Below are 285,775 nucleotides of genomic sequence, written 5' to 3'. Positions count from 1 at the left end.
GAGAACCGTTTAGTTTCGGTAGCCGCCGCGCTATACATAAGAGAGATCGCGGTCGTGTGTTTGGGAGATATATTAGGTATAGAGTGAGTGTATATTATTATTATTATTATTGTCTGGAAGTGCGGGCGCTAGTGTTTTGGCAGTGCGGCGCCTTTGACCCGAGACAACTTAACCGGAAACGTGTCAATATACGTCAACGGGCAGCCGAACACCGCCAGATAAAAACGGTGTCGGTTACGCAGAACCGCAAACCGGCCCGCGTTCAATAGCGACCTAGGTTCTATAGCGAGGAGCTAATATACAAGTCTATAAACTATATTACAATACCCTTACTGTGTAATACCTATACAACGACCGTACGCAGAGAATATGAGAATACCCCCAGTGACATCTATACCTTCGATGGCTGAAACTATATAGGTATACGCTGAAGATATGTCCATCCATATTTTAATATGTCTTTACTATATGTTACGATAAACGTAACATAACATGATATTGCTACAAATATATAATATGCGTAGAGAACTCCAAAGTCTATAATATAAATGATTGGTCCACTCAAACTCGCCATTCGCACCACGCCTGACCTACCTGTAATTAGTATCTATACTATAAAAAAATATACGATTCTGTCTCGTACCGTATGCAATTAGTAAACGTTAAAAAACAGCCTTGAATTTCAACGAAATAATATCCTTTCCAAATTCCTTGACCATCTTTATTAGTTAATTATAACCGCGCTTCTGCAATCTACTCCTCACTCGCCCTATGGCCTATGGGTATAAGACGTATTATTGAACCGACTATTTAAGAAATATAAAGATATATCGCTTACAAGATGTTCATGTTAATATATACCATAATGATTTTGTTCATATTTCTAAATAAAGGCTAATAAAAAAAAATAATAAAAAGTAAGAGTTTAATAATTCAATAATGTTGAAAATATCATAAAAACATCTATGCATCACCGCAACTCACAAATAACATGACAATGCAGTAGGTACAATATAATTCTAACACAAAAGTAAAATATTTAATACATATTTTGATGTTATCTTTAATCAATATTGATACATGCTAAAAAATGGGCGAAGATACGACCTATATACTTACTGTACAATTGTCAATTTCTACTAATCATAATATTAGTTTATCTGAACAGTGCGCCAGTTAAAACATTATTGTAAAATACAAAAATGTATTTGGGTATCAACGGTGAATCAGCGATTTTTAACCGTCGGTGCAAGGGTAAACATATTTAAGTGCTGCATTTTAAAACCACGTAGACCTCTTGTCGGGCAACGCACGATCTCCGTTCTAAAAGCTTTATAGACAACCTATTATTATTCCATAAAATTCACATTGCAAAGCCATTTTGCGTTGATTAGGTACACTGCAAAGTAACGGATGATCTTGCATCCATTAAGGTGACCGCCTCAATAAAAAAAAAAAACCTTCAATCAGACGCCGCTATGGTAAATGCCTGTTTGGCGGTGAACTGTGACTTGTATCTTTGACCTAACAACAAACCACTCAATAAAAAAAAAAATCTAGAAGCATTCTGATAACATAGGTACTTATAGCCAAGAGGATAATAAGGTATTCGACCGCGTTGATCCGACCATTGTAATTTAACAGTTAATTGACCATCGAGTTATGAGGACAGATATTTTTAGAATTAGCTGTAGATATATAAAAACAAGGTATAATTTATGATAAAAGTTTTAAAAAAATGCCACCCTTTCCTTTCATAATAATTATTGTGTCACTGCTTTTAAAATTGATCATTTTCAGTTCGCGAGTAATAGATAGTTTATCAATTTTATTATACCGTTTTTATTAAAATGATAAAATAAAATGTATGAATAATTTGTTGTCTTAAGAAATTAACAAAATATTTCTTCATTGAAATTATGACGTTACCAATATGGGCCAATATCAATAATATTTTTACTAAACCAAACGCGATTTTATTAAATATGTTATAGTTTTGATTGAGTGTACAATTAAAATGTTATATTATAAAGTACCTATTTGATATGTAAATCAATCTCATAATGGCAGCGGTGGGCCTTCCAGATCTGCTGAGCTACACGACGATGATTAAGTGTAGGATTTTTTACACCTAATGTAAGAGGGTGGTCTAATTAAAATATAATGGACAATTTGAGTGAGAGACATAAACTCGTAAATTAATATACCCAAATTATTGTGTATTTTATGCATTTCCACAATAAAAATTGGAAAAGATTTTTACAGTTTAGAATCTTCGAAACTTTAAATCTCATTTTTAAAAGTAGTCTGTACTTTTTGACTTTCTACTCCCTTTTACGCGTGCACAGTCCAAATAAGTCTTTCCGTTTTTCTTAAAATTGCTCAGATCCTATGCATTGTATAGGTATTAGTTGCCGGTGATGAATTTATCGTTGTAATATTAAGTGCTCGCCATAAATCCGACGAATACACAAACTTCAGCCGTACTACTGTAATCGCGCAGTTTTTGCGGTATATTATGTAAGCGCGCTCCACTGTGGAGATTTAGTTCGCTTTTTTAAACAAGAATAATTGTCGTACATGGCCGACAATGGGGAGGAGGGTGCATCATCGCTTACGAAATAAGAACCGACAGACGATAGCGTTTGCCTATATATTAATGTCATATAGGTAGTGGAGGAAAAAAAAATCACTGAATACCCTTTTGTGCTGGATAAACAAACATTTACCTACCGTGCCGGCACAATGATAGATAAACGTCGGCTTCTCTCAGCGCCATTTACTGGCGTTATGCGACGAATTCGCATGTGCGTTTGCGTGTGTGTGTTTGTGTTGAGATCATGGACGGATGACACAATATACAGACAGTTCACGGGCCGTCGATTCGTCTCACCCATAATCCCCGGTGATACGCCAACTGCGATCCGCTCCCCGTTATAATGGCCTTATAGAATACACCTATACACGATGTGTATAATATATTTATACACTATAGATACGCAGTGTACCTTTACCGATCACGTTAAGGCGGTAGATATTATGCCATATTGTACTCGACTCTCGAGGGACCACAAAAACCGCAATGGCCGATTATGGATTATAATATTACCTATATAATGTATGTACGTGACGACATATTTTATATATTGATGACTCGCACATGACTTCGTTGTATAGATATACCTAGGTATGTAGGTGTAGGTATACTCGTACATCTTTGCAATAAAATATTAATAATATGTTATTTGCCGTATTACTGGCGCGCGGTTCGAATTGGATAACGTTTACAATAATTTATATACCGTCGCAATGAGTTGACAATATTGACAGTTTCTCAATTTACTGTTCAGACAAAATATGAGCTTTATATATTATTTATAATGGAGCATGAGCACACGAATTGTCTTCGAAAGGAGAAAGATTTTAAGGTTATTTTTATTAAACCTATACAATTATATACTAGTACAGTCTGATGTTTTTCTAATTTACATTTACAATGACTATATTATATATTGACAATTTGTATAATTTATAAATTTAATATAATTGATCCCAGGGCGAATAGGTCCGCATGGAAAGACGCCACATCAACACCTATATGTTACAAGTTACTTCTTACTAGGTATTTCAGTCACTCAAGTAAGACGTGATCGTGGTTTCGTACTTAAGGAGTACCTTGTCACAAGACTCATTAGACCGTTTTGTAATTATGTTTATTGAAAGAGGGTTGTTGAACGGTGTAGACTCGGATGAAATCATTGATTAAGCTGTCTAAAGGTGCGTATACAACAAGATTAATTGTATTACTGTTATTGTTATAGTTTCTCATAATCTTCTAGTTTTAAGTTTAATTGCTGTTAATAACGTTCATTAAAAGCGGAGCGAGCAAATTTTATTTTCCATTCTGGTGGTCCCTTTAAAATATTTCCTTAAAAATCTAAAACACTACCTATCCGCCCCTGATTGGTCCTTATTGACCTTATGATAGTTTTCGCCCATCTTTGTTCCTATGTACAATATATTGGGTACGTATGGCTCTCTATTGTATACGAGCATATTATACATATACAGAGACGTGACCAAATAACACTAATCGATCAACTCGGCAATGCAATAAGTGTCACCACAAGAAAAGTCGTCGACGTCGATCACGATGTCTCCTCTTAACGTCGCTGCCTATATATATATATATTATATTATACCTAAATATAAGTACTCTCGGCCGGTGTGTATTTACACACTCACAAATGTATTACAAGGAGTGGCGTACGCGATCGGAGGAAAAGGTGCCGACAACACTGTGTATGTTTTCTTATGTCTCTTCTATATTTATGTGCTGGCAGAAAAATACCGCGCGTGAAGGACGCGCCGTGGGGAAGAAGAGCTGGCCGGTGCGATGCCTCACGACCGGGCGTCAAAGGCACCGCCGCCGCAACAACAACGACGGCGACGGCGACGGCGACGACTACAAGTGGCCACTCGAACTCACGGGCTATAACCTAAGTCGGGTATGTATGTATAAATATAATATTTAATATAATTTCGGCGACGGGGATCTCGAGTTGTGTAGGGGAAAGTGCGCATACACGCGCCCGACGTCGGACATGGAGTGTTCGATCAACAATCGTGTACCGCACAAACGTCGTGTACACGCCCTGTACGTGATGTCTTTTGGAAGAAAAAAAACCGCAAGGCGACCGAAAAAAAATTGTATTTTGTGTGTCACAAGTATACGGCATTTCGGCAAGAGCGTTGCGTTGTTTATACACACACACACATAAGGAACCGCCGCATGGTCTTAGCGCACGATACAATTTATAAGCACACACGCATTAAGGGAATGTCGACCGCCAGGAGTTTTTCCACTACCCTATAGGGACATCAAACGATAAGGCGACGACAACCGTGGAAAATCTATGCAACTCACTGGCGCCGGTGGGGTTGCGATAATTGTCCGACTTAGATCATCACGTTCAATTACAACCAAGAAAATGTTTTTTATTTTTAAAGGTAGCTAAAAGGCCTTATACGCTATCACTGATGAATGCGTAAGCTAAGTACAACAAAGATTGTTGGAGGCCCAAAAATTAAATCAACAGCCATAGAACAGCTATTAATGGTAGTATCGCGGGCGTGGGAAAATAGCATTAGTATTGTGTCATTGAGTCGATTGTAATTGGGTTAAAACAATATATTACATAATATTATTATCGTTTTTGTTGGTATTCCAACGTTTGTTTGATTTTATTATTGATATACATACACCACCGGGTTATAGCACTGTGTTCATGCACCATCACCGGTTTTGTGGGCAAATAAATAACCAAAAAACAAGCCAGGTTATACCTACGACCGCACCTCATACATGCTAACCGCGCATCTATATATGTTTTTAGAAACATAATATTGTACACCGTCTACGCCCAGTTGTACAGTATGTATATACATAATAATATTATGTGTGTACATAATAGTAGGTATACCGTATAGATGTTTTACACGGATACGTCTCCCCAGGTCGGAGCCGGAACATCCGTTTCGAACGGATTTATCGATTTTTATCGTTCATCGATTACACGCGACTACATCCAAGTCTATATATGCCGTCGGTTTTGATTTTGGGTAATTGCGTCAAATCGAGTTAGACGAAAAAAAAATGTTGTATTATTCCTTGTTTGTGTGTGTGTATAATGTTTTATAAAGCGTCGCGAGATAAAAAAAAAAAAAACATAAATAAAAGGTGCCAGGCCGCAGTATAAGTATATACAATAAAATAACGCATTATTAGTACAAAAGTCGAATTTTCCGAGCTGTTTGATACGAAACGTTGTTTTCGGATTTCGGGGTCGTATTATATCGAAAAAAAAAAAACAATAATAATAATAATTTCCAATATTAAATTTCCAGTCGATTGGACCGCGGCTAAAGGGGATTCGGGGGAAGAAGAGACGGCGCGCGTGGCTCGTTAACGTTCAGCCTATTCCAGTGTGTGTGTGTGTATACAAGTATATATAGTGATAGCTTCTATCACACCCCTTGCAGTCGTAGGAGGAGGCGGATGACAACGATGGGCAGCTGCAACCGCACTCGGACACGTATATAATATTATAAAATGTATGTTAGGTACTATTATTGTTGTTATTATTATATTGTATTAAGCGCGCGCGTTTCGAACAGAGCCGATTATTGTAAAGAAAATTATAATATTTTCGTTTTCGGTTGGTTTTTTTTTTTTTGGCCCCCGCGAATCGTGTTATTGCCGAGTCAGTTACTCTGACTGCGATCCGGCCTATACCGGTACAATAACATAATATAATGATTGTTTTTCCAATGCATGTTTATCTCTATCTGGACGGGCGGCCATCTGTTTTGGGGAGACAAAAAAACGTAATATATATTACAATAAAAACGGACGCGAAATTGGAGATTTTCGGCGAAAAAACGACATGCGGACAAATGACCCGTTTTACGAGCGGTACACTATACACACACACACAGCCCGGGGTACCTGCTGCTGTGGCAAATGTACATCCGACATTGCCTTTAAACGATAAATTATTATTGTATCTCAACACATATGACGCGTCAAGTGTGTATAATAGGTATAAATTATAACGTTTGCGCGCGGCCAACGTCGCTTCGGCCCAAGAAAACTACTCTTGCTTACATTATATTAATATTGAAAGCTTCGAAATAAATTATTTTCCATTCTTACATAATAATATGTAATATGCAATTGATTAAGTTGCAAAAGGTACAACCGAACATCATAATATGGTACCTATTGTGTGTAATATCTTTCCATATATTTAATGCACCTGATAAATGCTCTTCAGCAGTAAAAATGTTAACTCATTTAATTCGAATTATTGTACACAATGGGTAAACACTTAACGCTATGAGGTTAGGATGCTAAACATAGCTAGATTTAAAAAAGAATTATCTAAAATTCCATTGATATTATAATATTGTCTAGATGATAGTTAATTAGAACACCTATCTCACCATTTCTCTATATTCGATCATCACTTTTAGTATATAAATATTGAGTTTTAACATTTTTAAAGATTTCCACATAATTTCACTATTATTTCATTGTTGAGTTACTTGGTCCTATACAGATAAACAAATGCTTTATATAGTTGTATTCTATAATTATTTATTTGGTATAAAAGTGGGTGCTTTTATTTGTTTTAAAAACTTTGTTGGCACTGGCTATTTTTTGAGAACGCCCGGCTCATAGATAACGTCAACAAGTATATATTATAAATACGTTTTCAATATTTATGAGATATGTAAATCAGTATAGCATAAAATCAATTCGTGGTTCTATAAATACAAATTTCGAACGACTCTGCCAAAAATTCACTACACGCGTGCGGGCGTGTGCATGACAAATGATGAACGATTATAATCATAACATTAATTGTAAATCAACGGGTCGGTTTAGTCTGACGGGGTTTTCTAATTTTATGTTTTATGAGAGTGCAGCTAATATTATATTATATTGTAATAATTAATATATGTTATGTACGTTTTGACAGGAAAACAATTCCATATAGTGCGTGTGGATTGTGTGTGCACTGCTTGTAAGGTCTCTCATGACTGTTTACTCGATAACAACAGTGTATACGATCTAGTAATAATGTATTATACCTACACAAAGGGTAAGTATGGTACTCGTGCGCGTAGTACATTGAATCCGGGCCAATGTCATTGGGATAATCCGGGATGTAATTACGTCGAATAACTTACTTATAGCTGTGGTACAACAGTAGGAGATTGGCTTGGCGACGAGTGCCTCGAGGAGTTAACGACATCACCGTAAGCCGCCCCCCGACCAGCTAATAATCCACTTATAACTTCAACCCTTTCAACGTTCTCGTTCTGTTCGAATTCCAGATGGTTCGCGTTTTCCATGTTGCCGACTTCCTTTTATCTATACGGTATGTGTTGCGCCGTCACTGCAAATAAAAACACAATACACGGAAGTTATACACGGCCATATACTTACAGTCTAAAATTGAATTTACCGGCTATAATAACACGAGAAATACATTATAAAGTCAAATGAAAATCATTATAATAACGGCAGACGTTTTTAATAAATGTTACTCGAGCCCTGATAACGTTGTATTATATTTAAAAGTTGAGAAAATATATGTATAATTGATTCGTAGCGGTAACAATAAAAAAAAAATCATTCAAAGCCTTACAAGATATGAAAATATTTTACACATTTCAAGCATCATACTACATTGATAGAATAACCCATTCACGGAACCATACAGTTTATTTATTCCACTTGAGTGGTACGGGGGATCCAGTCAAAATCAGATTTATGAAATAGGGGCTCTATATAACAGCGCTCATGAAACCTGAAAGGGTTGATTGACTCTAAGTACGGTTTTTAAGTCCAATAAGCAATTACTGTATTTAATTTATTGGTTTAGACACAATATGCAGTTTATAGACGTACATTTTTTTTTAATGGGACAATGATCAATCTGTGTAAAACATCACAATTGCCGATGATTAATTATGTTATGTTTTTCAATAGTTCGAAACTTGAGTTTTTCCAATACGTTTGCATAGCTAAACTTTTTTTTTGGTTTAAAATTATTATGATCTATTAAATTAACGTACAAGCTGTTTTTGCTCTGCATAAACTTGTCGACCTGTATATAACCTCTGTATAACTGTTCACCAATAGACAACGTGAGGTATGAATTTGACCATGTTATGCCAAACCTGTACATTTGGTTCTTATGCTGGCTGCGAAACGCAGTCTGGCGCCGCTCATATCATAACATTGTGCGAGTTTCAAGTTCAGACAAACAAAAAATGTGTAGGCTTATATGTGTGTGTGTGTGTGTGTGTACTATACGGCCGCGCCGGTACAGTTTATTATGATTTACAGGTTTTTCGGTGAAGGCAAAAGGGATGAACATGGCAAAGGGGAAAAAATTGGAAGTAAACGTGTACAATATGTTATAGTAACGTCAAATAACGTACCAAACCCAACCGGTTCGGTAAATCAACGTTGTCGACCGCACGAGTACCGGTCAAAAACCCGCGACACGTTTAAGCTGACGTTTATCGTTTTGTATAATACACCTACCTACTTAGTACGGTTTTAAGTTTTTTGACGTGTACAAGAGCTGCTGTTTTCGGACCGTTTCGGGTGTCCCCGTTATACAAAAACTGCACTGCTCATGCGGGACCATATTATTATTATATGTACCGTTTGGGTGTACTTGTTATATTATACATAGGCAGCGGCGACGATCACCGCGGTTCTGGTGAACCGTAACGCTCTGTGTTCGGGGGGCCATCTGCTCTCCGGGGCGCGTACCGCCAGGGTCTTCCTATCCGTCGGTTACAATGCACGTCAAAAAATAAAAATCTATATAATATTCACCAGTCCGGTCCATTGTTTCCGGTTGCCGCGGAGTCATCCGACTGCGCGGAGAGCTATCTTTATTCGCCGCCCTCGTCCGTTGTCAATCATCCGGTTTTTGTGCTTTTCCTACAGCTAAATCAGGTCTGACGCCTGTGCGAGTCTGAAGTGTCATGCGAAATAATCGAATAAATTTCTATTATTATTATTATATTAGAAATTATTACGTCGCAAAAATAACCGTGAGCCGAGCGCATATTCGTGTCTGACGCGGTTCCACCGATAGAGCGCATGGGAAAATTAATAGAATAATAAAAAGTCACGGACCGTGCGTTATGTGCGCGGATTATCCTTAATTATCTTAAAACGAGATTAAGAAAAATGTTTTATTTCTCCGTTTAAATGTATTGTGTCGGACCATTCAATAAACGTATACAATCCATATGGTATAGGGCTAAGGGCACTGTGACTTTATTGTTCGACAGTATAGCATAACGGGGACAACCTCTTGGAAACACACTAGTTACATTCACTTTCGTAGCACTGAAAATGAGCATGTTCGTTAATCTGTAGAATATAGTAAAGTGATCAGTAAGGTTTTTTAACAGGTTTAAGAATCTAGATGGTTGGATTGAAGTGATCGTCAATGAGGCATGTCGCTAGTGATATCTCGAGGGACAAGCCGCAGTCGTCACACTTGCACGACAATCAATTCAATCCGGCGCGCGTTTACCATTAAGCCCACAAGTCTGCTAAATTTGTCCGCCTTTATATAACAATAAGATTTACATGCAAACGCTGTTTGGACTGTGTGCAACTGACGGTAAACTTTAATGGACAATGCGAGTAAAAAATAATACACTACTAAAGTAAAACAAATTATACATACTTGAGTGATATTATAATTTGTTTTGGAAAATATTCGCCGTTACATATTTTGTTGTCTATCCTTGACAATCGCATTGCCTATATGTTTGTTTTCTATAATATTTTTGCTCCATCACTATGTTGAAATCCTTTTAAGGTGCAACATTCAAAATAATACTTATTACTTACAAATATAAGCAAACGCATATATTCTGTTTTACACCTTATTCTTTTTTCCCTATAAAATTTAAATATGTTCTTTGTGTCGAACACACGCATTTCCATAAAATAATTTGCACTATCTGTACACTGTAACCGCTGATAACATATGAGATGAAATCTACATAATATGTGTACCTATAAAGTATGTGTATACTGTATTATTATTATTATGCGACAGCCATACAATGATGGACGGTAATAGATCCGAAATATAAACAGTTATTGGTTTTATGTTTAATACATTTTTGTGCGGTTAATATAATACTGTTAAATCCCAAAATCTCATCTCAAAACGCGGCTGTTTTGTCATGAAAATATGATCCCCCCCCGACTATAAATTATTTATTTTCGATTACCGCAGTTGATAATATTGTAATACAAACATTAACGCTAAACGAATTGAAAACGATATAGTAAACGTGTATTTTATTATATTTTTATGTGTGTAAATATTAACTGTTTTTAAAAGCGCATTGTGGGCACAGAAACAGTAATTATTTTAGGATTACCATAGCGTTTGTCATGAGCCGAAAACGACCCCCCTCCCCCAATTTTCTTAAATAATATACTTAATATATACAGGACTAAGCGACAGTGTTTCAATGACACTAACGCGAGAACAACAGAAATAACAAAAATACATAAAATGTGATGATAAAATATATTCTATTTTCTTTTCAATTGGATGTATAATATTGATAGTGTGTATCCATTATCCGATATTACAGACTTTCAACAAATTCTCTTCAATGAGTTTAATCCGTAAAAATAATCTGCAGTGTGTTGTTTTCGAAAAGCGTATATCCGACACAGATTTAGTTATTATCGTATAACAGTGTTGTGTTTGTATTCGATGTGCGATTTTGAGTACAAGTCATATATAATAAAGACAAAGACAATGTACTCTGTATTATAATAGTTGATAAAATAACGAAATTAGGGTAAATATATTATTAAAGTAATAAGATTGTCGCGGATGCACAATGCACATACATAAATGGCGTCCAAGTGCCATCTTCACGTACACATCAGAGGACTTCTGGCGCCCAAACGGACGTCGCGCATATCGCACGAGGAAGAAACCACTTGAGAAACGGTATAATATTATCCTGGAACAGGATATTAGGTATTATTATGCGAATCGTTTCACGAGTCGGATTTGTGTATATTGTATTGACAGTTCATAGGGTATAATAATATAGTTGCCGGCTACGGTACACACGTATAACAGTCGACAGTTAGTTATATGCGAGCGCGTTTAAATTGGACCGTATAATTTATATAATACGGTCGGCCGGTGCGGCGCGGGTCTGTTTGTCAGCAAACAAAATCTGGTTACCAAGTGTTTGGATAGCGATAGGAATTTTGAATTAATCCGCGATACTTCAATTATCATTGGCCCATACAACCCTTTTGCAGCAGCGACGAACCCCTTTATGCCGTCGCCACCGCCGCCGCCTCCACTTCTACTCGTTTGATGACCTCCGACCGGAACACTGTCGAGCGCGTTCCTATAAATCTTTATAGGATCACATATAAATCGCAAGTTCATATTGATTTTTCAGGTTTCGAAATCAAAGACAATGAAAAAAAAGTATGTTCTCGATGCGAAAAGATAATAAGTTTAAAACCGATTGTGGAAATAAAAATAATTAATATAAAATTCTCTAATTTGCTTGTATTCTCTTATGGACAATAATTGTTTGTCTTAAAAATTATTACACCACTATGTTTCTAGGTACTGATTTCGTATTATATTTAATAATAAGCGAAGCACCATTTTGCTCCAAAAATGGTTTACTCAGTTAAGTATAGATGCTTACGACATGAGCTATACTTTGCAAAATTGTTGTTAAGTATGTTTTGGTTAACTTTAAAATTATTACAAAATGTACAATGTATAATTCATGCTAATGTATAATAATTTAAGATTTCCCATTTAGCGCGGGAAAGGCTTTTGCCTCCACATCGTTGTTTCTTCCGTCTTCGGTATTACAAATAGTTTGTTGAGTTCTTTGATTTATAATGTCCAAGTAATGTTACAGAATACCGATGACAAAACTAGTCCTAAGATAAAAGTTTTCAAATGTATACAGTATCATAAATATTGCAACGAGGGAACTTTATTACATATTACAATCATGTGTCTTTTTTTAATTATCTTTTTACTGATTATCATTACATTATGTACTGATATGACAATAATAATAATGTATTATTAAAATTACTAACCAGATAAACAGTATAGTATGACTATTACGTTCTTACTTATAATTGACAAAACCCAATATCTTTTTTAAAACTTGATCTAAAATTGCTATTAGTATTTTAAGTCAAATTTTGCCACAGGAAAACAATTTATTTTTCATATCCATCAACCCATCGATCGCGCTTACTCTTCGGCGGCGTTTTTTTTTTTTTTTTTAGAGGCATTTGGTGGTGTGGTTTTATTTTGTTTGCTCCCCTTTTTGCGTTGTCTCCCGTAGGTCTCTGGTGGCTTTGAATTTTCGACTGCCCCGATTCCCATGAGGTGGACAACAACAACAACGGGGACCACATGCTTTGCATGGGAATACGATACACACTGGTAGTAGCTGCAGTATAAAGCCCAAGCGCAAAAACGATGATGATGTTCACCCCACACACATCGAATGAGTTCATCGTCGTGCCGAATAAAAAAACCAACGGGAGCATCATATCATTATCATTTTTGACGTGTATGCGCATATATATATATCTATATATATTATTATCATTATTATCATCCGTGTTTCAAAACAATACCGGTATATACATTATTCCCAAATCGGTGACATGTGCGACGCGGGTCCCGACCCCATTAGCTATAGTAGCATAGTATATAGTGCACAAACAAAACGGATTAAGACGTAATGGCATACAGCATAATATAATGTACGTTTTATTCCCAAGGCTTGTGTTTGGTTCGAGCCCACAGTTAATACCACGAAGGGAATCTACCGAAACGGAATTCACCAAAATGCGGTAAACAAAATAATTTATAAAACAAGTGTATCATTGTGTCATAATATAAAGGTCCTTCACATGCTTCTCCTCAAACCAGGGACAGACTGAGGTAAAATATCGTATTACCCTATATACTTTAATTACATAAAAATCAGCCTCTTTCAGTTATTTTGTATACAAACAATTGACCAGCATCGCGCTCTGGCCAGCGGTGTCTCAAACATTTGAATTTAACTGTTTTTGACTACCTACCTAACAGGAATTGTATATTTTTAAGACATTTTTTGAATAATATTTTATTGAAAAATATAATATTTTGTAATAATTGTCACAACTGTTTTAATACATTATTATCAAAATATTTGAAAACTATTTTCTCACAAAAACCCAAGACCTCTTTATACATAATCAATCGTGTAGAACAATATTTTATGTGATATTTTATTATTTGCCATTGGCTAAGGATGACCATGTGTATAATATACTATCGTTGGAAATTTAGGTATGATATGATATATTATTATTATTTTTACGCGCAATTATATGACGTGTAAAGCGCACAACGTTGGTTATGTGTTTTCCGTTTCTCGTTAAGACCGGCGTGGGGGTGTGGTTTTCATGCGATCGGCTTGCACGCAAAACTTTACCGAGTTTCCCAAGTGTGTACAATAATAATAATACAGACAATGGACGTGGCACGCGGAAGAAAAACGGCCGGTTGTCACGGTCCCGTTGACCGGAAGCCGTTTGTCCGGGTCGTGGCTGACCGGAAGTCGTTTCCGAAATCCCCGAGTCGCTGAAGCAACTTATACTTAGGCGGGGAGGACGGCCGACGATCATTGCTAGGGCACGATCATCGTTTTAATTGAACTGCCGACCTCCCCGCCGAGAACGAGTCAATAGTTATTATTACCCAACTAAAACACAAACTGGCAGTTATCATTGTGCGTACACCGAGAATCCCACGGGAGACAGCAGTCAGTGCTGTGGTTAATTATCGTGCCTCGAGTGTTCTGCAAATACACCGAAACCTACAGTATTAGCCGGTAACGACGGAATTAAAAATTCAATTCAATCCCGGCGATTCGAATTTTATTTTTTGACCCGCGCACACTCGTCGTTTGTGTAGTCGGCTCCTTTTGAACCCGAAATTGAGAATGTGCTCTATAACCGCAATTAGCTTTTCTGTCAACAGACCAACCCCGTTTTTTGTACTAGGGCGTACAGGGCATGCCCCGGTTCTGAGGCGAATTTAGAAAGCTACCCGCGAAATGATTAAAATGTATATTTTATTTATAATAAAATCGGCCAACGGTCCGTGACACGTATGTATTTAATAGCATACTGACCCCATGCTTTCAACGATATGCGCTCAATTTCTTTTAATATTGAAATTGTTTTATTTAATAACTAATTTGTTGTTTGTCTAAGTTAATACGAGCTAATATTTGATAATAATCGTCATTCACTGAGATCCTTTGCCCTTCGAAACGTCGAACGAAATTATTGTGCAATGTATAATTATTTATTATATTATTATTACTCAAGTAGAGACAGAACCATACCTAAGGGGACTTCCAGTATCGATTGAACATTTTAGCCTCCGCCATCAATTTTACAACCGCCTTGTTATTTTTTTTTTTAAAGTTAGCTAATTTCCTGAAAATAAACTGAATATTGTCAGAGATGATTGAAATTGAACACCAAATGGAAAATCCGCGTAAAAACAACATGAATTAAGATTCGGCTGGCGAGTAAGTGGTCGCGGTATGTACCTACGTCTTATAGGCTGGGTCACCTGGTATACCGTCGACGGATCGGCCCACAAGAGAACCCGTTCAAAATTTACTTCCCTTTGACGCCACCTACGACAGCTCTATATAATATGCAAACGGCAGGGGGCTTTTATTATTTCGGTTGTTGTTGTTGTTGTTCCCATTGGAAAATCAAGGGCGCCCCCGATTGTTATGTCAATGCGACCGCCGCCGCATACAAAGGACTTTACGTCGGAACTGGATATTATACGGTTCATATATAAAACAAAGTACCGGAGAAAAAGGAGGTGGAGTTGCAGAAAAATACAAACGACCGTCGTCTCATTGTGCCACCGCACTGCGAAATTGATATGGGATGTACGCACACGCGACCGACCGATCGACCGACCGACCGCGTGTACCTGCGGAAGCATAAACGGCAGCAGAACGAGTAGCCGTGGCCAGTGCTCTCCCATGGAGGACCGCCCGCTGCCACCGCAGGAACAATGATAATAATTATTGGTCCATATGATATCGACGGTTTTCTCGCATAATACACTTAGGTATAAGCCGATATAACTCAGCTAAGACGTCTGGGCAAATTATTCCAAGTCTTCCTTCCTCCCGTACGTCATGACGGACTTGGTGGTTTAAAATATAAAAATTCGACAACGATATAGATATATATGTATAACACAATACGCGTGCAATGTTACTACTGCTGCTGTTGCTGCTTGCACGTACATGGTGCGATGTGGTCGGCGGGGAGTCGGCCCGGGGAGTGAGCAGTGCACGTGGCCCGGGGTACATTACACAGATATGCTTTTAACTCCGGGACCATGCCGCCGCTATTTTAGCCTTGCTCTCCCCCTCGTCCACCGCTTCTTGCCTTCGCACTAGTATCGTCGTAAACACAGCTTGCTGTTTTTGCGGTCCGGAACGGCGGCTGCACGGAAACGCACAGCCGTGCTTAAGACTCCCGTGTATACATTTATATATATTATATGTGTGGCAGTTATATAAAAAGGTGTGCGCCTCCCCGTTGCCGCCGCATCAGCCCCGTTAAATCGCGCCAAAAGTTATAAGCTCGAGTCTTAAAAATCTAACGATTTTTGGCAGGCGAGTTATTCGATAAGAACGTACAGCGAAAATAGTAGTTGGCACATTGATATGGTGTTCTATCGAATGTCATCGAGTCAAATATTTAGGACTTAACGCCTCTGCTTTTTCGCCAAGTCCACATAAAGAGGTCTAAAAATACACACGGAGCTTACTTTGGCAGAAAAACAGAAAAGCTTTTCCACACTGGCTCTGTACGCATCTCTTTGAGCCGTTCCCTCCTTCCTGAACTCTACTATATCTTATTGCGTGGTAACAAAGGTATAACGTATACAAATATATATATTGGAACCGATAACAAGCGACAGTGGAAAATGCAGCTACCAGTTTGCAGAAATGTAAAGCTATAGGTACAAACAATGCGTTATCTATTTACGTCACGTATCGGCAGAACATAAACACACTGGGTAAAAGCAAGAATGTGGATTATGCAAATTTATACACAAGATATAGTTATATAAATAAACGAGTAATATATTATGTACAATAAAGCAGTAGATTTTTTTTTACACTAACATGAACCAACTGAGGTAGACGGATCGTAAAATTAAATATGTAAAAATCAAACACATAAAAAATACAATGTATCTAACCGATTATTACAGTGTGTAGTTAAATGTAAACTTAAAAACGTTATATCAGTATCAAAACATGTAAGAAGTGTAATACCTATATCATATTATAGAAAGCTCACGATAATAGATCAAGCGCGCGATACACTTAAGACCATACTTTTAGGGTTTTTAAATTAAAAAAACTAATAAAATCTTTATAAAACTGTCAGAAGATAAAAAAAAGCCCACAATTGTACCATTTTGACGGCATATTATATGATTAATTGGAAAGGCTAGTTTTTTTTTGGGAATCCAACTGACTCATTGGCCCGACCTTTTATGTTTATAATAAATGTGACATACGTACTACGTAATACACGTATATTCCTTTAACGCCCTCCGCCAGTTTTCTCTTAAAATAATAATTAATGTTTTTTAATTTGTAATCTTTAACAATAAATACTAAAATGATAAAAATTTGAATCAAAATGTTTTAAAAAGAAACATTAAAAAATTGTTTTAAGCATAAGCTAACGTAGGGCGTTAAAAGAATTATTCAAGACTAGAAAAAATTGTATCAGTGTTTTTTTTTTTTTGGAAAATTCAAAACCACCAGTTGAATTAGTTTATTGCATTAACAATCAGCGTGTGTGTCAAAAGGTCGAATTCGCAAACGACCCCGCCGGTTGGTTTATTAGTAATTATATAACCGATAAGTTGGTTGAAAATACTTTTATATTATATATTTTTGTAGCGGACGAGCCGCACAAGTGCATTATTGTGGCGGATTCGGCGGCGGTCGAGGCAACAAAATTACCCGTCATTTATTTGATGTATATATAATATAATATGATGGTAGCTTAAACATAACGTACATATTAACATTGTTTAAACCGCCCATATATTATTATGTTATGTGGTACAGGTGATGCGTTTAAACTTGACCGGCGGCAAGTAGGCGTACGATTCCCATCGGAGATAAGGTTGTCAAAAATCCGTCTGCGGGTGTCACACGTTTACTTTCCGTCCAGTCACGACGCCTTGCACTCGGATATCTTGGAGAGATGATGATACCCTTTTCTTCTCGATGCCTCCTCTCTGTTATTGTACGCCGCGGCTACTTTAAGCGACCGCCATCACGAATACATTATCTCGTCAAAGAAAAATGGACTTTCCATTAGCGCTAATGCACATGACCGACCGGCACACCGGCCGCGCACCGTATTACAAGCGAGAAGGATGAAAAAAAAAAAAAATAAGATGCCGGCATATAATTTTGGATTATTTTCTCCTACCGATATATATACATGTGTATATATATATATATATATATATATTTCAAGACGCGCATTACAGATTCACAAGTATATAATATGTACGTTTTATACGAGAAGGGTAAAAACGCAAGCGTTCGCGGTGAAAGACACGATACGACCGACGGCGGTGTACGAGGATTAGAAAATATATATTGTTGTTTTTATTTGCCCCCGGGCAGATCCCTGGCAGAGATTTGGCGGTCTCTTAAACCACTCACGAGTGACTCGACACACGTAAAAATCGACCGTCAGATGTCACACGATCGAACGCCCGAGTACACGCAGGGACCAAAAAAGAAAAAAGGATAGTAATAATAATAATAATAGATTTGTAATTCGTATGCAGCCGCGCACACCGAAAAGGTTTCAAAAGCCGCCTAAATATTGAAATAATATTAAAACGTCCACCGAAATAATAACAAGTCACTCTGTACATCGGCTGTCTGTAATAAAATACATTATAATACGTTAAAACGTTTTCCGACCTACTTAACGCATACACAATAACTTGTCCACCCTCGTTTTAGGCTTTCGCGGACGAGCTATAGGTAGAGATAGGTACGTGGTCTTCAAACGACCTCCGTCAAACGAGAGCGCGTTACAGACCTTCCACTGTCACGAGTCAAACTTTCTATATAATGTTATAATATTTTGTCTAGTAAACGGTCTGCAACGTTCGGTCAAGGATCAATTTAATAGCGTGGAAATAGCATATATACCTATATTTTGGATAACGACATGATTCGGACGACAGCACATCCTTAATAAGATATACTATTCTGGCAGACGAACGTCTCGATTTATAATATAGTCACAATGACCTCGTCGATAAAACAAATTGGCAATAGCAAAAAAAAAAAAATGATTGTTCTTATTAACTTACCATGAAAATCATAAACCATAATCCCAAAAACGCAGTGCCGGATTTAACCGTTCGTAGGTCCTATTGAACCTATATAGGCACAGAGGGACAAATTTTTAGAACATTCATGTAAATATTAATCATTTATATTTCATATGTACAAACATACATGTCTTACCTACTTAATAAATATTGCATTACAAAATTAAATGTCATAATTATATAAAATACCTACGGCTGCCTAATTTTATAAAAAGTAAAAGATGGTTTTTTTTAAACTTCGATAGGTTCCAATGGCCTAATTACAAATGGTCATTTGTAAACCTTGTAGAAATGCCTTAAGGGTCTATAATCTGTCCTTGGCTTAATAAAGACGATTACTACATACTTACAAATTTGCAATGATTAATACAATAAATATACAGCAATTTACATTAATAATAAGTAGTTATTGAAACATTATTTTTTTTCATACAATAACATAAACTAATATTTGACAGTCTTTGTGTTTGAATTCAATCGAATCACGTTAATTTTGCATCATCACTTCTTCAAATTACAAATAAATAACAATAAATCAAGTTTGTTTTCCATTTTAGATAATATATATGCTTACCAGGAGAAAGGGCTAGTTAATTATTGCGACGCAAGACATTCTACATTAAATATTTAAGCCAAAATTAAAAATTGAATTCTATAAAACAATGCTTGTAATTTGAGAACAATCCGCAGGTGCATTATAGTCAAACAAAACATCAAGATTTTGTAAACACTTTTGGGGATTTTATTATTTTTATCCGAGATTGCAATCGACTATAGGATACAAACGTAGAAATTATCATGTTATATACATTTTATTGTGTTGTCCAAACAATACCTGTAAATCCGGTGTTATTGGTTCAGTCTACGAGATCAGTATCCATTCCATGACGCCATATTATTATGGGATAGCCAGAGTTATATAAGGGACATGTCTCAATAATTAGAGACGATAAAAAAACATTTTTTCCACATGTATAAAAAAAGCCTGCTATAAATGTATACTTTTTTTCACAAAAAATTTGAATGATAAACATTGCATAAACAATTAAGTAATAATTATTTATTTGTAAAAAAGTACGTATTTTTATACACATAGTTTAAATGAAATGTTTTATATTATCAAATAAAAAAAAACATAAGAAATGCGCATGGTTAGTTTAGGAAATATTTGCTCAAGGCCAAACTTTATGACTTTAAATTTAACTATTTGATAAATAAACTTTGTATAAACCAACAATGCAAAATATTTATACAAATTATGCTGTATAAATCAATTTAATAAAATTTATCACATACTGAAACCAGTTTAACAAATATCTTATCAAACCAAGGTTTAATAAAAAACGTCATCTTCAGATGTGAATGAAGAACATATCTTATTTCTAAGAGCATAAGATGTGTTAGAAATATAATAATATTAAATAAAAAAATAAAAAAATAGTTTATTAAAATAAAACATACATAAAATGTTGTAATTTGATGTATTTGTATGTTCCAAGTTGTAACATGAACTTGTCAATATATTTTTCAAAAAATTCAGAATTAAATAACAAATAATAACAGTTTCAAACAGTAAAAAATTATTGAGAGTTTTACAAGACTCTGATTAGTGTTAATTTTTAATATATCATTATTTTTATACTTATGTTTAAGTAGGTAAGTATAGTTTCTGTTTAACTAAATATGGAATTTTATCCTTTGACTGTGAAGTTTACCGTTTTAAACTTTCTTCGACTTTGCCATTGTTTTATTAAGGTATTTTGTTGTTATTAAGTAGTTCAATTTTTTTTTTTTTTGAAAAATTTGTCATTTTTATTTATAGGCGAACACAATTTTTTCAAGTTTTCCGCAGACTTCTCGAAGTCTAGGTATTTTGCAATTTACAAATATACTCTGTTTCAAAAAAGATATTAATATTATGTTAGTTATTTGTTAATTTTTTTTATTAACAACCAAATGTAATAATTTTTGTTATAACATTTATGAAAAGGCGTGGGAGATCAAAATCGTTTAGAATCGCATTTTACAAGAAATCTTTTTTTTTTCAATGAATGGGGCCCATATGGACACACAGTTTACGCACGGCTGATCTTGGACAAAAGACTATTTTTTTATTTTTTTAGTCGGCCAAAATGAGAGGGTTCTACATCGTTCACCCCTTCCGGTTTAAGTAAATTACGTAAAATTCGCGAATTAACTACCAGACACACTGTTTCCAACCGAACGGACTCCCTTGCAAAACACCGACGACACTAATTCCAAAGGCATTCAACATGATTAGACACACCCACACGCCTCACGTCAACAGCGTGCAATAGAAAAAAATCTAAGTGATAAAAATACATCACTTAGACGTTTTACACCATTGCAAACAAACAACAGTGCAATTGAAACGAAATAATATAGAATTTCATTCTATAAAGTTGGATTAATTACTATATAAGTATACCGACACAGAATCATTCTGTCAGAATGGTTATAGTTTAGAACTTTTAAAGTCATATACTCTGCAATACAATTTGCAAAAGATATTACATAATGTAATTTTGTCAACTGACTATTGTTAACATAATATGGCGACTGTTGGCTCGATCGACCGTCAACCGCAACGGTATCTTCACTCGAAACGTGATCCTTACCAATGTCTATATAATATTATGGTCTGACCTACGCGGGATAAAGTCCAGAAGTTAATGTACCGTAATCGATACGTCAATGGCCACCCGGGCTATCCATTAGTATAGTATACCGACGTGTGTATTTTATATGTGCAATGAGATATTTAAAAAAAAAAATATATATATATATATATACACGTATACAGTGTGTATTCCGTGACTGCGCCGCTTTTTGGGGGTCCGCGTGACTGATTAGAAGGATGACCCTATACATAAACGTGTAAGCAACAGAAGTCGCCGTGACCGGCACACGCAAAAGCCCCGCCGCCCCATTACTTGTTTGTCGCATGCAAACATTCGACCATCATCTGGCAAGTCCCTATTGACTTCCCCCGTTCACCTAGCTCATCAAAGTCCACCTAAACACCAAACACGCACCTAAAATGTCCATAAAAATATATTAAAGTATACCTACGTTGGTACCGGATCCAAAGGTCGTCTCGCAAAGGGAGAGTGGATTATAAAAATAACAACAACAGATTTTTTAGTGTCTAATTAAGAATGGTCAAAATAATTTTTTTCTTAATTTTTTTTTTTTTTTGCTATTTATTTCTATTAATGTAATATAATATAATAGTCAACAGCGTGAAACCTCAAATTTATATTAGTACATATTTTTATATTATGAAGTTTTATTGTGTCGAATATTATAATAAATGATTTGGACAACAACTGAACCACGCCTCATTTTCCCAACTTGACCCAATTCATGTTTTAGTTTTGCCAGCCTGGTACGCTATTAGTATTTTCGAACAAACTCGTTTATTGCAATATATTATTTCCCTTCTGTTAGAATGTGTGGATTTTTTTAACGGAAAACACAAAACTAAATTTTGATTGAACGGTAACACATTTATCCAAGTTCATCACAAATGCAATTTATTGTTTTGTGCCATAAACAGCGATAAATTAGTCCTCTGTATCCGCTTCTGACGTTTCATTGACGGTCAACGATAATTATTGTTTGAATCGCGTCCGAACATTTATGTACCCGTGTCAATCGCTTGTGTAGGTATAAGGAAAACCCAAAGGTCTTCATTCATTAAGGATGTCTTAATATACTAGCACAGCGCCGTAGAGGTGTACGTTGTGGGCGGTTTGGCACGTGATGTGAGTCATATTATTATCCTCTACCCTCAACCCCACCACTCGGCCAACGACAGATGCTCCTGATCATGCTGTCCTGCGCTACTGCTACCCTGGCGGCGCCCAATGTACCATGGCCATTAGTTATGGTTAATCAGACAGCCGGTTGTCTGCGTTGGGTCCGCGATAACGTCGGGTTATTCATGATGTTGTTGTAGATTTTTATTTTTTACCACGCACCGAGTTGTACTTTTACCTCCCTAGTCCATAAAAAACGCCAGTTTTTTTATTTATTTCATGGCCACCACCGCTGTTTTCTTCCCTCTTCAGTGTAAAATACACTGTCCGAAAGAAAACTTTAAACGTGAAAAATGATGTCGCCTTTTTTTGATAATTTCAGATTAACAAAAGTGTCCCTTACGCGTACAGCCATGTACGGTAAAACGTATGATTAAAAGTTAAACACATATTTTGCACAAACATTTTGGTACTACAAATAAAAAATAAAAGTTTAAGTAAGGACTCATTACATACATAAGTATTTGAAGAAAGCATAGTATAATTATTGGTCTTAAACAAAACAAACATTTTTACGAAAATAAAAGCAAACTAATATAAACGAATCAGTCATTATTTTAAATCAAAATTCCTATAATTGGGGATAAGATGTTTCGTTTAAGTATACAATTCTTTTGAAAATAACGGCACTACAAGTAGGTAGGTATTAATTATAGTTATAGGTACATTCTATCCTCATAAATGCTCATATATGATTTATATAAGCCGCTAGCAATACGTTTGTCCGACTTAACACTATGTAAAGATGAATTTTCCAAAAAAAAATTCCCGTCTAAACCCAACCGTTAGAAATCAGTGAAACGCGTTTCATAGTTCACTATAATATGGCTGTTGTCTATAACACATTCATGACTTAGCTAAATTGTAGAATACTACCTGTAACGAATATCGACTTAGTATACTGTATACTTTAAAGTTATGGTTAGTATTTATATAACTACTAATACTACTAAATAAATCAAACTTTGGCAACATTTCTGAAGGGCGAGAGCTGAATGAGCTCCTTCGCACCACGGTCGTTTTGATTTCGGCTAGGTAATTGCGGTTTTTCGGATAGGTAATTGTTTTCGGTGAATTACCACCTGGGGGGAAAAAAAGGCGGTGTTTGAGCCATTAGTTTTAATAACCGAACCGCAGTGCACACCGTGTGATATTTTATCCGGCGCTCGTGATGATAGAAACAATACCAAAAAAAAAAACAAACCACAACAACACATAATAGTATAATATATATATATACCTTGACCCGATGATGGGTGCGATGGAAACATAGGTATTGTAGTAATATTCGTCCGGATAGGAAGAGGGCCCGTGACTTCCGGACGACTGCCGCCGGAACAAGAGGTTAATAAAAAAAAAAAAAAAAAAATGCAATCGACGGCGGAAACGGGCCGTGTGAAAAAGCACAGGTCGAAAAAAAAAGAAGGATTTTCGTTTGTTTTGTTTACACGATAGACGTGACAAGTAATAATTTCCATTACACCCGTCGACGATGGCTAGTAGTATTCCGCTTTCACAGGTGCCACCGAAGCGAATATCGACGGTGTGTGTGTGTGAACGATAGGTAAGTTTACATTACATTTATTTGGCACTTATACGGGAAACGCTCAGTCATCGGCCGCACGTTTGCGTTATCATTTGTTTACGGTGGCGCCACGTGACGCTGTTCTTGGGCGACACACGGCAACAATACGGCGTTAATTATTATTATTATTATTTCTGTGTTAGCAGCTACATACAGCGTGCACGAGCTGCTGCTGCTGCTGCTGCTCTACCTACCCCGCGGACACGTGCCGCGACCGTTGGCTTCCTAGTCGGCGCGTTGACGGGGCCTCGGCTATCAATAATAATCATTTTTCAACCCCCACGAGCCGTTGGATAAATTTGGCCGTGCAGTGCATGTGTTATAGTATATTATACGTATAATGTTATTATTTTCGTACGCAGTCACTGTCTATAATAGCGCCTCCGTCGTTGTTGTGTTATTATTGTTTTTTTATTGTCCAGGCACGCGACCCGTGTGAAGTGCGCAACGACCACCGGAGGGACATATTATAGATTGGCACAGTATATATATATATATTATACTGGAGTTCGGTAGAGGTCGTGTGAAATCGTTCCGTGACGTCGGGAGGATCGTGTTGATTAATATCGGCCAACAACACACCGAGCGTACTTGATTGCGGTAATCGGAAACCAAAAGGGTTGGCCGTCTTCTGGGAACGGTCGTGTACGGAACAGGATTATAATCTATATTGCTCCGAAGACGGCAGAACCGTTGGTTTTATTTTTTTGTCGCTTCAGCCTAGGCCCTAGACGCCCAATAGCCAAACGCAGCGATCACAGATAATAAACTAGTTTGCCAAGTGTACAATGCACATGCCGCCAATAGAGATAATTGAACCATTTTCCGCAATCTTTGTGGGAATTAGAATCTTATTCATAACAACTATAAGTTAGGTTGATAACACAGATGACAGAATCACAAGTATATTATTTGATATACACATAAATCCCGCACAAAAATGACGGATGTCGACTACAATAATAATTCTTAACAGTAGTTAGCAATCTAGTTCATTATATATATTATCTGTGACAATGAGCGACTATCAAAACCAGTCTTTCGTTTGTTAATTCCAAAATACAGTACCCTGTTTAAAATACAATACACACACTACACCGTGTTGTCTCAGGCACGAGCACGGGTACAACTATACGGACGGAGGCGACACGTCGTCCTTGTTGTGACGTTTAATTGGGGTCGCTGTGTTCACCTGTAAATAATAATATAACATAATATATTATGTATACTGCAAGAAAGACGTATACGTGACTGGCGGTGGAGAGGGATTGGGGGTGTAGCGAAATAATAATAATAATAAAATCTCGAAACAGACGTCTCCTGGTTCTTACGCGATAGATGGCGTCTGATTGTAAGAAGAAACAGGAAACGTCCAGGGTCTGGTGTGGGCTCGCTGGCGTGGACTGTCTCCTTCGCAGTTTTTGACGATCGACAGAGCACCACACGCCGCCGTCCGACGACGACAGGGCGACACGAAAACAAGGACCCACGTCAACCGCGTCCGCAAGCAGATCGAGTTAATTTATTATCCGGTCCTCGTGTGTATGTTAAGTATAGATTATCGAAAAAAAAAAACCGAAAGGAAAGACTCGTAAACGTGCGCAAGAATGGCAGGACCTGCGAAGGAGACCGCACCGCGTTGATGACCATTAGCTTAGGTATTTTCGTTGGGTATTGCATAACTATATCGGTTATGTTGACAAACCGTGAAACAGCGAACCTCTTTTAAAGTAAACACAATAATATTAAAGTTATGAAATTCAATGTCTTGTCCGCATCGTCAAAAATTGCCCGTTATTTTTATGACAGCCCGGCGTTCAAATCCCTTTAAATTTTGAATACTAATTATTTTGCGCCTGTAAAGTATGTAATAAATGCGATAAATTATAGTCTGTGAGATTAAAATATAAGTTATTGTAGAAATTTCAATTGTAAAATCAAAATCATTAACAAACTATTAAACCACAATACGTATGAAACATTGAACTTATTATAGTATAATTGAAACAGATAAGAACCAAAAGAGTACCGACTATGTACTATTATTGAATCATCATTTTATTTTATTTTCTAAACAAAAAAAATAAACATGCACAGATTGCCATTATTATACATATTTTATAAAAGCCGGTTCACCACTCTAAAGTCTAAACTTATGAACATTTATTTTCATGAATAGTAATTATTATAAAGATATACTCATATAATATTAATGTATATATTATAATTTATAGTAATCTAGAGTATATTAATAATTGTGAGTAACAGACTTCCTAGGCCTTAAAGCTAGCCAAGTATATAACGTTATACCCATTCTGTAGTTTTTAAAAAAGTAAATATTAACAATTTTTTCATGGGCCTCGTATGAATATTAGAAGAATTGTTTACTTTAAAATAACGTTCTTGATTTACTCGTTTCTAATTTCTAATAAATATAAAATAACAAATAAATATTTATACAAGACTAGAAAGAGTCAATGCAATGTCAAATGACTCTATTAATATAAATAAATGCGCATTGTTAAAACATTTTATACATATTATCGCTGCTACTAAATAATTGTAGGTATAAAACAAATATAATAATATATTCTTATTACTAATCATGTAATATATTTTTGAATCCACTATTAATGAAAAGCAAAATAATTAAAATGTGAACTAGAAAACTATTGTATCTTATTTCGTTCACCTTGAGACAATATCATTATTTACCTTTCGTTTTATATCGCCCACACTATACAATATAATAAATACTAATACAAATTAATACAATTATTAAACGTTTATGATGAAAAGATATACTATAGTTAATGATCAATGACTAAAATATAAACTCAAGTTTATATACACAAAATTACCAGCTAATATTTACCTTTATGTATTTATTACTATACTAATGATTTTTGAGAAACTAATCTACAGCCGGGTCTCACCTCTTTGTGTGTTACTTGAATAGTGAATAGATAACTTAGTTATACAAGGCAAAAGCTGCAACTTGCACGTGTCTATACAATAATCTGCATATATATATATTAGATTTAAGTCTAACGTTATTCGACCGTGAATGATTAATATACTGTGTGAAGGCTAGAAGAAATGATACAAAAAGTACTGAGATTTTTTTTAGTTGAAAAATTTAACGGAATACATTGTTACGGTTTAGCAAAACGGGAACCGTTCTAAAGAATTTTTGTTTTTTATTTTATTAAATAGGCTTACCCACATAGTAGGTAACTCGTAGTACCTGCTATATACCTATATACTTAACCGTATTTGGACGCACTACGGTTTTGGTAGAATCTCAGTTCATATTTCACGTCAAGTTCACATTGCGAGAATCTCAGGCTAAGCTCCCACACGTCAAGCGGGAAAAACCATCAATTTTACTCAAAATCCTCTGCTTATGCTCTTCTACCACCGCAAATGGACATGAGCTCCCATCATTTGTTACTACACACGCCGTACGCGTTATAGCCACGATTTCGCATACACTATATGCTATGTCTAACCGGTCACTTTAACCGGTAGGCAAAAATATTGCTAAAAAATCATATTGTAACGTTTTCTAATAACAAAAAAATTATTGATTAATAATACTATAGCTAGGCCTAAGTGAGGTAATTGTGGGCAAAATGGGGTGACTTTAGCCGAATGGGGAAAACGTAAAATTGTTCAATAGATGTAACAAATTTCCTTCAACAAATTGTTGCATGTACAACAGTGTGATAGTTGCATAGTTTGTATATTTACAGAATGTAAAATATAACAATTATATATACCATACAATGTGCACTTCATTCTATTGATATGAACATAGTTTATATTATAGTTTTAGAAAAGTTTTGCATTTTTAACTGACCAATTTGGATATAGTTCAGTAGTTTTACCCAGAATACTATAGTTTATATTTATAAAAACATTTAACTTTTTTGTTAGTTAACTTTTTAGTGAATTAACATCTATGACATTATTGGAAACACGAGTCTAAAACTAATCATTATTTTTGCAAACAATATAATTATTGTTTGCAAAACATGTATATTAATAATATACATTATAAAATGTATCACAATATTCCCCATTTATTCGAAAATACATCACTAGATCCTAATTACCCAGAGCTTAAGCTATAAATCATTTGAAACTTGAAAGTATACTAAAACTATTTATTTTATAATTTTATTTTTCACTTATTAACATAACTTTATTATGAATAAATTATATTTAACGCGGGTTCTGTTTTAAGCCTTTACAAACATATAATCGGTTGTGAGTTGTAAAAATTCAAGCGTAGAATCGTCATTTCGTGAAAATGGTATTTAATTTTTGTACCTTAAATGTGTAACATTTGTTTTTTTAACAAGCAATTATTATTATTATATAGATTATTAAAAAGTTTACTTTACTATGTTCAGTTCATAACAACTATGCGTTCTGCGTTACGTTAGACTTTGATTAGTGGGCCCACTTATCGTCTAGTTATGGCGTCCTATCACAGGCGTAGAATCATAGCACCATATTATCGCGCCACTTAGTAAACGTTATCATCGCAGCCCGTACGCATATAAATAGGAGACCGAAGCTTAGATCTAGCATAACACAATTTTTGTGCATCTTAATTCTTTGGTGAGTAGTATACCGCTATAATGTCATTGTTATTGTAATTGTTTATACTCAATAAGATTACTAACTTTTTTTTCTTCAAATTTTACAGTCTTCAAGTTCTCTAAGAATCAACAACAAAAACCAAAAATGGGCGCTGAAAAAGTATCGATGAACATCGTTGTCGTTGGACAAGTAAACTCTGCCAAAGCCATCAAAACCGTAGCCAAGGCTGCACCTTCCGCCAACAAAGCCATGGTATGTTTTAATATTGAAAAACAATGAATTTATATTATTTTTAACAAAACATGCGATGTCTAAAATATTTATTAAATTCAACATTATAATTTTTTTTTTATAAAACGCCTTGTTTATTTAACCAATAGAATAATAATAAAATTAAAATATTAATAACAGAATAATAAATAATAATAATAGATACAATATGATTTGTTTATATTTTAGTACACACATTAGATAAATTAATCTTAACAACTTTTAACAAATAATTGAAGATTTTTTCAAATTAATAATTTATGTTTTATGTATTATTAATATTCTAATAATATTTTTTATTGAAATTTAATAAATATTAAACTAAATGTATTAATAATTATTTATAAAATATTATTTATTGAAATTTAAAAAATGTTCTTTTATTTTTAAATGCATTTTTTATTTAATCAATAGAATAATTATAATATAAAAGTATTAATAATAAAATAATAAATTATACAATAATACAATATACTTTATAGTAAACAACTTTGATCAAATAATTAAAATAACTATTTATAAATTAAAAGATTCTTTTCAAATTATCAATTGTTTTATGGATTTATTATTATTTATGTTGATTAGCTAAATGAAAATAAAATATAATTTAATAAAATTTAAAAATTGTTGATTTATTAATTAAAAATTTTATATTTTGTGTTAAATTTCCAATAATTATTTTTTATTTTAAACATACTTTCTTATTTTGAGAAACTAATAAATTAATCATATTAGTTCTACAATCAATCGTCATTGATTCTATGGGAACAGGATAATAGCTAAATTCATTTTTTATATCTATCAATGTTTTCAATTAAATTTTTATAGTTTATTTATATTTCATGTACTACAAATTCAATTTTTTTTAAATATCATTTTTAATATATATTTTAAAATAAAAAATTAAATTTGAAAATATTGTACTTATTTAACTCAAAGCTCTCGCCTCTGTGGGATAGGTACCAAATTAATATTAATACATAAGTTGATAAAATTATGTTTTAAGCCACTTTTGTTTTCCTAATATTCATAAAATATATATTTCTAACTTGTAAATAAATTTATTACCAGGAATTTAATTAGCGTTTAACTTCGTGTGTTTTTTTTGAATAGTAAAAATAATAATTATTTAAAATGTAAACAAACACTAATATTGATATTTGCTTTATTTTGTTTCAGAATTGTTAATTCCAATCATCGCTCTCAAACTTCAAAAATGCCATAGCCCACACCACACATATTCATTTATAGTTTGATGTAATATATTTTATTATAACTAATATGTGTTGGCACTAATAAACAAACCAGATACATCAATATTTATTTGTTTTAATACTATTTAAAATTTTTCTCCTACAAAGAAACAAAATAAAAAATTACTATGAATAGTTTTACAATGTTATCAGTGTATGTTGGTTTTAAGGTAATATAGCATACAATGAAAACGTGAATTAACAATATTATAGTATTAGTAGGTCACGCAGTTATTGTAGAGCGAAATCGTCTGCAAGCAAAACATTAAACAAATTATAAAGTTAATCATATTTAAATAGTAACTTTTACTATTGCAATTGCGTCATGATCGGTGTATAAGTAAAATTGGAATTGTTGATAAATATTCGTTTGGAGGCAAATAATTAGTTATAATATTTTCATACAATTGGTATTTGGTAGTACATTAAACACAATAAAAATACATGTTATATTATATGGTTAATACTTAATAGTTTGCAATGAAAACAGCTGAAGATTAAAATGACTCCGAATAACAGAACATTTTTTAAAAATTATTTAGGCTGTATATATATTCATTTGTATTTGAATTTTAAATTTTAATAACGAAATACAATTTTAATTTTACGTTTTGCTACATAACTTTTAATTTACAAAAAGTAATGGTAGTTCTCTTATTTATATAATTGTATGTAGTTATGTGATTTTCTAAAAAACTTAATAGTGTTTTATTTTGAAAATATTGTGTAAAATATTATGAAAATATAAAATTGAAATTTAAGTCACCACCACTTAACATAGCACATACCGTTATACCTAACCTAACCATTGGTAATATGTGTAGGTACGTAGGGTATTCAACCATTGATATTCCTAAAACACATAGATAAGTTAGTTCAGTAAAAAATATCCAAAACATTTTTTCGGGTTGATAGAATATTTTAGTGAACAATGATAAAATTATTAATGATTAATATACATATTATTTTATTGTATAATATGTATTTTTGGTAATAACACAGCAGGACACACTCGCCGTACACCAAAACCATCGCTATTGATTAGACGAGGCCGTTTTTCATTAGGCTCAGAAACGACACACCGACGCGTTACAAAGTCAATTTCGACTTGCTCGCAATTATACCGAGTTGGGTTTTTTTTTTTACCGTTTTTTTCTCTCCATCATTCGTTCGGTGAACTACCCGAATATAATATACGATTAGTAATTTGTATCCCTTCAGCTAATTTGATCGCTATCCGCCGATAGTTTTAGTACGTATAATATGTAGAATCATCTGCCGTGTCACGCGAATCGACCCCCGGGGGCCCAATTACCCCCGGCACGCCACCTGGCCCCGTAATGACGTCACACAAGGTGTGTGTATAGGATCAGCAGCTAACACTGTACAACAACAATATGTTCGTCACAGAATTCGAAATCATTAATCACCGGCAAAGCGGAATAGACGATAGCGATGATAATATAATGTGATACACACACACCTATACTTGGTCTGCAATAATTTGTGTGTAGCTGTGTGCAGAGTAGTATGGTTACCTGCGAACCCGGCCGGATTCGCACAAACCAACGTGGAGTATAGGGGCAAGTCGGCGGCGCTAAGGAAAGGGCGTCGAGACGTTTCCCCGAGCGACCTGCTCGCCTAGAAGAGAACCCTGAACCGTTTTGGGTTTCTCTTGTGCGCGCCCTTTTCAAAAGGCCGACGAGAAACGCGAGCAAGAGCAATTAGAGAAAATGGATTTCCGGCACTCGGGGAAAAACGGCGGAACGATGGCTTCCGTTTTCTTCCCTTCTCTCACACACACATACAATATATATATATATATATATTGCAACACATAAATGGAAATCCCGACGACGATATATACTTTTGCCTGTCGCTCTCCTTCCGCCGTCTTCTCGTCGGCCACCACCCTTGTTTCACGTCGTCCAAGAGTTCTATGTACGTATATATACACACACACATAGTACCTTTAACCTTAGCTATGTATAGGATTGTGCGAAAAACAAAAACAAAATTGTTTCACTTTGTCTGATGTAGCCGAAGCGTAGTTATTCGATCGACCGCGGGCTTTTGGACCGACTCTTAGACCATATATATATATATATATACGTGTGTGTTATATAGAATTTCTTTATACCTTTACACAGTCGCTAAAAACGTGCATAAAAATTAGATTTAAAATACTGTATATGCGTTGAATGTTTTTGTTTTAGTCCCTAACGTCTAAATAATTTTTAAATATATACGTATATATTAATTTAAGTACAAAGATTCCTAGCTAAAATAAAACTCGACCAAGCCCAATGCAATATAAATATATACTAGATTGGTTTGTATTAAAGGGTGTATATATACATACCTACATAACACTCAACGGTAAGCTTTTTAAAAAAACACGTACATGTCGTATTATAATATGAGTGTACATGTAAAAAAAAAAAAATAATAATAAAGAAACGTGTACATACGCACAATCGAAACTGTATTGCATCGCAATCACAATTACACACCCTCTATGCCGTTTGTTTCTGCAGTATATATTGTAAATGTTCCCCGATAACGTCCGAAACCGTGTATAATTCACCGTGAAGAACAATCGGTTTTTAATGGACCGCATTTCAATAAAACGGTCGAGTGAAAATTTCATTTTTTTTAATTTTATTTTTTATACATCTTACCCCGCCGTTGTTTCTACCCCCTCGACCATTGTTTTTTAACCCTCTGGCAACTGTCATCTGTCTAATTTTCGTTATATTGTTTCAAACCTGAAATGGACCACTCGTACATGTACATACAGAACGATTGGCCTCCGTCAGCCGGTTCGAGTGGCAAAGACCGGCATCGGTAACAATTGGAAAAATAAACTTCAATTTGTATATCGACCATTAAAAAACCCGATTGCCGTTCTACGCACTATATTGATTCAAATAATATTCGAAACAATAAACACATACACAGATACACTTGTTATGGCTTTACAATTTTTAATAATTATATTGTAATGTTATGTGCTTTCGGTCGACTTAACTGTGTGTAGTAATCATTATTACAACTAAATAGTCTGTAACGGCGCATTCGTATATAATGTATTAGGATTGTGTATAAATGGTAAACGCTTAAAACAAGTTGAAATAAAATAATAACAACCGTGTTGATACTCTGGAGCAATTAAAATCCACGACACGCTATCGATAACTCTAATGGCATTTACTGCTTCGGTCGATACGCATTTTATACATTATTTTAACGACTTAAGACGATAGCGGCGTCGTTAAAAACCGAAGAATATTCACTTTGAACCTTCGCAAAAGAATGCGCGCACATTTTTTTCTTCTTCCTCCATTGCGGCGGCAGCAGACTTCAACGACAGCGCGCAGGGTATAGGCTCAACCGCGGGTGTACATTATATTACTATAATAACATTATGTACATAGCATAATACACTGTACTTATCGTGTGCAGTAGGTATAGCTGTTATGATAGGCGCCTTCCACATTGTGCGATATCGATCACGACCGCCGACGCCAGCAACCGGTTTTACGACACCTCCTCGATGACCTCCGAACACTCCGAAATTTGCATTGTAATCTGAGTCATCTGGGCGGTTTTAATACTATGCTCTTAACGTCCCGTAAAATGTAATAAACACAACGGCAATTATTATTCTTCAAAAGCCCAACGATATTGTTAAGACATACCTGTAAATACTTACCTATAATATACCTATTTGAAATAAAGTAAAAAAAAAAAAAAAAAAACGATATGTACATAGTCCACAAAAACAATAGTATATAATTTAGTTTAGTGTTGACTTCAGATATTATATGTAATAGAAGGGAAGGTGCTTCCCAATCGTCATTATTTACGGTTAATACAACGACATAAAACACAAAATGATATAACCTACTAAATTGAACCGCCCAAAAAAATTAGTTGCAATTAAATTTGTGTAATACGGTTTGCTCAATATGTACATACATATTATTTATAAACATTCAAAGTATGTACTAAAAAATTGGTGGATTTAGCATGTAATAAATACATTGGCAAATACCTGTTCAAAAACCATCATTTTAATATGAAATGATAGTATTAGTGAAATCTCAACTAAAATAGTATACATTTTTAATATTAAGTTCTAACTAAAATATGTTTAAACTATATTTTACTGTAACTAAATTATTTTCCCGTATATGTATGAAATTCACTTTAAACCATTGAAGTTATATCAACTTGGTGATAAATTTACAAGGAGTCTTTAATTTTTAAGAAAAATAAATTTTTTTTTTTTTAAACGTTTTTGCTCGTACGTTATTTTACAATATAACAAATTTTTCAGAGCGCAATCAACTTTTGAAAATTAAATGGGAGCGTAAATATTTTGTTAACTCGAAAAATGAAGAATAATTTACTTTTAATTGATTTTAACTGGACAACAAACCAGTTTTTAATTACTACGTTTAGCGTCATTAGCGTTTAAAAGTTAAGGTACACCGTAAATTACAGTTGAATAATGAATTTAAAAGAAAATACTACACCCTTTATCTCGTTATGACTCACATGTGTACATTTTAATGACATTAAAGTAATTATTTAAAGCTGGTTATTGACCAGTCAACGTTTCCATCAATTTATTTGCAATAATTAAAGTTAGTAATAAAATAAAATATATGTTAATTACCGTTAAGTTTTAACAATCGATAACGGTTTGGAAAAACCAAAAGAAATATGATGACATTTTATAAAAGCCAGTAGACAACAAAAACAAAATGCTATATTGAAATCATCAACACTATTTTATTTATTTTATACAAAACTGGTGTTAGTGTGATATAAGCAAAAGTAATAATTATTGAACTTAACAATTTTGGCGACAATAAGTTAAATTAATAAATACGAATACATTTGTATTAAAAGTAACACCCGAAGTGAACATATTCTAAAAACCAATTTCACTAGTAAAATAAGTAGTTTATTATCACTTGCATAGTAAATCATTCAATCATTGTTTTTCATAAATTTCTATAATAGGTAATTGCTTTGTTATAAATTGATAATACACATTTATTAAAAATTATATTATTATAAGTAAGTAAATTTAACTTAAACCATGTCTTTCAACGTAAACAATAACCAAAATGATAGTTTTTACAGATACCATAGGCACAGCGTTTAGGCACTGGTGCCTAGTAAAAAAACACAGGACCAACGACTACGTCTGTGTTATTTTAATTTTTATTATTTTAACGCATTACAATAAAATGTAAGACAATAAATGGTAATTTTTTTTTTTTTTTTTCATTGTTATATTTTTACCATATTATATAATTTACATTAAAGCAGCTTACAGGCCCAACAAACAGTCCTGGTAGAAACTATAAACGCTTATTCTTTTGGTTAAAAAAACAAATACGTTGTGTAGAAAGTGAATGCTGAATACCCAGCACGGTTTCGAAATAGCGGACAATGCGCATTATAGTATTAGAGCTGTAAATGCATTAATGGACCGACACCGTAAATTATCGACTTGTTCGAAAATATGAATGCACGCACGAAACACACTAGGAAATGTTATAGACATACATAAGAAAAAACTGCACTTAAAAAAACTAATTTTCATGCGGTACCTGATCCATTATATATTATTCAGAACGTTTGACGGCCACGATATTGCACTTTATATTACACAAATTAGAAGTATGGTAACAAATTTACCAACATAATACGTGTATAATTGTTATTTTCAAATCTAGTATAATGTGTAAATTATAAATTTTAATTTATAGGCTTGGTAGAGAGGCAAGACGATTTTAAATATCATGTTTTGTCCTAACGGTCGGCGAGTGTACAATCATTACATTTTAATGAGTGCATTTCATGCCTGCAATAACATATAAGCACGGCAGTATCTATGTATATTAATATAATTCTTAATATGTATAATTATTATCTAACGGCGATGTTGACAATATTAGAAGTCTTCTTAAATAGTTATTTTACTTTAACTAAAAAGGATGATTCAGTCTATTTTGTAAATAAGATAATCGTATAAATTAGGAATTGGACATATTTTTGGCATTTACTTGGAAAAAATATTGTTGCTTGATTTTCTTTCATATTTTTAACATACGAATAATAGATGTTATTGAAAAAATCTTATATTTTTGAAAAATTAAAACTCGAATTAAAATAAATAATTTTAAAACTAATTTCGCATTACTTATCTTTAATGGGATTGCATGCGGTCTGTTTTTAAGGAGTTTTGTATAGGCAATATTCATAAAAAAAAAAGAAGTTTTAATCAATTTCGACCATGTCAACTAATTTACCGGTTAATTTTCATGAGCTTCAAAGTATTATTTTTAATTTAAATAATTTTTTCTATGTGTAAAAGTCATTTTGGTTTAATTTAGACCAAATTTTTACTACATATAATGGTCCAATTTCAGTTCTGTAGAGAGATTCTAGTTTTTTGGCTACTTTACTATTTTATGTAGGAACGCGATTTTCATTTAAAAAATCAGTTTCTTGTTATTAAATAAATTAAATTTGCAATTTTTTCAATATTAAAACCCTAATTTTTTACATAAAAAAAACCAAAAATTTGTTTTCTACATAACCTGGTATAAAGTTGCCGCCTAAGAACTCGTATGTCTTTAGAGAACTAAAATCGGACAATCCTAAGTAGTCGAAATTTTATCTGGATTTTTGGTCTAAATAGTCAAAAAACAGACCGTATGCATTCCCCTTAAAATAGAACTCCAATAAGTTTTTTCAGAAAATCGCATAACTGCATAACTATTATATTAATTGGAGAACTACCATTACTTTTTTTGTAAATTAAATTTTAATAGAAAATTTCACATGAAGTTATGTAACAAAACGTAGAATTATAATTGTATTATACAGCCTAAATAATTTTTAAAAAATGTTCTGTTATTCGGAGTCATTTTTTAATCTTCAGCTGTTTTCATTGCAAACTATTAAGTATTAACCATATAATATAACATGTATTTTTATTGTATTTAATGTACTACCAAATACCAATTGTATGAAAATATTAAAACTAATTATTTGCCTCCAAACGAATATTTATCAATAATTCCAATTTTACTTATACACCGATCATGACGCAATTGCAATAGTAATAGTTACTATTTAAATATGATTAACTTTATAATTTGTTTAATGTTTTGCTTGCAGACGATTTTGCTCTACAATAACTGCGTGACCTACTAATACTATAATATTGTTAATTCACGTTTTCATTGTATGCTATATTACCTTAAAACCAACATACACTGATAACATTGTAAAACTATTCATAGTAATTTTTTATTTTGTTTCTTTAAAGGAGAAAAATTTTAAATAGTATTAAAACAAATAAATATTGATGTATCTGGTTTGTTTATTAGTGTCAACACATATTAGTTATAATAAAATATATTACATCAAACTATAAATGAATATGTGTTGTGTGGGCTATGGCATTTTTGAAGTTTGAGAGCGATGATTGGAATTAACAATTCTGAAACAAAATAAAGCAAACATCAATATTAGTTTTTGTTACAATTTTAAATAATTATTATTTTTACTATTCAAAAAAAACACACGAAGTTAAACGCTAATTATATTCTAGATAAAACATTTATTTACAAGTTAAAAATATATAGTTTATGAGTTTTAATGAATATTTGAAAAACAAAAGTGGCTTAAAACTTAATTTTATTTTTTTTATTTTCATTTAGCTAATTAACATTTTTTAAATGTCAATAAATAATATTACATAAATAATAATAAATCCATAAAACAATTGTTAATTTGAAAAGAATCTTTCAATTTTTTATTAATAGTTATTTTAATTATTTGATCAAATTTGTTTACTATAAAGTATATTGTATTATTGTATAATTCATTATTTTATTATTAATACTTTTATATTATAATTATTCTATTGATTAAATAAAAAATGCATTTAAAAATAAAAGAACATTTTTTAAATTTCAATAAATAATATTTTATAAATAATTATTAATACATTTAGTTTAATATTTATTAAATTTCAATAAAAAATATTATTAGAATATTAATAATACATAAAACATAAATTATTAATTTGAAAAAATCTTCAATTATTTGTTGAAAGTTATTAAGATAAATTTGCCTAATATGTGTACTAAAAAATAAACAAAGCATGTTGTATCTATTATTATTATTTATTATTTTGTTATTAATATTTTAGTTTTATTATTATTCTATTGGTTAAATAAACAAGGCGTTTTATAAAAAAAAAATTATAATGTTGAATTTAATAAATATTTTAGACATCGCATGTTTTGTTAAAAATAATATAAATTCATTGTTTTTTAATATTAAAACATACCATGGCTTTGTTGGCGGAAGGTGCAGCCTTGGCTACGGTTTTGATGGCTTTGGCAGAGTTTACTTGTCCTACGACAACGATGTTCATCGATACTTTTTCAGCGCCCATTTTTGGTTTTTGTTGTTGATTCTTAGAGAACTTGTAGACTGTAAAATTTGAAGAAAAAAAAGTTAGTAATCTTATTGAGTATAAACAATTACAATAACAATGACATTATAGCGGTATACTACTCACCAAAGAATTAAGATGCACAAAAATTGTGTTATGCTAGATCTAAGCTTCGGTCTCCTATTTATATGCGTACGGGCTGCGATGATAACGTTATACTAAGTGGCGCGATAATATGGTGCTATGATTCTACGCCTGTGATAGGACGCCATAACTAGACGATAAGTGGGCCCACTAGTGATGTGTTAAAAATAAAAAAAATTGCTTGAGCCCTAAGAGTACATAATTATTACAACAACTACACATTTTTACCGAATTATTTTACAAATAAATACTATGACTAAAGTTTACTGTGCATAGGTTTGCATTGTAACATTTTTTTTTGAGCGATTTTGTCATTATTATTTTATTCTACTATTTCTTGAACACGGAAACGTCCTGTAGGCTAATTTATATATTACTATTGAAACTTAATGATTTTTATGTATTGTGAATTCTTTGTCAGTATTCAGTCAGTCAGTCACTATCAGTATTTTTGAATGTATCTTAGTCGCCTGTTATATCAATATAATATACGTTATTATGTTATTGTAAATAGTTTTAAAAAGTTTGTAAAAGTAAAAGGTGTTCTTTTAATTACATAGCTAATAACTACTGCCAAAAAAGTTTCCATCCCTTCTAGGGGAAATCATTAATGATAGCTTTTTAGTTAACGGTCAAGATATTAGTTATTCAATAATTCCATCTCGATCTGCCAACGCTGTATAATTTTTTGAAATACCTTTATTAATTGTCATGCGATATTTGATTATTTTTGTAAGTTATAGCACGTGTTAGATGCTTTTTGAGTCTAATCTACCAAGTAACAGGCTTACTCGTATGAGATTAAAAATAAACTAAATTGGCCTTTAGTAATAACAAGGTCCTGTGCCCCTGTCGTATGCGGTATAGCCCTAACGACGGTAATAATACCGTCTTATTAATTATTGCCGGACTAAGTCATGCACGTGTCTTTTTGTTATAATGTACTCAACAGATACAGATCGTCCAGTCTGGACTTAATTGTGTTATTATTGTTCGCGAGTATATGGTCCAGTTGTTTTTTTTTTCATAAAAATAGGTAATAATAATAAACAAATTATTTTTTATTATAGTTATTGGTATATTCAGGATTGTGTATTTTAGACCGTCTCTGGCTTGGGATGATCGTAAATTATTATTATACGATCTCGAGGGGGGAAAGTCAAATCACAAGTTGTTTATTAACGTGGATGTATTTAAGTGTGCGCCAGTGTATTTTTTATGCACGGTTTTTTACTTTTTTTATTTTTGTTTGTTAAGTGTACTGCCCTTGATAGACCATGATTTATTGTCCCAGTATGATTCGACGGTGCCCGGATGCTTTTTAACGTTAATCATTGCCGCCTCGTGATTCACGACTGGCGCCGTCTTAAGTGTTGGTGGAAGTTCTCGGCGGACAGGAGAAGTATGGGGAGGAGAGATGTGAGACTTCGCTACTGTTATGTAGTGCACAGGAAGCCAGACGCTACTTTTTTTTCTTATTCCTCTTCACCACCCTTACTCCGGACTAGCGATCCTTTTCATTTTCTCTACTCGATTGTTCACTTCCATGGTCCAATTTTTCTTACCAACAACAAAAAATGACCATTAATTAAACAAAATTATCCATTCGTTCGACCGTAGAAATACAATTATTTTGTTATTTTTTGTACAATATTTTATTGATTTTTATTAGGTACTATTTATGTATTATTATTCATATAAATATTAAATTGATTATTATAGTTAAGTGTAATTATTACGATTAATTCAAATATGTCAACAACATTTTTCATTCAAATTATTTTGATAAACAAAAACAATTTTAAACGACGTCAATTATTTGAGATGTGATAAAATATTTATCCTAGTACCAACTTGAAAGTTAGTGAATTTTGCTTAAAATAAAGCAAACTACACTTCTCTGAGCGCAAATCCAGACAAGTTATTGATTATTTTTTATTCAAACTAAAATTTTAAAATACAAATTTTATAACTTCTCAATTCTCGTTAAACTATTGAAAGAAAAACGTTTTTAAGCTACGTTTTATCAAGCTTTGAGATAAAAACAAATAAATACCATAGTAATTACTTCTTACATAATTTGTTGAATTATAATCTCCTTATTATTCAGCAATATATTGTAATGCTACAAATTAAATCTATAATAATCAATAGAATTTTCGATTAAACAACAACGCCTATGTACATGGATCATTAAACAGAGATGTTTACATAATTTTAAGTCAATTCAGTTAAGTTAAATAAAAACCCACTGCCCATTTCCAATTTGTTGGCTTTTTTAGTTTTAAATACTAACATAAACTCACGGTGTATTTTGCTGATTAAATTTAAATATTTTTATCGTTTCGATAAAAAAAATAAAATCACGTGAGTCACGACATATACATACTATATAATATTATTACTTGGCGATTATACAGTAAAATCTATCTTTCGCGTATAATTAAAAAAAGTTAAATTTATTCACGTTAAAAAGGTAAAACAAACAACAGCGCTAAAAAAAAAAATATGATAATATTCATTTTTCACGGCGGAGGCAGTTGGCCCTAAGGGTATATTAGTTCATCAAGCAGCTGCCTAAATCCATTACGCATACACACTCTGGCCGTGTTGGCTCCAACGCCGTCAGCAGTATAAAAGCTATCCACACACACACATGTATATAATAATATTATAAAAACTCCAGAGAGCGACCTAACCGTGTGTGTGTGTATTTTCATTAACGGCCAATTTACGCGGTCATCCTAATCCTGCGATCAACGCCTACATGTACCTACACCGCGCCGTGTCCTCTCGCTGCGATTCGCCACGGGTTTTTCCAATAACCACGGGGGTTGCGGTGCGACAGAAAAGTAAACAGCCGATCGTTTTTACCCTTGCGGGAATTATAATATTAATTTTAAAATCCTCGCTGGCTCTCGCGTGCGGACGGGATTAACGCAACGCTGCTGTTGGCCGGAAACCGTTTTGATGTGTTATTATTATTATTTGGGTTTTTGTTTTTTTTTTTTTTTGCCCGCATCGAAAACCGCGTCCGAATTGGATTTAAAATTCGCGGCCGAAAACAAGCAGGATTTTCGCCGCGGATTATATATTTTTCACGGCGGTTCGACCGCGCTAATAACAACACAATATTGGCCGTACACAATGTATAACAGCTTTGTGCGGGGGCGTATACGGAGACTTGTGTGCGGTGAGGGGGGAAACACTGACTTCAGCCGGGGGCGAGGGAAACTTCCCGTTAAGCGACGGACGAGCAGCGTTGGCCCCGGGGGCGTACAATGTGTGTGCGGCGGATAGAAGAAGAAATTAATGGTAAAACACTTCCTAGTATCGACGGGGCAACGTAGGTTATTGATGGTGCCGGGCGACGACTTTCGATAAATCTGTCCATTACGCGGTTACCGTAATTATTGTTATTATTATTATTATTATTATTGACTGTGTATATAATATATGTATATATATATATATATATATATATATGTGTGTTTGTGCGTGGCGTACTTAGGCGTGTGCGCGGGCCGACGACCGTAAGGGAAACCGGAACCGGCAAACCGGCGCTTCCGGCGTGCGTTCGCCGCGACAATATTTCGCTGTTCGATGAGAATAATAATAACGATTGAACAACGATAATAATAAAGAATAACAAATTTATATCAGCGACGACCGACATAAATCTATTATAATATTGTGTATTTGAATGCATATTGTATAATATTATGATTTCTTCGATAACCATTGTAATACATATTAATTGTTATACTACATTTTACGCGTACACCTTCTTTGCCTTACTCCGTACAAATCACATCTACCGACTCTCAATTGTATCTAGGTAATTATTTATAATCGTGAGGTGTTATATTATTTCACTTTCCTGTCTTCTAGTTGTACGTACCTACCCATGCCACATAGTAACCAGAAAACACTTCAAGGATTACACGGTTTATTATAGAGGAACGATTTGCTACACCAGTAGGAGAATCAGCGAAAGCTTGTAAGAAATAATTATCGTTATTGTCTTATTTCAGGCGATACTGTTCATTTCCTTACCGGAAAATGTGTGAAATCCGTTTCGGCAGCAATGGATAATTTGTAATAATGCGGTTATTTCTGGCTAAACGGATGCTCTGATGTTGTTAATATATTATTGTTAAATGTTAATAATAAATGTTTTCCATCATAAAATGTAAAAATACTTTTACATTTTAAACCAAACAAACTGCTAGTTGTTTTACAACATTTAAAACCATTAGAATTTACATAGTTGTGCTATGGTTTTTTTTCTTCAATATTATAGTCGATATATAAATAGTTTCTTTTAATAACGTTTTTCAAGAGTACCTAATTTAATCATTCTTAGTTATAATATTACATTTCCTAAGCCCTCTCCATACCCACTGTACCTACTCCGTCCTAAGTGCCGATCCCACTATGTTGTTTTATTTTTATGGTACCTGCTCATATAGGTCGTTAATATAATACAACGTTGTTACGTTCACTCGATTTTTTATTTTATTGAACGTACTTACGTCGTAAGCAAATAGATAATTATTCTATCTAACATCAAGAATTTTTGAATAAAGAAAAAAATCAATTTTTTTCATACGCGAATTTAAATATTATCAGTATCAGTAAACGTCTGGATCTGTTATTGCATTAGAGCTAAACATTTGTTTGGTAGTTATGAATTTAAAAATGTTGCTTAAAATATTTATAAACGAGTGCAATGGCCAACAAGTAAATACAATATTATAATATGCTTGTTTATGTATAATTATAAACCGTATAATTTATAAGGATATATGAATCAAATGTATTTATTTAAAGTCATAGGACAGGGTGAATTTTCTGAATGTGACAGTTAGGTACACATAGGATTGGACGCACCCTCAAAAACACTACAAATCAGTCGCTATATGTATATAATCAGGCAAAACCGATATTCCCGAGCGGCTACCACGGTCCACTTTGTGTGACGACGAAAAAACATCCGGGCTTATATATATTCAGCGCCCTAAAAGGTCTACCCGCCTTCCATCGAGAGAGGACTCGGTAATTTGGTTTGGGCAAAGGACTCGTGAGAGACCAGAGAGAAGGGAACGAAAAGCCGCTAAATGAATTCAGAAAGGCGGATCCGCACGCCCTTTGAACGGACGATAGCAACAAAAATAAATTTATTCAACATTTTAACTGTTTTATTTGGTGTTGTAATTTGTATGGTAATCAAAATAATGTTTATGTGTATTTATCAAGGCGTTTTTTTTTTAATTTGCTTTTAATCTGTACAAAACATTTTATTGTTGAAAAAGAAAAAAAACCTTAAATTTATATTATTTTTGATAAAAGCATTAAGTCATTTGGTTATTTTATTTTTTAAATATTACTTGAATACACTTATTTCGTTCGTCGTGGCGAAAAACTTATTTTTTTTTTTTTGCTGGTTTACGGTTGTGTGTGGAAACGGCAAAAGCACTACGGTAAAAATGTTAATGTGAATTCGCATAAAAGATTTGCACTTGCACACATAAGGGCTGATCACAACGAGTGCGTGGGTGAAGTGGACCCGTTGACGCGTAACCAACGATGACTGTTCAACCAGAAACGAATTCCCTTGCATAATATTTAAATTAAAAGAACCGAGTTCACACGTGACAGGACTGAATTTGAATTGAAAATAGGGACAACCGTTTTTTATATAAGAAAATTGCGAGTGTTTCATAAAAAAAAATCCCCGTGACCTTAATGAAGCATCAACTCAGAGTTGAAACCATATTTGATAGACCCCTAGAATATTCTCACGCTCCAATAGGTCCGAGAATAATGCAAAAAAAAAAATGAGAAATATGTACATTTTCAACTCTATAACTCTGCTGTTCAGGGTAAATAAAATATTAGAATTGTTCAAAACATAAAATGAAAATGTTTTTTATTATATATGGATAGAAATATGTTTAGCAATAAGTTGAATAAACAGCAGGAACTATAATATTTGTACATTGCTTATGTAAATGAACTTAATCTGATGCAGTATCAAGTAATGGTTAGCTAAGAATAATTCTACGGTTTGCTAAAAAAAAAACTTTAATGGATAAACTATTCAATCGGTAAGTGGTTATATTGTAGAAGGACGAGTAATTCAATTTTGTGAAGTATTACCCGGAAAGTATTTCTGTTTATGCCATTAAGCGAACACTACACACTCCTATTTATCAAAAGGGGTTCGGTAAAAGCAATTTTTTGCAAAATCTTAGTTTATAGCTAAACCTAGTCTAGTGTAATGTATTTATTAGTGCAGTAATGAGGATTTTTATTGGTAACCGCTTTTTTCTATCGGATCATCACAATTTGCAGCGCTCGTAATAACGATTTAAAATATTTTTCTAATCTAAACACGGTTAAAATTTGCTTGGTCTATAAAAAAAAAAACCATGGTCGCGCAAATCGGTTTTCATAGACTTTCGAGTATGGTTTTAGAATATTATAATATTCTCGCGGACTGAGAGCTGTACAATAGCGGATTTTCACAATTTTCTTACAACATAAGATAGATTTTCGGGTTGGCCTCGTTCAATCCGCACCGTTATAAATAAGCACGGTCTAACGGAGACAAACTGATATTAGTGTCCGGGGGGACTGTTGTGTATATTTTTGGAACGACGATGTTCAGTGTAATATAGTAGAGTTTAGTCGCTGTCATCCGGGCACAAGAACAAGGCGACGGGGCAAATGTCAAAAGGTGTAGCGGTGTTTATAGTAAAATATACGAGCCGGCACTGTATGTGTGTGTAATATTGTAGAAGAGGTAGTGTGTGTTGTATAGCTGTATAGTTTTTGGGGGTTTTAAGTAGCTCGTGTTTGTGTATCGCGCGGAAATGAGGAGGGTAAACGTCACGGGGACAGGCAGACCTCGTTTATTCCCGGGGGCTAAGTGCCGACGCACAGTTATGTTGTAAAATATATTATACTTACTATAATATGCTCACATATTATTATCATGTAAGCGCAATAATACTTATGCCCGAAACCGCAGCAGCCACCGCCGTTGAGTCGCTGTAGATATAATATTATATTATACTGTCACGTGTTTCCCATCGACATAAAATGTCGCTAACCGCGGTCGTTAAACGCGCGGGCTCTCGTCTCATTGGTCGAGTGGTTTTTTTCTTCTAAATGTTTATTATAAAAAAACAACCAGTCTTCTTTTGGGTAGTAAATTTAAATCCGACATGTTCAAGTCATGTGTGTGTATATATATATATGCATGCTACAATGTTTCGACTATACGGACAACACGTGTATAGCCCACCACCGTGTACAACGCGTGATGCATTAAACACACACGAAAAAACCAAACAAAAACATTAGCGCCAAAAGTTAAAACTCTACTCGTATAAGCGACACTCGGTACACCGTATACTTTTCTGGGAGCAAAATTTAACCGCGGATCATATATATGTAGTCTTTATTCTTTCTGGAATTGTTTTTTATTTTACCTATTATCGTCAACAACCATAGTTAAAATTACTTAAACACATTAATGAAAAAAAAAAATGGACATTGATGCCGTTAACGTTTTTACAATGGATAGAGAAGAACTTTATCTTTAGGGTAGCGTTTTTAGTTTTTTGATAACTTAAGCACAATCAAAATTATTCATTCGTGAAGATTCATTTTTTTATTTGTTTATAACAAATATATTAAGTCTAGATATCAAAAAAAAAAAAAAACGCTACCCTATAGATAAAGTTCTTCTTTATATATTGTGAAAAATTGGTAAATCTACTGTTGTAAAACTGGCCTCACATACTTGACCCACGCAAAGCAGTTTTGATGACAAAAAAATTGTAATTTATCCTATAGAAACGATTGTGATAGTCTGGCAAAAAAGATGACAATCAATAAAGTATCCTCATTACTGTATTTTTACTCTATTTATTACTGTATTTTTTTTTATTACTGTATTAATAAGTATACATTATAGTTCCAACTCTAAATTAAGATTTTTAGGAAATTGCCTACACTCTACTCTTTATAAATGTGGTCGGATAACAAATATGTATTAATTTTTTTTAATTTACATTTGTTTATTTGTGCAAAAACAAATTTGCACAACATGATATTAGGTATAAAGAGCTGTTGACTGTGGGGGAAACTTGTTGATGTCTGTTAATTCTAATATAACCGAATGTAAAAAATGCAATATGACTTTTTTCAAGTTTCTAATACATCACTATTCCAGTGGTTGTAATAAATTGTATCTCGTGCCCTTTTCGAGTACCTTGCACATGACCATTTGCTTGAATTGATTCTTGTATAGAGATGGGTTGACTAATCGCCCCTCCGGATAAAATAAATTTGTCCTGAGCCACCTTCTCTTGCCTCTGAAAAATAATAATAGCTTCGTGTCCCGTTATCCGCTTTTCGGTTTGAGAACAAAGACAAAAAATCTGATTGAATTTTCAAGATAAATTCGCTAACCCGAGTTGCTTCGATAAGTCATCTCTATCTTAATCAAATATTGTCAAAGCTACGGTAGCCCGGTAGCGGGTCGATACCGAAACTGTTACTTAGATTTTTATTTAATACCTGTAGAGTCTGACGCCATCAGGATTAAACTGACAAACGCCAACGATGATTTATACAAGATATTGAATTTTACAGGGTTTTTAATCGACAGCTCTCTTAACGGTTTATGGAAATAAACAAAAACTATTACATTCGGTAATCTATATTAATCCGTTCCGTACACGCATATACTTAAAGTCTGTCGCTGGGATAAAAAGTCGCATCTTTATAATGTACACATATTGACATATTATAAACAACCTAATCCACACAGCGGACAAGTTGTTCGACGGTACACAACCGGCCGAACCGCGAAAAACTATTTTCAAGCGCAAATATTTTCTGATTAAAATTATCAATTTTCACGATAAGCTCGGCGAGAACGTCGCAGATATATATTTTAATTAAAGTCTAAAGTCTTGGCTGAATGTATCGAGCCGTGTCGTTTTTAATCCGGCCGAAATTAAAATCAAAAATGTAAAATATCCATTATAATATATCGTGGTGTGTTAGCACACGCAGCGAACGAGCTTAAGCACAAAGTAAAACAACATCGACCGTTAGCTTATGTAGTAACAGTATTAATATTGACTGCACGTGATTGGCAGGATCTCTTGTGGTGAAAATTTTAATTCAGGAGGTGTGTACCGTGCGTAAGCGATTATGAGCACTCAAAAAAAAAAATATATTGAACCGACCGGTCGAGCATGAAAGTACAAAAACTATTCTTTTTTTCATATTTTATAATATGTCAAATATCGAAAACCCACGACGTTTTCTCGGTTCAGAGAACAACTAAAATAAACCAACACGTGAACCTAATCCTTACAATCACTACTATACTTAATTCTGGCGCGTGGTTAATATTTTCTAGTGTTTCTATGAATCATTTTTTTCTTCTTAGAAGATCACAAAGTGCAAAAAAGTAATAATAAAGGAATGCTATAAGTATAATAGCTATCCTACAAGTCATTTACCTCCTTGAACGGGACACGACGATTTCGCCACGAACCGTTTGAATATAATTTATAGATGTCCAGAAAACGCCATCACGACGTCCGTCGCTATATCATTATCATAATACCTGTTAGACTAAAATTATTTATTTATTATTATCATTTTACCCTTACACGATTTCTTTGCAGTGACCTTCATAGCTTACTAATGGAATGGAATTAATCAACAACAACAACAATACTAATTTCAACGATATTTTTTACTTTTACATTTTTTAGTCGTGACACGCATCACAGTAACATTAATTTCTTAGCATGTATAATAATACGCACTGTCATCGACCCGAACAGTATAAATAAGTGCGAAACGTAAAATGCATTTTATTCGTTGCAGCTCTTGGACCGTTTAAATAAAGAACACTTCATTATATTATGAAGACTAAGGCTGACGCCCGCTGAGTGAAATTTTATTATAAAATTACCAGAATTAGGATTCGAAAATGATTTACCGTTTTATTTCAATAATAAGTCTCAAGTGTGGTGTTTGTTAAAGTACATTTAATACTCCATTCAGGAGTATTTAAAGGGTAAAACTTTTACCTTTAACAGTAAAAATAATTTCTACCATTATCGAGAAAACATGACTCCTTAAAACATATTATATCACTATAATACCGGTAAATGTCGTAATGATAAAATACATTGTGTAATACTACATTGGTTTAATAAAATATGATGGGTGTATTTTTTTTTTTAGTCATCCACCGTTGTTGGTTGTAGGCTCTGTGCTATCTTCTAGACGCTAGGGCTGTAGCTATAAGGTCTATTAGCTGACTAGGTCCTGGTAATGAGTTTTGTTATTATAAATAAAAAAAAATAGGTCGACATTAAACTGACATATTATTAAAATATAATATTTAACAAGTCGATTCGTTTTTAATGACGATTCTATTATACTTAACGCCATACATATATATATATATATATATATATCGTTTGGTATTCTCTTTTGCAGTTACATATATATGTGTATACACGCATATGGTGGGTGTGCACGTATCGAATTACGAAAATAATGTTATTTTTTAGAACATACGCGTCGATCACTGTATACATTTATATAAAAAAAAAATTAGTGAAATTCGAAGTACGCCCTTTATGCATTAGTCGAATTTAAAAATTGTATTTGCATGTACACCCTTGCAACCCCATCGCGGAGCAATAATCTCTTTGTTGCTCGGCATGCAAATGTGCCGGCCCAACCCCCGATTATAATAAAATGCATAACGTCTTAATTTGGAGCCCACCATCGTCGACACATAATATGCGCGTATACTGTCAGTGTATATTTTATAGTTTAAAAAACGATTGAGCTCTTTACTCCCCCTTTCGGATGATTAAAACTCGCGCATATGTAGAACGAATACAATTACAACACTGTTATGTACCATATTATTACATACGGTTAGTTTTTTTACAAGACCAAGACCAATAAAAATTGTATAACCTGCTAATCTATCAAACAACTTTTATCACGTTCATAAGATTATCTAATTTGCTCGTTTCTATTTGATTTCTCTGATTTGTTCAAATCAGGCAATCGTTCAGCGTTCTCTTTAGTGGGTTATAGGATTGTTTTTAGATAGATGAAGACATCGACTAGCCGGGCCGTCGATCGCGTCTGCGTTGGTAGTAAAACCGAAGAGGGCGACAAAAGAAAAACTATACTAGCGTCGAAAACCCGGTGATTACATCAAGTGGCCGGGACCACCCTTTTAAATAGCTGCTAATCTGAAAAAGGGATGAGTCGGCAGGCATGACAACCGTATACGTTATACTGAATCAATGTTTACAAGTTCATGCACGGATAGTCAGTATTCGTCTTATTCGGGGTCCCAAGGGGGCGGGGGTGCGCGGGTAAGGTTTGAGGTAAACGAGGGGGACGACGGTTTGTTTTAGGTGCCGAAATTGAAAACGTAGTCTCGTCGTACCACCGCACACATAATAATATAGCGTGGTGTATAAGGGTGGATTTTTTTAAACAAAAAATAAACCGCGGACTTTTCGTTTGTAAAAAAAGGAAATAATAAAATAAATAAATATTTACCGATGACTCGAAAACGTGTTCTTTCCGCGTGCATCGTCTTCCGACTTGTTTTCCTATTCGTGTAAATATTGTTACTACCCTAACGGCGTACTCGTGTTATGGTCGTCAACGAGAAAATGGTTTATAATCGCATTTATACACTACAAGCATCACCTGAATACAACATCCCAAACGGCAAACTATACATACATACATAATATCTATATATTCGAATCTAATTTAAAGGCACGCCATTTTCAATATAGTATTACCTATGTACACCTTAATGTACTATACACCTTCCTTTATACCAATTATTATAATTGATCGATTCAAATGTAGATTTAAACTCATTATCAAACACCACGTGCCTATCTAATATAGACAAGAGGCGTTGTCGAGTCCAAGGAGGGGATAATTTGAAACAATCACCTCGGAGCTACTTTTATATCGTTTTAAACTTCAAACCTTTTATCGGGTTTTTTTGTAGCTGTTGTAAAGTCGAAGCTGTGCAAAATGTTAATGTTAAAGGGAAAAAAAAGTACTGTAAAAACCCAAACCCCGTTCCTGACGGTTGTTGTAACCGGATTATTGGCTGTTGTTATACGCCGAGGGGGTACGCCAGTCGGGCTACCGTGTTGCCATATGTGTCTGATAAGGTGAACCCGATAAAACGGGCCACCGCCCTCCGGTCAACAGATGTTTGCACTTCGCACAGGAGCTTTGATCGGGATTACCGGGAACAACCCGTGTACCGTATACGCGATAATAGGGAAAATTTAATTCTAATAATGCTATTTTGCTTGCTTCCTTTTTATTCCACAGCGACGCGCCAAGTGATTTTAACCTCTGTCGCGCCACGGCTCTCCCTTCAGTACATATATATATATATATACATATACTATATCGGTTATGGCTTTTGCGAGAGGCATCCAAAGCACTATAGTGTACGATCTGTAGATCTACACGGAAGATAAACACGTTGTATAGTAGATGTATATGAAAATAGCATATAATAATACACCATAGAGAGGACAAGTGTAAGCGCACCCGATAAGCATATTATTACAAACAAAATGGAAACGATCGCGATAAAACAAACTCCGTATACATTTTAATAATACATATTGTATTAATGTTATACACTTGTGCGAGCATTAACCAAAAAGTAGTAACTATACTTATAAGGGATGAGCCTTATGGCCCTATATGTATTGATATTATATTACCATCGCAAGGTTAAAAACGATTATATCTAAGTATCAAAGCCCAAAGGTGCGCAAATTGTGAACAATTTAATTAACGATACCGTAAAAGTGTGCATCGTAACTCAACTAAATAAAATATTATAAATTAATAACGGTAATTGATGAAAAAAAAAATGTTTGATAAAAATCCCAACTCCTAAAATTTAAGTAATTTTAATTTAAAAAAACTTTTACCGCACATAAAACGACTGCATTGTATCCAAACAGGACCAAGTAATTGGTAAGCCTTAAACACTTGCAAGTCCCAATCTCCAAAACATTTCTATGAAATAATAAAAAGCGTTTAGCGACTTAAAAAAAATGTATTTTTATTATTTTATCTTCATAAAAAATATGTCTTGCGAAAGAAAAACGCGTGGAGTGATTGAGTGCTTTTCTGTATTTAGAGCATATTTAAGCACTTATTCTACGAATCTTAGGGACATACAATTGATAATTGTGCTTAAAACGAAAATAGTTACATTCCATAACTAGCCTTGCTATAATTAACATTATCCCCAACAAAAAAAAAAAATGTTTTCTTTACACGCAGTATTAATATAAATAATATACGCGTCTGGTTTAACTACATCTATCGTTCATCGTGAAGTCTAACGTTAGGTTTCATTGTGTGTAAGTAAACAAAAAGAAGCATAATCAATGTATTTTCAATTTTTGCAGCCCCAACCGCTGCGCTGTCGAACATACACATCGGTATACTTCCTATTCCCCACGCAAAAATTCGAGTTGTACGTCGTGCCATATAATAGTGTTATACGACTGCAGTTGTGGTCGCCGAGTACAGCAATAATAGATATGAACAGGGAAGAAAAAAAAATGAAAATAATAATAAAACACGAACATAAGGGATGACAAGGCGGTTTCCGATGATTATTTCGACGATTGCGTCGTTTTTATTTTGTGCAATAACTGCGAGCCGAACCCCTACTCAACCTCAGCCCATCCGACCATGCTAATGAATATTTACCCGAGCAACCCACCCCAAAGTTTGTATTGCATATGTAATGTTATTTATATAATGTAATGCGCCTTATACGCGGTCCCTTCGCCGTTTCGTGGCCGGTTATATATTATTATCATATTGTGTGTGTGTGTGCTATTGCAATCACTGCGGTGATGATCGAAGACATGCGTGACGACGGCATATTATATTTATTATTATTATTATTATTACAATAAGCCGGTATAGAGACCTCGTGTAGACAAACCGCACGGCGGTGATTGACGGTTTACTATTCTAAACCGCTAGGTAAACACACGGTATATAGTTAATGGCATGGAATTAGTCTACAGTATATATAGTTCCTAAATGTAAAAATGGCAACGCAAAAGTGAATAATAAAAAACACAGATTATTTAAGTTAATATTTTTTACTGATTACGGACTAAGGCTTTATATAAGTTTTCGAGTCGGGCCGATATTCTGGAAGAAATCGCTGAATCCAAAAAAAAAGGTTATATTATGTTTTGTACTTCCAATAAGGCCAACGCCAAAAACGCCGCACCCCTCGTTGGCGCGTCCAATACAAAGTACACAAAGTAAAGAGTAGAATAGCTCATATATTGTACAAAAGGCGACTCTTTAGCTGAGGCACTGTTATTGTGTCACGGACAACGGCCCTTATAGTCAATAAAATATATAAAGAACAGTAGCCCTCAATGACGTCGGCGTGTCGGGATCTGATGATTATTTTCACACTATCCGCGCCCTCTTTCGAAAGCAGCAAATTAATAATAATAATAATAATAAAGGGCTAAGTAAAATGTATGTACAGCTCTTGACAATATCGTCTCCTACGATTTTAAATCAAGCTGACACCGAGTTTAACCAAATATAAGTCAATGGTTCTAGTTTAATTTAATTTATGTGCAAAGTTGTAAGGATTTTTACAGTTCTATGTAAAATCAAATACATCTTCAATTGTAAACTAATAAGTACAGACAGTTTTTAAGTACCTAGTTTGGAACCCATACCTTTGTGAATTGGTCAAGTCCCAAACGTAAGTCTAGTTTCCTAGAGTCTAGAGTCCCAAGTCTAGGTACTGTTTAGCTTCCAATATCGACGTCAATATACTTGATATCCAACACTCGATGGTATATTCCACATAAAGTAGGTCACGTGTTTTTAAGTCTGTGATAATACGTATTCGAACGTTGCCTGTGTATTTTGTGTGTCTCGAGTAGAGCAATAGGACTTTGCGAGGCATTGGACGCGCGTTACACAAGTCGACGAGCGCGAGGGAAAATAAAAAATACAAAAATGTAATACAAAAGAAACGCTGGCGAAATATTGCGCTCGAGGGAGTGGGACAAACAAATGGTAGAGAAAAAAAAATGTGCAAAAATGTTCGCTCGGTATACAAAAGATCTTGGGCTGTACTCCTCCTTTCTGTCTCCGCATCGACGGCCGTTACTTTTGCACGCACACTTTGGTCTATTGTCACACACACACACAAACACACACCATCCCTGGTCCTAACTTTCTGGTCCACTCTCTCTCTCTCTCTCTCTCTGGGATGTTGATTAAAGAAAATGAAGAGCGTTTATACCGTTATTGTGCGGCGACTACGGCGGCAGACGACACGATTTCCCTGTAATTTGCTCGACAATCGTTCCCCCATCAGTGTGATTGGTATACGGACAAAAAGCAAGAGAGGATAAAAAAGGAAAGAAAAAAAAATATTGCGTCCCCGCGCGACAAAAATAATATATATATATATATTTTTTTATTTATATCCCGTTCGGTTCCAGTCAGTATATTTTTCAAATTAAAAGGGAGACATCGGTGTATTATAATATCATATATAATGAACGGGAATAGACCGGGACGTTTAAGCAAAACGACACGATAATATTAGGGGACAGTTTGAATATTGTAAATATATATTATATACATATACCGTGCCGGAGGGACACCGTATAATAGTAATCGTGATAATAATAATAATAATAATAAATAAATATAACAATAGAAAATATTAAATCGTCGTTGTCGTTTAAAGTGGTCCCGGACACGGTGACAAACCGTACATTAAACTACTCTAGTAAAACCTATAATTATTATTGTTCAAACCCCGAGCATGTGTATAGAGAAGAAAAAATAAACAATCAAGTATAATATATTATGTTAAATAATAATATTAATACGCAGCAATTATATTTGCATTACTATTTTGCGGCAATTGAGCATATTGTATAACCTATACCATATGAACAAATTTGAGTTCTTAGTTTATTCTAAACACCTTATTTATTTAAACATTACACATTTTAAATTATGAATAATGCCTTTTTCGGACAGCAGACTAATATTACAATACGTCTAATGGACAATGTAGTACCTATGCTTACAAAGATGTTGAGAACAATTTACAATTCATTATTAAATACCTGCATAGTGAAAAAAAAAACAAAATTGGAATATTAAAATTTTATAAACTAAGGGAAGTACTGATGAGTACTTTTAAAAAAATTACACATCACAAGAAACAATATTCTTACTGTGAACGGGCTGTCAAGTTTTTTTTAAAAATCCAAAATTAAATGTCGAATTGGATACGATCAATTGGAATTCATAGTATATATTTAGTTTGTATAAAAAATGATGATAATGTTACCATCACTTTATTGGCGAGCACACGAGCAACAACGGCTACCCTAACCCTTTATGTCATTCTTTTAACATTCACCACCTATTTTTTTGTGGGGCCTGCCGTTAGATTACATCAACTTAAAAATCAATTATTTATAAAATGGAAAATGTATTATTATCTTTGTCGTTATTCAATGTAAATAAATATCCAATGTATAATGTTGTTGGTTCGTATTTAATGTTTGTACATTTGATTATATTTCTATTGTGTTATAATCAAAATTACACAAATACAAAATAACACCAACCTATTGTATTTTACCTCGTTTGAAAAACAATATTTATCTATGATGTTGTTGTTTAATTAGTATTATCTTATTATATCTTATTTGACGTTAAGTTATTATATCGTACCTACATGATACGCTAGTCACTAAAAACTAAGTCATGCAATAATTAGTAATTAGGTATATTTTTTAAATTTAATATAACGTTGTCTACACAATTTATTTTTGTACATACAATCACTCATAAGTCACATTGTTGCAATATATTAAACTGTAAAATGTATACTATAATGTTATTGTATCTATAACATATTATATCTGTCAGATGACAGATCATATTAAAGCCACAAGATAAAACGAGTATTGTAATATTATAATCTGGCAATGCCGCATTATCGCCAAATCGAATGTAGTCTTGTTTATTTTACACAAGAGACAGGGAATAAGGAAGGGGATAGATCTATATAGTAATCAGTGCTCGGAGAATATTAAACACCCTACTTGGTTATTTTTATTTATAATTCCCTCTGACCATAAAACACCTGCGTAACAATAAATAACAACAATAGTATTAAATTTCAATAATAATTAACAAATCTGAATTTCGATCCTACAGTCAGAGCAGACATATAAGCGCAGTAAGGGCATACACCACAAATTTGTTTTTGTATTTACCTAAGTTACAAAATGTAGAATTTTTAAAGTTTTCAAAATGTAATACTTTCGTTGGAAACTATATGTTATTGAAAACAGCCTAATTAAGTATATTGTAGATGAACTAAACCTGAACAGTGTTTGATAAACACGCATCTCCTGATTGGCGTGGGACTTTAAAAATCCAAATTAAAAAAAAAAACAACAAGATGTATATGGTACTATTCTTAAGTCTTAAATAATGCAATATTAATAGTGTCTAGATAGAAATAAGTACTGAATGAGAAAGTCGATGAAATTAAAAAAACGAATTAGGTATTCTTTAATGTTTTATAGATTTTATTATCATTCAAATTTCATAACAATTTTTTTAGAAAATATTTTTAAATTGAGTATTTATAAGAATTTTTATGGAAAATATAACGGTCTTCGTATGAGATTAACAACTTATTATAGGGGTTTTTGTTCACTTGAACTATCTGCATTGATATAATCAAATAATAAATAACATTCTGTAGCGATGTATGAATAATTGTTTTATGACGAACAGAAGATAGGTATTATACATAATTTAAAGACAAATACGGTAGGTAGCTTAATATGACTAATACGCCTTGTAGGTACTTAAATTTACATGTAATACAAATAGTTACCCTTGACCCGCACCTGCGGTTAGTCGAAAAAAAAATCACACGGTCAACGAAAATTAGAGTTGAAAGCAACCGTTTCTCACAACCGGACACGTTTGGTCATAAAGCGGTATAGCGGTAAGTATAAGTACAACAATAATATTCTAGACACATGCATATGGCTTATGGGTAAGCAGGTACACTGTGAGTTGTTATAAATTAGTAATTACAAGTACATAATATTATATGCGAGTACGTTCATCAAACAGAGGAAACGGTTTTTTTATGTTTACAAATTGTTCGTGTTATTCGATTAGCCACCAACGATACTTTGTAATGTATCTAATGTGACTACCCCGAGGCTTACACGACGACGACGGTGGTGGTGGTGGTGCAATAAAAAATATTATATTTTATACTTATATACATGTATGAACTCTAATGATGTGTGAAACGCATTGTATAACAATATACCTATGTGTGTGTGTGTGTGTGTGTGTGCGATGCCGCCACATAGACACCTGTGCCTATCTGTTGTGGTCGTCCTGTGGGAACAGCTCACAATTTACATTTTCCTTACTCGTCTGTGCACTTCATACTGTTATTGTTGTGCGACCACGTCGTACCTACATACATCACATCCGCATTATGCGACCGAAATTTGTAATTTCCGCGTACCACCCGTCGGCAAGAGTCGTTTGCTGCGGTGTACATGTTTTTTGAATAATTTGTTACCGGCACAGAAGTGGTGCTTAGGTACGAGTTACGACAAATAATTACACAACGCACAACTCAGAAACGTTCGATACCAGCCCATATTTTCATACAGAAATCAACTCTTCGGTGCTTGGTAAAACCTAATCGTCGTGGTTTTTTTCCTCCAAAAATGAGGTTTTAACTCAATTTAATCCATACATTGTAAAGTCTAACACAGGCAATGTTGTTGTAAAGGCAGATGCCAATTGCGCCAATGTGTTAAAAATGTAATCGGGCAATTCCAAAACTTAGTGGCCTCAGTTATCTCATATTACATTTTGATGACCCCCAAGTATAAACGCAAAAAAGGAATTTTATATATTTTCGTCAGCTTTAAAATCCATTGCAACTTTTACGGGTCTCAGCAGTTCTTTTTATGTCGGCCTCACGTTGTTTATTGATTCTTCGGTTAACCAAAATCTGTATAAAAATCAAAACTTAAAACGTATATTCTAGTGTAATTGCTGAGGAACGGCTATAACGGCTTAAGAACTTATTTTAGCATTTTGTAATTGTGTGTATTGCTCACAATTTAAATTTGAATAGTTGCCATAGTTGGTAAACTATGTTATTGGTGGCTATTGATTTAAATTGTTGCTGGCTCTATTAATTTGAAAACAAATAAATTATTTAAACAATTGTTGTTTGATATGATTGGCTTAAAGTTACGAAATTTTAAAAACCTAACATCAACCTCAAACAATTTAAGGCGGTTTTTAGAAAAACCTAGTTTTACACTTAGAAAAACGGACAAGTGACTTCTTCCTAATTACCGATTAAATATTTAATAGCTTATTTAATTTTAATTTAAATGAAGATCAGCTATCTTTTTTACAACAAAAATGTCAATTTCATATATTTTTTTTAGCAACAAAGAATCAAGAAAGCATAGTGGACAGGTGACGAAAGTCGGGTTTTTGAGAAATGTTAAATTAAAGAAGTACATAGCAAATAGATATCTAGTAGCATCTTCAACTTGTGTACAAATATTGATATTTTGTGTATTGGAAATTCAAAGATATAGAAGCTAATTTAATACCTGCTTGAAATCATTAGGCATTATAAATGTATTAATCACGACCAATGTCAAATTTAAAAAAACGCAGTTATGATAGTGCTATTATAAAGAAGCTATTAAAAAAAAGTTATTATTATTAATGGCTTATAATAAAACTATCCATTTTCATTATAATCAGATTGTTATTTTAAAACAACCAATGCGTAATAAAAATAAATGTTTTATTCAAGCGTATAAAAACCTCCGCCGTTGTTATAGTAATTTATTTTCACACTATTGATCACTGTACATTTGTAGTTATAGTTTTTATAATAACATACTTTAAATGATTTTGTTGTGTCAACACAGTGTATTTATTTTTCCATTATTCTCTTTACAGAGTACATGTAAATTATAAATTTAATAATATTTGTTTTGCTATAAATTCCCCAGTGGACATCCGACGTACATTTAAACTAACGGTCTTACTCGTTTTCAGGTAACTTCTTGTGGGATGTTATTAGAATCTATTATAGTAAAATACAAATATATATTAACCACACAATGTTTAGCAATCGGGATGGTAAAAAAGTACTTGAACTATCTAATGACTTGCTAGCTCATAGACGACTTATTTCGCTTTTTATTACACTGTAAATTTGTTTATGTTATGCATAAGAAAATAATGAAAAATATGGCTGACGTTTCATTTATCAAGTGTTTATGTTTCACTATTATAGGTATAGTTTTAACTACTGAGCAGAAATACCATTTTTCAGTACCAGTATTTTTTGAAGTCAGCACAGACACAATATTATTAACCAGGCTTATTTTACTAACATTTATTTAAAAAAATATTGTGCTTTATAATAATGAAAACAATTTTTAATACTGCTGTTATAACGCCCAAGTTCACAAATTAACTGAATAGTAAGGAATATTAACGGAAATTATTTAATTTGTCAAACATCGTAGAACACCTATTTTTCAAGATATAAAACATTATTTTGCTGGACCAGCTATTCAAAGTGTGTAGCCCAATACGTTTTAGATAGTTTGTTAGTTGGTTCATTGATTTTAAAATAAACAGATCCTAGATCCTGATAAAATAATATATTTATTGGTGAATGGGCCAAAACAGAAAACCCCAAAATTTTAAAGGGGTAAGATTGTGTTATGAAAACTGGGAAATAGATGTAAGAAGTATTTGATAGTAGTAAAATCCCTTAGTCGACATGGGAAATAATTTAAATATTATTTGAGTTCTCTTTAGCCAAACCACTGTATGTATTTTTAAAAACGCGATTTTCTCAATGTGATCAAAATGTTTTTTATTATACATTTTGACACGTTTCTATTGAAACCTCTTTAAAACGAGCAGAAGTAAAATGTAAATTTAATATACAACCCTAATATATAAAAAAAAATGAATTTTTAAATCTTTTTAACGAGAATTATTTCATCTCATATTATTTTTTTTTAGTACTGTTGAAATACAAATGTTTTCAGAACGACTGTAATATAGTAATATAAAAGGTAGCGGGTGTCATTAATTACGTTTAGTTTAACAAGGTAAAAGTTTCCTTGAAAAAAACATAATCAACATTGTTTTTATAATCATAGCACTTTGTTGATGTCAGACATTAATGTTAATCATTTATACCTCTACGCGTTTTTGAAAGTCATTAAACACCTTAAATTACACGGTAGTAGTTAGTACGAGCAGTAAGTTGATTTTTTTTATACGCACTAGAGGAAACTCGGTAATGATGAGGATTAGAGAAGTAAAACGAAACAACGGTGTTTTATATGGACATTACGGACTTACAGACAAAAATAACCGATACCACCATTTAAATTTTAATTATTTTTGTATAATAAAATCAATAAATAATTATCTCACTAGTCTGTAAAACAAAGATTTTATTAAGGTATGGAATACAGGATGTTTTTTTATTGATGGGCCAACTCATAGGGTTTTAAAAAAATAAATATATATATATATATAATAATATATATATATATATATATATATATATATATATATATATTGTTTTTATACAATGTGATCTCAATTGTTCACAATTTTAGCTTCGATGCGGAACAGAGATGCTATTGGTTTTACAATGAAGTGGGCTTTTTTTGTTGTCTGTATACACTGTAACTTTTTTAATACTGTACCAATAATTCTTTCGAGTAGCAACTCTATAAATGACAAATTTTATCTAGCTGGTACTTTTACTGAGTATAATTTCGAGAAAAAGAGTCTGGTCGAGTTGAAATTTATAACCATTTAGCTGGTAGTTCAATACTAAATAAGTTATTACTAATTAACTATAATTAACTAATAATTATTTGTAAATTAGTATTATTGTTTGTGTTTCAGAGTATGATCCAAAATGTGGAAGGTGTATCTTTGAATACGTACATATATAATATTATGAAGCTACACTAAACAGCAGTGTTGTGAACTTAATGTACTGTATCCAATAGACGTGGATTTATTGAAGGATATACCGTCAAATTTAAATTATCAATACCTACTATAAATATTGTTATAATAGATTCTCTTAACATTAGTTAAATTAAAAATGTTTGTATATATGTATGGATATAATAATTGCGTAATTAGTAGTATAATAATTATGATTTTGTCACAGCACAATTCGGTTGAATTCACACGACTAAAAAATAATATGTTAATAAACAAGTCCGATGGGTACTGCAAAGCTTATGTACATCCACACATAGTAATAATCACTGTGTGGGCTCTATTTCGTTTTTACCCCTCTCCCAACTTAGTTTTTTTGATAGCAACTTTTAGAACTTAAAATTGCTGTAATATGCATACATTGCATTAACTTTTTAAATTGAGAATTATGTATTAAACATTTTGGCTGATTGATTTACCAGTTTTGGATAACTATTTTTGCAGCTTTGAAGTTTAGGGCAAGAAAAAAGGGTGGAGTGTAGTGTTATTTTTATCTGCGCGCACTTCCCTTCCCATTGTAACTTACTCTTAGAACTTTAAAAATAGTTGCCCAAAACTGGTTATAACATGCGGTGCTATCTAGTGAGAAGGCTGAAAAAGCTGTTTAGATTCCAACAAATTACGTAGGAGTGCGCTACATATATACCATTCGACTAATAAATTAAAATTTTTACATACTGTCAGATTGTCAACAACCAATTAATAAGCTTGGGAGTTTTTGATTGTATTTAAACAGAATATTATGATTATAACTAAAAAATCGAATAAATTCCCACTGTGATTTCCTGTTGTATAAGGTATGTTATAAATTAATATGCATTCCAAAAATTATACCTTGGAAAAACATTTAGGTATAAATTTAATAGAGGATAATATCTCTCAGATATAACGTAATATTTATACAAGTAAAGTGTACAAGCCAAGTGCACAGATATATAGAAAATATATTATTAAAAAAAACATAGGAGACCGGAGGCAAGATGCAAGTTGTAAAAGCCTTAAAAAATATAGATAAAAATACACATAATTAAAAAAGTGATCAAATACAAATAGAATGAAAAATGAGTTTACTCAAACTTAGTTTCATTATATTTTACATCAAGCTAACAAAATCTATTAAGAATCAATCAAAAAATACAAAGTAGATTCAAAGAAAAAATGAATTTATTCAACCGTTATAAATATTGATAAGGTTAATCAATATGCTACATGGCAATAATCGTGGCAAACAAGACGTAGTCACTAGAAAGTGATATCTCTTATCAGTTTCAAATCTTTGAAAATTTAAATATTGAATTTACTATTTTAGTAAATTTCCCAAATTTTTAATATTAAGTATATCAACTGCAGTTATTATTTTTAATAAATGTAATATTTTCTTAAAATAGTGATTGGAGTAAATTAATTGTTCCAAAATACATTTTACTCAACTATAATATTTGGTTTATTTTTTAATTATTGTTACACCTAAGAAAATATGGTAATTGCTAATTTGTATTATTAAAAATATCAACTATATTATCATAATTCAAATAATACAATATCATCTATGATATTCACAGGAAAATTCTATTCCTATTGAAATCCATGCCCAAAAACTTGGTGAATGGCTGATGAACAGAAAACATTGTAAAAAAGACTGGCATGTTCATATCCAACCGATCCGAGAGAAAATCAATTCGGCCATCCAGGATATGCCTGAACACAAGGATATTGTAGAATTGTTATCCGGAACTTGTGAGAGATAATACAATGTAGTTGATTTTTTTTTTTTTTATTCTATGTTCGTTCAACTTATTTTGTTGCAGATATAAATTATTTCTACTGTAAACGTATTATCGAAATACTAAAAGAAACCGAAGCTGATACAAAGAATTTGTTTGGGTCGTACGGCTCGCAGCGAATGAAAGACTGGCTGGAAATCGAGCGGCTTTATTTGAAGGACAATATTTATTTAGCTGAAGCGGCTGACCTTCTTATACAGAACATTAAATTTCACATACCAGCGATCAAGAAGCAAATAGCTAAAACACAATCGGGGCAAACTGTTAGTGATCAATGAGTTAATTTAATTATGTTGTCAAAATACAAAACTTTATTGTGTTATAATTTTTAGGATTGCGATAAAAAAATTGAAGATTATACTAAAAGTATTCAAACGTGTAAAAAAGACCTGGAAACAATGCGTAAGCAGTTTTCCATTGTCGGCGATAACGTAAAGCGTACACTCGTAGATAGATTAAGCGAACTTCCCAAAGTATACCAAGATGTCATAGATAACGCGAAAAATTTGAAAAAAGCCAACATTTATTTTTCAAAATTTGCTGTGCATGTTTTAGCACCAGACACCAGTTTACCAATGCTCCAGTATATAATAAGTAATTATATGTTATTAAATTTCTTTTAGTCCTAACTTACCTATCAAAATTAATTGTATTCCAGATAATGGTAACACTACCTATTACGAATATTTGTATGGGGAAAAACCAAGTAGAATCGAAGAATTGGTCATTCATGTCGAAGATAACGCGCAAGTATGTTTTACTAAATACTTAAATGTTAATATCAGCTTCAGGTCGGAGCTGGAATGTTAAATTAAAAACAGTTTCGCGTTGGAGTTGAAATGTTTAAAATTTTTTTTAAAAAAAACCTATTTTATTCAGGAAAATGATGCAGAAGACGAAGAAATCGATTGGGGAGACTTGGATGATCAGACTGACGTAAACATTATTTCTATTGTTAACAATTCTTCCAAATTAAGTTTAATAGAAAATTGAATCGTATTTATTTTAGAATATAGACTATGGCATTACTCTAGAAGAGAGCGGTATAGTCGTTGAAAGTCCACAAGTTGATGGAAGCGTAGCTAAAGGAAATGAAGCGTTAACATTGTTGGACAACTATCAGACGAGAAACGAATTCATCAACGATATTCTAGAAGTTGGTCGACACATTTTCTAATCACTAATTCATGTTTCTTATAGTGTACTTTAATTACAGCTGGAATCATTTTTGAATATGAGATTATTGGAGTTGTCACACGATACAAACTCTATACTCTCCATTCAACTCGAAGACGAAATCAGCGAATCAAAAACCGAGTTAGTAGGAATGTTAGACATAGTTAAGTTGATCAAGCAAAGACTTAACGATCCGGTTGTCCAACATCTACTGCAAATCAAACATTCCCCGAGGTAATAGTGGAATATATAAAATGTATTTCTATTTCATTTATGTCATTTGCTTATTGTTAGATATTTAAATAAATTGGAATCGTTGTTTCTTCAAAAAGTCAACAACATAGAAAAAATGATTAACTCACAAATCGCCGTTACCAACATGAAACAAGAATTGGTCAATGAATACAATCAACTTGTACCAAAATTGAAATTGATCCAACAAAAAAACAAACAGCTCATCAAAGAAGTAAATTTTCGTTTAATTATATTTTTTAAATCCAATTGTCATGAAGAGTTGCAGGAAACCCCAAATCCGGCAACTTTTTTTTTCCAAGCCGATCAAATGTTTGGTGTTCATCCTTAAGTATAAAAATTCTGTATCCCCAAAAAAACTCATTGGGTCAACATTAAAAAAAAACCGGGTGACAAAATTATATTTTCAGTTGTGTAATAGTAAGAGTATACACGTAGGTACTCAAACAAAAAGTGTATACTTTATCAGGGAGTACAAAATTGTTGTTAACGAGTACAAATTGCACAAACTAAAAAAAAATGTTTCAAAACACTAAAATCAGAGTTGTAGAATTAAAATTGAAATAATTGTAATCATTGATTTTATGTAGTTTACGATTCTAGGTATTACGCTTCAACTATACTTTTAAGATACTATTTTATTATTAAACACATATTTCTTTTTTAACAGAGTTCTAACAACTAACTCAATTCGTGTATAATTTTTTAGATCGAACATGATATATCTGCAAAGTACAAGAATCGTCCAGTTTACTTAATTGGAACTGCAGTATTTGGTTCATAAAAAATTGTTTTAGTTTTTTTGAAGTTTGATAAATATATTGATGTTGTATTAAATTTTTTTTTGAATAAATGTATATTACTTTTTACAGATTTTAATATTTATTATTTAATATCTATAGATAAATTTGTATACTTAAAAAAAAATTAAATAAATAATATATAATTTCTAATCACTAGTTAATTGGACAAAGATAAAAATTAATGTTCAAACTATAATAGTATAATATAATACACCATATATAATATTTATATATGTAAAAAACCAAAATTGTATTAACATTGCACATCTTAGATTTTCAGGATGCACATTGAAAAGATATAAATTGAATTATTTCACTCCCTCCTCTTCATGATCCTCTGAAAAACAAAAACATTAATTAGAACACATTAAATATAATAGAAGTTTTGTTATTTTAGAAACTTTTAAGTTTTAATAACTTTTAAACTACTTCTATAACTACTATATGATACAATTAGTATGGTACATAGTTGATAAAATTTACATGTAAAATTGGTTAGGAAAATTATGAATTTATCATTCTAAGGAGTTGGCAAACAAATATTTTATGAAAAAAAAGTCATTAAAAAAAAGCTATTTTGATTATTGTCTAAAATTGATTTAAACTATTATTTGCATATTATCAACATATCTTACAATATTTACTAAATCATTAGCAACCCTTAACATAATTTATATTATTTATTTTCATGTAAAATATTAAAAACAACAAAAATAACACGATTTGGCACCTAACAGTAAAGAATTATATCTGTTTATTCATTTTTATTGTATACTATTAAATGCGTTTTCTATCTATTTGCACTAATCGCAATAAATGTGTAACTTAGGGTGTTCTACCTATTAAACCTTAAAAACTGCTATAATTATTTACAGTCATCGAGGAACATTGTATTCTGGTTTGTTGAGACCATTTAAATGCTTATCACTACTGATAACAATTGTTTGTTTTATGAGATTACTACCGGTATAACCATTTATGAATTGACACTGTGTAAGTGGACATTGCAACTATACACTAGGATGTGAAAATCACTGTAAGTTAATGTATGTAATCAAAAATGATAACTTACAAGTAACAGTAAAACTGTTTGTAGTTGTGTATACTTGTATGTTAATTTAGAGAAACTGTTTAATGTAAATTGATATACCAAATGTTTTTGAACTAAATATGTTACAGACACGCCCGATAGTAAAATATTTTAGTACCTATTCACTGTATAACATATTATTTTCAGCTAGCTTCACAAAGTTAACTTTGACGTATGAAACAAAAATATATTGGTAGGCAAAAAAAGTCAGGAAATGTTTGGTGTTAACTCAAAAATATGGATTTTAGTGTTTTTGTATACTGAAATAAAACTTGTGCGGTCGGTATAGTTAAAAAAAATTGCCCCCAATTTTTTCCAACTTTGAAATATGTTTATCATAAATAATGTTTATACTTACACAATGATATTGTTGATTGGTATGTGAATGAGCTTAACGAAGAAACCAATGAAACCCATTATACAGAATCCAATGGCCGTGGCGATTGCGATTTTTTGGAATTCTATAATAAAAAATTATACTAACTCAACGCGACAATAATAATAACAACCGGGGATTTGTATAATTTTATGCGTCAGTTACCTTTTCTGTCGGGCTTTGTACATCTTTTCACTAATCTCACCGAGTCTTTGGAGAACTGACGGCCGGGTTCCAATACTTTTGTTACTTGGTCCATTTTTGGTCGGTATACTAGACTTTTCGGCAGCGAAATAGATACCTGTGGAGAATATACAAAGTATTAATAAAAACCAATAGCATATAAACGCATTACAAGCGTGTCGACATACTCTTAAGTGTAGAACGCAGTGAATGACGACGGACACGATAGTCAAAAGCAACGTAACAGAATGTACTAATTCGAGTGAAATCGTGTAGAAATGGTCGGACTTGTGACACGTTTTGATTATTGCTATCAATAACGGCATACGTAAACAACTGATTCGAGCAACGTCATCGACCGTGTTGGAAATTTGGGATTCGCCAAAGACAATACAGCCGGGAAAAGTTCGGAACGTCTTTGGACATCGTTTCGGAAGTCGTTCCCCGCCGTCGACGGTCGGTAATTATCAACAAAACCTGTTCTGCCGACAACTCGAATCTCGATACAGGCCAAGTGCAGCAGTGTATAGATGGAATGATTAATTGACAATATATAAATAATTGACACTACTCGGTCGACGTCCCCTCGGCCCGTTGCTGTTTACCGCCATTGTTTTTGTTTCTACATAATCCAACAGCAGAAGATAACCGCCGTTTGCACTGTATTGTAGCATGCAACAGGTGTGGTAATGGCTTTTTTGTGTCCTGTGAGAATCCGCCGGGGAAAGAAGAAAAAAAGTAAGCCTCCTTTGTCGGTGGTACCCAATATTTATTGTATTATTATCTCTAAAATAAACTATCACCAGGTGGTTCAACGAGTGACTTGGATAAAGATGTATTACGAGGCAGCAACATTAATGGCCCCGTGCCCGGGATGGGCCGTATTACGGGCAGTGCGTCCATCGAGACTCTCGTCCGTGTCGGAATCGAGAAGGAAAATGGACTGTCGCCTGACAGCAAAATGGTCGTTCTCCACGATTTCACACCTTGCGTCGATGATGAGTTGACCGTAAAACGGGGTCAAGTGAGCAACCGGAATTGGCTTAGTAAACCAATTCAGTTTCATTAATGAATGCGTTCGATTTGTTTTAGATTGTAAACATTCTTTATAGAGAAAACGATTGGGTCTACGTGATAGCCGAAGACAGCCGACAAGAAGGATTTATTCCACACTCGTACTGTACGCCATATAATTCTCAGCTCGGCGAATTGGCACTGAATAATGTTAAAAAAAAATTGCCTCGTGCACCAGCCGCCACACCGACTGAAACTGTTGTAGAAGTTGAAATCAACGAGCAACAAAAATATGGTTGATATATTATAGTTTTATTTTTTACATTTAATAATACATAAATATTAACAATTCAATTATTGTTCTTGTATTATAAGGAAACTGTGGTGATGTATCAGACTGTGAAAGTTTTGGAAACAAAACTCAAGATCAAAAAAATCAAAATAAACAAAATATTAATAGTTCTAGAGCGTCGTTGTTAAGCGCTTCATCACACCCTGATATTCGTCCATTTTTTAAGGTAAATCATTTATAATTTCTTTTTGAACTAAAAGTTGTACATATTTTTTATTCTTACGCTTTTTTAGGATCCCGCTGGACGTTACATTGTACTGTACACGTTTATAGCTAGGGACGAAAATGATGTAAGTGTCGAAAGAGGAGAATTTGTTACTGTGTTGAACAGAGAAGATCCCGACTGGTACTGGATCATTCGTAGTGACGGTCAAGAAGGTTTTGTTCCTAGTGGTTTTGTGTATCCAGCAGATATTATTCAAGGTAATGCTGATGGACAATGTTTATATTTTATAATTCAATTACATATTTAAATTGTAAAACAATATTACAGGTCACATAAACCAAATGAACAACAACAATCAGTGTACTGCGACTAATACTGGCTTGCCGCCAGTTACTCGAGTTCGACCACGAAGGAACTCTTGTGTCGCAGACGACGATCCAGCTATCCACGGTACTGAAATGGTCATGCTCTACGACTACAAGGTAAGATATTAGCATAATACTAAATCATTGTTTGCAAAGTTTATTAAAAAAACAGACTTAGAACCAAAATAAGAATGTTTTCTTTTCTTGGTTGGGTTTCTGTTTTTTTTTTTTTTAATAAACATATTCACAAATGGGTTTATTCTAAATGCAAAATTTAATATTTTATACTCAATTTAAAAGTTTTATTATTATTTATTGTATTGGGATTTATTTTAGCCTCAAGCGCCAGACGATTTATCAGTTAAACGTGGTGAATGGATATATGCGGATCTTGATAATCAAATGGTCGATGGATGGCTGTGGACTTATGCTCCTAAAACTAGAAAATATGGATTCATTCCAAAAGCGTATGCACATCCGCCTGCCATGACTAGTTTGTAAGCAAATTATTTTGAGCGAAACTCAAAATTAATATGGAATTGCATAACTATTGGCCATAGATAAAATCAAAGACCAATTCTATATTTTTTATTTTCGTCTTCCATTTTCAGACTATCTATTAGAGTTGATTGATTAAAAGCTGGCTAATATAAAATACTATTCTACTGCATAGTTTATCCAGTTAATTTGTGAAATGTTTATCTCATAACTAAATACAAAATTGACAGGATATATTAAATGAAAGAAAATAAATTATTTTATTTTTTAAATATTAAAATACATCTTTAATATTTGGATAAAATTAAACCAAATAAGCAGTTTTTGAAGAAAAAAAACATCTTTTTTAATGTTTATAAAGCAATTGTTTGTTTGGGGTTTACTCAAAAAATACGGGTTTTTTGCATTCGCAAAAGACATTAACTGAGTTGGGAATTTTTACCCGGATTATTTCCAACACTATTAATAAGTCAATATAACAAATATTATGTGATAAAAATCAAAATTATATTTCATCTGCAAATCATTGATGCTCATTTAAATTATAAAATCTTTTTTTTACAATACGTATTTTAATAAAATTGTATAATTCCATTTTTTTTTTTTTTATGTTCTTGTTTGATTAATTATTGTGTCATAGAATTGTTATTTATTTAGCTTTTTTTCAATTTATCCACAAAGTTAATAATATTTTATTGTGCTGATGTTTTGTTCTTTAATCGTTCAACAACCATTGTTATCGAATATTTGGTATAAATTAGCTATTTTTTTGTTTATAACCCCAAATTCGATTGATGTTAACAAATTTTAACCATAATATTTTTTTGTTTAAAATAATTGTATTTATGTTTTTATATTTACATATTATTGCTTCCTTCTATAGTATGATTACTTAGTCGACTACTAACATAAGTTAAACATATAAATAATATATGCCATATGGTAAAAGAATTAAAAATAATTTGACCGAATCCGTCCATTAAAAGTGCCATATTGCAGTGTTTGATTATCTAAGACTGTTAATTTCTATGTGATTACTATTCATCTAATGTAATATTTTATTTGTATTGATAAATATACTCTACTGTTGATACACATTAACTGTTAATTTCGGTAAAATAATAACTACACTTTTTGTATTTATTTTTATCAAGTTTTTTATTTTAGTTGATTAACAAGAAAAATAATAAAATAATTTACAGTTTTAAGTAGTGTAATGTAAAACTGTTTTTAACGGTTAGGTGCCTGAAATAATTGTTCGCTAACATTAATTTGTATGACAACGCCGCGCATTCAAATTTCACTGTTAGTGTAGTACAGACATATAGTGTTTTTATATTTTTTTATAAATTATATTTTGTACTTTCTAATACATGAAAAAAAATGCATTTTTTATTGAAAGTTGGTTTGTGTATTTCATTTGTTGCTGTCGATTTATGTGTCGGTGAACAACAGCAACATTGTTTATCCCCATACTACAGCGCTTCAGGCAAATGTCAAGACTGGAAGGAAATGTCAGTCCTCGTGGCAGATCTTGTTGGCCGTTCGACTGTTCAAGATAAAACCAAAACAAAATCCAATATATTAACGTTAATCATTCGAGTAGCGTCGGGCGTAATCGGTCACGGTGCTAATACGCTAAAAACGTTAATAGTAAACGGATTAATGCTTTTATCGCAAACGGTAAGTTTTTACGCACGTTATTTAAACTTGCAACTGAAAATCAGGTGAGAAGAGTAGGTATGATGTGAAGAGGAAGTGAAGAGTCAAGTGGTGTGTAGTAAATGAGATGAGAGGTTCTGTGTTTATAAAACTTATTAGGGTATTTTGGCCATATCTTATGGTGAATTATATATTTCTTGTACTGCGGTTTACACTTAGTAATGTATAATAAGAAACCTATTTTTTTTAATTAGGAAATAAGCTCCCATAGTTGATGAGTTAATCACCATCCTCCTTCCACTTTTATCAATAGCCGCTTGTATTATAAGTAGGTAGGGTTAGGAGGTTGACGACCTGAAAAAAAAAATACTTTAAAAACATGACCTAAATATGTGTGTCGTTCATTGTCAAAATGGTGTAACTTCAACATATTTATAATATACATATTTTTGCTTAATGAAATCACATTTAGACATATCTTTCATTATAAAAGAGAAACAACTCCAATAAATAAAAAATAGTTTTCTAACACATTCATTTACAAAAATCTCGTTATTTCAAAATTAAATAATAAGGAGATAATTCACTTTTACAATTAATGACACATATATTGTTTAGTAATTGAAAATAAATATGCTCTAAGAAAGGAAAAAATTCAAAATAATTATTTCATTTTTGTATTAAAAAAACACCTTTAATTAAAACATAAATTCAGAGGTACACAACCATTATAGTAAGTAAAACATTTAATAAAATGTATTTAAAAACAAAACACACATTTAAAAGTAAAATTAGAAATTGAATTTAACAGTTTAACTTATCCCACCCTAACACTTAAAATACAGTAATTTTAAACACATTATTGCTTTAACAATGAGTTTTATCAACATTTAATATTTGTAGTTAGATATTTGTACCATTTCCATAATAACCACAAATTTCTCGAATAGTTTATTTTATACATATTTTAGCTTTAATGTTTAAACATAGAAACATGTATGTTCAGAGTGTGTGTAGCGGTGGTATAAGCCGTAAGCACAAGCTCTGCTAAAATAGTGTAGCATTAAACTTAAGACTAATAAAAAATCTAAAAAACACGTGACCCTATTTAGGCTGACTTAGTTTGTCTGTTAAAATTGTTTGACTTTTTTAAAAAGACCTCTGTTTCAGTCCTGTTTAAAATGTCATGACCGAAAAATGTCTTTAAAAAAAAAGTGATTACCACCTATCGATTACGGTTTTCGTCGCAATACGAACATTAATATTTATATTAATATATAAAAAATGCATTGTATATATATATATATTTTATAACATTTTACAGGTCCTAAAAGCGTCGGAAGATGTGGGAGATGATCAATCTAGTGCTCCGGTTACCGGCAGTCCCATCGATTGGGTTTTGAAGAACTCCTATGTACTTATATACCTGCTTAGTGGCTTTCACGAACGGCTCTTAAACTATAATGGTCATTCTATATAAATGGTTATTTTTTGAATTTGATATTACAGATCAAATCCAAGATTCGCGAAGCGACCAGCGACGACCTGCCGGACCGGCTGGAACAACTGGCGTTCGGTATGCCTTGTGTGCAACTTTTAATGTGTCGCATAGCCCCTGTAGTAAGACACATGCAGTACGAGGTGAAAGGGCGATGGGGAGAGTCCCGGACAGGCCACAAACCGTGGGGATACAACGGCACCTGCTGGGAAGGCGTCAAGAGCAACGCGAAAACTTGTAGCGAAAAATATTATGCCTGTGAGAAGTCGATGAAATACAGTAGCAATAATTAACGGCGACCGTTTCCGTATACTTAATTAAATGTAATCACAAAAATAATATAGTTAGTTTAATATATTATAATGGCTGTCCATTAATATGTGTTACTGGGACATCCGACGGTGACCGCGGACAGCATAGCAATTACCTACCAGGTCGCCGGTCGTTATATTGTAATTATTTATTGTATCTTAAGTCTTTACCTACAGCTAAGGTTCATTGGGACCAGAATTTAATTTTCAGAAAACCGTCACGTTTTGATTATTGCACTGTCGTTATTGTTCAATTATTTCCCGTGCTGTTTCTGGGTAAATGGTCACTATGAGCTATACTTACACACAGCACAATAATATTTTAGTCGAGATACCGATTTGACACAGTCTGGGCGCATTCCCTTAAAAATGCACGGCTCCGTATTATATAATTGCCACAACAAATGACCATTGAACAATTAATAACAAGTATGCTGTCTGTTCCCCCCTATCGCTCTAATTGTTTTAATTTCGATACGACATTACCTAATTTGTATATTATAATAATACCTACTAATGTATACCTTATGACCATCTTCGTAGCCCACACTAAAACTATTCAATTTCAACTGATATAGGAATTAGGATATATGTATAGGATAAAGCCTAAAGGTGTTAACTGACGTTTTTAAAACATTTTGGGAAGCAACATTTTAGCCGATACATTAAAATATGTTATGCTTGGAACTTTTTTTAATTTCGAAGCTAAACACGAATTCAACTGTTATAATATAAATTATTTTGCTAAAATGATGGGTACCTAACCTTAACACGCTCATCCGGTCATTTATCCATTCAATAATAACCATTTCTGGTTATTGTTGAATTTTAAAATTCCATATTATTTGAAAATTTGAAAGTTTTAATATTTTAACTTGATATCTACTATATAGTAATCAGGGATAATAAAGGTTTTTCAAATAAGTGCCTTGAATTTGATTAAAAACCTTCACGCTTTCTAACTTAAAAAATATATTTTCTTTATTTACAATAATTTGCCTGTATCATCGGTATTTACAAATAGCCAATAGGTACACATTAAAAAAATATACCATTTTTGTTCTAACTTCTAATTATTATGTACTCATATGCGCAGTGATCTATTGGTAAAATGGTCAAGTTATCATACACGTTTTGCTAACTTAATCTATACCACTAGCATTTAGGTTTTTAAATAATTAAAATATAGTAACGACATATATCTATGTTGAAAAACTTAAATTAATTTAATATATAACCTTGGCTCAATTACATATTTCAATCGCAATTATAATTATTCATCTCATTAATATGTTTAGAGCGTTTATATACAGGCAAGTTTCAATGCGTTCAAATGTCAGAGGAATATATTATTTAAGAATGTTCAACTGGTGCGATGTCCGGTACCGTTAAGTCGTCTGCGCTTATATGAACTGCCCATTTGATCAAAGCCTCTCCGAAGCATCTATTGTGTGTAATTATTATTCTTCATGACATACAATAGAATACCTGGGGTATCTGAGTTCTAAATTATGATTTAGGTACACTATGCAAATACTTAGATAGATTTTTCATTTTCACCGATTTAAACATTATTAGACGTTTTACAAATGTATACAAATTATACGAATAATACTAATATGTCAGCAGCAAGAAATCTAAATACTTTTATATACTATATAAGTATAAATGTACACTATCCGCCGTCACGTAGAAATTATATTATATACTGTAAAAATCTGACACGTATCATAGAGCGTGCGAAATGATTGATATTATATTATTTTCAGAAAAACACATCTAATTCCGCTTATAAAACGTTTGGCACAGTTATTTAGTATTTAAGGCGAAAAATCATATCACTTAATATAAACGCAGCATACATTTATATATTTTACATTTAAAACGCATTTTATAGTGGCGCACATCTTCTTCTCCTCATTGTTATACGAAAGTAGTACATAGACTTGTTGTGAAAAAAGAAAAACGAGAGGTTTATATCTAATTACATGTGTGAAAATGAACAATTCGTTCCTGATGCGCATTCTGTAATTGTTATTACTGCCGAGAGCTTAGCCGTACCTATTTGAATCGGTAGCAGCAAAAATGGGATTGTAGTTAATTTCATTGTAGAAATTATTCAGACGAGAGTCAATACAAAATAAATAACACGTGAAAAAAAAATAAAAAGAAACAACCTCAGTCCCCACTAGCAATATTTATATTACACGGGCCTTTTAAATACTAATTTAATAATGTTTACAGATATTTAAGAATTTATTAAAAGGGTTATATGTGTGAAATATTTCATGTAAAATTTCCTATCCTCTTCAATTTTAATTATACGCTCAAAAAGTAATGAACACCAGAAGACAGAACACCTGATACATTTTTAAGAATATCGAGATACAGATACTAGTTGTATGACAGTATCTTGAGGTTCATTTAATGATTTCAGATAACATATTTTGAGTTATTACTTAAGCAAAACAATGGTTATGTATTTACAATGCGACATAAATCGTATAAAAAAACGTACAATTAAGTTATCAAATTTTAGTAGAAAAAATTTAACAGGTAACTATTTTTTTAAGGGAGGTGGTGAAAATACGTGGTGAATGATATGGTAAAATGTCCTAATTATTACCAAAACAAATGTTGAAAATTTAAATAATTGTTTAAATGAATTATAATTCGAATTATATTATTTATAATTTTTTTAAATACAATTTTCATTCTAAACATATTATTTGCAATTTATTAAGAGATAGTCACCTATTTATTTTATTATAAATATTAGTTTAATTATTAGTATAATATTTTAACTGATATTCAAATAATGATTTATTAGAATACATTTTTATATGTGACTTATTCGAGTAATCCTTTTTGTAATTTGAAAATTATAGAACAAAACATCATCTTTTTAATTCAACTAATAGGTTTTTTGTTTTAGTTGTTATTGAGTTACATTTTGCAAATAAGTATAGGAATTTTGAATTTCTACCCTCAGATATTTGAATCATAGGTATTTAGTTTTTTTTTTTAGTAATATGTCATGCATTTACATACGTAAAATAGAACGGTCATCGTGAGAAACAGCACAAACAATTTTCATAATATACCTACTTTAAAATTGTAAGAAAATTCGATGATGTGTCGTTTGGCGCAACTGAAAATTATATTATTTTGTAATTCCTATGCACGTTAAGTACAACGGCAGTGCGAACTACAAAGGACCTTAATTTAAAATTGCGCATGATACTCAAATACACTCGATTCGACAAAATTGAACAAATTTACTTGAAAATTGTTTTGTCATATCACATTAATTGTGTCTGCAGTGATTTTAGACTAGCAGACCTTTCTCACGGTTGCCGTTTATTTTAATAATAATATAATCGCCGCTGTTCCGTGGTCGGCGTGTCATTTATATAGACACTTTTGCCAAGTAGGTTTTTTCAAGCTTGTATTTATATATTTTTGCCCAGTCTGTAACTCGGTCACTTGGACCATCGCAATGCAAACAACAAACCGATTAAAACGAAATCGAGCACTATCAAACGATGTATCTGAGCGGATCGGACAACGATAAGTACGGCGATGCACACGAATAGGTTAGATATCAAAACCAAGTAACAAACAGTCAGAATAGTTAAATGACATTATTTATGATTAGACTGTTCCATTACTATGATGTTTACGTTTATAGATTTTTAGTTAGGTATATTATATTATGTTTTTTTTTACAATTCTTCCGCGTCAGGAGTTTTGAACTGCACTACATGATCACGTACGCGTAAGATTAACATTAGCCGTTCTCCTGTTGGACGTCTTTATCACCATCATCGTCGCATCATTATAATTCATAATAAACGCAAAAAGGTGCCCTATATTTATTACCTTAATCGCACCACGCTGTGAAAAAAACGTCGAGAGTTTTGAATAATTTAATAACTTTGTATTATATTAACCCAGATGTTTGCGATTGTAATAATATTGAGAAGTGCCTAATACTTATTTAGGCGTTAACTCAATATTAAAAAATATAACACATAACACATGTTTGCCCAGATAATGTTGAAAATTTGCAAAAGGAAAAAAAGCGCGTACAACGCAAGTTACAATTATTCAATTGGTAAATATTAGTATTACTGTGCACCAGTTATACACGGTCAGAATTCAGAAGCCGAGATAATTGATTATTCGTAAGGATTCCGAGTTCTTCGTGAAATTGCAGGTTATTTTTGGTTTTTATTTTATTTTTATAACGTAGATTCGAATATTTAATTGGGAAAATATCAATACCCGTGCCCGCGTACAACCCGTTATTTTAATTAAAATATATACAGAGTCGCTACAATAATTACTATTCTCTATATATATATATATATATGTTAAACCTGTATTCGAATTTGTAATAAATCAAAAACTACCGCTAAAAGAATTCTGAAATCTATGCTAATTACAAAAAACGGTATCTCGATAAAATACCTACCTGTACAAATATGCAATAGCTGTACCAAAAGTCCAACTTGTTTCTAAATTAACGCCGAACCGTGTAATTTTTTGTTTGTATTTTTTATAGCTACTACAACAAATACGTGGAACTGGAATATCTATGTCCTTATTTAAGCTAATTAACTTGTTATTTGATTCGTGCTCAATAGCTATCCTGGTAAAACTGTCTCGACTAAATCTAGGTGTATAATTATACGTATTGTGGATAGTTCGTGAAAACCAATTTCGCATAACGAAAATCCTAGTTACCACCATTAAAAATCCCAAATATATAATCCTATGTAGCATGCCTATATACATATAGAACCCTAGTATCCATTGAACTAATTTCCATACTATTATGGTGATGACTGTAATGATAATAGCAAATTTGTTATCGAGTTTTTATTTATTATATATTTTATATTGATTTTTAACAAAATCCTTGTTGATTTATTAAATGTATAATAAGTTTTAAATTAAATGATACACATAAACAATATAATTATAACCGTTGTAAATTGTAAGACATTACTGCGAAATAGTGTAATTACTTAGTAATTCATAAAATGTTAGGCAGTAAAAAATAATTCATTAACAAGGTTGGAGTACATTTAATCATCATCAGGTACTAATTTACTAGGTAGTAGGTAGGTACCACTTGATATTTGTATTTATTAATGCCTACCTATTAAATGGTTTTGTATATTGCAGGAAAAAAACGTATACCTACCTACTACATAAGTAATAGTAATAGTCTATTAGATAATTTACCGTACCTTTAAAAATATTCTAAACTGTTAATTAATATATTTTATTTTAGTGCCTACTGGAACAGCATTTATGTAAACGAAAAAAGGCCAAAGAAAAATATGTATCAACCGTTAGAAGCGTTTCTTCTAAGAAAATATATTTTATCATATGTCAGTATTTATTCTAAAATGTAATTATCACACTTAGATATTCATGTTTACTATACCGGTTAAGGTAAACTAAAACAGGCAACGTGGGTTGTATAAACGACCGAAAACTAACAACTTGTTATTTTCGTCTCACGACAAACGGTAAATTATTTAATTGAATAAAAACTGAGTGATTTTGTACTAATTTTAATCACATTTTTTTACTCACTAACTGTTAAATTTCAAAAACTTAAATAACATAATCTCTATAAATAGAACTAAGATAAAAAATATTTTAGTAAAATTGCTTTATGAATAAATAAGAAAATATTTTTTTTTGCATTGCTAACATTATACTCTATTAGCGTAAATGTCAAATTTTATTTCAGATTATTACTTCAATAAAAAAAAAAATATATCGCTGTATTAAAAAATAACTTAAAATGTACATTCGTCGTAGAATATTTTCTTTTAAATGCCACCAACCTTCTATGACCACTACAAACAAAACAGGTGGACTTATAACTGACGATTTGTGGTCTATTGATGCACTATACTCAAGCAAATTGATCTTGCAGCTTTAAGTATAAACTTATTGCAAAAACGTTTATAAATATCTTTTATAACCATATAAAAATTATAAAATATTTGTTTCAAGTTCTGGTTACTATATCTAAAAGAAATAGCTCGGTGGCGTACGCAGGATTTTGCAATGGACGGGGAGTGTGAAATACCTACACAATTTTTAAGTTACTTCAATTTCAAACATATAGAAGAGTGGAGAAGCTGTTTCCCTTTGGGTTATTTATCAAGTGAAAAAACCTCTATAGTCTATACATTTGGTTCACTAAATGTTACTAGAGGGGTATTTTGTCGGTAAACCTACTTGTAAATTAGTTGGCTTAATATCAAATAAGTTACGACTTGTGGAAATACCATTTGGCGCGCATGTTAGTATAATACATAAAACCGCAATGTTGACTCACGAATGTTTGAGATTTTTCAAACATTTATAAGTAGAAAATAGAATATTTTTATACTGCACCCATGCTACGGTCGTGCCCTACACTACACATCGACCAACAGCGGTCGGGTTAAATCCAATCGAAGAGGTCAGAGTGGACAAAATAAAATTGCGGCGTTTGTATAAGCTTATAGTAGTATAGCCGTGTGTGTTCAACTTCTAGGTCAGCACGATACCTTGAAGATATAAACACACTCACACACTCACTAATTATTATCATACGACGATTACCGGTTGTTCTTAGGTGTGTGTGTATGTAAGAGAGAGACACAAAGAGAGAGAAATAGAAAGAGAGTGGAAGAGGAAGAACAGGAATGGAATGTGTTACAGGCGCTGGTTTTGAAGACATACACACACACACACACACAGGTGGGTCAGCTTCATAACGGTAACGTTGAATGATCGCATGCCACTACACAATCATTATATCTAGGTTGATAGCAGCGCCGGTGTAAAATATATTATCTACCATAATCGCCGTTTAAATAAGGAAAATCTATTGTATTGTAACTTGTAAGGCAATTATTCCTCGTCAGGAAAATCTCGACCGTCGTGTCACCGAGCATTACAAAACAATTTTTTGAACAAATTATATTTTTATGATTTAAAAGTATTAGTTTTATGTGTTTTAGGTTTAATAGTAATATATCGTAAGACTCGCGAAATGCGAGTTTAACTTGTTCAATACACCAGCTATAATATTATTATACTTGTACTTGTTTCTAATAAAAATTGGCGTCGAGTGTGATCCTGGTAATGAAATACTGTTTAATTATTATAATTGACATTTGCGGGTATACTATTATGAGTACTTAGTGTGCTAATTTGAGCAATAAATATTATAAATATTTGATATTATATGTATGTAAACGCACGTCACAACATTAAAATGTGATACGAAATGTATGGAGAAAATGAAGCAGACAGCATGTTATATTAATTTGTAAAATTTCTATTTACTGCTGCTCAAAACGCCATACGAAATTTATATATACGACAAAACATGTACTTTTTATCGTTTATGTGATGCGCAATGTTTTAGTTGTAAAAATAATTATAGACAATTGACGGCGAGAAACCTTATTCTGATACTAAAAGAAATATAAGTATTAAGAAATATTAAAGGGTTACAATGTTTTTGTAGTATAAAACGATGTTCCCTCTACAAAAATTAAGTCTCAAGAAAATTGGCAGCTTTAAAGTTAATTTCCCAAAAGTTTCAACTAGCAAGATTGTTCTTTTCTGACCTAGGCCTAATAATGTACCAATATAAATATCTATATAGTTTTTTTATATTATAGTCATATGACTGTCAGTTACGTAAAAATATACATTTAATCAATAATCTGGTTTGAAAAAAAATCTAAATTACGTTTATTTAATATATATATATATATATATATATTATAATATATATATTGGTAACGTTGCCAAAATATACATTAATTATATTTTGATTGTTTTGTTGAGAGATGCTATCCAATAAAAAACTGGTTATATTTATTAATACTTAAAATATATTATTTAACATTATGATCATACTTATGTCTCCCTCTTAAAGGACGACTACGGTAGTATACTTAATTTATGTCTTAAAGAAGTGCACTTGGATACATAATACATACCTACTATTTTTTTTATATACCTACATTAGGCTCGTTTCAAGTAAAATGGTTATATATTATATAATAAAATAGGTAAATTAACTTTTCCTTGCCGTTTAATATTCGTGTATGAAAATGTAGTGGTTTTAAAAGTTGATAGAGCTAAAAAGTTGATAAAAGCTCTAGCTTTAAGAAGTATTAAATGGTAATACTTAGAAGTTATATTAAAATGAAACACTTTAATACTGCAATTATTATTTTCCGAGAAAATGAGTGACTTATGTTAAATAAATTACTTTGTATACCTATATACATTGAACATCAAACTATAAACATTGGGTGTGAAATGATTACACTAGTAGTTTTGCACGTCTGTAACATTGTACGTTTAATCCGCCAGATGGGCAAAAACTATTAAAATGCATTTGACGCATTCTTTATATAAAAGGGAGTAGAAAAATATGACTTCCTCAAAAGGGAAAGGTTTATAAGTGTTATGTAGAAAGGTATCATAACGGTGCCAGCAGACGATATGCATTTATGATTTGTCTTTGGCCATTCCAATGAGTAAAATTATGATACTGAAATAAGTACCTATACACGCCCAAAGTAATTTCAAAAACTGGCTTTCTCGAAAATTGTATTTTATACTAACAAATGATTTAGTCAAGTAGTAAAACAAAACGCAATAAATGTCATAACACGTTATTTTAATATTATTAGAGATAAGTTAAAAAATATTAGATTTCAATCAAGAGTCGAAATCTAAACGTTTTTAATTGTTTTCTAAAGCATGAATGGAAATTATATTTCTTTATATTGTCTACGTTCGTATGTATAGTGCCACGCTGAGCTAGCCGATTTCAGTACCTATGCAGGGTGGCGGTACCAATAGAGCTGACAATAATAAATAATACATTATTTACCATATGAGAGTAAGAAAGCTAAATACGTATGATATGTACCTACTGGTTTTCCTGTAGGAATTTCCGATTTGTCATAAAAAAAAAAGTTAGCCATTCATTATATTATTATATATACCGGTCTGAGCCGAAGAAAGTCATTATTATCGCTTTCCCTCGTTCCGCGAAACAAAATAGTATGCATCGGCTAATATTATTCCTTGATGCCTAAATAAGGTTAATACCGTTTACTTACACCTTGCCATTGAATAATATCGAGAAAAGAACCACACACATTGGTATCGGGAATATATATATATATATATTTTTTTTTATACTTAAATAAACATTTTCATCTAAACGTGTAACAATTATAAAAAAAACATCTCAAAATATTTATAGTATATAACGAAATGATGCAATACATTATGTGTATTACAATGTCATTCACCAATATAGAACATTTTGGGTAAACTGTACATAATTAATTGTAATACATAATTGTACATTTTTTGTAGTCATTATAAAACATAAAGTTATAACTTTACATAAGTCGCACGCAAAAAAAATCCAACAATTTTGAAAATGACTAAAAAGTATTTAGAACTTAAATTTAAAAACATCATAAATCTATTTTATCCGAAACAGATATCTGATATATAGACTATAGTGCGTAAAAATTGTGTAGGTCATAGTTTAAATATAATATAGGTATCAAATTATTCATAATTTCGTTTAAATTATATAATAACAAATTGTTATACTTGTATTTTTAATAATACTTTGTGATTTGGTAATATCAACTGTATAATAATAATTATAAATATTATATAAATCATATTATTATTTAAATCAGTGTCCATTGTTTAGGATTTTTTTATTTAATTGTACACAACATTTATGTTCGTGTATAGTTTAGATTTACATGGTTTTAAAAAGTGTTCTATTGCATGACTATAGTTATAAACTTGTTAAGAATTTTCTAATTGTGTTTGCAATATATGGTTGATGGGTACAGTTATGAACATTTAATAGTGTGTACATACACGTGTACTAATGTATTTTTCCTAGATACATAAATCAAAATATTGTTGTTGCGGCACATATGTATCGCTTCAAATTTATTATAATGAAATTATTATTAAATATAGGTGTACAACAATACTTATACAATAAGGCCGCTTGTTTCTTTGTCATAATACTGAACGCATAATGTGATAGAAGTACTACAATTAAACAAACTTGCGATGCAAGTTAAAACTATTTACTTAAAACGTTAACTAGAATACAAATGCATTGTTTTATCATTTCCAGTGACTGCTTCGCAGTTTATCGTTATGTACCATACTATTATCATTTGTTTGTACCTAGTTTTCTTATAACATCACAATTTCCCCAAAAATGAGATCATGTTCGCATTGTGCAAACTTTACATAACACACAATAACAATATTTTGTATGTCCATGCCTATTGTGAACGTATTATTATATTAACCAAATAGAAAACATCTTGACAACATTTCCTGGTAATTGTAAAATTAATTTTAATTGCTTGCTGTACTTTATTATGTTTCTAAATTAATTGTCGAATCTTAAGGATGTTACATAGAGTACAATAGACAAGATTGTTTGAGAAATCGTACATGTAAAAATAAAATAATAAACATAAAACTATTTACATGTTAGCCTAGGACTAAATTAATATAGGTATTTTACAATTTTTTAGAAATACATTTTTGTTTTGACCTAAGAAAATAGTTTGACTTATGAATAACAGTCAATGGTATTTATTTACGAAAAGATATAACTGACAAAGCGTAGTTTCCCATTTCTTCATTACATTCATACCTACATCCGTTTAATTACATAACGTACTAGTGCATGGATTACACTATACATTTTAAACCATGAGTCATTTTGTACTTGACGGTATAATTTAATCTCTATTTTAAAATACAGCATTTGTAAAATTTGAACCCAGCTTAACGCCGATCACATGTTATTTTTTACTTGTTGAGTTATGTTAAGTACCTAACCTATTCCATTCGCATGAAAAAATTGTCAACATTTTTTTTTGTAAGATATTTACAATAGCAATCTGTATATTAAATGTATTATACACTCAAAAATTGATTTATATTCAGTTTTTTTTTTGTTTTATGAGTAAATAAAAGCGGAAAACGACCACTGACGATTATATTATAAAACATGGATTACGGATAACGTTAATATTGTTTGTACCTATACTATATTATAGTTTACCTACCACTACAATAATACGCCTGCATGTTTACTAAGGAATTTATGGATGTTTATTTATTTTCTTTCGTTTTCTGTATAACTACGATTTTCCCCCGAACGAAATCCGTGAAAATAAAATTCCGTTTCCGTCGGAGCGCGGTAGTGATGGCATTGGAAAGAAGAAATGGTAGTGGCCGAATATGTGGGTCACCCGCTGAGGCCGGAACAAGTTCAAGGAGGGATTCGTCAAGAGTGAGAGAACCGGTCGCGTTCCATGCAGGGGCCATTTACCTTGTGTCAGTTGTATCAGAAGACGTCGAAAAAGGAAGACGGATTTTGCTGAATTTGATTCCATTCATCTGTTGTGTTAGTTTTTTGATTTAGTAAAAAATTCATAATATTATAATATAGTTGTGACAGAACTGCAAGCATCATCTGAACAAAAGAACATTTCGGAGACTTTAACGCAGGTGAGACCAGAAACATTTAAACATGTCAAGTCAATTATAATATGTTATCGACTAGGTGTTTTGTCATTTAGTAGTTATTTAGAGGAAAAATAAAAGTTATATTATATATTAAAAAATAACATTACAAGTAAATGATTTATTTTGTAATCCATACAAATGCATAATTAACACAGATAATAATATGATAAATTCATAACTTTCGTTGGCCAGCACTTAGTATGTTACACTATTTCCAATATTGAAGCATGTAAACACGGTATAATAATAATTAATATAAGTTATGATAATTTAACAGAATCAAAGTATTTTTTAAAGGCTTAAAAACAAAATTAAGTTGTCGTGTATAAATGCTAGTCCTACAGTCGGTATATGATGTATACATACTATATACCTATAGGCTATAAGATATTTGAACGCAATGAGATTTAATTTGTCAATTGCATTGTATAACGCGGTACACAAATCAATCGGCGTTTAAAATTTAAAATTAGCTAAACATATTTTTTATTCGAGTGGGTTAAATTTTAAAGACATTTTTAAGCGACGGAATATTCTATGTGATTACTGTTACCTCATTTGCATATTATGTGTACATAGTTATTTAGTAAAACAAAAACAAACAACCGATCATTGCCGTCTGTTCGGGGATTCATTCATTGTGGCTGTCGCGTAGGTACATGCCCACCCGAGTGATGATGAGGTCGACGCGAGATGATTTCACCTCACTTTCTCCCAACAACTATGTGTCATAGGCATAAATATTGGTTCCAATTACAAAGTGAAATTTGTATGAGAACGAAAAAAAAACCCAGTCTTCCCAGCCTTTTTCATACGTTGTGACTTGTAGTCGCATGCATTGGACGATACGCGGGCAAGCCGTGCCCCGACGACAGTCATTATAATAATAACAGATTGTAAATAAGTAAGTGCTTCTCATGTATGTATAAGATATTATCGTAAATGATAATCGAGGAAATGTAACGCACGATTTTGTCCTAGTTGATGACACGAAAAGCGCATTCGGGACATAACGAACATCTACAAGGTGTCCTACTACAAGGTACGGTCATTGGCCATTGTGTTCTATTGACCAAATCAAAATTTAATACTTCAGTTTTTTTTCTAAATTCTACATCAAAATTTCCCTACGTTATGTTTTTTTTTTATGTCACAAAATCAAATAAAATAATTCCTTTTACAATCAAGAGCCACGTGTCGATAACACGTTATGAATATTTATTATTCTATAATGTATGAACGTTTAAAAGTTTAGGACGACCAGCGAGGTTCAATGTACTACTAATTTTATCCGAGCAAACTCGCATTTCTTATTCACTCGTCTCAAAGTATATTTTTATGCTCTAAACTCGAAAGTACATTTTATTTTAAAAAACTGGTTTTCATCCGGTCTCGCGATTTTTATATGATTTTGCAAACAAACTGTCAAAATTATACTACGTACGGATTTACATAGTGTAACGGTGACGTTAAAAAAATAAAAAAATAAAAATTCAGAATCTCCGTATAAATTGCAAACAAGGTCGACAGGGTGTCACTTGGGACACCCTATACATATAGATGCTGCAGAACTGTGTAGACAAAACAAAATTTTTTTAAAAAAAACAATGCGACGGAAAAGTCTTTTACTAGTATTATAATATGCTTATAGTATACTATATTATTCAAATGAAAGTAACCTACCGCGTCGGCAGTTGGACAATGTGGGTTACTTGGTTATTGTTGCGTGTGCGTGACACTGACTCTATGGCGGCGGCGACGTGGTCAAGGTTAGGCGTGGGCCACTTTTGGTCAGCACTTCTTCCGGAACTTCACAGTACAATTCTTTTGATAATAACAATCGAGTAGGTAATGCAGCTATTTTCTAGGTTACCGACGGAGTCCAGTTTGGACGTGTAACGATTGTAATTATTATTGTTTTGGTCATAATAATATAACTACCGCGTTTTAAGTTTTCACGCACATTCATTTTAATCCACGGCCCGTTTAGTGTTTTTTTTCTCAACATTCTACAAAGAAAAAACACCTATCGCTCCTAGGAGAGACTAAATATACCTCTACAACCTACCCAGTATTATTGTTAGCATATTTAGTTATAAATTAAATATGACTCGTAGTACAGTTTAACAGTAAAATATAAAATATGTAATATTGCCATTAGTGACCATTGATCATATATATTTGGGTATGTAAAATATAATGAAAGAGAAGAAATTATTTTATTAACTAAAATACGAGTATAATTTTACCTACTTTTTCATATTAGAAATTTACTATTTTCGTTTCTAATAATGAATTGATAGAAAGAATAAAACGTATGCGCGTCTTTATAAATCATGCAAGTCAAAAAAATTGTATGTTTTAAACTAAAACTTATCAAAAATGTAGAAATCATTAATGACTCTTGTTAAACCAATGTAGCCTTAATATATATACAACTTTTAAACAATCGATAATTTGGTTATTGTTGCGGAAATGAGATTTTTGAGGGTGACGTGTGGAACAAAATGAGAATAAGAGAAGCTTATAATAAGTAGATGAGAGAGAATAGATATCCAGGTAGTTTGGACAAATTATGAAGAGAGCTGAGAGAGTGAGCAATTTAGTAACGGATGCAATGGAAATTAATGTAATAAGAAGTCCAAAAAAGTGATGGCTGGATGTAATAAGAGTGATGTAAGAATAATCAATGTGCGTGTGGAAGATGGGACGGACGTTTTGAAAGACGGTTGAGGACTAGAGTGGCCGAATATTTGGGGAAATTAGAAAAAGATAGCATCGATAGTTCCTTTTTTTTTAGATGTCTTTAATATTCGTCGACTTTCAAAACAATGATTATAACATTATGTACAACGTTGTAAACCACAAAATTGGTTTCATTATTCATTGTTCTAATCTTATGGTCAATTCGATATATTTATTGTTTTTTTTTTTTTTAGGGCAAGACCTGAAAACCCCTTTAGGTGTTACTGATAATTTACATGTAAATTAGAAAGCGATAAAATATAATAATATATAAAAATGTCTAACAGTCAACCACTGAGAACAATATTATCCTCAAATCTTAATTAAAATGATTCATATAGAGTTCATATAACACTATTTAATGTACTATAAGTATTGAATTAATGATTTTCTTATGGTCTATTAAATACACGTATAAAGCGTTTCAGCCAGTCGTTCATTTCGAGTGCGTAATATTAGCTGTAAATTCTTAATTAAATCTAAAGTTAAATTCAATGAAATTATAAAATAGTGCATAAATTAAAATTTTATAAAAGTAATGACTGAATAATCGATATTTTAAGTAATTGTTTGAATAATAGTGCAAATATAAAATTGATCGAGAGAGTTTTTGGAACGGTACTGCGTGTGAACACTCTGATTTAGCATACAGGGAATCAAAAATATAATAATAATTGTCCACCGAACTGGGTTAACGTAATGAGTTATTCTCTGAACACCTAAAGTACAAATAATTGATTTTTTCAAAACTGTGTTAATTAAAATTTTGTTTTTTATACTGCTTGATATAGGTATAGGATCATTTGGGAAAATCCATTGTTTAGAGAGAATTAAATTTTTACCGTCGGCGCACGAATAATAGCTAGTCATTATTCGTTCCATTATCACGAAATTAATCCATAGAAAACAAGATTTTATTCACAACAATCTGCATGACACACATTAGTGTAGGTAGGCCTAGTAAGAATTGATCTCTCTGCTCTCATCCGTCGCGTGCCGCGTTAAAACGAAAAAAAAACCCCTTTAGAGATCTACAACCGATACATTTGTATGCATATAATGTGTAAGATGCGATTTTGCTTTTTAAAACAATTGATTTCACACGTTTTTACTTTTTAGATTGAGCATTGACCGCACTTACACACGTTATTATTTACTTTCTACATAAGCACGTGACGCGTCTAGCGAAGGTAATGCGATACAAGACAATGCAATTAAACGCATGTATGATCAATAATAAGTGTATTATCGGATGAGTTTTTTTTTAACCAAAACGTTTCACGGTCTAGTGCGAATACCGCGGCAAAAGAATTTCATTTATACCCACTCGATTTGCGATCCGACCAAGAGGAATGCGCAATATAATCTATACTTCTATTCGGGTTTGCCATTACAGCCAATGTTAGCAATAAGACATAATAATATGATATGGGTACCGCGAATAGGTAGAATTTTGGTGAATTACACGGCATTCTTCGTCCAAATAAATATATCATTCCCCGTTCACTGACAGTATGAGTCCGACACAACAGGTACCTGGATCGGCGACCCAACAACAATTAGGTACACTCATTGTGTGCGTTTTGACAGAAAAACATGTTAAGTCGATTAAAAAAAATAAACCAATTGCCATGAGCAGACCCAAACCGTAAACAATCCTTTAGGAGCCTTAATACTCGTAGTTAGTCATCGTAGTAATATGGGCAATTAAACAAAGGGCACTCCTCGAATATTGCAATCGTTAACCCGAGAAAATGTCAAGCGCGCAGAGCTGCCAATAGAAAATTAAAAAAAAAAAAAGAACTTACACCGTAATCGAATTAATATAGTTTCTAAAAATTTCTAAAGTCAACCGCGGTCGGATAGTGTAACAATAATAATGATAATAATAAACCTAATTTAATTCTGTATTCGATGCATCGCGTAAACATTTTAAGAGCCCTCTCCTTTCTCTAATTGTAAAGGTTTTTTCCCGTTACTTTCACATTTTTTTTTCTCTTAACGTGACCCAACGCTTAACGTAAAAAAAAAAATACAATAAGTATTATCAGATTAGTATTAAAAAAATTGTCTAACAGTCGCTTTACAACCGCAGCAGACCGCGTACCGAGAAAACTCACAATTATTATTGTCGGTAAAAAGAGTGTTAATTTTTTAAAAAATGATTTTTTTTTCGCTATAACGGGTGATCCGAGAGGACACGTGATAATATTTATTAACGATTAATATTGCTACTACGTAACCGATACAACGGTATGATCGCAGGGTCATTGACGCGGCCGCTATAATATCATGTATTATATTATTATATTAGCAAAACGCATACCTATACAGGATACATGAAACTCAAGGTTTTCGACCTCTTAGCAAATTGTCCGATGACAAAACGCGTTGACAAGTGTGTGTATCATAGAAAGCTGCACGTCGTATGTATAAATTGCGTTTACCTACACATCAACAACCGGTTTGCGGCCATCGTTGCAGATAATAATAATATACTTACTATGTTTGTACGAAAATAAATCGGCGTGAAATTTTGAATAACGGCTCTCTACAACCGCATTTACGGTAATAATTATTATTATTTCCTTGGCTATATTGATACAGGTATATAGTACACTTGTACAGACCGTATAGACTGTGCCGCAGTAGTTAGTACCTACAGAACCTACCCAGCAGGTTTCCATATCAAAATTATATTGTAAAATTTAGCACTAATTTGCCACCACCATAATATATACTGATAATACTAAAATGCAAGTCACAATTCTATAGTACATTTCGCGACCAACATCGTTGATTTTTGTACCCCGAAAATACTGTCCTACAAGTTAAATCCTACCAAATTTTTTTGCACTCGCAAACGGTCACCTTAAAGACTACTCTCGTGGTATAGTGTCTCTAGAATATTGACAACGCTAATTATTAAACTAAATAATGAGCATTACTGCATTTATTAACAAAATAAATTATTACCATCTCGTTGTTTAACTAATAATAATAATTGTAATGCAAATCTTATACTATTTTTGGCCATGAAATGTGAACAGTAGTTACTGAATTGATTCCGTTGTTGCAAAATCATACGTGTAAAGTCCATTAGCGCTTTCTTCTTCTGAGTATGCCTCGTTGTCGACGCGTTCTATTTTTAGTTGTTTGTTCGTTTTTGATAAACTCGCGATTTTTGACGACTAATAAATTGAAAAATTAGATATTATTTTTTTCAAATGCCTCAAGGTTCTGAAGACTACTATACGAATTTATCAATTATAATATCCTGGTGGAGGAGTTACGACAGTAGTGAATTTACCGAGAGATGTGTACCTATAGTCTTAAAACTATTGGTGGCTAAATGAACTTATAATTGTGTTACTCGTTTGTGAATTTATGAAAATTTCCCCCCTTGGTCGATTTCACACTGGCTGTACATCATACCGTTCATAAGCACCACGAATACTCATATTGCTGTTGTTTTCGGTATTTTTCGCAGATTGAATTATGAGCAACAGACAGGCCATAGGATGGGCCTTCCTGTGCCTGATGGGAACTACAATTGTGGCACCCGTGTTCACCTACCCAAGTACCTCAGCTCAACAACCGCAAGAACACCGCTCAGCCCAACCACAGCAGCACTACGAATCGCAGCACCCCGTGTACCAACCACAACACTATCCAGTCTACCAGCCAGAACAGGACGCTAGGAAATTCGTCGAAAAACCCAATGCTAGCAAAAAAGTCGCCGCCACCACCACCGGAGGAGGTGTGGTCGAAGACCGCAACGACTTGGACGACGTGCAGACGAATTCCATCTCGGTAAGGCTCTTACTTAGCACTGCAACTTGTATAACTTGTGTATCGGTTTTGTTAACGATATCCGTATTTCGATTACAGCAAGAGACGGCCGGTGGCTTTTCGTGGAGCAGCGTTTTGGGAATGATCATGCAAATGTTGTTCAACCCGGCCACCGCCCCAACAGGTCCCAGCAAATCTGATGTTATAGATGGCGAACAAGTAAGTACACACACACCTTTCGGTTACCTGACATTTACACAGTCGAGAAGACGGGTTTTTTTTAATTTAGACGCCACCATTTTCAGGGTATTCCTCCGGCCTCCCCGTGGGCTAATTTGTTTTCCGTAGGTCTGAAAATACTGACCGCATTTTTGGGTGGCGGCAACATGGCGGGAGATGGAATCGATAAAGTAGACAACTCTTCACCGATGCAGGTAATATACGAAAAGTTAAAACCCGTGTACAATAATGTATATGTATATAATAATAAGTAAAAAAAAAACTACGAAGCGCCGAGGACGATCCAATCTTATTTTTCATTATTATGATTTATACCTTTTACAATGACGCAGCGTTTATATACCTATCTATACACAATATTAATGATGACGACGAAAAAAATATAAATCGTACAATTTTCAATTTGGATCGTTCTCCTTTTAAAATGTATCCTATATAAAATATGTGGACCGGGGATTTTTGCAAACGTTCAAATCACTGTTTAATACTTCTATTATCTGTCACTTATTATTAATTGTTGTAATTACATATATTTGAGCTTTATTAGCATATAATAGAGAAAGCGTAGAGCTTTTATGATAATACGAAATATTAAGTGTACAAATCATATACTGTTGCTTATTTACTCGGACTTATATACTACATGATATGGTATAAATTTAAGTTCTAAAACGATAGAACTTTATCTGGCTAAAATACGCGACTCTCACTGAGTGCACTTAAAACATTAGAAAACCCATCTTTAATCACCCCTCACCTCATCTCCTCACTACATGTGGTATGAAAACCAACAAATGTTGAAAGTGCTATTATCAAAACTGGGGCTGCTAATCACATTTAAGGTTCCTCCAAATTGCGATTATGAATCTGACAGAACTCCGGTGGTTCGTGATTTTGGTTGATTTACATCTAATTTCGGTAAATTCCATTTGAATACTCTTGAGAGCTCTCGATTTGGATGGTTCGGGTTTAACACTTCTAGTAGAGTGAATTTGAATTTAAATTTAAGTTTTCCAGGACTCTAATAAAAGTTTCGTTGCAGTATATGTACTATTAGGATGCGCACTTACATAATATATCATTAGATTTCCAAAAAACACAGTATAGTATATGGTTTTTCCACGGAACATTTATAAAATAAAATAAAATAATTGTTTTTTCCACGTCCACACGCTTTTAGTAAGGTAAATTGATTATGTATACTTATTTTTGCTTGTCTTTTTTAATGTAGATTCGTTTTTCTTCTAAGTATATATTTTAATTGGATTGTAATGCTAATGTACATAATACTGTTAGTTCCACTTGAAATCTATTAGAATCTACCGACACACTAGACTAATGTAGTTTTCCCCGGTCCTTAGGATCAAACACTTGTTGATGCTTTTGTTTTTCTATATTATACAAGTAATATTCTATTTAATATATTGGTATATGGTGGCACGGTACGTAGGGTGTATTGGCGGCGGTCTTATCTACAGTACTCGGCAGCAAGGATCCCGATCAAGTGGCCACCATGGCCAAGCAAGCTGGAGAGGTAAGACACCCACACTCGCTTAAGCTACTATCCTTTCAAATATATTATATATGGCTACACATAAGTTCTTAAGTAGATAATCGCTCGACGTCGTACAATAACACCGCACACGAGTTTCAATTCGTTTGTCGAACATTAATATTAATTAACGCACGTTTTGGTCGATGCTTTTTACAGTTCATCAATATCGTCGTGAACCTCTTGGATGCCCTCAAGACCTCTTTCAGCCACAGATCTCTGCACGCCAGATCTATGGGCAAGAAGGATACCGTGTCCGACGCAGCCGTAGCTAGCATTTCTATTTTCAAAGTAAGGCGGTCGTGTTTTTTTTTTTTTTTTTGTAAGCCGAGGTCGTTTATAACACTGTTTTTTTTTCTCCTTGTGTTTGTCTCTACAGGGTTACGTCAAAACCATGAACACCGCCGACGACGTGTGCGCACAAAAGTTCGTGTGCGAAGCCAACAAGGAATGTGCGGGCGAAACTACAAGCTCTAGTGCCATATACTGCCAACTCGGAACGTGAGTTCGCGTTAAGCCAAAGTTCTCAAGAAAAACTGTAGTTAAAAAAAAAAAATTATTTTCGTTAAATTCCAGATACGCTACCAGCTTTTTGCTGCAGAGAGCGGGCACCGCACCTTTCGAAGTGTACTACGACGCCGGAAGACGAGGACGATCGGGCGACGACTGCCGTCAACTGTATTTGGCCTGTAATGAAGTCTAATAAAACCGAGTTCGGAAATTTTCAAAGAACACGACCCGCGACTATACATTTCCCACAAGTTCTTGTTATAGTTTCTTCATAGTACAACTACCGAACAACGTCCTTTCCACGCCAATCCGATCAGAAGAAACCGCGATCTCGTTTCCCCTCCCGATTTTGACTATTTATATACTATACGAATCCGGACATCAGGCTTGACGGTTTTTTCTTTAGGATTTAAACATTTATTTATTTATTTTTTAATTCCGTAACGTTTTACTAAGTAATAGTATAATATATATATACATATATATTATTTTATATATTTAATATATTCCTATTGTTCGAATGACAATGCATTTTGTATCATAGTAGTCTGATTTATTATTTTATGTATATTATTAAAAAAATTATTTATACCTTATTTATTTTAATTTATTGTTTTTTTTTTTTAAATAAATTATTTTATAGGGAATACTTTATAATTAAAATGGTTGTATTAATTGATTTTTAATCCTTTAATATATAACGGTTTTAAAAAAGACACCTAGTCATATAGGCGTGCCCAAAACTTTTTCTCGGCACGTGATCATAATATATTAAATATTAATTAGAGTGGTTTACCTCCTTCGTAGATTTATATCTATACAAACACATTCTTATGAAAGCCTTTAAAATTAATTTTAACTAAAGAGGATTTTTGGTGAGGGGGAGTAATGCTGACAACACTCCCTTGGTCAGATTATCACTATTTTTAGTTATTTTATATATTAACCCAACTTTAACTTTATCTCAGAATTGGTTTTTCAATAATTCAAGAAATAAAGTAGATATTTACTGTATACAAAAAATGTCTAAATTATCATTATAATTTAATTTTACAAATAGACGTAAATTTGTACACAATATTATAATATTATGTGTATAATTTATTATTAATTCTTTGTGAAAAGTGTCAATTGAAATCAACTGAACGTCCGTTAAAAAAATAACTGCATTGTACTCAATAGGTTACATTAGTAAAAACTTAAAAAAAATCTTTTCAAAAATGACTCCAGAATTGTTTTACTTTATGATGTATACAAAATATATTTTAACATGACATATGTCATATTTATTGTATCAATAAATAATAAATAGCCCCAATTAAATGATAGGTTCAATAGAGAATGGTAACAAATAACTTTTGTGAAATTCTATTTACCTATTTGTATTTATCCAATAAATTTAATTACTGGCCCAGACCCCAGTAACGGTTTACCAGAGACAATTATAATTTGAGCAACCTAGCTAATATTTTTACCTGACGGCGAACAGAAAAATTTGAATTTTCATCGTCTAGTAGGGCCAAAAGTGTACTTTTAACATATTCGTGAGCATCAGTCGAATTGGTCACCTGCAATCATAATTTAAGATTATGATTTTTGTTTATTCAAAACAAGACGCCTATTTAAAAAAAATACGCGCCTTAATTATTTTTTAGTCTGTTAAACAATTAAAATGTGTAATTAATCAAAAAAACCTGCAAAGCGTTGAAGTACTGTTGTCTAAATGACGGATTCAAACTTGACCGGACAATTTCCGTAATCGAAGAAGCTATAATCTCACAAAATTCCTTATCAGTTTTATTCTCTTCTGATGTATACTCAGGCATTTTTTTTTTATAAATAATTATTTGTTGAAAAATGTTTTGTACCATAATACTGCGACAATTTACTTCTTACTAACACGCGAATATTTTTAGGGGAAACATAGGTATTACATTAAACGCTGAAATTTCAAGGAACAATTTACTTCAAACTACTAACACGGTTATGGTATATTTATTGGATCTTGCTTCTAAACATTGGTTCAACACCTTGTTTGGGGACCATGTTAATAAATTTTCTTATATTTTCAAAACAGTTTTTGTTTGGAAATAAACTTTTCAACGTTTTAAAATTGCGTTATTCTCTTATATAATCTAATAACTATGTAACTGAAGTTACATTCAATTATATTTTATCCGTGGTCAACATAACCGAAGTAAAACCACAGAACATGTTATGTGGTAAAATAAGTACCTACTCAAATTAATTTATTTTATAAAGATAGTATGTATGTATAACAATTCCCTCACGCTGTTATTTTGTGAATAAAATTGATAATATTGTTATTAAGTGGATAATTAATATACTAACTTGGTATATATTTTAACTTTTAAGTACGAAGCAGAACGAACTAAGATAATAAGGTATCTTAGACCTTAGTTGTGATTTAGGCCATAGAAACTGCATAGTAAAACATGGTCAGTCTGCGCTCACATCTTTCGTTTTTCTACCATTATGATATGTTGAACCATATTTGAGTAATTCATTATACTTAATGGAATTGAGTATAATAATAACTTTTTGTGTATAAAAATGAATATTAAATTTTTTTAAAAAAACGCCTTTAAAAGTCACTCAGTCATTAGTCCGTTGCGAAAGACTAGTTGAAAAATATATAGGTAAACACATTCATGACAATATTTTAACAACAATAAAATCCCTTAATATTTTTTTAAAAGTATAATATTTGAAATTTTAAAAAAAATGTATTGAATTTTGTAAATATTTCAATTTTTTTGTATAGAAAACCTAATAAGTGTCATTATTTCTTTAATTCTTTATACCGTTTAATAAATACAACTTTACCGCTGATAAAAATACTAACAATAACGATTAATAAGTAAGTATTTTTATTTGTACTTCATACAAAATAAAACACGTAAAAATAAAAACAAAATGTTATGATATTAAATATTTTTTAAATAATTTATATCATCAAATTTTTTAAAATAAATAGATACAATAAAAACACTTTTAGAAATAAACTATACAATTATGAATTAGGTCATTAAATTATACTATTATTAATAATAACAGTAAAATATTTAATTATCGTAAGTATGTACATAATACATATATACTAGAACACATTTAAATTGCATAGGCGGTGTCGCTGTCACGGTTCGTCTAATATACAAATTGTTGTGCACAACCATTGAAATTGTCCTTAAACTAGGTCTGCTTCAAGTGGTTTTACACAGATTTTGTTCACCCACCGTCTTGAGATGAAGTCACTTGGGCCCAAATAACGTTCAATGACTTTTCTCTGAAACAAACAAAAAAGTTCTGTTAAATATCAAGTTTTCCGCATTCATCAATCATGTCGACTAATATCATTAACATAAATAAAGGTTTTCACAATACTAATAATTATGACCAATCTCTTTTAATAAGTCGCACATTTCAAACTAGGTAAGAGTACATTAATTATGCACTTTTACATCGGCATTTTGTAAAATATATTTTTTTTAGGAAACAAAATCGTAGCATGGGGCGTTCTGGATCCACATCATCGGCATTAGCGTTAATCGCATTTTTATTTTTCTTGAATATGTTGCAGGTAATATACAAAAGTGTAAAATATCGAGATTTATGCCATGAATGCTACTTACTTACACAAATTACAATTTTTTATACACAGAGATCATTGGATGATAATAAACCGAAAATGCCAATTGTTATGACACGTACAACCACACCACAAACATTACCGCGCAATGAAAAACCAGAAACTGAAAACTCACGTTCAGCGACTACTAATGGTGGAGTTCTCATTTCAAAATTGGATAACAATAACAATAAATATAGTGAAACTTGAAAATATGGTAAAGTAAACGATTCCATAAAATGCTTACCAAATAAATATTAACAGCATATTAAATTTAGCTCATTGTTCAGTGTCTTCATTTTACTAAAATTTTATTACATTTAATTTTAAATGCAACATCTTACATGCTTATAAAATTATATTATATATTAATCTGTACAATCATTATACATTTGGTATGAAATAAAATTTAAAATAAAATAATAATAAGGTATAACATACGCTAAAAATAATAAAAAATACAAATATTAAAGAATTGAGAATTTTAAAACAACTAAGACTATGGTCAGATGTATTTTGTTTGGGTTAGCTTGCTTTCCCCTTGATCTTGACCTAACATACGATTCCAATCTGTTTGACCAACGACAAAACCTATCGCACGCATTTTTTCTTGTTGACGTTGTTCTTCAATATCAGCCCATCGAACCTAAAAAAAAAACGGACAGTGAGTTAACACTGTTACATTAACAAAATTGTTTTTAATGTAATATAGTTAATTAAAAACAGAAATAGTTTATGAAAATAACATTATTTTATTTAGTAAAAACTTTTAATTTTTTTTTTCTGCTAATGTATCACTAACATTAAATTATTAAAATATATATTGATTTAATAATATACTAAGTTTTGGTGCGTATAACGAGCATTCTTTTTTGAGCAAACTTAGTAAACTTCAACACCTGCAACGTATAATTTAGTAAATATTATTTCCTAACAAGAAAAAAAAATAGAAGTGTAATTAAAATCGCTAATACTTATGCTACTATTTTTTAAATCAATTTTTTCTTATTTGATTGGAATACAACATTCTATGATAATCTCGATTTTCAGTAAATGTAACTCAATTAAAAATTATTTTATGTTATTTAAATTAAAATATATTTTAAATAATGTTTATCAAATGGATTTTAAAATTAAGCAAAATGAATTCTGTCGTCTTAAAGTGAAAAAAAATATTAACAAGCAGATTTAATTCATAATGTTTATTAATTGTAACTTTACCCTTTTCTTGCCGTCTTTAGGCTCTTGTTCAGTAATGCTGTAATCAGTTTCAGGAATCTGTAACCATTCCTTAATAGAGTTTTCTGGTTTTTTCTTGCACAATCCATCTAATCTGTCTGTAATTAATATATTTTGTTGTTAAACGAATAAGCAAATGATTTTTAATAAGTAAGTGTTCTCAGAAAACAAAATATAAAGTAATAATACTACATTTTACAACAATTTTTTTAAATTTTATTTACAAAGAGCATATTTACCACATTATTAAATAAATAATTTTCTCTCTTATTTAGATTTAAGTGAAATTATAATTAACAAAGTTTAACTAAATCACCAATTTTTTTTGTCTCATAAAGCAATAAGATAAATATTTATTTAGAAAAAGATTAGCTAATATAAGAATATCCCTTAATGTATTATACAATTTAAAAATAATCTTGATAAAATTTGTTTATGTATATTAAATGTTGATAATAATATATTTATAAATAAAACATACTCATCTTTTCTTCTTGTGGTATATTATCAACCCATTTGCACGATAATAACTTCATGACGTCTACATCCTGTTGGAACATTAGTATTCAAAAAATAGTACAGTTGATTTTTTTTTATCTTGACACTTTTTGTCTTTACAAGACGCTAAGTTACTCAAATTGTTCAATACTGTTCTATACAACTATATATTAACACAAATCATAATTATTTTGAAAATAACCATACTAATATTTATAACACTGATTAAACTCAAGTGTAATAACTGGTAACAGAAAAGTGACAACCTTCACTTTGTTGGCGTGGAAGGACTTGCGAAAAAGGACGCTATATGATTATTTTTAACAACTAGGATGTTTTGGTCATTAAAAATTCATATTTTTCACAATCTATCTACTCAAAATTGAGTAAATATTATAATTTTGGAAAGACATGTTGTATGTAAATGTACTAAATAAAATTTTGTTAAAGTATAGGTACACAAGTTAATGAGTGAAGTTACCTCTTCTTCAAAATCTCCATCATTAGTAGATTGTACATTTTCAGTATTTTCAATTCCATCTTCATTTTTTTCTAAATCCATTTCTACATCTGATACAATTTCCATTTCAACCTTAAAATAATAATGATCAGTAGTAACATAAATTAGCTTTAAATAATGAAATTTTATGTTTAAATACTTCATTATTTGGATGCAGTAAAGATTGAATATTTAACAAAATTTGATCATGAGGCGTTTTAACCCAAGAGTTTGCTATATTGATAATTTCTTGAGATGTTCTGTTGTGGATATTATTTTTAATACAAGAATCAACATCAGATTCCAGTTCTACAACATATGGCTGTAATTCAAACAAAAAATTAGTCTCTAATAGGCAAAGATAAAAAAAACACACATTAAAAGCAATTCAAACTTACTGTAAACCCTTTGGTTTTAGCTATATCTAATATGTCTTTATAATATGTAACTTTATTATTAATAGCATCTAAAATATAAAATGAAAAATAATTTTCCATGACTTTCTTTTTAAATGCCTTTATAAATGATGTTCGATATAAACTTTCATTGGCCGAGTCGTGTTCGTACTCCATAACCTAAAATATTAAACAGAAATAACCTATATTATTTCATTAAATAACTTTTTTCAATTTTAATATGATAAATAAGAAGTTTGGGTTAGTTATTAAAAAGTAATAAATTATAAAAAAGTGATAATTGCTTGTTACAATACAAACATTGTTTTACAATACATACTTTTGTTTTACTTAATTTAAAATGTAATAAAATTACTCAATTAAATCTCACTACGGAAATCCTTACTTTTTGTACACAAATGAAGGGCACAGGGGAAAAACGGTAGTTGTCACATTATGAAATTTTTTCAATTTATACTATTATTTTTTTTTTATTTATGTCAATAGATTGTTTAAATAAATACATTTTTTATTAGAATAGCATTTAATGTAATTTTTTTTGTTCTTATGTAAGAGGGAGAGGAATTCACGAACTTTGTTTTTGCTATACTCTAAAATTTTCATAATGTGACTACTACCGTTTTTACCCTGTGCCCTTCAAATGATTTTAGGAAAAATATAAGTATCTAAAAAAATATTATTAATATGAATTTATTAATACTTATGATATTAAAATATATGGAAATATATTTTTAAGCAATAACATTTATAGTTTATAAAACATGAATAACAACAAATTTAAAACAGTGTTCCGTCTGAATAAAAAGTACAACTAATTTTACAATGTTCTAAAAGTAGTTGACTCATATTTTGTGAGATTACTCTTTGAAAGTAATTTCAATATGTTATAATAACTTATTTCAAATTAAGTAACCCTGATGTCACTTAAAATGTAGGTAAATGTGTAACAGTAATAAGCGATTTTCCTCACATTAATTAATATCCAATACAGTAAATAATCATACAACATTACATAAAACTAGAAACCTTGGAGACATTATTTTTTAAAAAAAAAACGTTAAAATCAATTTTATATAGTATTTACTTACCTTTTTTTCTATTTTTTTATTGGTTTCTGGATCGATTTCGATTTTGGTTACTTCGGTCATAAAATAGTCGTCTAAAGAAAGTATCCTTGGGGCTTGGCCACCCATTGCTAGCTCTTTTTCCTAATAAATATAAATATATTATTGGACACTTAATTGATTTTAATGTAACTTTAATTAATGGTGTATTCGTAAGTTATATAGCAATGTTATCCACTAACCACTTTTCTACTTAGATGTGTACTCCAACAATGCTGATAGAGCACATCATTTTCATTATGTGTACACTAGGGTGGTCCTTATTTGGTTTTTTTTTTGAAATTCCACATTGGATAGCTATCAATCGGCTTCAAATGTTGAAAAAAAATGTCTCCAATTTTTTTATATTTAATTTCATTAGTCTCCCCGTTTACACATACAATGTATACTGTCACTCAGCAACAGTCAGCGCTGTATACATATATTTGACATGCAAACAGGGAGATTAACAAAAATGAAATAAAAATCTTAAAAAGTTAGAGAAATATTTGGAGCCAAATGACGGCCATTTAACGCCATGTCACATTAAAGGACCACCCTAATGTACACACATACATAGAAAATGGGAGTACACACAGCATATATTGTTACAATTATACCGCTGCTTTTAATAGTTCCAAAACTACCTTAATTAACTTGGCGACGTGGGACTTTCCGGAACCCGGTAAACCTCTAAGAATTATTACTATTTTTTCCGGTCTGTTTGCACGTCCGGGTGGACACAGAAGAGTTTCAATAGGTAACATGTGTCGATTAAAATGCCGCGCCACAGGTTCCACTTTCGGTTTTGGCATTTTTGGTGGAGACGGTGGTGAGATAATTTTAATAGGAATTTCTACAGGCTGTGGTTTTTCTTCTTTCTCTTCAATGTTTTTAATAGGCATTACGGTAACTGTCTTATCTTTTACAACATCATTTATTAAACTCTTTATTTTGTTATCGAGTGTGGTAAGATTTGTTTCACTTGACTTTATATCTAAAAATAATCAATTTTACAACCATTGTAAGAAGAAGTGTATTTAAATAACACAATGAAATTAGAAAAAGTAATATTTAAATAAAGTGAATGGTAAACATACCGTGTAACGTGTCTATAATTTTATCAGTGCTAGTATTTTCATTAATAGTACCTGAAAATAATATATATATTATGAAAACAGTCATTTTGTAGATAAATATTAATTTAAAAGAGTGAGTTACATTCTTTTTCATTTAGATCTCTAGTATTGGTATTATTTCTTCTGCTAAAACCTAGAATACAAAATTATAATTTTTTTAACATAAAATAATATTTTATAATATAATACATAATACATCAATGTCTCATTTCACCAAGCCTAGTTATGTTTTTAACCAACATATTTTTTTTATAGAATATTAATGTGTTAGCTAATAATGCTTAAATAAACATAGTGAAACTGGAAGTTAATGTATTTTTTAAAAATAAACTGACTACGAAACAAACCTCTATCTTGCCAAGGTAATAGGCGTTTTCCTCCGTGGTTATAGTCAACAATTTTTACAGGAACTATTGTTTCTTTTGATAATCCTATAAACATAAAAACCTGGTAAGTAGGTAACTAACAGATTTTTCCTTGTCAACATCTCAATCTGAAATCATAGCTGAAAGCCGAAAGATACTGGCGAAGAGAAGCCGAATCTAAAGTTAAGTCAATTTATTCCCCTGACATTTAAAAACTTTAATTGACCCAAAATTTAAAGTACAAGTTTTAAAAAATAATCATTTTGTATTACCTGGAATGACTTTTAAAGCAGACAAATGGCGATAATCAAATAGTTTTACTGGATCAATTGGAGGAATATCTTCAATCGACGGCTTCTTGACTTCTAAAGTAACAGGCGGACAATCATCAATAATTGGTAGTGGTACACTAATATCTTTTTTGAAATCATCATTCCACTTATTGTTCGATTTAGACATGTAATTATTTCCAAAACGCCCTCCTCTTGCCGATCCATAATTTCCTCTGGAGGGCGGTCCAAAATTTCCTCTATTCGGTATGATATTATTTTTATTTCTGTCAAAATCATTTATATATTCTTCATCAATATTTCTCGACTGTGTTCTTCCTCCCTTTTGATAGCCATCATCGACATTTCTTAAATTCCCTTGAGGTCTATTGTAATAATCATAATCGTCGTTTCTTGGCAATTGCCTCCCATAGGAAGGAATTTTATCGTTATTTTGATGGTTCCATTGTGACTGAGGCTTTGAATAATCTGTATCGGGATTCTTCATCATTTGCGAGTTAAACGATTGATTAAATTGTTTTACATAGTCTTCTTGATTGTTTTCCTTACTCTCGGGTCCTCTAGGATAACGATCATCATTGTATTTATTATTTCCTTGCTGATTATTTAAATATTGGTCTTCGTTATACAAATCTTCGTACGGTTCTGAACTAAACTTCTTATGGGCTTCCATGTACTCATCTTCCGGATTATCTTCTTCATCAGCAATATTCCAGTCACTTTCGAATCTTGGAATAAAATAATTAAACATCATATATATATTTTTTATAAGTTGTATCGAGTACCAAGCAAATTAACAGTTGAAGCATTTAAGAGTCAATTGCTACATTGTGCTCAAAGTTGAAGTCATAATGTATTACGCTGTATGTACACACTTCACACTTTTCTATGTATATGTTTACGCATAACAGAAATTGTGTATTATCACCACGAGTAAAATTGTTTGTTAATTTTAGCACACATTGTACACTGTGTGATTGTGTAGCATACAACGTTCTAATCTTACAAAATTGTGCACAATTATTTAAATGCTTCAATTGTTTTTTTGAGATGCACAATTAACTAGATATTTATAAGGTGCATACATGCAACACCTCTAATTAATACATAAATACATCAAACAATTTTAAGTACATACCTGTTAGGTGCCACGTCCGTTTTTCCTGGTTTTTCTAAAACAATAACATATAACAACCGTAACAGAATAATTTCAATCGAAATGTTATGTATAAAAAAAATGAGTCAAATTTATTAATCTCACCTAATAAGGGTTTGGTCACATTTAAACTCATTAATGAAGGTGGTTTCGGAAGAGCTGTATTCATCGATGCCAACGATGTTTGGTTTTTATAAGGGTATGATATGTTATTTAACCTATCCGAGGGTCGATTGAAATTGCTATTAACTGATTGATTGTAGTCTTCAAAGTTATTAGGCGGTCGATTATACGATGTATTAAATCCATCGACATTTCTATTATATGCTTGGCTATCAGGAATTGCATTAAATGGATTACCATAAATTTCAGTGGTTTTTGTAAAAGATACTTCCTGTTGTCTCCTTGCATTGGATGTGTTATAAGAGTTACTGTAATTTTCACTAGAGGATTTACTGTCTAAGATTCGGCGATAATCAACATCATCTTTTGTGTCAAACATTTGATGATTATTAATGTCCGGTGGTTTCTGATTATAAAATGGTTGAGAATTATTATAATTAGACCAATAAGGAGAATTGGGGTAATTGGAGTTCATGGTTTGGCCATTGTTGTTAAGAGGCAACTTAACAGGCTCTGAAATCATCGTTGGCAGGTTATTAGTTTTAGGGAAATTAAACGGCTTATCATCCGGTGTTTGTATAGGTCCTTTTTGGTTAGGAATAAGTTTTGACACATTTTGAATCATTTGAGATCCGTTTTCATTATTTCCAACGAGATCCAAACCGGGTATTTGATTTTCTGATGACAGCGGTAACGAAGATGACATATTTGGCTACAAAAGTATTAAAAAATACATACATATTGAAACTGTACAAATAAAATGCAGTTTTAAAAATGTGTAATTTAGTACCAGTCGATGTGAAATATTCAATGAATTATTAGAAGGAACAGAATTTAACATCATTTGATTATAGAACAATCTTTGTTTTTGATTTTCTTCAATTTGAGCTGCCTCCTTCTGTATTAAAAGAACATTACCAGAAATGTAAGAAAAAAAATGGCATTTAAACAATATCTTACTTTTTTTTCTGCTAATTTTGCTTCTCTTCTTTTTTTTAGTAAATCACATTTTTGTTTCATTCCATCACGAATACCCAACCATTTGTTTTCATATTTTTCATATTGCACCTTAACATATAAATAACAGATTTGATTAAAACAAATACAATAAATGTTATGAAATAAAACAATAGTGAATTTACTTTATCAGGATGGTTTTTATTCTGTTCTTTCCATTTAAGAAAATCTCCTTCCCACTTTATAAATTTTTCTTCAAATGTTTCGATGTCAACGTTTAATTCATTTTCTTTTTTGTTAAGGGATGTGTCCATTTTAATTTTTTTTTCACCAATTTGCAGTTCAGGTTCCATGCTACGTTTCATCTAGATGTCAAAATTAACAGACCTTACATTTTAAATACTAATATTCAATCAATACAAATACCTGCAATGGATCGCAATGTGGTTGCATAGCCGTGTTCTTTTGGTCAAAATATGGTTGTTGCAACGACATAGGTGGCTGAGGAGGTTGTAATGGCTGACTCTGTGGCATTGGAGGAGGCGGAGGTTGTCCCATAGTAGTTGACATTTGTACGTTCTAAACAACAATAATCATAATTCAGCAATATATTTATACTTGGACTATTTCAAGTTTTATAAAAAAAATTATATTCTAGCATGTAGTTAATAAAATTGTATATACCTGTTGATGCCATTGTTGTTGAAAGTGTTGGTGCCATAATTCCCAATTCCATTCAGGCCATTTAATTATCTATTTGATTTAAAAAAAAATTAAAACAGCGTCATTTACCAATTTATTTACTAATAAAATATATCTACAAGTTTTTCAATCTTAATAATTGTATTCTATATACTAATATAACTTTGAGCTTTGATATGACACCTTACTGATGAAAGTACAGTTAACCCTCATTAATATATTGACGCTTGCTACAAAAAGTAATACGTTACATTTGCTCTTCGGAAAAATAGTATGTTTGTCGTAGCCACAATAAAATCTGGTTTATCTGCGATTGTTACGTTAAAAACAATAATTATTAAGTTTCACTTTTTCCTACATAATATAGTATGCTTAGTCAATCAAAACCACTACTGAACTGAACGTAAGACTTTTCTTAGAAAAGAATGAAACGTTGTACTAGTTTTTGCTGTAATTTACGTGGAGTCCTATGTGAGCAAATTCAATGCAAACTCGGTGCGGCACAACACGGAGCGAAAATTTGAGCGATCTTGCCCTACATGCACAGCGTCTTCGGCGACCACCAACCAGTCATAATCAGCCGTTAATTTTTTGTTTACATTGAAAGTGACCTTTTGTGCACAAATCACAGGAAAATATGAAACCGTTTTGATCGCGTTCGTTTCACGCCACAACGTGCCGACTACCATTCGCATACATTCGGTCACGTAAGACTCTTCCAAGATAGACAAATATTTGATATTTTCGCATCGCGTTACACCGCACCACGTACGCATTGAGTTTGCTCACGTAAGATAAATATACTACTTTATAGAGAGGAAAAAATGAAGGTATAAATCTACTTAACCAAATACCTTTATTTTTTTGATTCGATAGTATTTTAAGATCGGGCGTTATACTAATAACAAGAGTTACTGCTGTCGCCCCAGCGATATGCCTCGCCTTTCGGGGTCCTTTTTTTATGCTCAGAACTACTTAAATTTAAACCTGTAACCTCCTCTTAGACTGTAGCCTGCAAAATTTAGGATATTTTTAGTTTAGCGGAGCGAAGCGACGGCGCCCAGCAAGCATAGCGAGTGAATGCCGTACGCACCATGAGGGGCCAATGAAGTACCCAGCGGCCGGGGGTAAACGTGTGGTGCCAGGCGCATGCGTATGACGATATCGGCAAACTTTAAAAGTCTGTAACTTCTAAACTAAGTGCGAGCAGCGCAAACAATTTACGTATTCGTAATCAGCGTAAAAAATACTATCGAATCAAAAATAAGGGTGTCCGGTAAAATAGATTTGTTCCAAAATGAAACTTACTACTTTCCGTAATGGCTGTCAATATGCGAGCCGTTACTACTTGTCACAGTATGATGGGTTATTTATAATATCAATAACATAACAATAGTTTTACTTACAGTTGGACCAATTGCATTTGGCAAAGTATTCGATTGAAACTGCTGGGTCATCTAAAAATCAAAATTTAATTTGGTTATAAAAAATATTTAAATGGTAAAGCTAGGGTGCAATGGTAAATCACTTTTTTAGCGTGTAGACAAGACTGGATTTAGAAAAAAATTAGGCGATCGATAAATTGAATACTCATGTCATGTAATACTTACAACTGCTGCTGGGTTTAATGATGGCCTAGTCAAACTATTTTGCTGGTTCATCTGGAATATTACATTTTATTAGCATATTACTTTGATGAAATAAAAAAAAAAAATCATAAATTTTCTCACCGGAAAACTTTGCATTGCATTAGACGTTGGATAGAATGGAAACGAGTGTGTATTGTTTTCATAATTGCTGGAGCTTGGATTGTTTAGAGCTAAGGGTGGTGGCAGTGGTGGTGTTGAAGTGGCCCATTGATTTGGATACATCGTTGAGCAGTGAGCTAGTATAAAAATTACAAAACTAGTACACCGATGAAATATTATGTAGTAGTTATTAGCGTAAGTTACTTTACTCACATATTATTTATTAAAACTAGCAGTACTTTAAAGATAGGTACTTGATAAGGTACCTAGGTGTTTTTAAATCAGAAAAGAATCAACTCATAAAACAATTATTTGTTGACTTCAATATTAACGATAGGCCGTCCGTAAAGGAATCCTACAATAAGTAATCTCTAATCCCATAAGTCACATCGTTTTTATAGTAAATTAAGTAATAAATAATAACATAAACCGAAAATCAACGGTGTGTAACTTTTTAATACGCCGATCAACACTATAATCTATATTATTATTATGGTGAACAGAAACTACAGTACAGTTTGTATACACACACGAATAAACCATGAAAAATAAACACAGGTGCGTTACTAAATATTGTTATCAGCTATCATTACATGGCCGCTGTTCGACTCCGATAAGAATACACGGCACCCTTACAAGAGTCTGCAGCCATTTTGCGGCGGACATATTTGCTAGCATACCTATCTTTTTTATGTCATGGAAAAGACGATCAGGCATCAGCTCGATAAAATATTTTCTACCCAAAACCTGGACCCGGGTCTAGCTCAGTTTACCATTCGTCTTATCAGTAATCAGATTGTTGATAAGACGGTTAAACTTCAAAGAGATTTTAATATGTTTTCTAGGTATTAATAATTATTTATTTTTATTTTTACCTAAAGAGTAAAATCTGTGATTGAAATCGTAATTCTAATTAAGAATTTTTGTTTTCTGTTGTAAAAGTGACAAAAAAACATTAATAAGGAAATTTTTTTTTTTTAACCGTGTATTATTTTTGCACTGTCTAAAAGTTAGCTAGATAGTAGATATTTTACTGTTTACTTATACATTTGTGGTTTTAGCGTAACAAATCAATATTTTAGGTGCAATATATAGTTAGAGTGCCTAGTACGCTACATCGCCCATTTCTAAGGAGTAAACTATAGGCAATTTTTTCAAAATCTTAATTTAAAGATTAAATTGTGATGTGTAATTACTAGATCAGAAATTAGGACTCATTTTTTTGTTAGTTAATTTATTTTTCGGACTATCGCAGCATCCTTGACAGTGATTTAAAATAAAATCATCTAAACATTACTAACTACTAGAATGCGTTTTACTCGGTCCATAGTGATTTTAGAGCAAAAGCACCTATTATAAAATTTAAAGTCTGCAAAGAAAACAATATTTCGGAAACAATGTCATTCCGATTTTAAACATAATAACGTAAAAAAAATGTATAATTATTTTTCAAAAAAAGTGGCTTTAAATTTAATTAGGTTTATCAAAAATAGAATATTATGACATTGTCTTATAAAACATTGTCATGTTTTACATTTGTTATGGGTATTTTTGCTCTATAATCATCACGAAGCGAGTAAAACGATAGAAAATTGAGTGTAAAATTCAAATTTTTATAATTCTTTCTATATACTTATATATTTTTTTAAATGTTGTTTTCAAAAAACTTGTTTTTTCACACTCGCACAACATTTCTATTTAGACATCGGTTTATCAGTTTTCTGAATAACATTTTGAATACATTTTAAAAATATAAACGTAAAGTAAATTCTACATTTCTCGTACGGTCGAGCATAAATTTTAGAAATCATACAAATGCAGTAAGGCATTGTACTTGGATACGCTTTACGCTACATTTAACGTTCTGAATGGCTCGGATTTTTTTTCCCAAAAAATAAATACTGTTTCATAAAATTTATATTTATTTCACAACGTTACTGTACAGGAATGAGTACATTATTTACATACGGACCATTAAAACTACTAAGTAATGGTTTGTGATATCTGAAATGGTACGAAATATAACTCCCAGTATGATGCACGTCTTGCTGTTCCTTGTGGCTGAAATCAACGGTAAAGTTGCAAATTTAACACTTCCTTTTTGAATTCAGATAACATTCGAACTAGACATCAACTTAACCAGTTGATGTCGAGTATCTTAGACCCTTTTGCCGTGTAATCTTCGAATTATTATAAATAATAACAAGCCCATAGTTACCAAGTAGTGCATTGGTTGTCACGTCACAAAAAAAAATACCACCAACATTTTCGACATAACCCCAATAGGACATTTTCTTGACGTGAGAAACATTATGATGGGACACGGGTAGGTATACGTTATTCTACAGGCAATAACAACACTTTATCATAATATTATTATGTTTTACTATACTACAGCTGTTTTCATGGTTCATAAAAGTTGAAACTATGACGATGACTATAATATTCATAAAATAAAAAAATAAAAATTCGTTTTTAACTCAATATCAATGTGAATTCATATATTTTATGTGTGTAACTGATTGAAATAATACCATACTTAATCGTTTTACGTCGGCGTGTGTAGAATCACCATCGAAATATAATGGAAGATTCAAAGAACAAAATATTGATGGACTCTATGCGTTGTTTGAAATATAAAATAGATGAGTTATTAGAAAAAAGCGAATCAAGTAAGAAATAATAAATCAGCAATTACAGATTCAGTTAAAAACTAAAGAGGATAAGTATAGTGGTTCCAAATACTGTAAATTAATAGATTTAGTGGTGACAATTCCTACCAGGAGACATTAAACACATAGAGAAATGAGAATATCCCCCCCCCCTCGCTAGACTCTCTCAAATTACCAAAGATAGTTTTTTGACCTAAAAATTAACCTTTATGTGGTCTTTTAATGATTACTTCTGTATAATTTTTAACCGCTTTCAATTGTTTACATTTAATTTGTATTTACCGCTAGAGCGCACTGCAAAATACATAATATTATTTATAATTAACGGTTTATTATCTATACAGAATATTTCTTTTTTATAATACAATGTTACAATAGCAATTGACATTAGATACTGTAAGGTATTAATACATTTAAAGAGTAATGGCGGGTTGTAAAAAAGTTCATTAAAGGTTTAACAGGTTTAATGAATCAATATATTTTGTTGAGTGGTTCCCTTAACATAGTAGAATAACTCGTGATTGGTCCATTAAATTTACCTATTAATTTTTTTATGCAACCCGGCAATAATATTTTAATTTATAATAGTTTGACATAAAATATTTATTTTATTTTAGGTAGTGATTCTGAAATATTATTTTTAATAAATTCACTGCAAAAACTTCTCAGGGAACATTCAAGTCTTTCAATTAGTGCAATTCACCATTCGGATCTAAACACTACCAGTGACGAATTACCGATGAAAGTAAACAGATTTGTCAATATTTAAACTTTTTTTAATATAATACATTTAAAAAAAATGTATTTGAATCTATATGTCTTCTTGTTTGGACGTAAAACAAAGCTATTGTTTAAGTATTTGTTTTTACTCATTTAAACTGATTTACAGCATAATAATTTGTCATTAATATAGCCACAGCACTATTGCGGGGCTAATGTCTATGATATTATTTGCGAAACAAATAATGAATACAGATAATGCAATCTTAAAGGTTTCATTGTACATGCATAATTTTAAAGTTGCGAAAATTGAATTCGTAAACACACTTTTATAAAGATAAGGGTGACTATGTGACATGAATGGGGAAACTGTCCAGTAAACATCGTCTCATGAATATTATAATGGCACACGTTTTTTTTCAACTCTGGTCCGCGTTTTTGTCTTTAACCTTAGAGATCAGCAGCTTCTTTGTTTTGTTTCGTCAATAGGTAGGTAATAATTAATTAGTTTACCGCAGATGCAGAAACTTTTTGGATTGATTGAATGTCTTTGCAAGGAAATTGATACCATAATGAACAACTTAAAACAAACATTGAGCGCCGTATACAAAATGTTTCAGGATATTATCAAAGAAAAAAACGACAAGTGCCTATATATAGAAATATAAAATTGACTGTGTAAAAAAAATAATCATGGTTTATAATTGTTTATATATTTTAAGTAAGCAGCTGCAAGATGCAGATGACTCTGATGTCGATAATAAGTACAAAAAGCAATTGGAATGTTACGAGACTTACATCAGTGAATTGGAATGTCGTCTAAAACAATCAATGTGGCACTTAAGCCAAACGCAAATGTCGGACAAGGATCCCTCTACGGTACATAAACCTTGGTATTTTTACGAAAATTGGGTACTAAGAGAGATAACTGTGTTATTATTATTTGTCTAGGAAGAATTTAAACTCAAAGAAAAAATTTTAAAACTAAAGAAAAAGGAGAACGATTACGTAAATAAAATACGAACTATGACGGACGAGCTAAACGATTTAAAAGAAAAATGTCACAACTGCTTGGGAAGACAGAAATGCTTGAATGAAGTAATTTCGGAGATTGCGTTAGTAATAATATATTCATTCAAATCATTCCCGCTAACCCTTTACTGTCATTACTGTACAAACAGAATGTAAACTCGGAATAAATTATACAAAAATGGCTTTTGCACTGTACAACTCTATATTGTTTGAACTCGGTAAAAATGGTGTTGTTTTGTTTGACAATTGGTTTAAAACAAATTGTCGAGTAAATACGTTTTCTAAAAATCACTAAAGCTTATAATTTGAATAAATCATCATCCGTTTAGATTGTACATCGGCCATCTTATATAATTATCTGTTAATTCAGTACTTTTATATCTTATGTGTATTTTCAATGTACATCTAAAACAAATGTTATTGACTCAAAGTTTTGCGGTAAGCTGGTAAAAGTTAATTCTATGTTTTCATTCGAAAAATATAATCGAATTGCCAGAAAGTTAAATAGGTATTCCAACTTTTGTAGTTTTACCACATAGATTTATGTACTATTAGTGAAACTGTTTTTGTGCTATTGACAAATGTGCGCTTGTTTTGTGAACCGATTTTATAATTCGAATAACTCGCCTATACTGTTGTGTAGGCAACCTAAAGACAAAGAAGAAAAAAGTTTGCTAAGTTCGGTCGAAGTCGAAAAGTATTCAGATCAAGTGGGCCCAGAAATGTCATCCGATCGAGAATTTGTTGGAGTTGAAAACCAATTTAATCGCAAACCATTCGATCACAGTAGCACACAAGACGATTGTTTTATAAACAAACCAGATAAATCATTCTCTCGGCCGAAAGCTTACAGTTCGCCCGTACAGCGAGGTTTCAGAAAAAAATCGGCGGTGGACGAAAGATCTGAGGTATACCTACTACATGGGTGTTTTTATAATTTAAAAAGTACTTACTAATAATATACAGAAACTTTGCATTTAAAAAAAAAAGATTTCTACAATATACGACACGGGTAACGGCGGGAATCATCGCGGATGCAGTGGGTATTCGAACATTACTAGTAAAACATTCAACGTGCAGAGAAAACCGGCAATGTCTGCGAGTAAGCAATGTAAAATGTGCAAGACCAATCAAAACGATACGAGCAAAATGTCTTGGAAATCCAATTCCAATTACAGTAGAGACTAGATCAGATGTACCGAATACTTTTTGTTTATTAGTACCATAATCGTCAAGTATTTTTAACTACCAAGGCGAGTTCTAGCTTATCTGCCGCTCGAATATGTAAAAAATAATATTAATTTTATCTTCTACATTACATACACGCTGAGGCTTAGCACTGCGGTCTATTAATTATTATTATTATTTTTTTTTTTGTTAACACGAGTTGTTAATTTTTTCTTTTATGTTTATCATAACCGATATTATAATGATTTTTAACGGCACAGTGATGTCGCCACTTAGTTAAAAGTATGTTATCCTTTCACTTGATTGTTCCATCTCAGCCGTAGTCGTCCCAAAAGTCTCTTTCTTCTTGGAACACTACATTTTATACCAAACATACTAAGGCTTCTTCTTATCTCCATGCATGAGGCATGGCTCATGAGTCATGACCAATCCACTGGAGTCGACTTTAATGTAAATAAACGTGCCAAATCTGAGGTCAGATTTCAATTCAACGGGGGAAAAAACATAAATACGTAGTTTAGTTTGGTTAAAAGTTCTATAAGTTAATTTTATTCTATTTCCATATAATGCAACACGTTTCCACTTGTTCCTTTGTGAAGTACAAAAATATAATACTAAACTTTAAACATATTACTATTATATTAACAAACAAAATATGGTAACTTCTAGTCAAGATGTCCATGTGGCTTTTTGCCATTATTATTAATCCTACTTAGCAAAAATGGCATTAATCATTTTTTATAATATCATGAAAATGTTAATCAAATATCAATAATAGAAAAATATACTAACTTCATTTTTACCATAAGTACTAATTATAAATATTAATACTTCAATTTGGGGTTTTATCCCTATAGTTATAATATTTATTATATAGGACCCTAAATATTAAAACAGTTGTTCTAAATAATATTAGATTATAAACGTCGCGTCATACCATATAATATTTCAGATTTTGGCGTATTATCCAAACGATTATTAGATTTTGTAATTTATTAAGTTAAATCCCTGTTTAAACAAAATTGTTTACCGCCTAATAGAAATGTATATGGACATATCTAATCCAATTAGCAATTGGTTACTTTAGTTACTTTAAGTATCCTTTTCACTTATCTACAGCAAACACAAATACACAGTAATTGATATCGTTTTACATGATAATGTATATTTATATATAACATATATGCATATATATTTTTACAAATTTTCATTTCAACTTTACAAAATGTTTATATTATGTACATCACAATGTATAACCTTAAATTAGATAACCGGACTAATTTAACAAAATAGGAATTTATACATGCTATATTAATATAGATTTGATAGGAAAAAAAATGTATATTATTTGGCAACTTATAATACGTTTGCAAATTGAATTTCATAGTTTGAAGTGAACAAAAACGCCCGAATTTATATTTTTGATTAAATACGAAATGTTTTCATTACTTTTAGTAAACGAGTAAAATCAATTAGTCAAAAACGTTTATCATAAATAATGGAATAATAATAACAAGTTTTTAAATTTGCTTATATTCATATTTTGTTGATTTATGTCTCGCATATCAGTCGATAGAATTTCTTATGCACATATAAATAAAGAATACATTTATTAATATACATGTATAACTCACACAGAAAAAAATACATAGGTAGTCCAACTAAAATTACGGTTCATACAAACACACAGTACATTTCTAGTTGAAATAACTACATGAATAGTCGGCCGAACTAGATGCATAGTTGCTGTAACTAAACGTGTAGTTGGCCCAGCTGTTTATTTAGTTATTCCAACTAGAAATGTATTGTGTCCCTTTATTAACCATAATTTTAGTTGGATAGTTAATGCATTTTTTTCTGAGATATTAGGCTCAAAACTGCAAAAACTAAAAAATGTGCATATATCTTTAGTATTGCATAGAATGCTAGGTCTTTTTTAAATTATTATTCTCAAATAAATTACAAATATTTCAACAGAAATCCAAACAAATATAGAGTAAGGTTAGTTTTTTTCTCACGGACAACGAATAACATTACTATGAACATACAGTTTTGAGTTTTTTTAATTTTGAACTGAGACATTGATCAACAAATAAGAAAAATTTAAGTAAACAAAAATGAATGAATCATAACAATAATAACAATAATAGTATTTTTCATTGCTTATCAATTATAATATTTACATTTATAACAAGAATCAATATAGTAGTATTTTTTAATTAGTGCTCAAAACAACAGTAATTACACAAAAAAAAAAACATATAATATAATATATAGTCTGATAATATAGATTTTTTTTCATAACGTAACAGGTAATATAATAATTAATACCACATATTAGTACACAACTATTATGTAAAGGAACTTGCCAATTAGATAAAACATAGTACACAAATAAATAAATCAGGTATAAACGCTTCTACTTCAATTATTTTAAACTTATACATTAAAATAAGTTATTTGTAACAAGTACATTTTGATATGATTAATCGACTATCAACAATAGTTATAAGCTGTTAAAAACGTGCGCACAATTAATTAAAGAAACAATGTTTTATTATATTTATTTTATGATTCCCTGGATCTGAACAGGTATAGGGATTAATAATATTTTTTACACAAATCACATACAAAATGTATTTTAGGAAGTGGCTATTTCATTGTACAAGGGTAAAATAAAATTAGTACCTATTAATTAATTTTTAGAAGTACAAATAAATAAATAAACGTTCACGAAAACATAAATGTCAAAACAATGCAAAGATTTATAATATTATAATAAATTGATTTTAAAGTTATTTGGTGTTGGATAGCATTTTTGGAAATTTGATTCAGTTAATTGACTATCCAAGACGGAATGTTATTGTTTGAATCGTTTAATTTGAAACTGTTTATTAAATTAAAGATTTATAAAATAACTAATAATAACATAACAAATAATATTGTAACTTGTAAGAAAATGTTTTTGTTTAATCATTGAGCAATATATTTTCTTTAGCAAAGTTAATAAAATATTTAAAAACAAAATTAGTAGGCATCGTCTAAATAAATAAAATGTGAAAAAAAATAACTGTGTTGACTCTTAAGTGCGCATTAAGCGGCATTGCGTACTGTATTTTCTTACATTTTTGCCCATAAGGGTTAAAACGTACTTACAACAAGCAACTTAAAAATCTCTTCTTTATAAAATTGCCTTAAAAATAATAACACCAAGATAAATAAAGCATTTAGTATAATAAACATAATATTCGTCTTTACGTATGATATAGTGAAACACTTAAAACTAATATAATGTACATACAAATTCTGTGATTATGAACGTATGTCAAAGTAGATATTATAAGTTTACAAATCAAATAAATATTTATGAATAATTTTTTGTTGAAAAATTACACTTTTTAAACATTTTAATTGAACACGAAAAAACAAACGTAAAAATGAATTACTGGAAAGTTCCAAACATTTATTAACTTTCAATGATTCACACGTGTTGTTCATAGGTCAATATTTATCACGGACCCCGAATTTTAGAAAGGCCATTTATTTCTGTTTAAGTTATTGAAGTTGCCCAGAGGACTTATACTATAATTTGAACCTCAAGTTCATTAAGTCGCCAGACCCGGGTTGTACCGAACTTCCAATACAGTTTATTTTCATCGTTTAGCTTATTAACAGTAATTAACAGAACACAAATTATTAACCATTTAATAGGTTTATATATAATAATAAGTTCTTATTTTAAGCGGATTAATATTTAATACATACTAATAAATTAACAAATAATTAAAATACTCGAATTTGATTTTATCACTTTGATGTTATATAATAATACTATTTTAGTTATGAGTACCACCCCGTGTTTAATTTTAGTGGAATATTTAATGAAATAAATAAACATTATGTTCACCCATTAAAACAAACAAAAAAAAGGTAGCTGAGTGCAATTTATGTACGTAGAAAATGAATTTGTTTTAACATCTGACACTCAATTGTATGTACTTATAATTTAATAGATAAAATCGCATCAAAAGGAAATGATATATGTTAGTGCATTTTGTATTAGTGTAATAGCTAAAAAAAATGTCAATATTTCTTGGAGGAGTAAAGCACGTTCTTTGCTACACTAATGCTCTGATGGAAGGTATGATGTTTGGTTATTATTATCATTATGCGTTTTGGTCGGGGCTGAAAATATGCAATGTTCTTTTCGTGAGGTTTTAATTACCATTGCACTGTACAAATCATATTGAATACAAATGATTCACTCAGTGTTTGGAAACATTTGTCATACTTTTGCCCAGACCGTCGGCCACGGGTCATGTGCCGATTCTCATGAGCTTTTTGAACGCTTTCCGGAATTCCGGGTTAAATATGGTGTATATGACCGGGTTCACAAAGCTGTTCATGTAGCCCAGCCACGTTGTCAGGATGAATGCCCGTACACCTGGGGAACAGTTCTTTTCCAATTTATTGCATATCGCGTCCAGAATGTTGCACGTGAAAAACGGTACCCAGCAGAACAAAAACACACCTGAAACAACAAAAACAAAACTTTACAAACTATTTCGAAAGAGGACGGGCGGGCGTTCGTTACCGGTGTAGTACCTAAGAGTTTCGCCCAAGTATATTACAACCAGAGGCAGTGTTAAAACTTACAGTGGTCTGAAACTCGCCGTGGACACTTATTAATAAAACGGCTATGGTTATCGCCGGGATGGGCCAAATGAAAATTAAATACATCAAAATAATTAAACGTACCGTGGGCAAACCCGCCTAACCGTAGGAGTGTAAAAAACACATTAGGTACCACAATGACAAATAACTTGATTTAGGAACAAGAACATCTATTTTTTGTCGTCGAATCCGAATTCGGCCAAATAATTAGCACGTCGAGTTAGAATTGCCTCCAAAGTTGTAAAAAACACCGTGTGTTGGTATTCGCGTTCATTAAGTTTGAAAACTCTCTACTGAGAAAATTATTCAAATGTACAGAACACGTCGGAAATACAACAGAACGGTGTTTTATACAAATTTGGATGTGATTTAAAAAATAACTAATTAATTATGCTAGAAAAATTCTGAGGCGAGAATTGGATTCAACGAAGAAAATGAAATAAACAGATTTTAGTTTTTGTTCCAAAACTGTTTTGTACTGCATTATTCATATCATTATTATGTGATTTTGAATATAACAATATGGATTTTTACTTGAACCTAGAAATTATATAAATCTTAAGAGGACGCTACCCACCCGTAATTTATCCGCAAAAAATGGCTTTGCGGGGGACAAGAATGTGAAGGCGGTATTTACAGTAGCCGTATACAATTTTTACAATGGATAGAGAAGAACTTTATTTACGGGGTAGCGATTTTAGTTTTTTGATAACTTAATCACAATTAAAATTATTTCTTCGTGAAGATTCTATTTTTTTTTCAATTTTCATTTGCTTATAAAAAAATATTAAGTATAGATATCAAACAAATAAAATCGCTACCCCGTAGATAAAGTTCTTCTCTATACATTGTGAAAATTTGGTAAATCTACTGTTAATACTGCCCTCACATTCTTGTCCCGCGCAAAGCAGTTTTGATGGGGAAAAAATTGTAATTTATCCTATAGAAGTGACTGTGATAGTCTGACGAAAAAAATGGCAATCAATAAAGTATCCTCATTACTGTATTAATAAGTATATAATATAGTTCAAACTCTAATTTAAGATTTTTCGAAAAATTGCCTATACTTAGAAATGGCCTGGGTAGCGTCCTCTTAAGGCATACTACTAAACTGGAAAATATCTCAAATTAATAGAACTAGCAATTGTGTTTGAATAAATAATCTCATAAACTCAGTGTCTGATTATTATATATTTTCCAATTTTCCGGGCACCTTTACCAATTTTTCTTATCTAACCTATCCTATGTCTCAAGTTGGACCAAATTACACACAGTGTAAAAAATTTCATCAAGATTAGTTAAGTAGTTTCGGAGTTCATCGCTGACAAACATCGTGACTCGAGATTTTTATATATATAATAATAAAGATATATAAACATATGTTTTTTTAGTTTAATAATCTTTTTTAGACCATCACTATTTCTTTCAAGATGAAGACTTCTCAACCGATAAATACTCTAGGACGGATCGTTAGTCCGTCATCGGAATTGTTATTGTAAGTCTATTTATTTGGTTTGTAAAATAAACGTATTTTCTTTTGGTGGTTTATAAAAACAGGTTAATTGCGTTTTATAACTATATATTTATTTATGTAATACTAAATAGTAATGACATATTTTGAATATTTTTGTATCCACTAGTATACAAAACTTATTTATTTCATAAATGCGCGGACGATTACGCCGTGGTAAGTACATTTTTCAAGAAAAAACTAGAACGTAATATCTTAGCGTTTAGGTAGGTACTCAAGTTAAAGTAAGTATCAATTAATATAAAAAATACATAGAATTTTTTTTTCTGAAAAAAAAGAACAATATATATAATGGCAATTTAATGACCATATTATGGTTCAATGGTTGTAGTATTAAGTGGAAGTTCAGTATAAAAATATATAATGAGTATTGGATGAGCTAAAAGATACACGTGCACTGCAAAGATACTTAACAACCAACAAAAATGAAGAAAGTATAAGTTAAAAAAAAAAACAATGACAATACCAAACAGTACTAATGGAAAAGATAATCTACTTATCGGTGATATTTTATTATAGATGGGTTATTATATATTAAATATTCTTAATATTACTAACTCAATGGTTTATAAAAAAGTAGAGAAAACCTTCGAAAGAACAACAACAGTTATATGGTTAAATGTGGCTGAAAAATATTCGACGACTATGGAATAAATTCTTATAAGACAAATATTTTTAGAAAATTTGGTTGTTTTACAGTCCGAAGGGTTTGGAAATAATGTTTAAAGCAGAAAATCTAGTTTAAACAGTCGTTAATTGTTTTATAAAGTGTAACTATTTACAAAACAAAATTAAGGATTGGACAAATTCGTTACAGAATAAAACGTGAATTTTTAGAGTAATTAAAAACTAAAATGTACAGTGTGAAGTTTGTTGCTTCTCCGAATTAGGAGAACGGCGAAAAATTAGACTTCCGTCGAGTTAATCACGAATGAAAAGCCCAAACAATTTAATTGTGTTTTCGATGCATATTGTAGAATGTATTGTACGTCGTCCGCATTGCACAACGGCACATTATTATACAGAAATATTTTGCCGAGCTCACATAGTTAAATTATTCGATTCGGAATACCATAAATCAAAAACTTTTCAATATGTCAAAACGGTATGCCTTTGATAGTTTCATTGTAACGTCAATAGTTTTGGATAAAATCAAAAGTCCACATCGAATAATAAAAGAAAAGTTTTTAAGTTTTGTGCTCGGCGAATTCGCCAATTAGTCGTTGAATACATTTAACAATATAAATTATTAATAGCGAACACACGAACATTGACGTGTGCTGTTAATAATAACTCGAAACATAATACGCGAACGATGGAAGTTTGAAAGACAAACAAAACGCCTTTCACGATTTTTGACAATGCCGTCACTGGGAGTTGTAATCCTGAGCCGATCAAATTCAATACTAGTTGCAACCTACGGGTGCTGTATTAGTACAACATGCTGCATAGGCGTCGCCCGGCGAGCGTTTTGAGATTCGATACTATTTTCTTTGACACTATATTTTCTTTATGTAAAGCGAGACCTCGAGTAAATAACTATCAAAATAAATAACGAGAGATAAGAAAAACGCATATTATAAAGAAGACCTCAATTTGGCGAATCCAATTGAATGCAAATAGCGCGTTGGAATAGGGGTTGGCAAAGGTATTTAATAAAACCAACGCGATGCGGCAGTGCCTGTGCCGTCTTGGGAACCGCCGTTAGGTCAAAAACATTCGTTAGGAAAACGACGATTGATTGAACGGCGGTGGACGATGTCGTATATCGTCTTGGAAGGGCTCGGGCGGGGCGCAGAGAAGACCGGGGGGGGGGCGGGAGGGGCACGTGGGGTCTTTTGAGTGATTTCAAAAAGGTTTCCTCGCGAAATGCCTTTTGTCAATATAAATGGACGGCGGGGCGGCAGGTAGGACCTTCTCTTTTTCCATCTCGCTTTTTCTTTTATTTCTCCGCGCGTCGTATACCTACCTACCCGGCAAAAGTATTATCTTTTGTAGTGTTAACGCGTGCGTTCGACGATGTGACCGCACGCCACGACGAGGAGGTTTTGACTTTAACCGAACTGACACGGTGTGACAGCTATAGTGCAGAATCGCTGTGTAGTAAGTAGCATATAGCTTGGACGGTAATGGCGCGAATTGACTGGTCTCGCTCTCGGGCCGTTCTCAGATAATAAGAGAGCTGGGCGATGACAGACCTTTTGTCCATCTTCCGACCGCGCACGTTCCCTTCGACCGGCGTGTTACTAGTTTTCTAGACTACCGGCGTCTGTCCTATTCGTCTCCGCCAGTACTGTATTATGAACGTCACCACTTTAAGGACCCCGTCGGTAAATTTCACCTCGGCACACAAAAGACAAGGGAAAATACACGACGACGACGACGAGTTTATAGTAATGCGCTTTAATCTTTTCATAGTAATTTTACTCACCAAACAAACATCAAGTACCCTCTAACATACAAACGCACTTAAGAATTTCAATACACACCCAAACGCCACACGTATAGAGTAATTTTATAATGAAAACATTTAAAGCCTTCAGGACAATACGGAATATTTAATGTCTGTGTATATATATATACCATATACTATCTAGCTTATTATATATGCATATTATATTTGTGTTTGTATAATATAACCTCAGTCTTCTCGGAAATATAAACTTAATAATTACCATTTTTAAATAATGTGTTTAAAAGCCACAATTTGGGAAGTCATCGACGAGTGAAGTAATAATATATATTAGGGTGGTTCAAAACAAGCCTTACTTACCCCACCCATATTTTTTATGATATAAAACTCCTTCACGTGCCCCATCGGGGTTGAAGTTTAGCCAAAATGTCAATTAAAAAAAAAAAAATGAAAAGAAATTAAATTGCAGTTATGCGTTTTGGGCAAGAAGAAAGTTTTTATTAGAATTATTACTTTCAAAAGCGGATTTTCCAAACAGTTATGAACGACTGAATAATTAGAGCGAGGGTTGGTTGTTGTGTTTTGATAAAATTGTTAACACCAACCAATTGAATATTTATGCGTTCCAAAGACGAGTGTTCAAAGTTTAAGCAAAGAGAAGAAGAAAAGTCGATTACATTTAAATGAGTTTCTTTGTATTTAGCAGACATTTCTATTTTCCCTTCGTGTAATTTTGTCGGAGCAAATTACAAAGGCGCCCAATAAATATTTAAAAAAATTAATTATTCTTTGATTTAAATAAGATTAAAGGAGGAAAAAAAAGAAGGAAAACTCTTTGATGTACCTCAGTTGCCTAACTAAAGCGCCCGAACTCGATAAAACGAGTACGGTCTTTTTTATAATAATAATCATGACTTTTATATATATATATATATACATACATGTATAATACAAACAATTTTGGAGCTCGCTTGTGCACTGCGGGAAACATAAAACATCATGAGCTAGCACAAAGCTTTAAACGAAGTACTGTTTTCATGCTGCTCAAGGTAGAACAAACAGTTCATATTGACTTTTCTTGTTCTTTGGAGACGACGATGGAGGCGATGGGGGGATGTAAACAGAGTATTGCGCCGAAACACTATATACACCGCAGCAGTTGATGATATAATATAGTTTTAATTTTAAAAGAGACATTTTCTCATTAACGCGAGGAGGCAAATAATTATTGACAAAACACTCCACGCTAAAATATACTTAAAAGTGTTTTCAAATACCAAAGGGGGATACGGGCGAGCTGTTGAATGAACTTTACGAAAACAAAAAAGCATATATACAATATTATGTTAGCCGTACACAAATATATATACATTGCTTTTCATTCGGCCTACAAATGGTGTTTTAGGGTCTTATCGTTATTCGCGTCACACAATTTTGTCCTCGCGAGGTACCGTTTAGTATAACAATAATAATAATATATAAGAGGTAAAAAAAATAAAAAATAAAACATTTAAATTCTTGCTTTTCATTTAATTCGGTTTTATAGTATGCATGTGTTGCAGTAAGTGCTGCGTAGTATAATACAATTTAAAAACAATGTTTTTTGAAACTAAAAATAATAATAAAACGCGCTGTAAAGATAAATTAAATTTTAATCATTTGTTTAAATATAATACATATTGTATTTTGTACATGTTCGTGTGTTATAATTGTCCCAACGTAAAAATAACTGTTAAAAATAATACTGTTTTATAGTTTGGAATAATGTTTTTTTTTTTTTTTTAATAATATTATATCTTTAAAAAAAGTTCTCAGTATTTAAAGTGTGGTGGTCAATTGAACATTTCTTAGTTGAACATCTCGAATCTGGACATTTTTGATGAGAATGGTATTCTACGAAATTAGATTAATGAGTTTTGTTTAAAAAATATATACCCATTAAGACTTGACATTAAAGTAAAACAGCCACAAAATGAACTTGGGCTTTTAGTGTAAAAATAATGTTTTTGTTGGGCTTTCTAGTTTTTATAACATTTTTTTAGTTGATAAATTATTTCAATGTAAAAAAACTGAAATTTTTAATTTTATTAAACTGAAATAATAAAATAACAAAACATTTTTTAAAATTATGCCACGATCAACGATCTTTGAAAATGTTACGACAAATCCAACATTTTTTTTTCAAAACTTAAATCGGAGTATTCTTAGGACCAGTACTACGTATGAAGTAGAATTAGTAGTTTTCGACCAAAAATTCGCAGGTGTCGAACCTCTTAATGTGATTATTTGAAATGTTTATAAGAAGTAATGAACCGAATTAAATGTTTGATTTAGTAATCGTTTAATTGTATGATGAGATAAATGAGGATAAACCTTATCTATCTTAAATGTTAAGTATAAATAAACGTATCGTACCATTTTAAAATATCCTTCGATGTAGTATAGTCCTCTTTCACGTTTCATAATGCTTCATCTACTTTATTGTCTTTGACATTGATACAACCGACTTACTTCCCCTGCTATCCACCTGCGGTACATTTCAGCGACTCTCCGTTTTGCTTTCACCACGATTACAAAGTTAGGTGTACATCCTTTGCGGATGTCCCATGTTCTCTTTGTCACGCTCAAAACGTGTTCACATTTATCATGTTATGGCATTATCTCGGCCGATTCAACAAAGATGTCTATTGTTTTTTGCTCATTCAATCCAATTTATCAATAATATTATTCTATGCGTTTTTTAACATTTCAATTAAAAATTACAAGTCAAATCGAAATATATAACAATTCATTAAATAGTCTATTTTGTCTATTTTACGTACAAACAAATTAGTTTATATTCGGTTTTCAAAAAACGAAGCAAAAGTAGTTAAATGTAATTTAAATCTATTCAACACATTATTCAAGTTTCACCAAAACTGTTGCTATAATATAAAATATTATATTATTACATTTAATATGTAATCATAACTTCAATCAAATAAAACTCGTGTCTATTGTAGAAGTCAAACCGAATATAACTTAACCCGTCGTAGTTATGATCAAGAAGTTTAAACAAAGACTGATTTTGTTAATTTGTTTTTTTTTTTTACTTTTAGTTTGATTTTAATAAATAAAAAAAAATGTTTATCTGAAACTTATAATGAAAACGATTCGGTTAGGTACTGTCGAAATGATTAAATTTAATAGAATCCGTTTATCGCATCTCAGTTTAATTATTTCCGAAACTTCAATACGGCAAAACTTGGCGATCGAATCTTAAGATGGAAAAACTTAGAGAAAAAGTTGTTAATAACGAACCGCTATTGTTAAAAAAATATTATTTTGCGATATCGACTAATTTAACAGTTTAAAGAAATATATATGGGAGGGTTTTTAACACAAAGTGAAAAATGTAATAATTGGGTGTTACGGTAAATTAAATACACAAGGAAAATTAATTAATTTTTCCGTTTTAAGCCAGTAAATAATAATAATGTACCTGCATAATAAAAGGGTGTACAAAATCAAGTCTTTGTTGTTGTTTGGAGTTGTTTGACTTTCGTCGATGCGGCAATAGAAAGCAAAAAATGATTACGTTGAAAAATCATAATTTGTTGTTGACAATTCAAAATAAACATAAAATAACTACAAAAAAAATAAAGTTTTTTTGTTTTTATTCTGAACTTTGCGCAGAGTCGACCGAATTATATTAGATCAAAAAACACAACCTAACGGCATTTACTTGCATTTGTAAAAACTATACTTAAAAAATGTGGAGAAAAGCAAACCAAAGGCCTTTGGGTATTGAAAATAAAAACAAAATGATTCGGAATACGCCATTAGGAGTAGCTCTGAGAACAAACGACACAATAATATGTAATGGGACTAAAGAAAACCCCCGTATAAATTTTGAATATTATTTACATGTAATTATTCTACATAGTAAAGCAAGTCCCACATCATTCTTAATATCATCTCCACAGCAAATCAATATTTTAGATTTAGGTTTCAAATCACTTTCAAATAAACGCTTTGAGGACAATCTGTAATGGTAAAAATATAAATACTGATAAAAGCATTGCACCTAATGGCAATGATGTGCTTAAAAATGTATTTTTGGTATCAGGGTGAACACCAATAGGGATGATCGTCTGTCTACAAAAATATTATTGCTTTAGTTATTCATATATCGTAATTATCAATATAATGAAAATATTTTCAAATACCTGTTGATTAGTGTAATATTTCCTTTTGTTCCTTAATAAATATAATGGTTGACAACAGATTTTTGAGAAAATTGTATATATTATAAAGCCCCATTCTAGACCCATCTTCGGGTAAACTTTCAGACTTCAACCCCTTAAACTTCACCTAACAAAACGTATACCTATATTTTGGATATTATACATAGAACGATTATTTATACAAATACATTAGCCAGTAAAAATTGAATTAACGTTTGATAGTCAGGGTAATTTTTTTGTCTATGACACATTCTATGTCATTTATACAATGGAGTAATAAAAAACAATTTTTTCACACGGCCCTTCCCCTTAAACCATTGTTCTATACAAATTCAAAGCTAAAAAATGTTCGAATTTTTTTGTAAGTTCTGTTATGGTAACCTATTACCTAACACAAAACAGTGAAATTTCAAAATTACAAACGACATTAGCCCAACTCTGTCGTTGGACAGTTGTGAACACAACAATATTGATTCGCTGTGTGTAGAAATTAGAGTGTTACGGCACCCGTGTGACACACTGTACAACCGAACCACGGTGAACAGAACACAATTGCATTATGTGCCCTCAGGGATTGATCATGTGCGCTTATACCGTGCGTTATACATGTGTGTGTGTGTGTGTATTTTTTTTAGCGCGTTGTTGTTATCGATGGAAAAGAAGGCATTTTTTTTTTGTCATTGTTTTGTGTTTTCCACATTTTCCGTTCGTCATTCGCCATTACCGGTCCATAAAGAATAAGCCTCTTTCCGTCGGGCGAGAGGAGCGCCGGCGACTACGGCGAAGGGAAATAATGTGTACACAGGCGTTGAGATAAAACTGAAGGCGCGCCTTCAGCAGACATCATTTTCGAGAGCATAAACAGCGATATTTCATTGCTGCTGTTGTACCTCGCGTGCCCATTGTCTATCGAGCCGGGGTTGGTGTTGTAGGGGTAAGGGCAGTGGCAGGGGTGCGGCATATGCGGTGTATGTATGTACTAAAAACTAACGACTACTCACCCAGTACTATTGCCAGGGTTTTGGTGGCTTTCCTTTCCTTTCGCGCCGACGACTTTTCCCGTTTCTTTCGGCTCGCTTTGTTCACTTTGTAAATGGTGAAACGACTACTGCCCTCGGCCGACGCCTTGAAGTCCTTCTTCGAACACCTAGAGCTGTCGTCCTCGGACCCGTTTCGGAGCATCGACGACAGCGAACGCTTCACCATCGATTGGGTGGTTCGATTCGGCCGATCAGCCGGCATCGTAGCTGTCACCACCGAGTCGGGAGAGTCTTTTTGTTTGATGGGCATCTAAAAAAACACATACAAATTTTTCAAAAATAATGATAATATTTTGTCGAATGCGCTAGTCCATAACCAAATAACGTTATTTCAGTTTTAGGATTCCCATAAGAGTAGGCAGCACTCTGGTTAAAATTAACGCGTTTAATGTTGTTAAAGATCACCGCGAAACGGAAAATACTACTTACTAATTTTGAAGCAAAATTATTTATAAGTATTTCTTTAACAATTGTACTATACCCCTGCATTTAATAACACAATATTTGGCATTAACAAAAAACCAAATATAGTACAACATTTTACTAATATAAAATATTTACTAAAATTCGAACCTGTCGTCAGACTTTTTCTAGCACGTTTTTTATTTTAAAAGTTGTGAAATACATTCAACATTTTGCAATTTCTTAAGCAATTAAATATCTTTTATTTGTTTTGTTTGTTGCATGTTTGGCCTTAAAGAGCCCATTTCTCATTAGTATATACAATTAAATTATATTGTGAAATTAAGATAACTAATTTAAATATAATTAAAAATGTTTCATAAAGAAATAATATTAATAAAATAAATAAATATTAATATATTTTATTATGAATTAATTATTTAAGCTTATATGGTATCTATAAGGGTGTGTACCACTAGAAAAGTGTCCTATAGCGGAGCATGTTATAACGTTATGAACAAAATACATAATTATGTTTGATAACATTATTTTAGCAACGATTTAACACTTTAATACTGGAACAAAGAACAATATTTTCTTAAACTCTATTATACATATTGCATCATCGCGTGTGGGTGTATAAACTCATATAACATTAAATTAATTTGAATTAAAATAAACCGTGATGTTATTAAAATTGAGATTGTTTAATGAAAATATTAAAGATTTCTCTCGTAATATAAAATATTATGTACACAAAAAAGTTATAATTATAAATTTATTCTAGCTGATTAATTTATTTCTTAACAATAAAAAGATATGAAACGGTTTTTACCTTATCTCCAATTTTATCACTTATTGAACTGACGGTCTGGTTTGGGTTCAAGACCCTAGCTACGAGATCTATGTCTTGTGGTCTGGATTTTAAACTGCCGTTTGGGTCAACTGGCAGGTTTTGCGGCGTGGCCAAAGTTGCCACCATCCTGTACAAAACATAAATTCAAAAATATAAAATTCGAGTAATGTCAATCTTGCAATACTAATTAACTATTACACTACATTTTTTTCCTAGCTATATTTTTTGTTTGGTTTTTCGGCGGTAGGAATTTATAAAGCACATGATGTCGTTCAATGGGATACAAATGCTAAATATTTAACTATGTATTACCACCAAACAGAATAATAGTAGTTATTGTTACTCACAAAAGATACATGTTCAACTAGCAGTTATCATTAAAATACTGTTACTTAAAGAATGGTTTCTAAGTACAGCAAGAAAGAGGGTTGATGGGAATAATAATATAATGAGCTCAAGTATCAAACATTTTTAAAGAGCTCGACAATTTCTATTTATTTACTTACATTATTATGAAACGCACTCAAATTAAAATACTAAATAATAATTCGAAATTCTGGAACTTTCCAAACGTTTCGAAAAATGCAATTAATGAAATAATAACAAAATATAGAATATATATTTTTATTTATAACCAAAAAATGACAGAGTATTAACATTATGTATACACTACTTACGCAGTTTCTTCCATGACTGTAGACAGGATAAAGTCTGTAGATTTGTCATTTTGTATGATGTGACAATCATCTGAACCGGGCGAATTGCCTTCTTCTTCTTCGTCCTGTTTATAAAAAGTAACGATTAAAAAATATTTATAAACACTATATAATCGTAATATAATAATAATAATATATATATGTATATATGTATAATATAATATCACTATATAATCTTGTTTGTAGTTATACAAGATCTATTAAATACGATGTTTGTTTACAAATAGTAAAAGGGGGTATGATATGATAAGAACTTGACAAAATGTAAGTAGTACGATAGCAATAAAATATAACCAAATAACGTTTACAATTATTATATCATTAATCATTCATTTTTTTTATTATAAAAAATACAAAAATAAAATTTCAGTTTATAAAATGTATTGTTTCCTCGGATGGATGAATTATTTTGTCCTACTGTAATGAACAAATCAAACACTTAGTACAGTAATGTAAAATGTGAAACGTATAAATTCCTACAGTCATTTTTAGTAATTATATTGTTAAAACACCGAAGCTAAAAGTATATATAATATATTGGACATCCCCAAAAAAAGTTCGCATCTCACTTTCTTAAACATTGCAGATTTTTTGTTGGGGGTACACATTTATATATTTGTAAGAAGTAAGATTCAAAAAATGTTTGTTTTTTAGTTACAAGACGAAGATGACTTTAACAGTCGTAAAATAGCAAATCGGCCGAGAGACCGACATGTATTGTAATAATAATAATAATATAGCTAATTGGATCACTGGTTAAACAAACACATTTTATAACCTGACTTCCGCTTCCGGTGTTCGTTGGTCCTTCGTCGATAATGGAAGAACTTCCGGGCGCTAACGAAGCCGTGGCCAGTAACGTGGTTTCGGCCAGTCTCCTTCTGGTTTGAGCGACGTTTTCGATGATGATACCCGGTTTCATGTCCCTACCGATTTGCGGTCTTCTTGCCGCCTTTGCTTTCCTCGCCCTCAGGTTTAATGCCTGAAACAATAACACAACACATTTGTAAACAAAACATAACAAGGGTGAGAGACATAAGTGTAGAAGTATTTAGAGGTACGGGTAAAGGTAGACCGAAATATAAGTGGGTTGTTTCATAACTAAAATACGTGGGTATTTGTGGAGTAGGTAAAGCAATTGGAGAAGAATAGAGATATTTTGAGGGAAGAGCAAATTTTATTTAAGATGAATATTGCGGTTTCTCTCAGAGGGGCGTCTGTCTTATCTAAAACAAGTTCAAGGTATGAGAACCAAAAGGGTAAGTGACTATTGTACAATTTTACAAGATAACAAAATGAAAATTATTTTTCTAGGTGTTCTTATGGGTGATGTTTATTAGTTTTCTAGGGGCAACTACGTTTGACAGGAAAAAAGTGACTCGAGTTAACAAATTATTGTGTTAAATAAATTGCTATAGATTATACTATTTAATGCGCGTCGTTAATGTTTATTTTGAAAATCATTCGCTTGAAAATATAATAAATGTACTGGGTCGATATTTTCCAAAGACAATTTGATTTCCAAAATGTCTTACCATTTTTCAAAAAAAACGGTTTCCTTGCTATTTAACAAGCTTACGCGCGGGAGTTACCATAATAATGAACTGTTTTGTACTGATGATTTATTGGCCACCATAAAAAAAAAATACCAAGACCAGACACGATAGAAAAGGCGACCGACTGCAGAGGTATATAGATAAAAAAAAACAAAACGCTTGCATAATAGCCGTATAAGAAGATAAATCAGTTGACACGATAAAATGCGGTTTTAATCCTCACGTGTATCATTAATACGAAGTATATACATCCGAGCAATGATAAAGATAACAGCTTTTAGGTGCGACGGCAGCGTGGCAGTGCAGTAGACGTTGTGAGGGGCGGGCAGCCGAACGGCAGTGTTTGTGGCGAACCGAGGGGAAGTGCCACCCGCTGCCACCGGCCATCAAAGACGAAGTTATTCCTTCATAAAGTGCCTCGACCGTCTCCGGTCCTGGCCGTGTCCCTCTCTCCCCGTCCGGGCTGTGACGTCCTCGGAAAGTCATTAACGCCAAACGCGTTCACATTTATTATGTATTATTTAAATACCGTTACAGCCGCGATCGGTATATTGAAAGTTTATCATACAAACTTTTGGCAAGCAGTGGAAAACGATTTATAATTTCGGCGCACGTATACAAGTGAGTGTAACGCTATAATGTATATTATGTTTTTTCCTCGGGTCTCTATCGCCCACCCCTGCCCGGTCTGACGGGTGTTTTCCTCTCCTAATACCGGACTTTTTGCATTGCACTGTTCTAGCTGTAGCTGAATCTCTTATATTATTTTCTCTGCCACTCGGCCGTTCGAACGCGTTCCTTGCGGTGCAAAACTTTCGCCGGCAACGACTTATAGCCACCTCCTACACCGTCTTTGGGAGTTTCCGAGTCGGCGGAGACGGAGATATAGAGCTACAGGTCGTGCGAGCGTGACTAAAGGACATTTCTCTCTACCTGCCGAGTGCCACCCCTCTTTGCCATTTCCTCCTATATAAATTATACACTATAGGCCGAAGTGCCTCGCCTTATCGCCGTCTCGTACCGGACGGTGGCGGCGGTGGTCACGGTTTCTATCAATTTTTCATAAAGAGTAAGACAAATAGAGAGAGAGAGAGAGAGTGTATAAATTGAATTACATTGTCCTATATGTCCGCGCTCACCCGTAACAGACACCTGTAGAACTGGCAAGAGACGGACAGCGGGCCGTTCTCGAAAACAATTTCTCCAAAAACTTTTACACCGGAGGCCACGTACCGTGCGTATATGTATGAGATAACAGAAGATAGGTAAGAATCGACAAACGGGGCGTGAAGACGGGGGAGGTGGTTTTATATATATATAAGACTATAAGCCGGCATAATCGGGCAGGGGACGAGTCGAGAGAAACGAGCGACTCTACAAATCGAAAAGTTTTCATCGGTCGTGCCAAAAGTTATGGAACAGGTCCTCTGGTGTATTCTTTGTAAATCATTCAATTTCACTTTTGTTGTACAGCCCAAGAAAAAAAGAACATTCCAAAGTTCTTTGCCCAAAATTCTAAATATGTTCACGTACGTGGTACTTTATTGGTTTTTTCATTTTTACCACCTTGAGTATCGTTTAACCATTCAAATTCGGTACCCATTTAAAGTAAACAACACCTATAAATAAGTTGGTCGAAATAAGATAAAACTTTATCTTATATGTAATAGGTATGCATGCTGTTTAAAATTACAAGAGTACGCATTAACCGGAATAAATAGCTTTATTTTTTTTTTATAAATTCACATAAATGTTTTTTTTGAAAATAGAAACCTTAAGATGTACATTAGCCAAAGTTATTGAATATAAGATTGACACTTTTGAATAAAAGATACACTCAAAAAAAAAAATTAAGGACCTGTTAGTTCGTAAATTTTTAAATGTGTTCACCGCATAATCAAAATTATTTTAACTATTTATTTTTAGCTACGATATAAAAACTATTAGATAATGGTATTTTGAAAACGGGGTAGAGAAATACTAGCACGGTGTATCGCCATGCTCGTCTCATTTGAAAGATATCACCAAGAACAAGTATTATTAATTTTAAAAGTACATAAAAAACCGTTCCTGTTCAAATTATCATTTTTTATCAGTTATTAAAGCTTTTACAGTTTATCGTATTTTTTTTAACGTTGTTTATGGTAATAAATGTATATTTTATTTAAATGAACAACGATAAAGTCGAATTCTTAAACAAGGGATGAGAAATCCCTAGCTTTAACGAGAAGTTAAAGCTAAAAAAATCGTTTATAATTAACCCTCGAAATTAAATTTTTAACGTTAACTGTAATATAAAGTTTTTTTTAATGAAACATTTTTTTTTAAAGTTCATAGAATGTTTAAACATAACTGATTAATAAAAAATATTCTTTCTCGTTAAAAGTATTTTAGCTTCAACATGGAGATGAAAAAAAAAGTATTGGCATTACAGTGATTTGTTTTGTTTTCGTGTGGTTGAACTTTTAACCACCGGATCGATTTCTTTACTTATCTAGCAATTCAATCCACCATAAATCATACAGGAATTTTATTATCTCAGGACTAACGTAAAATAACTTATCCGGTCCCCTTCAAAATCTGACAAAAAAAAAACTTTAAAAATTACATATATTTTTATCTTGAAAATACAGTACATTCCACTCTTTTGAGGGTAGTTTTTGGATTAAGGCTTGAAAATATAAAATACAAAAAGGTTCAAACATCTATAGTAAAACTTTTTTTTTATTTAGGAAACCTCTTGTAATATTTTATATGATATAACTAATGTTGGGAGTATCCGAATTTTAGAAACGCAGATTTATCAAATTTAAATTTGATTTAATTAAAAAAAAACTATTTATTCAAAAATTGAAGAAAAAAACAGGTAAATGGTCAAATCCAAACTCCAGTCCTATCCCTAATAAATACATTTATGGACATTAGTTATTTGTGTCGGTATTTAATGATTTTTATCATCTATAGACTCGCAAAGAGGCGTTTTTTTAGAGTAATTCTATCACTTTCAATTCTGACAGTTCTAAAAAGCCTTCCTGAGCTCACCATAGTGGTTTTTTATTTACATGTGAGTATATTTAAAATATGACGTGATATTGGTTTTGATGAATATGAAATAGCAATTATTAGAGTGATGTAGAGCAAATTAAAAGTTTTAGATTAGTCTTGATAAAATTGATTATATATTATAATAAATGGGACTATTTCAAGTTCTCTGGGCTGAACCATTTGTTCGACCAAAATGTTAGTGCTGTTTAATATTTCCGCGTTTGTTTGTTAATAATTCGGTCACGTCATTATCCGAGCCCAGAGGTATACATTATACATGATGTTGTTGAAACAATCCAATTTCATTACAGTAACAAAATGCATATGGTATATTCAAAAGTAAGTTTTGGCAAATGTGCAGAGTAACGTGAATAATGTGCTAAGTGTAAAACTTGAATGAATGAAATGCTTCGTTACTCTGGCGAAATTGATGATTTTGGCAATAATCCAAATACGGATAACGATCAACGCTGTGGGTTGATACTGTACATATATATATATTTATGCATATAATATTATAATAAGTGGGTACAGTGCGAACGTGTATGTGCTGCAACGGTGTGTGTTTTTAACATGTAGTGACACTTATCCTAAGTTATAACCAGCGAATCATATAGACCACGCCATAAAGATTAACCGTCGGTAAGTGCTTAGTGAATACATTCTTTAAAAATGAAGTTATTAAGGGAAATCCTTTTTAGTATAGACATACTATATCGGGTCGTTGGCCAAAATTAGTTTATATTATTATCCCAGCTGGCTTAATTAATCGGAGTTCGATTTAAATCGAGTTAGAGTTAACTGATTAATTTACCATACAAGTTAAATGTAAATATGTAAAAAACCCATCTATGTAACTCATCGCCATGCAAATTAGATTGTGCTACAATTTTGTGTTTTTAATAAGAAAATAAAATAGGAAAAACCCCAAAAAATTGTTTAGTAAAAAGTCAAAATAATTGTATCGTTATATTTTATGACCATTTCAAATATTTTTTATTTATAATATTATAACATAAGTTATAATAATTATTAATGTTTATAACTAAAATAAAATTCGTTGTTATTTCTTTTTAAGAAATGTATGGCTAAGCTTAACACAAAAGTTAAACTAATATCATGGTTAATTAAAATTTAATCTCCCAATTATGGATTTTGTAATGTTTACGAGACTATTTTGAGTATAAGTTATAACTATAAGGATTCATTAATTATTTTCGATGTATACTTAAGCGAGCCGCCACGCCGTTGGGGTCTAATGAATATTATATAATGGGTTTTGACTTTTGATGCAATGAGATTTTATTGATTAAAATCATGCACTTAAAATTAATTTATCGGCTGTTGATATTATTTGAACAAAACTTTAGAAAAGTTTTTTCTTAACACAAAAACTCAACCGCTACATACTTCAATTAGTTTATATTTTTTAAAATCCTCTATTAAAGAGCTGTACAAATAATGTCGTTAATCTCAAAAAACTTTAATTGAAATCACGTTTTCCTATTAACTATTCATAATGATAACATAACACAATACTGCTTTACTGGTTGCCACGACAAATTTTAATAAAAATAACGTTGAAAAAAATAATTTAAGTCTTATATGACATATTATTTATTTAACGGTAGGTAGTAATGGTCAGAATATTTTGGTTTTAGAAAATATCAATTATTCATACTGCAATTCAGTGGGAAAATAATTTATATGCAATGCAGCAATTATACTATTTGCAATTCGTCCGATTTCAGTATTCGGTATTAACTGTTGCACGTAGACGTTCATATTTACACCAATAGAATCACATCATAATGATAATCATAACAGACACGCTTAATAAAATAATGTTAATTACTGTTTCTGGCTAAGCGAGGATAGAGGATTTCAATATCAATTAGGTCTACACCGTGTTATTTAAATATTACAATCTTCACCAAGCGTATCCGTTCACATAATACGAATTAACACGCATTGCAATAGTAAGATAACCCAGGTAGGAATATCGTTAGACGATCGCTATGTAAATTAGACCATTATGCAAAATGATGTCTTAAGATTTGAATAATATTTTACGGTTCATTGTATATACATGTAAATATAATCCAGTTACTGACTTATGCAATATTATGACGCAATCCGTATTCAAAGGGGGGTTAGCGCGAAAAGGAAATCCTTACAATATAATATTATACTGAAATAATACTTAGCGAATTCAAAATTATTTATATTGTATATATTGTGTTCTATTTAAAACATCAAGTTGGTAGTGCTAGGAGTATTCGGTTGATTTTGGTAGGCATACAAATGAAACGGTTTTGTTTAACGTTACTTTGGAATTCAATTGTTGTTATAATTGTAAACATTACCCAACAAAATCCTATGTAAAAGGTTTTATTGTTACAAAATTAATATTATAGTTCATAAAGAGAACCAAAAACAATAGTCGACATTATTTTTGTGTGATAAGTTGAAGTTTATTTATTACTACATAAAATATAACCACTACTAAAATGTATTATTTGTAGCAATTACAATAACATAAGGTGAGCAGTAAGAAGAAGAAGAAAACCGTCGTCAAAATTGTATTACTTTACAAGAAAACACGCCCTTTCGATAAAAGAGTGCCGTCGGTGTAATCCCATGTGAGATGTAGTCAACACGAGAGTATATAATAATGGGACTTGTTTGGTTTTAGCGAAATATATAAATTTTTCAGTTCTCATACAGCTGTTTAATTCGGAAACTTTCATTTTATCGGCGAGTCTTTGAAGTTTGAACCGACCGAGAACCTTTTTTTTTTTTTTTTTGGGTGACTTCTCTAATATTGTATATTATAGAACGGTATGAGGATTGGGGGCGGGGAATTAATATGCGAACAAAAGGGCAAATGGACGATTTAAAATCAGCGTTAGGAAAGTTCTTCTTTTCTGTTACTCGTTCCGGATCATCGCTTTTTTTTTTGTTGAAAACGACTTTATTTTTTTTTTTTTGTTAATAATTACTGGAAAAAAAAGTCGCATGTTGTTTTAACACTAGATTCTAAGAGAGGAGTTCCAACAAAGAGCCAATAGATTGTTCTTATTAGTATACCTTTTGAATTTATCGGTCGTGGAATCAGTTTAAAATTGCACACTTATACGTTATCGTCGCGGAGAGCATAGCTATCAAATTGTACTTAACGAATAAATCATTATCTATATTTTATCGACGAACATTTTGTCGACGTGCACGTGTATAATATATTAACGCGAGGAAACGCACAAAATGGTTTCGATAAGAGGAACACGGTGGCAGGCGGAATTGCACTGTACAAAAAAGCTCATGAATGTAAAATGTCGAACGCACGTTGATAAAAAATAATCGCATCCCAATTTGTTTTATTGTGTGTATAAATATATATATATATATATAGCTTTGTCAACGCGTTCGGAAAACGTATGTATCCCAGCAATCAGTTTTTATCGAAAAAATACAAAGCTTCTAGAAGATGCACGAGGAAAATTCAACACACACAGACATGCATACATACATATAGATGTATTGCAATGATACTTACAAAGTAACTTAGTTAGTTAGTTCGACTACACGTTGTGGTAACCTGTTTTTTAAAATTATAAAAATAATATAAAGCGGTAACCCGAGGATATAATATGACTACGCACCAAGCGTGTACAATGGTTTAGCAGAATTGGATTGGTTTTGCAATGTATACACAAGGATAACGAAGTCGTGTTACGCGTGTCTGTATTAGATTCATCACTTTATTTTATTAATAAAAAATCGCAAATTTTCATCTCTCATCGCTTTGCCGCCGTTATAATTGTAATAACGATAATAATACGTCAGTTATTATGGATTACACATTCATTAAGTATACACAATGTTGTAAGACACTAATAATAATGATAATAAAATAGTGTCGGTAGTAAAATCAAGCGTTTTACTATTTTAGTCATAAGAATAATAATAATATCCGTTGTCTATTGTATTGATTTCCGTAGAATGTGTAAATTACAAAATTATTAAAAGCATACCTAAATCAAGTTCATGCGAATCAAAATCACAGTGTCTGTATTATTAATCAAGTGTACACTGTACAAGTCAAAATATTACACATAATAGTCGAGGCTTTAAATTTATATTTTGAAAAAATTGCCTATACTTAATTTATTTAGTGAGTAGCGCCGTTTTAAGTGTACATTAAATGTATTTAAACAATAAAGCTGCGTACAGCTCTTGATAGCATTAACTTTAAACTTAATGAGCAGTATTTTTAAATCAAAATTTAACGGAATAGTATAATATCAGATTTAATAAGAATACAAATATTTATAGGATTGATGTATTTTTTGTTAAACATTTTCTATATTATAATTTATAATTCATAAAAAATTGAATTACTTATTTTAAAATACGATTACGTGTACGTCTGTTGGAATTTCCCACAACAACGCAAAACACTGAATCTTATTATCGTAATATATTCTATTTCGAAGAAATTATTATAAAATTACAATAAATATGAACTATATGTTTCAGATTGACCAAGCCTCCTGTAGGCTATATGGATATTAGATAAATGGTACGGATATTATAATTTATGTTAGGTGGTTTTTCGATTTTAACCTGTTTCGACTCGCAGAGTACAATAATAGGTACCTACGCCTTAAGCATACAGACGAGAATTTAGAAGTTACCATTATATTATATCTGATGGAGCGCATGGCAGTCACCACAAAAAAATTATAATATATAATTAACAATAAGTAGCACCTAGTATGTAATAAAAAACATTTTAGATTGTTATTATTACTTATTACTATGGCTGAAATTAACGACTTCCTGACGGATTTTAGAATATGAAATGAATTTCAATATATTTTAGTGGACATTGAAATGTATAAATATATAATATCAATTCTCATTAGCTTACCACTGCGCAGCAGCTGCAGTATTATTATAATTATTAATATTGATGAACGGTCGAGTTTAGTAATCACATTAGTTGGTGTTATGGTGATGATTAGTCGATGCGATTGGAAAATATTAAGTACTATTATTATTATTATACATATTTTCGGTTTAAATTTATTTCTCAAAACAGTATTTGAATTGCCTAAGTAATTTATCATTAGTAATTAACTCTATTACTTAAGTATAGCTCGTATTGTTTGATTATTCATTTTTGTCGCCTTATCTTATTTAATTTAAACCATTTGTTTTATATTTTTTAAAGCTCAAATGGAAAAACTCAAAATGTGTCCAACCAACTCAAAAACGAAGCTTTTGATTATACAAAATTGGTATAACATATGAGTACTGTTTAATAAAGAAGTGATGTATGGATTAATTGTAATATACTTGATCATTGGTTTTCCAAAATTAACTAATTCAATTATTATCAATTAATCGACGTTTCGTTAATTAATTTTAATTATCTCATCACACGTGATTGGTTTTTAGTGTTAATCATAATATTATGATTAACACTAACACGGTTTACAGATTCTTGAGCAATTTAACACTGAAACAATTACATACCTAGTTGGAACTTGAATTTAGTTGGACCAACTAAAATTATATTTAATATAGGGAGTCCCTATATTAATATTAGGGACACAATAAACGTACAGTCTACGCCCTACGGTATAACTAAATAAATAGTTGGGCTAACTAAATGTTAGATCGGCGACTATTTATTTAGTTATTCCAAGTATAAATAATTTATTATGTCTCTATAATAACCATTATTATTATAGTTGGCTTGTTCTGTATGTTTTTCTCGTGTATTACAGTAATTATTGTAAGCCGGTTTTACCTGGTAAATTACCCAATCGTTTATGTGCGTAATATCCACATCACTAATATTTTTGTTGTTATTGATTCCGTATGATTAGGGTGGCGCAAAAAAAAGAAAAATGTTTTTTTTCGGCCACCACTAAAAATTAATCTTTATAGTAAATAAATAAGTTTATCAAAATTTGGGATCATTCGGTAAAGTTAAACAGGTCGCTCGACGCGATTTATTATTATAAATTTTAGGAATTTTTCATTAATTTGCACATTTTGTTGTCTAAAACTAAAACTTTTCAATATTCTCTGAATCTGACGGTATTGTTTGAATCCTAAGAAGTTACTCTATCGTTCGGTATAATAATCTATAAAGTCTAAGCTCGTTTAATACGGTTTCGTAGTAGTTTTAATTTTTAAATAACGTTTTTCTATTATTTCCAAAGTCAAACTCAACAAAAGTTTTTTTTAAATCAGGTTTGAAGGAAGATTGTATATATTTTGATGTTGGTTCCATATTAATTATTCTAGCTCGACGAATCGTATCTTTACTTACAGACACAGTAGCAATATCTAACCCTGCTGACGCCACAAATGCGGCTACTACGTAGGTTGCATTTCTATTAGAAACATTAATTCTACGAGCGGAAGTTAACGTTTGACTCATAATTTTTAAATTTGATTTACGTTCAATATCACCTACGTAATCAGATTCATCAGAATTTAAGTCTGTATCATCAGAGCATGACGATAAAATATCATCTACCAAAACAGGTGTCATTTTGTATGTATTTTTTTATTTTGTTTTAAGAAAACTTTGGGGTGGTCCATGTCGTATTTTTTTACGTTGTTCAAAAATTGTGCTCATAGTCTATTCAAAGAAAAAAGTTAAACAATTTTATGTGAACTTTGCGTTGAAACCGGTTCCCTTGGAAAACAGAAAATCAGTTGGTTCAATTGGAAAAATATTTATTAATATAATACTCAATGAATAACGATTAATTATTTATAATAATAAATTATCAATACAGTATTAAGCTTTTTTAAAAATTATATCCTAAAATTGTGATTAAAAAAAAACTTTTTTTGAGTTTGACTTTATTGAAATAATAAAAAACATTTAAAATTACTATGAAACCATATTAAACGAGCTTAGATTTGATAGATTATTGTACCGAACGATAGAGTAACTTCTTAGGATCCGAACAATACCGTCAGGTTCAGAGAATATTGAATAGTTTTAGTTTTAGACAACGAATCGTGCAAATTAATGAAAAATGCCTAAAATTTATAACATTAAACCGCGCCGAGCGACCTGTTAAACTTTACCGGATGACCCCAAACAAAACGAGTGACAAGCGTATGGACTGTGCGTATAGGTATGTTGTTTTTGTCTTTTGGCATACGGTCAGACTTACCTTGAATATGTTCCAATAGAGGAACACCATGATAATGCACGGTATGTAGAACGAGGATAGGGAAGAGTAGATGATGAAATTCGAGTTGTAAAAAAGGCAGAGGTCCGGCGTCCGGTCCGGGGTGTTGTTCAGCCCCAGTACAATGGGACTGCCAATTGCTGCACTGATGGCCCACACCAACACTATTGTCAGCCACACTCGCCGGTTGTTTTTGTGCTTTGCGTATTTTATCGGCTGCGTGACCGCAATGTACCTGTGAGCACACACATATGCACGATTAAAATTGATGTTATTATTAATTATCTATGCCAGTGCCATTATTATGGTTATTGTGCGGATGCCATGCCGGCACAAAACTAAAAAGGATTGTCCCCTTTTTTGGACAGAGACGGATATATTATAGTGTATAAACATAGAGATAATATCTATATTATGTTTCTGTTTATTACTACCTCGAAGTAGCTCGAATATTAGTACTGCAAAATCCATCAGAAAACTTGACGGTCTAAAACGAGGTGCTTGGTTAAGTATTAACCGAGTTATCAGTAGGTATAATAAAAGATGTTTCAAAAGCTAACAATTTGGGGGCTACAACTTAGGTCTGTTACAAGACACATGAGCCACACTATGAGATACACATTTATTAGATTTTGTTTTCATTGAGATATAATATTAGCCGGACATGGTACGACAGCAATAACAAAATATGCAGTGGTCATATTCATGCTGGCTAGTCATCAAGTTATTAAACGAATATGTAATTATTATAGAAATAAATTACAATTCTACATTGTAATTAAAATAATTTTTGACCTATTTTAATCTATTTTCGAAACAAGGTATTTCAAGAAACTAATTTAATATTTTCGGTAGGTGATTCGAACCGACAGACTACATACGATGATTTACAAAAAAATATGGAATACTTAGAAACCATGCGGTTTATCCAGCTGCTCCCCTGGTGAGTAGGTAAGTAGAAAACGAAACGAAAAACGGAAAATAAGTAATCCCCGCAGGTAAAATTTAATAAAATAAAAAGAATTATTAAAACTGCTTCACTTCTTGATATCTAATTAATAGTTATCAAATATTAAACTTCTCTAGACACAATTATTGCGATTCCTATTTTTTGTTTGCATTTAAATCCGCAATACTAAAAAAATAAATAAATGAAATAACAAAAATCCATGATCCATGTAAAATAGACTGTAGGTATACATTAAGTTTTGTTTTTTTCTATTGTCTTTAGTTTAAGTGTCGAAAAAAGGTCATAATAGTCATATGGGCTTGCTGAAATTGGAAACCTGGAGAAAAATGTATTTTCTATACATCCACCTGATTTGCATGGATTGCCCTGAGCTACATTGATGAAAAATTCAATACTTTGGAGTAGGCTAAAGAACGAGATCTTTTTTTGATCAGTACTATTTTGCAAATTCTGAAAACAATCGTTTGCCGTTTAAATCAGTTCATATTTAGTTTTAATACCGCAACAATTTAAATTAATTTTCAGCAAACATAGACGGAAAAAATGATATATTTTATTTCTCTTATATGTAATTCATAATTTGTATTATTTTATAATTTATGAAATAGTTTATATTTAATTTTCATGTTTACACGTATAAAGATTGTGCAGATTGTTGTTTTTCAACAGCTGTTTTACACAATCATGCGGTACACTAAACTTTAAAAAAAAACTATTATTGCTTAACATGTAAATATTTTAGATTGATTTTCCACAGTCGGACTTCCACGTTCATGCAACAATGAATATAATATTTATATCAATAAATAATATCAAATGAGATAAACATTTTGCAGAATAATCGAGTGTTTAAATGTTTATTAGATATTCATTTGTAATTTGAATTGATGATTCAAATAATATTTTATACTCGTTAACTATTTAAAACAAAAATACAATACATTTGTCAGCACAGTCATGAACTTATGCTTATTGATTATTTAACAACAGTGAACAAAAACAGTTTTAGTTAAAAACATTGTGCTCGTGATTATGTTGTCTCGTGTTTATTTTGTCCAAAACTCAAATAGCGAGCCTTTCAGATTGGATTTGATGTTTCTATTAATAATTTATTTATTTTTTATAGTCATTGTTTAAAACTGAATTAATTGTTTTGGTTTGGTTTTTTTTGCACATTAAATAAAAGGTTTTTGCTATAGGTTTTGTATCCTTCATTGTCATAAATGGATTAAAGGATTACGTGAGGTTGATAGTTCGTGTAAATCTGAGAATGGGAATTTAGGACTTGGATACCTACCTACCCGTGAAAGCTTGACTGATGAACATCGAGGAATTAGCTAACGCTGAAAGAAAATACGGCTGTTAACTTTGTGTACGGTACAGCACAATTCGGTTTAATACCAAGCTGCAAACACTGAAAAGAAGATTGTGTAATGATATTATTTATAATATCTGATTAAGTGTTAAAATGCACTACGAAGTAAAGATGGCGTTAACTTAACAGATTATAAAACTAATATTTTGTGTTGTTATTAAAGTCGTTAAGGCAACTTAAAAAAAAAAAACGATTAAGAGATATTACAAGACAATTTATTTCAAGCAAACCGTCATTGTAATTAACGCGCTATATTATTCAAAACTGCCTAAACATTTTTAACGAAGCAGAATTCTCTAAAAGAAAACAATTATATTCGTCACGTGTATTGCATAATAATAATTATATGATATTAACCGTCGGATATACGTCGGTGATAGGTACGTTTGTTTTTTTTAATGAAGAGTTCAGAGGTAAAAAATTCACCAGACACAAGCCGTTCGCACTGTGTACCAGAAATGGTACTCGGGAAACATACTCGCGTTCGCAAACCGCCATAGTGGGAATTAATCATTGTAAAGTGACATTTTTAATATTGAATAATACGCTGATATTATTATAATACGTCACATGAGCACATGAATAGATGATGCACGGTGTCAAGACATGTTGTGTAAGCTCATCTCGTGCCATTAACGTCCATATCAAACCACAATGTGTCGTCGCAGTGTACCAGAGTGATGACTTTTGCGTCACACACTAGGTTTCAAATAATTTCTATTAAAAAATCGATTAAGCTTTTCTATGAGAACAATACGGCCATTAAAGGGGCAACGGTTAAATATTTTTAATTACAATTTCGGTTACATACTACTAATATAATATTATGATAATAGAAAAATAAAACATTTTTTAGATACCTTATTCTATCTATTAAGACGGGGGTTTTCCCCGGTGCGTCGTCCAAAGAGCATCGATTGGTAACTATACTACTATAATATAATACTCATATAACTTTTTGTGGCGATCACGTGTTAGAACTTAAGTATACGGTATGAACGCGTGATGTTATTACATCTTAATACGCAGTTGGCTGTCAACCTGTGATCTTAAAATATGCCTGCGGATCTTCAATAATAATGAATCTAATGATAATAAAATTATTATTAACGGTCAACATAATATGAGTAACATCAACCGGTTTTCGCGCGGAGCTGGAAAAACTTAAATGAAAGACGGGTTTGTCCTGTGTGTTTTGAATATCCTTGGCCTTAGGTGCGTTTCATTTCAAGGTAATGGATACTATATGAACGTTGTTGGAGTATGAAGAAAAAATATATACATAATAGTAAATTGTATCACAACAGTATGAAACCAATAGCCGTTGACCGCACTATATAAACCATTAACGCCGTATTTTGTGTTCACACTCCACTTGCAGCATTCAACCTTTTATTGTTATAACTATTGTTTTTTGTACAATAGTTAAAAATAAATACTAATTCAACATGGCATCTTACAAATCGGTAAGTCAATAATCTTAAAAATCATATAGTTTGTTATTTGTTAATTATATTATACTATGGTTATTTATATAGTAAATTTAGAGTTAATATTTTTTTTTAATTATTACATAACTACTATTTACTATTATAATTATATTTAATATTAAATTACTCAAACAGCAAAAATATATTAACGTTTCAAAATGTTGTCAAAAAGGTTTTTAATATATTTAAATGATGTTTGGCAGGAGATTTAATGTTTAAAAGATAATATTAAACAAAATTGTGTTTAAATATTATTAAAATACAGAAAATAGTTTTACAACATTCTATTTGAAACAGTTAATTTCACAAATATTAAAACATGATTTAAAAAATGTTAATAAATTATTTGACAACATCAAAGTTTTTTTGATACATTGCTAGGGTAACGGCGCCAGTGATTGGCACTACCCCAATTTTCGGCAATATAGTGTTTTTTTTATATCAGATAGAATATAGAATCAGATTTTATATCAGATAAAAGTTATTGAGATAAATTTTTTATACTAAATTCATTGAAAACAAATTGTTAATCTGATATAAAAAACACTGCATTTCCATAATACTGATAAATAGTGTCAATAACTGTTGCCGTTACCCTAGCTGTATAAATTCAAGACACATTTAAGTTGCTTATAAATAATTAAAACAAATGTTTCTATTGTTATCATATTATTATAATACAATTAATAGTACAGTTATCATATTATTATACCACCTTCATGTGAAAAAACAAATATTTATATAAGTTCCATTTTGACTAGTTTAGACTTATTTAACCAATACAAATAATAAGAAATTAGATTTTGGTTTAATCATATAGAAATACAATTTATTATTTTTAAGTGTACCATACATAATATATATTTTCATTGTTAGGGAAAATTCTGTTTTAGATATTAATTAATTATTTTATTTTCCGTTTCAAATATTATCTTAGATAATTAACAATTTTCTTTAAACACACTTTTCAGTTAGAAATTAAAAATAAGATATTTTTTTTTAATTTTAAATAAAATAATTAAAGTCAATAGTTTTAATTTGGATTATTGTGTACACAATAAAGTATTTTAAATCTTTAGACAAACTGGAAACAATTAAAAGATAACGAATAATTACAACTATTCGTAAAATATTAATAACTATGTTCAACTTTAATCATAGATAAATTATCGTTGTATTATAATATGTTAGTTATTAGTTACATAAATTTCTCGAACAACAACAAAGTTTATCGAGTATTTAACTAATAAGAAAAACGGAGAACTTCGAAGTTAAAAACGCGAAGTTACTTTCTGAAGTCTTTACTGAACAGATTTTAATTTTTTTTTTTTGTTATAAAGTTAACTTTCTTCCCTATGTAAACGGGGTAAAAGGCCGATTTTTTGTTTTTGTTCTTTAAAATGTATTATAAACGTTTATATTTTTATTTTATTGTAGTTTTTTCTAATAAATCTGACTAGATTTCTAAAAGCTAAATAACAATTCAGCCTTTTAGACCCTATGGAAAAAATAGTAAGCTTCACAAAAAAAAATACAGTTCATCCAACAGAAACGTCAGAAAATGACTTCTAAGAAAGTAATTTTTTACTAAACTTTCGCCATAACTCGGAGAAAAATAACTTTAAAAGTAATATGACTAGAAAAACGTATTTTTTTACACCTTAAAATTAGGTGGCATATTTGAAATATTGCCTATCTTTACTCCTTAATAAATAAGCTTTTTCGTTATCCTTAAACCACCTGACTTCTAAAATGGTTCTCACCTGTGTTCAGGCTTAAGAATGCTTTATCTGAATGCATGTAGGTCGTTATATTTTGAGACATTAGTGTTATAATTGATCAAATTTGTTCTAAAAAAACAAGTGCAATGACAATATCTTTATACTACATTTTACTAGTACAAGTACTACCTACATTCAATGCACATATTATAATATTTTGACATTTTTTTTTTTTTTTTACAGTTTATTGTCATGTGTGTTGTGGCCGTAGTGGTCGTGCATGCTGTTTGTGGATTACCGTACGAAAAGCACGAATACGAAAAGAAGCACGAAGAGCATGACCACAAGCACGAAGAACACGACCACAAGCATGAAGAACACGACTACAAGCACGATGATCACGACAAATACAAACACCATGAACACGACCACAAGCACGAAGAACACGACTACAAGCACGATGATCACGACAAATACAAACACCATGAACACGACCACAAGCACGAAGAACACGACTACAAGCACGATGATCACGACAAATACAAACAACATGAACACGACCACGAGCACGAAGAACACGACAAATACGAACATCATGAACATGGTCCCCCGCACGGCCTTTTCTACCACGGTCCTCCTCCCCATCACAGCCCATTCTACCACGGTATTCCTCCAAAATTCCATGGCCAGAAAGGAGAATATCATCATGGATACTAAGTATACTAAGTATAAGTTCAAATACTATGAAGTAAAAAAAAACAAAAAAAACCACATTGAAAATGTATTATTTTAAAGTTAAAGTTGTCTTTTAAAACTAATATTGTTGTTCATCATTTACTCATACCAACGTATAAACGTATGTTAATTATTACTGTGTGGTCCCACTTAACCGGTCTGATTGAAACAAATTGTATCAGTTGGTTTGTTTTTTTTACAATCATAATATGCAACAAAAATTACTCTGTACTTATTTTAACTTGAATAATATAAATATATATAAACAAAATAATTACTATTTGAAGATTTCACATTTACTTAAAACGTATTTAGTGAAAATATGAAAATTACTGAAGTTAAATTTCTGAAGAGTAGATTTATTTTTAAATAACAATACATTGAAATTAATGTATACATATAATAATGAATGTAAGTATGTTTACCACAATGCCATTTCGAAAATTGTACATCACCCTTTAAATTCCATCTTCCCTCTTCCATTATGTGTACGCAACGGTATTAGCAAATATTAAATAATACTATAAATAACTGAATAGTTCAGAAGCTACTTAATTATTCTTAGAAATAAAACAGCATGTTTTCAAGAAGCATCATACCCGGAAATTGATTTAACAAAAGCCACGATTTTCATCTATACTGAATGTTATTACCACCATTATATTATTTATTTGTCAATCAGACGTTATTCGTTGTTATATTATTGACGAATTTTATTAACACTTACGATTGATTTACTAAGCTATTTATAAGATGATACATCATGTTAAAACTTATAAAAATGCATATTATTAGATTGAGTGACGTTTTTGGCTGGTTATAGCATTACAATAAATGTTTTAATTCAATTAAATTTACAGAAATTATAAGACCCATCTAAATAAAAGGAAGTAATAATACTATACGAGTTTATTATTGGTTACTTTAATTTGTTATAACTTTTATATACATATTATAACATTATCATATTTTATTAAACACAAATGGCGGATGGAAACTAAATACTTTTTGTCTTTTAATTCAATTATCTGATTCGCATAAAAAAAAAAAAAACAGATACAAACGAACAAAGTTTTTTTTAATTAAAAATACAAGAGCTAATGTTATATTATTATTTTGTTCTCAAACAGTATTGCTTTCATAGTGATTTTTAAATTAAATTATATAAACTTACTCAAGTACCTTGCTATGTTTTAAAAAAACATTCTACTATTCTAATTAAATATGCAAAAATATAACATAGAGTGTTCGGCCACGGCGAATGTACAACAACTGCAATCGAGCCGTCAGATCGAGTTTTAATTAATAAAAACAATTAAAACATAAAAAAACACGTTTTTTTTTTTTTATCAATTTTAAATCGTTTTGATGTAATCCAATCGTCCGCGGATTCACGTCCCCGTCTGTGTGCGTTCTCCTTGTTGTTTTTTTTTTATTGTGTTCACCTGACATGGGTCTATTACATACCTACCTACCTACCTATACACCGGACACTCGAGTGTAGTCGTCTACTGCGTTCTTAACCGTGTAAAATGATCGCAATGAGGTGGCATGTGAAGTTGTTATATAGGTATTATTATTATGATGATTATTATGAAAAATTTGATACATGTCTCGGTGCTTAAGACCTCTGAGACACTGTATCAACCGTACACCGGTTGAGGCGGTGGTGCGGACGGGGCGAGGACAAAAGAGAGAGAGAGAGAGAGAGACCTGTCGGAAAAAGTTATTTATTATATAGTCTGGGTAGGCCATATAAAAAATGACTCCGTGACATCCATTGCTACTGAGTTTTCTCGATTAGCGAAAGAAACGCGCAAGTGAAAAATGTTTTCAATCTTTTCCACTGCGCGACGGTGTATAATGATCATTATGCAAAATAAGAAGAGCCATTTATGGTGTATATAATATAATGCATAAATAACAACTCCTCCACGGCCGGTGACCGCGCGCGTCAGACAGGTACCGTTTGATGAAGATTTGTATGTTATTATACTTGAGAGTTTAGACCAAATTGAAATGTTTTCCTCGGACCCGCAAGGTCCTTGTGAACGGCAAGTACAAACTTAACAGGCACGTCCTGTTGCCGGCCGGAAACGAGTGGGTAAAGGATCGCGTATATAACGTTATAAATACACAAATTATGCGCGTTTAGAGTAAATTGAATATTGTCCCGATGGCCGGGAAAAGGGCTAAAATATTCAAAAGGCCCGACCAAAGCGTGACAGTTATATAGTTTAGGTGTCTAATTTAAATATTGAAATAAGTTTTTCTTGTGCGTTTTCCGTCTGCCATGCCGGCTTTATGCGAATATCTGCGGTTAACCCTATCATAATCGGGTATAGTTTTACTTCTGCGGGATGGCGGTCGCGGTGGTCACGAGTAAAAGCGATTTCCAGAATATAAAATATCTCTTATCCGAGGGTCTCATGTCACCAGCTAACTCAGGTAAAAACATTCGGATCGAAAATGTTCGAAAAAAAATAAAACGCACATAGAAATAAAGCTAATAATAATATTGTCATTTTACTTTATTAGACTTTAAAGACCCGCCGGGCCATTGGCACGGAGAAGTAACTTTCATAACTTATTTTGTTAACTTAGCAGTTTGTTGCTGCTTTGTTTAATCGAGTTGTACTTCGAATAGAACACTAATGTAACCGCACACAAGTAGTTCATACATTTGTGATATGTGGATCCCATATGCATAAATATACATTTCACGTGGTGTGTTAATTTCAAACCTCCTACTTCGTGTTGTCATCAAATTGTATACCTTTCAAAATTATCTATTGAGCTGTATAACGTCAAACACAAGAGCTGAGGAAATTGAGAGAGAGGCCGTAGTATATTGTACTTGTTGCGCGTAGTCGCTTTTAATTTATAATTAAAACACCACTGCAGGTTGGATTTGGAGTGAAGAAGAGTGAGATGAGAACGGTCGCTATCCCCTTGGACCGTGTCATGGTTGATTTTCTTATGACTGATATCTTTTGTCTTTATTCATATGCGAAACCAAGCAACTCAACTATACTATACTTACTTAAACATATATATTATAACGTGCTCGACCGACTTCGGTATCTGAGCGCAAAACAGTGTGCCAGGCCAAGTTTCAGCAATGCCAGTGTATCTTTGTACGGACCAATTTAGCCAAGTTTTCGAAGTTCGAGTAGCTTAAGATACTTTAGAAAATTGAGTCCTTAATAGTAAGCCTTTTCAAAAGGGGAGAATTAAAAAATTTTCTCACTCACTCACTCACTCATCATCAAAATTATAAAACATTTGTATGCGCATAAGTAGAAACGTGAAATTTGGCACAAAGGTAGGTCTTATAGTGTAACCAAAGGGACAAATCTGGAAGTTGCAATTTTGCTCATGAAAGTAAGTGAGGTTATGAACTAAAGGAATAGCAGACTTGGCCGCAATGTAGACATCACTACTTTGGCTCTAATTTGGCCCTATTTTCATTGTTGGAGTAATATGTTTTCTTTGAAAACAAACGAACAAACGAATTTTAGGAACGAGGCTCATCACAGAAACTAAATCGTATAACACGGTTATGGGCCACCGGGAAGTTTTCAGTTCTATAATGAGACGAAGACAAAGCAATCTAAGGTCAACGCACTAGATAGAGCGAGTATATTATATGAGCAAACGACGTGTACGGCATATGGCGGTGGAGAAAAAATAAATAAGATTAACAGAATAACGAGAACTTTCACAAGGGGTTGGCGGTGGTTGTTTGCCAGCGACTGCTGAAACTCGTACCGAGTGCAAATGGATGTTTTCTTGGTAGCTACGTGCCCGTAATCGCAGAAACCAGCGGACGACATGACGGCGCAAAGGGTGTTTTTGGGGGGAGGGTGAAAGGGTGGTTATCGGACCCGTTACAAGAGCGGGCGGTAGGCATTATATTATTATGACTGTGAAATCTGAATGGATAACATAAATCTAAAAACCTTCTGGTGTTCGCTGTATCTATAACGCGGGCCATATACAGTCCGACACGAGCGAATATTATCAAAAAGTCACTTTACGATTACCCCCCCCCCCCCCTGGAGGACGTCTTCGTTTCATATTATATTTGTGGTTGTTGTTTATTAGAAAGAAAAAAAAACAATCGTTCTATCGAAGAACAGCCTTATTGGATCACGACTAATGATTAGCCGATGTTCTGTCTTTGGTCAATCAACTCTTATCAGCTAATTCTCTTTGTGTTTAGATTTGATAAATTCCCTCAACCTTTCCAAGTATACTAAGTTCACGTGATAAGTCGTTAGGTACAGTTTATAACAAACAATATATATTTATAACGAAATATTACTTGCAGAACGCTAGTTTTTTTTTCTTAACAAAATACAAATTTTGTGAATATTTTATCGGTTTTTTTTTTTAACTCTAGTTGATTACCTGCGATTTGACACACTGTAAATTGATAGGAAAAAAAAACTCATTAACACAAAATGATGGTGCACAACTTGTTAGTGAAAGCGTAGAAAAGAAAATGCGCAACTGACAAAACCACGACGCGACATGTACCTAGCTAGAAAAGCTGGCGTCTGGCGATCAACGTTCTCAAGAAAGGTTGTTTAAAAATACAATGGCCCTGCATATTTTTTTGTTAAACCAACAGCTGTTGTAAAAGTTTGTGTATCTAATATAGTTGTAATTGTCTAACTCTATGTGTATAGTGGTATTTAGTGGCTGGTAAAGTGGTCGAGTATTTAATGTAAACAATAATGAGTTGCGACCTTAACGAGCTTTCGGTGCGAAACAAGCACACTTGCGAGAAGCTTTAGTTTTTCTTTATCGCCGTTTGCTTTTCTTGGGAATTTGCGCGCGCGACGGTACTTATTGAAACACCCACAAGATAGTGAGCCGCATATTGCCGTTTAAAAGTAACATATTTTGTTCTTACAATAATACTTTCCAACTCGAAAAGAAAATAACAAAAACAGCTGTACACATATTTTCAAAAGTTTAATAGTTGCGGTCTATTTTCAAAAACTAATATTTTGATATGTTTCCATATAATAACATAAAGCCGACGAACTATTTGTATAACTTGTAATACAATTACAACGATTTGTACCAACCGTTTTAAATGTTGTATTATTAATAATATATATTGTTTGTTGGTAAATTGAACTTGTGATAGATATAATAAAATATTCAATTCTCGTTAAAACTATGTGAATATTTTTCTATGTAATGCTAGTTAATTTTATCGAACATTGTGTTTTTGTGAAATAATAACCGTTGACCTAAAAAGTTGTGAAGTTACACATAAAAAGAGATACAATTTTTTTTGTTGAACAAACTAACAATTTATATGAAACAAACAATTTAACTATAAACGCAATACATTACTATGTAATAATTAAAACGTTTCAATTAAACCTAAAAATTTTCAATTGCTTTATTTAAAAAAAAAACACATTTGCATTTGGGCCAATTATTTACATTCGTCCCCCTTGGCTGCATATTAAATTATAAAAAATAGTGATTAACGTTTAGTATAATTTTAAAATGGTAGTTAAAAAAACCTATACATCATTTTTTTCCCTACTAAATTCGGAATAATGTAATAAAAATAATGTCATTAGTTTTGAACAAAATATGTTTCTTGAATTATTATACTTTTGAATGGTATAGGAAAGCCGGATGAGTAATAATTAATGTTACTTCTCTCGTTGCCTTAACTTAAAATGTTCATAGTTCATCAATAAACTGATTAATGACCTGCCATTTTTAACATAATATATAAGTATGTAGAATATTAAGTGACTTTTAATAGTTATCCTCTTAAACTACTAAATGATAAATCAAAAATCAGTTTTTGATATTTTTTTTTTTTTGAAACGTTTTTTATTATATTATTAATAGCAGCACCTCACTAAGATGTATTTATATTAAAATTGGTCTAATATAACACTAATAATAATATATTCTAAACCATATGGAATTATACAATTCGTTAGTGGCTTGGTAGTTATTCTATTTAATTGAATGCAGACCGCGGTACAAATTCCGATTGTACGCATAATTGTATATGCCTTTAGCAAGTCTCGTACCATCGATTAAAATTCTCCTAAAAAGTCAAACGCCATTGAAAGCTTTTTACATGTACCTACGCAAGTCAACGCGGTTATCGCGTTCAGCAAAAGGAATCTAGTCTGATTGTAATGACAGCTTATAATGCGAATGCGAGCGAATTAACACCAAGTTAACGGTAGAAATGGTTGTCGTTCAAAGAAAGAAATCGGCCAAACTGAATAATTATTATTAATCTCGCATAAACTCTGCTATATAATTGCTTTCAATTTGCTTTTGGCGCTTTTGCCGAGATTGATTTACGTCACATTGCCAACGACACAGGATAACAAAATTGAATACAATATATTATTATGTATACATCAATTGTCGTTACATTGTATAATAGTGCGTTCGTTATTATGTTTATCGCGTTTATCGCGCCAAACTTTGCTGTAACATAAATACAAATAACTTCTAGCTGTACTACTCTTGTATAGGTAGGTTTTTTTATTTTTTTTTTTCGCCGCAATTAGACCCGTCATCGCGCTGTTACGTTCCTGGCAAATATATATGTACTAGGCTCTGTGTGGATATCATTACCGAGTTTTGTGAACGTGCGTTGTACGCGATGGACAGGACCGTCATGGCCGTAAAAGGGGTGCTTTTTTACTTGACCTCGTTAGGTGTGCACACTCTAGGGTTGTCCAGCACAAGTTAGATGTTCGTTTGGTGGCCATTGTTAAGTTAACTGTACGTATTGTGTGTAACATACACACACACACACGGTGATTGGTTTCGGACACGCTCTTGGAGTGACCAACTAACCGGACCCAAGAGGCTCGAATACGTGGCTTGCAAAATATCATCTCCCGGCCAATGGTCCTGGATTTCTGAGATTCCCGAAAACATCACCTTGACGATTTATAATAAACAGCTATTGTGTGCTATATACCGTGTAGTGGCACGACCGGTATGGGGAAATACCGGGTTTTGTGAATATAACTTCCTATATAGACTACTTACAGACTGCGAGAGGTACCTATCACTTCAATTCAACCTGATTAACGAATCACGAGTCAAACGAGTGATAACGATGGTTTTTTTTAAAATTATATTTACACATTATTATCCATCTGCCGTGCATATATGTTTTTAGATTTTCATTTACCTAACTTGGCAAGAGAAAATCTTCAAAATTGTAAAATAAATATACTGATTAGGTCGCCGAAAATGACGTCAAAAAGGATCGTACATTATCCTACCCACGTTAAAAGGTTAGGTTAAAACAAGTTTTCACTAAACTTAAACACTATATGAGTACCTACTTTATTTTAGATCTGCTTATTATCAACCTATTGTTTTTCCATTACCTCTCTCTTTATTCAATATGACATTAAATCATATGACAATCGAGATCTTCACATCCTATTTTATCGATTTAATTAATTTTAGCGTATAAAAATACTTAGACGTGATTCGTGGAAATTGCCCAAGTATATAAAGTATACGCGTTGTCATAATTCTCAAAATATATTCTTTTTTTCATAGACGATTTAGCTGATATTTTCTCATTTTCCACACAATAAATCTGTTATGAAATTATCTTTTCTCGATTATCTACATTTTAATATTATTGAATGGATGTTATCGATATTCCCACAATATTATTTAATACCTTTTGCCATATATATATATATATTTTTCGATTTATTCATAATAAAATGATCTATAACCAAATTTATGAAATATGTTAAAAGAATAAAATATACCTGGTTAGGAATTTAATGCATATTTATAAATATATATTCATTTATATTTATACTTATTTATAATATGTCTCTTTATATCAAGGGATAACTAGGTATTTATTACTGTAATTAATTTTAGAGTTTCTGGAAAAGCATAAGGAATTTGATTTAAAATTTTAGAAGTAGGAAAAATATTATGAATACCACCACTATGGTTTAAATTGGGATTTGTTATGAAGATTTTAGCGTATTTAAACTCAGATTGAAGCAAGATGTTGGTAGTTTTAAAATGTCGATAGTGTTTAAGAAATGTATTGAAATAGGAACAATTGTGATTAAAATAATTTAGATTAGAGGAAAGAAAAACGCAAGTTAAGGCAATAACATTATTACAGTCATAAGAGCGTTGACCAAGTTCATTTACAAATCTTAAAACAAAGCATTCTTCGTCTCCTTAGCTTTCAATCCAACTATTTGGGGTCTGCCACTCTTGTCCTAAGCTTTCACATGACTCCCACATCATATTCACATACACCAGTAGTCTTCATATCACTCTGAATCGCATCCAACCACCTCTTTTCGGTCTTCCTATTTTCTTCTACGTTTAGGATTAAATTGGTATTGTTATAATACTCTGGAACTATAGTCTATACTCGGTACAAGTACTTATGGTTTATGTTGTTTATAATAAGGAAACAGGTATACAAAACCAAAGTAATAACAATAATAAGATAAGATTGTAATAAGATAACGGTGTGATTGATGATCGTTTATTATAACCACCCCGTGTGTATTGTAAATAAAAGTATGACATAATACCGGCATGTTAGTCAATAAATATCTATGACAGAACAATCATATGGACGCTTTCTATACTCTGTGGTGTAGTTTGGCTTGTTATCGTTCTCATAAAATTTAATGCACATTATGTACCCTGTTAAGAGCTCTGTAACGATAACTGTGTCGCAATAATCTTAAGAAAACAAAATGTTTATGGAGCGAGGGTGTTTTTTCCTTCTAAACTTTTATTGTACAGACCAGAGACAAAAAATAGATTTACATTTTTAAAGGTTTGCCGACAATAATTGTCTGTGAGAATTACAAAAAAAAAATTCATCAAAAACAAAAATGGGACGTTGATCACCAGACGCCACTCATTTTGATAATGAGTCGTGGGGTTGACGTTAAAAAGAAATGTGAATATCTTTTTAAAGAATGTCTGGATGAAGTGTTTGTATTATTAATATTTCAAATCTAAAAAAAAAACACTTCTTCTCTTTTCATACAAAACCAGAAAGATATTCCAAAGGATTGATTGGCACGGTTTGTGTAAAAGCATTTTATTTGTTTTTCAAATTATACTGAAAAATGAGAGACTACACGGTATACTTAAATATTAACCAATATGTTTCTATAATTTGCTTGAACTTATTGTATAATGTTTTTATACATGTGTGTAAATTAAGTGCAAAGATAAAACTATTATAATAATACACATTTTGTTGAGTATAAAAATGGTACATAGTTTGTAATTGAATTAATTTAAAATATTTTTTTTACTCGATAAAACTGACATTATAAATTAATTCTTGCGAGACTGTCCATATAGAATGCATTTTAAATCTTACACTTCAAAGGAAAAATACGAGACAACGTTAAGCAATATAAATCAGAATCATGTATACAATTGGAACGCGTTCCTCCCGGATTAAAGAGAGTAGGTCTCTATTTATGTATCAAATACTGCTTGATAATATCAATTTAATTATAATGGATGTTTTTTTATTTATAAATATTAAGGGGAACTAGAAAAAACAATAATTAACTTTCATGCAGTGATGATTGTGTTTTTGCTAAGACAATTTCGCCCAAGTCCTGTGTGTTATAATATAACATTTGAGTTGGGCATGACGGTGAGTGGTTTTTTTTAGTTCTTTGCTGCAACAGAGTTTAAAATATTTGCACTACGGCTCGACTTCCGTACGTCAGGTATACGTTGCGTTTTCGATCAGTTAATACTTTATGATTGGCGATGGCTTATGGATTCAAAGAAGCTTTGTAGAGTTCGGCGAAAAAAAATAATATAATATTCTAGCCGATTGAAAGACGATCGTATGGCTTCTACCGGTTTTTTCCAAATATAAGTGTACATGTACATACGGCGAAATGTAAGCCGTGCAAAGAAGAAAATCTTTAATTTAATCATCGACGCCTTACGATGCAAGTGCGGTGTACCTACGGTTATAATATTTTAATCAAGAATCTAACACTTTCACACCGACCAAAGGTAATAAGGTAACCGAAGTATACTTAGGTTTTGCCCCGAAAGCGTACCGATGCGGCTTTAGAGTTGTACGATCACTCATGCACTCGTATTACCGTCGGTAGAGGAACCAAATATAAGACGGCGCGGCATGGGAGGGGAGGGGGGGGGTGATAAAAAAGAAAGATCACAAGGCAAGGTGCGCGGGTATTGTCGGGACTCTGGGATGATTAAATATATTTAATTACGATTCCGGAGACACATCCGGGCGTGTGGGGAAATCCTCTTTTCTGCTCCTTTTTAACTTAGCCGGTGTGTGTGTGGAGTTATGGCTCTGAGGTAACAAGCTATAGGTACCCCCCCCCCCCCCCATAAGTATCTCGTCTTGCACGATGCGACCCGCAGATTGGGAAATTTAATACAAAATATTTCATCTCGCCACTCCGGCGAGTTTACACCTACTCCCGGTCTGCCGCCCTTCCCATCCCACACTGTCTTCGCCTTTTGATGGCGGTCTTTTATGTATCTATAATAATATCAGTATCGTGGTGCCGTGTACGCTTTGGACTCTATCGTCGAAAACCCTTTGAATGTTATTCGTCTGTCGCGATAATAATATTATACGGTCAATTTACAAGTTGCCGCCAAATGGATGCGAGCGCCGACGATAACTCGGCCACCGACACACAATATGTCGGTATACAATACATTTAGGGTCAATACCTGTGTATGTGGGGTAGTTTCCTGTTTTATTTTTTTTTAAATCCACCGAAAAAAAGTCGCTCTAAACGTAGTGCTTCCCGTCGTACATTGTGTTCGGCACGCAAGAAGTTAAATTACCAATAGTAGAATATGTTCCTTGACGCCGTCGTATTACCTATTTACATCTTTGGCCGGTCAGTTTGATTTGTCGTTCGCATTACAGTTTCTATACAAAAGAAAAAAAGTAATGCAATCTCCAAGAGAACCATTCAAAATGTTTTACAGTGTAATCGATAATGACTAATGGGAAATTTAAACGCATGCGATCTATCTTGTGGGGAATAAAAAATTGAACTGCCAAAAGCTATAAGTAAATTTGAGATTGGTCCTATTAGGTACCGGTATCTATATAATACTGTAAACTGTACTCGATAAATTTGATTAAGAAATAAATACATTTTTTCTAAAATTTATAAATGTGTACTATTAAAATAGTTTTGTACTACTTTTGCGAAAAATGTCACCTTGCGAAAAAGAGAAATCGTTCTCTCTTTAATGTAAGTAACGAGCTCTGATGGACTTTTCCAAACTGTGAGTAAATTTAATAGAGCAATGTAAGGTATCATCGTAATAAAACTTCTATAATAAAATATAATAAAAAAGATTACAGTTTATTTTAAGTTTTGCGTTTCGAATTTATTTAGTTTCAAACATACCGTCATTTTATATTAATATATTACAATAACGTTGCTCTGTTGATAATCGTCGTTTAGTATAATATAAAACTTTTTGTTTACAAAATCATTACTATAAATTGGACTGTATATTTTACGTTTTATTTTAAACCGTAAAATTGTTAAGTGTTTGAAGCAATGCTTCTTATCTATTAAAATAAGAGAGTATAATTTTCTTATTACCTAACAGGATTGTACCATTACATTTGAATAAAGTTATCATAATTCATAACACGATTAATATAATGTATGAGAGCGAATAGCAGGTGCATGTGTAAGTATGTATAATATAAAAATAATCATAAATAAAATGTATTCCACATTCTACAATGTCTGTGTTACAAATTTGGTACTGTTTATGGTTCTTTTGAACGGTTCAGCCATTAAATGTAATAACCAAATGTCGTTTTTATAGTTTTTCTTTAAGAGCTGCTATGAAAATCAATTCTTAGAGCTCACTATTATTTGTTGCAAATGTTCTTTAACTGGAACTTTACTTTATGATCGACCTTATTTATAAAAACCAAAGAATTTATTTTCCGCATCAAAGCTAAAATCTGAAATACTATTTTCCATGCAATGTATAAGAAATATTTTTAAATAATTTATATTTTCTGATATATACAAAATACACGTTATAAAATGTATAAGTATACGGTGTTCACACGGGCACAAAACCAACATTTCACAAATCATTTTTTTAATAGTTTTCTATGATCCGATTTTATCATTGTAAATCTTTAGTAAGAGTTTTAAACCTGTAAATAATTTCAAAATTATTAATTACACTGATTAAGAACCTTGCCATTAAACCTAGATAATATTATAACTTTTCAAAAAAGCTAATGAACTATTTTGTTCTAATTGCGTTTAAAGTAACCCGACTTGTAAAGTGAAGGACTATTTTTTGGAACACTTTACAAATACATGCTGTGAGAGTGCGGTTAAAAAATTAACAAACGATAAAAATAATCATTCAATTTTTAATAAATATAGTCTATATAATTCCTCAAACTGAACATATTTGGCGTCATCATATATTTACAATACTATTTAAACATTATCATTATTATATTACAGTCAAAATGATAGACAAAAATTGACACATTCTTGCCGAAAATACAATGCTATTAACACTATATGAGTGGAACTATTATTGTCGTACGAATGTAAGCCGAGTGTGTTTCTAAAATCGACAAAAACATTAATGGATTTTGGTTTAGCCGAAAGGGGGAATATCGCATCCTCGAGAGACTATAGTTTGTTTAGAACACTGAACACTGTAGTTGTGCCGGAGGCGTTGTTGGGAGAACAAGCGTGCGGTTATTTGTATGTGTGTATATTATAAAGGAAAAACAAAAGAAATGGTATGAGAAAAAATAAAAGAGGCAATGTTGAAAGAAAAAAAAACGACAAGGGTACGTTTAAGTAGAAAATTGTCTACACGCATCTACATATTATTACTCTCTTATTCGACCCATCTTCGCCGATCATGTACGCTGTATTGTAGTGATATATAATGTAATAAAAAAAATATATATTATACACAAAAGAGAGTGTATCTTCAAAATAAACGTTACAAAAGTTTTTAGCGTGACCTGGATCAGATACTGTTTTAGTTTTCACCATGCAACTTTCTGAGAACTCAATTGAATTTTTCCTTTGGGTTTGTGAATTTGCTTTGCCCGAGGGATGTTATCTAACTATCTATATATTTGCATAGATAGAGCAGATTTAAATAAGTATTTTTATTTAAAAAGAATCATGTAAAAAGTGATGATTTTTTCTTTAGAGGGTTGCAATTAAATTGCATTGAAACCCGTTTTCTTCCTTTTTGATTTTTGAATTGTTATGAAATTGCAGTAATTTTTTATATACATAATACCTATTTAAAAAAATCTGAACGTTTTAAAAATGAATTTTTTTATTATCTGATTATCATTTAGATGTACTTAAAAACGTTGAAGATAACTTTACTGTAGTTCATCATCTGCTACAAGTATATTTTAGGTATGGGTAACATGCACTAAAGTTTACTGAATGAGCACATTGCAAAATATATACGATTAAATATTATTCTTAGTAAAAACTTAGGTTATTAATATTCGTTTTAATATTTAATATGTATAGTGCTCAAAACTACAAAAAAAACTAAGTCAATTTTAGCATGTTATTTTTTTAAACAATGCCTTACTGTAAGCTATAGTAAATTTGAACAAGTTACATTTTGTCTATTATACGATATAATACATAATATTATATTACATCTATATTTTAAGGTTATTGACATATTTACACCAGTAAATTTACTTTAAACCACGAAAGGTATTCAAAACTTAAAACTATTATACTTTATAATATTATTATTTAATATAGTGGCAATTGGTGCCGTTATTTTATGACTTTACAATTTTCTGGAAACTATTGTAGATAGCTATGTTTGATGATATGATTTAACAAAACGTCATGCACGGAATTGTGTGTAGGCAGATTATTCGATACATTTTGTTGGACCACAGTATTTTGATTTATTTGAACAATAATTATTTGTCAAATTATAGTGTACGGTCAATTGGTAAAATAAATGTCCAAAGTTAAAACTTAACCGTAATGTAAACAATGTCATACTGCTATTGCCTATTACATTAAATTATTTTCATCTATATTGTTTTCGGAACAGTCATTAGTGGACATTAATGGAATAGTGTGATATATATTGTATTATTGACAATTGATGGTGGACAATCAAACACAACCAGCGTACAGTGTTTTAAGATAATATAATAACAACAATGCGATGTGATTTGGATTTTCATAGTTGTAGTGTTTCTGCTATATTGTTTGATGTGAAATTATGAAAAATGGGCATCATTAATACGCCCACTATTTTTACTTTTTAATATTATTTGTCCATTTATTTTGTAATATAGTGTTAACTTGTTTGTTTATCGATTATTATAATATTTATTAATGTAGAAAATATAGCGATTCGTTCGAATCTCAAAAAACAATACATTTGATGAATCGGTGTTGGATTACTTCTCTTTTTTTTTACTCAACTGAAATTAGCTTTTCGGTTAATTGAAATATCATAAAATATTATTTATACTAGTTAACATTAATTTTATACTTACGTTTCCGATCTAAGAAGCAAACACTTCTTAAAATGTACATTTTATAACCAAATTAAAAATTAATTAATTTAAAAAACGCTATTCATTTGTATTGTATAGACCATAGGGAGGTCGTTCCCAACTATTAGCTGAAATTTATTATACATTTTAACTTGAAAATTAATTTGTTTGTCAGTAAGGTTAGGTATTCATTCTATATATTTCTTGGATTACAATGTAATTAGTAAAAAGATACACAGAGAATAAAATGTTTCTCGTCGAGTTTCTTTCAGCTTAAACATAATCCAATTCCTTGAATAAATAATTAAACAAAAACGAGATGACTCGCAAAAAAAAAACTAATTAAAATTTGAAAAAGTTTAAAAAAAATAAACATCCAGGACCTAATTAAGAAAAAAATCGTTCCGAGTAAGTTGATATACTTTAATAATAAATAATTTAGTTTCGGTATAATACGGATACAATATTGGTTTTATAGAATTTATGAAAAGAATTTAAAATTCAATGGCACATACTCATTTGTATGACTATAAATACGATTTAAAAAAGTAGTGTTTTAGTTTTGGTATGTCAAGCCATTCAATTTCCAATTGTTATTCAGAAGTCAATAAAAACGAAGAGTTGAATTATTGGTTTTTGAGAGTCTTTTCAGAGAGATTCTTTAAATTGTAGATTTCGGTATAGGGCCATTGTACTCTAATATTGTTACTACACCAAACCATTGGCAGTAGAACGATTTTGTTTACAGTCACGACTTGTTCGCTGTTTATAAAACATGTATTATTCAGACACTTGCACTTTATCATCCTTGTGATGCGTACACAAACTGTTCACAAAAGAGGACCGAGTAGATATAATTGTATTTGATTTGCTATTTCGATTTGAATTTTTTTCATGCAAAATTCTTATCTTGTGTATATGTTTTGATATTAGCATATTATTATGGCAAAGGATGCACGCAGAAAATCAAAGGCTTACATAAACCGTGTGTTATGTAAAAATAATATGTTGATCAGCAAACAGTATTTTTGAGTACATAAAAACCGTCGATTATTATTGATGAAAGTACTTTTTATATATGTATAGGTAAATATTTTGTGATTTTAACGATTGAAAACGTAAGTAATAATAATGTGTAGTTGGTTTTTATATAATTTTTGTTTGTTTGTACCTACATGGAAACATCAATAGAAGTAGCTAAAAATAGTATATTAAAATGGATGAATGGAATGAATAAGCTCAGAAGAACTAGGAATACCTAGGTTAACAGGAAAAATAAAAGAGAACGGATGGAGTTGATATGAGAAATAAAATAATAATGTTGGTAAGATAAATCATTTGAGTACAGAATGTCTTAGAGGTAGACTGAAAATTGTGTGTATGGATGTTATCAATGAAACCATGGAGGTGTGTGGTTGTAATTTGGCAACTCTGAGTTATAGAGTTCGAGAAAGTCAAAAAGACTAATAGAAAAAAATACATATTTAAAAAAAAAAACATGCTTGATTAGGAATTGTATTGGATAGGATTGGTCATGCGATTAATGAGCTTGTGTTGATTACACGTTTTATTGACTATTTTTATTTAATTTTAATTAAAGCGTTTTGGCAGTGAACTACTGGCGTCGACGGTAGTTTATCTTTTGATAAAACGGGGAGGGCGTTTTAGACGATTAATTCGGTGGAGCAACTGACGGCGACGGCTTCTTTTCTACAGGGCACGCGGTTATTATACATTTCACAGACCCTATATAGATAGCTGTTTGGCCGTCACGAAATTGGGTTCATCGATGTACGTGGACGTCTCGTCAGTCGGCGTGTGTCGGTATGTGTATTAATAATATTATAGTAAGGTGGTATCGCGGTGGTCACACGGAAGACGAGCAATTTATCTCCGGCATGTCAGATGGACATTGTTGGAGCAGTTATGTGCATAGCCATTTCGAGCAAGTGCACGCAGATGGTTATCAGGATGGCCGGGTCGAACAAGAAAAATAGCTTATTGGTGGACAGCTCGTTCACCGCGATCGTCCTGGCCGTTAAATTTATACAGCCTACGCTGCCTTCGGGCTTTACACCTTATCAATTATTTTTCGTATTTATTAGAGGTGACGATGAAAAGATGAATAGGAAGAAATGAAACTTCGTCCATTTTTGATTTCAAATAACCGTTATTTGTATAGATCCAATCGATTGTAATGATCGTTCAGCTTCATAATCAGGAAAACCTAATTTCATGAGGTATTTTAATGTACGTTTTCCATCGTGCTAAGACACCTATTACCTACAACGAGAGCCTGAAGTTAGATAATGTAAAGTGACCTCTCGAAATAGTTTGTAAGTCATGCGGTAAGGTGAGACTAGTAATTAAATTAAAACTCAACAAGATAGCGCATCCGTAAGAACCCTTGAAAGTTGGAGTTCGGAATAACAATGGATAAGTTTGCAAGGTGTCGTGGTCTTAGGAGCGTTATCTAAAACATCAGTACATGCTATGTGTGTTCTTGATGTGTTTTCTTCTAAATAATATCTCAATCGAATGGTTAAATTCCATCGCATTGTTTTCAAAACTAATAATAAAATGGATATAGACATACAGTGGTGTAATCTTAAAATAATTTACAAGTCCAGTGTTTTTATTTCAAAGATCTAACAAAAAATAGAATATTATGTTTCGTTAATTGATTTGCATCTAAAGACTGTACCGAACTCGACTTGACCTAACTGAATCAATATGTTACATTTGAAGAGTGATGCGATTTTTTTTCAAGATCTAAACAAGATCTTTTACTATGCTATTAGTAGGAAACTCAATCCGGTGTTTGGTCATTTGAACATTTTGTACAAGTTTTTTTTTGTTGATATTTCATAAACTAAAATATATATGACGACATTGATCACTGACAGCGCTTGTATACCGTTTTCATTATATTTTATTATTTTTTTTTTCGTGGGTATGTTATACTTCTATTGTGTATGAAAAAGCGTATACTCCAAGAGGGTCCAACCCCCATAATCCCCATCTGCCACCCCCACGTTATTTTTTCATCTTCCGTAGATTCGATGACAACCAAATATCACGATATTATGAACCCTAAGAAAACAACAGCCGCTAACCGTGATGATGTCATGACATCAATTTTTAGATTGGATTTCGGAGAATGCGATGTTAATTACATTGGTTTTAATTAAAAACGAATAGTATTTATGCAAGGTAGAGAATCCGACTTGGCCACAGTGCATTACCCGACTTCCGGTCAGCGAAACTAGAAAAAAAAGGGTTAACCTTTAACTGAAAAAACAACAGTGGTTTCTAAATAATAATTTAGCGGTACACTTACAACTATATTGTGTACCGCAGTATTTCCGGCTAACGGAAATAGCGTCGTAACGAGCATAGCGATTTATCTGTTCAAACGGTATACATTGTGGTTATCCTATGTCCAGTGGTCGAGACTTTCACGTTTAAACTGTGTTGCAAACAATTTAATCGCACAGGCTTACAGGTTAACTATAATTATAAAAAGTTACTAAAGTCAGCTTTGTCTGTTACACAAAAATACCAACAGTCCATAAGGAAATGTTACTATAGTACGTCATTTCTGCAGAAGGTCCTTATAAAAAAATAATCAACTAGTAACATTTACCTAATTAATTATAATCCGCCGAGAAGTCTCAACTGCGGTTCGTTTAGGTAGTTTTATATTTTAATGCGATTTTTTCAATTACAATGCAATCGATTTTAATTAAAACCCAAACAGGAGAAGTTTTTTTTTTTTTGTATCACAGCGTGGGACTTCATCGTGGATTTAAAACACAGTGGGTCGTAGGTATAAGACATTATAGGTAACGCTCAACATTGATTTGTTACAAATTAATATTCTTGCTTTAATTTTTTTCTCGAGTGTCCTATAAACTCGAACGGTGTACAATTAATACCATTAAATATGTTAATGGTTTATTGCAAATGCCAAACAATTGCAATTCGCAGTTGCAATAAAGCAATATTTCGGGTGATCCATAAAATAAATTAGCACTGTACCGTTAGGTTTCATTGTAGTTTTAATTTAACATTTGTTTGGAAGTTTGTATAGCAAATAGAAAAGTTACTAAAATTACACTACCTTAAAGAATAGCTCTCGTTAAATTGTAATAAACTGTTACTTATATTAAACCAGAGGTTTATACTTCATTTTTTTAAATTTATTAATGTACTTATAGTCTTAATTTATTCAACTGAATAATACTACAATAATTATATGTTTAACAGTTTGAATTGTGTAAAAACACATAAGTGATAAGGCATAATATATCAAAAGGTTACTGAAAATTTAAGAGCTTAACTATACTTTCTTTAAGTAATATTAACTTGTATATTAATTTAAAACTTAAAATTGATCTATTCAAAGTAGTTCTTACACGGTATGAGTAGAGCTATAAACATGTTTAAAATCACCTTAGTGATCCATGAGAGATTAGCTTGATTAGTTTCCAATCGTATTTTCAGAAATCCGTCTTCAGAGATATAGTCACCGTTTGACTATATCAAATACGCTAGGTTTTGATTCAAATCGTTCATTCAAAATTAAATGATGAAAAATTATTTTATTTGTTGAATGTCGACAATCTTTTTAGCAGTGCAGTGGCATTTCAACAAAATAAAAATAATTATAAAATTTAATAATTTTGTGTTAATTGAGGGATAGCGTTCTGTGATTGTTGTCAATTGACTCGAGAATTTGTATGTGCCTTGCGGTGACAGATGAGTAAAATCCATTTTAAATTTGTACAAGTACTGGGTTGAACCCATCCACAGTCGCAATAGCTGCACACAACTCCGGTAAGCTGTTTAAATAAAATGTCATTAGTACCTAATATAAACTATATATATATATATTCAACGAAATTAAATGTTTGTATAATAAATATTTAGAATCAAGTATTCACAATTAAAGTAAATCTATCTACCGGAGTTGGGCATTGTGTTGAATGAAATAAAAGAAGTAGCCAGACCTATAGGTAATTTAGAAATTACAGTAGCAGTAAGAATGATAGGGAACAGGCAAAATATAGGAAGAAAAATAAAGTAGTAATTTTACTAATAGCTTTTAGGTATTACTGTTAAGAGATAACTAACAGAGATAATATAATAAAATATGATGAAAGTTTGGGTTAAACTTTTGGGGTTGAATAGTTGAATATACACTTCCATTTATTTGGCACTGTACTTTGTATACAGTAATTATTACTAGGTTTATGAAAAGAAAATATGTACTTAAAGTATTTCTCATCATTAACGTCAAAGTCGTGAACGGCAGAGTAAAGAGAAATGTTGAAAGATGTCTTTATAAACTCATTTGCGAAAAATAATGAATTCTATTAATAGTTTTGCTTCGCATTAGATCGTCAACTGTGAGATGATTATAGTTGGAGAAAATGTTATGCAATGATGGTAGAAAAATTCTTATTCTACATTAATGTTCATACCGAAGACTGAAATGAGCACTGCGGTCGATGGTAATAACTTATGATTTGTATATTCACGGCTTTAGGAAATGGTGAAACTTTTTGAAATTTCAACTAATTATATTAACCAGTTGCAATGTAATGTCATCCATTAATTAAAATATATTGAAACTACAAAATCACGATAAGCATATTAATTGAGTTATTACATAAAGTTAACAATAATAATTTTGTATTTAGTATTATCAGAATGGTGTATTTTTTAAATTATATTAGTCTTTTTGATTTTGGCTATAAAAAACCGAGATTTAATTTGGAGGCCCTTATTTTACTACAATAATACTTTTAAAGCAGTTTCAAGATCATAAGTAAACCGAATTTTCGAAGAGGTCCTTAAAGTTTTTGCAATACTGCTGTATCTTTATAATGTGGAAACAAACGTGATCGCTGTGATGATAAAAGTACAATAACACAATATAGGTAGTATTTTTTTGTACAGGCTACGTCGTAACAGTGTTCTATATGTTTTTGAACAAATATATATTATTATAAAATTATAAATATAGGCACATCGTACGTTTATAATCACAAACAAAATTGACATTTATTTCTTTATAATATAATATTGTTCCTTCTATTTTATCGTTAAAAAATTATTCAACCGTATTATCTCAACCCGTCCACGTTCTCATTGAGGAGCTTAAAAGGTAATGAAGTGTACGCCGCTGTAAACAGTAATAATAATAATAATAGTAATAAAAAATCCCCTTTTATTCAAATGTAGGTCACTGAAGTAGTAGTAGCCTATACCGATCTCATCGTGATCCACGTTGCCGTTAAAACCGTTTGTTATGTAATATTTCCATAACGGCACGCTTACCCCGTCCAAAAGTCACCAGGTTGGCGGAATTCGATAACTGCAATAATGATATAAGACTTCCAAGTCGAACCACACAGCTGCTACCCTCTAAATGCGATAAGACCCAGCCAGCAGATCTTTGTCGCTGTGTCTTTTATGTTCACTTTTACTCCTTATATAGATACGTATTGATTTTTCAATAGTAAAATGTACGACACGCTGTTGGACGAGAACACAGTCTGTACCTACCTATAGTAATTTCAAAAACAAGTTGTCTCCATCTGTAGGCAAACCGACGGTGCCAAAACAAACGGCATATTATAGTGTTTTGTAAAGCGAGTTATTTAGTTTGAACACTATAATCTATCAGAATAATTAATAAACCGACGACACACGCCGACAATCTACTGCTGCACAGGTCCAGTGTGTGTTTTGGCTGTTAACAAAAGCCCTATAATTAGAACATTGATCAATGTATATGTTTGCCCGGCCTTTGAAGTATAGAATAACATGCAAAATAATTCATAACTGCCTAGTTAAAACTAAAACTATCAGTATAATGATATGAAAAAAAAAACACTGAAGTTGAATAACGACTCTAATAAATACATTTAAACGAAATTGTAAATTTCTTTTTTACAATTTTTTCGGGAACTTGAAAAATTAAGAAATATATCAGCTTAGATGCGTAGCTAAGAAGGTATTGTTGAAAATTGTAAAGTAGATTTATACCGAACTTAAGCAACACTGTGGTCGTATACTTATATATTATAGTAATAAATAAAATAATTAAAAACCCCTTTAACCACAAAAGTTGAAAAGATTTTCTGTGTTTAAAGATTTTTAAAGTTAAGGGCAGTTATATAAAAACGTAGGCTACTGCCATATAATTAATATGTAAAATGTTCTAAGACAATTACTTTATTTAAAATTGCATAGCTCGATTACATACACATATTACTTAAACGGTATGTTTGTACGTCGGTACGACTGCACGAAGTTTATTTACACTAAACGACATTGTAATAGATTTAACTACTAAAATTATATAATTTAAAAAATTACCTGTCTATACTGATCGCCACCAAGTTGAATATGGACGACGTGCTGCAAATCACGTCCATGGCAATATAGAAATCGCAAACAAATGGTGGTAAGCCCCATTTTCCGTTTACCTGAAAAAAAAAATATTAAAAAATAAGTGTTTGGTGGCAGTATTCCAGGTCCAGTTATAATGAACCAACTTGTGTGCCCTGAACGGTATTTCATATTATTTTTGTAGGCGCTGTACTATAGCGACGATAGTTTTGCTAGTGGGCAGAGATTCTCAAAATAAAACCTCAAAATGTTTGATTTTTTATTCCGAAATGATTTTCAAGTTTTTCGGGTTTCAGCTTAGGGTCTGAAAACGTTTTTTTCAAGTATCAGCTTTTGGCTCTGAAAACTATCCATTTGTTTGAAGCTCCCTGTTTTTCCCCCTTAAAATATGTGACGGAAAATGAATTATCAAACTTGTTTTTACAAAGGAACGTGACGGTAGATCATGAATTCTAGATAAGGAAACTACTAGAAGCGCCAAATGAAATATTGAAAAAAAATTATTTTAAAACCATTGAGCGACAATTAAATGATGAATCTCTAGAAATCCGAGTTGGGAGAAAATCTTCAAAAATAACTCTTAGAAAGTGTACCCCGACTTCCTCGAATATACAGAATTCCGAAGATTCACAAAGAAGGAGACTTAGGCCGTCAAGCAGCACAATCAACAAGTCAAAATTGAAGGATATTTAGCAAGAAAGCTACAATGTAATGTCGAGAAAACCGAATTGTTTGTAAAGGATTCAAGTAGTTTTGTGAATATCCTAGGATAACAAATTGGTCTAGTGGAGCTACATCAGTATTTTTTGACGTTATTTGATTGTTCACAATGGTACCGGTTGAAAACATTAGAAATCACTTGCATGAAGGCAATAGAGCTGTTTATCTAATGTAAGATCTCTGCGTTTTCACGTACAAACAACGATTACACTACGAGCAAACGGACGGCAAGGCGATAGGATAAAGATTAGCGCCAGTTTTTGCTAATATTTTCATGGAATAGTTCGAACAAGATGCGACAAAGAAAATAAATCAAAAGGAATAGAAACTGAGCGAGAGGTTTAAACCAGTAATAAGCCAACACTAAGATGAGGTCCAGATGCACGGTCGCGGTGAACATCAAGAGAAGTAAAATCAAGCGGAGCGGGGTAGAAGGACGAAAATCATAATGGGAGGGTGTAAGACGGAGTGGAGCACACATTGGCACATATAATTTACGATCACAAAGAGACGGTTTCTTAAGTCTACAGGCATCAGTTGAACGAACGTCGTAACCAGCACGGAACACAGCTCTTAAGATGGAAGATGAAAGGCTTTCGAGAGATGTTGACAAAGTCAATACATAAATACAGGTTTAACTGGAATAACCTTATATATAATATCAAACAGCATAATAGCCTATACAAACTTTAACAAATTTATAACAGCTATGCTATGCCGGATGTCACGGAGATAAATGTACGTTTAATATTTTAGTGAGAATAATCGGATGAGAAAAATATCACATAATTAGTTTTCCTTTGTTGTACAACATGAAACGAGTTATAATTAAAATAGTTTATCAGTCGACATTGTTTTCGTCGTCTATCACACGCACGTCCCATCAAAGGAATAACGTTATGAATTCCATCATATTCCGTTGTTCGTGCCGCTGCTGCCTGTAGACTGAAACGATCATCTCTACGTTTATTTGTTACTCCTTCTACCCGCTCCCCGCTACCGTCTGGACATCTTCTTAGCCGGCAAAGCCAGAATGTAATAATATTATGTAGGTGTGACTGAAAAAATTTTTGTAAATATTTTAAATAACAAACTACGTTTACTACTCCCTCGCTGTAGACACCGGAAGCATAATATGAATCTTGATGGGTTTTAGATGGTGAACTCATTTCTCTACTGCGGTCTGTCTGACGAGGGTTTAATATCACATCGTATTATAAATGGTATTTTAAACTCAAACGCCACGTTGCCTAGTCTACATAATAATACGTGTTGCCATAACGGTTTAGTAATTTTAATCCGAGAGTTGACTTCTTTTTTTCCGTTAAAGTTTTGCCAGCGATATTATTGGATGTTTACACGGCTAAGCTTCCTTTATTGTCTTTGCCACCCGCGCGGCGCATTATAGGCAGTTTAATACAACTGCGGTTATATGCCGCCGTTCTTTATTAAATTTAAATCGCACGCATCTTGTTTGCTTGCTACCACATTTCATATTGTACTACGTATTACAGTGTTCGGCGCACACAAATTATATTATAATGTATATATATATATATATGGTATTTACATGCGTCGTTTGAAGTGTTTCAGTAGATTTGGATTTCTCAAAACGTTTAAATTAAAATACTAGCATGGGACAAAGGCAAAATATAAATAAATAAATAACTTTAAAGTTCAACGTACCGAATCCGACTTATTAATGAATTTGTTTGCGACATACAGAATTCTATGACTCAGAGCTCACTATATAAATGGCTTCACATAGTATATTCACAGAGGTTTATTGTAGTGGAGCTATAATAGAGTCGATTTTTTTTTTGTAACACGTTTAAGGGACTCAGAGTGTATATTAAGCATTATGTGAAGTCGTTTAACTAAAAACTACAATAAAACAGTGAACAGTGAAAAACTGATTTTATTATTAAAACTACAGTTACTTGTCAATAATATTACTTTTAATTTAAGAGTGAAATTTTAATTTTAGTTGAAAACACCAATCGTCATTTGTGCTTAGAGTTAAAAATAAATTAGCCTAAGCGTTTTAACCTAAAGTGAATAAGGTTTTACATTTTGGAAACTAAAATAAACAATACAGTTCAATTTGCAGAAATAACACACGAAGAATATTCTCAAGTATTTGAAGTAGGAAATGAAAATGACCAGAATGGAGGATTACTAAAACAAAGTAGTAATTAAAACTTGACCAAAAAATAGAGTGTCATGAATTATGATAATATTGCGGTGCGTGAAATGGAAACTACTATTGAAAATATTTGACAACTTTTTTTGACAGTCATGACTATGCTGTTGGGTCAAACGGTGCAGAACAAATTATTCATTAGAAATAAAGTGATAGAAATCGATTTTGAATTTTACTATTTTAATTTGAATGTGACATGAAAGCTAATTGGCATGTTTGTAGTGACACAGGGCATACAGATTTGAGCACAATACATATATAATGAAAGCGAAGGAAATACGAGAATAATGGATTATGTTAAATAAAATAATGATTTCTCAACATATTAACTATGTAAAATAATTGTTTAATAAAAAACTGTTGAAATATTTTTATAAAATGTGTTTGGCAAATAATCGAATGTTCATAACGAACAGTTTTCAATGCTGCAAACAATTATTGTACTTAGAATATTTTTGTCATTCGACCAAACGATATTATAATATGATCATCGACCAAAAAAAAATATTAAGCTTAAAATAAGGTTAAGCTTTAAGTTTTCACTGAAGTACTTAATCTACGCAGAGAGAGTTTATAAAAAATTCAATAAATAAAAAAACTGAGTAATGCCTTTTAGTTTGCAGAAAATCTTCTAAAAAATATGTTGTATTGATAAACCCTAAGAACCAAGTACGCCTGGATGATAAATAGGATTATTATTATATTGGTTTTACATGTATTATAGACAAACCATAAAACAGCAAATATATATTAATGACTTTAAAATAATATTTAAAAAAACAAAAGCAAATGATTTAATATTTGAAATATAGAAACCGTTATCATAATATTTAACATATAATTAAAACAATGGAAATGTTCATAATATTTAATGTTATTTAAGTATTTAGGTACTTAAATAACATTTCTTAAATAATAAATTCGAAACATTAATTCTTCTATTAAAATGTTTAATAAAAATTGTTTCATAACATTTTGATAACATTGATATGTTATTGCTGTATGAGGATAAGATAATAATTGTACCATGTCGATTCACTAATTGGCCACACGTTAAGTTATTTAAAAATAATAATTGACCCGGTTACTTTTTAAAACTTCATTACACCAACACGGTCCTGTTCGTTTTAATAAACTTTATTTTAATAACAGAAATCCAATTTATTGTGCTACACTATCTGACCAATCGACGCGGTATTTCGTTACTCGTTACCTAACCGTATATTTATTATTCATCAATTAGGTGTACAAAAATGCTTTGTTACAATTTCACCAAATATGTTGTTGTGATATTAATCATGTTTGACATGCATGGTTTGCTAATAACACCGTATAATGTGATTCGCCCGTTTAAAAACAACTGAATGCAGATAAACATTTTTCTTTTTTAATTGTTCAAAATCATTTGCTTACATAAAAACAATTATTTTCGATGAGTGCTTTTTTATAATACCGAAATAGTTTTTTTTTTTTAAAACATGTGACGCATTCATTAAAACGGCTGTGTGTAGCAAGCATTATTGTGTTGCTTAAAAGATTTCCTAAGATAATTTTCATTTGAACATTTTTCTTTTTAATCCAAACAATCATAATAATATAATATTTACTTTACTATGCAGTGTCCATGATTTAATTTAATTTTAATGATATTGCACTATTATTATAAACAATTTGTGCTTAAACTGTTAAACAATTAGCTCGTCTAAAACATGAAAGGTTGAAACACGAAGAAACAATTTAAATTATATTTATAAATGTTATTCTATTGTTTTCATTTGAATTAATAATATTATTTACAACCACAATTATTTTTATTGGAATAAGCGAACGACGATAAAATGATATTGATAGCATGTGCAAAAATTATTTTGTTTACTTGTCATTTCGAATTATTGCTCATTGGTGTTTTTATTGTTAAATTGTCACTCAAAATTTAGTTTTAAAAAAATACGAGAAAAACAACCTTTTTACAATTAACATACATAATTGAAAATATTTTTTATAAATAAATATTTAAATATATTCTTAAATATTAATTCTCACCATTTATTTTATCAAAAAATGGATATATAGGTAATTTTTAAGAGTATCGCACAATTATATTTTAATATTTTTAAATATTTTATTTAACTATGTTTTACAAGATTTTTTGCTCTGTCTATTACATACCAATATAAAAGCCTAAATTGTAAATAACAACCTATTTTTTAATTAATATATATATTTTTTTAATAATAGTCAGTTTAAAGTTGTGAACTATTTTTCTTTATAAAATGCCAACGAATAATGTGTGAATGTTGTTGTTTTACAATTATTTCTAACTCGACTTAATCATGACTTTATACACTAAAAAAATATAGTTTCTGAATTATAGATGTTGTTTAACGCTTTCGGTATGTTGATTACTTTATTGGTAGATGACCTGTTTAGTGTAGTAAGACTGTTAATTTTGTAGTCTGACCGCAGCTTTGTGTACTTATGTGATGGTTGAACAATTGTCATGAAGGAACCAGTACATAAACTCATAAAACAAACCCGTTTTTGAAATTTTATTTCATGTATTTTGTTTTTTAATAAAATAATAATCACAGCTTTAAATTACCCATTTAATCTTGCAATTATAATTTTATTACAATTTCTTTTTTGGTTCTTGACACTATAGCTATACAGTTATACTTCTGTTTGTTCAAAACGTCTAAAAAAGCGACAGAATTTTTCGACAAAAGACAAAAGTTTCATTTCTCTCAAAACTACATTAAAATACCATTAATTACATAAAATCCACTAAGAGTTAATGTTAGTACGGAAACTATGGGTTCGTTCCTCTTCATCAATCAACATAAGTAGAGAACATCAATAATAGAAACGTCTTTATATCTAACAAATATTTAATTAGTTTTATCTAACTTATAATGTGATATTTAAATGACGGGTTGTGCATTATGTACTACTATAAAAATAATAGTTAAGCACAATATTCTCTGCGTTGTTTTAACCAAAAAATACTACTAAAGAACCTAATCAGTGTTGTGCTGTACTGTGTTATGCGTCGACAGTAAATTATTAGGTTTTTAAAAAAAAAAATAACCGCTGTCCAAGTTAAATATTCGTTTTAATAATTTAAATTAAACGCTTATTTGTCTTCACTGATTGTTCAGGTCGAATCAGTTATTGACCAACATAGTGCAATTGTATGGTGCTCTACTGCCAAGACTAATTGTAGGTAATCCTTTTGATATGTTTAATAGGTGACTAGTCTGTTTTAAGCTTTTCCTTTTTTTGCCAAAATCAACACTCTTATCGCAATTAATTATACAAATAATAGAGAGATAAGAGAAATACCTAATAGAGCTTTAAATGCATTACATTTTTACTCTACGTTCCAATTAATATGGCGAAACCCGGACGTCCGGATTGGGTTTAACTTCCCCATTTGGAGTGTAGCCATAAACATTTATTGTAATGGTCAGTTTAAGATTTTTTTCCCCAGTAAAGTCAACCAATTTATTGTTGTTTAACGAGTGATTCGACAGAACGATATGTAGTAGTAAACAATCAAATTCGAAACTATATAATATTATTTTTATTGGAAAACTTACAGCAAATGAAATTCGAGATTGCTCGTTCAAAATGAGAGTCATCAATGCGTTTTATTATTTATTTGTATTTACTATATCAACTATAGTTTACTAGACCAATGTAGAAATAACCCATTTTTTCGAGATATTTTTATTTAATTGTTTTATCTTTCTTCTTGTAAAACAAATTATTATGATATCAATATGAAGTTATTGGAAAAATATATGAAATTATTTAGTACAAAAATTGTCCACAAACGTCTTCTACACCATCCAAGATTCGTATTATGTAGCCGATAAATGTTTATTGTCGGGATATAATAACAATATAAATACATAAATCTCAAATAAAAATATTGTTTAGGGCTTTTTGGTTTTTCATTTGGAATGTTTTTTTTTATTAAACCTTTTACGTTTTTTAATAACTTTCTAATCGTTGTATTGTTGATAAGACTTTTAGCTTATATATAATGCCCTTAAGCGTTTGCTTATCCATCCTTAATACCGACTATAGTTTAGGCTCTTCTGGATTAAACGTTCTGATCATCAACGAGCGCAGTTTCCGTTTAACTGGCGTATTTTTCGTTAGCGAATCATAGTAGCCGATAATACTAAGCCAAGGATGAAAATATTATATTATTATAATACATTGCCTATGCTGTAAAAATAAAAATATTTCGACATAATCCAAGTTCCGTTATCGTATAAGGCTCGACGGCGTGTTCGAAGATGATTGCATTCGGTGGATTTAAAAAAAAAAAAAAAATCATATTCCAATAAGATTTGTGACAAAATGTTATACGATTTGTCTTTTATATTGGCGTTTGTAAAGCGTACGCCCTCGCAAGTCGGTGTCGTTATCGTTGTATATCTATCAACGCGAGCTTTTGTAAAGTGTATATAGTTATATATAATATTATTATGATAATGGTGAAAGTAAAATATAATATATATTTTGTAAACTGTTTTGTCATGGTAACGAAAAACCGATAAACGGGGGGAAAAAATACACCACGAATTTGTGACTTAACATCGCCGGTAGTTAATAATAATTATTTAAATGTCCAAAGCCAGACAAGGCCATACTATGCGTGGCAACTTCTAAACACACACACAATCTGTATAATAGTGTTGTAATCGACGAAGGTAGCAAAACAGCAAAATTAAGCCATATATGTATGCAGAACGTCACAGGACCCACGGTACTCTAAGAGCGCATAAGATAATCGAGTTTCATGCTTCTATAATACCGTGTTATATAATTATTATGTTGAAAATCGACGCAAAGGCCTAATTTAAATCGACTGTTTCTTGCCGATACCATTAAAACGGATTAAAATCGTTGTCGAGAGAACCGCTTTGTCTACATCATAACATGGCGTTCCGGGCACTATTGATCGGTCTTGGATAAAATGATTATCTATTTTGCTCTCCTCGTTAAAAGACAAATTGTTGCAAATCGACTTTTTTCACGAGTGTAAGTGGAAAATTGTCTGATATGTTTAACGAAAAGGCAATGAACGACAACGGCAAAAATTTAATATGTATCATATATTTTTTTTAGCACTCATATATACCCATAAGGTTTCATCGACGACGACGTATAAAGTGGTTGTACGCAAACCGCACTCGCAGTTATTATATCATGTACACGTGTATGATATTATTATCATTGCGGACAAGCGGCCTTTTTAACCCAACGGTTTTAACGAGTTTTCGCGAAAACATTTCAGGATGACTGCGCTTTCTTATCGCCTATCTGCTCAGCTCAAACGGAAAAGGAATGCGCTCTAACCGTTTTCTCTGTTCATAACATTCTCCGTAGTGCACTCGCGGCTAATGGTGAGCCGAAACGTTGACGATAAGAACGATAATATTTTATTTTGTTATTAAAAAATATGTATTTTATTTTATTGTTAAAAATATATTATACGTTATTATTAAAAAAATGTTTGTGAATTATTAGCAATGAACTTTCAAATAAAGGCTTTGATGCGAACCTGTAGATGGGAAAATATTGAATATTTTAAATGACAATAAATATGTTTCTTTTAATCGTGTTATTTGATTTTTTTGTGTGCCCAAATAAAAAAGAGTGACATATAAATTTTGAGTTGTTTAAATTTTGAGTTGAGAATAATCCTCCAAACATTTTAACTGGATGATTTTACATACAATTTGTTTCCAATTTAATTAAACGGCAATATCGTAATAGACCAGTTACATGTTGATTCATTCACGCCTAGTAGCAACTCGGAAATTTAATACGGTGCAAATGTGTATTTTTTTTACAAATTGCTTGGTTTTGTCTTAATAAAAAGAAAGTTTAGTTACAAATTTTTGAGAAAATTGTTTTTTTTTATAGCCCTACTAAAAAATGAAATAAAGAAAAGTTTACACCTAGAAGAATAGGTTAATGATATTTTTTTTATGTGCATCTAAAAAATCCCATAAAAATGTATTAGTAACTAAGACTACTTTAAAAAAAAAAAAAATTATTCCACGCCGTAATACTAAGATGAAAAATATTTAAATCTATAGGGTGTTTTTCTGGATTTCAAATAGGAAGTAGGGAATTTGTTAAGTTTTTTGATTCAATCAAGTACCTCTCAGGAACGATTTCTAATCTATAGACTACATGAAGAAATTGGTTCAACGGTTAAGACAATATCGTGGGTACAAAATACAAAAATAGGGGGAAAAACCCAGAAAAAATATAACATGAAGAACCGTAGATTTCAGAGTTTCATTTAAAGTCGTTATATTTTCACACAATAGAGACTATTGCGATGGCGATCGGACTATACGGCTATAGCTGTTGGTCAATCCTTCCGCACATCCCTATCCTTAGGCCGGCCAACACAATACAATGGCTACGAGGAGATGATGATATTGAGTTTGCTGTTATATAGCTGCTGTTGTAATTGTGTAATGAAAACGGACCGGGAAAAAAAGGCCACAAAGGATTTTTCTCATATACAAAAGTCTAGTTTCTCGCTATCCAATAATTGACAGTAAATTGTTAAGCCGGTTTAAACCAAGTCGTATTGACATGACCGTCAGTCGTCACTAAGAAAAACATTAATATTAAAAAAAAATATTATTATACTTATTAGTTAATCCTAATTCTGTCCGACTAAGTCACTCAATATAACCATTTCAATAAACTAATTGAAACAATTTTTTTTCATACTTAAAATTTAGTGACTATCAATCACTGTACAGTTGTTGGCTTCATTGCAGTTTTGTACAATTTTCCTTACCATCTAAACGTTATCTTTTTGTCCCACTATTTGGCCATAATATCATTCATTCTGTTTGAATACTGATGGACTACCTATATTACCTATAATACCTAGATATTTTAAAAACAAATTTAATATATCTGATATTAAAGAATTGCACAAGTAAAAACAAATAATATTGTAAGTTTCATGACAATTGACACGACGGTTATTGTTTTGTGATGAATTTTCTGTGCTCGTTTTTTACAATGTGTGAAAAAAGATACCTTAACGCTATTTTTGGCTGTTCAGTATGCATACAAGTATCTACGAACATTATGGCATTGCCTTGAGAATAAGCAGGCACGGTGTTATATATTATGAATACTATTTAGCTCATAACCTACAGTATTGTTTTTGTTCAGTTTAAGACCGATCGCATAGCTTTCATGGGAATATGTATGTACTATGTAGCAGAAATATGCACATAAGACACTTGGTCGTATAAGTAACGCTGTAAAGTTTATCGTCCTGTCCTCTCTTAAAATGTTTCCCGTCTGAATAAATTTAACTTTGCCCACATACTTTGCCCCCACCATCGCTACACAAGGTAGGTACTATATACTATGAAGTCGATAACATATTGACCACATCGCCGGCTTAAAAGAAATGATAACATCTGCGGAGATTCTATAGAATTTATATCCGTTCATTGGTGTATATTTTGCACATCGATAATATTTTTTTTACAAACCTAAATTCAACCAGAATTTACACGGACATTTTTGCATCAAGAAATCTGTTTTGGAAATGTAACCTATTAACCTAGTTATTACTCGATATATTATTCAGTCGTGTATTGTAATACCGAATTTCGCGATGGAAATAAATGTTCAACAATACATTTTTATACTTTACAGTTCAATAATTCATAATACATTGTATTGTATTATAATATATCATAATTGTAACATAATAATCATGTTAAAGCGTTGAATCGTGGAGCGCAGAAAATATATACATACATTTTTTTTGTAAAAACCATTATACTTACAGTAAACTACAGTTGAAACAATGTTAAATTTACATAAAAATTACACCATATCGTAGGTTAATAATAAAAAAAAAACCTAACATTTGCAACTTATTTATAATAAAATATTAATATGTTATAATATATCAATTTGAGTTTTTCTACCATTCTACCAAAAAACAATTTGTTCAAAGTCAAAACGCCGTAAATAATAAGTAGGTACCAACTGTATAGTGAGACGCTGAAGGAATATTTTTAAATCCTTTTAAGCGATAAATTATTTTTTTTACTTGAAGTATATTTTATATGAAAAGGAAATCTTAAACGTCAGACACTTATTTTACGGCATAGAGTTGTTACTTTATAACATGTTAATAATTGTTATACTTTGTACGATTTCTATTTAGCTTTTTTAAAAACAAACACACAAGCGAGCTTGTTGATACAGAAGCTTAGTGTATTATCATTCAAGCTTAATCATATTTTTTTCGCATTAAACGGCTTTCGGCAGTAAAAATATACATTATAAATCATTGCCACAAATTTAACTTCAGTTTGTTTACTATTGCAGAACGTAACTCATACCATGTTTAATTTTAAATTTAATTCACGCTTTATGCTAAGCCTCACCTGACTGGGTTTTTAAAACACATAGCCCATATAAGTATGAAGTATATTAAACGAGAAGTCAACTTAAACCGCGAATAATAACCAAATGAGTTTTTATGCAATTAAAAAGCTAAATATTTAATTTACTACAAGGTGAGAAATGAGCTGCTGTTGTCAAGACTTAAAGCGTGTAATTAGTACGAAATAATTAAATTATATGAATAAGTAAACACATTGTTTTTCAACAATTATATAATATTTTCTAAAAATATATTTGTTTTAAAACAAATGTATGTACAATGTTTAATTCGTGTGTACGCAAATAATTATAACGATTTACTTTGGGCTATAATAGAAGCTATTTAAAAATTTAACAAGTTGCTCAAAATAAATTACTTGTTCAGCTTTGAAGAATGGGTATTATTGAACGAATCGACATTTTGATTATTTGGTATTAGGTTATTTAGTTTGGCTATTTGGTTATTTAAAAAGAATATCAAAACTGAAAAAAATTATGTACAGTTTTTTTTCCATGTATTTTACTAACAAAACGTATGAATTTTTTTCTAGTATGAAAAACAGGAAAATGTAATGATATTTTCTTCTGTATTGTTCTTTAAACGTTAAAAAATATTGTGATTTAGATCGATTTTTTTTTCTTAGAAGATGGAGTCCGCGGATTTTAAAATATCAATGACCAAAATGATAATATTATGTTATCGCGGCACTATAGTCAAACAAAGAAATTTGAACGTGGAATTCATTTAAAATGGTATACATAAAATAATTAAAGACATTCCAGTCGCTGGACTAAGGAACAGTCAAATTTTTGAAATACGTAGGAATGTAAACATAATAATATTATATTATACTTACTTCAACTGACAAGTAAAATATTATTAAATATTTAATAACTTGCCAAAAACATATTATATCACTTGTTCGAAATTAATTTGAAGAGAAAAATCAAATTGATCAAAATATGAACTACACATTCTTGTCGGGCGGGTTCTATATAAGAAACTCTTTATGACATTTTAATATTTTCCACAGTCCATTAGTAGTGTTTGGTACTTGTGTACACTAGTTAGTTTACACAACTCTACTTATCCATTTAATTGTGTACTTCAAAATCCATTTCACGACGAAACTGGGGTTTGAGATCAATGAGTCGCCCTGGTGTTTTAGATGGTCCTCGTTCCAATTCAACCAAACAATTGTATAGTTGTGACAAATAACCATGCAATCATGCGAATGGATGTTACTATTTACTGTTTGTTTCAGCCCTTCTTTCTAGGAAATTAAACGAAAAGTATAATTTCGCGAACTTTAATGTTACTTGCAAGTTTTAAGATATTGACTTTCGAAAAGTAATTTTAATTTACAAATTTCTCCTTTCTTTTATAGTTTACCTACGGATAATAAACACGTGCACAAAATTATAATCTTCTTTTCTTAACCTTTAGTGGTATGATTATGCTATGTCAAGTTCATAACACATATGGTTGTACGTACAAAGAGGAAAAACCTAACTGTAAAACTTGCCTAGTACCCCTTTACAATCAAACACATAACCGAAGAATCCAAGGAACACAAAGAAAAGCGCATCCAGTATGAAATTCCAAATAAGATCGAAGAAGCACTAGCTGAAAACATCCAGAACATAAACAAATATACAGAATTTATACAGAACACTAAATTAATAAAAATACTTTAAAATACATGTACACTATTATTGTAAATATCTAAAAATCATGTAAACATATTTTTAATAAAAAAAAAAAAGCTTTCCTCACATCCCTTATAATTCTCGTTATTATATACTCGTTGATTGTTACAAACAACCTAATATATATATAATAGTATTTATTTATGTTTTAAGGAATTTTTTGATAATTTTTAGCGATTAAAACTGTGGCTCTTAGGCGCTGTTGTATAGGGTAAATATCGGTGGGTCCGCATCATATAGAGCTCGGCCGGTTATTGCATACAAGTAATTTACGTGACCGTAGATGTTAACCAGATAACACGTTCGTTTGTATAACCCGTATAGGTATACTTTACGTTGTTTGGCGTTTATAATTTAGAAAGGGCCAAGGGGTTGCGCGTCCGTATCTGTTTCCGAATGGACTGGGATGGTAAAATTGCGAGCAGGGTAAAAGTTGTCTGCCGGAATCATAAATCACGCCGGCCAGTATAGGCGGGTGTGAATTTTTGTCGTGTAAACTTTCACAAGTGTGCAGTAGTACTCTAGTGGTTTCCCCACTGCTTGAAAAACAAAAAAATAACGTACAAACGAAATAATAATATTATGGCGCATCAGTGCGATTCCCGAGCGACAACACTGCTGGGACCGATGACAGACTTCGAACTGACGCAGAGTCATTTGTTAACCCAATTAAAGGTTTAAAGAGGAAACAACACCGTGTCAGACTGTCGACGTTAAATCGCAGTCGGTCTAATCCTAAAATCGGGTGGACACAATCGACAATTTACCTATTAACGTTTCACTGAATTCCATCTTCAACGTTATCTACAATAACCTAGTCGAATAATGGTTCAATTAAGACAGCTGTCATACAATAACAGACTTAAGAAACTCAATGACAGTACTAGTGCACCAGCTAACGCATCGGCCAGAACGGGTATCGTTAAGCCAAAGACGGACTCGTCACGGTTGTTGCAGAGAGTTTCTACACAACTCAAAGATAACCGACGAATCATTGCAGTCCATAGTTGAATGGTGCATTCAAAGGAACAATACAGGATTACTTCATGACTTCAATAAAAATACCGGCGAATAGATAAAACTACTCGATCATCTCCGAGTTCTTTGATTCCCGGCGGGGTATTAGTTTGGAAAAAAATCAGGACGAACCAGCGGATTAGCCTCCGGCATAGGTCGATTTTGGGGGGTACCAACAATTTTAGTTGGAAAACAAATTCCATCAATTGCTTTGGAAAACGAATATATTGATACATCTGAAGATGGAACACGAACGGCCGGTATCGATTCCGGGCTCAGGTTTACGTTGTGTTTTGCGAGGCACCCAAGGTCAACAGCTGCTGCTGGATACACGGGACGTGTATACACCGAAACGTGACTATGATTAAAATGCCCATAACGACCGCGGCGAGAACTCGTGACCCCGACCGGAAGTCGACACATACGACTCGGGCTCGGGTATTTCCCCTTTAGGGACGACGGAATTCGTTAGACTTTTGAAAAATTGATTCGGCCGATCATTCGGACAGACAGCGAGACGGCATACGAGGAAGTTACACACAGCCGGGCGGTCGGTCAGGCCTACGAGTGCGCGTTAGGAATCGTGTGTCGCTGATTTACAATTATAATTGGACCCCGACACACCTCGGTTGTACCTCCACGTTGGAGTGTGTGTGTGTGTGTGTGTGTTGAGCCGTCTAATTGGATAACACGGAAAAGCTTCCTGTGTCTGTTTAATTCCGTTAGCGTGTTCGGCCGCCTTACACACACGCCAACGTGTCGGCGTAAACGAAAAATGACCAACGCCATTTCCTCCCCAGACGGACGTTGTACTCTTCTTCTCCGTCACCACCCACCTAACCTAACCGTCCGCCCCTATATATGCGTTTCGGTGCCATCATCCATTATTTTAGATAGGGCGAAGAAGACAGTGTACGTATGCGTTTGTATAGCGCTTTGAAAACGACCAGGCCCGAGAAAACACCTCGTTAATCTGGGAACGACGCCAGAGAACATATTATACACGCTGATCGCGGTGCACAGTATAGGCTCTCATCATCGTGGTTAATGTAACTCGCTGTTGTTTTATTGCTATTATTGTAGCACAGAGCACCGGTACACACGGTGTCATTAACGGGCGACCTAATCCAAATGTATCCGCACTAGACAATATTTATCGTCGCCAGCGCAGCGGTATCGGGGTTGAAATTATTTATATCGGCCGCAATATTATTAAAATTCATTATTACCACGCGTGATTGTTGGATAATAATATGTATGTGATGATAAACGAAAATTGGTATAAAACGACAAGCGAAAAAAAAACGTTGCCGAATTAAACCTCCCCGCTGTAGTGTGATCGTCCGTCGTGTTTTCCGGTTACTCACTTGTACATATTACACAGGCAAAGATATAAGTTAATTTAGCTTATTAGTTGATTTATAAAAAAACAACTACTAAAAGAAAAACTCATAAAATGCATCTTCTTGTACTTGCGTTCGTCATCAAAATATTGACCACGTCGAAGGATTGTTTTTAAATTGCGGGCCGCCTTGAAAACTAACCTAATTCTTGTCATCGTTCTCACGAAAGTTGTAATGCTCAACGGCTATGTGTTTTTCTCAGTATACGATATTTACTTTCATTACTTATTCTTTACGACCAAGTATAACAAATAAAATATAATAAGCAAATTGATTACGACATTTTTTTTCTTTGCACAGAAAATAATTACAAGTGTCTTTTCATTTAATATTAGGTTTATTTGAAAAATATTATGTATAAATATTATGTACTACAATATACTGACCGTATCTATCTATCTCTACTCAACGAAAATGAAGTCGGTTGATGGAAATAAATAGGAAGTCTTCTGGCGCCAAATCCTAAGACGAAAAAAAAGAGTGAACAAGATAAAACACGATTAAGCCGAGTGCTGCAACGTTTTAGAGGCCACGTCGTGTAAGACATATATTAAATTACAAGAAAGTACCGCGGTAACAAATCTTTTTCAGGTCGTGCACTTAACAAGTCATACTGTAGGGTTTCAATTTGTCTTTTTTAATATTTTATTTTACTACTCTCGACGTGTTTCAAGCGATAGTAATTGCCTAGGGTCACGCAAACAGTTTTAGCAAGGTAGGGTTTCCTGGTCGGCTTAATCTTTGCTGCGATAAAAATAAGTGGTAATTGTTTTTTTTTTTTTAACATGGAACATGTTATAGCAATCATAAACCCGCCAAAAGCATTTTTTCTTTCAAAAACGCGGCATGACATTATAATCACTGCTCATCATGATCTGAGTAGTGATTATAGTAGTGAGTAGTTAAAAATGATCAATTTCTCATGGACATATTTCAATTAGCTAATCTTTATGTATTTTATTAGATGGAACACCCTGTATAGTACGGTCGAAATGAAAGACCGCCTTGGCACAAAATGCCATACTTAATTAGGAAGATGACCGGATATATGCTCTATACGCGCTATAGATACACTGAACTAACAGAACTACCAGCAAAAGGTACACAACCATAAAGTTTTTAACATAAGAAAACACAGAACAAAGGCCGAAGAAAAAACCGTAGTAAGATAAGCGTTGGTTTCTTTTATCGAGCTATCTATGGCTATAGGTAGCATTGGCGTCATTCACTTCTAATGTACAGCAAAAACAAAAACAAAACAAAATGTACAGCTATGAAAATATTTAGACTGTTGAAATTTAAAAATGACCAGATGATATCGAATAATAATTGGATTAATATTTAATTAACGAAGGATTAATACATCACATTTTTAGTTGCCCAAGAAGATATTATAATTCATTTAATATTCCTCATTGGGGTTTAATCAATTACTGAAAACTCGTTATAATATTTCATTAATGTATTGTAAAAAAAATATACATATATATGTGTAGGTACATGCTAAAAATGGAGCTAAAAAACTTAAGTATTCAATAATTTAAGACTAAAAGAATATACACATAAATAACGATCAAAGCGTTTATAAGACGATTTTTGTTATTTTTGTTCTTTTACCGCTATAAATATTTTAACATGTTATAAAATAGAAGATAAACGCAAAAAACAACTGCCGCGCAAAATACTTTATACGGCGAATTGTAAAATATTGTTTTTTTTTTTCAACACATAATAAATCCATAACGGTTTATCTTTGCATTTTTGGCGATAAAAAAAAACTTCCGGTTAAAAAAAATAAAAATAATAATCTGGTCAGTGCAGCAATGCGGGGGAGAATATGTACTTAACTAAATGGTTGGCCGCAAGCTGTCGATACGATCCGGGCGCGGGTTTCCGATAAAGACGATAGCTGAAGTAGTCTGAAAAAAAAAAAATCCCGACCATTAAGGGAGAAGGCCATTCAGTTGGTTTCCGTGCGTTGGACGTAGACGGGAAGAGCGGGGGAGACATAAATTCTTGTCACACGCGCGATCACGTGCTAGTAATTTAACGCGCGACTTTCTGTTTCCCATTCATCCGCCCTGCAAAACGGAACGTTTTCCAAAATCAAACCAATTCCCGTGCAAAGTAACGAAGCACACACAAGTAGGTACACTCGACTATTGCAGCCCGGAGACGTCGAATATAACAGCTCCAGTCGCCTGCGTCTGTGGGAACCATTAGACGTATTGTGATTTCGAAACCGGACACTCTTCCTTCTTGTTCTTTTACATTTAGTCGACGGAGTAAATTTTCTAGAAAATATCTTATTACACCGACTCGATCGGCGGCCGTGCACGCACCACGATACGGCCAATCTCGGTTTAGTGTACGAACCCGAGCAAGGTAAACAAGCGTAGGTACCTAGTTGCAAAGAATAATATATTTATAAATATGTATGTATATGTGTGTATAAATTTAGTCCAATCGCAATCGCCAAAAAGGTTTTCCTTGATTTTTTTTGATTTTTATTATTTACACAAGCAGATTGGATTTTTATCCAAGACGTTTGCAGTTGTATAAATAAATGACACAGAGTGATATTTTTTGAAACATTCTTTGCCAAATACATTTTTTTTCGAAAATTAAGAATGTCAAATACAGTCGTGATCTTTAAACGTCCGCAGTGGGTTAACTATTATAAAAATATACCTTCAATCAGATCGAGTCTGGATTAAGTGGACATTTATGACAAATGAGTGAGGTGACCGTATGTAAGTAAGTCTAAAAATTAGCAAAACTATAGCTTAATTTTTTTAATTTGAAGTATTGTAAGATTAATAGTTATTTGTTTAAGCGCACATAGAACAGGAATTGAAATGCTAATGAATTTTAATTGCTGCGAAGCGATTCAATGCGTCAGAGAAATTACAAGCTGTCCATCTCAGTGGTTTTTCTATTATTGTCGGTGCAAGGTAGGAACTTGTTCGTTTATCATACAGTTAGCAAATAGTTGCGTTTTAATTGATTTCGGCTTTGTCACGGGAACGATGGCCACCAAAGCTGCTACGTCAAGGAAATACTAATAATATAGGTTACGGGTATGTATGTACAGGTTAAATATGACATGGGTAATAACAATGCGAAAGTTCAACTGTAACCTGACCTTAGTAGTGCCAGAGGAGAGAAAATGAGACACGCGTACGAACAATAATCAAATATGTAGAATTAATGGTATGCCCATGCGCGTCAAACTTTTTCTCATATCCTTTTGCTGCGCCCTCTCCCAGTAAACTTCAATCATAAATTCCAAAACAGCCCTTCGTCTGCCTACCCCGTCTGTTTTGCCCTTAATACACGTGCTCGAAATTCACGGCGTATTCCACCGTGAAACACTTTTCAGATTATCTGTAATACCTATCATTAAAGTTCTACCAGGTTGACCACACGGTTTCCCCTGGAAAACCCGTCCGACCTGTATGATATAGACTACACGCACGTCGTCGATAAAGTATTATCAAGATATTGTACAGACGAATATCTTATTTTTAGTTTCGATGGAAAGTTTAATCTAATTAATTAAAATCTGAGCGCACGGCAACGCGCCGGCCCAGTTCCAGCAATGCCAGCTGTGTGTCTTTACATGAACCAATTCACTGAGGGTTTATCTTACCCTCATATCTCTGCTTTCTCTTGAGATGGACTTTTAAAATTTAAAACATATATTAAGTTTAATAGTAGCTTAGAGCACTGTAAACAGTTCAGTCCATAATATTGAGCCTTAATATCAAAGTAATGATACCGACATTGTGGCCAAGTCTCGCTAAGTGTTAAGCAATACAAATGAAATAGCAATGTTGCTTACGAAAGTAGGAGTAAAGTGTAAAGGTTATGAATTAAAGAACTTGAAGAATTAAACAGACTTGTCCACAATGAAGATATCATTACTTAGATAGACTGATTTTTTTGGAAGAGGGGCCTTGAACTTCGCGCTTTTTTCACGGTTATGTTTTTGTTGGGGGTTATATTTACTTTAAGCTTAATAATGAACTAAACTTCAAAGGAACTTATACCTAGTTTTCCTATTAAAAAAAAAAACTACAATAGTAGCCGGAAATTTATTTTTTGGGAGTGGAGTTTATGGTTTTCGTGTCCATATATTTTAATAGAATGTAAATATTTATCATAAGTATTCTAGAAAAAACTTATTGTTAAGGGTTTTTAAATTTTTATTTATTATAAGTATTAGCCAATAAAATAGAACAGCAAAATATAAAATTGTATGGTTTAGACCAAAAATCTGCACATTTGACACGTCTCATTTGATTCGCCGTTGATAGAATTGTTCTGATCAAAGGGGACTCACAAACTGTGTTTTTGAACGTCATACGTCGTTTCCAAAATAAAACCAACATTATATTGATAGAAGTTTTTAATTTTTTTTAAGATTTTAAGAAAAGATTTTGGCTAGATTGTGTTACAGGAATCAGTTTCGGCTCAATGGTATTCATAGTTTATTCGTTTTATGATTCACCAAGTAGAGTCGCGTCGTAGCAGCCGTAAAGAACACGCGTTCCCTCGGCCGCTCAGTGACAGTGACTTAGGTAAAATATATCAAACAAAACCGCTTTGTTAGTATCGTGGAAAGATTTGCTAAATAAACAAAAACATTTTAATAAGAACCGTAAAATGGGTGATAAAAATTGTAATCTAATTAATAACTAAGTACAGTAATCAAAATTTAATTTATTTGGCTAGATTATATTTTTATTTATAACTTAACGCCACAACGGTGCTGCTAGAATGGAATATTGTTTTTTCCATGAAGCTTTACACACTATGTATTAGTTGTTCACATAATATTAAAAAATGTCGATGCGAAAAATAAAAAGTTTAATCAGATAGATCATAAATGACACCCAACTGACTGTTGAACCAGATGAAGTCACGTAAAGATGATAAATGGTTTTTTTTTTTACTTATAGAACTTTGCAAGTGGTAAAGTAATTTTATAGCCCTAGGGAAAGCGTTAACTTGTCGGACGAGTGGCAACTGACTGAGTAAAAGGTATAATGCTATCGTTAAACTTTGAAAAAGAGCAGCAAATTGATTTTTTTTTTTTTTTTAACCGAGAAATTCATCGGCTAAAAAATTAAACACAATCCACGAGTACCTGTTGAGAGTACCTACCAGCTGCTGTGTAAAACGATTTTTTTTAATTTCGCGGTATAGGTTACAAAATAATCTTTCCGTTCGTTTAGTCTTAAATTATATTATACATAAGTTTTTAATCTCCATTTATATATATATTTATTATAGAAGTGGCGTTTTTTTATTTTATATGAAAATTTTGAGTTATGACGTGGCCATGATGTTTAAGTGGATTTTAACTAAATCGTAAAAGTCTTAAAATATAATAAGTACAAAATCATAAATTTAAAATTGTTTCAAATCTTGTACGGAGGAAGAAAGAAGACATTCTTATCGTACTATATATCAAGTCTGCCGTAATCACTGAAGATGGCACATTCTCGGAATTACTTACTCGTAATTAGGTGAATATTTCGTTCAATAATATTAAATACTTCACAAGTGACTCCGACTGTATATTATTATACTATATTTTATTAAATCTATCTCAACTCATTGTGATTTTGTGTTTTGTTTTCGCCACCTCGCCTTCTGCGGTGACGGTCGGTAATGTAGTGTAACTATTTGTTAATAGCTTTTGAAATTTTCATTTAAAATGTATTATTTTAGTGAATTTCCAAATATATAGATGATCGTACGTTCAAAAACAAATAATATTGCTTAATGTACATTAGGAATTTATTGAAATATATAATCGCTGATCACACTTGTGTATAATACCTGTAATAGCATTATTGGCATTCCTATAAAAATGGTACCTACACCCGTGTGGTAGTGCAGGCTGTACAGACTACTAAGAGACTATTTAGTCGCTATCCAAGCTTATATTATCGTCAGCAAACTTGCACATAGGTTTTATGTTAAAGAACCGGTAATTTGTTTGACAAGCTCACGAGATCACACCCTACCGCGATCACTCATATTGGCTTTTGAAAAGTGCAAAAAAAAGAACCGACAGTACAAATGCAAATTACTGAATAAAAATAAATTAAATATTGTTGGAAACCTAAATATTGTTGTACTTATATACGAGTATGAATAAAAATGGCGTATATCAATGTGATACAGCATCATGGGCCCCAGGCAACACGACGCACTGGGATCCGCGTAGCTTAGGCAAGTGAGAGGGAGGGGGGACTCTGGAAACGTACGCAGAATAAAAAATGAACAGAAAAGTTTAACTCTAACGGGTTTTTTTTTTATTTATTAGACTTTACGGTTGATACCTTTGACTAAATTTGTATACATACTAAATGTGCATACATTGTGGTGCGGTGGAATGATAATTTAGTTAGGTATAAACGTAAAATATAGAAACGTAACAGGTAAAAAAAAAATGCATACATATATGTATGGGTATTAGGATGAACCTTATTTTAACTTTTATTTATTTTCCGTAGGAACCTGAGAACCCCTTCAATGTCTTTATTATCTTTAAAAAACGAGTACGCCAAAATATATCAATAGAATAAAACGACGAGAACGTGTACCCCAAAGCACTAGAAACACCTAGCAAAGTGTTTATTATCTAAATAACAAACAAATTAAAATTTTGTTGGATGTCGTTTTATTGAAACTTAAATAATCCCATTTATTTAAATAGAAATAAAAATTGATTGGTTCTAATCCATAGTTTTTAATTAGCCCAAAATAATTTAGAAAATTCACCCTTCATTTTTTTATTTGATAAAATTTTTTCCACAGGGATTTAAATGTCCAAAAACCTCATCAAATAACAAGACCCTTAGAGCTAACTGAGAATTATTGGTTAGAACTACTAAATCCATGTCCACTATTTAAAACTATTATCATTTATCAGTTATCTTCGTAGCCCACAATGTTTTAATTTAAATCGTTAATTTTCATCGGTTAGCTAATATAGAGCACAATGGTATATATTTCGAATGCTTTAGGGCACGAGTTCTCGTTCCGTTGAATACCGTTGAAATTTGGCATTCGCCTTTTTAAATTTAATAAAGAAGTTGACAACGGGTACAAAAAAAAAGTTGAAAACATAAGGACCATCTAATGGCTATAAACTCAATAGAGATGTCCCACCAAGTTTTATCAATTGACATGCATATAGGCACATCTAGGAAGATGCTGGACAATACTTTATCACTCTTAAAACTTCAAAACTTTATAGTGCTCAGTCAGTTACTAACGATTGGTTATTTTCCTAGTGACTATTCGTACAAAACTGGTTTGAGCGGTTATTGAACGATTGTTGTTCGGGTGTTATCTTATTGCAAATCTACGGCTTCCGCCGTTCCGCGTGACAAGATTTAACGATGGGGTTTTTTTTTCTAGAATTATTTATCGGCGTCGCTAGGGAGGTGTATAGAATTTTCACCGTCATTAAATGCAAAAAAACGGTGGTATATAGGATATTGGTATAGCGGTGGCCGGCAAATGTGGTGTAGGTATACGGTATACGGTGCGGTGGCGGTAGACTTGAAGAACAATAAAATCGCAGTTACTATAATAATATATATATATAAAATCCGCCGCACCAGCGAGCATAGGCGGTGTCTATACAATATTGATTAGGCACTGTTTGTGTGTGTGAACTTCCAGTCCTATTCCGCTATCGCCCTGTCGCCCCCCCCCTCTCCTCCTCCCCGTCCACTAACGTAAGTACGTTTTTGATTAGTTTTGCTTTTTCTTCTTCTTTTACTTTTTTTTTTTTTTACAAACCCTTGTAAAAACCGTTTAATTGAAAACGTTTGCGGGGAACGAAATGTCAATATTGAGAAATAAAATGTAGGATAAGGCAAAGTAAAAAAAAAAAAAAAAATGATAACAATATAATTCACCTCCTGGAATTTTTGGTATACCAACCTCTGTTGTAGGATACCGCCGAGTCTGTTCGTGAATAATAAGTAAAAACGATTATGTAAATCGACCGAAGCCGAAATCCTACGGCAATATTAAATTCCAGTAATACTCGTACTTATTTTCAATATTTTTTAGTTTTTAAGTGGCACGGATGCTATGGGGAAAAAACCTGTCGAAATCGATTAAATATAGTATTACATGTAATAAGCTCGGCTTGACAGGTCGCATTAAGATAAAAAAAAAGAAATTGATAACTTTTTCAAAGAAAATAAGTATCGGTATTTTGCTGTATCAAATAACTTAGACAATAATATTTTGATAATATCAAGTACAGGTTTGCAATAGAACTTCGGCAGAATATACTTTGTAAAAAAGTTGATAATACCTTTTTGGAATTTCAAACGTATAAAACTCGAGATACATCATAAATTTAACTCTTTGAATAAAAAAAATTAGACAATTTTTAATTTTCTAGTTTTTCCTACCTTTATTTTATTACAACATGATATTCTCGTTTGTTTATTAGCTAAGTGATATTTAATCGTTACTCTAAATAAAACTGACAGTATTGTAATCGATTTGGCAGTGGTTAAAATGGTTAGTCCACGAAGAGACGTTTTTTGCAATTTCCCTTAAAGTTTTTGCGGTGTAATAAACGATTTCCGGGATCCAATAAAATTTATGTGCTGTACAAATATCGCATGCACTACGAGGGGGGCCGTCAAAAGTTTGAAATACAAATACATATATACAAGTTTCCTTTTCTTAGGAGTAGTCTAATTTGTCCGCAAGCGTATTAGCGGCCTAGACGCTTGTGATTGTTAGTGCAACTTTTAGTTTTCACTTTTGTATACTTATCACGTAGCTCGCCGTAAATCAGGATTAAGTCGGTCGGGTACGGTGCTATATTTTTGTTTGTCCAGTGTAGTGTCCGAATATGCAGTTGATTATGACATTCGTGCCCTCATCAAAAAAATAATCTAGTAGCTAATTTCAAGTCGAGTGTGATAATAGATAAACAGCTAAAACAAAATACGCTAATCATATAATGTATCAATAACGTTATTTACGGTGAATATTAATCTAATAGCTGAGTTATATGAAGCTATTCGAAAGCCCGTGTTGTGTAATTAAAATGACTGTAATTTGCGATTAGTTTATAGATTATAATAGTGTAATATACTACACAGGTGCTATTAATGGATGATCGGTTTAAAACAATTTTGGCAGTTACAACTTTTCCAAATGAAAAAACACAATATCTTTTGCAGCTCCTTCAATGATAAAAATATATATGACCACATGAATGTATTTCTAACGCGTTATTTTTAAAAGCTAATATCTTGTACTTACGAGTACATGGTCACTTTTTCGAAATCATTATAAACCGATTTTAGGGAAGTAACCAATTAAAATACAATACATATTTCAAATATATTAAGTACACTCACTTTACACTTGCTAACGGGCACGTACCAGTTAATTATTTATACAGAATTCGAAATGTGTTCCATACAAACCAAGTGTTAATAAATATTTATTTCATAACTTAATAACTCTATGATAATAATAATTTTATTTCACAAAGGTTTTATGTAAATGTTATTTTTTTTCTGACGTTAAAATATATATCTACTATAATAATTGCACTAAATGCATTGACACGTTTATATTTTCTTACCAGCTGTTCCGGAGTATTATAACGTGAAAAAGCTTCCTCCTTTCAGTAGACATTGTTGGTTTTAAATCAGCTACTTCAGCGGGGATGAAAAACTATACACAGTTGTTTTTGTCAACTGAATATGATTTGCTGAACCTGCTAGCTTATTATACCGTATTAACGTCGAAAGGAAACACAACTGTTAATTGCTTTTAATAATATTATTTTTATTGGCACCGCAAGTTTAATGCGCAATGAAGAATTTTCGGAATTTCCGCTTACACGTGTGTTCAGTGTTATCTCAATAACTCTTGGTTTTCCGCAAACCCTATCCGTAAAGAAAATAAAAATAAGGCGAAAGGGAAACGGCGGCAAACGATACACAGTATCTATCACACAAGACGGCAAAATTGGATGAAATCCAGAGGACGTGTCGGATACAATAATGGTGTATGATAATAAAAGAAGGTATCGGCTCGTGTGGCGACCGTGACAATGGAAAGGGTTTGCCCGTGCATATAGAGCATTTTGGTGTCGCCGTTGTTGTGTATAGTGGTTACAAATTATTTTATCGAAGGGGGAAAAAAAAGGACAAATGGAAAACACGGTGCGGCCTGACAAAGACGATGGGAAATATTCAATGCGATCCGACGTCAAAGAAAGGCCCTTGCCGATAATCTTAATAATACATAATAAATTATTATGTCTCGCGAAAATGCCCGTGTACATGACAAACTGTTATGTATCTGTCATTAAAATATTGTATATCAATGCTTGTGTATACACCGTGCTTCAAAAACCGTCGAAGACTGAATGCGAAGCGAAATAATTAGTATTATCGTTGATTATTATTTACACGTGTAATCAATGTGTACTATAATATTATCATTCTTGTTACGTTGGCCAACTAAAGCAAATACTTATTTCCCCCGCCCCCCCCCCCCCGTAAATATAGGCGGAGATAGTTATTGTACATTGTCCCCAGTTCGATTATAAATTCTATGAATTTAAAAAAAGTAAGTCGTGACTTCCAAGCGTTTTTAATTATGGTTTTTGCTTCTTAAAAAAATTAAAAATAAAAACAATTAATTTCAGTTAGGTTAATAACAATGTTTCGATGACCTAAGAATTTCTTACTCGGGCCTTTCTAAAATATGTTTAAGCCCCGCTCCGAACATTTGTTATTAGTTAATTTCAGTTTTTTTTACACCTAGTAATGTCGATAACACATAATAGGTCAATTAAGAGGTATTCAGACAAATAAGACTAAGACCATTATTCCTCGATACTTAATAAACGTATTAAAACATAGAGACGACGTTACATGTATCGCAGTATCTTATATGTGTATTAAAAAAAAAAGTAACGTCAATGTCTATTTCTGTTGAAGACATTTGAATAAAGTATGTTTAATAATAAATTATTAAGTAGCAATGATCTAAGTAATGGCTTTTATTCAAATTTTCCGTAGTACAATAATATTATGTATTTAAATGCATTAAACAAAATATTTTTTAAATTAAGTGTAAAGTGCTAATTTCGGCTTTTAAAGTGCTCGATGATTGTAATTTATTTGATGGCGGATGTTTTACAACATGCGGTGCTATATTGAATCAAAGTTGCTAGCTCACAGGACTAATGTAATTCGGCTGGGTGAATTTAAAAGGACAATTTTCCATTTCTATACAAGTACGTGTCTATATATAGAAAAGGTAAGGTGTAGCTATTTTTGTTTCATACAAATCGAACTGACTGCGACAAGACATTTTGCCCGGCTCTTGACAGATGTATTAACAAATGGATCCCGCTCACTAGTCCCGGGGCACCGAGGGATAGTGTAATCTAAAGGAAATGTATAACATTATTAAACGTCTTCTCGACTTAGCGTCAGCAGGTATTACTGAATGCCCGTATACGACATGAGTATCCAGTGAGAAAATTAATGACTTTTATTTTGCGGCAATCTTTGTATGTTTGTTTAATCATTTTTTTTTTTTTTTTTGACGATTCAACAACGATAATGTATTTGAAATAATTTCTATTAATCATATTAATGGAATTCGGAATAATAATAATAATAATAATGCCGTACGTCGTCAACGTAAATCTGTTGACACGGATAATTAATTCAGTCGTCTTAAAATGTTATAAAACGTTTTAGCACAACAGCTATTGCGTCATAACTTTAAGTCTAACACTATTAGCAAGATTAATTAGATTTTTTCGCCGAGCATTAAACGGTATAAGAACATTGCGCGTGCACAAGTATAATTTTAGATTTATATTTTATACTACGGGTCACACGCACATTTAAAACAGTTAACACAATGAAAATGCAAAACCAGTCTTGGCTATTATAACCAATAGGATTTACAAAAAAAAAAAAACAATCCACATAACTCTGATGTTCAATAAGATTTTTGTGTACCTACTAATTTTGTCATTCGTTTGGACGTTACGGGTTTTATAGAATTTTTAGTAAATCTTTATAAGTATTATATAATTTATATGTTATTATGATTTTGTTTTACGTTGGTTGTGTTCGAATCTGATATTGGTTGTAAGCGTGGCCGTGTATCTTAAATAGAAGGGATATAGTAGAGGGTGGAATCGATTTTATGAAATTTAAGTTGAGGATATTGTTCCCCGTTCTTCTGTGAGCACGTCCTTGCAGTTTGTCAATAATTTTGACCTTAATCACATCATGATTTCGTCTTCCTCTCGATATAAGTTGTACACCCACCAAAGACTTATAATTAAGATTTCGTAAAGACTCACCCTCAAATGTCTAATCCTGTGGAATGTAGTTTAAGTAAGTTTAAGGGTTGGTATAATATTTAATATAAATAATAATGATTATCTAGCATTCACCTAAAAAACGCAAATTCCAAATGAACATGAGATATTGTTGAGTCATATTACAAATATTATTACTCTATTAAAAATAATGTTAAATTTGGGTATACAGTATACACAACTTGGATTGGGTTTATGGGTATTATGCTTATGCGAACAATTTTGAAATCTCTGTATTCATTCGGAAACAGTTCTACTTTTAAAAACTTATATTATACTATTTATTTTTATTACAAACTCATAAGTAGAAATGTCACTAACATAGATCCATTTTGTTACAAAAAAAAAATAACCTTAAAAGCATCGACAAAATCCTTACACGACTCACGGACAATTCAGTACAAGATTAGAAAAGGCTTGGAGTTTTCTCTCTTTTTCCACTTTTATTTTGATTGCTGCCGTGGAATTTCTAAAGTGTTACTGACAGAAGACTTAACGGTAAAGCGGCATCGAATTTGTAGTGTGGTTATGTGCTCAGAATTTGTAACACCTACATAAGTGCGTCACTTTAACGTGAAGCTGCTTGTTAGTAACATTATACTTATTGTGGTTCTTTTTCAAAATAAATAAGTTTAGGCTATTTAAAAATATGATGTTTTTTTTTTTTTTTAGTTTTCAGAGCTTCAGCAACATTTGGAAAGGTAACCTATGTCTTTACTAACGTATTAACATAGGAAATAGGCAAGTGAAAACTATAATAGGCCAACCGGCCTCATTTCTATTGAATAAAACGAAGAGAAGAATTTTATGAGATAAAACCAAACTTTCAAAATTTTTAAATTATATAACAATAAAGTAAAAAACGCTGTACATTAAATAGTACCAACATAAGAACGAAAAATAATTATATGTAGAAAAACAAAAATTCTTGAGGCTAAATGAATCGTCGTTCTGTGTTTAAACAATGCGTTACAGGCACAGAAATAGATTAAATCAGAGAGATAATACAACTTTTTCGCGTGGAGGGCACCGTCTTCTCATTTATCCTAAAATTATACCTATACACAAATGATGTTTAGAAATATCCCCTATATTGATTAACATCTTAGAAGGTGGTCGTCACGGTTTTAAGATGTAGGTATATATACCGTGTTAAATGTTGAGAGTATCCAGGCCCAGCTGGTAAAGGTCCGGTGACGCGCCCAAGGCTATAGTACGCGAAACGGTGTTTTCTTGATAGGTACCCTAACAGGGTGTAATAACAAGCTAGATAACATCTCGGTTTCGTCATTAAATAGGTGCAATATTTCTAGGAACAGCGAAAATAACCATTATCAACCCACCGCCCTTGGCTGTTTGGGTGCAGTTCTCGACCCTTTCAAATTATACCGTAATCTCAAAGTAATAAAAATAACAATAATGAAAGAAAAAAAATCCGGTAATAAACAATTATAAAATTCGTTATCCGAAATCGCGCCTTTTTCGAATGAAGTAAGGAGGTATAACATGGCCGGCTTCAGTCAAGAAATATATTTTATGAATTGCCCAAATACAAAGAGTTATTTTTTTTCGCATCAGTTATTACCATTTCCCGTTGAATTTGCATTAACGTTCTACAACAATTGAATATGGTTCTTGGAATAACTATTAAATCCCCTCGAGTAACTCAAAAAACGATTCAGACATTAAAATATTTATTGAAAAAGTAAAAAACAAATACGAATTGACTAACAAAAAACTAAAAAAAAAACAACTACCTACTCGATAAACATACAATAAAATGATTAAGTACAAACATATTTTTCTGTTTTATCTTTCCAAACTTCAGACGATATAATATAGATATATACATATTCTATGAATGATGAATTTCGAATGGGAGCAAATTAACAATTTAACGAGTAGGGAGACACGGAAAATATTTTGTTATAATTATGACTCATTCAGTACAGACTGCAACCGTTTTCGAGATCTGAAGCAATTAAACACATCCGCGTTATACTTACATTTGTATAATATACTGATGAATACTTGAAAAATGATGAAATATCCCAATTAATAACGAGATTCAAACTTAAAAATACTTGATAATCAATTTTGACTTGATAAAGCAGGAAACATATTTTAATTAGTTTAGAATAACGAAGAAAAGTTAATTGGGATGAATATTTTGTTCACAGATAATTAGAAAAATGTTTATTTTGTACCCTCTTAAACTAAAATAATTGCAAAATCAACTGAAACCCTTTCGATTACAAAAAAATATAAGTATGCAATATGTTCGCAATGTTTAGACTTTATATTGTATTATTTATAATAATTTGTATGGCTGCAGAGTCGTTCGATGGGGAAAAAAAAATATTGTATGTATGTTTCATCTTTTCATATTATATCATTGCAATGTATCATTTCTGTTGGTCGTCGCTACAACAGCTATACTGTAGCCGAGTGGTCCGGCCGGCCGATTTTCGTTTGTCGCTTGTCGGTGGCGCGAATAAACGACCGGGCATTACCATAATGGTTGCTGGTCGGCTAAATCCGCACGTTGCCGGATACCGTGATAACAACGATATTATTATACGCGGATGATCATTTGCAAGCGCCGAGCACTGTGGGACGAGATGTTTCGAACACGGCGAATTCGCCAACCGTGTCGCGAAACCGTAAAATATAATATTACTGGTAATGTTCGTCTTCTACATATCGTGTCCACTATAAACTATATACTACGTTGAAAATAAATAAACGTAAACAGCGTGAAGATTTTTCAAAAAAAAAAAAGGTAAAAATTTGCTCGAAGAATATAATATTATGGCGGCGTTAAAAGGAGCCTCCGCGAAGATTGGGACTCAAAACTCTGCGAACCGATCCTTCGAAAACCGGTACCGGTATGTCTTTACAATCGTTGATATAATATTTGTACGTATTTTTTCTAAATAAAATGCGTTACGATTGTGTGTTTATAGTAATTGAATACGCGGGAACCGTATTCGGATGTAATGAGTTCAAAAAGATATAAGGCCGGCGCTAGCTGTCGAGGTCTGAAGGGTAAAAAAATAGTGGAAGGGGGATGGGGTGACGGGCAAAGGGGGTGGAAACGACGGGGAGAATGAAACGTCACGCGAGACCCCGGGCAGTACGTCGTCGAGAGCAAACAATTTGCAAACAAACAATTTCACCGTCTCAGCCGTAATCGGTCGTCGAGTCTGAGATTACTGCGTGGATACTTTTGAAAGGCAAATAGCTCGGAAGCAGTTATGCTTGGGTTAAAATCGGGCTAACCGTGTCACCAAACAACAAACGGCGGCAATAAATAAACATTACGGCTGATGGCACATTGATTTGTTGGTGCAGCAGTGTAGGTACCGCGAGTACGGCGCGTTTGGCTATCCGTTTGGGTATTCCACTTCATTAGAAATGCAAACAAACATTTCCTAACAAAACCCAACGCGTTATATTATTGTAAAATAAATACATTATGCCACACCAGTACAAATATTGCAAGACAATGGTGAAATCGAAAAAGATGCGATCCGCAGAATTAAGTGTGGTCGGACAGGGTGTGCAAAAGGCAACAGGTGTACTGTGCGACAGACGGGTACTGTTTAGAGTAAAAGAAAAATGTTATAAAACGGCAGTAAGGCCAGGATAATGTTGAATGGAAGTCAGTGTTGGGCGCTGAAGAAGAAAGATGAAAGCTAAAATAAAGTGGCCAAAATGAGAATGTTAAGATGTGTGTGTGTGGAGTGACTTGATTAGAAAAAATAAGAAATATTATAAAAGCGAACGTTGTTGCGCCAATAGTAGGCAAAATTAGAAAATACACACTGAGATGATTTGGGCATGTTGATAGAAATAAAATAAAAAAGTTAAATAAGTTAAAGAGATCCCGATTGATGGATTTCGACGCAGGCACTGATAGACCGAAGAAGTGGTTGGATGATTTAAAGATATCAAAACGTGTGGAGTGAACAAAGAAATGAAAAAAGAGTTGATACAGATTTGCGAATAGCGCGTATCAGCACGACCAACATTATATGCATGGGAGATATATTTTTTTTTAATTTAGAAAGACTGTGCACGCGGACAGATAATGACCTCGTCAATCCTGTGTACGTGTACGGGATAATAATATATGTATATGCAATATAGGAAATGGTATTTAATATAGCAGTACATTCTTGCATACATGATAACTTATTATTGTATTTTAATGTAACGAGTTTATAAACAAAGCGAGGGACTTGATTTCGTTTGAGAAGGCATTTTGTCTTATTCGATAAAAGGGTTCCTTACGTATAAGAAAAACGCGCAAGCGGTTTTACAATTGAGTTTACCCTCATTGAGAGCGTGCTTTATACAATATACATTGCATTACATGATATACTCTTTTTGTCATATTATTCATGAATTTTCGCATTCAATAAGATTCCGTACAATATAATATATATGTGTATATATATAAAGCATACAGCCAGTACACACAGCTACAACCTTGCCAGCTGGCATGTACTGGAATTCAAAACATCATTATTTGCATATTTTATATGCATCCATTTTATATGGTGAATGAACTAAACATTTAGGTATTGAGTACACGCAAATATTGACTTTTAAATATATTTTTTCGAAGGTCATAACTTATATCATACTAGTACTTGAACGCGTTTACTTATGTGGAGTCTATGATTTACTGATTTTTGGTAATTTCTTATCTGCTTATAAGTGTATTGTGATAATTACAGATCCCAAACTGCAATCATAAAACTTCAAACGTAAATTGATAAACATTTAGAGAAAAAGGATTTTCTTTTGAAGAGATGTAAAATGTAGTTAAATATGCAATATTAGGTCGGTTTTTTCGTTTTGTGTTCCCTCTTTGCTCCGGCCTTGACAAAGTATATCTCCTCGTGAACTATTAAAAATATGCGTAGCATCATTGGAAAAATCAATAAATAAATAAAAAAACTCGAAGACAGAATTCGGCAAGACATCAAATGCGCAGGTGTTAAATACATTTTCTACTCGGATTTATATATACATAGGCGAACGGGGCCATGTGTTTTTCGCTTATTTAATCTTTTTTTCGAAAAAGAAGAAGTAATAACGCTTTAGAGACCGGTGTTCTGGATTATTTAGTTTGGCTGAAACGTGGTGTGTACATACCCCGAACGGCTCGTCAATCAATCATTGCGTTGATCGACCAACAGAAATGTCAACGGTTTTTTTTTAAGTATTATTTAACCCGTCACCGGAAAAGGATAAGGGGTAAACTGAAAAAAAGAAAAAACCGGTAAATTGAAAAAAAAAACAAAAAAAAAAATATATATATATATCCGAATCCTTTAATATAACACAATATTAGTCTCGTGGTAAATTAGCCAAAATTAAACGCCTTTATAATAATATAACACAATACACTATAAAATTATACTTTCAGATAACGTTTTCTTAGAGGAAAAGGTCGTTTTACAAAGTTTTTTTAAAAGTATTATCGGGTAAATGGTGATATTATAAAATCACCATTTTATTATAAGGTCTAAGTACAAATGGCTAAGAGAACATAAAGTTTGAAATTATACTAGTGGCGATTACAACGTTGTTATAATGTATTAAGAAACTTACCAAACATAAACTAGACACAATCTTTTAAAATGCCGCTGTGTAATTTCGTTAATGTAATTAACGTTATTGAATCCAAAGGTACTTTGAGTACTTACCTGAAACATAAATTAAAGTAATACATGAAATATAATTTAAATTGAAAATGTAAAAATACATTTTAGTTTAATATTTTAGTACCAATAAGTTGGTATCAGAGTCACAGGGTCAATAATATTATAACTTGTTATTCGATATTGCATTACTCATATTATAAGCTCTATAATTACATTTCAAAATAAGTGTATTGCATTACGATAGGAAGCAGTAATCAGGGGCGTATTTAGAATGGACCAAAACAGATGTTGAGCACATAATATTATCCCCTTCGCTTGTCCTATTGTGTATGTGTATTGTAAATAGGTATTATGCCAATAGGCTATGGCGCTGGAGAGTTTCACACATAACGATAAAACTTTTGAACAGGCGCATAAATTTAATCCTAGGTAATCGTTTTTCCATATGTAATAAATAGCATGAGTTTTCAGAATTATATATCCTGAGATTGTCTGTGCGGTTGAACGTTTTTACGATACACCGACGAACCTACCTCGTATATACATAAACATACTTGTACAAACTTTACTGTATTACATTAAGCTCCCTAACGGCCCCGGACGTGAAAGCCTTACTGCTATCAGTACAGTCTGGCACTCACTAATTATACCTTTCAAACTGGCCAGTGCAATTTCACCCGCGCAAACTTTGGCTAATCACAAGTTTTACAATAATATACAACAGAATAGTTGCGTTGCTACAAATTATTCCCAGTCAAGAGTTGTACCGGTGATTATTATCATGATTATTGCGCGGTGTTTAAGCGCATTAATTATATATGTATTCATTAAAGAAAAAAAGTACAAAAGTAAAATGTTACTTGCTCTCTAATTACGAATTAACATAAATAGAATATACAACGAGAGTTTGTTTGTCAACAAATTGTCATTCCTTCAGTTCCCCGATTTAGACTAACAGCGTTCAAGTGTTAAACGGAACAAATATTTAAACTAACACAAACTGTTGCCATTTGTACTAATTATTTTAAGTTTACTTTATAAACTAGATTAAACTCAAAAGCTTTCAACGATGGAGAGGTGTGTACACGTACCCCTATTATCAAAAATCATAGTGGTGCCTTGACAACTAGCGTAGGAATACCCGGATTATCTGAATTTTTAGATTTGTACTAAACGTTTTATCTAACAATGAGAGATGTCAACCTCTTAGTCACCAACGATTCCATGTAATACTATTTTATTCTATTTATAAGTATATGAAGGGCACAGGGGAAACACGGTAGTTGTCACATTATGAAAATTTTAGAGTATAGCAAAAACAAAGTTCATGAATTCCTCTACCTCTTACATAAGAACAAAAAAAATCACATTAAATTCTACTCTAATAATAAATGTATTTATTTAAACAATCTATTGACATAAATAAAAAAAATTATTGGCATAAATTGAAAAAAACCATTTGAAAAAAAAAAATGTTCATAATGCGACTACTACCGTTTTTCCCCTGTGCCCTTCATATTAGAACATAATATCCATGAAAAAAAAATTATTCATCAATGTATAGCTGGTTTTGAAACTGGGCGCCTCATTATTGCCTAAGATAATATATGATACAAGCAATTATACAATTACGGGTTCGGTGACTCTGACGCCGATACGAACATAACTTCCAGATATCCTATTTGAGCTAACTTTGAATACATTGTTTAGTATATAACATTTCTCTACGAAAACACAGCCTACGATATCGGTTCTCTTATAATACAAAACAAAATATAGCGTCTATTACTTATAAACAAAATAATATTGTTGTCCATAATATCTAATTCATTTTGTATACACAACACTTAACACACTGAACCGTCGACGGTGTGTTGATAGCGTGTGTGTAATATATAAACAATATGTGTTTTGCGAAGAGGGCGGTTCGGCCGATCGTTTATATATACTTCATCTATAATCGACGACCGCTTACATATACCCACAAGGGCGTCGACGGCACCATCAAAAACCTGACCGGACCCTCGTTGTCCGGAAGTGCTATGTGCAATGACGTCACACGATTTCGACACGTCATATTCGGTTCGTTTAAATGTTTCTTTTTTTTCTTTTTCCACAAACTTTTATAATATGCGCTTGACCGGTGTGTGTGTGTTTGTATAAAGTTTATTTCACTATGATATACGATCGGGGCCGGATTAAACGGTACACAAATCTCCTTGGTCGCGGATGGGCCGTCATCGCCGCACAGCGGCAGCTAATACCGTCGGCTTCCGCCGTTTTTCTTCGGGCCGGGCGCGCGCAATTAACGGACAATAAATTATCGCGCGTTCATATTATACATATATTTATATATAACCAGACCAGATATATACATACATACCTACCTACAGGCTACAATATGTGCACACACACACACAGCAACATCAACCAGCGGCGTAGACTTTTAACGCGCTGCGCGTAACCGATCGACGTGGATTTATTGGTCGTAAATCCAACGGCGATATTAGCCGAGCTGTGTAAGCGCGACAGCAAATACAAATTCAATTGACGTCGCGTTTTTGGTTTTAATATAGAGAGACGGCCGCCGATAACGAATGGGCCGGAGTCGAGGGCTACCGATAAATCGTGTATTCCACGCGTCGGGGAAAACCCGCCGCGGACGGGCGAGACTTGGTGTGAACTTTAAAAAAAAAACTTTCCCAAAGTTCTCGCGGTCGGAAAGCGCGTGTGTTTGACCGGCCTCGCGAGACGTCGACGGAGAGAAGGTGGGGGAAGGCGGAGAGAGGCACTTTTTTCACTTATCTGGATAAGCGGTTTGGGGGGGGAGGGGCGAGGGGGGACCTCAAACAATATCGAAGTATATAGCAAATATCGTGTTTCAGCCCCTGGAATCGAGTTCGGTACTCCATCGGTTTCGCGCGTTTTAGATTTACTTATGATTTTTCTAAATTTTTCCCTCTGAACGGTGACAACAGTGCGGACGAGTAGGTGATGTTGTCTAATAAACGATTGATGGTATCACCGCGGAACTGTCAACGCAAACTTCACAACGATTGACGCAAATATTATCTACATAGAATCTGATGCGCGGGCACGGGGAATCGGCCATTGGGGTCAAAGTCTTGCGATCCCGTTTGCGTTGGACCGCCGAACTTGGGCGCCACAGAAGAGACGACTATGCATTATACCGATTGGAGTCTCAACATTGGCCGTCATGCTCGTGGCCGCCGGGGTAGGTCCCGAGGGTTTCTCCGAGACGTTACACCGAACGGTTGCCAGCGCCGCGTGACTACATCAAAGTCCGACGCGATTTCCTTCCGTGTTTTCGCATCATTACCGCCAACTACGGCGAGCACGGTGAGTGGTGGTAGGCAAGAAGGCGGCGGTGTTCGGAGATCTAGAAAAGAGAACGCCGTCGATCCCGACCTACCCCCAACCCCCCCATTTGTCGCCTGTCCTCTCCTACCGCATTTGTACTCCGGCGACCCTTGGGTTTCATATCCGGCGAGGTTATTTTATGTATAGACGGTACCTACATACACAACGGTCCGGGGCAGCACTGCGGAGACAGAGGCCGACAGCCGAGGAATATTAATGTCTTGGAGAAAAGTGTTGCGCGAGAGCCGTTCGGATTAGGCGCCGGCTGACTAATTAAAAATCCCGATTGCGTACCGTGTCGATTAATAGAGATTATGATAACCCGCCGGATGGGTATAAAAATATACCATCGTAATCCGGATTACTTTTTTTCCCCGATTTTTTTGGAGATTTATTTTTACGTTGCCCAGAAGAATTAATAACGCGCCGGCGACGGCGAAATGTATCACTCCGTTTAGCGTTATGCAACAGTCTTTCTATATATATATATATATTTAATATTATGTGATGTTCGCCGCCACTGTCGTCAATCAACCAGCCGAGTAAAAAACGCGGCCCCTCTTGCAACATAATATGCCCGGAACGAAAAATTATATACAAACTCGTAAAAGCCTTCCAAATCCACAAAAATAGCTTGAACGGCTAAGCTAACAAACGGTCGATTGGTTTTTTATTTTATTTTATTGTTTACTTATGTTATTACGTTGGGTTTCTTGGTCATTAACAAAAAAAAAAAACAAGATTTTGTTTCAAACAGTTTATTTTTTAACTACTAAAAATTGTGTAGGCATAAAACACGGGGAAAAAATTGTGTATCGTGTTCCTGTTTAATTAAAAATTGTATTTGAAGAAAACCTAATCATAATAAATATTAAATTAAATCAATATTGTACTTACTCCCAATATTTGTTTTTACCGTTCTCTAAAAAAGAACTTCGACAAATTGTTGTTAGCCGAAAATATTTGTAAATTATCAAGTTCTCGGAATAGTCTATCGTTTGTGAAATAAATTAACAATATTATTTATTTTCAGTATAACGGAAGAGAGCCCAAGCGTACATTAAAAATAATAAAAATAAAAATATATTCACAAATATCATACTAAATAATTATTTTTAAATGCCTTTTCAGTTCACTGCATTCATATTCATAAACAAATTATTAATAACATAATAATATTATGTACCATAATAGCATAATCAAATTATGTTAGTATGATTCTAGATAAATCCCTTTAAACGGAATTTCTCATCAGGATATTAACAAGATATTAATTTATTTTACCAGAACCTATCGATCAATTATTACACCTAACAAATTAGAAATTCTACCAGAATTACACGCTATAGCTGGTTTAATGGGTTATCGTGAATTGCTATTTGATGATTTCAGTGAAATTATTATTTTTTTTTCTCCAATTTTCCCTAGAGACTCGAGCACGACGATTTACTGAAAAGCGCGTTACGATGAAAAACGACAAAAACATGCAAATTACGAGCGAATCGTTATAATTACAGACACTATTTTTCGCTTATCTAATTTGTATTTCCATAAAAGGTGTTCAAAAAATACAGTCCAAACGGATCACCTTACGCAGTAGAATATGATACCCACACAAATGGAATCAGTTCAATTTATAAATAATTGCGATTAAATACTGAAGATTAAACAAAAAACATAATATTATTTGGTTTGCCCACGGAAACGCTCACACAAACCAAGCCCCGAGGGTTATACAAATTACTGCAGTTTTTTATTTTATCAAAGGCGAACGATATTGCCGATATCGCGGCAGATGCACAGTTGTTGACATTATTTTACAGTTAATAATATTGTGCCTCATGATAGTTTGTCGAAGACGATGTGGATGTAAATTTTACACTTGGTTGAAAGTGGGTTGGATTAATTTAATTCAAACGCACTTCGAAGAATCGGAAATGATTAGAAAAAACAGTTAACAGAGCAGAGAGCGAGTGTTTTTTTAATTCGTTCTTAAGCCAACATCGTGATCGGTACTTTTATTATCCTATATACCTACAAGTACACAGGGCTTTTAAATCAACACGGACCCGCACCCAAGCAAACACTAGACTGGTGCGTCGTCGTTTTCTTAGTAAAAGCCGATTGCTTCTCGAATCCCTACCCGGCTCATCCCGGACCGTACTTATGTTATTTCCCATCCGGTCAAAGGGAGAGTTAAACCCGACCGACAGGCAGATGTAGAGCGACAGAATCAATATTTGTATGTGCTTTTCTAGAAAAATATATAAATGCTATATATTGTATTTGTGTGAATGATAACGAAAAAAAATTGACAGAGAGAACGCACATAAAAATAAAATAAGTTTAAAAACAACTGCGATTTTAAGTGATCGCTCACTAGATGTATACATACATTATACAACAAGTGGCCGTGACAGGCAGATTGAGGACGATATTTCTAAAAAGTTAGACTATATGTTTTTATAAAAAGAAAATTAACTAGTTAGTTACACGTTTAAATCGTTTATAAATTACATAATAATAATCACTAATAGGTATGACGGTACATAATATTAACCACCTAGTCTTTATCACTATATACAATACACAGATAGCATAGACGCGGCGTGTAGTGATGGTAGGATGGATAAGTTTAAATCCTTTCAACTATCTTCTTCTAGTTTCCCCCTTTGCCTATTTATTTTTTCAATAGTCATAATAAAGAAAATAATTTTAAACAATCCAAATTTAACTTTATAGATAATAAATGATAATAATATTGTTATTAAATATATTTTTTATTAAATTCATAATAGTATTTTTGCTATTTATATTTAACTAATTGATTATCATGATAATATATATTACTACCGACTGATAAAATATGATATTGGTCAGTATTACTTTCACGTCCATTTATTGACGGTATAAATTTAATAATCAATGTATCATAAGATATACTGACTATAATATCTTACGGTAACGCCATGACATAACAAAAACCTTTGTGTCATCACTTGATGATGAGTTAATCTCTGGAGTTTTTTTTAACCGCATACGTTATGTCGACAGGGATAGAATAATTAATCAACTTTGGTCTGAAAGTTTTCCATTCCCTTACCTTAAAATCAAAGTTGTAATCCCGTCTTGATCGCCATTGTTTAATTCGAAGAATAAACAATGGTATGTACGCGTTTAGTAAAATTAATTTAATATTCATTTTACAGAATATATTATCTAAGTACTGAAATCAATATTTTTAACCATATAACTGTGTTTTTTTAATTTAAAATCAGAGATAATAAAATAGATATGGCAATGATCATTATAGAGTACTGTGTAATAATAGTTGTATATACATGTAAATGGGACTATTTGTGTTATAAAAACTTGTTGGTCGTAAATAGCTTTCAGCGCAGTTATATGCAATAATAATGACCGTGCTTTCCTATCGACTACACAAAGAAATTTCTATTAATGAACAACTATGTTTAGTCTCGATTCTCGGTGGTTATTGTTAACCGAATAAATGATCACATAAATCTGCGCTGTATTTTTAATGCCTGCAACTTGTTTTTTTTTTAGCAGTCACAAAAGCATAAACTCAAGTTATTCGTAAGTTTTTTTTTTAATTTAAAAATGTTGTTTGGTTTTCCATTTTCTTTACACAATTTCCTGAGTTACATAAGCCTTTGTGCGGTATTATAAGTAAAAAGAAAAAGTGCTTATTCATTTTTCGATTCACACTCGCGTGCCTTCGTTGATTTCCATTTCTTCTTTGACTATTTACTTTTGTAGCTGTATATATAATATATATTTGTATTTTTTTCAGAGTGTCGGTATGGAACGGATTATTTATACTACATTTAAATTAAGTCAACTATAACAATGCGTGATATATGGTAATACTTAATGAGTCCTAAAATTTCCGTGTACGTTATAACAATCTTTGGCCTTAATTTATTTACCCTAATTGGTACAAATTTGCATTGCAGAACATATTTGATATTTTACCCTAAACGATACAGTGTCCCATACCCCACCCCCCCCCTCCACCTCATAACCACTACACATCTGACCTTATGTATAACATACGACTATAATAATTTACATAAAATTAGATGTATTAACTACCTACCTAAGCTTGCTTATTTGAAAACATTCAAACCAAACTAATAAAACTCAGCATCAACAAATATTTAATAATGTTAGTAAGATTTGTTTATTTAATATAGTAATATTTATATTTATAAATTATTTCGAAGCCACAAACGGTTAATTTATTTATTTATTTCACTGCATAGAGTTTTTAAGTTCCTTTAAAACAATGCCGCCCACAAGAATCGACAGTGCTATACGAACAAGTGGCGAATTTTCAATAATATAATATTTTTTTTTTCTCCTTTATTTTACATATACGATCTATACAATTTTAGTATAACAAGTCTATATGATGACAGGTAAATTATAGACATTGAAAGTATGAAAAGAGAAGCCGTCCACTGACGACACTCTTATTAACTTTGTTTTTAATTAATTGATAGTGAGAAGGTCTCTGCACCATTTCCTTTCAAGTCTCTTTGGTGGGTTGTTGGGCATTGAGGGTAATGTGAGATTATTTACAAGGGGGTTTGGGTGATTTTGAAGAGAATTGTGGTATCGTCTGTAGTAGTCTTTGGCAACAATAAATAAATAATATAATATAGAAACGATTTTCGGTATGAATCCAAAAGCGATATTATAATAATATAATATTCCCATTCAACCGGATTTTCAGTTCACCGTGGTACAAGTGCGCCGTGCAATTATATAATATTGTTTAATACGTTTAAAAGCTTTTAAAATACTTAAAATCGTTTCTTTTTTTTTTGTCTTATAGTTCGTTTTCTTCAACAAAGAACGCCATTAGAAACCGTCACTGTCAACTCGAGTTAGGTTTTGTATTAGGAATATATTGTTTTTTTTTTTTAAATATTATAACTCTAAAACTTTTGACGATCACCATTTTTATCAGCTTATATATTGTTCTTGAAAGTAAATACAAATAAGATTTATTAAACGTTACAGTTTTTGCACTATATAATAACAAGATAATCAAACTGATTGCCAACACTACTGTTGAACATCGTTAGACGCATTAGTGGAATTTCTTTTCAACCTAAAGTGCCTTAAAAATAGCAGCAAATAGCAGCTGAGTAAATAACGCGAATCAGGTCTTGAACTTTATTCGGGCTGAACGTTAAATAGTTCTAGCAAAAACAAATCTTCTGGTAGAATTATAAACTAAATTTATATTAATTAGACATAGATTATTTGCGCGATTTTCTTCGTTATAGACGACTTGTGATTATGTTTTCAATTTTAAACTTTTGACAAAAAGCAGACAAGTTTCGATATTAATGTGGTGATAAAAACACACAGGCAAAATATCCGCATATGTGTTCACGCTTAAGTTGTACTAAGTAATTTTAGTCGTTTGAAGTCTGATACTCATCGCTCAAATATCATACGAATAATTTAACAAAATTAGTGTAGATCTTTAATCATGATTTTTTTTTTTTTGCTTTGTAACAATAATTAGTCGAACACAGGTCGTGTTCCGTTTCGACCAAATGGACATTTTTAATTATTACAGTTTTGTCTAACTATCCCACACATCAACTATATCACACACATGTTAAAACAACTGTTGTATTTTAGAAAACAATATTGTTTGTGACACTTAATATCTTGCGAGTCCGGTCGTATGTACTAAAAAAATAAGTTTGTTTATAAAATAATCTTATTTTGAATTTAAATTTAATATCATTAACATATCATTTATCGTTGAGCAATAACATGTGTACCTATACGGTAGGACTGTATGTGTTTTGTAAATTTTTCAGTTTCTGAAATCATTTTTCAAATTTTGCTGTTTATTCAAAGCAATTCTTGTGGCAATTCTTTATGCCTGTGTTGTTTATACATGCACACAGAGAAGAGAGAGAGAGAGAGAGAGAACAAATACACCATAAAAGCCAGAAACCCGGAAATAAATGAAAATGGACAATACCGCTAATGGTTCATTTTGAATTTATTATAATATTTGCAATTAGGTGGCCAATAAATAATGTCCATAATAAAAGCGATTTGTAATTTAGCCATCGAGTATTTAATAATTGATATTACATAATATGTGATATCAATTATTATTAGTTGTAAGCAACAATAATATGAGAGATGTATTAATTAACACGAAAAATAAAATTAATGGACTCATTTGTGGGTTTTATTAAATTTCAAACAAATAAGACATTGAAACTACATAGAAATCACAATAGTAAAACACTTTAATGTAATGTAATATTCAGAATGGAAAAATAATTGTATTAAACTATAGAGGCCAGAGATGAAAGGGAAAATGGAATTAACTAAAATGAAGATGTGTAATATAAGAATTAGTTTAGGATTTGCGCAAATAACGACACAAGAAGAATAATAGATTATTATGTGGTTGTAGTTGGGTATGTTGAAAAAAAGAGAGTCTAGCGAAAGAGCAAAACGGGTATGAACAAATTGGAAAGAGTGGAGTTTCTTAAAAGTTGCCGAAGGTGAAGTGGACGGATGTTAAGTATAGATCGAACACCACAATAATAAATAGATATTAAAGTAAAGTTAAAAACAACAAATCAAAAACTATCAAAATTCAAAAGTATATATTTTTATATATATATATATCAGACATCGGATATATCGGACAGACTTTGTTTATAATTTAAAAGTGTCGGAGTTTTGGTGGATATTTTCATAGTTTTTGGTATTATTTATAATAAGAAATAATGTTTTAGACATATTTCTCCAATTGAGACCAAAACCAAATATCTGGGACTAATTATAGATAAACGTCTCACAATAGTCCTAAGCGGCTTCTTCGGCCATTACTAAACAATAAATCACAAATTAATTTAAAAACAAAACTTACACTATATAAAATGTTACTTAAGCCAGTCTTATGGTAGAGAACTTTGGCGTTCAGCGAAAATCTCCAACACAAACAGAATCTAAGTGTTCCAATCCCGAGTCCTTCGGACCATCCTTGTCGCACCTCCTTAGGTTTGTAACGAAACGCTCCACAGAGACACTTTCCGACCTATTGTAATCGAAGTAGCCAAAACTCACTATAAAAGGTTCCAAAATAGACTCCAGAGACATACTAATCCTTTAATTGCCGACCTGGACTCCAATAATCTTCCTGAAAACAAGTACAGTGTGTCCCACAAATGGTAAATTGGCTATCTTAAAGAATAAAAAAGGTAACAAAAAAAAAACATTTTTTAAATAATTTAAACAATTAAAACAGTTAAGCGCAATAAAAAAGTGGTGTTTGTAGCGCAAATGAGTTAGTATAAATTTAAAAAAAATAAAAATCTTAAAAATGTTCACTAGATCAAAAGTTTTTTTGATTTGTCAAATCTTTGTGGGGAACCCTGTATATTTGTTCGTGGCTAAGAAATGACCTATATAAGTAAATAAAGTAAGATTTGACTTTTGACAAACAATATTGTTTTCCTTTTGTATAAAAGTTGCTCTTTTGACAGGCCAAGGGCTTGCGAATGAAATTTCCAGTTAGCAATATTAAGTACGCTGAAAATATTATTATTTAAAAATATCTAAGCGGAAAGAGAAAAAGAAAACGTCTAAACCTTTCTTCTATAATCGAAAGCTGTTCCGGGAAAAATCTAAAAGGACGCTACGTAGAAAACGGAATATTGTTTACTATACATGGTGATAGGTTAAGGATAGAGAAAGACACACATTTTCTCATAAACTAATTTCAGTTCTGTAGTTTTTCTTTTTTGTTGATGGCGCTACGAAAAATACTAAAAAAGGTAAGTATATGGAAATTTTATAATATTGTACAATAACATAAATAAAAATGTTTTGAAAAAAAAAAATTGTAATTATTTCTCGAAAATTTGAGTGTCTTATCCTCATAATGAATCACCCTGTATACATCGATACCTGAATATTAACGGACGGAGAATGACGACTTTTGTAACGTACGTTTGTGGCCCGTTCATTACATTTGTAACGGGCGTGTATAGTGTACGTGTAGTGTATGTATACAGGCGAAACAGTGACAGGGCGGACGACTGCGATTTTTCGTGAAAACTTGCGATAGAGTAAAGCACGGCGAAAAGGACGGGAGGAAAATTAGTCAGCCGTCACAAAAGAGAAAACAGAGATAAAAAAAAAAAAAAAAAATCAGTCAGACAGAGAAGGGACCCAGTGGCGATGAGGGCAAGTGAGAAAACCGCGGGCACGGCGGATGCCACTTTGAGCGGTCGCCGTTGTGTAGTGCACACAGCCGTAAACGGCGGACCGGCGAGAGAAACAAATGAACGGCCGGACGGGGTGGGAGGAGGCGAGTGGCGGCGACGAGAGGGCAGGGCGGACGTCCGGCCGACATGCGCTCCCCGTATACAATTAATCAACGACGTTTCGCCGATTAAACGTAATTAAACATGTTTATGGTGGAATGATAAACGGGCGCACTTGGCCGCCACCGCTCCCCCCTCGCCACCTCCCGGCGTATACTTAAGCCGTTCTCAGGTCTAATCGGCCGCGCACGTCTTCTCATCTCTTCGGCTCATTCATTAACCTGCTCGGCCGTTGCTGCGCCCCGCGACTACGCCCTTCCCTTCGTCACGTCCACGCCCTCCCCCCGCCTGTCCGCCTACACTCTGATAGAGTGGCTCCGACCCCGGGCGGCGGGAAGGCCCGGAAGGGTATATATGTGGGTAAGGTCGGGGGGGGGGTGTACGCGTATGTGATATGCAAGCGGCGTAGTAAGTGTTACCTCCGGAGAGGAGAAAAGCTTAGCGGGGTAGGCGTCGTCGTAAAACGGCGTAATGGATTCGCCACTGAGAAAACAATGCGGTCAGAAAAGGAAATATCTTTCTCGGAAACACCGTGCACCGTCGTAATTAGAACGAGTCCTCGATCTGACATGTTCTCCGCATGCCTCTGTCAGAATTACACAAAACCGCACACGGCCGAGCACGTACGCACATACATACACACATATCATCAACCCGAAGAAAGACGCGCTGCCGTGCAATATGTGCAATCATTTCGTGCGCTGTATAATTATGTCATACGATCAGTCGGCCTAGAGTAGAATTAATATGTACATATACAACTGTAGAGAATAATGAAAATGTCATTCGATAGGAATAACTGAAATATTTAAGACTTGAGGTACATACAATTTTAATCGTACGCTCAACGTCCGTACTTGGATTTCTTATGACATGTTATCGTTACGCTTCAATTACACTATACAAAAGAACTTTACTTTTTTAATAAGAACTAAAATACATACATTGTAATAAAAAATTTCAACTTATACATATGTAATATAACAGAGATTTACAGGATTATTTGGCATCAGATTTTCTCTAGTGTCAATTGGTTTTTGACATTTTCATGTCTTAGCTCTGGCACATAACCGAAAAAAGCGTAACGAAAAAAGTGTTACGCTGTTATCTGATATGAGATATATGATATGAGATAGGGGTGTGATATAGGGGTAGGGAATAGTGGTGAGTGATAGGAGTGGGAGATAGGGGTAGGGGATAGGGACAGGGGTGAGTGATAGGGGGTAGGGGTTGAGTGATAAGGGTAAGATAAGAGATATGTTGTACGTTCAACGTTCAAATTAGAACTAAATAATAAATTCAAAACAGTTTAAGGGCCCAATTTCTCTATGAATTGTTTTAAGCCAGATTATAAACACCACAATTTTTGCCAGAAACTTGACGTTTTATTATACTAGCCTGTTAACGCTCGTTAATATACTATATCATTTTCTATAATTCCACCACTACTCTAAATTTATTCGTTACTTCAACGAGACATGAAAATGCTCTTTCGTGGTTGCAGACTCGGCTGAAAAACTGTTTTTAGATAACTTTCAAAGTTGTTGAACAAGTACGTGCTAGAGAAAAATCTAAGGACAGTGTAAAACATCCGAAAGCAATTTTTTTTTTGTTCTTGTTCCGAAACTGTGTTGTACCGTGTAATATAATAAAATAATTATAGTCTCAAATAAATATTAAATAACTGGCATATCTTTCCAATTTTGGTATATGTACAGCCGAAGCAAGTACAAATTAGATAGACGACAGCCGCTGTTATGTGAAGTAAAATTGTATTATTCGAGTGTAACAGTAAACCGATGACATTATTATGTAAAATCGTTATTTTATAATTTAACAAACAAAAAAACGCAAATACGTTTATCAAACATTTTTAATTAAAAACAAACTCATTATTGTACAAGTCGATTAAAACAATTCACCGAGACAGGATAGTATATAAACTTGTTCTGTGTGCGTGTACGACGCGAAGATAACGCCTTAAGCTTTGTCGGTGCAAATGGATTCGTATGTAAACTCAGACAGCGTTCGGCACTCGACAAGTCGTCTAATTTAGTTTTCGACAACAGCACCTAATGAGCGGTATACGGTTCGTGCGGCATCGACGGCTACACGATCCAGAAAACATGACAATCGTACGTGGCGTGTTTCCTAATTATTTAATGTGCCAGCGAGGAGACACACCCCACCCCCACCATGTCCAAAATTATACAAGCCGTGACGACCCATTGCGCGAGGTGTCGTTTACAATTTACGTTTTTTTTTTTTTAAACTAAATCGTTTTGTTCAAAACGGTTCTATGCACGCGCGTCACGTTCAACGCAAACAAAAAAAAAAAAACCGGATTTACCAAACAAAAAAATAATACATATTTTCTCCCTTAGAATTATTATCAACGAGTTACGTTTATGTCCAGCGTTACTTTTGTCTAAGTTGATAACATCTTCAAATAAGGATCAATGTTGGCAGTACTGTACGTAGTAGGAAACTTATTAAAAAAGTTTGACGAGAAAAGGTGGTTATAAAATGTTGTGCTGAAGTCCAGCAAGAGGGGAGAATTACTTGCTTTGCACACCGACTATCTATCTTGCGACAGACCAAATTCGTGGAGTCCTTCATAGTATATAGTAAATTATTATTAATAACACACTGATGTGTACAAAGCGTATAATATATATTAACTAAATTATTAGTCAATTGGTTATTTTTTCTCTTTAAGTATGATAAGTTTTTTAGTATTATTTTATCCAGAACTCGCATAATGTATCTTATAATAATATGGTTTCGGCACTATGCCATCCCTTAAAACTACTTATAGAAGTAGCCTGAACTTAAGTAGTTTTGAAAATGGCATAATGCCGAAAACGTTAGCTGTTACATTGCGAATGTTTATAATACTCGTGGCGGGTAATAGTTAGTAATTATTATTATTTTTTAATTTATCGAATAAAAAACCCTCGTCAGCAAAGGGAACTAACAATAATATATGTATAGTATATCAGTCTATTTATGTATATATATATAAATAGATAACAGGCGAATGTAAATGAATAGGCTTACTTTGTACGGTGTTGTTTTAGCGTGGCAATTACTCGTTTACCCCCGCATGCCGGTGGAACATAGATAATCGCAGATATCCGTGCACTCAATTTGCCTAAGCGCGAACCCGTTCGGTTTAAATTTGTTTACATTAAAAAACCATAATGCGATAATATCATAAAACGGCATTACTGCGCACAGCTTAATATAATGTATTATAACGATTCTACCAGGCGCTCTGCGGTTTAAACTAAAAAATATTTTTAACATACTATACAATAAGCGTATCTACAAGCTAAAAAATATACAATAATAAACTATTGACGAACAACCCGTAAAAAAAAAAACACAGGTACCGACGGACGTGCCTTTTTCATATTTTTAAGACGGCGTTCCGTGTAGGCAATCTCGCTACCTCCATGAATATAGTATTTGTTATTGTTTAGTAATTTGGATAAAGATCTTGTTTTTGGAATTAATGCACCCACGCCGCACCGTTCGAATAATATACTTAGGACATCTAACTACAATTATTTACTCTAGTGGCTTCTTAAAACTATAAAATAAATTCTAACTCTAACAACTTCTATGGGCAATCATTTAAAATAAAAAAAGCAAGTTTTGCGATGTGATTTATTCAATAACAGTATTTATAAATAGCTTCTAATGCGACCGTGTTAATTTTTGAGTATAAAAACAAAAAATCACAATTATTGTTATTTAAGTTTTTCTCCGACGAAAATAATTGATCTAAAATTATTTTATTGCTTACATGTTTATTCGATGCAATGGAAAAATAATATTTACTTCTCGTTTTCTAATGTACTGTTGAACTAATAAAAAACAATCTACATATTAAATCACATTGCTATTATCTTAAAACTACTTATTCGTATAATTAAAGCATTAATGTTAACTTATAAACGCAGACGGTGTTTTTATTTTATCCATATTAGAGAGCTTAATTTTTTGTTTTAACGGCGTGAATTAATTTTTTACATACTTTTTCACTATTTTGGGATAGTTAATGACCACAAACGATGGTAAACACGATAATTTAATTACATTTAATTTTTTTTTTTTTTGGGAGGTATGCTATGTACTAGGAAATTAACAAATACCTTTATAATGTAGTAGAAAATAAACGAGAAGACTAAATGAACAAGTTTATGCCTTGCATTGCAATGGAGTATTTTATAAAAAAAAATATATGTACCTACTACTTGATACAGTGGCGTGGCAAAAAAAAAAACGTCTGCATGTTAAAAGGAACTGAAATAAATGAAGGGCCGTACCGTAGTGCAAAAATTTACATCGCTATTTAAAAAAAAAATGACTCGAATGCAAATTTAGTAGCGTCATACTTATTTCTTCGGCGGGGAAAAACTAATGCAATTTGTAAAAGTTTTTTTATTTTTCGCGTTTTACATTATTAAAACCGAGGGATTTAAGCGCGGCACATTCGGAGGGCATTTTTAATAGCCAATTAAAGAGCAGGTACGTTGTCCTCTTTCAAACGCGTCCGGTATATTAATTGGTAAAAATAAATCTATCCTCGTTGCACGGCTCGCGCGCGCCGCCGTTTATTCCGCGTTAATTATTATTGCCACCTGTATAAAATGGCAAGAAACGGCCGGTCGCCGTTTAAATGGCGTTTGTACGGAATGAAATAAAAAACATAATATGATTATAGTGACATTACCAAAAAAAAAAACGAGAGCACAAACATACATTTCATAACAACGTTGTTGACTTTCACAGTCTTGTCCGGAAACTAAGGAAAATTACTACTTTGGTCTACCTTATGTCCGTCGAGCCAAGTACGGTCCGATCGATCAGATGCTGTTAACGTCACACTGAGGTGCGGTGGACATGCACGAAATCACGCTGCCCACGTTATATTAAGTTAAACGTCCCTTCGACCGACTTAGGAGGAGGAATAACCGGCAAAGGGGTAGGCTAGAGCTTTGTTCCATCTTTGCCCTTCTGTACTGTGTTCGGTGCTCGGAGGCACTCAAAATTATTTACAATTAAAATTGTTGTCGATGAATGTAACCTATAATGTAGTTTAGTAACAATACGCCCGCCTGTGACATTTTTTAAATTTAAAATTCAAACTGTTGCAAATCGATGCTTTGTAATTCATTCGGGTATGTGTAAATGCTATATAGACACAAGCTCGAGTTTCTGAAAATTGACACTTCAAATGTCGAAAACCGATACGTGCACGTTTGCAGTGTGACTGAAAAATTTTACTCGGGCACTGTTCATTTTTAAATTATTAACGTCAAAAGCAAGTGGCATTGCAGCGTTTTTTTTTTCACCTACACAGTTACCTCGATAAATCACGTTAAACATTAAAGGCTATTTCGTAGATCAGCACAAATACATGGACGGCCATTATACCGTGACAAATGTGTCGCGGTTATGCCGTCTTGGGTTTTTCTTTTACTTTTTATAATATTACTCTATAATAATCTATACGATTTGCATTTAAATGATATTTATAATAATTACAAAAAACTTTTATAACAAAAACAACGCTGGCGTCGCTAAAACTTTGTTCGTGCTGTATCGGCTGTTTTTAATAATAATTATATAGTATAATGATACCTAATAAAGTGTATACCCGTGAAGCGAATACACCCAATATAGCCGAAGACGGGCATTGTGAAAACGTTGACGTTTAAGTCGACGACAAAAAAGCGGTTGTTGTTATTATGCAGGCTCGGGCGTGTGACCCCTAGGCGCGTTTTTCCACCTAGACATCCATCGAGTAAACACATTTTTCAACCCGGTAGACAATTTGATGCGCTCTATTGAACACTGAAAACGTGCATGACCGGGCAGAAATCTTCTCCTAGGCGGTCCTAATATAACGTTAACGCGCCAGCAATACGCCGTGTAACCCCTAACCGTATCATGGGCGTACATAGGTTTGGCCTTAATTTTTATTTCTCTCTCCCCTCGAACCAAGATGCCGTCACAGGCGAAAATACCTTTTACTGATCTTACCGGTTAGCGTGCGCAATCATTCGCTACCGCGGGTCTCACGCTGCGGTGGCGGTTTGCCTTGGCCGCCAATAAATTCTAATCTAATAAAACATTAACACCCTATAACCGCTCGCGGGGACCCTGTGCAAATATAATTATCATAAGGTACAGTGAATGCGAACACAATGGTTTTCGTTGTTGATTGACTTATTATAACCGCCAATTAAGAAAAGTAGAAAATACAATATATTCTATTCTATTATGTCAGTATTTTCATCATCTCTTTCAGAAAATTGGCAGACATATGTTTTATGTGTCCCAACACAATGTTCGATATTCCAATCAAAGTATTTGATTTATATTTTAAAGCGATTATAAATACATAATGGTGCATACCGAGATTTTAATCTCTTTTAAACTGTAGATAGGTGTATACTTGGATTGGGTCTTACAAAAAAATAAAAGGTAATATTACAATACATTTTGTAAACATATTATATTCACATTAAAAAATATATTCACGGAAAACGTTTATAAAAATAAAAAAAACTGACAGTAAAAACAATCACTTAAATTCTGAAAACCATTTAGTATTGCTTTAATGAAATATTTTTTTCGACAACTTCCATGGCTTAAATTTTAAAAATAATGATTTCAATCGTTTATTGAAAATCCGGATTCGAAAAAAATGGCAGTATTAAATCTATTCATACATCATCAAGCCACAAAAAAAAATTATATATATATATTTTTTTTTAATGGCCTTTATTGTAAATTTAAAAGCTCAACAATTACACAGATTAACGATAATATATATTCAAACTAAAATAAGAATGAAAAAAAAATGTATATATACAAAAATTACACATTGTTAAAATAGCTTTCCTTACAATTAGATATGAAACACAGCATCAAGGATGAATTTGATGATAGATTGGATGGTAGGAGTTAAGAATAGTCAGGGTCATTAATACTCAAAGAGGAGAGGAAGTTAAAGAGGATGGAGTGTGGGACATAGAAAAAAAATATGAGAAAAATTGCAAATGGCTGGCAGATCATGCAAGGTACAATATGGAGACGAGATATATATATATATATAAATTTAAAAAACATACGTTTTTGCACACAACACATTTTTGAATGTGTAATGATGTGATGAGTTACATATTTTATGTAATGACAGTATGAATGAATTATTTGAACAACGTCATATCGGATCAGTTTATAATGATTGATACTTATAGTATTTTGCATTTATACGATACCTTGATACTAATTTTCCTAACTCCGGTGTAAACGACGCACAGGGGACGTAGTGTACCTGATTATATATTTTTATTAATTAACCATACATCATTCAGGCCAATTATTATGTTTCCTGCTTAAAAAGCAATCATTGTTTATGTACTATATATTGTTCGACCGTAAAGCCGCTAAAGTTGTTTCAATATAAAAAATACAATTTTCTGATACGGACATTTTTTTTTCTCCAAAAAAGAGAAACTCAAGCGTGTACAATTTGTATTTGAAAAAATAAATAATAACGATAATCTTCGAAAAATATTAACGACCGGCAGCGCATTAAAATCGACAGCTGATGTCAGACGTTTGGGATATTACAAATGACTGTAATTGAAACTGAATATTCGTCTTGGAATTATTGCAAAGCTCCACCATGTCGACGGCCATAAAGCGTGCATTTTCAAAATAACCATTTGTCGACGATTAATCATTAAAGGCATCGAGAGATGTTCGGGACACGCTATTCCGACGGCAAGTCTGCAGGGATAATATCTTGACAGTTGTGTCGCGCGCGGCGTTTAAAGAACTGTAAACGTTATTAATATTTGTTTTTTAAGTCTCGACGTTGTACTTACTTTTCCGTATTACGAGACTATTGCTTCAGAAACCATACTAAGACATCGAACACAAAGATCAGTAGATATACCGCGTGTTGTTGTTTTGCTCTCTAGCTAAGCGCTACCTTATCAGCTATACTTTTGTCTGTTTGTGATCTCTCGGAAAGGTCATTTGATATACTAAGGGCCTTTTTTAAAAACTTACTCGACCGCCTCTAGCTGGTGTCGAGGTATCTGAACAAAACCGCACAAACCGACTGGTCAACGCCACAGACATGTTCGGTTTTGATCATTGATAAGGGTTCAAACGCGCGTCTCCCGTACAAAGGCGTGCAAAGAGTTCTTAATAAACACACACACACACACGCTGTATATTATTTGAACTCGAACCCATGGTTTTGTTTGTTTTTGTTGGACGAACCGAAAAAGCGGTCAGCACACTTAATGCACAAAGAGAAAAAACCGAGTGACCCGGACTATATTATCCGATTGTAATTAAGAGTGTTGGTGACAGCGTGTGATGATTTCGTGTAGACCGAATGGATTTCCATTTAAATGAAAACCTAAGTAAATACATTGCGCCGACGAGTTGAAAATTAGGACAGCACAACGATTGTGTCCATATACTGGCTGTGGGATGTTTTAACGATTCCTATTCGTATCGAAAATATATTAAAACTTATCAATGTATACATTAAACAAGTTCACGCGATCATTAAAAGCATTCCAATTGATTGTTATATTATATTTATTTTTAAGTACATTATTGTGCAAACATTTTCTAAACACTTGTAATGCAATAATCATATAACTAATTTTTTATAGAGATATGAAAAAAGTATTTTATTGAAAAAACTACAATAAAAATTCGTGTTTATTATAGTTATATGATTTTGTATCGAAATCTTCTAAAAAAAAAATGGATCAATAGGTACTCGCCACTCGTTATGACTATAAATAGATAGGCAACAAAAACGCATTTCTGGATTACAAGTGCAATTTTTTAGTTATGATTAGCTAATGAATTACATTGTTTCTGCCTAAAGTTAATTCCTATGTAAAATTATTAAACCGGGCTATTATATGCCACATGTGCACTAGATATGGGTTGAACAATAGAATATGGTAATTTTTCGAGTTTTGAACAAGAGCATGAGCTGACGGAAACAGAGTAATAGTATTATGTACCATTATTAAAATAATATAAATAACTGTTATGGCGTGTTGATACGTTATATTTTATTGTCAGACATTTTTCATGATAAAACCAAGCATATAATACAATGTAATAATAATAATAATATATGGTATATGATTATATACACTGAATGTGACTGAACTGGACGCGTAACTATGATTTTTTGTTAAAAAATATATATTGGCCAAAGCTGGGCTCTAAATAAATTCCATCCTAACAACCGCTCCAACTAGCCAAAAGGAAATAATTCAAATAAACAAATGTAATTGAGCCAATGTAGTAACTTATTGTATAATGTTATAATAAGACATATTTTGTCCGTGCGTTTTATTAATCATACATAACACACTTGTACCATAAATCACATCTTAAATGTTAAATAATACAGCTGTTATTTTCTTCAAAATTAAAGTTCCTAGTATATACCTATGGTGATGGTTTGTTTTGAAGGCATGCTAAATGTTGATACATACTAGTATATTCTCATAATACAACATCCAAACAACGGTGTTTGGCTCGGGCCATTATAAAGCGCAAATCGCTTTTGTCTCTGCCTATATTTACATTCGGAATCAAACACACGTTTTCACGTCGAATAGCGGCGGCAGTTGCTCCATTAGAGTATTTATTTCCTTAGTCCCAATAGGGCCTTTTGCGGGACATACAGATATGTTATATAATGTATACTACTCAAACGGTGTCGTTCTGGGATAGGAAAGCAGAGTTTTAGGATTACTATTTTAGCTGGGCGTGATTTTCTGTATACAAAGTTTAGTCCATTATATTAAAGGAAAGCCGCTCGATGTCAGCCCTTGTCACGTAGGAATTCGAAAACTCGGAGTCGACTCAATCGCTAATAGTAATTTGGACAACTATTGATTCGCTGTAGTAGTTTACTTAAGTCCGTCGAATAGTAATAATCAAATACTGTTGTTAAAAATTGAAATATAATCCTAAAATCACTACACTGCTCGCATTTCTTAACACTGTTGCTAATTAAGAATGTTTTTCATTAAAAAAAAAATAATAACACTAATTTACTATAAAGAAGTTACATTATCATCTTAGCTTACTTTTAAGTATATTTTCCTTGAACAATAAAATAATCTTCTCGGGTTATAAAGTATACAAAGAAAATTTATAGTCATTTAATTTGTCAGCTGACTAATTCGTCGTTCCTACAAAAATACTTGCTAAGAAAGTCCGGCAAAGTTTGACAGCCAACGAAAATATTAAAAGGCCATACATCTTATAATTTGGCAACTCTTCGTTAAAAATAAAGTTTGCAAATTAATTTCAAAGTTGCAAAATTAATAATCTGTTTTATTAAAAATGAAATGTGTTTTGTATTAAATTCTGTACATAATATAACTATATTATATTTGAACGAAATCCGTGACTACTGCGAGGATCGCGCAGAGCTGTTCGTGGAATTTATTGCCTTATTAACTCCATTAAAATTAAATTTCAGCCGTGGTCCACATTAAGAGTAAAGTTTCGCTTAAATATAATATTAATAGATATTTATGGGAAAATAATACAACGTCAAAAACAAAAATTGTAATATTTTATACGAGACGCATCTTTCTTTCGCTGCGTTTATCTTTGGACACGTGAAGTAATACTTATAATATTATTAATCCGTAATAATTATAAATTGAATAATACAACTAAAAAAAAATATATTTATATATATATATGTATAACCACTGGTTTTATAAAACGTTTGGAGTTTTTATATTATATTAAAAAATGCAGCATTGCGGTTGTAGCGCACAGCTAAGTAATATTAATATATTACATTTTTTATACTCAAAAAACATGTCACTTTAAAACGTTAACTTTACATTTTTTTCTCTTAGATTTTATTATAAATATTTTTAAATTATGCATTTATGTAAATTGAAATAAGGATTTGAAAAATTATGTGCAATAAAAGGTAGATGATTTAAATATAAGCCTTATTAAACACCCTACTAAATTTAACCATATTACATATTATAAATATATATATCAATTATGCATTATGTGAAAAAAAAGTTTATCTTCCCAATTTCCTAAACGATAATTGCTTAATGTCGTGTATATAACGTTCACCGCATTTACTTACTGTACTCACTGTTGTATAGATTGTAAATATATTTTCTGATAATAAAAAAAAAAAAATCTTCCCAATTAGAAGTATTTGTTTGCATACATTTTCACAACCTTTAAGCTGTTTGTAGTAATTTAACATTCATTATTGTTGACAAGAAATAGCATGGCTTCAAAAATGTATAAATAAATTAAATTTGAACTGAACATTTTTATTCTAAAACATTTAAAATTAAAAAATATTGTATTTTTAGTATTGCTATGGATTCATTTTCTTATAATAATTTGTTGCCGCTGTTCATTTTATTAATGTAATAACAAATATTTTTATACGAATGTTATGTACGATATTTTTTAATCGTTCCACCGATCAATTTCTCACAGCTACACTCGTTGGCCAGAAAATTAAAATGTTGTAGTTGTTGTTGAACATTTTATACAAACTCATAAGGAGGCATAGTGTCCGAATGTATGGCATCGATTAATGTTTTCTTGTAAAATTACTTTCTTTGTAGCTCCTGTTTGAATTCTTGACCGTTTATTTCGTTATACACAAACATTCATTCCAAGAGTGGAGCAAAGTCACACACAAATAATATAATATATCGATGGACGTGTAATGGCATAGAAAAAGAAAATGGCATTATTACATTAGTGTGCAACTCGGCCAACCTGTTGACACGACCTTTCGAACGGTGTCGGATAACGTTTTTGTTTGCCAGCGGGTCCTCGAAATTTGGGCGTAGTTATATATATATTTTATTCTTCCTTGTTGATTTCTATAACGATTTGAGTACAATGCGTCCCGGTTATGTTAATTAATCAAAACCTGCGGTCGTACACCATGTAAAAGTCTATTTCGCCACGAGCAATAATGTTGTTTATTAGCCGGTGTTTTTTTTTATCAATACTATCATTATATTAGTATTATTTTTACTATATTCGCCTTCCGGTACGTCGGTATAATACGGTTTTCTCGTGTTCCGGTCACGTATGACCTGAGATATGTCTGCTGTATAGTGCCGGGGAAATGACCACTTAAAGTGTATGTATTAAATAATATACTGTGTAGGCGGCGGGCGGTGAATGGACGATTTTTTGGCCGCATGAAAAGAGATAGAGCGAGAAAGAAAGAAAGGAAGTGCAAAAAAAAAAAATACCAAAGAAGAAAACCAATAAAAAGCTACGTCAATGTTGAGACGTATTATTTAAGCCTCTTTCTGCCCGTCGCCCTCTTGTTCCGTTCGCGTGGTCTTTACCGAATCAATTGTTTGAGGGGGTCGAGGGGCAGAGGCGGTGAATAATAATAACGATAAAAAAAACCGTTGTCAAATTAATGGCACATAAATTCATCACGTTTAACTATTTTGATGAATTCATATCCAGGCCTGAAAAAAAATCACCCAAATGCCAGTAAAATTTAATCAGTATATCTAGAAAACTAAGCAAACATATACTTGTAAGATTCGAACCCGTAGAGGTGCTATCGATGGACAGAATGCCAAGTGGTTCTCTGTTTTCCATGTCTTCTATTTTACTTATGGTCTTATACCGAACCTACCCGTCTAGAGATTTGAAAACAATTTTTTACAAAGCTATGGGTTCCTTTTTGAGAAGCAAAAAAAAACCAGTAACACCTAACGAGTCTCGCCGCGCCGTTACCAGTGATGATGGTCTACCACGACGGCAAGTAATCTGAATTGCAAAACGCGTGTCACTCACTATAGATACAATATGAGATTGCAGTAAAAAACGTTATAAACTCATAGTGATTTGCTTAAGCTACATTTTAGTATATTTTTTAAAATCACAATAGCGTTTCTAGTTTTATTCGTCTTTGAGATATTAATAAAAATGTTCTATACATAGATAAAACGTTTTAAAGTAAACCTATCTATGTTAAATAAAATAAAAAAAGTTCCATATAAAAATGACACATAGTAATACTTTTTTCAATGGCAAACCTATATATCCTTTCCCGACCCGTTTAAATAATAATTAACAAGTATTATAAACAAAACACGTTTAATAATGCGGATAGGCCTGGCGTTATTTTTCAGTTTGCTTTAGTTTTTTAATAAGTAACAGCGGAATATATCAGTTAAGAAATGGAATTTAATATTTAAAGACAGTGATTGCGGTGTTATAAAGTTGGTAAGATTATACTTTGTTTTTAGAACGTTTTCAAAATTAAAAAAATATAATATACTTTATTATTTAATAAGCCGGATCGGATTACACTGTATATTATACGAAGTTAATATACTATTTTCCAAAAGAAAAAAAATACAATATAATATTTTAACGGGGACCGTATAAGTGGGCAATGGGAATTTCGATGCGTTTCAAGGATTGATGTAGATCTCATTTTATCAAACGCTCAATTTTAATAATAATATTGTGAAGGTCCGCAAAGTTCCGGGACGGCACAGAAAACGGCCGTTAAACACCGTTCAAGAGTTTCTAAAAAAATGTTTTATTCATAGTTGGTTTAGAAAGTGAACAATTGTAGGCCGGCATTTGAATAAAAAAATCAAGCTCGGTGATTTTTTTATTCTTCCCATCATCATTTTGTAGCAATATAACAGTTTTCTTTTTTAGAATGTCGCATATTTAAAAAAAAAATTGTTTTGAATTAAATAAAAATACCAACGAAACGGTTATCGTGTACTCTATTTATTATTACATAAGAATAAAAAATTATTAAATATTTTGATTTCAAAAACTCTCGATAAAAATCAAAATATTGTAGAATTCGTTTTTTTTTTATTATAAGTACTCTTAAAACACACATCTTCCTTGTTATGACCAAAAATATTGCTTTCTTGTCATTTGTTCAAATTATCCATAAAACATTTTCCTATTTGCTTTCTTGTCATTTGTTCAAATTATCCATAAAACATTTTCCTATTTGCTTTCTTGTCATTTGTTCAAATTATCCATAAAATATTTTCCTATTTGCTTTTTTTAACACACACAATATACAATAATTTATAATGTTACTCATTACTTAATTCCATTCCTTTTCTTTAAGTATAATTTACTAAAAGTTGAAAAAATATCCTAACACACGAGTAAATCGCTTTAGAGTTTCGTTTGGACCACTAAAACAATATTATTCTCAAAACGCAACGTTTTTGTTAACGTTATATTGATACAAGAGGGTTGCTTTGCACCTCCGCCGGCCAACAAGTCGTTTGCTTCTAATAAGTGTAGTAAAATAATTGTCATTGCTATTTTGGGATGGGCAAATAACGTTATTAGAAATATAGCTAAATTATTAAAGAAGCTCACATTATTTATTTAAGCAACGAACATAAAACGTGTTAATTATAAAGTATTGCTTTTTAGTAGATTAAATAATATAATATATAACGGAAAGAATTGGCATTAACCGGATCGTTTAAATATTTTCAAACAATATATTAATTTATAACGTTGACTTTTATATTCATGTATATTATATTTTGTCGCTGTTTAGTATTTTGTAAGACAATATTAAAAGTTTACCAACTTATGAATTTAAGAAGGAAACGTCTTGATTCGTTTGGCGACTGTCCAGCGAAAAGTATTTTATAATTTATTATTTGATAAAATACAAATTAATTACTATTGTTTGACCGTAAGTAAGTAATGCGCAAGCAATTAGACAAAACGCATTTCTGGAGTTCGTTTCATCGTTAAGTTGAAAAGGCTATTTTATTGGAATTGCCAGTCCCACGCCCCACATTTTATATTAGTAATATAATATATAGTACCTACATTTCACTAACATGGTGTATTATATTATTATGGTTTTTTATGATTTTAAAAAACCGCCTGATAATGCACATTTGTTTGTGTTTACTTTATTTAACACCGTACATTTTTAAAATTACAATATTCTGCGTTCTTTGCTCGATATCGTTTCGCTTAAGGCGGAATCCAACCTTTTTAAGGGCCAAGAGCAATTTAGTTTTATTCATCTCAAAAGTCATGTTTAACTTTGGTTGATTTTAATTTTCTCAATATACGTTATTATTATTTTTTTTTTTTTTTACTATGACTCATATAAAATAACAATAAAAGGGTCACCTCAAAGCCATGGCCAATTTTTATTAAAGTGTACGTGTAGCACATATTGTATCTTTTTGTTATATTATTTTAAAATATACACGTATAACACACACACATATGTTTTATTTTTATATTGATATATTATAATTGATTTTAGTCCAGTTCTTAATGTGTCCACCGAACCAAATCAAAACAATTTACGAACATTGTCGTACACTAGTTAGTAAGTAAGTACACCAAAGGTGCAAAGGTAGATAAAAAAAAACTGTATTCGTGTTTAGATCCATACAAGAAAGTTTGGCCGGCTTAATGTTTGTAGCCTACATACTCACGCAGTCATTACTTGATAGCACAATACACCAAACTCAAAGAATGAGTTCAACTCACGTTTTTCGCTATGCCAAATAATATTTTCATTCTTAAGATTTGCATTTCTAACCGCAGGCACGTTATTGTCGGTGATTCGGCTGCCATGCATCACAAACTTTTGACATTTTTGTCTATATTTGAAATAATTATGTGCTGGTATACGAAGACAAGTTGATATGGGATAAGATAGTTATCAAAATTAATGTGATTGATAAGAACGTGATTGATTATTCCATAATTCTTGAAACGAAACTCTAAGAAAACGTCAATATTATACTGAATTATATAATAATACCTAACTTGATCACACAAATGAAACCATACTGCATGCATACCATACTCAATTTTAAGTACACATTTTTGTATTTTGTCATTAAATCATTTAAAAGCGGTTTAATATTCAGGGGTTGTCCAATAACTCTTTGGCTTCTCTTTTTGCATCGACCGGATAATAATAATATTATTATATTCTGTTGGCAACGCACAAAAGCATAGAAGCGTAGAAGAGTTAAATCGGGCAAATTATACTCTGACCGTAACCATATTTTTCCGAAAGCAATCAAACCGTATGCGAGGGCAAATGTAATGTGCGCTTTTACGGTCCTCTGACCGTCATTTAACCGCACACGACTGATATAATTTTTAAAAAATGTAATAAAATATGATGCACGCAAATTTACACCGAATGAACATAATACTGAAGTATTAACTATATTATATTATTATCATTGCTCGAGCGTATTTCATTTGCATGCCAGAAATTAAACCAATTAGGGACATAAACAATTGTATAATTATTGTGAAAAGACATAATAAAAATAATAATCTGTTCCGTATTAATGTTAAAGCTGAACATGCTGTAAAAGCAGGTATAATAACAATTTTATCGTATCTCTACCGAACACTATGCACCTGTTTGTGTAGTATAATTTATTTGATCACTATATTGGAATTCATTAAAATTTTAGAAAATTGTACTAACAAATAACTTGTCGGATTGCGGATAATCAAAGTTGTAGATTAGATACCAGATTTTCGAATTAAGTGTTTTCAAATCCAAGTTAAAAACAATAAAACTACTGTTACGACGTTAATTCTAAACAATTATTTTATTACTTAACTTGTTTTAAAAAATTATTCAAAGCCGGATATTCACTGTTCACTATTATATAAGTAGTGTAAATGTATATAGATTTATGCGTATAGATATCATAAAGTTTATTTCCCTCCAAATTTCTAAAGTTTAATGTAAAATACTATTTTCTTGTGTATGATTGTCCTCTATATAGCCGTTTTCTTTGACAAGAATTACCTATACGAGCAAATAGACAACTTGTAAGTTTGATATTCCATACTTACATGCATGAACAGTTGCTTCAGTTTAATTCAATCGACTTGCTTGGTGAGAATTTGTATCCACCCACACTACCGTAGGTGGATACAAATTCTCAGCTCTAGAGGCAAGTTGTCACACCGTGCATGAATAATCAGAACTATCCTGACAACTAACTTAATGCAACGTTTACGTCTTAGGACTTACCTATAGAAACTACGAGAATGTTCCAAAATTTTGAAAAATCGTGCAATTGTAATTTAGTTCTCCAGTTTGAAACTTTTGAAGTGAAAATGATTTTTTACTTATTTGTCTTTAAAGAAGTATATAAATATACATACGGAACATACTAGACAATATAATAGAGACTGAAATATGCTCTTGAATTGTTTTACATAAAATCAGAATATTTTTTTCCACAGCTGTTCCTCTAACTTCCTCTAACTTTTGATTTAGGCAACAATCGTCATATCATTTATTATGTTGTATTGCGCTGTATTCGAGATGAAATGAAATAAACCGGTAAATTCTAACCAGTGAATTCGAAATCTTTCCCCGATCGGGAAAATACAAAAAAAAACCTATGGTTATTCAATTATTAGTGTATGCAATGAGAAATAGTGCTCAGCGATGCGCGTATTATTCGAAGGTGAAAAGTTTCGGCTCGCACCCGTTCCAGAACAATAAAACCACATCCGACAATAAATACATGGCGAAATGATGGATTTCCAAAGTTTCTCGCCTAAGACCCACACACACACACACATTTGCGCGCCTTTTCCACAAAACAAATACATCCGGACCGTTTTCTTTTCCAGTTTCTCTATTTCTGCTCCGGCACGATATAGCCACTTTTTTTTTCATAATAATAATAATAATAATGATATACGTCAACCGCATACATATAAATATAACGTCACATATAAGAGAATCCGATGATTTAAAACATCGGCCGCGTTTTCGAATTGATTTATTACACCGCAAACGTAGGTATAACCACCAAATGTCGGTACCGTGCGAGAACGCGATTCAACCGCCGAGGTAGAGTAAGTGGAAGAAAAGACGGTCGAAGATGCTCTGTGAAAAGAACTCGAAAAGAAAGGCTATACAATATATTATCACGTACATAATCACAACGCGCGTGCCGCCGAAGATTCCCGAGGCGGTGACGATGATCGGGCCCAACTTGTTTTTGTATTATTATTATAACGTTGTTGAGCTCTCGCGTTTTAACGACCCCAAGTACTCTCGAAGCGTTTACAATTTTCTGGAGGGAGGAGGGGTTGTTTTTCATGGGTGTGAATTTATAGTTGCCCTGTTATAAACCGTATAAGGGGGGGTCATATATATATATATATATATATATATATTCCACGTGAAACACGAAAAACGTTATAGCCACCGCGATGTCGATAGCATAAATCAAACCTTGTCCTTTTTCCACCCATTAAAAACCATATACCTAATAATAATAATAACAGAAGCACACACTATGTGCCAGCCGCAAATATCAACGTCCGTCGGTAAAAGCGGATTTAATTTGGTCGCCGGGCAGCTGTTGTCGCAACCGGCTATTTTCGTAGAGACGGCACCCTTAATATAATAATGCTAGTAGTACACCCAAGGCCCGAGTGGAAGCTCCTTTCGGGTAAAACTTTTAATAAACGGGTTTAAGCGACAAATTTCAACAAAAATTAGAACACGCGCATTTCATATAACACCACTAAACTACAATGGATTTCATTATAACTTTTCGGCACTCGCGCCAATAAATTGAATAAAACTATATTATACTATCGCTACGCGTTTTTGAACCAACAAAAAAAATTATACATTGTCATCTCGAAAAAAACACTAGACCGAAATATTTAGTCGAAAGCGATTATATTATATACGGCTGCCGAAACCGTGAGTTTACAAATCGTACAACTGAAGCGATTAGTGTTTAAATAAATTAGTTACTTGGTATATTTAAATTTGTATCTGTCAAATGTTGACACGTAAATAAACAAAAACTATGATCTAAGCCAAAAAAAAGTTTTTCAGCCGAGCCTGCAACCACGAAAGAGCATTTTCATGTCTCGTTGAAGTACCAAATAAATGTAGAGTAGTGGTGGAATTATAGATAATCATATAGCATATTAAGAAGCAGTAACAAGCTAGTATATTAAAACATCAAGTTTCTGGCTAATATTTTAGTGTTTAATATCTGGCTTAAAACAATTAATAGAGAATTTGAGCCCTTAAACTATTTTGAATTTATCATTTAGTTCTAATTTGAACGTTGAACGTACATCATATCTCTTATCTCTTATCTCCTATATCTTACACTTATCCCCTACCCACTATCTCCAACCCCCTATCTCCCACCCTCTATCACTCACTCCCTAGCTCCCCCCCCCCCATCCCATCTCCGTGTGCTAACGCTTTTTGATAACGCTTTTTCGGTTATGTGCCAGAGCAAAGACATGAAAATGTCAAAAAATTTGTTGAGTTCGGAAAGCGATAGAGATCTTGACGTTTTTGTCACGACGGTTATGTGATACACATCCTGTATTAGACGTCTGACGGTCTCACAGGTTTTTCCGCACATATATTATATTGTATCCATTTCGGTTCGTCGATCACAGACAAACGTCATAGGTACGTGCAAAACGTCTTCTGCGCTCGACGTGGGACGGAAATCGGCATATCTCCTCGATGTCGTGGTCTGATAATAGTGCGAGGCGCGGGTAGGTCAAGGAGGAAATATATATATATATATATGTATATGAGGACGAGAGGAAGACGAAAGACCCGAAACCGGACGAATATTGATGTGACTCGTTATTTATTTGTCTCTGGGCCTCTGCGACGATGTAAACGTCATAGCCCGGGTCCGCTCGTTATGCGGGCGTTACGATTAATGAGACGTGTTTTTGGTGCTCTGGAGGGTCATATGACGGAGGTGTGTCCGGCACGGCCCTGAAAGAATGCAACGCTGTACGATTCCAACGTTGAAATAATATCACTTACGTTGTTGTTTTTTACTTTTTAAGTGTATATCTATGTGTGTGCACTTTTTCGTTCCTGGCCCTTTAATAGTTTGTTCGGTATACTCGAAAAACTAGTTGTCTATTTATGATTAATTGTAAACGGTTTAAGCGCCACCAAGGATCGACGTTGTATGAATACAATTATGGTAACCATTGAAACAACATGTTTAAATTAATTCAATATCGATATGAACGCTGCCGTTTTAGCATTGTTACTGTTTCCAGAGTTATATAATATAGACAGTAGACTGTACATAACATTATTGTGCACAAAATATATGATATTTGCTAAAGACTTCGAAATTCGAGACAACGAAAAAAAAAATAACAATAAAACGATACTGGCAGTTATGGTTAACAGATTTTATCCGAATATTTGCTGGTTCGACGAGCAAAAGAATGATTTTAATGAATTCTAAATTCAATCAGATGTAGAAAACCGAATAAATTGCATAGTATACTAAATAAATTATTCTTTCCCCGTGCACTTAATATTAAGAAATTGGTAAACATACCATTTTGCATAATAATGCGCTCCAAAAATACGTGTTTAGCATAGTGAAGCACCTCGGCTTAAAACTGTATACGTTTGTTATATCAAAACAATGTTTATTTTTGTTTTCAACCATTGTTTATCCAACCATTATTTGTATTTTATCAATAGCTTTCATGGACTTTGGAATTAAATTAAAAATATAAAATAACTTACCATTTTTTCTGTATGATATGTCAATAGGAAAAGTTGTTTTTTAACGTATAGCAATAAACTCCCAATGTACTTACCTGAAATAAAAATAAAAACATGAAATTCAAAATCAAATATAAAATAAATATTAGGTACTATCTACTAAATGAAATACATTAAATAACAGTCAATCCCAACTCGGATAAATCCCGGACATTGACCACTTGAGTTATGAATACATTCATAACATATCTCTTATTATTATTATTATTATTATTATTATTATGATTAAAACAATCCCATCACTTATATTAATACTTATATATATACGGTGGATGGTAGTAAACGTCTTAAGGCAACCAAAAAGTGTTGCGTTAAACTTTGTTTAGGAGTTCTGAAGAAGAAAAAGTTATAAAATCAGTAAAGTTTTAAGAATATAGACTAGACCTATATATTATGTAACTGCGGTTGATTTTTTCATAGAATTCACTTTAGATTTGTCACTTAGGTTTTTAGTTTGTCCGCTGCGAGAATACTTCAACAACTCTGAAACCAGATAACATACTGGAAATATTATTATTGGTGAGCGTTCCTTAAACATATTTCCAAGAAGGTTGCCAACAAACACAATCGACTTTTATTTCAAAGCTTTCGTTTTCAATGGTCGCTTCGGTATCAAAATAAATGAAGTGAGTTGGTATAAAATGTCTTGTGTTTACACTAGTGTTGGAAATTATTCGCCTATTAGATTTTAAATCACATTCCAATCACATTTAACCCCGTCCTGTTTGTTTGTTACGACCAAAATGAAACTAGGGAAAACGTCCAAGTCACGAAAAAACATGCAACCAAAGCTTTTGTAATCAAATTAGAAGCAACGGTAATTTTGAATAGCTGTTATTAAAATAGCTAGTTACAACGGCTGGAAATCGTATTGGGTTTTGGAGTTTATACATTTTCTTCTTTAATAGGTCAGGTCCCCGACGAGACACGTCCAGCGCGAGGGGGGTGCGGTGGACTTAGAAAAACAGCAGTGTCGCTTTCGTGAACGGTACACAAACATAAAGCTTGTAGAAGCTTACGTTTATGCTATGCATTAAATCAACTACATTAGCCGGGACTTGTACTAAAAACTTTACGCCGCCGCCAAGCGGGCAGGACACATGCAAATTGCAAAGCATACTTTTGTTCACTAATCCACATTAGGATAAAAGTTTGACAGCTTTAAAAATAACTTTTACATCCCCGTGTTTTGAATAGCTTTGGAAATTACCGTTTTATCTTGTTTTGCCGGTGCTCGCCGGATGCACAAGGCCGACAAGACAATATAATCTAGGTATCAAACCGTTTTCACACTTTTTACATTCCCTACCAACTTGGTATATACATAAACATTTTTTTTTCTTTTTTGGCGCCATATTATATATACTATACGCGTACTACATAATATTATTATTATTATTATACGGTGTTAAATAGCCGTTTATTACGCTGTCGCCACACTTGCATGATTGTTGTCAAATAAATTTTAGTTTTGTCATCAGATCGACACCCTTAATATTATATTAACACTAGAATTATAATCTCTATATTATCTACGCAATACATATAAGCATGCGTCAAGGTTTATTTACCGTTATAGTATCGCGCAGCTGTATCCCAGTAATATTTGTCGTTTTAAACAAATACTTTTATAGCAAACGGAGACATATACCGCAAGTACCGAAATTCATTTAGAAACTTTGCCGAAAAGTTATGTAAGAAACTTGTTAAAAGCTTTTCGATGTAAGCGAATTATTGTCTAATTGGACCGCAGCCGTTTCTTTAAAATCGGCGACGCCGTTAATCAAAACATTAAACGCACGGCGAAAACTGAAGCATAATGATGACGGTATGTACATTCAAATATATACCACCGCTCAATAAAAAAAAATACTCAAAATATCTATTTCGATCGGTTTGTTTGTAGAAAATTATGTGATTTGTTATACTTATAAAATCGCCCGCAGTTGTTCCTACAACTTTAAAAGCCCACAAGTTTATTAATTCCATTGTCCTTTACTGCTTTCAACATGGAATGACGATATTGTTAGTAACGGTGGCGTTTGTAAATTATTAAACAATATTTGAAATCTTTGAACTATAAGAGAGACCGCGCGTACCTCCCAACGTCGCCATCGTTCTAAGAATCACTGCTTTTGTAATCGTCAAATGAAAATCCTATTTCAACGCTCGGCAGTATTATTACCACGCTGTGAATTAATAATTATGTAAGCCAACGAGGTGGTTAGTAATTCGACCAAAGCGAAAACTTCGGTGAAAAATGTTTTCACAATATTAGTCTGTAAAAAATTACTTAAGAAGACTTAAACATTATGTATTTAAACCGGGCGACTCTTTGACCAATTTATTATAATTTATTATCCCTAATAAATCATTAGCCGTTGTTATAACCAAAGCCTACCAATTACTCTTTAATTTGTTTTTTTTTTTAAATCACTAAAGAGTTACACTTAATTTTAAGACATTATAGTGTTTTTTTGCGTGGACACACCAACAATTTTTTCCATAAAGGGGTTAATATTAACTTTTACAGCCCATCAAACATTTATTAGAATCGTTTAATATAATATGAGAGTATCTATATACACTTTTCGCTCACACTGAAGTTCGCCTGAATCGCTCCACGCGCTTACATGATAATATATTATTATCATATAGACCCTTAAAATAAACTTTAAACCGATGATAATTGATCTTGTGAATTGTACAGTTTTGGAGAATTGCCTGACCAATCTGTAGCAGTATAATATTATGTATTATGGTTTCTGATATAATCAGTAAGTACGCCTTATCACGAGGATTTGGGTAATAATACCACAGGAGTAGAATTGGTATAATGCAAAATTATCACTATTCATTTCAATATATTATACCTAAATAAAAATATAACAATTACTGTTATTGACATATCAAGTTAAATTAACGACAAAAATAAGAAGCTTGAGATATAACATAGTACTTCTAATAAAACAAAATTGACTCAGTAACTAAAAACTAACAGCGGTCCAGACAAAATAGCATGTTTTTCAAAAAAAAAACATTGTTTTTAAACTACCCGCTTTCGCTCATCTTCTCACCCAAGCTTATAAATATTTTATACATATTCGTTGGAGAAACAAACATGCATGCTATGTAATTTCTATTTTTTTAGCTCTTTTTCCCATAACAGATAAAATGTTTGAAGCTAAAGTTGACCAACCACCCAATACTCATAAAAATTGTAGGAATAGTTACTCTAAAGAATATTTTTAAAACGTCTATAGACGAAGGACCTTTTAATAAAAAAATATTTGTATAATTTTTTAAAACGCTGAAAAACGGCTGCGCTCTTCGGCACAACGAACGCTTTCCGTTTTTTAATTGTTAATAAAAAAAAGGGAGATGGTAAGGGTGACGTTAAAAAAAATATTACATTAAATGAGCCGCTAAAATAAAAAAGAAGAATATTCTTCGTCAGTTTATCGCCGCATTCAGCGAAAAATTGCACAATAAATTTAAATTCCGGTAAATTTCCGGTGTTGTTGTCAAACTCGATATTCATCGTGAAACTTTTTTTTCATATTATTATTATCTTTATTATATTACCACGGTGTACCCGTGTTCCATTTTTTTTATGAGAAACAAATTAGGAAACAAAAACTTTCTTCCGGACAGATTAGTCAAGAAAAAAAAAACCAAAGAAAAAGGAGAACTTTGTTTATTCTATACACTACTATAAAGCTCGCACGTCTCGGGGTCACCCGTGTTAAATTAGCCGTTGCGCACGTGTCGTTGCCGGTTTTTTGAATAATAATAAAAATAACACAGTTGTCCATGATTCATATAGGCAATTTTTCGGAGTAATCCATTTCCAAAGTTTAGGTTGAAAACGATTAGCGAACTCGACCGCCGTTAATACTCTAGCTAATCTACTTATAAAATATGCCTACTGCTCTTTAGTTGTAAAGAAAGCAGTTTTTTTTTTGTTGACATTTTCATGTCTTAGCTCTGGCACATAACCGAAAAAAGCGTTACCACATGGAGATGGGGTTGGGGTTGGGGTGGAAATAGGGATGGGGATGGGAATGGGGTTGGGATTTGGGGTGAGAATTAGCTCTGGCACATAACCGAAAAAAGCGTAACGGAATGCGTTACCACACGGAGATGGGGTTGGGGGTGGAAGATAGGGGTAGGAGATTAGGGTAAGGAGATAAGAGAATATGTTGTACGTTCAACGTTCAAATTAGAACTAAATGATAAATTCAAAAAAGTTTAAGGGTCCAAATTCTCTATTAATTGTTTTAAGCCAGATATTAAACACTACAATATTAGCCAGAAACTTGTTGTTCAGATGTTTTAATATACTAGCTTGTTACTGCTTCTTAGTATACTATATCATTATCTATAATTCCACCACTACTCTACATTTATTTGGTACTTCAACGAGTACCCATAATTCGCATCCGTATAGTGCGACACTCCACACATATACTTTTATCAGCCGTTTCTTCATACTTATACTCATGTTTTTAGAGCACAGTAGATTTCTTTTGTTCATGAATGCTGTTTTTGCTTGAGCGATCCTTGATTTTACTTCCATAGGACATTTTCCATCTTAGCTAATTATACTACCTAGATATCTAAAGCTTTCCACTTGGTCGAGAGTGTGGTTATCAATTTTAATTCTTAATCTATAATTACGATTCTTTTTTTGACACATCATTACCTTGGTTTTGTTCCAGTTGATTTTAATGTGATAATTTTGGGAGCATCTTGCTATTTCTTCTAGCGCTCTTTTCAGATCGTTTTCGCTACTTGCAACAAGAGCTATGTCATCGGCGAATCTTAGAAATGATATCAATTTTCCTCCTACTACCACTCCAATTTTGTCTCTGATGAGTGTTTCTTTAATTTCATTGATAGATTGTTCTACATAAATATTGAATAATTTTGGTGACACTGGACACCCTTGTTTTACCCCCTTTCCAATTTTGGCTGTTGCAGATTTGTCTGACACTTGTATTATAGCTGAATGCTCTTTGTATATGTTGTATATTATCCGTCTGTCTCTATAATCAATGCCTATTTCTTCTAATGTTTTAAAAAGTTTTTTCCAGGTAACTGTGTCAAATGCCTTCTCCAAGTCGATAAATGCGATAAATGTATCGTTGTTAAATTCGATCTGTTTTTCAATTAATGTTCTTAAACTTAAGATTGCTTCTCTAGTTTCCTTGTTTCTTCTAAATCCGAATTTATCATTACTTTACTTCCTTTCAATTAATTTCAATCAAAGAAAGCAGTATAATGTAACAATTTAAAATAGATAAGAATATTAAACTTTTTTTTTGTTAAATAAGATTTTTTTATCGCATAGTGTTAAAAAAACACAAACTTCCTCGCCGGGCGGCTTCAAAACTGCTTCGAATATAATAATAACAGAAATTATTAGTATAAATCGATATCGGGAAAAAGGTCGGATCTCATGTCTGCTGACTGCAATGTCGCAAACTTCAAAGTGCTGTATAACTTAGTCATTTTCTTAGCTACAGAGTGTTCCGGGTAAAAAATCAATCAAGATTCAGAAATTAGCACTAACTCAATTATTATGTAAATTAATGTCGACAAGAGGGGCCTCTTTCGCTTTTCGCATTACATACTAACCCAATAAGTAACTAATTCAAAATCAACTTAAACGAATATTTCAGCTTTGACGCGAAGCTGCGAGAAGGTATATTGTTGTTTTTACAATAAAATTGTATTGTGTTATTATTTAATAATTTTTTTTTGTTGAGATTTGTCCGTGTCTATGGTGGAAACATCACACCTAAAAGGCAACTTGACGAGGCCAGAGGCTAAAAAATCCGGGTGTTCTTCGAGAAGGCACCGGCAACGGTGGCTCACGTGTTGATTGTCTAATGCAAATGGCGTGTGTCTATTGGTAGTATGTGTGGTTGTACGCAGCCCATATAGGTGTAGCAGGTCTATTAAATGTATTGTACATAGTGTATAATATACGTATAAAAGTCAACGGGGAGACGTAAAGTTTGAAGAGCGGAAAAAAATATCTAGAGAACCTCTTGGGCGCGTGATTGGCAGGTCTGATAAATAAAACGTCAGCGGTAATTGATGAACGCAAAGTCCGTGCGGCGGCGGCCACATCAGTGGCACGCCGTTACAAATACGCCGTGTGCAACGTAAAAGAGCACATTCTTCCCTTTCGACTGGCGGGTCGTTGGCTGTTTTTAAAAGAATAATAATAATAATAAGAATATAGGAAATGGTACCGAGAAAAAAGAAAAAAATATAGGGCCCGCAGTCTATAATGTTATATAACTAACATAAAGCCGCCACTGCTGCCGTCTCAAAGGAGAGCCGTTTTTGCGCCGAAGGCTGTTTTATCTCGTCTGTCATGGCTCGTTTAATCTTTTGTTTCGTACATTCGTTTCCGCCGGCCGGTCCAACACACCGGTATATATGTATAGGTATGATTATCTACCGTACACCGGATCACCGTCAGCAGCATTTGACTCCCCTGCGAACGACAGCCGTCCTCCCTATTCAGCACACGCGATGCCCGATCGACCGATACAGCTATAAGGGTAAACCAATTAACATATTAGCAGCTCCGTCTCTACTCTGAGAGCACGAGTCCAGGGCATCCGGCTTGATGGGGGCCCCGAATTCACATCTTTAGGTTTTCTTAAAGGGCCCCCCCAAAATTCTGTATGTCCAAGTGTCACTGTATAGCTTAAATAGAAGTTAAAACGGCTGTATATTTGAAGCTTTAACGATTTGATGCAAAAAAAAAACTCTAATTTGTTAGAAATTTAAATGGCTAAATTTAAGGCACGAAAGAAAAAGGCTCTACACTTTTTATTTTTTATTTTTATGATAGAAAATAAACAGCAATGGGTATTTAAACTAAGTGTGTACTAAGCGCCTAATGACAACTATTCGATACTAATTAAGCAACCACTCAGAGGCAGGCGTATCATTCGATTCAGACACAATATTCCTAACAGAACTCATCAATTCATTGAGGACTAATAATTTAGGAAATTTTTTGAAAAATTGTAATTTAGACACCGAGTCTTCTTAGTACCTATTTATGTTATCAGTATCAAATGTATTTAATTATATATTATTAAATGTTTTAAATACAAATTTTGTCAATAAATTAACTTTTTTCTTTTCATTAAAAAACGTTAAAATATAATGATTCACATTAAGCGGTAAATGAAACTCCATGAATACTTTTTATCATTTATGATACAAAAATGACAATTAAGCGGGTTGAAAGAGGTCGCGATACATATCATTCCCAAAGTTTTCGGCGACAAAATAATTTTAAACTATTCATTTATCAAGTAAAATGTGTAAATGAATGAACAAATATATTTTTTCCTAAATATAAAACTTTTATAGATATTTCTCTTTGAGTTATGGTGAAAGTTTGATAACAAATTGTCAATTTTCATTCAATCATGCCGATCGATCCGAAGATGCGATTTTGATAGTGAAAGCTGTTTTGATTGTCTTATATTATGTTTACTTTGGATACTACGAACAACTTTTTCCATTTATTTATTAGAAGGATCGTAATAACCTGTTGAATAATTTGTACAAAACAACATTATTTATTAGACTCAGACTTTTATTTAATTTAACAATATCATTTCCGGTTTTTTTTTATTTTACATACTATAACACTACAAAACTGAAAGTTGTAAACTATTTATACCAATGATTTTATTCATAATATTGTTGGTGATAAATTTACCAGTGATGAATTGATTGTCATCCCCTACATAACAAATAGCTGCAATCTACTCACTACAGGTTGCTAAATATTTCACATATTTTATTCAAAGACTACAAGTAGCTTAAGTTGTGTTTTTTATTATGCACTAGGATCTAAATTTATTATTAATACTCTTAGGCCTTTTACATTCCTAAGCATAGACGTGAAATTTCTTATAATATAACGACGCGTATAAGCTGCTAAGTATAATCAAACTCATTTTGCCTAAGAATTGAGATAGGACCCTTTATAGACTCGTGTAATAAATATAGCCACGTAAAGTGTACAATATAGTAATAATGTGCGAAACTTTGGTCCCACCAAACAGCAACTGTAATCCCTCAACACGTCGGAACGTCTCCAAAGGTATTAATTTTGACAACGGATATGCCCCCTAGTACGCTCTCATCTGTTATATTATTTCCTGTGTAAATTTTACACCGTAGTGTTTAAAAAAAATATCCTCAATTCCATAGTTGTATATATACATATTTATATATGCTTGCATAGCGTGCACATAGTAATATATAGTATATTTAAAAACTGGAAAATAAACTGATTTATTGTGTTGTATTAAGCACATTTACTTGATGATGAGTTTTTCTCCGTTTTAGCTGCATTATGAACCATTTACACATATTATATCTGTATTTAACGAGTGCATAAGGTGTTCAGTTCAGAACATTTATTCACATCAAAAAACTGTATAACCGATGGGAAAATGCTCATACCCAAAAATATAAAAATGTTTTTTTTTTTAAGTAAGGCTTAATCCTTTAGCCTAATTGCGGATAAAAAAAAAATCCATAAACAAAACTGCACCGAGTGTTTGCGGGGATCAACAAATTCCGTTGATTCGACCGACAGCAGACAGACCGTATCGGATTTAAACGGCCTCGTGTATGCATTTATCCGTATAATGTTTAGAATATATATGTGTGTGTGTGCACACTTTCTTCGCGCGCGCCTGCCGAGTGTCATCAATCAGCGAGGGCGTTAAGGGATGAGATGGTTTTTTTTTTTATACTTGCCGTTCAGAATTGCTTTTTTACAAAGCCGTTTACGTGAACGAATACATCACTCGTGAATTTAATACTGGCCAAAGGCCGACGTACGTTTTTATCATTCGCGATACGTCGCTGCCCCGTCGGCCGGCATTTACTTTATTTAGGCATATCAAATAGCACACGTAATGAAACGAGGCATTTTTTTTTTAACATTTTTCCCGACGTGTCTTTCACACACACACACACACGTCGACTGGATGAGCGAACGCAGCAATTGGTCAGGTTCGCACAATGGGTAAACTGCTGCTAGGTATGTGTATAATATGAAAGGGCAGCTCGTTATTTCCCATATACCGGACGTTCCAATTATATTGTAGCGAAATCGTATAATATATACCTATGTACGGTGTCGGATGCAGTATATATATATATTGATAATAATACAACATATTTTTTTTTTTAGTTAGGTAGGTAGGTATATTATTATAGTTGGGTAGCAAGTACGGTAACGGTGTAAAAGTCACGATCGTCGTCGAACGCCCCAGTTTCGGTTTCACTGTCGCATCTCATACGCGGTGCCATAGTAACTGCCACGAACTACCGAAATTTCTATTCGGAAGTCACTACTATTATACCTACCTGTCCCTGGCCACAACGCCATCAATCACTCCCGGGCCTTTATAGCCGCCGGTCTGCAGCTATGCAGTGGACCGCACGTTATAATCATAATAATAATAATAATAATATTATTATCATTATCCGTGTCGTAGTAATTTATTTAAACAGCCGGACGGACCGGCTTGTAGTAAATACTTACTGTGTCCATTACCAATTATTGCTTTGATCGTTGAGCTTATTAACTTTCAAGCTTAATACAGATATAAAAATCGTTCTAAAAATAGTAATATTTCTTCGGGTGAAAATTGGGTAAATACCTATCGGATGCATTTTACGATGATGTTAAAATGCAGTATCGCAGACAATGCATTATATTATGAGTTTAGTTCACTGTTCAATATCCTATTTTTTGTATCCGTTTCATCGCTTATGAAGTTTAGAATCCATACAGTGGATTGTGCATTAGTCTGAGTTTGTATTTTACCGTGTTACTCCGTTTGATATGAATATATATATATTTTTTCAATTATTTTTTACGCTTTGATAAAGTTAGAGTGCTCTACGAATATGTTTTGGTAGGCGCGAGTCAGTCATTATACCGTAAATAACTTGGGTAACGATTCAATTGACACACGCCGTTAACCCAATCTTGTATTCGCACTATTTATGATAAAAACGTCCTAATCTTTTTAAAGAAAAACACCTTTTTTTTCTTAACCAGGAAACAAGGCCTGTATATATTTTTCCATTTATATTTCTTTCGCGCGATAGGGGATTACAAGGGTAAACGAGAAAGTTGCAGGTTTTTTTTCAAGTTTGCGGTTGACTTATAAAAATATTCATGTGATTTTTTTTTCGTGCATTTTTTATCATTCCCTGTTAGGTCGAGAGCTGTCAAGTACACTAAATTTTAATACATATATACACACCCCTTGTGTATACCCCTATACAACTACAGCAGCTGTCAACATCGCAGAAACAATTGAAAAATAGTATTATTTATTACTATAACAACACGAGCCTTTCGCCGATTATGTGCGAATAATCTTTTAGGTTTCTTTTCTTTCGTTTTTTTCTGATACTTATTTGATAGCCTCTGATTGATATTCAAACTCTAGAACGTTTTTTTGAGTTTCAGATTTTAAATAACAATTATATATTATAAATGAACGTTATTAGTCAACTAAATAAATGTATTACTAAATATACAACAAACAATTCTTTAAACAAAAGTTATATTTACAAACAATAGGATAGTTTTTTCTTACCCAATAACGGTTGCAATAGCAAAATAATAATATTATCTTCTGACAGATTCACGATAATAGGTAACGATCTTTTTGATTTCTACAATCTATAAAGATACGTCATGATAAAGGATACTTAATATTTTCTGAAATATTATATTTTGTATTGAATTGTTTATTTTAATTGCAATTGTTTACCACAATTTATAATATATATATATATATATATAAATAATAATAATTTATATATATAATATATATTAAATATAATTTTGTTATCCATCGTTTGTATTTTGCTAACTTATACACATTTAGGGCCTAGGTTTAGGTTTATGTTGATTATATCCAAGTTAGAACCTATTATTAAACAAAACCAACACATAAACACTTAGTTTTGGTGAAATATATTCATTATTAAATTACCCCAATTCATCATTATTTAATTGATTTTGAAATTCTGAATAGTATAATATACACTAATACACCTATTTTGCATTTTTAAATATACATTGATATAATATGTGTAAGCATCATATCATTATTATATACGTAGGGTTAAATCATACACAATATATTAGCAATTGCATTCAACGAACAAACTTTAGGAAAACTATACCATATTTTATAATATTTGCTTTTTACTGGGTAAAATAATATATTATATATAAACTTATTGACCGCAATATATATTATATTTTATTTTATTTCATATATACTATATCCCGAAATTAAATTATGTGCTATTTGATTTAAAAAGATTCGAATTTGGTCTCTTACATTTAGTTTCTTTTGACATTCTATAAAAGATAAACTGATCCTACAGAAAGATTTGCGAAAAATAAAATAAAGCTGTAATTTTACAACATACTTTATAGTACTATTACCATCAAAAGTGAGCCGTAATACTTTTTACAATATTTTTCTAATGAAAAGAACATTGTAAGCTAACATGCACATTGTACAACAAAGTAAAAATCTGGTAATCTGAGTATAAGGTTTAAGTTTAAATGTATAACTTTAATATTTCCCAATTGAACAAAAACCAAATGTATTAAAAAACAATAACAAGATAAAAATGGCATCAACGATTGTAAAAAAAATAATAATAGCACTCTCTCTACCTACATTAGGACATCCTTTTGATGTTCAATAACAATTTCCTGGTAGCTTGGTTTGTGTATCTGTAAAAATGTTAATATGAAGTAATTTATTCATGGTTGCCATTATGAGCTTTCCTAAACACCAATGCGTCAAAGAGCAAATAATTATATCGATGTAAAAAATACTTTATCGCAAAGCCGTGTTCAAACTGAGTTTATAATTACTTTCTACTAACCGAAAAACAATAAAAAATTGCAATTTATTATATAATTAATTACAACTTACTCACGTGTGACACGACTGAAAAAAAAAACTTTACTCCTATATTATAAATCTTATGTTCAAATAAGACAAAAAAAGAAAGAAAATATTTTAGGCGGAGAGTGACAAAATTGGAATCAATTTTGGCTGTTAACGATCAATGCTGCGATAAAGTTGAAAAGTTAACATTTGACGAGGAAGTGATTTAGGCAATGTCCGGAAGTAAGTAAAACAATAAAGTTTTGTAATGACTAATCGTTAAAATACTTTCAAAAAGTACTTGACGGTAATGATAGCTGAACCAAATGGAGGAAAACAGATGCAGTAGGTGTATACATATATTTTATACAAAGATGATTACATGAGAAATAGGAGCTCAACCCGGAAAAGTGTTGTTCGGTAAAAAGTAATTACGACACCCAGTAAGAGTAAGAGATTTATGAAACGCCCGCATTAAGATTATGGTACCCTGCGGACACGACGGTACATGAACTTTTCGAAGTTTCCCTCGAGTTACACCAAAGACAAAAGTATGTTTAAAAAAACGAAAAAAAAGGGTTTGTTTTTTTAAGACTTAAGAATCGGCAACAGCGTTGCACCGAAGCCGACGGCCCTTGGACCTCGGTAAAACGATTTATGGTAAAACGTGAACAAAACGAAAGTCTACGACTTGGTGATTTAACGTGATATTAAATAACAGTAATAATAATAGTGTTACAGCATAAAAGACACGGCTAACAAAGCGAATCAAAACATGTTACAGTAAGGCTCGCATAAAACCGTTAAAAATATACAAAATCATTGTTTTTTTTTTTGTTTTTTTTAATGCAACTTTACAAACAGTCACAGGTTTTAACATTCAAGTGTAGGTATACAATATATTCATATTTTCCCAAGTATTAGAAATATATAATTCAAATAATTTTGTATACACCAAAAAAATATTATATTTTACAAGACTATAACGGTATACTAGCATTTTCTTTTATACCTAGTAACTAATAATTGTACCAATAACGCTTAACTAAAAGTTTCCGTTTCCGCCAAAATGACCATCATGGCTGACCCAGACATTATAATGGCATTAGTTAGCCATTAATTCATAATAAATTATCCGGTAAGAGGTAACATATTATTATTTTTATTACTTTCAAATGTCGATGGATTAAGTTGAAAACCGATGAGCATTTTTTATTTGTGCAGATATAAGCACTTCAGAGTAATGCCCCGATAAGTCACGTTACCGTGACAGAAGTAAAGTAACCGATTTAACTATACACTATATATATATACTGTATTACGTCAAGTCAAACTTTCCTTAGTACCAGGCAAGTGACTGGATGAAAACTTTTTCAAAATGTTCAATCTGTGATTTTCACATTTAAGTTTTTTCTTTTTAAGTTCGGCAACTCGACCGAATGTTGTGTTGTCATATGTTTTTGTCGTTTCAAATTGCCTTGAAATAAAAATTATTATTATAATAATAAATTGCCTTCCTATAATTAAAATAATAGCGTAGCAAGTTATTTGTGCGTTCACCTATAGTAACACTGTCAGGTGCCACGTTTGAAAACAATATTTAATAATGTCTGGCGGTATAAACCGGCCAGTTTACATACAGAAGGGACCGTTGAACTTTATAGAGAATGTATATTGTTAATCCTATGTCGCGGTACACTATAATAATAATATATAAAGCAGCAAAATAAGTGATCCAAACTAGCTATGTCACCGTTACATGTAAGGTAGTTTTTTTTAACAAGCGACAAACGTCAACAAGGCTTTACCACAAACCGCGTTGTCGGTTTGCATGCGTTAATAATTACCAATTATGTAAATAACAACCATGTGGACCTCATTGTGCATAATAGTTATCAACGATAATTGATTAGTGCACAATCACACGGAGAACAGTTCAGCCAAACGAATTAAATCAGTTATCACGGCTGAGCCGGCGCGACACGTTGGCAAAATCGCTTTGGATATTACATCGTTTCCATTATACTTAGCCAAACGTGTTGCTCCGTTATGAACTGCAATCTTGCACCGCGTTATTAGTTTTAGGGTGTCATATTTCCGAAAACGCCAACGGCCTGGCAACGCAATTACTGGCGTTCGTTAGGACCGACCGACGGCAAAGGAAACTCCATCAAGCGTGTCATATTATTATAACGTAGGTATCAAGATAAAGTAGAAGATGCACAACAAATACAAGAACACTATTGTTCTATTAAAAAAGTATGTTGGGAATTTGGGAATTTGAGCATTTGGGAATAAATTGAATGTTGAGCGAAATCGGAAAAATCGAACGATTCTGATATAATATTATGTGATCAGAATAAGTGAAGTACATGCGAAACTAAAAGAACAGCAGAGAGATGGGAACATTTAGGAAACAAGATCTCATGCGATAAGTCCCGGAAATAACAAATCAACGGAAGCCATAAAAGACTTCAGATAACCGTAGAGAAAGATTTTAGCTGAATATCGCAAATAATACACACAAACTGTTCTAACGTATCATTATAAAAGATTCAGCTTAGTGTAATTCCGCTGATTTTAAAGCGTTGAGTATTAGCTATCGAAAATATTATAGGAAAATATGTTAACTACAATTCTTTAAATGATCAAAAAGAAAATATGTTTTAAAACTTAGCAGAAATATATATTATGTACAACCAACACTCGGCGGAATATGCCATGATACTTGTATTATTATATTATTTAATAGGCGAGGGAAACAGGCGAGAGAAAAATCAATATAGTATAAGTGCGTTAATCATTAGGATGAGGTCAGTGGGGTCGTTGACAATAGGAGGCTTGGTTTTATTATAACAACAATTAACAGAGTGAAAGAAATTAACAAATTATCTGTTTAGGTCGGTGACGTATATGTTACTTTATGTGTGACAAAATATTATACACTATATAATATACAATGTATGACATAATACCAGACCTTTGGACTACAAACGAAAGACAAATTTAATTGATCTGAATTCGTGAATTAACAGTATAAATTATACTAGAACAAATGTCTTAATCAATCGTAATCATAATATCATATTATAGTTGTACGATGACTGCCGGCATGTAAGACGCAAAAACCTAACTAATAATAAAAGTAATCGTCTATGATCTAGGCATTATAAACAATATAACTATATAACTATATATTACCTACATCTCACTTGTTAAAAAAAAAAATGTTTTATAACTAACAGTTTATATTTATTTGTTCTTCATAAGCATAGATTTTATTATGCTCGAGTATCTGCTATAGGTTCCGTAAGTCTTGTGTAGTTACTCACATATGTATAGAATGTCACAATATAATTGTCACTTAATCTTGGAGATTGGAAGCAACTATGAGTTAGTCGTTATTTTTACTATGGATTTAATCTTGGTCGTTATTTTGTAAGTAGGTACCAACTAAATGGTGTCGGTGTTCGCCAGGTAATGAAATTAAAAACATTATCCAGGTTGTATTCCGGTGCCGTTTGAACGTTATTGGCGCGAGCAAAAAGGATTAGCGATAATTTTAGTGTAGCTGTTTAATCGGCCCCCCAAGGCCGGAAAAGAGCAGTTATACCGCAAGTCGGCGGTAAAAGCTAAAAGAAAGCAAATCTTTATGGTTCTCGCTCCACTTCCTACTTACCGTACCGGGTACTGCCGGCAATGTGCGAAGCTCGCGCTACTACACACCGCATTCATCAACTTAACGGTCCAAATTCCAGCGCCTCCCCTACCATTCCCTGCCCAGGCCACATTGGACTTAACCGCCAACAGTCCTGCGCCACGCGATAAATAATCCGAGCTTTTAATAATTTACTCGGACACCAGAAGATAAACCTGACGTGCCCACGCCAGAGTCGATGAAATCTATCATGTTTCCGGCAATAAATAACCGCATTCCCGGTGGCTTATTATAGTAAAAATTCAATTCCATTAATTGTTGTTTTCGCCAAAGTCTTCCTTGTTGTTCGGTTAACAGTTTACTACGGGTATTATTATCCTTGTTGTTGATATTTTGAAAAACTGACGTATTTTATGCCGCTTCGGGGCTCATGAAAGGTTCGCTTTGAAAGTTGTGTTCCCCGCAGTTGTGTGTACACCCTGAGTGAACTGAGCTTTCCCTTCGTTACAAACCGAAATTATAAGCCTACAAAGGACATAACTATTATGTTCTCCCTTGTAGTTTGTACAACATTGTTAGATAACGTCTGACAGGCGAGTTTTACGTTTATAGTACTGCTGATGTACTCAGAGACTGCGAAATACCGTTTTATCTTTTTGATAACTGAAAGACTTGTAAGTACACTTTTAGCTTCGATGCAAAGTTGACAAGATATTGTTTTTTACAAAAATGTGCTATTTAAATTGTGTTAAAATAATTTAAAGTGTCCAATATAATATATTCGATGTAGTTGTATAAATGGTACGTATCCGACATGCTCGACGAAAACTGAACCCCTATAATACAATAAGTTTCGGAAAGCTTGAGGGTCAAAATGAAAAATATAAGTGCCTAAACAGAAAAAAACACTGATTTTGCATGGGAATATTTAAAAAAACTCGAACCATGTTTCTTGGATTTTTATTTTGTCACTAGATTTTTAACATAAAATTAGAATAAAATAATATTAAGTATACGCAATTATTATAAAACACAATATAATAAAAATATACTCTAGGAAATTTGCCTAATCATAATGCAAAAATCCCTAATGGCATTTATATACCATTATGCATGCATGAGACGGTTCTTTTGAATAAAACATCCAACGCCCAAAAAGTAAAAATCTTCCTACATAATATTAACCTTTTTTTATGATCAATGGTGCAAGACTTAAGATATAATATTTTTTGATTAAAATTATTTTAAATCTAAATGCCATGCAAGTGATTATTTATTATGAAGTAAAATATGGGCAGCATTGATCTAAAACAAATACAATTATTTTGATCAAAGTAAACCGTTTATTTTACATAAATTACATAAAGTCTTCGTTACATTTCTATGAAATTAATAAACATACAAAGTATAACGTAGCCACAAACATCTTTTAATAGACAATCAGTTTTTTGTTTATCATATTATAATGATCGAATAGCTTCGGAAAACTACTAGCGGCATTAAAATACTACACACATTACTTATACTTCTGTTTAACGAATTAAAAAATAATAATGATGAGTACGAGTTTTTTTTTTATAGTAGTTTGCTTTGTTTTTTTTTTTTTTAATGAATTTATCAGAAATAAATATCTTGCGTTTTAATTTATTCTTAACTCTTTTTTAGCCTCTAAGCTTAAATCACGCTATAAAATACTGTACTAAAGCATTTTTAGAATAAACACATTTTATTTTATAAAATAAATATACATTTTTAAGTACTCTAGAATTTTCTGAATTATGTGTTAGTGCTTTGCAAATAAATGAGAGCCATTAGCTACAAAAATACATAATACTGTCCATTATATATTCATAAATAATTATCAAACCGTTTATCTGAGATTATGTTTTCTTTTATTAAGCTAAGAGGTTCCGTTTAGATGCTTTACATTGATACGAACTTTAAGCATCTCTAGTGAGTGATTTTATCATATCATCTGTTTTATTAAATGCTTATTACTATATACTTTGTAATATCGCTGTTTATCGAATTTTATATTAAACTTTAAATGAAATATAAATATTTGTTCTTTCGAAAACGGCAAAAATAAAACAATACACGGAAAAGTGCTATATTACTCATGTGATAAACTATTGTTTTATCACATGAGTAATGAACTTAAATATAATTTTTTATTTAAAAAAATGTAAGTAATTTAAGTTTGATACTGTGAGTGTTTTCGGATGATAAAAAACTTTTAGGATTTAAAGTAGCTTTGCTTACAAATGATATAGCGACAGATATTCTAACAAAATGTGTATACGAAGAAATAAAATAATACAAAGTGTAAACTAATTTTAATAAACTACCATTAATATCATTAATTTTGTCATTCCTTATAGAATTATTTATGAACTTTCTTTTAAGTTTAATAAAAGTGGATTTTACCGATCATCAACGTGGCGAACCATTATATTATTTGAACAGCTGCAGAATTGATAGCGGCAATCAGCACTCCTAACGAATAGCTATTTATATGTTATAAATAAATTGAAAAGTGTTGACTCAAAAACGAGAAAGTTTTTTATTCTTTATTCATTGTTAACTCGGTTATCTTAATCAGCTATAACCAATTTTTATTTTAAATAAATAACTTAAACAATATTTTTTAAATAATTATTATTATTAGGATACTATTCCAAAGAGTTTTGTACAAAACGTCAAACGTATCATGAACTGTATTTTGATCATAAAATATAAATTTATTTTTTTAAGAATGCTCATTCTGTTGTACAAAGAATGCTGTTATATTGAGATTCGGTGGAAGAGCGTCAAAATTAAAGTTTTGAAAAGGTGGTAATGGTTTGGCATTTTCAATAGGACTGACAATCGGTTGCCACTTGCCATGTACACAATCGAGTACAATGTTTGTTCTCTATTTTGCATCCGGCTGTGTGTACAGAGCACTCTGGAATATGAAATGATCATTTCGAGATTGAATTAGGGCGGTGTTACAGTAACGTAATGTGCCTACTACGGGTAGCCTATGATCTGTCTCACGTTTCCACGTGAAACTGGCAACGGTCATATTATTATTATGACACTGCATGTGCACTTTGTAATATTATATCCTATAGGGTCGAGTATGCAATAATAAAGGCTATTAGTCGGTGTGTAAAACGTGTGTAATGTTTTTAGTTATTTCAAAACGATCAATGATCATATTATGATGTACCTACGTAGTTGGAAAGCGATTGAATGTTGTTCCACGTGTCGTTCGAACCGATTTCATACACCGGGCCGGTGTAAAAGATAATAACATTATATTATATTAGTATTACCGCGTTACCGTGGGTATTGTGAAAATTATAATACTATTATTGTGTATACCGCGCAGAGCTGTCACGCGAAATAACAACAATAATAATAATAATTGCAATTCGGCTATTTTGCGGTGTTTGCTTTTTTTCCCTGTCGTCGGCGTACAGTGCGAGGGGCCTAATGGATGTATAGCCGTGAAAATAATAATTCATAAGCGGCAATGACAATAATAATTGTTTGTAAACAATAACAGTTTCGCCGTCGGTTGAGCCGGCACAGATGCTGTGCTATACGGTGGTAGTGGTTCTGTCGCTTCAGTATCGGGTTAGAACAATATTTTCAAAATCAAGTACTCCGCGTCGGACATTACATACACACGGTCGTTTAACGGGTCCGTTTAGAAAAAATGTTTTCTACGCGAAAATACCGTTTTAAGAAAATCGCCTCAGCAATACAGCCATCGTTATGACGCCAGCTCGTCTGTGGAATCCACTACGCGGTTCCCGAAGGATTTTTTTCCCAACTTATACCTACGCACCTCACTCCTGTCGGTCCCCGGGGATTATCTGTACCCATCATCATCATAATAATAATAATAATATATTCCACACCATAGCACACCGCCGCGTCGCTCCTAGTGTACCGGCGGAACGACAGTGCTGTGCATACACTGTTTAAATTGGCGAATGTGAGTTTATTAATTAAAAAAATGTATTCCGGAACCGACGTGTGCACAATAACCGAGTATATGAAAGCACAGGTACGACAGACGCAAGTAGGTACACAGGAAACGCATAATATAGATTTTTCTGAACACCGATGAACCTGCAACAATGGATTGTTAGGCAGATTACAATGTGCGGTATTTATTTTGTTAATGAAGCGAGCGGATCGCCGAACCATAAGTAAACCGCCCGCCATCGCATCAATACAGTATAATCATATTACAGTATACGAACAATGCTACAATACACGGTAGTTTGTCCCGGCGGTAGCTACTGACCCGACAGTACTGGCATTAAAATTATTCAGTTAAGTTACTATTTGAAAAAAAATGGTAAAATCGTCGATATTTTCACTCAAAAAAAAAAAAACAGAATATTTTTCAGAGACTATAATATTACCAAATATGTACAATACTTTGATGCGAATTTATAAAATTAGTACATGTTTGTCGTACAGAACCTACATACTACGATCCGTCTGGTCGTCTTTGCTGTTCCAGATGTTAAACGTACAATTTGATATCGAGAAAATTTGATGCATAGCTTACAGGGGAAAAAATTAACAATATGTTTGATGTGTCTGTTAAAACCAGGGTAGTGTAACAGAACCTAATTAACCTAAACTATCTTATCGATCAGTCCATAATTGTAATTTTTAAATAATTACTTGTTCACTGTAACTTGTTAACATTTAAATTTCTAAACTAAGAAAGAATTGTGATTGAATAAAGCGTAAGTTATAATAATAATAAAAAACTCATTTTCAACACCGCAATTAAAAAAAAAAAATGTTGTAGAAGAAAAGACAGAGCAATTTATAAAGTTACGTTTTTGCCAAGGATCGACATTTATTGTGTGTCAAAATGTCATTAGACGAACGTCTTAAAAAAAAAAATACTGTGCAATTTAAACTCAAACATCCTTTGCTTACCAATTGGTAACTTATTTTTAAAGTACTTAAACAAACTATAAACTGTTGTGAAATTTAAACCAGAAATTTAAGTGACCCTTAACGGTTTTATTTTTTAAGCTCCATTTTCTTATATTTTTAAGCAATCCACACAATAAAAAAATATCGAGTACAAATTATATCATTGGATATTCGTATATACGTGTTTAGTAATTGGTCGTATTTCGTTCATTGAAAAGTACTAAAAACTATTTATTTCGCTAACGCTGAAAATTATCAATAGCTATGTTTCATGATTTCTTTTATTTATTGCAAAAATATATGAAATGTTTACTGTTACACTCAGGTGAAACATACATAAGACGTGGATGTAATCCTATTAATTAAATACATTTTATAATTTGTTTCTGTTTTATTGTTTATTTAAGAAAAATAAGCATAATACTATAATTTATTTATTTGATATATCCATACATGTACTCGCCAATTAATTTTAAGAAGATTTAAATTATGACTCAGTCTTAACTATGATTAACGATTAGCTAACATTTAATTTAGCTCTTTGCCTTTATATAAATAAACTATTATTCTGTGTGTCTAATATTGATATAGTGTTAAAACTGTTTATTTGATTTTAAGCCTTCTGGCTAACACAACCATTTTACTGATTAATAATAGTAAATTTTTTTGTCTAGCTGTTAAGTTAAGTTGTTCGTGTGTCAAATATAAACTTGAATTAATACAGTCTACAGGCGAGTAAGCAAATGGTGGGCAACACGTTCATATAATTCCATTTTTAAAATGGCAATTTATTGATGTCGTCAATAGAATAATATGTTATTAAATATAATACCATATGTGTGCGAAACACTTTAATCGACGTATCATCGATATAAATTGATAAAACATAAGTTCATAACAACTTTGCTCCAGTGTTAGTATATAAATTAGAGTACACAATTTAATGTACCGAAAGGCTCGGCGGAGAGATATTGGAGAGCTATGCCGATAATCCCATTCGGCCATTGATGGGTTCATAAGGTCTGCTAATGACAGGGACGGTCGACCCACTGTAGATTAAGTACGTCTCGGTTCTAGTGTAAACTTTCTTCTTTTTTTTTTTTTTTCCACGATACTCTGCACTGGGTGAAAAAACGTTGGCCATTACCACTCACCAACCGATAAATAAGCGCGTTGCTGTCGGCCGTGGCAAAGTATGAAAACAAAACATTAACAAGACTCCACGCTATGGCGACCGCTTCCGCTTATCGACACTGTGACTGATATAAATACAAGCCCATCAAAATTAATTTTGTAAACACGGACAAAATGCTTCTAAAAAGTAATGACTGCTAAAAGTGAGAAATTGAAGAAGAAACTGCACCGGAAAACGCTGTAACGAGATGACAATAATTGCTTGTCACGTCCTCGATTAGTTTCTCGCCACGTTTGCTTCTGTTCTACCTCGCGCTTTTGCCACCAACGCCGTTGCCGTTGCTATTGAGTCTAAAATACCCATCACCAAGCAGAGCAAAACTGCAAATGCCAGTGTCCGCTTTTGTTATCCAATCTATTATTTCACAAATAAAGCGATACCGACAAACCGAGACAACATGGCGTACACCAACAATAGGGTGCAGTGGTGTGAAATAAAATAGCTTTCTATATTTTTTAATGTAAGCCCTCACTAGATAAATAATTAAGTATTCACCATAAATTTAGTGCTCTGTGAAAAATTTGGATTTAAACAAAAAAAGAGTAACCGGTCGCTGAAACCACTATAAAGATTTTGAAATTTTTGGGCCAAAATTCTCATAGTGCGTTGAACGAAAAGTAGTTTTGAAAGTACTCTACTAAACAAATTATATTATGGTATTTTGGTAGATTTTTTATGTGCCACCCTAATCAACACTATACATTATTATATCGCTTAAACTTTATTAATTGTTTTATCTAACGTTTAGTTACAATTATTTTATTTCATTTAAGTTAATTTATCGGCTTTTCTTTCGATTACAAAATATTATTATTAATATTTATTGCTACAAAATTATCATATTGTATAATAATCCGTTTGTTTTTTGTATTTTATTAGGATATTTTTTTTATAGATAAACAAAACGAAATTTATAACGAATTGTAAATTACAGCGTTGTAGCATTAAGTAAACGCTGTTAGACTAGAGAAATCTACTAAGATTTGTTTTTTTGTCCGAAACAGCTGCATTATATTATATACTTAATAATTTTTTTTTGCCAATTTATATTTTATCAACAAAAGAAAATTATAAGTATTCGATTATTTAGCGAAAAATATTGGACAAATTCAATGACAAAGTATGGTTCATTTTGTTTTAAACGCAATAATAGAATTTATGGTGTGTCAACAAATTGTTTGCTTAAATCATTGCTTATAAAAATAAATTATTTATTATTTAAGTAAATAATTGCATTTTCTACATGAGCTATTTTAATATTTCTATTATTATATTATAATTCATTTGAACGTTGTAAATTATTATATTGGTAATTGTAGATGAAAGTTTCTACTTTCTTATAACCGCAGTGGGCGTTTTAAGAAAATCACGTCTTACTGAATTACTTAAAAATTTAATGTTAATTGTTGCGATGAAAAATATGAAAATTCAAAAAAGGAAAACTTTTTTTTTGTAATTTTATTTTTCTATAGTAAGGTTTTAAGAAAGTTGCTCCGTAGATCGGAGATTTTTTTCTTATATTTTTTTAGTCTCCAGTCACCAATATTAACCAATATTAACTTGAGAGAGATGGAATGCATTAAATATGATGTTGGTTTGAAAGCGATTGAGTTATATATATATATATATATATATATATATATATATAAATCATTTTTTTATTATAATATATATATATATATATATATATATATATATTATAATAAAAAAAATGATTTCTGTTAAAATTAAAAAAAAGTTTAAAATGGCAACCATCCATTCACTAATACGGTTTCTCGCTAATGGTTAATTGATCCCTTTGAAGCTGACTAAATATTTTACAAAATGGCGCGTATTAATTATGCGCTTTTATTGTAAATAAAAACCAATAATCGTATTAAAACTGTTCTGAAATATTTGTACTAGATCGTATAGCATAAAAGGTACTAATAAAAAATTCAAACTATATTATATTATACAAAAAATACAATACGGTATTATTCCACTGTAGGTTTAAGGTTAAATTAATTTAAAAATTGGATAAAAACTAAAATATAAATGATCATCAAAAGTATCATTACCATGGTTTCAGGGAGCAACAATAGTTTAAATAAGTAATGACGATTTTTATTTTCAATGATTGAATTCACCAACGTTTACACATTGATATTGTTGTATATTCAGAACTTTATTAAAAAGGATTTACATTGAAAAACATTTAAATAGATTTACAAATATCTCGAGGTTTAGCTTATTTTAAAGATACAAAAGTGAAATTGTGTATAGTTATAGATACACGATGAAAGATGTTCAATAGTACAGATGAGAAAAAATTATTATTTAGCGCCAAAAGAGAACAAAAATACAATGGTAGAGACAACTAGTCTAGTCTGTGTATTACTAGTCTAGTGATACACTGGAAATCAAGAGAGAAGACACCACAAGGTGAGTCACAAAAAAAGTGGCTGAATGTAGAAGATAAGAATATTGAAAATACAAAAAATAAGAATTCAATGAAGCAACTGAAGACCGGTAATAGTGGAGAGACGTCGAGAGGACGAAAACCGGTGTTAAACAGCTGTTAGTGTTCACCATATTTTTATTATTTTAAATAGATAATTTTTTAAATGTATCGTTCAACATATCCGGTTTCAAAGGACCAATAAATGTGTGAATGACCATCAATTTAACCAGGGTTTTGAACAATAAAAATATTTAAAAAAACATAACTTGAAATTTAATGATACTTACAACCCAGACACAATGACTAGTAATTACCAACTGGAAATCCGGTTAAATTATCGGTAAACCCAAATGGACGCCTGGCGAAATCCATTATACTATATAAAATTTTACTTTCATATAGGTTCAAAAAAAAAAAAATATTTGACTACAGCAGCCAAACGGTGTAAGAGTACATATATTATAATAATATGTGTTATGTACGAACGCCATTTATAAGGGTTGCATTAAAAATGATCAAATAAGTGACATTTAATACATGCTTTTTGTTCTATTTAAATTTTTTACCGTGTGCTTGCTGCTGGCATGCAAAAATATTTTCTGCAAAAACATCTCAGGGGGACGATAAATTTGAAAAGCGGAACAATAAATATCTTTCATAAGAAAGGACGGTTTAAGAGAAAAACAACTGAACCTAGAACGTTATTTAGAGTTTAGATATGCATTTATTTAATATCCTATACCTTATAATATATTATGTTATATTTATACATCCGCCCATTTAAACCCAGTTTTATTGACCATGTGGGCTTCGTTGAAAACCGGTGGATTCATCATTTTCCCTTTATTGTACTTGGATCAATGTGTGGGTTTTTAAACCAATAACTAATCGCCACTTTCGGGCGGGAATTAATATGATGTATAGACGTTTGTGAACTTATACCTACACGCCCAAAGCTATTGGATTTTACCAGTTCTTTGTTCGAGAACTTTGCCGTTGTTTGACTTATGCGAACCCGGCAATTCAATGGAAATACTAACCCGTCGCTTCCTATGCATGTGCATTAGCCGCAAACGATAAAAATAATTCAATTAAACGGAAACCCGAGCAGTGATTAGGATTCAAACTTAACACGTTTTCGAAAACAATTGGCACAAGACAGATAGATCTTGATTAGCTGCAAGAACTCTAAACGTTCATTTTGAAATTGTATTTTTTTTTTTTAACAATAGTATACTTGTTTTTGTTTGTATAAACTAAAAACGTAAACTGATGAAATCATTTTAATAACAGTACTTCCGGAAGCCTATGTTTTACAGAACAAAGTTACGTTCTCTTTGTTGTATAATTTTTAATTTGAATTCCAATTATAGGCATTGTAATATTGTGTTTGTTTTCGTCTCTTGGTATTTTAATAACGTAAAGGTTTGCGACTTTTGTACTCGGTAACTAATGAAATCCTCTAGATTAAACTTTAAATACGTTATTTTGATTGTTCAATCTATTAATGGTAGAGTCCATGGTCAATGGTTACATCCTTAGATGAATATAATTATAATACTAAGTGAATATTACTATGCAATTTTCAACTACAATGTATCTTTCCAATTTATTTTCAGAAATTAGAGATTAAGAATGCACACAATTATACGTTAAAAATAACGATTAGTATAGATTTGCAAGCTTTCCGTATTTTATTTCAGTAATTTTGGAGATAAGTTTTGACCGAAAGTCAATACAAATACATCATGAATATAAAAAAAAACAATGGTTTCCATCTTAAGAAAATGTTTTTTATTATGAATCCTTCTTTCTTTAAATTGTGTGTTGAATCTCAGGGTTTAAAGTCAGTTCAAAATTATTTTATACTTTTCGCAACGCGCTATAACGAGTACACAATAAATTGTATTATGTAATAAGAGAAATTGTTCAAGAAAACTTTAACTGTGGGTTGAGGAAATAAATTTATTCGCCAATAACAATAATTATAATTACACAAGGAGGCTTTTTTTTATATTCTGTTCGTAGTACTAGAACCAGTGGGTAGGTATGTTATGTATAGTGAACGGTCTAAATGTCATTTAGGTAACTAGTGCCGTGTACAGAAAACCCATTTAAACCGGATAGCATATACCATTTTTTCCGAATACTTTAGTACAATATAAGCTCAAAAGCCTACTAAAAATAGTTATTTTTAAGGATACCGATAATATTTTGGTTTACACGTTGTAGGTACTGTCCATCGAGGTACCACACCATAGACTATAGCTAACGGGAAATATTTTTATCTATTGACAAAAGATTATTGGATATGTTTAGATATAAGTGCTCAGGTGTTGTTACAATGTATTCGTTTACTCTTTATGGGTAGGCCTCGAACAGTCCCCGGGGAGCGACTCTTTGTCAGTTAACATTTATATTATTCGTATAAACGGCAATGTGATACATTTGGGTTTATTTCAATTTTTTTTTTTTACATGCGTAAATCGTGTATAAGTGTCGAACTAATAATGTACGGCAAATTCAATGATACCGTGTTGTAGTCATTCAATTAAACGTTGTATGACATTCCACATAGAGTGTAACACAAATGATTAGTTTGGATTATGTTATGCTGTTTTAAGAATCCTACCATTATAACAAACTGCATTAAAGTTCAACATAGACCAGTTACTTTCGCTGTTTCGTTGTCCCAATTTTTTTTTTTATATATATAATAATAACATGTCCGCTCATCTTAAACGATTTTCCATCATCTCAACCCACAGGGTCACTTCTAAGCGACTTATGTCGTCACATAAAACACTAAAGCCTCTTTCCGAACGATTCGTTCACGTTTTGTTTCTACGGTTCACTTATTCTTTCTTACGTCAACCGTTCTTTCGCGACACTCGAAACATTTGAACGTATCGACTTATCTGTTTTATCGATTCATTTGTAACATTAATTATTATTATGTCGGTATTTAGTAACTGCGCTAGTATGCCGGATAATGGTATGCATACAATAAACATGCAATTGTGTACACGAGAGAGAGAGAGAGAGAGACACGGGAAAACTCTTTACTGAATACTTAAAATTGCGTCAATTTGAATAACGCGAATTCCCTAGACTCGACGGTATAAGTATAGTATGTGTATACATATAATATACCATATAAACCCGCCGCGCTAAACATACAGGGGCGATAATAATGTTATATATATATATTTATATACATGTCTGGAAGATATTGCGGGCTCGGGCTGGATGTTTTTTTCTATTTTCGTATTGTTGTCGAACATCCAGGAAATCGTATTTTGATTCGGACGTCTGCTAATGCGGTTCAAATGACCCTGCTGATCTTCGTGGTCGTTTGTATGGATTTTTCACCCGTCACTGCTGCCGCCATCGTCGACGACGCATAAGTGCATATTATACTGTGTGTCGGTTCACCAGTTTCGCTGTGTACCGGTATAATGTGTGTTCAGACTGTGTATATTTTTATGATATTATTATTATTGAAGTCGTCGTCGTTAAGAGGCGTATTGACAACGGTAAAAAAAAAGAAACATGGAACCGCGTCGAGAACCTAACCGTGCTCGACTTCCGAATGGAAACCTGGTTATGGTGTTTTCCCTCGCTAATAATTGTTTTGTAACATGCCCACTCATATGCGAGTTCCTACAACGGCAAAAATCGCGGTTCGTTCAATAATTCAAACGGACACGGCGGCATAGGTTATTAAAGTTTTCCGCGAGACCGAGTTCATCATCTAAACCGAGTTCATTTCGACCGGTTAAAATGCGTCGTGTATGGAAAGCACAAAACTCCAAAACAAAGCATCCGGCTCACCGCGAGATCCGGTTTGCATGAATTTCACACGACCGTTCGCTATATATATATATATATCTAGTGCGTTTCAGATCCGAACACGAGCGAGGGATTTTAATAATAAATGTTAAAAAAAAAAAAAATTGTATTCCTGGCCTCGAGCATTACCTATCTACTTTAATTTCGGCAGTTCGTGCGGGCTACCCGGAGTTTATTATAATATAAGTTTCTCTCGAGAAGGAAACACACGGATTATTATACATATAAGGCGCACGCGAACTTTGCAGCACGAGCATTGAAATAATAATGATTAACGCGCGTCGTTCGTCCGTAGACAAAAATGAAACACTTAATATTGCCGTCGAGTATGTACCACAACGCTTAAATTATTAACAGAGATTTTTAACATCAAAACGGTTTTTAGGTTGCCGCCTCGTGCGTTCTCATTGCGAATAGAGTACAAAAAAGGCTATTAACTATATATAGGCAAATGTATTACTTAAATTTATTCAATTGCCCAAAAAATGTATTTATCACACTAGGTGATACTTAAAATGAAATGTATACAACAATATCCAATTATGTTTTTATAACTTATAGAAAATAAAATATGTTATATCGTTTTTATTCGATTATTAAAGTATTTTATATTTTTTTATACACAATATTTTATAACCTTTTGGTTATTGTTACTGTAACACTTATACCTAAAAGAGACCCTTTGTCGCTTTAGCAATCTGTCTGCCGTGCAGTTCGCCATAATAAAATCTGTGACTCTCTGTAGACATTTATTTTAGAACCAACGTGGAACCGAAACACAATAACATTGTTTTTATGACAACCGAAATAGCAGACAACAGGTTTGATTGGAAGACTTCCAAAACATATGTTTATTTCCATTTAGAATCATGAACAAATTTGACTATACTACATCAGCTGGAACAATCGAGCGATATCAAAGGTCTGTAAATAGTATTTTCCAGTTACCTAAACACTTGTCACGAGTGTTTAACTACACGTAAAAGAGATGTTAACGCAGATAATTAAAACGCCGTTATTGGCTACTTGAACGAATTACAGCTTAGACGCTTTTAAACGCAGTGTAATCGTCACAGAGTTAATATTATTTTCAAGCATTCCCAACGGGAAAATATCAAGCAACCAAACTGAAAAGCTCTTGGCGTGACTTAAAATACATTCTATTAATAACCACTTCAAAATTTTCTCTAAAATTTCTTGAAAATAGTATTACAATATTATATTACACGTATAATACGTGTAATATAGAAGCTATACACACGGTACGTATTTCCGCATATATTATGATAATTATTCCTCAAACAGCTGGGTAAACAGTAGTGAATTCATAGTAAGATAAAAATTGTACCGAGTTGTTTTTACTGTCACGGTCGGTTTGATTATCCACATAATATTATTATACAAATTATAATGCATAAGAGACGTTGTGTGCAAATGCTGTTGTTTCACAAGCTTACCCTTTTTGAAGTTTACCAAATACTTTGAACTGATTATGTTTTTTTATGTATATTTTAGAGAGATTGAAATATGTAAACATCAAAATGTATAAGCATTTCATTTTTTTAAGGCAACAAGAAAAGTTTTTTTTTTGTTAATACTGTTCAATTTGAATTGTTTTGTTACGTTATTTGTATTTTATTAATTAAAAGTACTTTGAACATTTATTTCAACAGGTATGTAAAGTCAGAAATCCAAAAAAGAAAAACTTTCATGTTATTAAGGCACGGTGGTTTTTTTGTCGGACATATTAACAATATGAGCAGTTGCTATTACAAATAATTAATACTTATAAGAAAATATAATTTGAAAACCCGATTCTTCGTTGAATTGCATAATATGTATGTATATATATATTCTTGATAAATCTATACTATATAATATATTTGTATGTTCATTGTGGATGAAAAAACGTGTCCAATATATGATTATGGCTATTTTTTAAATGATGTTATGCTCGAGCATATTCGTTTTTGTAGATAATATGTTAAATTATTTAATAACATTATATATTATGATTGTTGTTTTTCCAAAAAAAAAAAAATATACGATTTATAAGCAACGCTATGTTTCTTGTAAATATATTATTTAAATTAGAAATTCTTGTTGCAAATCTTATTAAATTCCGCAAGCTCAGATAAGTATGTATACTGTATAATATATAATGTGTCATTTTTTAAAGCGTCTCGGGCACAATTTCGTTTATTTATTCTGATATACATTTTATAAACAGGATTTTTCTCGTTTATGTTCTTTTAACGCCCACAGGTATAAACAGTGTTGTTTGACTTCGGTACCGTGTATTCTGTAGGTATTTCGGTATTTTAATACAAGAGAAACACCAGACACTTATTCTTCTTTGGAAATAATTTCAATTTCGCAGTTTTTCTTTTCCACCGGTCGATAGCAAGTTTTGAATAATCGTTTTCAAAGTTATTAAGTAGTATTGTTTTTATCTGTGCGCATTCCTCAGTAACCACACTCCCCCTCCCGTTCTAAATATTAATATTTATTAACTTTAAAAGTAATTTTTCAAAACTGTTTATCGACCATTTAGAATTTTCAACACATTATTCTCAATTTGGAAAAGTTACTTAAATATATTCGTGCCTAAACTGTGGAAAATAGTATATAATATGTTTTGGTATGTATACTAATTTTATAACATTGTACAATGTTATAATTAAAAATGTTTTCAACAAGATAAACAACAACATTTTAATTATTATCCGAATAATGAGTCATGCTACGTCAAATGGATCACCCTATATATTAGAAAACCAATTCTTGCTTTTGAATATTTACCTCGACATCCTTTTCGGTAGAAAGCGTCAATGCGATTAATACACAAGTGTTTCCGGACTGACGTTGATCTCGTTCGTTCTTGAGACTATTGTAATGACTGAATGAAGAAACAATGCAGACAGGCATTGGGTGAGTGACAATACGTTTTAAAACAGATTGTCGAGAAATGGCGTTTAAGTGTCGAGCCCGGCGAACAAGTAGGTTTTCAAATGTTTTTTTTTTTTTTGATTCGAGATTTTCATACAAAATTCAAGATGACTCGTCATTCTTTTACCGGTGAAAAATATATGAGCTCCGCCAAAGAGTTTTTTTTTTTTTACTTCAAATAGATTGAATTTTAGGACCCGCGACAGATATACATACGTGCTCCTGTGTGTGCTCAATTTATTTTTGATGTCGTTAAATAATGTATTTGGTCTTTCCTTGTAAAATTGGAGTAGATACATAATTCCACGCTGGCCTTCCGTTTGAAACACACAATGTGTTCATCAATTTTTTTTTTACTTACATATTACGCCACAGGTGTGTTCACGAAAATGTGCTGCGAATATTTTATTCGAGTTGCAGAAAATATAATATGTCCATGCGGGAATGACAGCGTTGATAATTTCATTTTGAACTTTATTAGGTATCCTATACTCGAAACTGTCGAAAATCGGACAATATTAGATATATATATTTTTTTTATGGCGGTAGTGCTTTAATAATTGAGAAATAAGGATTAGGAAATCGCGGGGACAGTCAATGTTGAAAAGACTTTGGAATTTCGCAGGCCGCAGAAAAATACTTTCAAGCAATAGGCTTTGAGAAAAATACAATAACGAAAAGGCTGGACCAGTGGTGGATATGAAAAAAGCAATGATAATGTTCTGCAACAATAAGGGAGCAATTCTTATATATTTATCATTTAAGAGCGGCCAACAAACATAAGGCAAGAGGAAATTAAGACGGAAAGCTTCAGGATTTGTGTGGTTTCAGAATAGGTTTATTCGTGGAAAACATGAATATAGAAATAATATTATTTGGTTAATACACTACAATTACTAAAAAAAAGTAACTATTGTGGCTAACGCTTGAAATATAGCGTACAGCGTGTGTTCTCTACGGCTGGTACAACGTGTGCTCTACTACAAGTTGCCTACATTTTATTATTTTCAAAACGACAATCAAGTTACACAACATTATTATTTGTATCATGTTTTGATTGACGGTTATCATCGAGTAGATTACAATGATAATGGTAATAATATGATTTAACGGACAGCGATGACATTTAACCATTATGCATTATGCAGGAGACCGCTCGTGTAAAATTTCTTATTTTATCTGTCAGACAATTAAGTCAACGACGACGGCTCAGGGTGTACTATATTAGCGATGCGCCTGTAATGCCACGATTAGATCCAATCAAACATGATAAATGTCCTACAGTAATTAGCCATTGCCGCGCGCCTAATGAATAATTAATTCAAACGTTGAACCCACACACATATCTGCGGCCGTGCAGTAAATTAAGCGATCATTCAACCAGTTTCGCTGAGTATTGTTAAGCCTCAACAAACATGCAATTCCGCATACAGACAAATCGGCTAGTTAAATACTGTATTGACAACGTGGCTTAAGAGAGAAGTAAGTAAATCTTAAGACATTATTAAAACGCTATAGACATCGACACGATTGTTCTCGATATCATAATATTAGGCTGAAAATCGATTGAATAAGAAAATGCGGCCTAGAACACTGCTGACTGGAGCTTATTTAAATTAATATTATCGCCGCATCGGATAAGCACTTAGAACGTGACAGCGTGACCGAGTATTTAATTTTTAAATGAGAACCTTCCCGTGACGACCTTAAGGGATACACCGACCCCGGAATCGCTACATCATAATCATGTTACCGAATAGGTGTGAATATGACCGTATATCATTTTCCATACGTCCTAATAAAGTACTTGCAACGACAGTTTTAACGGAAAACAAAACCCTCTTCGATAAATAAACGTTAATTACACACACACAGATACTATTGACCAAACTTTATTTATAAACCACACGAAATAATATATATATATATATATATCCCTAGTTATTAAAAGTTGTTGAATAACATTGAAATGTGAAAGAGGAGCTAAAAAATAAGATGCCCAATGGTTTATTTATATGTATTTTAATATATTTTATTTTTAGTACTTTACTTTTGTGGAAATAATCTGAAACAACTGCGAGAAAGTGTTTAAAAAATGTATGTCTTTTGGTAATTGTTTAAAAAAAAAGGTTCAAACCAGTTGTTGTACCAGGTTCGTATAGTATACTCGTTTAATTGTAAGAACAATATACAACTCGAATGCAATGACTCTAATACTTTATTCGAAGTATCCCAATTCGAATTACTATAAAATGAAGACAATTTTCAGACACGTGGTCGGTTGAAGAAAGCCGGCGAATCATCCGGTAAAATCCGTGCCGCTTAACCACCGAGCTCTATTAATGCCTCGAAACGTGTCTAATGATGCAACGGTAATATTATATAATTATTGGAACGATTTTTTTTTGCCTCAACTACAAACAAGTGACGGACAGACGAGGGTGCGGTTTGTTTGTTAATTTTCAAACGGTGCAAGGGAGGGAAAAAAGTAAAGGGGCGATGAAAACTAACTGGCAGTGACTTTTCGAGGGCACTGGGTCTAATGGGGCTGGGGAGGTGGTGTGCACTGAGCAGACCAGCGTACTGGGGGGGGGGGGGCGATACACCCTCGGATGGGCACTGCGTGCGGGGTTGGAAATGGACTAATTAAGAACCGGCGAGAAACGGAGGTAGCGAAACAAGTATTTTTGACAGTATTATAAATGGAGATTGCTTCCATATCGGAAGGAGACGAATGCTCTTGTTTAAATTTACAACTACTTTAGACAATTACACAACAGTGTAATCACATTAGAGGGACAGCACACCTAAACCTGTTGTTGTTGTACAAACATAGCGGCACGGTCGAAACGCACATTGTATCACATCGTCCACCGACCAGTGCTCGATTCGAGAAAATCCAAGTAGGCGTAGACAAAGCAATTGATTGTTTTAAAATTCCGTCCTGGAACGTGAAATGATCAAACTCCAGAACCACGTGTCAAGTTCTGTCATTTATCTACGACTATCGCCTCCTTTCACATGGTCTGCGTGAAATATAATACTATACAGTTTTCAGTTGTATGAGTTACAGGTGAACGTCAAGTTGTTTGCATATTTTGCTTATAACTATTAGACATAAGTCTGTTTTCATAACGTATCGTTAACACTGTACGATTACAGTTTCAAACTTAAAGCCCTCGGGCGGTTGCTGTATGGCTGCTAATTACACAATTTATACACGTTAGGCAAACGGAAACAAGATATTTTAGTGTTTTGCGAATGAATATAACTAAGCCACTATCTTATACCGTTTTCACAACGTTCAAATGATAATGTTTTGACGGTGCTAGGAAATAGCTGATGATAAAACTCGAATATCCAGTTCACAGACCACTTACTAAAGTATTAAAACCATTATTAGCCGGGCTACTGTTTTTTTTGTTTTTTGTAAATGTTTTTTTCCGCCGTATTAATTTTACTGTTCAAACGCTAAACTGAACAATCTGTATCGTTCAGTTGTTTTCTTTCAAACGTTGTTACACGGAGTAGGGGGAATGTTGGTTTTTTTTTTTACTGACAAATATATTATTTCCTCGTTTTCTTTTCTTAGTAAATTTTATATTTTCAACGTTTTACTCTATTCAAAAACAGACGCTGCTCTCGTAATGAAAGAAATTGAAATAAAATATTCAATTGTTGTTATTTCCGTTATACCTACTATGAAATACGAAAATTCGCTCAAACGGATTGTAGTGAACTGGTATATATACATATATAAACAGAACAATAAACGACAGTATTAAACGATGTTAAGCAATGGTGGAAAACATTGTACCTAAATGTACAACCGTTTCTTTAATGGACAATATTTTTGAAATGATTTCTAAAAATACATTATTTTTAGATTAGGACGTTTATGTTTGTTACACTCCGTTTAAAAACGAGGTTGAATACAATGTTGGGGTTAGGTCCGTTTCAGTATTGGATGTAATAATGAAAGCAATAACGAAGTAGATTGGAATTCGCATCAACCCTAGTTCGAGCCCGAGGAATTCAATATAGTGGAGTCTCCCACTAAACTTCAAAAACAATAACAGTGTCGTTCCACGGGTTTTTAGACCATTCTATATTTATTTTTTGCGGGCCTTTGGCAAATCCTTTCGGGTCTCCTAAGTATAGGTTCAGTTTGGCTCCGTTAACCCTCCCTCCTTGAGCCTGCAGCCTCAGACCCTCATGCCATCGACGGCGCTCTTCAATGACTTCCGGTGACGATTCGCTAAAAAAAAATAAGGTGTGCTTCAAGAGTAGTAGCGTCCTGGTAGATAAGGGCGTAGGTAGTAAGTATTGAGTTTGAATCCAGCATTTCAGTCTTTGGCCAATTATACCTTTTGCGTTTCTTGTCGTATACGGAAGTAACATGGGTAGTCGATAAATTGGCATCGCCTGGAGTCCGTTAATGGAACTCACCTAGAGGGAACTCCCTTATTGGGGACATTCGCAAAGTAAGTTCAAACGGAGTCGGATATGATTTCCTTTGTAGCTCATGTGGACCTCCGGTGCTACTAGGCAACAATGAAAATTCATTAAATATGTTTTAATGTCAAGACCATGAGGAATGTACATTTTTTTTAAATTTATAATTTTAAATTAAACACAAACAGATATTAGCAGTGGATAATTTTTTTTTTTTTTTTTTTAATTATTCCAAATATCTAAATGATATCGTTTAATTGTATTTATGTGAAATTTTTGGCAACGGCTCTAGAAGTAAAGCTTCGTCGTTATTTTCAAACTTAATAACAATGAGTCGGTTGGGATTTCATTAAATCTCACAGAAGTGGGCTACATAATATAGTAACAACTATCTATGGAACAAAAATAGCAAAAAAATGATGTCATAACTTTTTCATAGTGCTTTCCACCGTTTATCGATCACACATCTGTAGCTAGTAGACGCTGAGAAGGAAAAGAAAAAGGGGAAATTTACAATATGTTTTATGATTTTTGTTCAGCGTTAAGTGCTACTGAAAAAAAATGCGGTGTGTGTCGAACAAATGACTTGCAAATATTGAAGTTAAAACGAAAAACATTTTTTTGTTGCGTTCAATAAGGTACTTTGATAAAATAAAATATTTCTCAGATTTATGTATTAAATTACATCATATTTAGCTATTTCAAAAATGCGTGCCAACATACAGCGGATGTTTAAGGGTAATCTGATTTACTAGCTTTCAACTTTGTTTATTTTTCATTAACATAACAGCCGATCTAAACTCAAATGCCAGAAGACCTATCAAATTTATTTTTGAAATATTTTTTTAGACTTGTGTGCATTGTATTATTCCTTTGGGACGCGACTGTGTATTTATTTAGTATCGTAAAGGAGAACACCGTGGACATTTTTCTAAAGTGTAAATCCACCACTAATGTATTCTTATGAACCACGAATACATCATCGTCTGTAGCTTGAGAATCAAAAGTCAATATTGTTTAAAAAAACGGATATTATAAAATGTTTATTGCAATTTCATCGAAAACAAACGTTACTGGTACAACAACAATTTTTTATTTAAAAAAAAATCAAAATACTTGGTTATTATTTTATATCCTGTATTTATGGACTCTTCTTTGTTATTACTATAACAAAAAGAACTATTATATTTTTATTATAATACTATCATCACTACGTCGGTTATGCGTAGTTAATATACCAACTTGTATCATTTCTCATATTAATATATATTAAATATAAATATACATTATTATATATTTATTTATATTTATATCATATTAAATATAAATATATTTTATGCTGTTTCAACATTGCTACTGCACAACGACCCGTGTGGCAATTGGGATATACACCTGATAATAATAATTACAGTACATATAATAATGTAGTTCTTATATACCGTGCGTTGGTTGTGTAAAATAACCATTTTCCACCCACACTGCGGTATAATTTTAGACGGTCAAAATTGCAGTACATCGTTCTCTCGCTCGACCCTAATTTGCCACCCCCCCCCCCATTTTAAATTATTAGCCACGTTTGATCAACAAGTTCGTCAAAATCCTAAACCCAATCGGGAAACGTATATACACGATCAACCCATTCAAAATGTAAAGTGGCCGCTATTAGCCGACCAAACCTATATATATATATATTCTATATGTATACATATATATATAGATAGATTACCTTTATAATCTTCGTCGCAGCTGTGTTTGCGTTTCGCGTTGACTTATTAAAATTTAATAGCTATTGTTTGTCTGTGTGTGTGTTCCATAAAATGTTGGATGCATCCGACGGTCGGCCAGGGCGAGGGGTAGTTATTTTAGCTTAAGTAGAGTATATCGGGTGGCGTTTATGTTATATGATTTTTGTGCATCCATCGTTCAGCAGCACATTACTCACAGCTATAACTATAGCTATACACTGTACACTACACTGCACTCTCGCTAAGACGAGACAGAGCCCGAAGACGGGTTTAAGAGATTTGGTATCCGTCTAAGCTGTGCGGTAAGCCAACCAACTCCCTAATCCCCTAGTCTGGGGAAAGTGCTTAGGGAAATAATATCATAATAATTATTGTCGCGATCAAAGTTGGTTTGACTTCTAACGGTGTGCATACACGGTCTACGGCAAATTCGGCAGAGACCGTCAAGGATTTTATAGTACACTGTTTACCCGTCGATCTGACACTCGTTTGTATGATATGGTACCTAACCTGGTATACATATAGTATACATTACAAAATAAAGAAATACTGGATTTTTTTTGTTTATCCTGTGATTATTGCCATAGCGCTATGGGCTGTTAAACGTGGTGTCGCCACCGGTCGTTAGTTTTCAATTTCTAATTCGGTTTTCTATTTTTTTTTTCTCTCGTCCGTTTTTATACCGAGAATCGTACTTCGGTGGTTTTAAATTAACTCCTTCCTGGACTCGTTGGCACTGCTGAAAACAATCGTCGAATGACTTTAACGTGACATTTGGGATTTGCACCATCAACAGGAGCAACGATTACTACCTGTCGGGTTTTTTTATGAGTAATAAAAGTCGAAATTCTCCATTCCCATTACACACACGTATATGTGTGGAGTGTATATTTGCTTCTTATGAGTCTGTCGCTAACCGAAAACTATTTTCTCGGTAAAAAAACCCCGGATTTTCTTTTAAGATAACTTTTACTTACTCAATTACATAATATTAGAAACGCCTCAAATCGTCACACAGAAGAATTAGCTTTTATTTATTTTTCACGTGCTAACCTATAATAATTCTGACGTGTAATAAAAGTGAGGCGAAAGAGAAATCTGTTGATTTTTCGTATACTTGAATACAGCTGCAAAATGTACAAAAAAAAAAAACAACAACAACGCTTCAGTTTCTTGGTTAATCTATTAGTGGTTAGATAAATAAAATATGTATTCATGAAAAGACATTGAAATGTTTCCTATGTATGGCCACAAAACAAAAATACAAATGCGATTACTGAACGGCGGTATTTCATATAAATCATTTTTTGGGAACAGCTTAGCTGTTATTTAGTGCAAACTGCTAACTAAACTATGAACGGGTTATGTTCAAGTTGACTTCAATATAATAAGTGATTTAAGCTACAATATAGATCAGCAGAGTTTACGGTCGCACGTGAACATGTCAGTTTTAGCGTTCATTTTTGTAGAGGAGTGTAAAAATTTGCTAGAGGCATGTTTGTTTTTTACATATTTTTTTAAAAACATTTTCATAATCATTATTCCATCCGAAATGGGAATTACCACAAACCAACAAAAACAAAAAAAAACATTTTCGTGTACACATTGAAATCGATGGGTATGTTATTACCGCTATGGTATTATTGTTTTCACCTGTGTGCTCTGCTCGAGTTATGTATGTATGGACACGCAAGGGTCAAAATCTCCAAAAGGACGTGGTGCATGCTGAGCGGAGAGCTGTTGGGGTTGTTTTAATTTTTTTTTTTTTTCGTTACATTCACAGCTGTTGCTTTTGGCATGTACCGATTAGTCGACAACAGTATGTAGTGTAATAATACATACTGGTAGATATCATAATGAAAACGGATTTTTACCGTACGTTTTCGAAATAAATTTAGGGCTATTTTCTTTATAACCTCGTAAATTATGAAATTGTTTAAATTCAACTAGAAATAAATTTGATAACAACCAAAAAAAAACCTGGTAACCGACATCTTGCGGAACGAAACATAGCCGCAATATTTTAGATCATTTATGATTATCACCAGTATATCGGGGATGAGATAAAGCATAATGCCCCTATACCCATGTGATATGTCTATATATATATATCTATATATCTATACAACATCTGGTAAATTTACACCGTGTATATTATGACATATTTAATTGTGATAAGAGGGGTTGTTTTGGAAAATGGATACGATATCATTCAATAGCTTTGTCCAATTAATTTTCAAAGATGTCTGGAATAGACTTTTTTAAAAGTTCAAACACAGGAATGTGTTGATTTTAACGAAATGCCGGTTGTGTAAAATGCAGCTTTTTCACTCACCAGCACGTAGACGGCAAACGGCATGACCACTAGGGCTACCAAGAGGTCAGCTAAGGCCAGGCTGACGATAAAGTAGTTGGTGACGGATTGCAGGGCCCGTTCGCGGCAGACGCTGATTATAACCAGTACGTTGCCGAACAAGGTGAGTATGGGGAACACGACCAACGCCAGAGCCCAATAGTTTTTCACGATCTCGTCTTCCAACGGCGGCGAGGTACAATTGTTGTAATAATTGTCAACACCGGTGCAGTTAAAATAGTCACCGGTGTAATTGTCACCCGCGCCGCCGTCGTACACGCCGGTGTCGTTGGGTAGTAGCATCACACCGAAGACACGGCGGCCGCGGTCACGCGTTGTCCACCAACAGCACCGGCAAAGTCGCCGCCGCCACCGTCGTGGCCGTAACGCACCACTCGTCGACGCTTCGACCGCGTCACGTGTGCAACGCCGTGCCTGGAACCGTAATCGCCGGCGTCGAAGTGACCGCGGGTGTTGACGGCGCGCCGGCCGCGTCCGGTCCAACGGGCACGCCGCCTGCGTGCGACGTCATCGCGCCCGCCGGACGCCAACCGGTATTAAAGTACTGCAGATCCGAACTCCAAGCGGATATCGCGAGTACACGGTCGAAGCACACCGATAACGATGATACCACGCGACTCGTGACACACGCGTTAATGGGACGGGCGACCAAAGCCGAGCAGTGTTCACCGAACTCGTTACCGTGCGCGCGTACCGCCGACTGATTCCCGCCGAACGCGTACAGACGCCGCGCCACCATCACCGGCGTTGGCCACTGTCGTAGGGCGCGCGCGTGCCTCACCCGACGTCGCCGCCTCGTCCAATGCGGGCTGGCCGTTAATTATCAACTTTCCGGCCGCGCGCACACCGGTATTCATCACCGGATATTATCACCGTAGGTTTAAGGCTTACATCAACCACTCTCCACTCCCTCATCGCCTTCTCCACTTCACCCCCCCCCCTTTCCCGCCCTCCCCACAACCCACGTACACCCGTCCGAGATCAGGCTCTTCCAAGGCGGTCGTGGACATTGGCCAAAGCAGGTCCGGTTTACCTTTGGGGGTGAGTAGGGGGATGACTTCAAGGGTCGACCGGCCGGTGACCGCGTCCGTTTCGCGTTAGCTGCCAGAGTCGTTGGCCGTCCTTATCGCTACCGGCCAGAAGAAGGTTATAGTGTAAACCCAAAGCCGAGATTACCGCGCAGTCAATTATAAGAGCGTTCTATAGCAATTTGGTGGCCAGAATGTCAAAATCTGGTAATCGACCGATGTGAGAAAGCACACGGCTGGACCACGAGTCAATTAAGTAAGTTTGTTGTATGGACGGAAGAAAAAAATACACATCATAAAAACCCCGAAGAATTGGGGGACGAACCGTATATTTTAGTAAAAGGGTGGGGAAAACCGGGTGTGTAACAACTATTATGACAAAGGAAAGTTGAATTTTCAAGGGGTTTTTAGCGATTTCTCGTCTTTTATTTTTACATATACGACGAATTCGTACACAAGAACGTATAACGGTAAACACAATTATTATAAAATCAGTTGTCAGGGTACTCGCCGAACGTATAACTGCAAACCGGATGTAGCTGAAAATGGATAGTATATACGTGCATACGTGCACGTATCGATATTGCCTAACTAGATCGCCGTGTTACAAAAACTTCATTTGTTACAACAACATTCTATTCCATCTGTTCAACAGTGCAGATGCAACCTAATGCAATGGAACGGAAACGGCAAGCTTAAATTAATAATATTGTATATTACTATTATTTACCTAGATCCGTACGTACGCTTGTTAATACCTCTGAACCCTCTCTAGCCAATATCGTTCAACCAACGTGTATAATATATACACATATATAGGTTGTAAACAAATAAAATCTACAGTCTCCAGAGTGTTCTAAAATGTAGATTAGTCGCCAGTACAGGACTACGGAAACTACAAGGTGATCAGTAATGACAGCTCACAATAGTATAGAAAGACGCTTAACACAAAAATAAGAAAAACGACGATCTCTATTGTTTTTACACGTTGCATTTTGTGAATGTTATTTGTATGATAAATAGCAAAAAAAATGGCATTTATTTCATAACAAATGTGATATTTTTTACTTAAATAACAATCAAAACATTTAAAAAATACAATAACAGAAACTAAAAGAGTAATCTATTTTATTAAACAAAATAGGCAAAGGTAGAATATTTCGACCGGTTAAGATGATTTTCTCAAACATAACCAGATGAAAAGAAGACAAAATAGATTATGGTTTCCTTCATCCAATGTGTCGTAATTATCGCATATTATAAGAATCCAATAACCATTTCTAAAGTTATGTTTGTGATAAAAATGTTTTAAAACTACTTTTTACAATACAACCGCAATGTTTTGTGATATTATAAACTTGTAATAAACTTGATTTTTTTTTCTCTAATACATCACAAGTATAATTTACAATTTTTAATAAATGATCTTTTGTTAAAATAATATTTCTATTGTCTTCGGTGCGGAGTAGACGTTTAATTTGATCACTTATAGGTAAACACTTAAATTGAATTCAGAATTGTTGTACAATATATAATATTATGATTTAGTCGTACATTGTAGAATTCGTTACAGTACTTATCTTAATTTTATTTTTAATATTGTCAATAGATTTTTACATTTTTCTCTGAAATTAAATAAAAAATTAATAACACAAATGTTTCTTAAATATAAATAATTTAAAAATTGTTAATGAACTATTTTTCAAACCGTCAAACAAATATTATAAAATATTACATTTGTAATTTGTATTTCTAAATATTAATGTGTAAACGTTTTAATTCGAGAACGCTCTGATATCACGTGATTTAAAATTAATGATTGTCCGACGAAGAGTTATGAATAAATAAGCAGCAGTTGTCGATATCTATAACAGTAACATAGTTTAATATGGATGGCTATAATTAATATAGTTTTTTTTTTCTGCGAATTTTTCCACTAATTGTGTTAATTAATAGTAATTTACAGTATATACATGCATAATAGATACAAATCTCCTGTATTTTTTTTTTTTAAATAATAACCCCGAAGGATGGTAAAGAAATAAAATGCATATTTAATTAAACCCTTGATCACAAAATCGTTTTATTTAATTTTATAACTCTTTAATTTCTTTACTATATTTATAACCACTAGTGTTACTTACATTTTTTATAGGCCGAAAAGATAGGTTAACTGTGTTCATTTAACGTATCAGTCGTTCTCTGATGAAGGTCTCTAAAGAGTGTACTAATAAAGCCAACAAAAATAGCCATCAGCTACAAAATTGAAGATTATCAATATTTTTGAGTTGAAATACAATATAAATACATATACCAGGTCAGTGAGTACGATAAACAGAATAACACAGTTATAGTATTATATATCATATTTAAACTTTGTTATTATTCACGTATACTGTTATAAAAAATACATAACAGAATTACAATGAAGATTAACAAATATAATAATTAGTCGGTACTTTAAAAAATGTAGGTTGTTTATTCCAAGGAATGGGTACAATTATTATATTATATTGTTTAATTATTAATTGAAACCTAATTTCAGGTGATCAAAACATAAAACAAACATGGACGACGTATTGAACGGTAGAAAAGTGGCATTCGACAACGGATTCTTTAAACTGTTTGGTTTGATTATGTCACTAATTAAAAACAAGTCATACGTTAATGTTATTGTAGTTTCGTACACGGTTCTAATATTCGTGTACAGTGCATTCGGTCTCGCGTATAATATACTTTTCCAGCATAATAATATCAAAAACGACCGGCTGTGTCAAATATTACTGATTTACTTTAACTATCTAATCGCTATGGCGAAAATCACCACCATGATTGTTGAGGCCGAACAAATTTCGAAAATCTTGGACATAGTGTGTGTGGATTTTTTAACTAGCGACCACTGTCGATTATCGGAAACCAAAGCGATTTCCCAAAGCAAAAATCTAACCAACAAATTCATTCGGTACTACGTTTATTTCTTAAGTATAACCGTATGCGTATGGATAGTGTCGCCCATCATTTATAATTTGTACGCAATGTCGTCAGGCGTTACGACTTCGGACGGCTTTACACGGTTAAATGTTATAAACATGTATTATCCAATTTGCGAACAATCCTACAGCAAGTATTATTACTTCATTTACCTTAACGAAGTATGTTTTGGCGTATTGCTTACATTGTTCTACGCTACATTTGATGTGTTCTACTTGTCATTGTGTTGGACAATAGCCAACCAATACGAGACCATAACGTCTAGACTGATGACGTTTGGACACAAAGCTGATGAACAGAGTAAGTGACATTTCCATAAAACACTGACAAATTAGCTAGTGAAGTTTGCATAAACATATTAAACTGTATGACCAATTTAAAAAAATATATTAATAATTTCAATTTATGATTTTTTTTTGTTTTTTTGCGTTCAGTTGGACAAAGCGAAATGTACGAAAACATGAAAATAATCATATCGGATTTTCAAAAAGTTAATTTGTAAGCTTACAATAACTTACATTAAAACAATTCTTTTCACTTTTGCAATAACAAATTTGAAACAAAATTCAGTATTTTTTTGTTGTGTAGATGTTTGTAGTGTGTTTTGATCAGAATTCAAATTAGACTTTAGATGTTGTGCGTGGCACCTTAAAAATAAAAATAAAATAATTATAATGCAATTAAATCTTTGGTGATAGTATGAATAAAAAAATGTTCCCAAGTTCTAAGGCTGTAACATTACTTGAATGCAGTGATGAACATTTTTCGACGTGTAATTTTAACTCTGTAATTTATTCGAATCATTTTATTGAAATTGTTAGGTTGTTCGCTTTGTTTTAGTTTTTGTCTAAATATGCTTATACGATGCTTATGGTTATGCTTGATAACAAATATTAAACAAATTTTATTATAATATTTATTTTAATTTTAAAAATGTAGACCAATGTTATACCTAATTAGTATAACTAATAAATGGGTAGTTTTCAAAGTATAAGCACAATATTCGTCTTCTCGGTCACTAAAATAATCAAACCATAATGTGTTTCTTTTTGTAGGTATATGAAACAGTTCTGTTCCATAGTTCGTCTTATTGTACTACTTCAAGTCGCCGCTTCTTCCGGTTCACTCATAACAAGTTCTTATATCATTTCAATGGTATAGTACTATATTAACGCGATAGAATGATAAAATATAATATTGTTTTTATTTTTAGCAAATGATAACTCATTCGATTAATTATTCAAATGTATTGGTATTCATTGCATGTTTTATCTTCTTCGGTTCTCAGTTCTTCTTGTACACATATTTTCTAGGCCTCGTGAATGAAAATGTAATTCAACTTAATTTTACGAACAAATATATTTGCATTAATTTATAATATCACATGGTTTCAGAGAGACAGTGTCAATTTTGGTTTGTACAGTTGTGACTGGACGGCAATGAATAATCGCTTTAGAAATCTCATACTTTTAGCAATGAAATTGAATAATGCAAATCAGGTTAAGATCAAAGCAACGCCGACAAAAATACTTAATTTAGAGTTTTTCTTAAGTGTAAGTTTACAGGTGTAATAAGAGTACTTGAAATTTGATTTTTGCTGCCTACATAACCTAATCAAACCTTACTTAATAGTTTTAAACAATTTTTTTTTTTAGGTTTTACGTACTTCGTATACTATAGTATCAGTTATTTTGAACGTTCAATTGTCAAATTTATCTGATAACAAATATACACCCAAGCTGCACATTTAAGAGTACATGGCTAAGTGTCAGCCAACATTTCCAAAATTTGAATATACCACTGACAAATTAGGTTCAACGAGTTAAACTTATTTTTAGTTACAATTACTCAAAAGCACATTAAAAATAGTTATATGATAGCACTAGAATATTGAGGATATACAAGCATATTGTATATATAAATATAAATAAACTATACTTAAACAAACGGTTTAAATACATTTAGAATGGCAACTGTAATATTGTAAGGCGAATATTTGTTTTATTTTATTATGTATAGAAATATTCATTTAACTTATAAATCTATTAATTTATTAACTATTGTACAAAGTATAATCTATTGGAATCACATTTTTTTTTTTTTAAAGTTTGTTTACACAAATTATTATTTTATTTCCAAGAAACTATACCTACAATATATATATTATGTTACCAAAAAACCATTAGGAATAGTGAACTACCAACAATTATAATTAAATCCTGCTGTATTTATCCTGCAGCAGCAAAAATTATAATTTGACAAGAAATAAACTATTTACAACACTAATAATATGTAACTGAATATTTCCTAACGTTAAAAACAATTTAAATGTGTTAGGAATTGTTATGAAATCATAATGAATTGTATATAAAAAACAATTTGATTTTCAGTCAAAACACGATGTAAAAATATTTTATTATTATAAAACATCTCATTGATAACAATATATTTGGCCGTGTGAAATGTTAATAGTGTTACAAAAGCGTTTGTCCGCCAATTAAAATGATAAATCGTATTTTCCATTCACGGTGTTCATTTGCTTGCGATTATTAACACTATTTTTCATAATAAACTAGCGCACGCTACACAACAGCTCGCATAAGAATAGTATAAGATAAAAATAAAACTCGAGGCAACATACAGTAAGAAAATCGTTATGAAAAACAACTGTAATATGTATTTTCCCCCGAAATCCCTGACAAGCATTCAGCACGATTCTTTTGCGGCAGAAAAGGTTTAAAACTTTTGTAGCTTTTTGCAGGATATGATTTTTTTTTTTAAAGGAAAAACGAATGCACGAAGGAAAATATTACACTAATGGCTTCTTTTTTCAAGATTTTAAAGCTCAAAAACATCATGCATAAACATGCGTGTTCATTTGTAGTGTACCTGTTAAACTTTTGCATATTATACACCAGCCATTACGCGGTATCTTTGCATTTTTTTCTTTGTTCACAAAATTATGTATAAAGTGTTAATCTACATATTTTGTTTTTATCAAGTCGCCGGGCAGTACCGCAGTTGGCGAGTATCCCACAGTTTTATTTAGATTATCATACATAAAAAACTTGCGCGGTTAACCTTTGCGGGCCAAGAGAGATTCTTAGATGTTATTAAAATATATTGTACACCGCTATGAATTTGGGTTGTCCAAAATAATATATTTAATATGTCAGCCGTTCCGCGTAGCGGTTATACGGCATAACAAATATCGCATTTGCACTTTGCACTAATGGACTGCGGGTCCCTGTATATTATTACCTGCTCAGCTGTCCTCAAATTGAGAGAAAATAAATATTTCAAATGCGATATTTTAATGACTATCACTGCCTCATGTTTGTTTTAACGATCAAACGTATCATCACATAATGCACGCATCAACAATTTAATGTACATAATATTACACTAAAACTATTACCATTTACATAAGAATGTTCACATAATATATTATGTATGCATATATTTTTTGTTTAATACAAATATTATCAAAATGTTTAGTTTGCATATTTTAGTGTAAAGAATAATCGACCAATCTGCAAAAATATTTAACGAATTCCTTAACGGTCTTATTGATATAATTAGATCGTATTCCACTCCACTTCCTTTAATTTTGAGCTCAAAACTCAACTACATTATATTAAAAAAAAAAAAAACTATAAAAATTCTCAAACAAATTACAAAAAATATACAAAAAATTCCAACTCCGAAAAGATTTCGCGTTCTACCCACTAAGCATTGTCCATAATATCAAATTCCTTTAGAGATTTCCTTTCATATCCTTAAATCTTTTTTAAAGAATGTATCATAATATTATTAAATGTGTATTGTTATATCCAAGTATAAAGTTTATGTAAAACCATATTCAAATAAAATTGTCTGTAACAAAATTATGTTATTCATTTTGTTTACATCAAAATAAGTACAAGATATATCGTTTGACACTAAACAATATAGGATACTTTTTGTTAACTAAAATGATTCGATAATAATAAAATATTATAATCTTGATTCGACATAAAAATAAGGACAAATATAGGACTTTACATTATTAAATTAATCTTCTTGAGCAAAAATTTTTCAGACGTTTTTTTAATTAAGAACCACAAATCAAATGCCTCTTTAATTTTAATTGTGTAGTTGAGGTCAATAAAAAACAAATCGACTCTCTGATGATTAAAAACTTTGTTAATATCCTTTTCTTTTTTTTTTAAATAAAACTGATTTCTTATTTGATATTGACTTAATTTATATCGAAAGAAAAGTTATGGTAAACATAAAAAAAACTCTGCTACTTTTGGTTAAAAAAAAAGTCCCTTATGAATATATTAGTAGTGCATAAAGTGTTCATTAGGGTTTTAATGGTCAATTAAGACTCCCGTTGTTTTTTTGAAACAAAGCATTATTTGAACAATTTAAAGAATTATATTAAGGTGTTGAATAACAGTATAAAAACTAAAATCACTGAAGTTTATTGAAATGCACATAATCGACTTGCTGTTGGATAAAACCAAAGAAGTTGAATAGATTTTATATTGGATTACTTTATAAGCTAACAATATTTTACTTTACTATAAATGGACAACAAATAAGAGATCTACACTTTGATGGATCACGTAACGGTTTCATAATTATCAACTGTCTTAACTACGGGTCGTCACGTGCTTAGTTTCAAAGCATTTTTTTTTTACACACAATAAACAAATTTAAATAGGTATCAATGTATAATATTATAGTAATAAATTATCTAAGAAACCATTAAGTGACTTAAATGTATCAAACTATTCGGCTACAATCGACAAAATGTTTTTTGTAGTACAGTCTCATATAATACATGAGATTGAGAAAACGTGATCTTAGAATTTTATTAAGATATACATTTCTTTGGGACAGTTCTACACTGTGGTTTATACAATCACATTAAATGCACATTTATATGCATAGCCTAACGTTTGCAGAGGTCGAATTTACGGAACCAGAGTTAAAATCTACAGAATGATTCATGATGTAAAACGTTTATGTTTTTTTAACGATTCACGTATAGTAACATAAACTTGCGTTAAATAAATATTAAAAACATTTACATTAAAATATAATACATGAAATATTATATAAAACTACATAGACATACAATATACATACATATGTATATTCATTTGGTTTTCTGATTGTAAGTAGATATCTGATCACAGTAACAACAAATCCGAACAAAAATCACCTCGAAAAAAATTCGAATAGATAAATCAACGAATCCGCGAACATATTGTATTTGCACAAAACCAAATTAAAAAAAAAAAAACATAAAATTGACCTTCTCTCACTATACCTTCGTAGAATCCAATTATAAAGGGAAATACCAAATCGCTAAAAAATCAGTTTTAAAATTTATTGCGAATAATTAGCCCTTAGTGTATAATCAAGTACAATCGTTCCACAATCATGTAAAAATACAAGCCAGTGTGGTTTGAAATACATAGTGTCATCAGAACTAAACTACGGTGCAAAACAATGTTAACTAACCCAAAAGTTCTGCTAACGATATCGTTTTCACAAATTGCTAGTCAACTAAATAAAAAACAAACATATGTACTTATTTTAGAACAAATCCACGATCAATAGTTAATATTATAGTCGAATGAAAAATAATTTGGTAAGGAGGGCTCTAGTTTCATAGGATGCGCCTTAAGTATAAACTTCATCCCCTCCCATTGAAAACGCAGAACACGCCACTGTTTGCATAACTCGGTATTGTCAACAGCTATGATACTATAATAAACTTAAAAAATAATGCAAATACATTCCAACCGTCGTAATACAGCACATGTTATGATGTCACTCAAACCTTCAATCAGTTGTGTGTTTCGTTCATGGTTGTAAATAATAATCCTTGATGAGTACATATAACTACAATTATTATTGCACTATATTATTGTGTGTTTATTAATAAATATAATATTAACCGACTGCAAAAAAAAAAAACACCGACGAAGCAATAGTATATTTTATTTGCGACTACCATTAATCAAACATATCGGTTGCATTTTAGTAATACCCGGACGGAAGGTTTATTTATATATATTTTTTTATCCACAAAAATAGTCAGGATATCCCATTCAATCGGCTGTATTCGAAGGGATTATAGCATGAATAACGACTCTATAAGCGTGCGCAAAACATACGAAGGGCTAATATTAAAATTATCAAATATATTATATATATATAAATAGATAACATGTATTTTCGTTAAGCGTGCGAATACGTTTTTGCCTGTACACACACGGACGCGATGGATCACACACAGTGGCTAAGCCAGTAATTAAGACCGGCCGTTTCAGCTTCACACTTTTATAGACTAATGAAACATCAAAAACATTATTATAGATCATGAACGAAAACTAAAATAATTAAAAACAAACAAAACCTAGAAACAATATTATATCGTCAACGTAGCATATAATTTCGCCACGATCAGCGGGGGTCGCATTGATCATTGTGGGTACTCGGAGAATCTGATTACCGTGTACCTGTGTATAAAGGAAGTCGGCTTGTCCCGGGGTCTTAAACGTACACCGATGCGTTTTGAACCCGTTCGTTCGTCGATTCGTTTAGGTACCTACACATTCGCCTCGTGTCTACCAAAAACTTGGAGAGAAGTCGACAAAAGGACGTTAATTATGGCCATAGGGTAAGTAGTAGAAGGGATAAAAGGGTCCCGGACAACGGTGTTGATTTTCCCGATTGTCGTCTAAGACCTAACAAGATCATCCCCAATTAAATTTCGTCGAAAGCAGTAATTCTCGTGCAGGCGGACAAGTCCAAAAGGAATTGTACTCTTAGATTTAACAATCAAAGCGTGTGGTCAAAGATAAAACCGTCTCTGTGT

General features: G+C 32.3%; 9 protein-coding genes and 3 long non-coding RNA genes across 16 annotated transcripts; 7 read left to right on the top strand and 5 right to left on the bottom strand.

Annotated features, from left to right (window-relative positions):
- The first annotated feature begins 29,045 nt into the window (after positions 1-29,045).
- LOC126840610 (uncharacterized) lies at positions 29,046-30,748 on the top strand. The gene is made up of 3 exons (XR_007686075.1): positions 29,046-29,177; positions 29,266-29,411; positions 30,609-30,748. It is a non-coding gene; the product is annotated as an uncharacterized LOC126840610 (long non-coding RNA).
- Positions 30,749-38,073: 7,325 nt separating this feature from the next.
- LOC126840745 (uncharacterized) lies at positions 38,074-39,429 on the bottom strand. The gene is made up of 3 exons (XR_007686091.1): positions 39,303-39,429; positions 39,069-39,214; positions 38,074-38,213 (listed from the first exon to the last, which is right to left on the bottom strand). It is a non-coding gene; the product is annotated as an uncharacterized LOC126840745 (long non-coding RNA).
- A 23,459-nt stretch (positions 39,430-62,888) lies between these two features.
- LOC126841089 (CDK5 regulatory subunit-associated protein 3) lies at positions 62,889-65,688 on the top strand. Its single transcript, XM_050577345.1, has 10 exons — positions 62,889-63,087; positions 63,170-63,344; positions 63,416-63,654; positions 63,724-63,985; positions 64,050-64,141; positions 64,271-64,327; positions 64,401-64,547; positions 64,608-64,801; positions 64,862-65,033; positions 65,529-65,688. Exons 1-10 carry the CDS (start codon positions 63,085-63,087, stop codon positions 65,601-65,603), a joined length of 1,416 nt encoding a protein of 471 aa, XP_050433302.1. The 5' UTR covers positions 62,889-63,084; the 3' UTR covers positions 65,604-65,688.
- Positions 65,689-65,794: 106 nt separating this feature from the next.
- On the bottom strand, positions 65,795-67,599 carry LOC126841093 (protein transport protein Sec61 subunit gamma). The gene is made up of 4 exons (XM_050577351.1): positions 67,460-67,599; positions 67,254-67,389; positions 67,071-67,173; positions 65,795-65,959 (listed from the first exon to the last, which is right to left on the bottom strand). Exons 1-4 carry the CDS (start codon positions 67,595-67,597, stop codon positions 65,950-65,952), a joined length of 387 nt encoding a protein of 128 aa, XP_050433308.1. The 5' UTR covers positions 67,598-67,599; the 3' UTR covers positions 65,795-65,949.
- A 153-nt stretch (positions 67,600-67,752) lies between these two features.
- On the top strand, positions 67,753-71,067 carry LOC126841090 (SH3 domain-containing protein Dlish). Its single transcript, XM_050577346.1, has 7 exons — positions 67,753-68,009; positions 68,078-68,295; positions 68,364-68,580; positions 68,661-68,803; positions 68,871-69,060; positions 69,131-69,285; positions 69,505-71,067. Exons 1-7 carry the CDS (start codon positions 67,961-67,963, stop codon positions 69,667-69,669), a joined length of 1,137 nt encoding a protein of 378 aa, XP_050433303.1. The 5' UTR covers positions 67,753-67,960; the 3' UTR covers positions 69,670-71,067.
- A 20-nt stretch (positions 71,068-71,087) lies between these two features.
- LOC126841092 (uncharacterized) lies at positions 71,088-73,143 on the top strand. The gene is made up of 3 exons (XM_050577350.1): positions 71,088-71,349; positions 72,653-72,742; positions 72,838-73,143. Exons 1-3 carry the CDS (start codon positions 71,179-71,181, stop codon positions 73,117-73,119), a joined length of 543 nt encoding a protein of 180 aa, XP_050433307.1. The 5' UTR covers positions 71,088-71,178; the 3' UTR covers positions 73,120-73,143.
- Positions 73,144-84,575: 11,432 nt separating this feature from the next.
- Positions 84,576-94,222, top strand: LOC126841091 (uncharacterized). 2 transcript variants are annotated; one of them, XM_050577348.1, is made up of 8 exons: positions 84,576-84,759; positions 91,013-91,335; positions 91,414-91,533; positions 91,620-91,748; positions 93,005-93,088; positions 93,266-93,397; positions 93,486-93,607; positions 93,683-94,222. In XM_050577348.1, the coding sequence occupies exons 2-8, from the start codon at positions 91,021-91,023 to the stop codon at positions 93,807-93,809; spliced, it is 1,029 nt and encodes a 342-aa protein (XP_050433305.1). In that variant the 5' UTR covers positions 84,576-84,759; positions 91,013-91,020; the 3' UTR covers positions 93,810-94,222. The 2 variants fall into 2 exon arrangements, with proteins under 2 accessions (XP_050433305.1, XP_050433306.1); XM_050577349.1 differs by lacking the exon at positions 93,005-93,088 and having other exon boundaries at positions 84,577-84,759.
- Positions 90,576-95,473, bottom strand: LOC126840765 (uncharacterized). Its single transcript, XM_050576705.1, has 3 exons — positions 95,311-95,473; positions 95,092-95,184; positions 90,576-90,713 (listed from the first exon to the last, which is right to left on the bottom strand). Exons 1-3 carry the CDS (start codon positions 95,440-95,442, stop codon positions 90,576-90,578), a joined length of 363 nt encoding a protein of 120 aa, XP_050432662.1. The 5' UTR covers positions 95,443-95,473.
- A 1,125-nt stretch (positions 95,474-96,598) lies between these two features.
- On the bottom strand, positions 96,599-107,989 carry LOC126840529 (uncharacterized). 4 transcript variants are annotated; one of them, XM_050576345.1, is made up of 24 exons: positions 107,714-107,989; positions 107,483-107,637; positions 107,363-107,413; positions 107,159-107,209; positions 105,735-105,803; positions 105,477-105,629; positions 105,236-105,415; positions 105,054-105,161; positions 104,884-104,991; positions 104,076-104,805; positions 103,953-103,986; positions 102,797-103,542; positions 102,507-102,590; positions 102,242-102,292; positions 102,121-102,171; positions 101,668-102,017; positions 101,006-101,125; positions 99,900-100,076; positions 99,662-99,823; positions 99,484-99,594; positions 98,986-99,052; positions 98,487-98,602; positions 97,513-97,911; positions 96,814-96,923 (listed from the first exon to the last, which is right to left on the bottom strand). In XM_050576345.1, the coding sequence occupies exons 2-23, from the start codon at positions 107,621-107,623 to the stop codon at positions 97,771-97,773; spliced, it is 3,801 nt and encodes a 1,266-aa protein (XP_050432302.1). In that variant the 5' UTR covers positions 107,624-107,637; positions 107,714-107,989; the 3' UTR covers positions 96,814-96,923; positions 97,513-97,770. The 4 variants fall into 4 exon arrangements, with proteins under 4 accessions (XP_050432305.1, XP_050432302.1, XP_050432303.1 ...); XM_050576346.1 differs by having other exon boundaries at positions 104,884-104,988; XM_050576348.1 differs by lacking the exons at positions 97,513-97,911; positions 98,487-98,602; positions 98,986-99,052 and having other exon boundaries at positions 96,599-96,923.
- LOC126840530 (uncharacterized) lies at positions 96,631-97,638 on the top strand. The gene is made up of 3 exons (XR_007686070.1): positions 96,631-97,069; positions 97,130-97,217; positions 97,299-97,638. It is a non-coding gene; the product is annotated as an uncharacterized LOC126840530 (long non-coding RNA).
- An 8,585-nt stretch (positions 107,990-116,574) lies between the features above and the next one.
- Positions 116,575-275,175, bottom strand: LOC126840869 (dopamine D2-like receptor). The gene is made up of 8 exons (XM_050576853.1): positions 274,838-275,175; positions 169,098-169,207; positions 140,780-141,032; positions 129,749-129,952; positions 128,932-129,035; positions 128,234-128,381; positions 126,958-127,246; positions 116,575-117,643 (listed from the first exon to the last, which is right to left on the bottom strand). Exons 1-8 carry the CDS (start codon positions 275,156-275,158, stop codon positions 117,429-117,431), a joined length of 1,644 nt encoding a protein of 547 aa, XP_050432810.1. The 5' UTR covers positions 275,159-275,175; the 3' UTR covers positions 116,575-117,428.
- On the top strand, positions 144,407-147,865 carry LOC126840870 (uncharacterized histidine-rich protein DDB_G0274557-like). The gene is made up of 2 exons (XM_050576854.1): positions 144,407-144,608; positions 146,597-147,865. Exons 1-2 carry the CDS (start codon positions 144,591-144,593, stop codon positions 147,068-147,070), a joined length of 492 nt encoding a protein of 163 aa, XP_050432811.1. The 5' UTR covers positions 144,407-144,590; the 3' UTR covers positions 147,071-147,865.
- Positions 275,176-285,775: the final 10,600 nt, after the last annotated feature.

This window comes from Adelges cooleyi, unplaced genomic scaffold (assembly GCF_023614345.1).
Source record: "Adelges cooleyi isolate 19-005CV unplaced genomic scaffold, UGA_ACOO_1.1 ACOO_flye_CR_arks_rails_tigmint_CR_PRNA_376, whole genome shotgun sequence".
In the NCBI taxonomy this organism is placed as follows: Eukaryota; Metazoa; Arthropoda; class Insecta; order Hemiptera; family Adelgidae; genus Adelges; species Adelges cooleyi.
The sequence above is the reverse complement of the archived record's forward strand: the minus strand, read 5'-3'. Positions and strand labels throughout refer to the sequence as shown.

Coding starts and splice junctions, on each gene's coding strand:
- LOC126841089 (XM_050577345.1), top strand. Junction 63,345..63,415: donor AGAATTGTTATCCGGAACTT/GTGAGAGATAAT, acceptor ATTTTGTTGCAG/ATATAAATTATTTCTACTGT. Junction 63,986..64,049: donor AATGCTCCAGTATATAATAA/GTAATTATATGT, acceptor ATTGTATTCCAG/ATAATGGTAACACTACCTAT.
- LOC126840765 (XM_050576705.1), bottom strand. CDS start 95,442: ATGCCTGAGTATACATCAGAAGAGAATAAAACTGATAAGGAATTTTGT. Junction 95,185..95,310: donor AGTACTTCAACGCTTTGCAG/GTTTTTTTGATT, acceptor TTATGATTGCAG/GTGACCAATTCGACTGATGC. Junction 90,714..95,091: donor ATTTTTCTGTTCGCCGTCAG/GTAAAAATATTA, acceptor TCAATTTATTAG/TCGTCAAAAATCGCGAGTTT.
- LOC126841090 (XM_050577346.1), top strand. CDS start 67,961: ATGGCTTTTTTGTGTCCTGTGAGAATCCGCCGGGGAAAGAAGAAAAAA. Junction 68,296..68,363: donor TGACCGTAAAACGGGGTCAA/GTGAGCAACCGG, acceptor GATTTGTTTTAG/ATTGTAAACATTCTTTATAG. Junction 69,061..69,130: donor TCCAGCAGATATTATTCAAG/GTAATGCTGATG, acceptor ACAATATTACAG/GTCACATAAACCAAATGAAC.
- LOC126841093 (XM_050577351.1), bottom strand. CDS start 67,597: ATGCCGTTATTGATAGCAATAATCAAAACGTGTCACAAGTCCGACCAT. Junction 67,390..67,459: donor ACTGCGTTCTACACTTAAGA/GTATGTCGACAC, acceptor TATTCTCCACAG/GTATCTATTTCGCTGCCGAA. Junction 67,174..67,253: donor TACAAAGCCCGACAGAAAAG/GTAACTGACGCA, acceptor TTTTTATTATAG/AATTCCAAAAAATCGCAATC.
- LOC126840869 (XM_050576853.1), bottom strand. CDS start 275,158: ATGCTACTACCCAACGACACCGGCGTGTACGACGGCGGCGCGGGTGAC. Junction 169,208..274,837: donor CGTTTGCCGTCTACGTGCTG/GTGAGTGAAAAA, acceptor TTTTTTTTTCAG/GTAAACGGAAAATGGGGCTT. Junction 128,382..128,931: donor ACAGTCATGGAAGAAACTGC/GTAAGTAGTGTA, acceptor TGTTTTGTACAG/GATGGTGGCAACTTTGGCCA.
- LOC126840529 (XM_050576345.1), bottom strand. CDS start 107,623: ATGTATCCAAATCAATGGGCCACTTCAACACCACCACTGCCACCACCC. Junction 103,543..103,952: donor ACGGACGTGGCACCTAACAG/GTATGTACTTAA, acceptor TTTTATTCCAAG/ATTCGAAAGTGACTGGAATA. Junction 102,172..102,241: donor AGATCTAAATGAAAAAGAAT/GTAACTCACTCT, acceptor TATTATTTTCAG/GTACTATTAATGAAAATACT.
- LOC126841092 (XM_050577350.1), top strand. CDS start 71,179: ATGTCAGTCCTCGTGGCAGATCTTGTTGGCCGTTCGACTGTTCAAGAT. Junction 71,350..72,652: donor TAATGCTTTTATCGCAAACG/GTAAGTTTTTAC, acceptor AACATTTTACAG/GTCCTAAAAGCGTCGGAAGA. Junction 72,743..72,837: donor GGGTTTTGAAGAACTCCTAT/GTACTTATATAC, acceptor TTGATATTACAG/ATCAAATCCAAGATTCGCGA.
- LOC126841091 (XM_050577348.1), top strand. CDS start 91,021: ATGAGCAACAGACAGGCCATAGGATGGGCCTTCCTGTGCCTGATGGGA. Junction 91,336..91,413: donor TGCAGACGAATTCCATCTCG/GTAAGGCTCTTA, acceptor TTTCGATTACAG/CAAGAGACGGCCGGTGGCTT. Junction 93,398..93,485: donor CTAGCATTTCTATTTTCAAA/GTAAGGCGGTCG, acceptor TTGTCTCTACAG/GGTTACGTCAAAACCATGAA.